At 43.9% G+C, this 237,604-nt stretch overlaps 2 protein-coding genes and 3 long non-coding RNA genes across 8 annotated transcripts; 4 read left to right on the top strand and 1 right to left on the bottom strand.

The window, feature by feature from the left end:
* Window positions 1-41,261: 41,261 nt before the first annotated feature.
* LOC308191821 lies at window positions 41,262-50,798 on the top strand. The gene is made up of 2 exons (XR_013948297.1): window positions 41,262-44,232; window positions 45,628-50,798. It is a non-coding gene; the product is annotated as an uncharacterized lncRNA (long non-coding RNA).
* Window positions 49,766-123,164, bottom strand: SYNDIG1 (synapse differentiation inducing 1). Of its 2 annotated transcripts, none has more exons than XM_080584675.1 (4): window positions 122,794-123,164; window positions 109,183-109,752; window positions 97,018-97,155; window positions 49,766-51,870 (listed from the first exon to the last, which is right to left on the bottom strand). In XM_080584675.1, the coding sequence occupies exons 2-4, from the start codon at window positions 109,660-109,662 to the stop codon at window positions 51,712-51,714; spliced, it is 777 nt and encodes a 258-aa protein (XP_080440801.1). In that variant the 5' UTR covers window positions 109,663-109,752; window positions 122,794-123,164; the 3' UTR covers window positions 49,766-51,711. The 2 variants fall into 2 exon arrangements, with proteins under 2 accessions (XP_080440801.1, XP_080440802.1); XM_080584676.1 differs by lacking the exon at window positions 49,766-51,870 and adding an exon at window positions 96,146-96,436 and having other exon boundaries at window positions 122,794-123,083.
* LOC308192828 (uncharacterized protein) lies at window positions 122,750-124,300 on the top strand (the record flags this gene model as incomplete). Its single annotated transcript, XM_080586772.1, has 2 exons — window positions 122,750-123,457; window positions 123,760-124,300. The coding sequence occupies 2 exons, from the start codon at window positions 122,750-122,752 to the stop codon at window positions 124,009-124,011; spliced, it is 960 nt and encodes a 319-aa protein (XP_080442898.1). The 3' UTR covers window positions 124,012-124,300.
* Window positions 124,301-124,324: 24 nt separating this feature from the next.
* Window positions 124,325-171,715, top strand: LOC308191820. The gene is made up of 4 exons (XR_013948296.1): window positions 124,325-140,247; window positions 142,291-142,430; window positions 142,520-151,749; window positions 166,291-171,715. It is a non-coding gene; the product is annotated as an uncharacterized lncRNA (long non-coding RNA).
* A 29,418-nt stretch (window positions 171,716-201,133) lies between these two features.
* On the top strand, window positions 201,134-205,945 carry LOC308193306. Of its 3 annotated transcripts, XR_013949532.1 has the most exons (4): window positions 201,134-201,645; window positions 202,283-202,386; window positions 202,617-202,769; window positions 203,097-204,192. It is a non-coding gene; the product is annotated as an uncharacterized lncRNA (long non-coding RNA). The 3 variants fall into 3 exon arrangements; XR_013949530.1 differs by lacking the exon at window positions 203,097-204,192 and adding an exon at window positions 205,046-205,945 and having other exon boundaries at window positions 201,134-202,386; XR_013949531.1 differs by having other exon boundaries at window positions 201,134-202,386.
* The last annotated feature ends 31,659 nt before the right edge of the window (window positions 205,946-237,604 follow it).

A 237,604-nucleotide genomic window follows, 5' to 3' on the forward strand; every position in this document is an offset into this window, starting at 1 on the left:
TAAACTGTTCAGGCAGTGCAAGACAACATAAAAATGCGCAATGGCCAAAGGCAACATAACAGTGGCCACAGACTGAGGACTGTGAGATTCAGAGAAAAATGATGTCAGGAAAAGACCACTTATGTGGGGGAAAAGTGTAGCCCTGGGGCAGGTCTCTGGGGCATGGGGACAGGATCTCTAACCTTGGAGGTCTTCTAGTGTCTGATCATACTCATCCTCTCCTCTGATCTTCTCCAGAGCTGGAGACCAATTCCATAAATTCCTTGGTTCCATTATCTCTACCCTGTGACACCTGGGAGTGAGAGCAAAGATGCAAATATACACCGAAGCCTGGACACATCTTTCTCCATCTGAATTTGCTCTTTAGTGATTCCTGCAGGGACAATTCATGCCCAGTGTTCTCTAGAAGTCAAGGGTGAAAGACTTTTTCATGGCTCTCAAGGCTAGGTCTCAGAGTAAGTCCCACTGACTTTTACTGCTTTAGCTCCTGGGACAACATCCCAGAAAAACATGTTTGTCTACTATCTCTTTATAGCTCTGTATTTCTTCCTCCATCACCGTTTTTGTGAGTTACTTTGACGTGTGGCTGTCCTTGGAAGCCAAGAGGTGGAACAAAACAAACACATGAAGATGAGGCTGTAGTGGTGGTGCTGCAGGAAACTAATGGGCTCCGGATCAGTGTAATGGCAATGTCACTTGGCAGTTTACCAGGCAGTCCTGGCTTACTGTAGTTGTTCTCTGTTTCACTCCAAAGTCCTTTTTTTTTTTTCTTTTTTTTTTTTTCTTTTTTTTCCAGTACTCATGATGATGTGTCCTAAGGGAAATTCATAAGGTTGCTTTAAAGATTAGCCATCAGATCCAACTATTTCAAGAGTATAAGCCCTGGAAGTGAAAAAAACTTTATTTATGCTCTCAGTGCCTCAGGCTAGCTTGGGTGATTTCTGAACTGTGAAGAGAACTTTTCTTTGGGTATCCAAGTTATATATTTCTGTGATAGGAACAAATTTACAGTTTTTCTCACTGACTCTTGTTTCATTTATTTTTATGAATTACTCTTGTAATTTGTATGGACCACTGAATGACTGAGTTTTACCTGAGATTCATTACTGAATCCTAATGATAATGTCCTTGGGGGAGTGTGAGAGAGATCTTTATGAATATATTAATTGTTATTCTGTTATTCGCTTCTGCAGCTCAGTATTTGGTTACACAGTGTGTTATCAAGGCTGTAAGTACCCAGAAATCCCCTTATAGTGCCCTCTCTTCCACTTATCACAAGAATGCAAAGAAGTCTACAAAGCAACAAGCAAAACTGGAAGGTACCTGAAATGCAACATGGGGTGTGGAGTATGGAAAAATTAAGATATTTTTTTTTTGACAGTTTGATTTTGAAGACAATTCTTTAACAGACAAACTTTTATAGTAATGTTCATAATACAGCCTATGCTGAAATACATGCTTTGCTGAAAAGGCTTAAAATCTATGCCGGTTCTGTTATCAGATCTGGGCACAGTAGCATGAACTAGGCTTTGTGTAGCCCTTACACCAAAGATTTGTGCAAGTGAAACGTGAGATAGACCACTTCCAGAAAAGCCATAGGCATTACCTCTCAAAATGACTTCCTACCAGCCTGTTGCTGCTAAGTGTGGCTGGTAGAAGTGGTGCTAAACTGCTCCTGCTTTCAGGCTTTGAGAGCTGTGTCTTCAATGATTTGATGATTCTACTCCTCCAGCAATTATCCTGCATTACTCTCTTTTGTCTCCCAGGTCTGGTTGCTCTGCTCAGCTCTATTTCTTTAGGGCCTGAGTTTTATCTCCTGTGGAAGAGGGGTGACTAAGTGATTTTCGTATTCCCTTCCAAAAACCCTCTGAGCAAATAAATTCAGAATAAATCAACCTTTCAGCCTTAACATAAAGCAATCTGCAAGTCCGTCTTGCTTGGACTGAGGTGGGGACACAGCTTGAGAGAAAGCAAGAACATCAATACTTCGGCTGCAGCAGGTGTTTTGTCTGTGCTGAAGTTGTTGGCCTGACTTTTGGACTGCCGTAGCACTCTAGGCAATGATAGCAATCCATACCACTGCAGTGGCCTGGGATTGTCCTTTGAGCCTGCTCTGTGCTCATGAACAGTTTCTCTAGGGTGTGAAGGCGGAAAAAATCAGCCCAAAGCTCCTGGGGTCTTTTCTCCCTACCTCCTTGATTTAGATACTGGGATCATGCTGGAAGAAAAACTTCCCTGGCCTTCCTTTCTTTCAGCATCCTTGCTTTTCCTTTTGGACGCAGGTAACTCCCAGTACCAGTGTAGGAAAGTGATTTAGAAGATGCTCATTTCTGCTGGTGAGACCCAGGCCTGGGACAAAATTGGAAAAAGGTGGACCTCCTACACACAGCCCCAAGCTCGTGTCCTTTCCAGGCAGAAATTTCCCCCAAGAGTTCAGGGGCTGTGTGGCACAGTGGGACAGGAGGTTGGAGGAGCGTTTCTCCAAAGTGGAAGAGATAGATGAATTACTTGTTTCTAATAATATGGGCATGGCCTAGAGCAAATCTAGCTCAAGTGGACACCAGGAGGGCCAGAAGTTGGTAGGAGCTGTGGAAATATGCTCTTCCTCAAATCTCATGGTGACAGCAATGTCCTCTAGATGTTGCTTTCCTTCTCCTTCCACAGTAGCTTCAGTAGTCTGGGTAGGTAATGTAGAGGATAGCAATGGGATATTTCCTGCCCCTCGGGTAGTGTCCTATCCCCCACATCCATTGAGAAGGGACAGCAGAAACATTGACCAACTGGCTCTCGCATGTGATGGATTTTTGCCAGCAGCTAGATGAGCCATCAGGATTATCATTCAGTCCTGGTACATGTGTCTACAAAAGGCAGACAACCTCCCTTCCTGTTGTGGTACTGCACACTAATTCGGCACGTTTCTGTTGGCAAAAGTGTTGTTCTCAAGTCTTTTTTGTTCACCCCCCTTTCAAGGATGAAGCTGTTTCTGTGCCAGATGCAGTTAACTTTCTGCCGTGGCTAATTGGATTTTGCAGGGCACACAACAGCATTTTAGTGGTGGAGCTGAGAGATGTGGTAGTGCGCCTTTTGATTATGTCAAGACAAATTGTGTTTGTGAGCACACGCTGAAAGTCCATCTCCTGTAACATGTCAGCCTTGCCACATAATCCCATTAAGTGAGGCAGCCCAGTTTCTTTGCTAGACATGGGTTGTCACTTTGCAACATGGGTTGACTGGAGCTTCTGTCTTGGGATGAACACTTTGCTCGCCCCTTGTTCCCTTGCTAGAGTGACTGCCTGTGTCCAGCTGTGCCCAAAATGTATCTTGGACATAGATTAAGGACCTTGGGGGTGTTGGCTGATGAAAAGTTCGACATGAGCTGGCAAAGTACACTTGCAGCCCAGAAAGCCAACCGTGTTCTGGGCTGCATCAAAAGCAGCGTGGCCAGCAGGGCGAGGGAGGTGATTGTCCCCCTCTGCTCTGCTCTCCTGAGACCCCACCTGGAGTCCTGCATTCAGGTCTGGGGCCTCCAGCACAAGAAGGACATGGAAGTATTAGAACGAGTCCAGAGGAGGGCCATGAGGATGTTCAGTGGGCTGGAGCACCCATCTTCACAGGCTGAGGGGGTTGTGGTCTGGAGAAGAGAAGCCTGGAGAAGAGAAGACTTCAGGGAGACCTTATAATGTCCTTCCAGTACCTAAAGGGGGCCTACAGGAAAGCTGAAGAAGGACTCTTTGTCTGAGTGTAGTGTTAGGGCAAGGAGTGAGGGCTGTAAACTAAGAAAGGGTGGATTTATAGTGGATATAAAGAAGAAATTATTTACTCAGAAAGCGGAGAGGCACTGGCACAAGTTGCCCAGAGAAGCTGTGAATGCTGCCTTCCTGAAAGTGTTCAAGGCCAGGCTGGATGGAGCTTTGGGCAACCTGGTCTGGTGGGAGGTGTCCCTGCCCATGGCAGGGGGTTGGAACCAGATGATCCTTAAGGTCCCTTCCGACCCAAACCATTCTGTGGTTCTGTGATTCTGTGATCTCCACAAGACCTGGGCAACATGCTGGGGCTTCCTCACTGGGACAATCCCTCAAACAGTCTCTCTGGGAACATTGCAGGGGTTAACCTAATGAGGATTATTAGCTTTTCACATTGGTATGGGGAAGCGATAAGTCTTCTAAAGTCTGTGCTGAAGTGGGCACTGGGAAAGGCTGACATTTAACTTTCCAAAAAAGCTCATTTCAAGGAGTAATTCACTGTAGTGCTCTTCAGATTAATTTTAAAGCAAGTAATCTAAGAAGCCTGAGGAAAGTGGAATTTCAGGCAGTCTAGAGACCAGAACAGTAGGGAACTGCAGTTCTGGAGAGGTGGCTGGGGCTGCAGAGCTCTGCACAGAGGGGATGACTGTCAGGAGCTATTGTGCTTCTGGTACATTGGGTAAGTTATGTGGGTGGGAGACAAAAGGGCCACAGATTTTATAGCAGGAAAGGTTTTTCTGCCTTATTAATGTGCCAGGCCAGGTAAATACACAATATTTGTACATGGTTGTTTATATATATATATTATATATATATATTTATTTATTTTCCAAAAGGCTAGACAGAGGTAAAGAACAAATGGCTCATTTCTATATACCTTCCAGAAAGAGGCAGACAGAGGCAGCTCTTTGTAGTCCTGGGTCCATTTCTCTGTCGAGGACCCGTTGAGTATTTCAAGCCAGGACTGCTCTCCCATAAAGAAGTAGCTGTTTCCTGCTTGCCTACATTGCCAGCTCAGTGTTTCATCTTGGATTGCATTAAATATTTATTTGGTAATCTAAAGGGAACTTCTAGTGTCTCCTGCTATGGATAAGGGTGTTTCTTGAGCCTGCTTTCTTCTCTATAGCAGCCAGGACTTCCTAAGGAGAACCCTATGCAGGGACATTTATCAGCGTTCACTCTTCATGCAGGCTTCCCCTCACTATGCTGTCTGGCATGTAGGATACAAAAGAAATATTACACTTTTCCAGGAGTGTGTGCTCTTTGTTACATTCAGATCTGATGCTAAAATCAATAGGTCACCTCACAAGAACACGTATGAACAAGCAGCACTAACAACAACATGAGAGGTTCCTTGAGTGGGTCGCACTGATGAGCCAAAGTTTTGCCTGAACTCTTCAGTCTCTGAGATTAACCGAGTTTCTAAAGTTTATTGGGACTGGATTCTCTGACTGAAGGCAGACAAGCTCCCTCTAGAGAGGCCATCTGTGACCTCTGGTTCTCACTTGGTCTTGGCTCAAAATGAATATTGTGATTCCTAGGGAAAAACACAGACTGCCTTCCCCTCCCTGTACCCGGACACCAGCTGCCCGGACAGTGAGCAGGGCCATCGGCATAGCTCCTGGGCACGGCCCCACCTGTATCCCTGACTGCAACCCTGTGTCATTGACTGCTCCAAATCCTCTTACCAAGGAATGGAAAGGAGACAGTCAGCAATAAAGATTTTTCCTTGCAGTGGGAATCTGCCAGCTGGGGAGGTGTTCCTGGCTCCCTTGATGCTTGTGAGGATGTGCAGAGAGGTTTCAGGTTGAAGGGGAGTAGGTATGGTTTAGATGGTGGAAACCATAGCGCTCTGCAGCTTCTGCGGGAGGATTTCAGAGATGCTGCAGGAGCACATCTGCTACGAAAAATGCAAGATGGTTTAGATGGGGAAGAGCAGAATCCAGCCCCACATCTTGCTGGGTGAAGGGATCCAGGCGCTGTCAGTGAAGTCTTCCTTAGAATACCAGTTGTATTTGTCCAAGGGGGATTGCAGCAAATCGCGTGTCTTGTTTTGAGGAGCATTCATGTGGTGCCTAGCACTACAGCATCCTGGTTCACCACTAACATGTCCTCTGATAAACTGTGATGGTGAAAACTCGACCTTTATAGTGTAAAGCGACCATTTTGGAAAGGAAAATAATAAAATTGTTGACATTATTTCTTCTCTGGCAAGCCTGCCTGTCTTTGAGAACTATGTCTCTGTGGAGTGTATCACAGCTCCAAGCAGGGTGACAGCACAAACCCTGCTGGAACTGGGTTGTTCTTTTACTGCCCTTTGTCACAATGATTGGATGAAGGAAGGTGTTTATTTTATTATTTTTTTTGTAAAGCAGGATGAAGAAAATTTGTAGACGATAGTCCCAATAATTACTTGGTTGCCGAGGTCCAGAGGTCAGCAATCTCACATTAGGGCAGTCTGAGAAAAGATTGTCTGTTGTTTTACAAAGTTTTTATTCCATATGTCTTTCTACATGTTATCCCAGGAATTTATCGTCCCAGGGCAGTGGTAGAGTCACCGTCCCTGGGGGTGTTCAAGGAAAGGCTGGACCTGGTGCTTAGGGACATGGTTTAGTGGGTGACAGTGGTGGTAGGGGGATGGTTGGACCAGATGACCTTGAAGGTCTTTTCCAACCTTAATGACTCTGTTCTATTCTATTCTGTCCACTCCTGATGCCACAAAGGAAGAAGTGCTTTGGTCAAATAAGGGGGTAGCATCTGCTGTGAAACTTGGGATAAAACATTTCTCTTTAACACCTTCATCCCACCTCCAATCTTCCCTTTTTTGAAAGGCCATCCTGCCTTTCCCCCCTGGTAGAATAGTGGTGGTTAACAGTGAAAGGACAAATCTCTGCTACTCTGGCAGGTTTCTCAGATGACTCTAAGAAACTGATGTTTCAGCTGGGTGAGACTTCGGAGAGGAGGGAGAGAAACACTGAAATTCATGAAATCCTATATCTGCTATTAGCCACAGTGGAGAAGGAGTCTGTCTTCTGAGTACGACCAGTGTGAATCCTGTTGCCTTGTTGATTTGTTCCTGTTGAGTTTAGGGAAGTCGGCCCCTAATCCAACAGAGCAGCGTTTGTGCAAAGTGTTTTAATTGCAGTATCTAGTTCTTCTGCACTTAAATGCTCTGTCAGGATGGCTGCTTGGTGTGTTCTTCTAGTGACCTTCACTTTAATTGTCTAATTGCTCACCATTCATTTGGATGATTCCAGTACTGCCTGCTAGCTCTGATTAGAACTGGTTTCTTTCCAAAAGTATTAAGTCTCTTCCTCTCTCTTCTTTGAATGAGTAAAACAAATATTTAAATGCATGCTGAGGTATGCTGAAACATCACTGTGGGATGGGATAATTTGAAAAGCTGAGGTACCTTGCTTCTTGCTGCTGTGGGGGATTTGGTGTAAGGTGTTGCTACCTCCAGGTCCCTGAGCTGTGATTCTGGGTTCCAGCACTGCATAGCACACACGGCGTGCTGCACTGAGAGTTAGCTAGGAAAAAGAGCTCTGCTCACATTGCACAGGGAAAGCTCAGGGCAGGAGTGGCTGAAGTAATGGAAGCAGGAGGAAGGGACGGCACTTTTGCAAAGTGAGTGTTGAAAACACTCAAGGCTGGGCTGTCCTGGAGCCAGCACTCCAAGGGCAGGGAAAGACAACAAGAGACAGAGGTTGCTGCTTGATCAGAGCTCAGAGGTGTATTTTCACCCCACTGCCTAGATGGGGATATGGAGGAATGGAGAAGGGCTGGGACCTACCCAGAGGTGCTGTGGCACGGCCTGGCTTTTTTTTTTTTCTTTTCTTTTTTTGAAGATCTCCAAGGAGGAGACCCCACAGCCTCTGTGGGCACCCTACGCCAGGGCTTCATCACCTGCACAGCACAGAAGTGCTGCTTGATGGTCAGGGGAACCTCCTGTGCTCCAGTTTGTGCCCATTGCCTCTTGTCCTGGCACTGGGCACCACTGAAGAGTCTGGCTCTGGCTTTATTACACACTCTCTTTCCTTGGAGATCTCCAATACCCATCTGGACAAGGCCATAATCATGATTGCATTGAGCCAGAGGTCCTTCTAAACCTTCATTTCATGCGGTTTTATGTTGGATCCTACGGACTGTGTCTTGAGGACACCTCCTCAGAGACCAAGGAGGGGACCGAGCTACCAATCACCTGACAGCTGCAGCACTGAGGGAAAGAATACAATTACGGGCAATTTTGCCCAGGTTCCTCTTTAGTCAGAGCATACTTCTTTTTATAAGAAGTCTTTAACTTTGATTACTGCAAACACTCCAGTCAAAGGCACTCAGCAGGTAGCTATGGCAACCCTTGAGATAAGTGGTCTAAAATACACCAGGTAAAATAACGAGGGGATAATAATACGGTTTTAGTTCAAATAAACTATTAAGTGTGACTAATGGTTTTACATTTTAAAAATATTCATACACCATATTTCTGGGCTATAAATTAGTAATGGTTCGAGGCCCATTGTTCATCCCACTGCTGTAGGTGGTCCCCAAAGAATACCATTAATATATGCCTCCTGCATTTGTTAACCCAGCACTCAGCAGGAGAAAAAAAAAAAGTCTTGTAGCTCCACAAAATAAAACTGGTAAAGGGGGAAGGGCTCAGAGAGGCAATATTACCCATGCAGAGCTCTTAAAGCCCATTCGTAGAAGCTCACCTAACTAATTTAATGCAACTGTCTTAAGTGTGTTATTTATTTATCTATTTATTTTCAAAACCACCTCCATAGGACCCAAATCAAAACTAGCAATTAGCAGCTGGGTGATAAGTGCTCTGCATAGTCAGAATGGGACAGTCATTGTGCAAGGAAAGCTTATGATTTAAAGAAATAATCTAACACCTTTTCCTAACATAGTGAGAAAAATTGCACCTGTGATTCTCTGTTCCTTAGGAGCTGGTCTCTTCTGTATTTTTCAGAATATTGTTCAGCAAGACAGCTAGCCAACTTGTTAGGAAATTTTAATAAAGCAGAGATTACATTTGCTGAAGCTACTTATGCTGTTTCTGGTGGGTACTAAACCTTTAGACATCTTGATTTTCAGAATATACCCACAAACAAAATGAGAGACCATCTTCGCTCTTGCTCTCCTTTTGTCCATATAGGTTTTCAGTCTTCATGCTGCTCTGAACAAGCAACCTACCCTCCACACACACACCTCTGTATGCTTGTTTTGCCAGGTATTGCCTCTAAAAGAAGCTTGTTTTTTTAATACAGGAGCAGTGTCCTAAATCATTCAGTGTGCAGTGTTTAATCAGCCATTACCCAGGGCAAAGATAGGGCAAAGACAGAGTAGGGAGGAGGAGCCGTTTAACTTCTGGATGGAAGTCCTTTGACTTCTCAAGCAGTGGGTCCACGCAGACAGGGGTCATATCCACTTCCAGCCCTCTGCACGACCTGGTGGTGTTTCCCTTTTGCCTGGCAGGCTCTGCTGTCTTTTTCTGACTGCTGGACTTAACCAATAGTCCTGCAATGCTGAGCCGTTGTCTTTGGATCCATTGCTGGCCGAGGAGGATCTGAAGTGTCTTCTTCTCTATTAGTGCTACTCCCTGCTCTCCCTAAGACATTTTGAGATGAGGGTTTGCTTCCTCATAGAGGCGCCCAAGGCAGGTGTGGTCTCAGCAAAGCAGGTTGCTTTCCTAGTCCTGGGGTGAACGGGGGACCAATGTTCTGCCTCTGGTTGTTGAACAGAGCTTCAGCCTTCCTTTGCTCATCCAGCCTTTCCCTTCTGAACTTGACACACTATGGCCTGGATACCAGGCCAGATGATGCCCTGGATGACCGGCAATTTCCATCCAGCCTATGTGCTCCCTGGTTATTACTGGCCTTATAAAACTTTCTCTGATTTCTTCTTCCTGCCTCCATGCCTCTCTGCTTGGACTGCAGTAAGGCTTTCTCAGTCTTTCCTTCTGTGGGCTGTTGAAAGGCTGTTCAGACAGAAAAAAGAAAAAGAAAAAAGAAAGAAAAAAAAAAGCCAAAGCTCAGATATGCTCTTGAATTTTAATTCTCTTGTTGGCTGGTAGCAGGAAATTAGCCTGTGAAAGTCAATGGACACTGACACTTTCCTGCTGGCCAAGTGCTAAACTGAGCGTTGTCAGCTTTTAGCAATGACAGCCGAGCCATGCACTATAGCCCCCCCAGATCTCATCCTGCCCCATCCCCTTTGTCCAGCCCTAAGACTGAAGTTGGCTGGGGGCCCCTCCCCTGCCTCTGGGTGCTGACAGTCTGCTGGCTGAGGTCTGCTGCAGGAGACTGGGGCAAGCATGGGTGACCTTGCTGCAATACATGTTTTATATTTAAATTACTATTTTATACCAAGTCTTATTTTTTTTCTCTTAATGTAAACTTAAAGCCACAAAACAAGGGGTAAATAAAAGGGGGAGAAGAAGTGGTTCTCACACCAGTGGCAGTGGTTTCCAAGGATAAACCTGACCATAGCAATGCTATGGGAGCACACAAGTGCAAGGCCATGGGAAAAACAGTGTAGGAAAAACAAGTGGAAAATACTGCCCTGGAGGCTCTGGAAAACCCTGCTACAGGAGTTTTGCTGAGAGGCTGCAGATCTGGGAGTGAAAGGCAGACTGCCCCTAGCATTGGGAAGGTGAAGGTACTGTGCAAACACACCACAATGTGGTTATACTGAGAATTTCTTGCTCATTTGTGCTCACTCCTGTAGTTGGCAGGTTCTGAGGAACAGCCTCTCTTAATGGGAGTGCTGGGAAGCAGCCATGCCCCGAGCCCTTTACCTTTCTGGGCTGCAAAAGCATTAAGTCCCTGCATGTTGTGAACAGCAGTACTGGGTACTACCCTTGCCAGCAATATCCCCCCCATTTTTATCACCCCCTGTTTTTGTTTCAGGGCGGGATGTAATCTCATCAACATTCAGCTTCCTATTAACCCGTGTTGGTAAACGCGGTATTTCCAAATTTCTTATGAAGCCAAGGAAGTCTTATGCTCCCCCACGACATAATCACGCTCATCAAAAAATAGCAGTCACGGCAAAATACAGGCTCACGAGGGTGCTCCTGGTCAGCGGGCAATTCTGTCTCAGCTCTTGCAATGTTTATCTGGCCTCAATCAAGCAGCGTGCGAAACGCATTAAAACAGACAAATACCAAAAGATGGAAAAAAAAAGGAACAAAAATCTCCTCCTCCGACCCCAAAACAGAAAGTGTGCTAATGATTTCTGAAGCAGGTGAGGGAGGAGAGAGGATGAACAGCTTGGCAGCAGCTTGTGTTGGTGAGCAGATGTGAAGGTGCATGTGTCTGAGGGCCAGAGGCAAGCAGCAATGAACAGATGTTGAGAGACAGGTTAGATTTTCTGGGCTGTGGAGCACATAGTGCACTGAGAATGTGTCATTACACCACAATTTGACACTGCAAGAGAGACCGATGGACCAACACAAGAGCTGCTTTGAATGCAGACATTGAGCCCTGTATGGGTGCCATGCCTCTACTCTGCATTTTGTGCATCAGGGAGCATTAAAAATCTCCAATCATTGAAAGAAAAAGCATATTGCATGCTTCAAGATCCCAAGCACAGTTTATATGTGTTTGCTGCAGTATGCCTTGCAAATGCGTATAAAATTGGACAATTTATTATACACAGTTAGGTGCATGCATGAGCACTGGAGAAAGTGAAGAGCTCTTCACTCCCCCTCTGAGCTATTTGAGGACTCCCCGTCACCTTGAAATGAGGCCAAGGATTGCTCAGTCCAGCTGAGTACAGGTGATAATATTTAATATTTGTTCTGAGCTATTGCTTTTAGGTAATCAAAGCTCTGTTTAGAAGTAGGAAATAAAACAGCAAGAAAAGGCACTGAAGGTTCTGAAAACTCTATGCCGACGACAACGTGAAATGTGGGGGATCTTTGCAGCTGTCATCTGAACCTCCCCAAATTAATTAGCTATGGAATTGCCCATTGATCTCTCTCTCTCTCTCTCTTTTTTTTTTCTTTTCTCAATTAAAAAAGAGGCTTCATTTTGATTTCAAAACAATCCCAAATCAGAAAGTGAAGGATGGAAGGGGAGGAGGAATGGGGACGGCGCAAGGTAGCTGTGTTATCAAAACTGCCTTTTCCCCAAGGATATTTCTAGTGTGTGATACCCTTCCCTCATCTCATTTTTTTGGTGGAGGGAAGGTTACAGAAATAATTTGCTGCCTGGCCCATGTTGTTGCTGCTGTGACGTAGAATGGAGAGAGGCAGCTGATCAGTGTATCTTTTGTATGTCCACTCAAAAAGTGAATTACAGTGCTGTGACCCAGCAAAAACTTCATCTTGCTTTTCACTGCCACTCTTTTCTTCCTTGTTACTGCTACCCTTTTGATACTGGCATCTCTGTTTACTTTTTCTTCCCTGCGTCCTGTGGCTGCCTCGTGCCCACTCCCCACACTTGCAGTCACCAGTCCTGTCCGTGGTGACACTGAGCAGAAGATGGAGTGGGTGCAACTGGTTGTGCCTCCGGGTGGCCTTTCTCAGCAGCTGCAGAGCTCATCAGCTGGTGTTTCCTCCACCCAGTGCATTACAGCTGGGGCTGTGCAGCTCCCTGAGTGGGGCAACACTCTCCTCCATCTGATGCGCTTAAAACGATCCTGCTCCAAGTGGCTGCTCCCCATATCCCAGCTCGTTCTACGCAGGAGCAAGGGAATGCTTTATTCAAATGAAAGATCCAAACAAGGCCACTTCTCAGCCTTTCCGTAAGGTGCCAGTGAATAGACTGTGTCAGAAAATGTATTCTGGGCTCCATGGGTAAGTGCTTTAATTTTGGGGTGGAGGCGCACATGAGAATGAGATTGATTCTCTGCTTCCAGTGCAAATTCCTTCGTAATTGAGCTGCTATTAGCAACTCCGGGGCGGTGCACTGTGTGCTTTTACGGGCCAATAATAGATGTCTGGGGTGATTGGAGGCAATCAGCTTTCAGCCTAGAATCTTACAAAGCCCCAGATGTGTAAAATAATAGGCCACTGAAGTCTTCCCTACTAAGACTTATAAATACCCCGTGCTCCAGGGAAGCAGGCCAGCTGCTATCTTAATGGGGAACAGGCAAAACACCTGTGGCCATGGCTTATATGGCCTGGGACACTGCAATGTGGATCAGAAGGGTTCTCCTAGGCTTAATGGAGTGGCAGTGGGTGGTATGAGACAAGTGATTCAGTGGGGCACAGTAGATGGTTCAAGGGTCTGACAATACTAAGTAACCCTGTTACAGGTTTAGTGTGCCCAAAATGTGAGGTTTTGCATATTTAAAATGTGTCAGTTTTGTTAAAGTAGGCATGCCCTGTCACAAAGGTGAGGCTCATGGCCCATCTGGGACCCTACATAAATGCATTTTCTACTTTTGGGGGCTGGATGTTAACCCTGAATTGGCAGTGGATGTGAGACTTGTTCAGGATTATACCTGGTGTCACCGAGAAGCTCACGGGTCCTGGAGACCAGCCATGCAAAGTAGTGTTGAATTTATGCTGGGCTTGGAGGTGCTTTCTATGGTAAAATAGTCTTTGTGATTTAGCATTGCCCAGCACAAACCAGGACTTCTCTTGCTGCTGCCTCTCTTTTGGTGCCTGGGAATGGGCCAGACAGGTTATGGTGTTCTCTCTATGTGCTCAGCAGCCACAGGTGCCCACAAATCGCCACAGATGTGGGGAGCTCAGTGGCAGTGTTCAGAGTCACTGCCCAACAGTGCAAGTGGGCAGCGTGTACAACAAATGGGACAAGCAGGATCCTGGGTTGAGCCTGGGTCCCAGTGCTGCTGCCCTCATGTTTCTCAGAGAAAAAAAAAAAAACAAATGTGTTCTATTCCCCAGCAGGCAGTGAGCCTTTTGACTTTGAACCCTAGCAAATGGGAGAAATGATGGATGCTGATATAAAAAAGATTCAGCTGATGGAGAGAGCAGAATAGGGAGACATTTAGTGTTTCTCAAGTGAGAAATCACTAGGGAAAAGGGAAGCAAACTGTGCTTGAAAATAGATGCTGACGTGTTTAAAGCCAGAGGAGAAACTGAGATCAAGGTATTCTTCATTTTGGGAGTGCAAGGAAGACAAATCTCCAATACTTTAATAAAGAGGAGTCTATTAACCACAGCCTATGCTTATCAAGGGCAACCAGTTGAACTGTAGTGATGTGAGATGGATAACTTAGCAGGTTTTCCCTGAGCTAATTTTGATCAGTGTTGTTAGAGAGGTGCAGCCTTAAGATACTCCTTACCTGGCAGAGCTCTACTTCAACCAGAAAGGGGCTTGTGTCTCTGTTGCTTTATGTTTGCTTTTGTATTACTAGCTGAAATCTAATGAATGCACAACTCAGGGACAGGTCATCATTCCTCCCATGCCCGCAAAGCAACATTTTTCTGACACATTGCTAGCTGAGATGCTGGTATTTCTCCAAAGCCCAGTGTTGTAATCAGCAGAGGAGGAGAAAGTTGGTATCAGTGGAAGAGGAGGATATAGGGGAATTCAGACCAGAAAGAGGTTGGCATGTGTACTCTTTTTCCTGAGGACACGCAAAGACTAGTGTGAAGAAGAAATGAATTTGACCATTGGTCTTCCCACTTTCCCACCTGAAATTCTACCCATTCCTTGAAGCATTCATGAATTCATCGGAGCCTTCATGGATAAGGTTACAGCTGAGACCCTGGGGATGTCAGAACAAGTAGGGAGGAGGATGACTATGAAGACCCTACCTGGCTTGGCGCTGGGTTTCTTTTGAGTTTAGAAGTGTAAGGATTTCTATGTAAAAAAAAATAACTGCTAGTTTAAAGGTAATATTTCTACTAAGAGTCTAGTTATTTAAGAGGGCTTCCAGATCTGAACGTAGAAGCATTAACCTGTGGGGTGGTAGTGATTAGGAGTTTTCATTTTTTTTTCTTTTTTTTAACTCTCTACAGAAGTATTTACTCAGTGTAAAAAAAGTACTGTTTTCTGTGCCATATACTGTAGTTAGTAAAGTCAAAATTTTGTCTGAGAGTGTCTGTTGCTCTGTTTCTTCTGTTGCTTCTTGTGTAGCAAGGTAGATTTTGATTGTTTGAGAGAGGCTTCTAGTTGTAAGTAAGCAAAGAAGTGCCTTTCAGTTGAAGAGCAGGAACGGAGCAAAATGAAACCCGTGCTGGTCTCTTTAAGCTATAAAAATAGATGAAACCATAAATCTGAGCCCATTATGGATCTGGAATAAATGTGATAAATCAGAAGCAGCTGATAATGTAACAGTAAAGCATATTTGCAATACAATCACCACATGATATTAACAGATAAGTATCCATTTGCAAAGCAATGATGAAGCAGTTCTGGATGCCTTTGAGGGTCACGTTGCAAAACTTCTGGGTGAAAGGAAAAGGTCCCCGTGTTGGATCCAAAGGAAGTGTCAGAGACACTGGAAGGTGTGAAAGACGGTAAACTGCATTTTCTTGCCCAACAAAGCTGGCTTGTGGGATGAAGAATTTGAGTTTATCTCCCCAGCTTGTGGCTCCAAACATGGTTTTGAGAAGATGTGTTCTGGGGTCCTTCCAAGCAAGAAAGACAATGGTTTGGTTGTAACGCAGCTGGATTGAAATTGTGTCCAAAAAAAGTACTGCGAAACCCTCGTAAAGCATTTAGTAAATATAAACATCAGTTGTGATTGTGATAAGATGAAATGAAAGCAGTAACTAACAGCCAGGATTAACAACCTAAAATTTCGTGTTGCTCTATAAACCTTGGGCTAGGCAGTGAAGCAATGAACAGGGCTGCATAATTACAGCCATAAAAGTGCAAGTGTTCTCAGCACACTCAGAGCAGAAGAGTCAGATGAATACTGCTGAGCTTGGGAAGCTGTTAATTTGTTTCGTTTCTGTAAATTTCCATCCTGTAAGCTGTCTCCTCAGCTGGTATTCTCACTTACTTAACTTACATCCAGTGGAGTTCCGGGGACCTGCATGCAAGGCAATGGCTCCTGCAAAATGAAAGTGGAGGTAACTATATTATTCAAAGATCTTAAGGCTGGAAGGGGTTATTATGAAACTGCCCTCCCTTCCAAAATAATTCAAGCCTTGAAATTTCACCCAGCAATTTCTGTATCAGTCCCACAGCTTCTGATTTAGCTAGGATGCATTTTTAGCAGGTTGGCTGTAGACCTCAAGTGATCGTGATTCTACTGTGTCCTGAAACAAGTTGTCTAGTGATTGATTTACTTCACTGTTAGGTATTTTCAGCTTTCACTGTTGAACTGTGTCTGTATTTTGCCTTTTTTCTCTTTTTTTTTTGAGGTGGAAAAACTCATACTTAAAAAATTTTATAACCCATATTAAAATAAATTCTTAGCTCTTACCTGTACTAGAAGCTTGGTCTACATTTTTCATACATAAAGCATATTTTCCAGAATGTTGAAGGGCTGTTTTTGCTCTTTTGTTAGCCATTCTTTCTTCTTTAATCTCCATCGGAAATATAGATGCAGGATCTGTTACAGTCTAAAAGTACTACTTTGTTCCTATCTGGTATTCCCTAGGACTGGATGAGAAACATTTTTCCTGGAGTTTTTGTAGCAGCAATTTCTGTTTATTTATTTATTTATTTATTTTAATTTAAATTTATTTCTTCTTTTCTGTAGTCAAAAATTTATTTTGGGGGAGGCCTAAATTTTTGCTGACAACTGTAATTCTGTGAAGACAAATATTTTTTGATGGGCTCTTTGCTCTCCTCTATCTCCTTTCTGCTTCTGTTGAGGTTTGTAAGACATTGTCAATTGGAAAACTGAAATAATTGGGTCATTGTTTTCCCTGTCTTATTTAATTCATTTTGCGGTCTTTGTGGTCTGTCTTTGAGGTTGGCTGACATATTCCCAACCAAAGTAAATAGCTCATTAACAACCTTGACAACACTAGCTAATGACCTTTGGTTCTGGAGCAGGTGGAGTTTGAATTGCTGCTTGTGATCACAGCACTGGTTGGTCCTGTCTCACACACTTCTGCTCTGGAACCCCACTGCATGGTTTACAACATTCAGGAAAGATGCCCTGATGAAATAGAAGGTTCACATCTGAATTTTCTTCTCCCTTGTCTTCTCTGTTCACTAGGAGGGCTTGGTCTCACACTGAGTGTCATGTCATGACTTGATGATAGGTATATAAAAGATGTAGGACTAGAAAACATCATTGGTGTAATTGTATCCAACCCTCTGCTGTTGTAGATGACTACCTTCTCCTTCTCCCTGGACAGGCTGAGGTCCATCCTATGTTCACTAGTCGTCTTGGTAAGCTGGTCCAGAACACTCTGATATTAAGACGATACATAAAATTCATCTTGTAGATAATAGCGATAGTGTCTTTCTTCCCCTCGGTAATGCACTTAAAAATTAGAGGGTGAAAAATGCTGTAGAAAACCTAGAATCTAATGCAAGTGCATGAGGAGTTGACAAGCATCACTAGATCTGATTAGACCAGTTTTGAGCAGGGGAATGGGCTAGCTGACTTCTGGAGGTCCTTTCCAACCTGAATTGTTCTAAAATTCAGTGTGTAAGAGCCAATTGAAGTTGTGTTGGTATTTTGACATTTGCATAATTTTATGCTGAAGCTGGCAGTTGTATTTGTTGGATTCACTTAAGCAACTGCCTTGATATTTTTGTTAGTTTCATTTTTTTTTCTTAGCGAATTGATAAAGAAACAATTTAAAAACCAAACAGATTAATTAGATAGAGGAGTCCTGCCCCATGCCAGCTGATAAAATGACCAAGGTGTTCCACTTCTGTTACCTGAACTAGTGTTGTCTCAAACACTTTAAGAGAGGGACATTTTAAGACCTAGGCTGGTCTCCCTTTTCTTCCACCTAGGTCACTCAAATCCAGAGCCACTCTGCCTTACACGTGTCTCTGGTTGCCCCGAGAGGCTGGGAAGTCTCCTCTGGAGATATTCAAAACACGCCTGGATGCCACCCTGTGCAATGTGCTCTAGGTGATCCTGCTTGGCAGGAGGGTTGGACTAGATGATCTTCAGAGGTCCCTTCCAACCTCAGCCATTCTGTGATTCTGTGACCCTCTTCCACCAAGGGTGTGTATTCCTTGCTCCAAGCTTTCCCCCTGGTCTTTGGGACCTGGGATTCCTGAAGGCCAGTCTTATTAGTAAGGGCTAAACTGAAGATGGCAGTCAGTACCCCAGTGTTTTCCATGCCCTGTGTCACCAGGGCCCCTGAGCCATTCAGCAGTGGGCCCACATTTCCCCTAATCATCTTCTTACTATTTATGTCCTTGTAGAAGCCCTTCTTGTTGTGTTTGATACCCCTCACCAGATTCAATTCCAGGTGGTCTTTGATTTTCCTGAGTTCATCTCTGTATATTTGGATGGTATTTCTATATTCCTCCCATGTTACTTGTTCCTGCTTCCACCTTCTGTATACTCCCTCTCTATGTCTGAGTTTTGCCAAGAGCTCCTTGTTTACCCATGCAGACCTCCAGATGTTATTGCCTGACTTTCTGCTTGTTGGGATGGGCTGTGCTTGAGTTTCAGTGAATCAAGTCAGGTTAAACTGTTTCCAAATCCAGAGGCTTACATTTCTAATTTTTATTTTTTGAGACCTTCAGTTCATACCTTTGATTTGTTTATTCTCCATCACAGTTAGACACTTACTTAGAAGACCAGAAACTGGGTATCCTGGTGTCAGTAGACTTCAACATCTAGGACTTAAAGAAAGAAAAGGAAAGAAAGAAAAGGAAAGAAAGAAAGGAAAGAAAGAAAGGAAAGAAAGAAAGGAAAGAAAAATCAGCAAATACAGATTCGGTCATGAGATGGCAGACTTGTGGAGAGTAATTTATGCCATTAAAAAACAACAACAACAACAAAGAAACACATTTTGATTCAGTTTTAATTTGATGGGCTAATCCAAGTTTGTATGAATTTACCCTGGTCTTTAAGAGGGCTATGACAATTTTGATCAACTCAGGATGTAATCGTCTTCAGATTTATTTTAACCCCATATAAAATGTCAGAAGAGCGGGAGAGCTGCTTGATGACCTCACTGTTGTCTAGGTTTATCTGGATTTCAATTCCTGTGTAATATTGCAGTGTGTTGGTTGTGGATAGAGTACAGCATGAGAGTCTTGCATCCTCCACGTCTGAATTTTCTGGTTTGCACTTTTGTGCTTTTATATTTGAGAGCTTACTCTGAAGAATGTGATTCAATAATTTAAACATGAATGAAGATGTCTCTTTCTGGCGGGTCTGGTCTTTCCTGCCTTCTTTGTTTTAGTCTTCAAAATATGCTATGAACGAAATTCTCCAGGGAATTTTTGCTTTTGCTTCACTCAGAAAACTTGTTCATTGAAAGAAAGAAATGGTGTAAATAACCCCCCAGCATAGGCACCCTCGCCAAGTGCCTTCTAGCATTTTTCTCTTAGAGCTTAATTTGTTCTTTTTCTGAAGGGTCTGCATGCATGCACACAGCCATGTCTCTGCCTCCCTTCTCTCTCCAGTGATTTGAAGTGCAGCATTCACATTGAACTCGGAAGCCTCTGTGCTCCCTTTTATCACTATCTTCATCATGATCAAATGAGCCCTTATGGTGTACAATGAGACTTTCCTGCATTGTTAATAACAGTTCAGACCTATAGAGATCCTGCTTGTTTCTGGCAGGGGAAATCTATCTGTGATGGCTCAGGAGCAATTGTAGCCCTCTGTGCTTGTAGATGAGCATCATTCAGTTTTACACATGCCACAGTTTTACACAGCCCCTGCCACCTCAGCCGGGTAAGAACAACACAAAAGGCAGAAATATGTTTTTCAGCTTGGCCGAATCCGGAGCCTTCAGGAGGTGTTAGTGGGCCATTGCAGGGAAAAAGGCTGCAGTGCAGTTGCTTTGAGTCGTACCTGATGTTCAGACAGCTAAAGACACTTAATTAGCACTCTGCTTTCTTTAGCTTCTATGAGCATCCTATAAATCACTTTCAAACAGGGAAATTGGGGCTGACTATCAGGCCAATCGACCGACAAACATCCGAGGAAGATTTGCGGTGTCTTTTCACAAGTAATCATACTCAATTTCAATAACTGAAACATGGAGGTTTTTTGAAATGTGCATGTTATTCATGTTTCATAAATACAACCTGCTTGCAAGAGAAGTGTGCATTAAAAGGATGTTGTAATTCAAAGGTATTTATCACAGTTCAGGTTGCTTTTCCTTGAGACATTGAAAAAAAATATCCTAGCCTGCAGCAGATTCTACTGCTGCTGCCTATTAAGTATGCTAAACCATACAGTGGTTTAAGATTTTCATGCATGCTATATTTCACAGCTATAGATGGCTGAATTAAGTAAAGAAAAATCATTTTCCTCTTTCTTATTTTCCTATTAAAATGGAGTATTTTTACTCCCAATATATTTCTAAAGATTTTTTTCTAATGTGAAGATGTTTAGCTGGATTTAAAATTGAGCAAGAAATGAGTAAAATAAGAATAGACCTGGGTTACAGTGATAGTTATGTTCAAATTTTCACCAAAAAAGTTTTGATGATTTCTTTTTTATTAGATTTTTGGAAGTAGGGGAAAACATCTAGTCTCCATGTTGAGAGCATATTGTAGGTTTCTGAGAGAAGATCTCATAGAATCATAGAATATCTGAGTTGGAAGGGACCCACAAGGATCGAGTCCAACTCCTGGATCCCCAAAGGACAACCTAAAAAATCAGACCCTATGTCTGAGCTCATTGTCCAAATGCTTCCAGAACTCCATCAGGCTGGGGGCCTTGACCACTGTCCTGGGGAGCCTGTCCCAGTGCCCGAGCACCTCTGGGTGCAGAACCTTTCCCTAACCCCCAGCCTGACCCTCCCCTGTCCCAGCCCCATGCCGTTCCCTCGGGTCCCGTTGCTGTCCCCAGAGAGCAGAGCTCAGCGCCTGCCCCTCCGCTCCCCTCGTGAGGGAGCTGCAGGCCGCCATGAGGCCTCCCCTCGGCCTGCTCTGTTCTGGGCTGAACACACCAAAACACACCAAGGGACCTCAGCAGCTCCTCACACATCTTCCTCTCTAGACCCTTCACCATCATAATTGCCCTCCTTTGGACACTCTCTAACAGTTTTCTATCTGTGCCATGGGTTTTTGAAGTTCAAAGTCTACCTGTAGGACAGCTGTTGGTTCTCATGAAGAGTATGAAAAAACAATTAATCCAAGTGATGCTTCATGTTACAAACATGTAGGCATAGCTTGCCACATTATACTGTACAGTTTTCAACCCTGCTGACCCATAACCAGGAGGAACATTTAGATGTAGCTCTGTGTGCAGAGGGAGAAAACCTGGCTATCTCCACGGAGGGCTTTTCCACCCCATGTGATGTAGGACTTAATTTCTGTCCGCTTCCACCCAGACAACTCCTGCAGGAAAGCCCTGTTGCCTGCCCAGTCTTGAAGAAATTCCCTCCTGAATCTTTGGGAAGGCTGGGACTCTTGCTGGGTTTTTCAGTTTCGCGAGGTGCCCAGTCCTACGGGAGTAAGACTCCCATGCTGGCGTACCAGGTTTGTGTGTATGGACTTCATTGTCCTTGGCCAAAGATGAAAGATGGCCCTGTTGCATCTCAGTCTGTAAGACACGTGGACAGGGAACGTGCAACTGTCAGCTTTTTTTCTTTTTTTTTTTTTTTAATAAAGCCTCTTACTTGATCTCCCACACAGTTGAGAGAGATTTTCCGCACATGCCCCAGTGTGATGAGTTCATTGTTCACCAACAATGAAGGCCTGATTATAATGAAGATGTGGCACTTGATACTTAGAGTGGGGCAGCGAGCGTGCTTGTTTCCGCACAGCCTAGTGCAATTTAGCCTTGCTTGATACTGTAACTGTTTGGTATCTGCTGGAAAACATGGCCTGCATGAGTAATGCTCATTGCAGTGGGAATGCTGAAGGGGAAATGAGACAAAAATGTGGATGGGCGACAACTTGGTCCTAAACAGAGAGCTGATGAGGAAGGACCAAGCAATAAATCTTCCTGAGAGCCTTGGGCCTGGGTGTGCTTGTAAGAAGAGCTCCAAAAACTTGGGTGCAGTCTTCTTGGTAGTAAAGTTCCTCTGCTCTTTCAACTTTCCTGTTGTCCAGCTCTATGACAAGGATGTTAAATCCCAAATATGTGAAAAACAAAGACCACTTGGCCATACAGTGCCTGTTTTTCTTTTCACATGCACTGCTTTTATTTCAGCCTCTTTAGGGCTGCTCTAAGTCATTTTGATTATTGGACAAATTTGCAGCAGAGATTGCTTGTGCTGTTGTGGATCTCATCCATCTTTGGTTGCTGTGTCCATGTTGCAGCTGTTGGGCCCAAAAGGAGATGGACTGTAATATTATGTCCACACTGACCTGCAGGTTGTTGGGGAAGCAGCTGACACAGTGGGAATGATACTCTGCCTAGAACTTCAGTGAGATGAGCTCCAGAAATGCAAGGCTGATGCTCTGAGAGGTCATCTTGTCCTTTTAAATGCCCTGATGAAGTGTTCACCTATCCATAAAGAGTCCCACTTCTGTAAAGAGAAGCACAGAGCTCCTAATTTCACTTATATTATCTTCCCTGGCAGGACAAAGGTCCAGGAACAGTGAGGTCTTGTTGGTAGAGAGGAAGATCCACCTCACATTTGAGGACCCTAAAGGCAGCGTCTCTACAGCAGCTGGAAAAGGAGAGAAGGATGCTCTCCATGGTTGGGCACTCCATGTGGAAAGATAGTTGTCTCCTCAAAGATGAGTTTCTGTGCAGCAGGCAGGGGCAACACCATCCCAAAAAATCAAAGCAGGCTGGCTGTGTGTTCGAAGATGGCCCAAACACACACCACTCTGCCTGCCCCACAGCCTGTTCTGCTACCTGCAGCAAGAAGGTCGTGTTTCCACTCTCCTCATGACCTTGAGGCAGTGAAAACGCTTCCTATGGGCACATAGATATGAAGAGTATGTTGGTGAAGTGAGGCCAAAAAGTTGAACTACAGGATAGTGTCAGATAAGGGTCACTTTGTAATTTGCTGAGGCTAAGCTTGTGATGCTGGTGTGCATGCTACTGAAAGCTTCCTGCCTGCATTTTGGCAAAGAGTTTCAACTTTCTTGCTGAAGGGCTATAGGATGCTATTTTTCTTCCCTTTCCTTACTGTATTTCTTATTTTATCTTAGTCTTTTTTTTTTTCCTTTAAAAAGCAACAAAAACAAAGGAACAAAATTTTCAAAGCAATTCAGTCTGGCAGTCCCAAGATAACTGTCAAACTCACCTTGGAAAGATCCACTGGGTGTAAAAGAAACATTTGGCAACTTCTTGCTGCTTTTCTTAAGGAAAGTCTGCCCTTTTTGGTTTGTTAAGCACCTAAAATGGCTGGATGAGATTACAACGCTTTCTTTTAATGATCCCAATAGAGGTTGATGCTGCATTTTCAAGGCATATACTGCCCATCTTGTAATTGGTAGCAGACAATTGACAAGCAAGTGTCTCATTTGGGGAAAATTGCAAATTAGAACAGTTACGATGCTGCAAATTAGAGAGATGTAGCATAGCCCATTATTCCCAGTCCTGCCTGTGTGACACAGGGCACTGCTGAGGCTTGAATATCGCTGAGACATTCTCGGTGACATCTCTGGGTGTTCCCTATATAAGCAGCCAGAAGCTGTGTGTGAGAGGCTGGGTCTGGTCTGCAGACTCTGTATGGTCACAGGCCTGCGTCATCCCAGAGGAGCTGGGTTGTGGATGGACAGGGCGAAGCTCAGAAGAAATGAGGGTGCATATGCTGGTGGCGTGGGTGAGGTCCTGCCACAAAGCTCTCAGCAGCTTGCTGTGTAGACTTTGCAAGGACTGATTTATCAGCTATTGTGTCCCTACAATAGTAGCGTGTCGGATCTGTGGAAGCAGAAGTTCCCCAGCCTCCCATAGGAGACATCCACGATGTTTAATGCTCACTGGGGCCCCCCAGGGCATGGTGCAGAGCCCTGTGGTATCATATGGCAGTGGGTTAAGAGCTATGGTCACACTGGGAACATAATACTTGGCAGCAGAAGAGAGACATTGTTGCCTGTTGCACAGAGGCGAGGCCAAATCCAAGGACTGGCTCTTGGCTAGTTCCAACCTCTTTTCATGCCTACTCTTCTCCTCTATTAAGAGCTTAAGCCTGATTTCTCATTTGAGTTTGCTTACCATCCACTTCAAGTTGCTGCTGCTTGTGTCTTTTTGTGTGAGATCGATGAGCCTGTTTACCAGGGAGCATTTTCTCCCTGTGAAAGTATTCTCAGTCCACTCCCCTTGCCTCCTCCTTTCTGACAGGTATTAACTTATGATTTCTAAGCTTTGCCTCTAACGCACTCCCCTCCCTGCCCGTAGCCCTTATATTGTTTTGATACCTCTTTTCCACTTTGTCTTTGAATTTTCAGTGCTTCCTTAAACTCCAGATGCCAGAAAGCTGTATAGTATCCCAGGGCTGGTCTCCTCGTCACGGCATGAAAAGTAAATGCCAAGTACTTGCTGTAGATTGCATTTCTTTGCCAAATCCTCCTGCTGGGAGGTCACATTCAGTCCTGGGACCATTGCAACTCCCATTTCAGGGCACAGTCCCTGTCTTACGCATTTTGACATGCTAGACACACGACTTCGTACAATCAGGCTGACTCTGTGAGTGTGCTATGCTCTTTCGGTGATCCAGACTCATTTGCATGGCAGCCTCATCCCTGTCACTCTCTGCTGAACTGCTGGTATCTGCACCACCTGCCAGTTTTGTCTGCATCGACTTCCAGAGCACAGCTGAAAGCAACAAACCATTCGGGAAATGTTTTTGCTCCTCAGGCCACCTCGCTAGAGCTATTCCTGTTTAATGTTGGTTTCTCCTGACTGTTTACTGCTTGATATCTGTCAGGTAGACAGTTCTTAACCTGTTTAGTGCTTTATTGATGCTATATAGTACAATTTTATTTTATTTTTTAAACCAAATGTCATTTGAAACTAAGTCAAAAGCCCTCCAAAGATCTAAGCCTATTATTTCTGGACAGTTCCCTTTATCAACCAAATTTGTAATCTCATCACAGAGCAAAATCAGGTTTGTTTGACAAGCCCTATTTTCATAAAAACAGATTAATTGGCGTGGTTGTATTCCCATCTTTAATATTTTAGTGAATAGGCTCTGTATGGAGATTTCTATAATTTTGTCCTGGATTGATGTTACCTATCCATTTCACCCTGCTTGCCTTTTCGCAACACTGACAAGACATTACTACCCTCCAAGGATGCTGGGTGAGCTGCGATGCTCTGAGATGATGGAAGAAATAATTTCTCAGAAACAATACTCCCAACTGAGCTTAAGAGCAGGGAAAAAAAGGATCCTATCAGAGGCAGTCTGAAGGGCACAAGAGCTTAGAAAAAGTGACAGGTCTTCGAGGTCAGCATCCTCCAGGTGCAAGGATGGGTCATCCTGGTATCAGGGACCCAGAGGACACCTTCCACTGAGGCACTGGGAGCCAAGTGGCTCCTGGTAGAGTGAGTAACTCTGTTTCTCTGCATCTCATTATGGGTCCTGTACCCCTGGACAGAAACTGACCTTCTGACTTCACAGGATAAGTGTCCCCCATCCCATGAAGCTGACAGCTCTCTTGCAACAGCCCTGGGAGGAGCTAGGGTAGGTATCATTTGGGGTCCTCTACCTGCCACTCTTCCTCTGTGAGCCGGAGAAAAGCTTTTAATCCTATAATGCATGAACTGATATGCAGAAAGACAAACAGACACATCAGGAGACCTGCTTAGCTAGTCAGAGGAATCATGACCTGACGTGTTTCATGCTCACCAAAAATGGAGAGGAACTGAACTGAATTCAGCTCTTTTGTAGGAAGAATTTTCGCGAATTCAGAGCAGTGTTTTTATAGCACCTGGGGGCTTTGGCCTGGGGTGAGGATGCTAGGCAGTTAATGCAATAAAGACAATTCATGGGGCCACTCTTCAGTTTATAGCTATGCTATATCTCCTAGAATGAGTAAACCAGCACAAAACATAATGAAGGCTCTCACTTTGCTGGGAACCATGGCATTAAATATAGCTTCTTGCCATCCTTACCCTTATTACCTGCCCAGAATAAAGCCAAACCCAACACATTAACAGTGACACTGAGAAGCCCGCCTTAGCAAGACCCAGCTCTTCTAAGAGCTGTCAATAAAGATCACCCTTTGTAATGCCTCACAGGTAATCTGCTCCCTGCCTGCCTGCTGGGTGATACGACAGCAAAGGGAAGATCACAGCGTGCTAGAATGTAATACCTTGATCAATGCAGACTGTCTCTTCTGTCTGATGCCAGACAGTTTTGATGAGCACTATAGAGAGGTTTGGTAAGACTGCATACCCCTGTGTTATTGTGCTGATTTCTTTAAATTCAGCAGTAGCCATGTCCTCTTCTTTTTCCCAGCTGTCCGTCGGAAATCATTTGTTAGCCTGACACATTCCAGTGTCCTATTTTGTCCACTTGTGATGCTCTCCTTTTGGATTAGTCTCCAGGCTACATAGAAAGCAGGCACTGGGATAATGCCTCCCAGGGCTGCTCTGGCACTGCTTCAGCCTGGGCCATGCCTGAGCAGTGAAAAAGATGAAGATAGGTGTTGTGTTTGAATATGGCAGCCCAGATGCTGATGCTGAGCACAGCTGGTTTAGTGGAGCTGTTTCTCGCACTCCTTAACATTGCTGTCTGAAGTCTCCTGTGACCAGCTGTAATGCTGCAAGGCAGACAGGTATGTTCATCTTTCTAGCAGGGGAGGGCAAGAGATTCTATGGGAGAGGTGGAAATGCACTCAGGAGACTGACCAGTGATTGCTGTCTCTTATAGAATAACTTTTTTTTTTTTTTTTTTTTCCAAAAAGAGGTCAGCTTTTGCCCTTCTTATTTACTGGAATAGTCTTGTTTGTAATAACCCTTTCTCATTCCCAGCGGGCTGCCAACATTTGCAGATATGCAGCTTAAGGAAGGAGTAAGGCTCACAGTGGAGAAGACATTGGAGAGCAACATCTTGCAACCATGCTGTTGGGGCTGGTGTTGGTGCTGGAGTCAAATGCTTTTACTATTCAATGTCATACATGGCTTAAGAAGCCCATACATAGGGTTTCTCCAGAGTTGGGCATCTTACTGTGGAAGTAGGGACTCAAAGCCATAAAATAATCGTCTTATTGGCAATTTCCATAAACCTCAAGGATCTGTGAGACTTGAATGCTGAGGTGTCCTCTTCTAAGAGGCCCAGCCAGTTTCAGAGGTGGAAGCACGTTAGATCGAAGGGGTCTGTCCCATACAGGTGGCCTCAGACATACCAGTTGGAGGGATGAGAGGAGTTTGTACCCTGCAGGTGCTTCTAACGTCTGAGGAGTGGTGGGTGACTAATCCTGCACCAGTTAGAGGCAGCTGGAAGTGGCGTGATGGAGGTCAGCACGGAGCCCTCCCCAGCTTGACCAGTTCAGCCAACAGGCAAAGTGATGAGTTGAGAAGCAGCAAAGCTTTCCATGGGACATAGGGAAGGTGCTTGACTGTAGAGGACACCCTGCCTGCAGGGTGAGACATAACCTGACTGTGACTGATTGCTCTTCACCACTGATGAACATGGCCTAAATTACTGTCAGACAGATTATATTGATGATGTTGAGCTCAGTATTAATGACTTGTACCTCACAACTAGGGCAGCCAGCAGCTGCAAACACCAGAACCAGTCTCTAGCCAGCTAGAGGACAAGTGAGGGGAAAACACACCACCAAGCTGAAATTGGGGTGGACACCCCCATGGCCAGTTACTGAGACTAATTTAGGAAACAGAGCTTCAGGTGCATTATAATTCCTTGACTAACTTTTTTTTTTCTTTTTTTTTTTTTTCAACTCCATCCAAGTCATCTCTGCTGGTAAATGCTCTATGCCTGTCTTCAGCCAGCGAAGTACCTGAAATCTGTGTATCACTACCAAAGACACAACTTTTCTGTTGGTGGAGGCCTGCACCAGCCAAGTTGTGTTTTGTGTTGAAAACTACATCAACTTAGGTGTCAACAGTATTTATATTGTATCTACCATCATGTGAGAGGAAATCTGGAGACTTTCCCTACTTGGGAACATCCTTCTGTATATGGGCTTCCTTCCCCTGCACACATCTGCCACAGCTCTTTACATGCACAGTAGCTAAGGTCTCCTTTCTTAAGTGTTTTGTCTGCTTAAGTGACTCTGACATAGGGTCTGTTCCTTGCTGTGTTCTCATACAGCAGCTGTGCAACCACTGTGAAAGTCTGGAAGGACTTCAGCTAGTCTGTGTTACCTAACATATTGTCACTATCTCACCTGGTGCCTGAGCCAGCTGCATTTGGCCCCTGTCTTCTCACAGTGTTTATCGGCCAAACATCTTTTCCACATAGCTAGAATTGCTCACACAGGTCTCAATGGAGAGGGAAAATTGATATAAATTTCCTCTGAATGAGGCTTTGCTAATTTGCATTTTTCTCTTGGCATCACAAGGGCCTGGATTAACCAAAACAGCCAGTGATGCTTGTTCCCCTGGCAGCAATGCTGAAAAAGTGGGTAGTGGAGCTAGTCCTGGATTGATTTTGCATGGTCAGACCTTTATGACCTTCCAGCAGAGTCAAAGAAAGTTGAGGGGATATGAGTATGCTCACAATTTATCTGGTTGTTTTTAAAAGCAGAAGTGGTTTGACCAGAAATTTTCACAACGTGTTTATGTGTTTCTCATGAGTGGTAAACTAGAGAAGAAAAACGTTGGGGTAACCTTTTCTAGTGCAGTCTATGCGACTTTGGATTATCTATTTTCCAGGGTCCTGATACTGAGGACTAGAACCTCAGGGGGGTGTGTGTCAAAGGAGGTAACTCTGTACACAGGAGACTACTGGAAGTGACTACGAGAAGCTTTGATGCCCAGCTGGGCACCTCATCTGAGTAGACTTTCAACTCTTGAAGGACTTATTATGACTCTAATGTGCTTAGGAAGTGTTAAAAATACTACTGGGAATAGAGCTGCACCTGTAAGTCCCCACAGCAATCAGAAAGCTGGCTGTTCTTCACTGCAGGAACTGAGATAGAGGTGTCACTGGGTGTTTTTTGAAACAAAGTCCTGTTGGAGAAGAGGTTTCAGATTCAAACTTACATATTTCTAAAAAAATATGTTTATGACTGGTGCCTCTAAGCCCAGTCTGCAGTGCCGGGGTGTTAAATTCTTGGGTTCATCACTGTGTTGCCTGAAAAGATGGTCTCTACTTCACACATCATGCACTCGAATCTTGGTGGACATCTGTGTCCACACTCCCCTCTCCGCTCAGCTGATGTAAGTTACCAGAGGTTTTGCAAATTCTCATGTGGTCTGTAGCTTTGCAACAAGACCATGGTGAACTGTATTACTTCAAGTGTCTAAACATTGAAGGTTTATGTAATACTGAGAACAACATTACTTAGCAGCTCCAAGGTCAGAGAAAGCTTGGTGGAAGTTTGGGAAATAGGTTATTTTGGCAGGCTTTTGAGAAGTATAACTTTTGGGCACAATGAAACACCACGTATATGACAGAGAAGAAGCAGATAAGGATGCAAAAACATCTATTTTTTTTTCTTTAAAGGAACTATGAAGGCAAATTTGACAGTTCCGTTGCCAGATTGTGCTTATTTTGTTCAGCATTTGCGGTTTGCTAATCTTCACTTCAAGCTTTATCCTCAATAACTTCATTTCCCTGCATCTTTTGGTTTCCTTTAAGAGCAAAACATGAAGACCAAACTTGCCTCCTCTTACTTGTTGCAAAAAGAAGCTTTTGCAGCTATAAGTTTTGAAAAACTTAACTCATTAATACATTTCTACTGTTTTAAAATAAAATTGAATAACCTAACAAGAGAATCCCATTTGTAGCCTGAAATTAAGTTAGAAAATTAAATGCCACTTTTTGGGGCTAGGTTTTCAGCTAGTTTAAACTGCTCCCTCATAGTCAAAATTAGCAAATCAGCAGGACCCAAAAATCTCTGTCTCTGCATAAAACCGTATAATGTTGTTATGCTGAATTTCTAAACTAATTTTGTCATTTTTTTCATTAGTGAAAAAAATATTCTATATATGCATAAGTACATACATATATGCACAGAAAGAGAGACGATTTTGAGAGAATAAATTAATTTCTCTGTGGTTTTATTGTTGTCGCACAAAACCTGTGTATCCTAGGAGATAAGAAGATTGTCTCTCATGACTGGATTTTTACGAAATAGTGTTGGGATGAATAGCCATTATCTTAAAGAGTAAAAACACTTAGCAGAAGTGCATGGAAATAAAAATGAGCATTTCAAAGTCCTCTGCAAGCGTGGGCTATTTTAGCTATGGAATTTGCAGCATTCAGCTACTTCACTGTCATTAGTGTATTTGTCCTTGAACAGCTCTGGGAATTAAGAGACAACTACCCGGTGTGCTAGTGCATTGTAGGGCATGGAGAAAAAAAACACACAAATTTCAGACATATGTAAATACTCAACTCCCAATCTACCTGTGCCTGTGAGATCAGGGCCCTGTTTTGCTATGTGCCTTGTACAAGAGAGGGCTGACATCCCCTGGTAATCCACTTTTGAAAGCATTGGGGTCTATCAGTGCTGGCCACATTTAAGGCACCACTTCTTGAGCACAGGAGCGAGACATTCCAAAATGTCAGAAGTCAAAGAAGTGGGGCAGAAGGCTGGCTTGGCTGAGCAGGGATCTTTCTCTACAGCTTAGGTGGAAAGTGTATGGTCACTGGAAGCGAGGTTGGACAACATGGGAGGACTACAGAGATGCTGTTTTCCATTGTAGGCAGAAAATTTGTGTCCCCAAAGCTCAATTAGAGTTGAAGCTGACTAGCACTGCAGAGGACAACAAAATGGGCTTTTAAAAATATGCTTAAATATAGCAGAAAAAGTAGGAGCAATGAGGATGGTCACCTCACAAACAGGGACATAGGCAAAGAAGAGATGTTTAGTGCCTTCTTTGCCTCTGTCTTCAACATCAGTGATGGGCCCTAGGACCCCTGGAGCCCTGAGCTGGAGGGCCATGACTGCAGAAATGATAAATTCCCAGTCAACTTTGAACTTGTGCAGGATTTGCTGCTCCAGCTGGGTGCATACAAGTCTATAGAGGCTGACAGGTTTCATCCCATGGTACTGGCTGATGTCGTTGTGAGACCTCTTTCTATTATTTTTCAGCGGTCTTGGGAATCTGGAGAGCTCCCAGTCAACTGGAAGCAGGAAAATGCTGTCCCGGTTTTCAAGAAGGGCAAGAAAGAAGACCCTAGTAATTACAGGCCTGTTAGTCTCATTTCAATGCCTGGTAAAATTTTGAAGATTATTCTGGGAGTTATTGAAAAACACCTGAAAGACAATGCAGTCATTGGTCACAGTCAACATGGGTTCAGGAGGGAAAAGTCCTGCTTAACTAAATTTCCTTTTATGATAAGGTCACCCATCTAGTTGACCAAGGGAAGCCAGTAATCTTTTTGGTTTTCACAAAATCTTTTGATACTGTTTCTCACATTAGTCTTCTGGACAAAATGTCCAGCATACAGGTAGACAAATACATAATGAAATGTGTGAACAATGCGCTGATGGGTTGGGCTCAAAGTGTTACAGTAAATGGGGTTACATCGGGCTGGTGTCCAGTCACTAGTGGGGTTCCCCAAGGCTCCATTTTAGGGCCAGTTCTTTTTCATGTTTTCATAAATGATTTGGATGTAGGACTTGAAGGTATACTAGACAAATTTGCAGACAAAGCTAAATTGAAAGGAACTGTTGACTCTGTTGAGGGTAAAGAGGCCTTGCAGAGAGATCTTGACAAATTAGAGAGCTGGGCAATCACCAACCACATGAATTTTAACAAGAGCAAGTGCCAGATTCTGCACCTGGGATGGCGCAGTCCTGGCTATATGTACAGACTGGCAGATGAGAGGCTGGAGAGCAGCTCTGTGGAAAGGGGTCTGGAGATTCCGGTTGATGGCAAGTTGAATATGAGTCAGCAGCGTGCCCTGGAAGCCAAAAGGGCCAACCGTGCCCTGGGATGCACCAAACATGGCATTGCTAGCTGGTCAAGGGAAGTGATTGTCCCACTCTGCTCTGCACTGGGGTGGCCTCCCCTTGAGTACTGGATGCAGTTTTACAACATAACAAGGACATAAAACTATTAGGGGGTGTCCAAAGGAGGGCTATGAAGATGGTGAAGGGTCTAGGGGGCAAGATGTATGAGGAGCAACTGAGGTCCCTTGGTGTGTTCAGGGCAGAGCAGGCTGAGGGGAGGCCTCATGGCGGCCTGCAGCTCCCTCACAGGGGAGCGGAGGGGCAGGCGCTGAGCTCTGCTCTCTGGGGACAGCGACAGGACCTGAGGGAATGGCACGGAGCTGGGACAGGGGAGGGTCAGGATGTTAGGGAAAGGTTCTTCACCAAGAGGGTGGTCAGGCTCCCCAGGAAAGTGGTCATGGCACCGAGCTTGCTGGAGCTCAAAAGCATTTGGACAGTGCTTTCAGACATAGTGTTTGATTTTTGGGTGATCCTACGTTGAGCCAGGAGTTGGACTTGATCCTTGTGGGTCTCTTCCAATTCAGGATATACTATGGTTCTATGATAGACACTTACACGGAGCAAAATATTTCTTGCCTGGCACTTGTATCCCACAAGGATCATGGTTCGAGTGTTTGGCTGTCAGAGCTCCATACTGGTGCATTCAAAGCTCTCTTGCTGATGCAACTCACATCAGCAACAGTGGAGGAAACCAACAGACATAAAGGAATAAAGAAAAAAAAATGAATTCTGAAGAAACAAACAAGTTATAGAAAGAAGTAGAAGATGATGTTTCAGGTCCTGCTTGTGTTTGAGCTTTTGAAATTCATAAGGACTCTTCTGACACTCTACAAACAAAAGTACATTTCCCTTCACTCAATTTTTAAATTCTCCTGAGATAAAAAATGTTGCAAACAGACAGTTCTTGGTATTAGTTCTATTGTACATGGTGAATGCATATAGCACTCCCACACTTGTGCAGAAAAATTGAATAGTCAAAGCAGAATCTAGTTATACATTCCAGATATATCTACTGCTCAGTTCAATATATTCATTACCTGGTATTGTTCTGTCGCTGCTTTCATCAATATACATGAACAGAGCAATATACAATAAAGGTAGATTGGTATTCATATGGTTATGTAGATTTGATAACTCCCTAAGTAAACTGTCAGGGGAAGTTGTGTGGAAGGGATGAGTTTCCACATTTCTCAGCAGATGGGGTCCAAGTATTGTGAAGGCTGGCCCCATTCTTAGGAAAAACTGTAAACCTGCTTTAGCTGTTACTCTGAATCATGGGTTTGGGTCTAAAAAGGGAAGTTAGAAAGGGAGACGCTGAATTGCCTTGTTCATTGAACTGTGGATGATAGCTATTCAGGCAACCTGTCCCACATGTGGGTTTCAATGCAAATCCAGGAAGAGCAGTGCTTGCTGCTGGCCACACAGCTCTTCTAGCCACAGACATTTTGTGCAGTTTTGGACATGAGATGAGACTGGAAAGAAGTCCTGAATCTTGGAGGACATCAAGGCTGGTGGCCTCCTGGAGAAGAAACAATTATCAAGAGAGATTTGGTATTTATAGAGAACTGTGCCTGTCTCCTGTCTGGAGTTTGGTCATCAAAAAAAATTGCAAAAATGTATGTACTGAAGGGGTGCTAAAATAGCTTGCTAGTGAATCACAAAGGAGGAACTCCAGGAGAAGATTGCTGCCCCTAACTGGTTTTGGCTGAAAGGTGTATGTGGGGATTGTGGGCTGACTGGTGTTACATGTTTTAAAGGTGGTGATGTGGCCACGGCACCACTTTGATGGCATGGCAGAGGGCCACGTGGTAAATGCTAGTAGACTGTAAGTAGGGGTGAGACAGGTAATCTGCTGAATTTATTTTTGGCCTTACACAGGTCTAGAACAGCAACAACAAGCTGTAAGCCAAGAGCAATTGGGAAGAATTGCTCTGAGTTTCATAGGTTCACAGAATGAAGTAGGTGGGATGGGATGTGATATATTCCTTGCTGAAGACAGGGCCAATTTCAACATTAGGTCATGTTGTTCAAATGAGCAAATGAAGCTTTAATGTCACCAAGAATGGAGAATTCACAGCCTGTCTGGTCCTTGTCCCAGTGCTGCACCTCTCTTGTGGGGAAGAGTTTTTTCCTATATCTAACTGGACCATGAGTCCACTGCATCAATTCCATCTTTGTTATAACCCCCACTAGGTAGCTGTAGATGGCAACATCTCCCCTTCTCCAAGCTGAAAAAAAAATCAGCTCCCCCAGCCTACCTTCATACACCATCTTGGTGGCCTTAACTGGCCTCTCTCCAGTGTGTCTATTTCTGTTGTGTACTAGGGACCCCCATACAGCATTCCAGATGAGGCTGGAGAAGTGGTAATATCGTTCATCTCCAGCCACACCACAGCCCTTTTGCACCAACACATCTTGATATACACACACATGTTTGCCTTTCAAGCAGTTACAGATGGATGCAGATGGTCTCTCCTGCTGTTTCTCCAGCTTAGGTATTGTCCTGGCTGTTTTATCGCAGATATTTCTGAATGAAAAGGTGCATGCAGAGCTCACAATGGGAAGAACAACAAAGACATCTCCCAGACAAAGTCTAGCATTTCAATTTCTTCCACTCCAGCTGTGGGTTGCCTGTGCTGATCCTTGCTGGAGCTGTACTATATAATAATATGTTTTATTTTTTTGTATTTTGTAGTGGGGAAAGAAAGGAAAACAAAATGGTAACTTCACAGGGCTTTTAGTGATGAATGAGGGGGAAGGAGGTAAAGATCCATTTGACATTTGGGCAGTCATCCAAAATGTTTAGATTATCCACTGACCTCTATTCATTAAGGAAATAGCTCCAGCTGAATAAAGCTACTGATCAGCATTCGGAGAGCCAGGCTCAGTGCAGGGGGGACAGCATAAGGACTGATGGATAGGAGTGGTGCTGGCACGAGACACGGACCTCTGCATTGAGAATGGGCAACACTTCCTTCTGCTCCTTCCCCCGTTCTTGCTGCTGCCTCAGAGCATCTTGCCAAGGTCAAAAGACGACAAAGCTGGATCTTACACCTGCAAGACAGCTTCAGAGACCCTCTAAATGCAGAGAGGAGTCAGGGGAACAGAAGCACACTGTTGTATTAGCAGCGCAGAAGGCACCGCCTCATGCTGCTTTGGATCAGAAAAGTCTCCCCAAGACCTGTGGAAAGGCCTGGCCTCATGTAGCTCTCCTCCAAGCTCTTCTCCAGGATTTACCATCAGAAACATCTCATTACACTTGTCTCACCTTTGCTTCAGCCTCTGTTTTAAAGGACTGATGCCTAGAACTTCACAGGGCTCCTGCAGAAACTAGCTTGCTCAGGACTGAAGCGAATTGGAGCCACTTCTGCTAGGCTATCTATAACCAGAGGCATATCCTGGACATGCTGGCACTACTTGTGTGTAGTCTGCCTGTCTGACAGCTCTTGCCTACGTGTGCAGGAATGCTGCTGCATCCCTAATATTTGATGGCTCTGCTTTAGGAACCAACGTTAGATGGTTTAATGGAGCAGGGATATCTACGGCCCTGATTTACCACTGAGGTAATGAAACAAGTGCCCGCCCCAGGGTTTCGTGGTGAGGTGGTAGCAAAGCTGAAGATAAACCTGCATCTCCTATTATTTCTCATATAGTCTACAAGTGATCTCTGAATGGGGCCCTCAAAACATGAGATCATGCTTTCACCTTTGGCTAATGACAAAGGCAATTGTCTTTTTGGGACAGAAAGGTTGGCAGCACAGGGGAATATGGTCTTGATGAGTAGAGATAGCTCTTCTTTTGCTGGGGTGTGAGCTGTGATAAATACCTGGAAACTCTGAGATGGTTTGTTCTGGAGGGCAGAGCAATCACACAGACTTGACAAGAGATATGCCTGACCCTGGGTTTTGGTGGCAGCATGTGTTAGCACATGCCAAATTCATGTCAAACTTTTGCAAAACCTTGTTGTGTAGCTTTGAACTACAACGTTTTGCAATTCAAGCATTGTGTATTTCAGTTTGCAATGTTGAAATAGGATGTGCTAGGCAATGGAATTCATCTATGTTCCCTGATATAATTTGGTGCATTGGATACCATCCAGGATGTTGAAAGGATCAAATGCCTTGTGGAGTTTAATGAAATGGAACAGAAAAGTAAACAGATAATCACACAGGAGAGAAAAACAGAAGAGAAAAAGCTGCTGTTCCAAAAGCTTAATGGAAGTCTGAGCCTGAAGCAGAACTGGGGTATCACAGAGCTTGAACAGGGCAACTTTCCACCAGCAAGAGGAAAGTCCACTGTCCTTCCTAAAGAAGGGTTTTCAGCACACACCTCTGCTCTTAGATGAGTATTTGAGTTTTTCCTGACATTGGTCCCTTCTCAGACAGCTTCAGGATGGGCTCTCTCTCTTTTTTTTTCTTTTCTTTTTTTTTTTTTTTATTACAGTACCACTCCGCTCCCCATGTGCCATTGCTGCTTGATCACAGTCCAGAGTCCTGTCTCCATGATTCTTTGGACTGGAGGAGGTGTTTGTACAGCAGCAGGATCGGGGCTCTCTGAAATCTGCCTGTACTCCAGGAAAGGTTGTACCAAGTTTGGCTGTGTTTTCCAGGAAGGGTCTCCTATTTATTTTTTATTTTATTTTATTTTATTTTATTTTATTTTATTTTATTTTATTTTATTTTATTTTATTTTATTTTATTTTATTTTATTTTATTTTATTTTATTTTATTTTATTTTATTTTATTTTATTTTATTTTATTTTAATTTTTTATTCCTAGAATGGAAGAGTCAAGGCTTCTGTGTGTGTTTGGGCAGGCATGGACAGATTTTTACAAAGCTTTCAAATAGTCTGAAAGATAGCAAAACAAGCTGCCTTTTTTGAAAACTGACAAGAAAGAGTAGGAGCTCATACAATCAACTGCATGACACTATTTCTACAGCATACTGTGCAATATGTCGTGGATCACATCTAAAACTGGGTATGTTTCAGGAAAGACATAAAGATGGGAGGAATGGGATGGCTGCCTCATTCTGGATTCACATCTCGTCATCACACTTTCTGTCTTTATTTTCTCCTATATCTAGTCTCCTCACTACACCCTGGAGTGCCATTCGTAGTCTCAGCCTCCACGACTGCTGCAGTGTAAGTGTTATAGTTCTTCCAGCCAGGAATTTGGCCTGCTACAACTTGGAAAAAATCATCAGCAGGCTGCGTGGCTGCAGCTGGTGAGGTGGAAGGGGTCGGGTGGCAGCAGAGGACCTGGCTGAGCACTGAGCTGCAGTTGCAGCTTGTGGTCTGTAGTGAGCTATGGAGATGTGAAGCAATCACATCACAGAAAGCAAGAGAGATGCCAGCTCTGCGATCCAAGCATTGACAAAGGAAGACTACATCAGATGTGTCAGATGATTTTATGGCATCACAAGGCAATCAGAGAGGTGGGTCTCTGGCAAGCAGTGCTTCTTAGGTAGGTTTGGTGCATGCTACGTATCTTCTGTTTGCAGTTTGTTTGCTTTTTCCTTGGCTTGCCAATATATCAGTGGCTTTCAGTAGTTCTGCAGGAGCATTTGCACGGTTCTGCAGGAAATCTGTAGATATTTACATTTCCTTCATGGCAAAACAAACCAGAAATCTGTCTTGCTCCAAAGAAGATGCAAGCATTATTTTCTTTCTCTTCGTAAATTCTGACAAGAACAAGGAGGACAGATCTGCAGTGCTAACACAGCACCAGTGAAACCTTCTGTATTTTTCATTACAACCCTTGTCAGAAGAATGGATTCATACAGTGCCATTTTCTGCTCTCATTACATTCTTTGTCACAAGAATAGGTTTTTAATCCATCATGTGCCCTGCTGGCACATGGTGGAGTGGCTGAGGACTTGTACTTGCTGCGATCTGTAATTTGCTTGGCCATGGACCACCTTCAGTTGCTGCCCCGTGTGGAGAGAGGAGCCACAAAGAGCTGTGGAGTGCAGTGTCCAACACGTGGCACAGAGGTGAGGGAGGCTTTGATCCTAAATCTAGGAGCCAGGAGGACATGAGCAGGGAATAAGCTGTTCTTGCTCTCTTCCACGAATGGCTCCCAGACTGTTATTTGAGATACTAATGCCACATGTGGCTCCTAAAATTGACAGCTGGAAGAGAACAGCCAGTGCCCATTTCTCTGCTGGGCTTGCATTTAGAGAGCCCGTGTTCACTTATGAATTTGACTGCAGGTTCCTCTTCTCATCCTGATCAGGTGTCTTAGCCTTCATGTCTTCTCTTCTTGTTCCCTACCTGCATAAACCAGAAAGGAAACCAATGCAGTGCTGAGCTCTGTAAGGGGTGATATAGCTGGGGAAACTGGGCAAAACTTTTCTTGTTGCTCATGTCACGGAGGATATGTTTTTAGTTACATTAAAGCCTTTTGTGACAACATGATTTATTTTATGGTATTTTTTAATTTTGAGGAAAATTGATAAAGACATCCAAAACCATACCAGGTTTGACGGCATTACAATAAACAAAAAATAACTTTTGGGACAGTTGGAAGCCAGTTTTAATTTCAAAGTCTTATTTCACTGTAAGACATCCCAGAACAGCCACAGAACTGAAACCTAATATTTCAACTGACTTTTTTTTTTCTCTTTTTTATTTTTTATCCACTGCTAACCTTAGGAGAGAAAAGAAGAATTTCTTTCAAAATAAAGCATCTATTTTCCTCAGCAGTTCTTTTTACCAATGAGTCGAATGTTGCTTTTCTGTTTAGTGCTGTCACTGTAGTAATAGGAGTGATAGAGACACTTATAATAGGACAGGTAGAAGACTATGGAGATAATCAGCATGCAGAAACCAAAGGGAAAGAGAGAATTGGAGTTTTCTGAGTTTTCTGGAGAGGGAGAAGCCGCTATCCAAACTAGGTCAGCCTGTGTCCTCAGCTCCTGTGCAAGAGATGAATCACACACTTGGACTCCAAAGAAAACCAACCCATAGAAAAATGTTTGCTTAACTCTGAATTGCCAAAGGGCATTTAACTGAGATTCAGCCTTTGCCAGCTAGAAGGAATCATGCCCTTCAAGCAAATGATGCGTGCTGCTCCCCTCTCTGTGGGCTCAGCCCCACATAATGGCATGGAGCCCCTGGAAACGTGGCAGGGAAATGCAGGTGGTGAAGGTTTTCCAGTCTGACTCTCTGGCTGTGCAACACCTTCCCCAGGGAGGAAGGGACATGGCTTATAGTTATCACTATAAGCAAGAAGGGGTTGTAAGGGCTGCCTGCTGAGGCCCAAACCGTAAGCAGAGAGGAACCTGAGAGGAGGATGTAGGGGCAAGATCCCATCCTGCAGCACGGGAGTCTCAGAGCATTTCCATGAACATAGCTGGTAATGAATATCGCCTCTCTGTTCCGGGAATAGAAAAGCCAACCACACCATCTGGACTATTATGGCACTGTGCATAGCTGTTTCCAGGCAAATGCCGTTAAGCCAGACTACTTGCTCAGGCCTTCTCCCAGTAGTTTTGATACCACCTGCTGTAGTTTTCTTTTATCCCACTGCTGAAAGCACACTTGCAGCATGAATTGGCTGACATGAAGAAGCAATTCAGGTATCTAAACATGTCTTTCAGTGTTTTCTATAGGTACCTGTGGCGTTGGCTGGGGAAAGGAGTATGATAAGGGACTTCCATGAGAACCCCAGCCTCTGGAGTGGCACCTGGAGGATGGGAGGTCAAAGCTCCCTGATAATAGATCTGCAGGGCCTTATGCACTGGATCCATGATCGCCTTCCCTTAGAGGAACGAACTGTCTGGAAAATGGGTGTTCTTGAGAGTTTCTGGCAAACCTATGGAGAAGAGCATTCTTCTCCTTTCTCTCCCAGGACCTTTCTCAGCTCTTGGTGCCCTTCCTAAGGATAGCCCCACAAAGGGGGTACAACCAGAAATGTCAGAAAGAAAAATCAGCATCCTAAGCAGTCAGCATTGCAGGAAAGCTGGGACACAGGAGATACAGTGACAAGGTGATCTCCCCACACCCATGAACACAATATTGGTTGAGGTTAATAGTAAATGTTTAACATGAAAATTCAAATCAGGTGTGTAGACAAATTACAATTAACAAATACTTTTTTTTTTGGCATGTCAACAGAATTATTTTCTCTCTATTTTTATGTAATTTTCTAAATGACTCCTTTTTTTTTTTTTCCATTTTTTCCTGAAAACATCATCTTTTTTTAAATCTCTTACTGGCTTCTACTTTAATCAAGTCATTTATCTGTTTCAAGAGTTAAACTAGAAACTTGACATCAAAAGCTAACTTCAAATCCTTTATCTGCCATCAGGATGGCCTTGTATGCAAGCTTGTTCCTGACCGTTTTGGTTGCTCTGTGTAGGAAAGCCATGGATAAGAGCAGGCACTCCTCCAGCTGTGTATGCTAAGGTTAAAGCCTTAATACCCAAGTGTGCTGCTCCATGGGCATGAGTATTGCAGCCTAATTTCACCACACATTTAATTTCCATGTGGCTCTCAGCAGGATATGAGTACTGGTGTCTTCCTCCTTCTCTCAGTCAAAACTGCAAAATTTCTGTGGGACCTGCCTTAATTCTAGTTTCTTGGGGATTAAAAGCTGTCACAGCATGTGCCAGAGACATTCCCACAGCTTAGCTGATGGCCCCCAGGAGACATTTTCTTCAGTCAAGATGGTCAGTCCCAGAGAAAAGAGCTTGTTTTATTGACCAGCACTGTACGGGGAGAACTTGCTTAGGGCAAGGCTGCCTTCTGGGATCTCAAATGCATGAGCACGGGCAGGGAACAGAGATATGTGTTTAGACTCATATCAAAACGGCAAACCTGTTCCTGGCCTCATTCTCTGGGGAGCTGTGAAATAAAGTAATGAGTTAGTAAAGATGAAGGGCAGTTTAGATTGGCTTGGCATGATTTGCAACAGAAGCTATTGAGTCTCTTTCTGGACCAATATAAAATGGACCAGGCCATCAGGTCAACTTTTATGACATGGGTCATCTTCATACTCTCTGACACTCTCCAAACTAGGTGGTTAAATGTCTTACATCCCTTGACTCTACATGATGTTAAAACTTGTGTAAGGAAGTGGCTAGGAGTTTAACAGGACAGCTGATGTAGACATGAACAGGCATGCAGACACAACATTTGCCACAAGTCCAGCAGAGCAGGTTGCATAAATGCAGGTGGCTATGCCTTTGTATGCTGCTGGGCTGCTGGAGAGGGTTGGAGGCATGGTGAGTTGACCTTGGCTGTCTGTGAGGTGCCCACCAACAAGCTTGCTCTCTCCCTCTCCTCAGCAAGACAGGGAGAGAAAGTAAGACAAAAAAGCTCATGGGTCAAGTTAAGGAAGGGGAGAAAGAAACATTAATATTTTGCATTTGGGTAGATCTGAAAAGAAAACCTCCTCTGCATTCTGAGATGAGGCTATAAGATGCAGTCAAAGACCATCAGATCACATCTTGCAAGTCCACTATATGCTTTGTTTACGTGGAGATCACCCCGTGGAGGGAGCAACATCTGTGACTTTCCAAGTCACACACACATAGTGAAAACTTTTTTTTTAATTTTATTATTTATTTATTTATTATTTTAAAAAAGGAAAACACCAGGACAAGCTGGGTTACCCCAAGGCTCACAGTCTTCTATGCAATGTGTGTGTCCATGGTGTGACTTATCATCTTAGGTAGTTCACGCAATTCTGCTCCCTTCTCTGGAAATGGCTTGGAAAGGAGATAAAACTACAGAGAAGCTTGTACACAAGAACAAGATAACTAGCCTAGACCTCTTTAGCTAGGAAAAAAATGACTGAGGAAAGACAACGCAGAGATATGAAGAATGACGAATGGCAAGGTGAGGGCATAAAGGAGAAGCCTGGCATTTTTACTTCCAGTAAAACGCTTCCAGCCATTGTCTAGGGCAGAGTGAACACAAAGAGGTGGTTCTTCACAATGGTAAAGCCTACATGGTGTACAACCACAGATTTTATTGTTAAAAACCTTTCCAGAAGGTATTCTTAAAGGTAACCACACCAGAGAACTGTGAGCCCCATTCTTCCACCTGGTTTGGGAGCAGTGCCCGTACTTCACCACGCTGCAGCCTGGAGCAACAGCTTTGTTCTCCTCCAAGCTTGGAAGCTCAGACAACTGAAAACAGAAAACGAGCTCATATTAAAACGTGAACATTTTAATTTATGCATCTGATTGGTATTATGCTGTAATTAAATTATATTCCCATGGTGCATATAACATCAGGGTTGTAGTAATACAAATAATTAGTAATTAACTCTAATCAGATCAGTTAGCAAATGGCAGATTCCAGATGAATAAGCTGTCCAAGGGTGTGTGTGGTGGGGAAAGCCAAGGAAGAATGAAGAAAAGCTAATTTGTGCTGATGAATAAAGGAAGAAATGATAAAAACAGGAAATTCATTTTCAAGAGAATCCCTTCTGCCAAAGAAAACAAGAATACAATCCTAAAAGATCCCTCTAGGCAACAGTCATCATCCTACAGCTCAGGTCCCACAAGATATTCCACTTTGACCTGTCACATCCTGCCTTGAGTCCCTCCCAAATGCTCATCCTTCTTCTTATCATGCTGCAGTGCTGAAGTGAATGAGGGGACTGTACAACAGCATTCACAGAGCTATGCCTTCCATCAAAGGGACCTCCCTTATCTGCCTCCCTGCTAACAGCTCCCCTGATGATAAAGTGATGATGGCACTTTTACTGTCCTCCTCAGCACACCAGCTGCACCTTGGCATGGGAATTTGGGAATGGGTTCCTAACCAAGCTCTCCCAATAAGATCTAGGTAGCTGTGGTGCTGTAGAGGCAACTTTGAGCTACAGAAATGGCTGGGATAGGAGGGTGCGTGAATATGTGTTGGGAAGAGCAGTCTGAAAATATTCCTGGACGTGCAGCTCAAGAGTAATTAAGGCACAGGTCATATGAAAGGAAAGTATCTTGATGGTGCTACAGACACACAGAGCCCAGCCTGAGCACATAGAGTATCTCTCAAGGCTTCCTCTCTAGCCAGCAGAGAAACACAGCCCTCCAGCAAGTAATTCAGAGAATTAATCTCTTGCTCTGAATTGCCCTCAGGAGGCCCTGATTTCTCTCCATTAACTACTGCAGGAGTCAGCAGAGACAGGCTCTCCTAGGCTGAGGCTTGTTGCCAGGAATCTCTTTCCCTGAATGAGTCCAAGAGGAGTTAAATGTACTGTTGCAGTACAGACCCCAGAGATACAGGCATGATCTTCATCTCAGCTCTAAGGATGCTGAACCAGCCCGTGAATAATATCAAAACTTAGCAAACTGTTGTAAGTGTTTGGAGTTCAGGGGCAGGTGAGATCCTGAAGGTAGGGGAAAGGCTGCTGTCTGTTGGCCTTGCAGAGCTGGATCAGCTGAGGGTGTCCTGTCTAACCTTCAGGAGAAGATTGATTTTGGGACTCAATGGGAACGGGGGGCTTGGGCATCATGAGCTGTGCAGAGGCAGTGCATGTCTTGGTGCTTGCAGCTTCCCCTCTGAGAGCCCTTCTCTGAGATTCTGTTTTCACTCTGGATGTGCTGGAGCAGCCTCTGTGGGGTGAGACTGGGCTATGATGGGAAGAGTAGATGAGAACAAGGACTTAATCGAAAGAATTCAGCTGACCTGCCTGAGCAGAGACATGCAGATCACCCTCAGGATCCCGATGGTAAGGCTAGTTCCTCCCCTTCAAACCTGGCTAGTCATTGGGGTAAGGGAAATTTGTGCAGGGAATATAATAGCAGGCAAAGAGGCTCTGCCATTACATGCACTGAAGAGTCTTTCGCAGCACACCTTGAGATACAGGTAGCAGAAGCCAAGTGATACCACAGCAATCCTTCTCAATGCTTCCTTCACATTGCTGCTGAATGGGGCCGGATAATGCTGCCTGAAATTGTGTTTTGGGGTGGAAATAGTCTGATTCCCCCTTCACATCTTCTACTGACCTCAAAGGCCACCCCTTTGCTCTTTCTTTCCCCTCACCCCTGCCTGTCTCCCCACCAGCTGCAGGCTGAGCCTGGACAATGTGGCTTGGTCCCATTGGCACCTGTGCTCCTTTCTGTGTTTCCCTTCCACAATTTAATGCACAAGCAATGTGTTAGGAAATCATCCTGTGATCCTCACCTGAACAGGGCCCCACAGCACACCCAGGATCTGACATAGATGGCTTAGGACATGCAACCATGTCTGTGCTCATGCAACATGTTTTACCTGTCCTCTTTCTGCCTGACTACATCAGGAAGGCATCAGAGCATCAGTCTGTTAGTATCTAACCCTTCAGCTCCAGCATCGTGATCATTGCCGCAGAACAAGAGGATTACATCCTTCCAAGGATGGATTGCTCAGTGCAGAGGGCTCAGTACAGTGTTCTTCATGAGGCCAGGAAGAATTTCTCTACAAACCAATGAGGTACAGGAGATCTGGAAATGGGACTTGCTATGTGGTAAGTAACACCACAGTCTGAACATCTGTTTAAGGCTTTAAACAGAGAAAAATATTGCATTTTGTCAGTTCCTTTAAAAAATAAACAAACAAAATGCTTTTAACAATTTCAGTTTGGGTCTGTCAAACAAGGTTTCAATTAAAGAAAATACAAGATGTTTTATTGCCAGCTGGACTGCAGTTTGATCAGTATCAAATATTTTTGGAGACAATTTCAAAATAAAATAGTCTGTGTTACATTTCAAAAAGGTCAGCATGAAATATTCTGCCATTGTACAAGAGTTTTGTTTTTTATTTTCTCAATTATAAAATGTCCTTGAAAATGACATCTTCCTGCAGCCAAGCTTTCCTTTTGACTGAATGGCATTTTCTGGTGGAGAATGCTCTAAGCAAACATAAAAATGATTAGAAAATGCGACCAGCTCTAATTGCTGGTGTGTGCCAAGAGTACACTGACAGGTCTTTTCTCAGAGGGGAGAAGGAAAAATAAGGTTGCCTGTTTTGTTTTTTCTTTCTTTAGTGGTTCAAGTCACTAGCTGCTCAAGAGTTACTGGTATGAGTTCACAGACAAGGCTCCAGAGATGGTCAAATGAACCAGTTAGCAAAATGAAATAATAAAGGAAGGTGAGAACAGGTTGTAGTGGGTAGAATCATACCCATGCTTTAGAGACCTCTGCAACCTCCTTGAGACTCAGTCGCTTGCTGTGACCTTCCAACAGTATTTTTGCATGCATGCTACTTCCTTTATGTCAGTGGAGCTGTTGCATCTGTGCTGCATCTTTCTGGTCTCCAGGATGGTTCACTTCCTTGGATAGGTTTTTATTCTGTCATGGCTGTAAGTTGCTCATAACCAAAGCACGCTTAGTAACAGTGATAGCTGTTGCTTCATGAGTTTGTTTTTGAAGGAAAATCCATATTACTTAGCCTACATATTGGATCATTTGAGCACTTATTTATTTGTGATTAGTCTTGCCTCTTCAGTATGTCTCAAATTAGTAAAAAATAACAAATATGTCAAGACTTGTAGGTATTCTTAAAATATAATGGATAAAACAGTTGTAGTACAGAATTCAGAAAAGCAGCCCCAGTTCTGAATGTGAGTCAATCAGGCTACCCCAGGTGCTCAAATTGTCTCAAGTAAAATACGAAGTTCTGTGCTGCACAAGAGAAGTGGGAGGTTGGATTGCAGTGACCAGGCTGCCTGAAGAACTGTCCTGTTTTGGTAATTGCAAAGCTGTGAGCAAAGCTACACAGCCACCAAAGAGCATCCTTTGTGCTGAACTGCTACAGGAAACAGAGCAGGATGCTGAAAAGGCTGGGCTCGTTTAGACAAGAGAATTAACACTATTCTTGTCATCCTCTCTGATTCCTCTTGTCCTAAATTTGAAATTGTCAGGTGCCCAGGACTACCTACCTGGAATGCATCTTGCCCTGAAGAAACCAGGCACATAATGAGGTGTCCTAGGTACTGCCTTTCTGCAAATATTCACCTCATGGTCTTGTGTTGCTAACAGGTAAGTGCAACAAACTCTGGGTCCTACAGACTGTGTGTGCTGTGGCCCATTGTGCACTCTGAGAGAAGCTCTGACACTGGTTGGGGCTGTTAGCAGCCTGTGTTGATTCTCTGACATCTAATATGCAGTGTGCTTTCTCACAGCCCTTCTCCCATGGGGCAGTGATCGGGTGTATTTCTTCTGTTGCAGTGGTTCTTCTCATGAAGTTTGTAGGCACTTCATCATTATATTAATAAGCTAAGATACATTGAAATTAGTTACTGAATTAAAAAGTCACCGCACACACATGCCTCTCAGCTGTGATGGGTGCATGGCAGCATGCCCAGAGAAGGTGGTTGTCGCTGCCACAGACAGGCAGGTTCGTGTCTGCCCCCAGCCTGTTTCATCCTTAGTGTGCAGTGCTGCTCCCAGCAGTCTGTATGCCCTCATCTTGCTTTGGTCAGGAGCTCCTGCAAGCTCACCGTATGTTGGGTGTTGTGTGGAAGAAGGGGGAAATTCATCTCAGACTGACAGAGCAATAAAAAATGCTCAAGGCTAGCAAGATTCCCAAATGAAGGCATAGAGAATCAAAGGAGGTATCAGGGGGTTATGAAATTCCGTCAGATGGCAGATGTAATGTGTAATTAGTCTCTGACCCAGCCTATTATTTGCTGAGAGTCTCTCTGTTCCCTTGATCTCCAAGACTTTCACAAAGACTTTTTTTCCCCCTCCCTTCTCAGTGAGTCTCCAGTACACCCCATGAATTTTTTGAGCTAATCCACAACGACATCCTACATTATAAGATTGAGTTGGAGCCTTCAGACCCTGCACTTTACAGGTTGATATTTTTCCTTGTAGTAAATCTTAGCTATCACTGCAGCCTGTCATCCGGTAAGGATATCAATGCCATTTCTTTGACACCTCCTGATTGAACCAATATGAGATGAAGGTCTCACCTCAGAAAGGGAGGGAAGCAATGAGGCACTGTAGTGTTTGGGGAAGGGTTTCTTTCCTTCCTCTCAGGGATGGTGGAATTCTTTCATAAACTAGACGGGAACTCCATGTGTCCAAATGCAGGAAGGTACCCCAAATATGAGGTCTATTTGAAATAATGTCTCCTTTAAGCCTGGAGAGAGCATAAAAGGAGCAATGGCTTCAGAATAACAAATAAGTTTAAGGGATAAGTTCAAGCTGAATTGAATGACGGGTAATTTAACTCAGTTTCAAAAACCTTCTTTGAAAAAGGAAAGCACCCAGAGTAATTTTCTTGGTGTCCCTCTGTAGACAAGAAAATTTCAAGCGTCTATCTTTACCTGTCAGTACTTCCACCTATCTTCTTCCAATTCATCATTCACAGCAGATGTATGATCCCTGCCTCTCCTCCTTGGTTGCACAACCCTTCCTTTCCCAAAGGAGGGGTTAGAAACAGAGAATAATAATCAGCAACAGGCAGACAACAATGAATAATGATCTTGTGCAGAATGCTTTTTCAGCTCAATAACTACTGTCAGTATTTGATAGCCAGTAATGGTAAGGCTCTAAACAGCAGGAGTCACTGCCATAGCAGTTTATGAAGATATTGCTTTATGTGGTTATGTTTTCACTATCCATATAGGTTTGTACACTGTGGCCTTGCTCAAAAATACAGTCATCTGGGTAAGGCAGATGCACATACTGGTGTTTCTGCCAAATGAGCCTGAGCACACAATAGGAAGTTTATGCCAGGTTTATTCTGGCTGGGTGTAGACTGGTGGTACCTGGTCTGACACAGAGCTGATAGATGAAAATATAATACAACAGCTTATTTTTGAATACATCTTAAATGAGCAGAGAGCTTGGCAGCCCATGGTATATGGTGTTTTGGAGCTGGTATTCAGAAAGCAAAGTCTGGCAGTGTGGTTTCAGTCAGTGTGTCATGCAGGTTGTTGTCTGTGAATAAAAAGCCACGGATCTCTTGTGGCTGCCCAGCTTCAAAGTGGCACTTCCATCTTAAGCAACAGGGACTTTTGATTTCATTTGCACATGGACCCTCCTCCCTTCTGCTGCTGAAAATGGCTAGAAATCCCCCCAAGGGTGTGTGGAAAAAAACAACCATTTCCTGGATTTGCCAGTATAAGGTTTTCAACAAAGACAGAAAAGGTCATAGGAAGCCCGAGGTATCACTTTTACTTTTGGCTCTTGCTGTTCTTCTTGCTCAGATGTCTTACAAGATCCCAAATCACACACCTCTCAGCCCTTTCTAGTTGGGCCCATCAGGATGGCAAAGCTTTACACATCTCCCAGGCTGATGGGGAAAGAGGTATCGGTAGGCAGTAAAAATGTTTGGAAAAAATTATTTCCACAGCTGGCATCTTCCAGGAGCATTACTGCAGGTGGTGAGACATATTCACAGCACAACAAAAATTGGGGTGAGCCTCTCTTTCACAATTCAAAGAATATGCACATGCACGCAAACCTGAAAGCGTTTGATGTTCCTTGTGTGTGTGTGTGCACTGACGTCTTGTGAAACCCCATGTCTTTGTAGGGTCACCCACTCTGCTCCTCCAGCTGTGCAAGGAGGAACAAGCCCCTCTGCCAGTGTCCCATAGACGTGTTGGTCTGGGGCTGCTGGGCCAGGACACACCACAAGCAGTCAAGAATATTTCTTTCAGGTGCACAGTTAAAGCAGAGATAGATCCTGAAGTCTGTCTCCACAACAGGGAGTGATCATTTACAGCTGCCTCCTGTCAGGTGCAGTGAGGTGCTGTAGGCAGCATTTTGGGAGCCAGTGTTGTGTATTTCCTGTCTGGAAAGGGGACCACAGCAGCTGAAATGCTGTATCAGCTCCTCACAGCCTGCTAGAGACTGGACAGAAGAAATTCCAACCTAGATGATTCGATGATTCTTCCTCATAATAGTATGAGACCTTGGCTGGGCGGCTGAGGAGCACGAGACAAAGGGAGATACCCACACTTAAATGCACAAGACCAGCCCGTGTACTGAAGCATGTGAGATCCTGAAGGGCTGCTCTGAGGAGACAGCTGAGGCAGTACAGGCTGGAATGCAGCTGAAGGTGGTATGTCCCATATTGGCACACACATGCATACACCCACACACACGCCCCAAGTATTCGTGCTTATTTTAGATGAAAACCAAATGGGAAGAGGCCCAGATTGAAATCTCTTCATTTAAGTTAAATAAATAATCAGTGTTTCCAGTTCTTGTCTTGGTTTGTTAGATAAGGGCTTTCCTAGCCTCAGCCAGAGTTTTCATTCAGACAAGATGTTACTCCATGAATATGTCTGACATAGGCCCAGGCCTAGTGTACATAACCCTGTAGTTGTCTAGATCCAGCAACACTTCACTATACCCTTAAAAACAACCAAGAAGGAGACTTCCCACTCTTCATGACCAGGAACAGTTTGAAATGTGACAAATTTTGAACCACAGTGGTCCCAGCCACCTGATCTCCAGGTGCATGAGGTGAGGACTGCAACACACATGCCAGCTTGGTTTTTAAAGCCATGATGCACTGCTTTGGACCATAGCTGGAAACCCTGTGCATCCTGCTGGAAGAGTAAGGAGGCTGCAAATTGTGTCCTTGCCCATCACCTATCCAAACCCTGAAACTGCCTATTGGTGAAAATCCAGAATGGAGACGCCAACTTGCCCACTCTTTAATGCCTGCCTTCAAAGTGAAGGCCCTCTCCATGGCAGTTGCTAGAAAAAAAGAATTGAAGGGGAAGAAGAGCCACAGAATTGACTTTGCCTTAGTAGCAAAACCTGGCCAAAACCCTGCATTTACTGGGCTTTAGCAGCTGAGAACTGATGAAGATGAATAGAAGAACGTTGCTGTTCTCCAAGTTTGATTTGAAGCCCAAAAAATCAATGCCAAAGAAAAACCGCCAGTGAATGCAATAGGCTTTTGGGTCCAGATACTGTATGGGATAGTCCATATGGGTATTTTTCCAGGTAGGTGAACACACACTGGTGCTGTGGCAAGTTTCACTCAGTCTAATACTTCACATCCATCCAAAGAAAATGTCACACAGAGCAAAAGCAGCTGTATACCATGTATTTTAATAAACTTTATAACCAGCAGAAAAATAGTTTTGAATGTGTTTGTTCTCCTCCTCCCTAAAAAAAAAAAAAGTCAAGCCAAAACTAAAATAATGTCAACCCCAAAACAGAAGGAAAAAAAATGTCCCAGAGCAAAGCAGACACAAAATACAGAGGTTGGCAAAAAGGTCTTTGGGTGAAGAAATGGTGTTGGTAAAACAGGAGGCAGTGAATAATAAAATATTTACTGTCTTGATCAGTTTCTGTATAGATATATGCATATGTGTATGTAGATACATATATATATATCTATACACATAAATCCTTAGTGAAATGGTACATTTGTAAGAAAACAAAAAAAAAAGGGTGACTGCGGGGAAGGAGTAAAGAATAAAATAATAAATAAGTAAACTAGTCAGTGAAGTAAGGATAATGCTCAATTCCCTTACAATATACCATTACATCACTTATCAAGGGACATGCTTTTCTCTCCATTGCTATATTGTGTCCCTGGTCCATGGAGGACCTGTCAGCTTGTAATCTGAGTGATCCCCTTCGATGCTCTGTGTATGAGCAACACCTCAGAAATGTATGAAGCATTCCTTCCCCTGGTTAATTCCCATGCTTTTCCATGTTTTGTAATTTAAAAATGGTTAGTATTTCAGTTTGCATTTTTCCCCCAGGTTTCTTGCATTTGCTGCTATGCATGTCTCCACAGTAGGGTGGAGCAACCCTGGCGAGCAATATGCCACAGGAATGTGTTGTTATCACGGTGTGACTGGATGGAGAAATTCATTTTACAATGGATCCCATGCTACTTCGACCTCACACTCAGTCTGCGGAGCCAAGTCATGCAGTAACCTCAGCTGTTCTGTATCGAATGGGCCTGTGGGTCACATTTTAATCCAAAAAAACAAAGAAAGGAAAGAAAAATATTTTTTATTATTATTTTCTTTTTTCCTTCCAGGAAACCTACCAACACGAGAAGAGTAGGAAATACCATTCTCTGCCTCACTCTTAGGCAAATGAGTTCTGCATTAAAAAAAAAAAAAAAAAGGAAAAGAGAGAGAAGGAAACAAAAAAAAGAAAGAAAACATTCTTCCTCCTGTTGTTATATTGCTCTTTCAGAGAACCAGCCACTGTCCATACTTTTCCAGATCTCAGTGCCGTGCTTAACAAGCAAACTAAGCACAAGCTCATGCTGGCTGCAAAGTTCAGGTCACCAAGAAGGTATTCAGAGAACATCTCTGTTTGCCAGCTTCTTGTAAACACCGTATTGCAAAGAAGGCAAAGGCAAAACACTCCTCTCCACACCTCCCCCAATTTTTCTTTTCTCTTTTCTTTTTCTTTTTCTTTTTCTTTTTCTTTTTTCTTTTCTTTTCTTTTCTTTTCTTTTCTTTTCTTTTCTTTTCTTTTCTTTTCTTTTCTTTTCTTTTCTTTTCTTTTCTTTTCTTTTCTTTTCTTTTCTTTTCTTTTCTTTTCTTTTCTTTTCTTTTCTTTTCTTTTCTTTTCTTTTCTTTTCTTTTCTTTTCTTTTCTTTTCTTTTCTCTTTTCTTTTCTCTTTTCTTTTCTTTTTTCTTTTTTCTCCTTCCTTCCTTCCTTCCTTCCTTCCTTCCTTCCTTCCTTCCTTCCTTCCTTCCTTCCTTCCTTCCTTCCTTCCTTCCTTCCTTCCTTCCTTCCTTCCTTCCTTCCTTCCTTCCTTCCTTCCTTCCTTCCTTCCACAGGGGTTCATGAAGAGAAGCAAGACTTGTGCATGACAAACGGTGGAACTAGCCCCATCACAGCCACCTTCCCACCCTACAGTAATGCACAAGCCCATCTTAGCCTGTACCTGCCCCCAGAAGGTGTTTGTTTGTCTCTTGATCTTTTTGAAAAACCATGCAGTCTGATCTGCTGTGGAGTTCTGCAGTGCAGGTGCTGGGTGGCTGGTTCTCCCCCTTTCCTGAGGCTCATAAGTGATTGTTTTTGGACAGATAGGCAATAAGAGCCACGGCCACCCCAACATAGATGCCAGTTCCGATTGTGATGGACAGCACAGCCAGGAAGAGTGCTCGCCGAGAGCTGGAGCTTGCATGGTGGAAGTCCCCCTTGGCTACAGCTTTATTTGTCTGCAAGATACACAATAACAAAAATGCAATATATTTATTTGTTTCATCTGAAAATGAAGACAAGATGCTCATTTCTTAGCTGAAACATGCTTGGGGATATGACTGTAAACTGGTTGGAAATCAGATACTTTTTTAGTTCAATTAGATTACTCATACGATTGGGATGATGATGGAACCAAAGGCATCTCAAGCAGTATTTTTAAATGCCTTTAAGCTTAAACATATCGTAGGATTTAATACTATGTGTCACAATGATTCCTGAGATGGCTCAGCCCCTCCTGAGAATGCGGGCAGATAGGCTGCAAGCCAAGAGTCTCCTATGTCCCCTTCAGAAACAGCTAGAATCCTGTTTCAGAAAGATGGGTGGATTCCAACCTGGCTGGGAAAGGTAACAAGGAAAAAGCCATTTAAAAGTGCTACTTGGAACCAAACTTTTTTCCAAGTCAGCCAAAATGTTCTTACCTGGACAAAGGCAAGGGGGGTAGATTTTTCCTTCCCGGTGCAGAACTTTTGAGCACAGTGACTAGGTAGGATGACTGGTGCACAATCACCTCCACAGAGAGGCCAGCCACCACCAGTTACCTTGCATTCACCTTAGGTCTGAGCTTTAGTACAGGATACAAATACTTAAGAAACCAGAGCTGGTAGACACTTGATTCAGCTGAACGCTTATGCACACAAGCAGGACACTCTGCTTGATTACCACAGTGACAATGAGCAAGCTTCAGTGCAATTCTGAAGTGGGGCCATTGGTGTTGGAGCCATGGCCTTCCCTCTTGGTGCATTCAGCTGGATGTGTCATCTGGAGGAGGAGTTTCCATTTTGATGGTGTTAAAGTGGCTTTGATTTCTCTCGCTCTGGTATCCAGTAGCTTACAAGACTGATCCAAAACCCTGGTAATGGCATCACATGTTCTATGTAGGTTTGATTACCCTAGCAGGTGCCTTGAATTCAACCTGACCAGCTGGAGTTCCTGAAGTTACATGCCAGACATTTAGGCTTGAGTACAGTGAACCTCACAAATTTACTGCTTTTTAGTACAGCTGAAATATCAAACACAGAAAGCAGAAATGCACCCGGTTTGGGACTGTCTTCTGTGATGATGCCACAGTCACACTAACATCAACAGGATGGCCTCTGCAGAAAGCTACACCTGGAGTTACAGAAGTATGCAGATATCAGTTCTTCTAACACCCTTCTTCCCAATGCCTTTGAGTCCAAGACCCAAGACAAAAGCATAATCCCTGCTCAAAGCAGGAAAGCCAGAACTGGACAGGACTGATCTACTCATTGACAGGACTTCCTAATGACTTTTCAGCGGGTTTCAATCTTGCAGCATGATGAAAGGAGGGGGTCTTTCAATAGACAGTGGTGTGATAGCAGCAGGGTCACCCAGGAGGCAGTAACAGATCCATCACCTACAAGAAAGGTCTTTTAAAAGCATATGAGCTCCATAAGGTCTGGACAGTTTTTGTTCCCTTGTTACAATGAGTGAGGAATTCTTAATGCTTTAATTGTATTTCTCCACAAACGCTCATTTTGCTGGGACACTTTCTGCTTCAGTATCATCTAACTTTCTAGACACTTTTTGCTCCATTTTCTATCATTTTTACTATCTTGCTGCTCAGAGTGATTTACAGCGGACAAATGACAAGATTCCAAGCTGACAAAAAGGCTCCTGGCCTTTTTGTCAATGACTTTATTAGGAGAACCGTCTCTTCTCATTCATCAAACTCATTTTTTAAGCATAATGCCTAATAAATGTTTCAGGCAGAAACAATGTCAAACAATGCATATTAAAGGAGAGGTGGACCAGGCTGCAGGCAGGAGGAAAATGACCAAACAGCAACATATAAACAACTCTCAGGTTTACACTTAGCATGGTGTCCTCTAGTTCAGATGGGGAAGGCATCCTACTCACTTTGCAAAGGATGTCCAGCCAGATTCCTCACCAGAGTTATTAATGATTTTATGAGCTTCTTGCCCGGAATCTCTAGACACTCAGAAGCAGAACCCTTTCTGGAAAAAGTGCTAGGGGCTTTGGGAGTCGTGGACGCTTCTAATAAGGTTGCTTGAAAGTCTTGGCAATGAAAGCAGAGAAAGCTGTAGGAATAGGTGGTCATTCAGCTCTCCTCAAAGATTTTCTCCAAGCACTTGGTATTCCTCAGATACTTAATAAAAGCTTTGAACAGAAAGGCTCCTAATAACTGAAGTTAGGTAGAATTTATTAGGCTTAAACGTAAATTTGCAGCACTGAAGATGTTTGTGCCTTTGGATAAACAGAGTTAAACAGTTTCAACACCCAAAATGGAGGAAAAGTTGGAAATTGTTGGAACATTTCAATTTGACATTTCTGAAATGTCACGTTATATTATGAAAAATTCTACAACATTTTGGGCTGACCTCTTTTAAACGAAACTTTGTAAAGCTTCAAAGCAGCAGCATTTTTTCACTTAAAAATAGCCCAAAACTCCAAGGGAAAAGAAGCCATTAGCCAAAATGTCAAATAATCTGAAAACCTGACACTATGTCTTCATTGGATTCAATAAAACCTGAGGATCTACCCAAAATGATGTGTTGAGCAATCCAAAGGTATTCAGAAGACTGATTTGTTGAGCACTAATAGCCTTTTTTTTTTTTTTCTTCTGATAGGATCTTCAAACTGGTGACAAATCTGCTCACAAATAAGAGTTCTTTTTGTTTGTTTGTTTGTTTTCCCCTTGGTGAGCTCTTTGAGGACAGTCCTGACCTTTGTGAATTGCACCTATGATGAAAAACCAGCTTTTTGTTAAAATATTCAACCCAGCCAAAAACAGACATTTTGTATTAACTGTATGTTGCCATAGAGTTACTGAATTTTACAGCTTCTGTCATTACAATATAGCATGATTTTACTTGTGGAACAGGCCCGCACTTTCACAGAAATTTTACTTTCCAACAAATTGCCTATTGCAAGTGTTGTGTTTTATATATTTTTTTTCTTTTAAACTAATGTGTGTTTTGTGATTTAGCAAAACATATACTACATTTACCTATAATTATGGATGTAGAGAATATTAGTAAGGGCACATCGGAAGGACAATTTCATGTTCTTCCTTTAGTCCATTCAAAAAGGTTTCCACTGAACTGGAGAAATCACCAACACAAAAAACATCCTCCACTAGTGTAAAAATAGTCTGAAAGTGCCTACTTATGACAAAGAAAAATTTTGCTGCTATTTTCTAATTAGAAAAACCATCCCATTACCCTCCTATGTCACCATATGCAAATTGTAGCCTTTCTGCAGGTTTAAGCTAGATGGTTCTGGAAAATGGTTATTACACAAAATACAATTATGGCCAATTTTATTAGGTTAGCATCTGGCAACTAATAAGCAGTTTTTCTTGAACTTTATTTATTTATTTATTTATTTATTTATTTATTTATTTATTTTTAAACAGGGATCTTTGATATTTCTGTGTACTTTGAGAAAGTCCCTTGATTTCGGTAGCTATACACCAGCTTATGGCCTAGCCCATTTTATTCATGACACAGAGAAATAACACTGTGTTTGGGGGTTTCCATTCCAGGGATGACTCTGCCCTAGCAAACACAACATAGGAAATGAAGACAAGAAATGCCTCGTGTAGATCAGAAAGCCCAGTCAGACCCAGTCTCACCAGCTTTTCTTTGGCCTGGTAGAGAAGGTGAGACCAATAGTCACAAAACCTAAAGAGAAATTAAGGCATCTAAACGCAGACAACTAAATATAGTGGTCAGGCTGTTTATGTGATTTTATAGTGTCTGTATATCAGACTAAAAGATAAAGTTTCTCTTCTTAGAAGAACTGGCCACCTAGATCAAATGCCACAGACAGGTAGGCAGATGTAGTGATTCAAGGCTCCAGAAGCCCCAAAAGGTGCAAGTACACAGACAGGTATCTATCATAGATCCTTCTTGATATCTGCAGTCCACCACAGCACTGGGACCTCAGGCACCAAAACAAATTCAACCTCCCATTCTGATACATATTTTTGGGTCAAATGATTAATGTTTTCATAATGCAACTGTGGTTAAAACTGCAGAAAAGATCCATTTTATCTAAGTTAAAAATAAAACAAAACAAAACAAAACAAAACACTTTGTGTTGGGTAAAAATATTGAATTGAATAAGGAAAAAAAAAAAACACCATGAAATTTTGGTTAAAAACTCCTTTAAGGAACTCAGCCAGTCTGCAGATTGTGCAAGGCAGGATGCATTAGGCTGATGCTGTTTCCACTTTCACTAAAGATCCCCATCTTGGGTGCCCACAGTACCTGTGATGGACATGCTCCGTGCACCCCTGGATGTCCACGGGCACCGCAGTTTACTCAGAAACCTTGCCTAAGATGAGAAATCCCTGCATCCACCCACGTGTTTTGCTCATTAGAGGTGGAAATTGGGTAATGTTGACCATGAGGGCCCTTGGGCTGATGTGTCAAATAGTACAAAGGCAGTGTTTGTCCAGCCATTCATACCCAGTTTGGAAATGGATTTCTGTGAGCTGCTTTTGGCAGACACAGCTCTGATCTCACTAAAGCAGATAATGCAATGTTTTCTTTCATTTTTTCCTTCCACTGAAAAATAAAGCTCCAGCTATTAGTATTACTGGGCTGAATACTTAGCTGTTATTAACTGGCCCATCATACTTGACTCTGGAAGGTAATGCAGCAAGGACTGGTACAAGAATGAAGATCTAAATGCCATAGTAACAAAGGCTTTGATTCACTAAATCATCTTCAAGATAAGTACCTTAATTTAGCTAGTAAGGAATACAAAACAGCTATTCTAATGGGCTTAAAAGTGAGTGCAGAAGTAAGCAATTTTCTTAATCAGAATTATATAATGTGTGGAGTTTTATGGCGTTTCTATCCATTTGCTTCTTCCCTTCCTTAGCAAGACTGTGTCTGGCAGCCAGATGATTGATGAAGCAATTTAATACAGTCTTTGGGCAGCAGTGGGACCAACAGGTTTGATAAACAGAGCAGGGGATGAGTGCAAGACACAAGATGAATTATGAGTGGGGGAAAATTCATCACATCAGCACCAGGTTCCCTCGCTGCACAGCCAGAAGATGAGATACCTTCCTTGCAAAGGGTTCGTATCCTGGGACGAACCCCGCCTCTTGGTTTTGCTTTGGGTTTTATCCTCTGGATGTCCAGGTATGACCAGTGACTTGTCAGCTACTGACACAGGCTGCCATGAAGGTTGAGGTACTCAACCAGCCCTCACTCAATCCTGCCTTCTAGAGGCTTTGGAAGCAACCCAGGAAAGGGGCAGGGTGGGGAGTGGGGGTTTGTAGAAGGGCTAAGAAGGCCTGAAAGTTTTTCTTTCTTTGTTTAACTAACAAAATTAATGTCTTGTTTAGAAACACTTTCAAGGAACTTCCCTGGAGTTCCCACTTGAGCTTCAGCAAAACATATTCATCATGTCTCCAGGCTGCATGTTTTACGGGCTGAGGGAAGATGAATACTGTACCTGTACAGATGCAAGGCCAAAACATTCTACTGTATCCCACACTGACTCATATATCATACTCACAAAATACCTTGTGGTATGCTGTGTCTGGAAACAAGAAACACATTGATCACAATTATTAATCCTGCTCCAACTCCTTGAGGCTAGACAGCAGGAATGGCCCTGTGCAGCAGGAGAAGAGGGAATCCACACCTGCTTGGTCAGGTGGCAGGAGGATCTCTTTTCACCTTGTGGGGAGAAATGGCCAGCAGGGAGCAGGGATGCACAGGTTACATGCAGTCACTAGCCAGACCAAGTCTTATATCTTCAAGTGTTGTGCAAAAAAAAGGCCACGAAAGGAGTAACTCATACAGAAACTGCTCCTGCTCCCATCTCTTCTTCCGTCTTTCTTGTAGGCAAAAGCCCTGGCCACTGTTTTTGGCTTGTCCATCTTGTACTTCTGCTGATCTTGAATTTCTGGGCAATGATATCTCCCATCTTCGGGTTTGTACTGCTTTCTTTCACTAAGAACAAGAAAAGGACCTCAGAGACTTTCCCCAAGATACAGATGGGAAAAGGCTGGTCAGGATTTTCCTTTGGACCATGAATGACAGAAGGGAGGTGCCACTCAGCAAGGAAGAGCATGGGGCTGGCAGGCACCAGGCATATGGGTTGGGATGTGGCAGGGAAGTTTTCAGGCTTAAGGAGAGTTCTCTGGCAACAGAAGGGCTATTCAAGTCCCATCAGACAGCTCCACAGGCAGAAATGGTGAAAAATAAATGACAGATGGTCCTGCACTCTGTCAGGCATTTGCAAATTCCTTTATGCCCACAACATAACAGAAACATCAGCCCAGTAGAAACTAAAAGGCTCTTCTGGAGGTTTCCATCAGTTCTGCTGTGAGGTTGGCCCAGGAAATGAACACAAGTCTCAAGTGGCCATTCCCTGCCTGGACTTTACCGTGGAAACAGAGGGAAGAAGGTGTCATCTGAAATGCAGACACTCCTAAACAGATATGCAAACCTCCAAGTCTCAGTGCTGGACTTAATTTCTCGTGATGCTGAAGTTTCATTTCCTCTTCAAAGGCAGGTGTCCAGCTCAGTCTAATCCAGCCTTTTGACAGCAGTGTCTAAAACAAATTACTTGGGTCATCTTCAAGAGATTTCTGTCCATTCTCCGGTGTTGATAGGTAGAGACTAGATAACTTGGGACTGTTATCTTTCCTTCAGAGATGGATCAACCCTCTTCTAAATGCTACCCTGAGCATTTAAATTTTAAAAAGTGTAAGATCATGGCCATAACCTGCTCTGCTGTCTGGTAGCACTGAGATCCAGTTGGGATAGCTTATGAGGGCCACGTTACATGTAGGGCAGTGCTGAGATACCACTAGCAGTTGGGAGCAATGCCAAAAAGATGATACGGGGACGTCAACAGAACTTCCTTGAGATCTGGAGAGGGGATAAGCTGCTATAAGCAGCTGCTGCTGCTGCTCTGCTCCAGGTTCTTCCATATGTCTGAAGTGCTCTGCTGCACCTCCAAGTGGCAAAACAAAAGCTGGTATGAAAACTTATTCTCTGAGGACTTCTTTCTCTAGCGATTCCTCATTCTAGTAAACACATTTGTGCTTTCAGTGGCCAGAGCGTATCTCTGTGCAATGCAGGTGCGTCACAAAAGGCAGGCAGGTAACCATCTTGTGTCTGGAGTCACCTCTTATATTGCCCTTCACATTCATATGCAGTTTAACCAAATCTTACTCCAGCCAGCCCTTGAAGTGGCAATTCTTTTTGGGTGAGCATCACCTTCTTTGCCCTGTAACAGTACAGGAACTTCCAGTCTGAACAAAATTACACCAAGCTCCTGAATGACAAAGGGGCAAGTGAGAACAAGAAAAATAATTTCTACTATCCTTAAATTAACTGATGCTGTTTTCATGGAAGGGGATGTACTGGGAACGAGATTTATTCCTGGAAGCTCAAGAAAGGCTCAGGAAAACAGTGTGTGAATAGGGAGGAGAGGGTGTAAATGGAGACCAGCATGAGTCTGCCTCTTCTGCATGATCAACTTTCATAACATCTGGGTTTGAGCCATTAGATCATTTCAGTATCAATGTTTTCTGTTGGAATTTGAAAATATGACGTAGGCTAGGACGTGATTCAGCCCCCGGCTGGTGCTGCCTGTGGCGTTTGATTGTATATTCAAGTGCAGATAAAACTATAAATGTCCGAGTGAGATTTTGACAGTTGGAAAAACAAGAGAATAATAATGAGAACAGCAGGCGTAAAAGGCCTGAGTGAGCAGAATGCAGAGAGATGTTTTTAGATGAGCTCCACAGCAACAGCAGTTCATTTGATTGCACTTGAGAGGATGAGACCTCAGCCTGCAATATGAGGGCAATTTTGTTTTCCTGGCAGATAAAGGAATTTGAAACCTCAGATGTTTATGGTAAAGAAGATCTCACCCTCTCCAGTTTTTCTCTAGCCCTCAAACAGACTTTGCCATTTTGTGATGAAAAGGGAGAAGAAAATTTGGGAAAGGTGACGTGGTGAAGCCTAGTTTACACATGCTGACAGACGTGTGCCCACGCAGCTCACATGGATTTGTGCCTGGAGGTTGGATGCAGCTACCCAGGTACCACTTATGTTTATCAAATAATTATTAATGACCAATTCTAACCTAATGATCTCTGCCTCACCCCCCGCCCCCCCCATTTAACTGGTAGTTTGTTTCTTCTTTATATGAAGGCTATTAACCTTCATATATATTATATATAATAGCTTATATATAAGCTATTTACAACCATCTCCTGAATTTGGAAAGATCTGCATTCACATCTTTCTACCACTATCTTCTTCTATAGGGTTGGTGTGGAGTAAATTCCCTCTGTCTGCATCCAACCCTTCTGCCCCATGACTCTCCAACTCCACTTTTATCAAAGTGCAATGTGTGGTCCCAGCCTGGGTAGTCGTGGATCTCAGACCTCAGTTTTGGGACCTTTTCTGTCCATGAGGATGGCCACATGACCCAACACCAAGCCGTGAGTGTACGTCTCATGTGGAATGATGGCACCAATCCCCAGCACCAAGCCGGGGCTCCTCATTTTGGCTCAGTTTGCTGTGCCTTGGGGTGTACGAGCAGGCCATTTTGCCCCCACCTCCCACCCTGAGAGCAGACAAGAAAAGGATGGTGGGGCAAGGATGTCATGGGACTCCTGCCTTGGGCACCCTGAGCCACACCTGACAGGGGACAAGAACAGGGAAAGAGCCTCTGCAGGTTTGAAAGTGCCTCTGGGATGATTTCTTCTCTTGACAGGAAGAGGTTTGTACAGAGAATGACTTCCTCCAGTTCCGAACTCTCATTGTCTCATCTGCAGCTGCCCTGATTTGAGCTGAAAAAAAATCTCTGGATTTTAGGTAAGTTATAAAATCTCCTATCTAATAGGAAATTTTGTTAATGATTTTTTGAGGTAAAATTAAGAACTCTTGAAGAAACACTCTTGTTTGTTGATACCAGTATTTTTTTTCAGCTTTGTATCACGAGCATCCTCGATTACTCCAGGTGTATCTACGTTATCCTGTTGTTTATCTACTCCCAATTTCATGTGCTGAGGACATTCAGAGTAGCTTTTTCTGATCTGTTGTTGGGAGAGACTGGTTTTCTTGAGACAGTTTTTTTTTGTTTGTTTGTTTGCTGTTTTTTTTTCCTAGGTTGGCTTCCCAGTTCATGGGGTTACATGGAATTGTTACAAGGATTGCTGCTGGGGTACTGTTTGACTGACCAGTCTGAAAAGTCTGCGATTCCTCTGATCAACCTCTGCTCTCTGATCGCTGTGGTGGCAGGAGACCCAGCCCAAGCTATTTCTGAGAAACTTTTTGTCATTTGATAGCTTAACTAGCAGAGTAAGAAGATACCAGGCTCTGTGGACTCTGTGGACTCTCTTCCAACAGTGAATGTGAGGTAATGTAATCCTCTTCCTTCAAGGAGCACATTTGTCTGAAAAGCACTTGGAGACAGCTCTTCCTGGGTTTTCAGCATATTTGATCAAACAGAAAAAGTCCTGAGGGCAAGGAGAGTCACAGGCTATGTGTGATTTAACATGCTATCTCTTTTACAGTATGTCAGAAATTGTAATGGATTTGCTGTATAACAGGAGGCAGACTGCAAGTAATTAAGAGCAAGTAATCCTGCAGCACTCTCTCAAGGAGAATAACTTCAGTGGGGATATACCCCTTTTAGAGTTCAATCTGAACAAAGAATCAAGGGTTTGCCTTTAATTTCCATGTGGGCAGGAAGGAGACCAATCTGCAAGTTCTCTGTCGATGCCAATAGGCCAGGTTCACAGTCCTTTGGAGGCACTGGAAGGATTCCTGTTGATCCAATGTTGCTGTGGAAGCTGCAGCAAACCCAGGCTCCTGAAAGGTATCCTGATGACGCTTAAGTTCTTTTACTTCAACATCAACCAGAAAGAAATCTAACTAAATTGAAAAGGCTTCAGAATGTCTACACAGAGTATTCGCTGGTTTTATTGTATTGCTTTAAGAAGCAAATCAGTTTACGCTGCTAGAGCTCTCTGTATCAGCCAGCTCTGCAATAAGCTGATGTCCACAGTATGAATAAGGCCCGCTCCTTCCTGTTAAGGACTTTGGTTTTGAAAAGAGACAAGGAGCTTTGTTTAGGAGCCCACAGAGGAAAGTGACTCTGAAGTAACTCGGGGTATGATACTAATATCACCCATATCACTGATATGCTAATATCTAGTGATACTAGTGATACTATTACTGATACTAATATCACTAGTATCTACTCTTCTAAAAGAGTGCATCTGGCACAGCTGGAAGCCCTGAATGCATCCCGGCCCCTCACCTTGTCTGGAACACCCCCTAGCTCGAGTGTTCGTGCAGCTTGACTGGCGCCCAGCACGAGGAATGGGCTGAGTATCACCCGCCTTCCCCTCAGCTTATCTCAATACTGAATGGATCTTGTCATCAGACTGGACATTAGGAAAAAATTCTTTACCGTCAGGTCAGCTCTGCTACTCTGCTTACCTTACGGCACAAGTGGCCAATGGATTGAAAAGCTCTCAGTAAGGGCTGATGGACAGGCAGGCAGACAAAGGCCACAAAAATTAACACAACCTGCTAGTTTTGCTAGTGGTTACATCTATATCTTACCAGCAAAGAAATGCCTAGCCTTAACTTGTTATTGACTGCACAGGGAATTCCCTTGCACAAGATAAATCTGTAAGATAGCTAAATTGCACCGAGCCATAAATTCAATGCCTGCAAACTGCTGATGGCCCACTTTCCCAAGGTGAAGTAGGAAGTGCCAGACACAACCCTGCAGAGCCCAGCAACTTGTGTTTGAGTAAAAAGCAAGACCCAAATTTCAGTTCCTTCTCTTTCTATCCTCCACCATTCCTAGACATGAGCAGCAGCTCCCTAGTGTAATAGTCATCTCTTTCCTGTCTTCTCACTTTGGCTGCAAGCCCACATGACAGTAGCAAACCCAGCAGGGTGTCACAAAAGTCTTTATGTTTAGGTACTTGTTTCAGGTGTCTCAGATGTCCAGGATCTCTTGTAAGCAGTGACAGATATATAAATGGCTCTGGACAAAAATGAACTCTTTCTGGCAGTACTTAGGTGTCTTACTTTTATTAACAAAAAATAAAAATAAAAAAGATTAGTTATCTTTTTCTTCTGATGGGAATGATTAACCTAACCCCATTACTTAAAACAAAATGTCTTAATTTAGTCAAATAAAACACTTCATTTAATTGCATACACATTTTTTTTCCCCATACCTGATTCCATGAATTTTTTGAAGATCACTTCAGATTAACCTCACACTCTTTTTCTTTTATGTTTTTTTTTTTTTTTCCCTTTTTTCCCTTTTTTCTTTCCTCTTGTTGTTGTTATTATTATTACTATGTGGTAATACTTTTTTGAAACCTCCCAGGATTTGGAGAATCAGTTATTCTCACACACTCATTCTCAGACAGGCCTGCTCCCCATCTCACACCTATGTAATGCCTGGTGCAGAACAGCTCATTCCAGGAGAGCAAAGAGACTTTCCTTGTAAGACTGAGTAATGAACTGGAACAAGGTGTTTGGGGGATCTCTACCTCTAATCTAGCTATTCAGCAAACAGCATATTTTAAAAATAAGGCAACAGAGGTCACAGACAACATCCTTCTCATTCTGCTTGTATAATAAATAACCAGAGGGGACTAGGTCCACTCACCGGCTTTTGAGCTGCATCTTATATTAACACTGATGGTTTTCTGCATGAGATAGTGAACAGAATGATCCAGTATATAATTCCTGTTGAGCGTAAAGGACTCTGTCATCCTTGTATACTGCTACATCTGACACCAAAGATCTGAAACTGTATTTATTTTTCCTTTTGAACTCAGCAGCAAAGTGTTTTCTTTCAAGGTACAGTTTCAAAGGGGATATTGTATTAGAACTTGTTTCATCACTGAGATTTTAGTAATTCATGTATTGTGGATATTATTTGGGAACAACATTGTGAAAGCAATATGGAAGCACATGCTTGCACTGTTCTTAAAGCCCTGTCTTCCTATCTGTTTATGACACCAGTGGGGACGGGTTATCAGGTTGGGTGGGCCCTTGGTTTGGCCCAGAACTTTCGTCTGTTCTCAGGAGAGTTCAGCATTGCAGGTTTATAATGAAGGGTGACATGTTGAGTTAATCCATTAAGCTAATATTCTACTCCTATATCTATTTAATTAAAAACATTGTTTTTACTGACATAAAAATTGCACCTATTTAGGTTCAGAGCCAAAGTCACCACTTTTTGAGCAAAAAATCTGCTTACTCTTGATTAAAGTCTTCAAAAAGCACTGTGAATTACTGGTAGTAGGTAAGCTTTCAGCTCTGATTTCCGTTCTTATTTCTACCAGGAATTTTTGAGTTGGTAACCGGCATGGGAGAATTAATAATTTTGGAACAACTCAAATTGCATTTAAGATTAAAAAGAGATAAAGGAAAGGAACCGAGCAGGAAATGTGACATTTCTTTTTGATCAAGGGCAGAAAACAGTATCAAAAAATGTGTTACACACAAATATGTACTAACGTGTGTTGCTTCTTCAGAAAATTGACTCTTTTTGAGGAAGTTTCTACTCTCGTTGGGGCTGGGGTGGCCTCAAGTGAGCAAACTCCTGTGGAGTAGTGTCCCTCAGAAGAGATGGTCTGGGCCTATGGGATATTTTATGTCTGCTTCTGGATGCAGACCTGAAGCTGCCTCTGCCACCTTGGGGAACACCTAGCAGGGTAGTAATAAGCATATTATTCCTGGCTTGGCAGCCCATATTGTGGGGGAGACCTGGGAACTGCAAGGGAACTTAGGTGATATGATCACTGTAATACAAAGAAGGTGATCTCTATCCTTCATGCCTAGCCCCCCAAACCACCGTTAGAAGGGGAAAAATGAATAAGGAGAAAAAAAAAGTGCTGTAAGACAGGCATCCTACCCTATCCATCCCACGAGCATCTACTAATGCCAGCAACACCTCTGCACAGGCTGAAGAAACTGGAGAGCATGCTCATATCTTGACTCAGCTCCACACTTGTTAGAGGAAGACTCAACACGATCTCATTTTTCACTGTGGGGAAAGTTCATCAGCTGACCTGGAACAATTCATTTGTATTTGTCACCATGCTGTTGGCATGGAAATAGAAGGCCTAACCTTGTATTAAGCTGTCAACACCCTGAAATGACTGCTCTGTCTTTCCTGTGACTCAGCGTCTGTAAGACAAGAACTCCATGTTCTCTAGCAAGAACACATTGCAGCATTGTGATGCCAACAGAGAAACTAGCTCCTAATCTCTTGTATACAAAAGTCCTCGCTCCTACAACAGCAGTACACCCAGGCAGGCAATCCTGTGCTTCAGTGGTACAGTGGATTGCATGTGTGGGGCCTGTGAAAGGGCTTTATCTCAGCCCTTCTCTTCCCCTATAGACTTCGTCCTTTTTGATCTCCTGTTGCTCATTTCTGTTCCTCTTGTTGCCTCTGTGTTCCTGGTTCACCCTCTCTTTCTTCTTTCAAGGACAGCAACCCTGTCCTTGCATTCTGTGGGCATTATGTCCATCCTCTTACGTGGATGCGAGCTGTGTGAAGGGCAGATGGTGTCGTACATTGTGTTCTTATGCCAAGAGTTTCATTGGGAAAGAAGCTAGGCTGTGGGTGTGTAAAAGACATCCAAGCAGCAGCACTATCTGCCCAGGGGTGGGCAGCTGGATGGAGCCCATCAGCAGATGGAGAAAGCTGGAGAGTCTTTGCTCATCCTTCTGCTGCATGGTGAGCAGGGCAGAAAGACAAAGGATCAGGGGAGCTCTCCAGAAAAGCTGCTGCTAAGGGGTGAGTCACCAAGCACTTGTACCAGCCTCTCCCAAACCAGTTTGGCTGCTGGCATCACAGAAAGACCAGCAAGATCCCACAACATCAGTGCCTTAACAAAAGACTGACAATAAACATGGGACTCATGTGGGTCTTGCAGCACAGAGCTACTTTTTTTCACCTCCACGACGGCAAGAACATCTTGCTAATGTGCTTTCACTATGTCTGAGTCAGCTCTTATTCCTGCCCATAGGAAGAAAGCAAATTGGCTTGAGACAGGTATCTCCAAGGATTCTCTAGCTTTGGTACTCTATCTTCCTCCAGCATCTTATTAACATCTACAATAAACACCTCATGATATTGTTTTCTTGCTGCAGGCTTCTATTGCCACGCTAAGAGAAAGGAGTATGAAGGAGCAGAGTTGCAGCAATTCTTACACTGGCGTGCTGGGACCATTATATTTTTTATTCATGGAGCCCACAGTCAGAAGATTTGTTGCTTTGATGATAATTGGTGGAAGGAAAAGGCCATCCCAAAGGTCTCCTCTCCCTTTAACAAACTGCTCCACAGGGGTAGGGCTCTTCCTCGGTGGAAACCTATTAGCATACAAACAGAACTCCTGATTGTCTAACAGGGAGGGCACAGATTGCTAATAAGGATCTCTCTTAGTGGCTCTGAGGGGTCATCAACAGCCTGGCAAAGTTTTTTTTTAAATATCAAATTATTCCAGGGAGTACAAACAACTAGGTGATGTCTGCTTCTCCTCTCTTTCCCTCTCCTTCTACTTGCTGTGTGCATACAGCAATATCTCACCGCTCGCCTTTTAATTGGCATTGCCGTGTCTGCCAAAAGTAATGGAATATGAAAATCCACCCAGAACAGCAGTCGCTGTCTGTGCCAGGACCTTGGCAGCAGGAGGGTTGTGAGCATCCCTGTCTACATGTCCTGTGCCGAACGGGAGCGGCAGGGGACGCACTGATACTCTCACTGCGGGGGGACGCAGCACATGTGCCACACTCTGCCTGTGATGAGCGATAAAAGGCTCAGCAGGATGCCCGCTGAAGAAGGGACTCGTTCTGTGAAATGCAAGCCTCGGAAGTCGGAACAGATTCCCTTTGATATGAAAGGGTTTTGCCTCTTGCTCTTCAATCCCTCCCCTGCGAGGTACTAGGAGGAGACTGTGCTCCCCTGGGCATCTGGCAGGATGACAGCCACTACGGAGAAGCAAGCCTCTCTCACCTGTAGACACCTTTAACTTGTCCATCTCATGCCCAGGACTTCTGTACTACATCCAGGCAGGCAGAGGAGTGCTATAAGATTGCCTCTCCTTTTCCAGCCAAACCCAGCTGGAAACCCTTCACTCTTGTCAAATACAGGGTGCCACTTTTTGTGGTAGAGACAAGCATGCCATGCTATGGCTTGAGCCACCATCCGTCGGCTGGGCTGCTGACAGCACAGCGGTCGGTGCCCTTTGCCCGTCCCAGCTCACGAGAAGGAGAGCATGAGTTAGCAGCCTTCACTGCAGGCTGAGAAGCAATGTGCCTGGGGATCAGGCAGCCCAAGCAACATGTATCCCAAGAGGGGAGATGAGGAGCAACAGCCCCATCTCATTCACACAGCAGCAGCTTTACATGAAAGGGTGTGAGAGAGGATGGGGGAATGTCCACAGGTGGTAGCAAGTGAACAGGACGAAGGTCTGGATGCAGAGGCATGAACTGGGTGAACACTTAAACTTACAGTGCCAGAGTGAAGCTACAGAAGTGGAGCTGTGCTAGTGAGGCACAAAAACTATCCCAGTCTGATATCTCTATTGCATTTATCCATCAGAGGATTTCAGCAGGAAGCCATTCATGTGGGGAGGGATTTGATAATTATTTCAGGGCTCACTCTCTCCCCTCTCCTATCCTCTTCCTCCCTCCCTCTCTCCCTTTCATCTTTATGCAGCACTGGGCAAACACATGCTTCTTGACTGAAATGCATACTTTGTGAAAATATTCCAATAAAATATTCATGAACAACCGTTTCCATCATTTGATCAGTGCTAAATGACTTCATGACCATTATGCAGCCAGAGGTCTAAAGCAGCTGTCTGCTGTAGTGACCAGCGCTCCCCCTCTGGCCTCTGCTCCCTCTCCGTGTCTCTCTCACTTTTTCTAAGATGTAAAATGTTGAGGAAAGGCTCATGCATTTTTCTTACCATTTCCAAGGTGTTAGCTTTGATTTGTAGCACAGTGGGGATTCTTGTCCTGGGCAAGTGCTGGTGGCAGTGAAAAAGATACAGATGGTACCAAGAGCATCCTAATGACACTAAGTTAATCGCCCACACTTTTTTTCTCCACCAGAAAACAGCACAAGGCCAGGCTCTAATCCTCTTCAGAACAGGATACAAATGTTATTGCAGAGTGTTATCTGAGCCTTTGTTCCCTTTCAATTCAGAGATGAGGTTCTCATGGTAGCAAAACCACTCAGAGTACAGGGTAAGATATATTGCACTTTTTCTTATATTTCTATCTCCCACTACATAAAAGCTGTCTGCTGACTGAGGAAAGATGTCTTTCTCATATAATGATAGGTAGAGCTATTCTTGCTCGGTGAAGTTACCTCATGGTTCTTCATCCAAACAGCGGCACAGTAAACAAAACTTTCAGAGATGGGAAGTTGCTGTCGTGGGGCACAGCTCCTGATGGAGGTGGGTGCTGCATGACTTTGTCCTCGACTCCCTCAGCAAATGTCTCTGTGACATTTCAAACCTCCAGCTGAGACAGATTTAGACATGATCTGTGGTGTCCTCATGCTGGAGGGTGAAAAGCAGTTGAGTGAAATATCCACTTAAAGCAACCCTTTCAGGGGATGTGAGCATATACGTCCCACAGGATGCTACTGGGCACAGGGAGGGACTTCAAGTGTCCATAGACATGTGGGATGATGGGGAGGAACCGGAATGCCAGGAAGTGGGAGATTTGGAAGGCAGAAGGTTTCCTGATAGCTCTGGTAGGTAGTGTGGAACAGCCACAACTGTCTGAGATTTTGGCAGCCTTGGGCAGTAGGACAGGTGACAAGTGGTGCGCACACCACTAGGGTCGGTGCTGGATTCCAGAGCGGGCTGGATGTGGTCCCTTCCTCTCCACAGTGCTGCTTCCCTTCATGGGAAGGACTGCAGTTTGAAATCTCCCTCCTGCAACTCATTGTTAGGCAATGTGGCAGAGCCCCGGGCAGGGGAGGATGCTGTGGAGGCTGTGTGTGAAGTGCGATGGCTCCATGGAAAGAAAAACATGTCAGGGCTGAAAATGGAAGCAGTGCTGTCACTAGACTGGAATGAGTCCCCTTTCAAATGAGCCCTTTTACCAGGGAGAAGAAGGGTTTTTACTATTTTATTATCTGAAAGCATGTGGCTTGGAGCAAGGCACAAGGTCACAACAGGAATCTCAAGCATGTTGCACTTGCCATTGCTGCTGCTGGAGTAATTAGGCTGAGTCACCTCAGTGCTCTTTAAAAATCATCTTGGCTTCTCTTTAACTTCATATGAGAGAGAACAAAGGTTCTGGACCTTGCCCACAGAAAGCAGCGTAATGAAAGGGATTCGTCCAGCAATTTGAGGTTACCTTTCTCTCTGTTTTCAGAATCCCTTTGCTTTTGAAGATCATCCCATTATTTCCAGAGGAAAACACTGGCCTTCTGAAACATTTGAATGCTAATGCAAGGACATATTTTCTCAATCAGTTCTTTGCTTTTACCATGTCTCTCTTTTTGGTGCCTAAGGGTTTCAATATTGCAGAAATGATATCGGGAGGGTAAAAACAGGGATCTGTGCTTGTCTGAGTGGAGCAAGGCTTATTTACATCCACCATAGCGTTGTCTCCCTGACTTTCATGCAGCGGCATCTGGCATCCCTGTGACATTGTGGTCCTGCACACAAGCTGAATGGAGGGGTGTGAATTTACATCATCATCTTGTGGCCTTTGAGAGACAATTGTTCCTCAATACTTGACAGCAATGGGGCTTGTGAGGTCTGCCCCAACTGGAGTCTTGAGCTAAGGTTTTCTCCCAAAGAGAGCCTTTGCTGTCCTGGCTTTTCTGGAGTCTGATCTGAAGCCAGATGAAATGGATGGGACACTCCTCAGTGGTTTGAGGAACTTTGAACAGGCTCCCTAGTATGAATTTCTTTGTAGGTTGGTGCACATTTTGGGGCCAGCTATGTTAATTTCTCCCAGCTTCAGTCTGGAAAAATCATTATTTAATCCTGCTGTGGCTGGCAGAGTGTACAAAGGAAATGATAATCCTCTTGAAGCTGTCCATGCCTGACTTCCTACCGTCTGGGTGTATATGCTGATGAGAATACTTTTGGTCTTCAGCTCTAATACTAATTTCTTCATTCTTCATTTCAGCTGCTCCTTTCTGACACTGGATTTCCTACTTCAGCAACAGGAGAGGCACACTGACTAATTCAATTACAGATGAGAGCAGGGCTCACCCTCAGTTTCCTCCTTTCTGCTAAAGAAGTGCTTTCTTGTCATGGTAGCAAGGGCAGTGCGAAGCTGAGCCTTAACTGAGCTTTGCTGAAAAGGTTATTGCAACAGGATGTCAGCCTCTTCATGTCACAAAGATATTCATACAATATGATAATAAAAAATCTGAGGTTTTCAATGACTTGTGAAATGAGCAGAGGTGTTGAAGGAATAAGGGGGCCTGGGGTGGGGGGACCTGACACATTTACATGGATACCCCTGGGCTGGAATGGTGTATTCATCTAGGTGAAACATTTTTGGCCATTACTTAGCTGACCTATTTCTAGCAAGAAAATGATGTCCAACAGCCAGTGAGAACAGCCATACTTTGTGCATTGACTACGTGAAGGTAGAAGGGACTTAAATACAAAAATGGAGAAAAGACACTTAAGCCTTCAGTGTGGAAAGGAACTGCTCAGTGAAGAGGGGAAGGTCGTTACAGGGCCAGGTATACCCAGCTTTCCTAAACTCCCCTGCAGTCACAGAAAGACAAGTACCTTCTGAGGGTGCTTCACATCTTTGGAGAAACCTGACAAATCGCTAGGCAGACGCAGTGTGAGGTGTTCGATACGCTGTGGGTCACACTAGGTCTGTGCAAAGAAAGGCACGTGACCCTTCGAAGCAAATCAGATGCCAGCTGAAAACCATAACCCAGATATCACAGGGATTTTTTAGCAGAAAACTAAGCAAGTCTCGTTCAGAAGGAAGTCTCTGCTCAGTCACAGTGAGCACTTCCTCTGCGGTGTCCAGGATCAGGTGGGACGTGTATGTGGTACTGCCAATGATGGGAAGCAAGGTGGAGTGATGCCTACAGCAAAGCATAAAAGCTGAGATGCATCTAATTAGACTATATGCTACAGGGTCCAATTAGCACTTAGAAAACAAATACATATTTTTAAAGGGAGTGTAATAGCTAGAGAACACTGGATGTGAACACTGCTGAAATTATTGACATTCAAGCAGATAAGGTTATGAAGGCATGTGTAAAACTAAGAGGTAGTGACCTTTGCGGCCCTTGGTCCCCACTGCCATCCCTGTCCTTCATGCACTAGACACTCTGCAGAACAAAGAGATTCTCTCTCCTTGGAGCACTTCCTATTAACAGCCATCAAATTAATTTTGCTGCAAGAAAGCCAGGATGGAGTTGATGCCTGAACTTCCAAGGGCAGGAGGAATTTCGTATTTGGAAGTAAGCCCTGTGGGTTCTCCAGATCCCACAACCCACGTAGGTGCAACGCATGGTTTGTTTGGGCTGTGAATGCAGACCACTAGCTCATCCAGCATGGTTTAATAACGGATGAGAGGTGAACTGGGCTTAGTGAGACAATTATAGACACTAATTTCCAAACAATGTGCACTGAAATTTGCTACTCTTGACCTTAAATAAAACATCCATATTCATATTCTGCATCAGTGCAAGTCTATGTGCTTCTAATGAGATTTAAGTTAAGCTAAGCTATAAGATGAAGCTACCCTCTCAGTGCTGCCATCCTAAATACGAGTGGCAAACCATCATTTTCCACATTTTGGAGTATGGGGATGGATTTGGAAAAAACATCTACGCAATAATTTTTTAAAAAAAACATATTGAGCAGCCAAAATATGGCCACTAGTGCATGGCAATGCTTATATATATAAAGGAGTATTTGCAAAATCAGAAGTTGTTTATGTGTTTTATTAAATGACTGCTACTAAGTCACCAGTCTGGTGGCGAGAAAGTGGCTGGATGAAAACTAACACAATTTCTTCTGCTTTGGCAGGCAGACCACTTACTGCATAGAAATAAGAGTTTTTAAAGCAGCGTTATTAAAGAAGAGAAAAGACTCATAATTCAAGTTATGGTGAGTGGCTGGGATTTCAATAATTTATTTTATCCCTTTTTGCCATGTTTTACAAAATAAGTGCATTTGTATAGTTGTGGTTTCTAAGTATAAGAGATTTTTAGCCAGTGCTTGGCTTCAAGTGGTGAAATAACTGCTTGTCACAGAGTATCGAATTCAGACCAGCTACACACTGGAGTAAATTTAGGAACATTCCCAGGTCTGCATCTTAATCAAGGGTCTTGTTTTTTTTGTTCTTAATTGCATTACATTGAAACAAACAATGTCTCTGTGGAAAGAAGCAACAGTTTAGATTGCTCTGAAGGCAATGCCAGTGTTGAAGTGAGTAGACGAATGACAGATATATCACCAGTATAAAACCAGTGTCACTCTGAACATTGGGTGATAGCTTTAATAGTACAGTTCATTAATAATGCGTTTCCTTCTTGAAAAGGGTATTAAGTTGCAACTGTTGCTATTTTTTTTCATTATTCTAGTTGTCTTATTAATTACAAGCAAGCTCTTTTCCAGCTTGTAAAGGGCCCGAGCACAGTATATACTTTCCTTTACATACTACAGGAGCACAGGTGAGCAAGCAAGAAACAGTTCCCTAGGGTCTAAGTGTACACAATCTGACAGCTTTTGTTGTATTTAATATATATATCAGATGCCACAAGTTTGCTGAAGAATATAAATTAAGTGGCATTTTTGGAAGATGCACACATTCCTCTCTCAGGAAGTCAGGCTTTTCATCAGTTTTCAGGAGTAGGGCTGTATGATGGTTACAAAGCCATGCTTCAGGAACACATCTACCCATGTGGAGCCATTCTGAGCATCTAGAACATATCCCTGCAAAACAAAACTGTGTGAAGGTCTTCCAAGGAAATTCAGGGATGTGTAGCCAAGAAATCAAGGTTGATATCCTGATGTGGAAAAGCAGTCATATTCTATTAGCAGAAGTTCTGAAGTTAGGTAAACAAGCTAATATGGTATATGGGTAGTAGATATTGCATTGGATCATGAGCTTGAACCCAATGATGTTTAAAACCTGTTGCCTACAGACATATGAAACTTTTTCTCCTGTGTAGGGATACCTAACTGTCTCTGAAGTGGAGAGGTGGTTGAGTGAAGAGCAGCCTGTTTGTGACAGTGTGAATAATCTTTCAGGCTGAGATCTCTTAATTGCTAGTGCCTGAGCAGATTTGTGTTTATCTCTCTCCATGTGCCAAACCTGGGTATCGTACCTTGTAAGTAAGGAGGGGAAAAGAGAGGCTGGAAATCTGGCTGACAGACTTCCCACTAACTTGTTTGTCTTGTGCTGCTTACTCCACTCCTCTGCGACAACTGAGCTGAGTCTCTAGGAGGAGAAGAGCCACTGAGCAAGAAAAGCCAAGGATGTTCCCTGATGACCAGGCGTGCATTTATACCAGTCATTCCAGAGGTCACTTACACCTTCAGAAACAGAAGATTAAGACAGCACTGATATTTTCAATTTACATGTAGTTGTTTATCTGGGAGTGGAACAATGTCAAATGCAGAGAGGCCAGAGGCAGCTAATTGCCTATGCCAGTTAAAATTTTAGTGAAGGAGAGAGAAAGTGAGAGGAGAGACAAATAGACAGATACCAATTTATGAAACATAGCACTGTAATGACAAGAGACTGAAAAAAAAAAAAAAGAACTTTGCTGCAATTAGGCACACATAATAAATAGCAGGAGAATGCAAGCAGCTCTCTTTGGTGCCCCTTTACTTCTCTGGATTTTGAGATTTATTGTCATTTGCATGCTATATCCAAAAATATCCTACCCCTTCGCTGCTTTAAGCACGGGTACCTTCCCTGAACTCTTCCTTTACTCAGTTCTTGAGGCTGGAGCACACTCAACTCTTGCTTGAATTAATTGCAAGAGGACATCTTAGGTGCATGCAAGCCTATGCACATTTGGACACATATATTTAATAGCTGATGTAAATAAAATCACTGTAAATCAGATGCCATCATTGGAAAAAAAATCAAAAGCCTTTGGGTGAAGTTTTGATGAGGATAATTCTTGTTTTTAGGGAAAAAATTACAGCTTTCCTGCCTTTGTCAGCTGATCTCTGTGCTGCGCGGGGGTGGCATTCGTGTTTTGCAAATGGGCCTGGGCTATCCGCATGGAGCTGCAGCTCTGCTCACTGTCGTTAAGCTTCCTTCGAAACTTTCTGAAACAGTTTTTTTACACCTGCCCACACAGAGAATGACACACTCGCAGGGCTGTGCGGGGAACTTAGCAACCCGCTTGTGCGGGGAAGCCACACAGCCATCAGCAGCCTGATCTCAGCTACCTCCTGGTGTCTGCGCCTGCTCTTTCCCTAAGCTTTCCCTGAGATGGCTGCAAAGACAACAAGACCTCACTGCTGGGGGTCTTGCCTCAAACAATCCTTCCCATCGGTAATCTGAGGCAGAGCTGGTAGGTGCACCAACCATGGCAAACTTCACTCTTTCTCCCGGCTGTTCTCCCGACTGTTCCCCTTCAGCAACCACCCCAGACCTCTGGTTGGTACAACAGAGAAGTGCCATCTGCAGCGAAGACCTGAGGTGGCCCAGGGCCAGGACACCTCCTGAAAGTTTGATTCTATAGTTGCGTCTTATGAAACAGACCCCAGGTTGTGTTCAGACTGCTTTTTTGGTACCCAAGAGCCCGTGTGAGAACCGAATGCAGTGCTCTTATTTCACATGCATTCATATGAATCCTTGGAAATCTCTTCTCTACCGGTGCCAGGCTTGGAGGAGAGACCACTCTTTGAGATGTCAAAAAGCTAAATGTCTCTGCTTACTCCATCAGCACTACTGCTCTCCCCTCAAGAACTCTTAACGAGAAAAAAACTACAAGCTTGTATAACAGGAAAAGCAGACGCACCAAGAGAGACAAGACTTCCTATACTTGGTCTCCAGTAGTGGGAAACAACAGATGACCTAGGAATGTAGAAGGGCAGGGTAAGGACAACATGATTTTTCCCCTTAGCAGTGCCTCTGTCTTCAAGGAAGGCTGCTTGGAAGGCTACTATGTGGCAGAAGTGGCTTCAAGATCTCAAGTCCCTTTATTTGTTTTGTTCATTTCTTTTTTTGCTGTGAAGATCTCAGCAGAAACATCAGCCTGGCTAAAATAGTCACTGACAGATCTTAAATATTAATAAACGTACCTGCCTTCTGTAATTTGAAGCAATGTTCCAGATCAGGGTGCTGCAAAAGCAGCTGTTTGCTTGCAAGATCTGGCTGAAGAGGAGGCGCACGTCAAAAGGGGGATGTGCAGAATGCAGAATTTGCAAAAGAGGGTGATGGAAATAGCTGTGACTGCTAGCAGAGCATGCAGTAAAAGTCCTCCAGTTGTAAGTGGGTAAGTTACATTGAAGGAAATAGTTGTCAGCTGGTATAGATATATAGCCCCAACTGCCTAAAATACAGGTCCCAAAGGGGAATTCGTCATAGACTTTTCTTTACCAGTAAACTTAAAAAACAGAAGCCTAGATTTACAGAAGTAAACAGCAGGGTCTGGCTGGGAATTTTCCCTGAAAGTGTTTTATGTTTGTTTGCCTGTATATGAAATTTGATAGAACAGTTCTCTGTGAAGATTTTTCTAGGAAAGTGTAAAAAAGTGCCATAAAAATGGAAAACACTTCAGTTCCGATACTCTACTGCAGTGCTGCTCCAAGGGAGCTGCAGTTTGCCTGCCCTAAGTCTCCATCTCTTCTGAGGTCCAGTGTGAGTCCCTACTGGGACTGCCTCTTCACCACGATGCCCCATGGCCAGGGAGCCCTGGGATGCTCCTCCATCGGGTCCTGCCAACTGAAGAGCAGGAATATAAGGCAGGATGTTATTTCTGTATGGAAACATAGTCTTTTAGCTGAAAACCTGGGTTTTTTGTTGTTTTGCTTTGCCTATTGCATTCTCACTAAAATTTTTTCTTGTTCTTTTTGAACTCTTTTCTTTTTTGCAGGGAGATTTTAAAAAAAAAAAAAAAAAGCTCTGCTTTTAGACTAGCTTTCAAACCCTTTTTGATGGCCATAAATATATCAACACAGCCTGCTGGTACGAACTGATAACTATTCTTAGTCATGCAGTATGGGTTTACCGAACATTAAGAAACCCTCATGACCAAGCACTTTTCCTCCTGCTTTACCCAAACCAATCTTTTATTTTCAGAGTATAGGGGGTTAATATAATAAAGCACCAAATAAGTAAATGCTAGCCTCAAAATACACAGTGTTGAAGTCAGCAATCCTGCAAAACCAGTTAGCTCACCATCTAGGAAAGTTGCCAAGATAGTGCATCATACACAGCTCTCATATGATATCAGACCAAGCAAATCCGAGCAAGTTACAAACGTGCTAGAGCTCTTCTGTCAGTTTGGTGAGATTACCTTCACCAACCAAAGGACATAAAAGCTTTCTTCAAAGAAGTGAAACACAGACTGTCCTGCAGAGATGAACATGATGCCCAACAGCCAGGGAATTGAACAAAGCCTGGCTGTGCAGACAGCACGAAGAACAGCTCACTAATAACAAGAACAATTCAGAAGGAACCACCCCAGCAGCTTAATCTGTCCCATCCCTCAGAAACAGAGTACAGAGGAAGTAAGCAGAAATAATTTCATATCATTATGGTACCTTTTCTGCATTAGATTGCAATCACTCCCGCTTTCCTATGTAACATTCCTAATTTAGGAGTCCAGCAGTTTTTTAGGGAACACTCTCCACTTTAAACACAGCTCAAGCTTTGAAGAACAAAGGAAATTAATTTTGCTGTCTGTCTGTATTATTACTTATCCCCACTGTGTATTAAGAAGCTCCAGCTGAGAGCAGAGTGCCTAGTGTGTCCTGGGCTGCAGAAAGCTGTGAGCAGGACATGAGTTTCATTTTCAGTGGCCTGTGAGGAGTCAGGCTCTGCTGCAGTGAAGCAAATGTGGAAAATTTGCCTGTTCTCTGAGCAGAATGCTGGCAAAAACTTCTATGTTTAGACTGAGAATTAGCTGAAATCCAAACATTCTGTGAGCTCAACTTTTTATTTTTTTTGTATCATAGTATTAAATGAAATCCAAAACCTGATTTTTAAATTGACTTATTTAATTATTTATTTATTTGTTTGTTTATTTTTGTGACAAATGGAGAATGACACTTGGAAAGATTTGGGTCTCCAGGTTTGCAAATTGTCTTTTGGTCATTTGACCTACCTATTTCCCTTCTCTTTATGAAAAGCATTGAAAATTCAGGACCTGAATTTCAACCCAAGCTGAATTTTTGGAGTCTGGAAAGAGTTCTTAGGATGGAAAATTATTTTTTTCTCAAGTTGATGGAGAACCTACTGGTGGGAAGAGGAAGGCACCAGGTCTTTACTGCAAACTCTACCCTGGTCCTCGAAAAAAATTAACTACTTTTCAGTCCCATCCACCTGCCTCTGTGGCTTAAAAGAGTGCTGCCATTATGCTTGCTAAATTGAATGGCAACCCTGGCAAAAGAGAAAGTAGTAGCCCACTAAGATCTGTAAATGGGCTAGTTCAGAAAAGGCTGCAAACACATCAGTTATCGGGTAGCCAGTAAACTAATTCAAGACTGAGAGAGATTGCTGTTGTGTGCAATTACACATTGGTATGCCTTTTATTTTTTTTCCTGAAGTACACTGAAATTACAGAGCACAGGGCAGAGGCATGGCAATAGATCAGTTCCAGTGTATATCAAACTGGCATCAAGAGAGGGTTTTAGCAAAACCAGTGGTGATCTTTTTGAAACCTCGAGCTCTGCCTATAAATGTTACAAAACTATTCCTGAGGGTTCATCTCACCTGTTCTCCATTCCTTACCAAGGTAAGGTAATATAGCTTTTCCCTATTTTTAGCTACTAGAAAGATTTTCCTAAAGTCTAATCCAGACTCACCTCACTGCAATCTAGGGCTGAGCTTTTTAACTGTCCTGGAGTGGACATGGAGAAGAGTTTACTCCCTCCTAGTCTGCATCTGCCTTTCACATACTTGGAGACCACTCCTTCATTTTTCCCTGGAGACCTCCTCTCCAGACTTTTGCTCTGCTCTGCTCTCCAGCAGCAAGCAGGCTTAGCTGGCATTCAGGAGCTGGTAACACTGCCACACACTGAAAATGTAGGCAATAGCAAGAAGGGAGGGCTGGCACAGGCAGAGATAATAATACGTATTATACTGAACTTTATGTCAGGACCAGAAGGCTCTTTATTACGTGATTTTCTTCTTTACTGCTCCCAACAGAGCACCAAATGCATATATTAGACTGTAAACCTCTACAATGCAATCTATGTAAATCACAAATATAAAGCCATGTAATGTTCCCTCATGGTGATCCAACATCGGCATCATCAGCACTGTCAAAGCCAACAGGGGCTCATTATTGCCTTCACAGGCATGTCTTTGCTGGCTGAGATAACAGAAAACATTTTTTCCTTGCTTGGGTTGCACCCCCCAGCTCAACCAACCTGGCTAAGGGGCCAGCAGCTCCTTTTGTTGGAGAGGTGCTGGCATGAAAGCTGATCAACAGGGGCTGTGTAATCAAAGCTCTGCTAAGTTATTACCCAAAGCTGCTCTGTTGTATCCTGCTGGAGGTATCTAGGAGCTAGAGGCAGAGCTAAGCCCTGGAGAGCAGGAACCTCAAATGTTCATATAATGTCTATTAAGTTATTTTGTTACTGCTTGGAAATTTCCTTGCAGTTGAGGGGATTTGAGAGGGATAGAGTGAAAGGGGCTTTCTGAGAATGGTGCACAGCTGGAGGAAGGGGCCAGAGAATCTCTGGGCACAGACCTTCCCAACATAAGGACACTTAAGAAATTCTAGAAGATAAACACAGGAAGGGTCAAGACAAGCGTTAACCTTGACTGGTAGGTCATGGTAACCCAGTCTTGGGTTTTGGGGGGCCCTAAATTGGCTTTCAGCCCATTTCTGGTACTGGGGATGCTTGTGCCTCTTGCAGCAGCTGCAGGGAATCTGCCCACAGACAGCTTTTTCCTTCACGCTCGCCTCTGAGGAGGCAGGTTCACTCGCTGTGAAAGATGCCATTTGAAGAAGCTTCACTAGAGGAAAACTGGTTTGTGAAACAATCGGGAGCCCTTGCTGGTGAAATGATCAGTGGCACGTAATTTCATGTTAAGAGGCATTTGCCTCCTGAGGGCCGTGCTAATGGAGTCTGACTGGGCGTTGATTTGGCTATCCTTCACTGCTAGGTAGACAGATACCCTTTTCCACAGGCGGGCAGGCTGCGAGTTAATGATCCTTCCTCACAGGGGCTCACAGGCAGCGAGCTCTGACGGAGATCCCCATGACAGACAGCTCATCAGAGAGGTCAGCGCACCCCTGGGGGGACCCTGCCTTGCCAGGCCGCTCTGCCAAGCTGGGAGAGCCTGGGGTAAGCTCAGATAACTTTGTCTTCACCCTGGCACAATGCACCTGCTGACTAATAAAGGTATTAGTTGGTTGCACTGCATTTAGTAGCCCCAGAAGTGAGCTGGTATGCCACAACCCTATATTTCCAAAAGATGGTCCCAGCCTCACAGGCAGGCAGTGAAGGACAGGGTTTTGACGAGCGTCCTTCAGCCTCCTCTGAAGGGAACTGGATCCAGCCACGCCAGGCCCTCCACAAAGATGCAGCAACAGACCAGTTCTCCTCTGCCACCTTTTGTTTCAAGGCCTGCCTTTCTGGATTTCCAGCAAGTCACCTTTCCCTCTAGCACCCATATTTTTGACTGCTCAGCCTGAGGTGTCTCTCACCAGGGGTGCTCTAGGACATATTATTGTTCCCAATGAGTTCCACCAGTAGTTCGTGAAAACCAGTAGATCTGAAAATTAAACCATTAAATCCAAATTAAGTCACCAAAAGAGACTCGTGACAAAGCAGTTGTGGGAAGTGATTTAAGCAAGAATACACAGAGGGAAAAATGGGTAGGAGTGGGAACAGGCTCTTTATCTTTGGAAAGGCTCTCAGGCTGAAAAGGTAAGGTCTGCTTCAGTCTCATTTGATGCCTCATGGAGATTGGCATTGACTTCATGCTCCTTGCTCTCAGACCTAGGGTGATACACACAAATGACTGAGGAATATCTTACTCCTTCCCATTCTTTGAGAGAACATTGTGTCTGTCTCTAACATGGTTTTCTTGTTTACCATTCTAAATAACAACCTGGTGGTGGCAGACAGATGGGCAAGATGAACTTAAAGGTCTTTGCCATGCCTAATGTCTATGATTTTATGAGTCATTTCAGTCAGAAAGAAAGGGGAGATGAAATGTTTGAATGGAGCTAAAAGACATGACATCATGGTTCTGTTTCCTTTCTTTGAAATTAGCAATAAACCAAATTACTCTCAGCCACTTATCATTAACAAAAAATCTTTAACTTGCTTTTTCCAAAATATGTTTCCCTTCTCTCCTAAATCAATTCACTAGGGAAAAGCAGGAGGCTTTCTCTTGTATACGCACAGCAGAGCAATTTGGCTTTTGAAGAAGTAATAGAATTTCAGGCATCACAAACGAATCAGCAATGTCTCAGCTGTACGTACATCCAAACAGCAACTGAAATATTTAACTGCAGCCTTTAGCAGCATTTTTTGTTCTGGCTGCTCAGTTGAACATCCTGTCCTGCTGGGCTGGCTAAAACGCCCTGGTGAAATCCTCTTGGCATTGCTGTTTGTGCCTTTCAGAGCACTGCTTCACGTAGCCGACTTCATTTTAAGGTGAGAATTGCGGGTTTTCCTCAGAGGACTTCGACGCACAATGACATTCTCAGTGACACATAATGTCACATGAAGTGGCATTCACCCACGAAGGGTCCTGAACTGCTTCAAGGACACTACGTCATTCATGAGCCTTATGCAGATAGGGGCTCATTCACACATGCCTCTCTCCACTCCCCCCTGCCTCGGAGCACAGGAGCCCTTTGCCCCAATACAGCCCGCTCCCTCCTGACACCTCCTATCCCTGCTCCAGCTCTTTGCTGCAGAAAAGGAGGATCACAACTTGCCAGACTGAAGGAAGGAGGGACACTGCTTGTCTTCTCCTGTGCTCTGATGTTGGTCAAAGCGATGCCTGGCTACAACAAGGGGTTTGAGAAAAAGACACAGCAACAGCAGAGCGTAACCAGCTATGGGCTGCAGTTTCATCTGTGATGCTTGCTGTGACAGTACAGGGGTACTGGAGAGTAATTCACAGCCTCCTGAAAGCCTACCTCTTCAATCCTGACAGCTCAGCAACCCCTGAGACTTTACATAAGGAGAGAGGGGACAGAGCCTCCTGATGCAAGCACAGGTTGCATGAGTTGACTTGCCCATTTCAGAGTGATTAAAATGTTGGCAGCGAGAAAAGAGCTTCCCAGATCACATCAGGGCTGCAGCTTTGATTTCTCTTTTCTGCTTGTCTCCCAAGATTGAGACTCCCTGGTCCTGTTATGCACATGGTACAGAGAATAAATAGGGATTGCTACATATAAACAGGTATTTGTTTCTGTAACTCCAGGGGTGTAAAACCAACCCTAGAAATGTCTTACTTAAACATTGCATCTTGCCTACGTTCTTTGCCATCCCTATGCTGCAGACCTTCCTAATCAACATGGACAGAAATCCCTTCCCCACACATGACCAGATTTTCCTTTTCCAGCTTAGAGAAGTTTCCCTTTGTCCTTGCTGCTTTGCTCCATCCACACCAATGCCCTTCAGACCCTTCCAGCAGTCACTTGGTTGTTGCATTGCTTGCTCCAACCTCGTCCATGTTTTTGACCATAAACTCTCCCACTCAAGCTGAAAGAGCAGTTTGTTTTCAGGGCTTCAAGAGCACAGGCTGAAAATAAAATCCAGATACTAGACAGCAAACTCTACAAAAAAAAATAAAAATTAATCTACCTCTGTGACCACGATGAAGTATGAGGACTTGCCAAAATAGCAATATAGCAAGCAGGTATTTTTTCTTATTTTTTTTTTCAAGGAGTGGATGGCATTTGCTCCTACTGCTGAATATCTCTTCTGAACTATTTATGGCCAAGGAGGTTTCAGGTCTTATGTGTCATTTTGTAGAAATCCAGACATTACAGCTCACCTTGTCTAAACTATCCCCACACAGGAACACCTTCCCAGATCTCAGGGGACAGTGATCTACACCTCCAAGAGACCTCATGCTCAAATATGCTCCTCATGCTCCAGTTTCTGCAAAGGTGGAGATGCAGGTAGCTGTTGTCAAGGCTTTCAGTGCAGCAATGGGCTCTGCAGTCAAGTCCTGTGGGACTGTTCCTTGCGATGATGAGGACACTGCTCTGCCTGATTGTCACCCCCAGCTACTAGCTTCCCTTCTCTTGTAGAACAACCCTCATTTTGCTGCTCCCTGACACCTCTGAGCAAAGAACATCACTGAGAAATGATTTTCACAGGATGAATGGCAATGTATGAAAAACTGGTGTTACATTGCCTATCGTAGTTTTACCCTGAGATTTACCTATGCTTATGACATTCGTTTGAGGTTATTATCAGTACTGAGATTACTATAATACTCTGCTCCATCTGGTCACCTTAAAATGGAAGCCTTGGTATCCCCTAACTGGATGCCCCAGACAGACCTGAACAGGGTTTACAAATAGTGTCATTTCTACATTTTATCCTTAATCCTCACTGTGCAGTTGCTAGGAACAATGATCTTATTTGCTTTGCTAATAAGTGCAGCCACATATGATGAACGCTTCGGGTTGGGGAGGTATAGGTTGGTAGAGATATTGAACATACTGGAAGGGTGATTTTATGCTGATAATACTGTCACCACCCTGTGCTCATAGTGGAGATAGCAGATGATGCATGTTCTGCCAAAGAGATTTCACAGAGGTTGTGATTTTCCTTTGCGCTGAGCTATGACAGCAATCTCTCAGCTTAATTAGCAATTGCCGAAATATGTCACACTTGGTAGGAGGTAAATTATTTTGGCCTTATCAAATCATTTTCAAACATGCTGTTTCCTTTGTGGTCACAAAAACATTAAAGCCTCAAATCAGCAAGGGAGCTGGTACAAGGGAAAAAAAAGTTTTGCTATAATATCAGGGCTTTGTAACAAAACAGTGAATATACAAGTATCTCTGCTCCAGGTTTCACTGTGACATGGATCACTGTAATATTGTTCAGGTCTGGCTGACTTCCCAAAATGAGGGGGAGCAGCTATTTCCCCAAAATCATGTTGTGGCAAACAGCTAGTCAACGTAATCTTCACACATATCCCATTTCAAAAGCAAAACAGAAGCTCCCTGGTTCATAATGGAGCTTCAGGTATGATCTGCAACGTTGAGAGATGTTCAGATCTTGACACTTTTTTTAAAAAAAAATTCTAAATATTTTCTTTGTTTCTTGCCAAAGAGCAGCATTTTAAACATCTAAAGATAAAATTCTCACTTTTGACTGTAATGGGTACCCCTGTGTGTGGGCAGTGGCGTAAGCAGGAAAGTTCTTGCTCCTCGGGAAGATGCTATGGCACAGCATCAGCTGGCTGACCTTGCAAGAGGAAAATCAATCCCATTGCCCTGGTTCAGGTCCATTACCCTCATTCAGGTCCTTCTTCTCCCTGTGAGCTCAAGAAGACACCACACGACTCTTTGGAAAAGCATTTCCCATCCCGCAGACTGAAAGTGTCCTGGGATGATGTGGCTGAGCACAGCCACTCAACTGAACCAGCAGACCTGTCTGACAGTGGCTGCCGAGCTGGTTTTCCATATCCTGCAAACTCTCCATGTGGAAAACAACCAATTTGCCATCTGGTAAGAAACATCATATATATGACTTAGGTTTAAGAAAAAGTAAATAAAAAAGTTTTTTTTAGCCTTAAGGTCTTCCTTGGACATCTCCTTTGGCTTGCTGCTGGAGCCAGGACAGTAGGCTAGCAGCACCCTGGGCTGGACAGGGCCAAGCCTCTATGGGAAGCAAGCATTTCTCAAGTCCTGTAAGCCTGGCCTGTACCACTCTTTCTTCCTCCACCCAGCTTTTGGAAGAACTACCTTGGACTTTTGGAACCAGGTTGAAGGCCTCAATTGCCTTTGTTGTGCATAAACCTTCCCCACTAAACACCACACCACTGGCAGGCTCTTTCCTCCCTCCTTCCTCAGGATACCTCTCCAAAGTCCCAAGTGACCATGGAGGACAAAAATCGCTCACCCTCAGAGGTTTTGCTTTTGAAACTTTCTGTCTGAGAAGAAGCTAATGAATATGACTGCTTTTTCAATGCTGATAAATAACAGCAGCCTGAATCCCACTGGCTTCCAATGCAATCCATGTTCTTGTGACTCTCTGGGTTTTAAAGACGAGAAGGAAATTTCCTGGCACTAAAGGGCAAGCCCCAATCTCAGCACACTTCCATTGATGTTCCCTGCGTGTCTGCTCCTCGTGGGGCTGCTCAGCTCCACGGGGTTGCTCTGTTCACTTCCTTTGAGAAAAACACCTTCCTGTGTACAATATGTCATGAAAGGCAGATTTATCTCTCCTCTGACACAGCCACACTCTGGTGTCCCCGTTTCAGCTCTTCAAGCACTGTAATTTATGTGATTCTCACCCGTCACCCCAGCAACGTCCAGGACAACACACAGGGAACCTAAGTTCAACCTACAGACAGTGGTGGTACGACTGCACCCAGCAGGAAGCTGCTTTGTCTTTCAAGCTACGTGTAACAGAGTGTGCTTTCTGCTGGACAGATGACTCCTTCCTATACTTTCTTGCATATTTGAGAAGATATTTCCTGGTATAAAGGGTATTGATACCAAGCCTGTGTTACAGGGATGGGCTGCCTGAAGTGTGCTGCATTAATTAAAACAGTATAATTTCTGCTTGTAATTAATCCCTAATAGGTTTTGAAGATTGGCTCATTCATTCATCCTGGGACATGGTAAATGGGAAATTTCTGGCTAAAGGAGCACTGGGCCCAAGGGGCAGAGAGATCAACACCAAGGTGTGCAGAGGCTGACTGCACGGCTGGAAAGGCAGGAGGAGAGAGTCTGTGCAATGGCCAGAGCATCTTGGTCATGGTGCCTTCCAACAGGCACCATGCAGATTCCCCTCCTTTTGTACTCTCTGCAAATAAAGAGGAAGCAAGACTCAGGCTCACCCTCTTTTTTGTACCAAAAAAACCCTCCATGCCAAATCTAGCAGAGACACAGGCAGCCTTCAAATATACTTGCTGCTGCTTCACATAATGACAGATAAGAGAAATGCAACAGAAACCTCTGCCACTATGAATGCATTAAGGACTGAATCACCATATAAATCCAGGACAGGTACTTCCAAGGGCAAGCGAGTGCTGCTATTGCAGTATTCCTACCACAGCTTGCTCCTGCCAACAGGTCGAGCAATGACCCTTCTCAGCATATTGACAAAACTGCTTGATGAGGGGAGGAACCTCCAGTGAGGATGGACTTTGCAGAAGTTTACTCAGCTCCCTGTTCTTTCCCAGTGCACTGGCAGTGTGATCTGCCCAAATAGTGGGTATTGTGTGTGCCTGGTGGTTATGGCTGCAAAGGCTGCTGGAGACAGGCATCACCCACAGGGAGCTGCATCATCAGGAGAAGCAGGAATGCTACTGTTACCTTTCCATGATGAACGTCTTTCTGCTCTTGAGTCCTCAATTCCCTCAATGAAGCAGAGCCAATGTGCTGCCCCATTTAGAGGTAGTGTGTATGGAGCAAGGGATGATCTGGGTCTGATGTTCGCACAGAAATACAGGAACCCTGAACTGAGACACTCTTTGTTTCAACCCAAGCTACAGTGAAAAGTTGCTCTTTGATATTACCTTCATTTTCGCTTAAATGCCGCTTCCTTCTTCTCCATTTTCAATATTTCACCTGAATAAGAAATGTGTGGAGAAAACAAAACTCCACTTGCAGTTCATGAGCAAAAAACAGACAAACAATATTACCTATTCCCCAGGCTGGATCCAATGCCCTGAAATACCTGAAATTTCTAGCTGTTAATAAAAAAAGTGAATATCAACAAATGCTTCTTATTCTTCTTTCAGTCAGAGTGCTTACATGCACTGAAAACTTCCAAGATGATCTGTTTTCCAATCAGCAGACATACACATTTGTATTATGGGTTTGTTGCTATTATACAACACAAAAGTTATTAAAAATGGGGGAGAGAGTCATTAGGCATAATTTCTTTGACACAATTAGAATCAGAATACCTAAAGGCTTGAAACAAGGTTTGTGAGGGGAAAATTGCTAAAGTGTTGACAGAATAAAGTGAGATAGGGTAAGAATAAGAAACTATCCCCATGCGATGTAAACATCCATTAAAATCATGGGAATTCTGAAAGCCCTGGGAAACAAAAAATTTGTTTCCACCACAGTTTAGGAATAGCCACTGCATGCCACATGCCAAGATGATCTTCGTGAGTTTCATTAAAGGAAAGCTTCCAAATGCAGATGAGACATCCTCAAGGCATATCAGGAAGCACCCAGCAACGCTCAGGGTCAATCCAATCTGTCACAGCTGTGGTTCAAATTAAGACTAAGCAGACGCAGTGAAACCTTAGCAAAGACAATTTGGAGAGTCTTTGGATCAATGCTGTAGGAAGGTCCCATAAGGTCACTTAAGTTATTGCTTTACAATAGCTCCTGTGTAAGTGCAAGCTCCTAATTAATTGCTTAATTAGTTGTAGGCTGTAGAAACCTGCTAAGAACAATGCCATCTGTGCTACAAGGTCAAGGAATGAGGACACATTCAGCAAAATTATTTATTGAGTGTGCTGTCTAGAATGAAATCCAGAAATCCTAGGCTGGGATGATTACTATTTTAGTCCAAAGGCCCACGTGTCTGGGGACACAAAATCCCATCTCCTGGGATATCACACCTAGGAAGATTTTGAATTTGCTGTCTGTCATTATCGACACAAGGGAAGGGAAGTGCTGGGAGCAGCTGTGAGGCTCTGAACCATGGACAGGGAATTCTCCACCAACTTTTGAGGGGGAATGTGATTTCTTCCAGATATCCCCCATTAGATGACTGAGAAAGAAAAAATGAAATCTCTTCCAGGATGGTTTCCTGAACAGCCCTGGAAACAAAAGGTTTGGCCTCTCCTACTCCTACCATCACATTTCTGTGCCTCATCCAAGAGATAGGAGCCTTAAGGAGAAGACCCTCATGGTGATATACCTCGTGATGCTGGGATGGATGCTAACAGAAACTCTCCTTTCTTTTCAGGGAGAAGATGGTTAGTGACTGGAAAGGAAAATTGTTGCAGCCTAATTCTGCTGGATATTGAGTCCTTTTGGTATCCACATGAAGATTTAAGGGCAGGAGCCAGTAACAGCATAACAGGAGACAATCTACCTAGGAAATTGCATACCATACAACAGCTTGCAAGTATCTTTGTTTATGAGCAAAGTAAGGAAGTGCTATTACTACCTGGTGCCTTTTATATCTGGAGAGCAGCTCAGAGAGGCCATGACATGAACTACATGAGTATGTCTATGTATGTGTATGGCATCACACCACTGCTTATTCTCCTTTGGCCATCCATGTACTAGGGCCTGGGAATTTTGGATAACAACTGTTCTGAGTTTCATTCCTTCCTGTGGACTGCATAATAACAAAGCATTCACTCCAAGGAAGGCAGGATGAGGAATGTGGTGAAGCAGGGACTGTCAGTTCCATCTCTTGCTCTGCGCCATGGTCGCTCTTCTTTCATCCCTGGTCTCTCCACTTCTTTTGGAGGAAGCTGAGTTCCTCTGTGAACAAGCAAGGACTTCCATTCACCCAAGCAACCATGAATCTTTCACACTTCATGGAAATAATACAATAAATGTCAAGATGTAGAAATGTCATTCATAATTCATTACTCATCACTCCCCATAATGAATGCATTTTAATACTACACTGGCATGGGGGAAGGGAAAAGAAAGATTTTCACAACAGGAAAAAGTTGGTGTTTTTTCCCCTGAGCACATAAAATACTACATTAGTTTTATTACCAACAGTACATTAAGATCATGTGCCTTGATAGGTGCATTTTAATGTCCTGCCTACCTCTGTGGGTACAGCTGGAGGCAAAGCATCCAGCAAATGCTGTTGTTTAGATTAGGAAAGAGTGTTTGCGAACAATGCAATAATATTAGATAATGAACTAATCTTTCACTTCTCGGTGAAAGATTTCAACCACTTTAGGCACAAATGAAACAAGGGCTGGAAGCAGGAGACCACAGGGACTGGTAAGAGGCAGTGCCAAGGCGCTTATAGATCAATGTAAGAACTATCAAAGCCGGAGAACACCTATCTGTATGCCTCAGGCAGCCTGAATTTTTAGTGGCTGCCTCATGGAAGCTGTTCCTGCTTGGCTCAGTATTTTGCCCAGGATCATGGGAACCAAATGTAATCTCTCCATTTAATTTAATGGGATGTGTTTATTTCTTGTCGGTCTTGTTGGTCCCCCTGGACACCGCCACTAGCAGCAGAAGCCTGTTTTTTACTATGTTGCCCTCTACTAGGGGGACCTAGTGGGCTCCCATAACACAATTAGTTTTCTATATTTTAGCTTTCACGTGAAGAAACCCTTGCAGTCAGTTGGAAAGTCTATAGGATCACTGTTGGGATGGTCATAGCAACTATTTGCTCCAGAGGAAAAACCTCAGAGCATAACCACCAGTGATGCATGCTGCTCAGGCACAACAGCTGAAAACATGGAAGCCACAGAGAGCCTTCTCCCTTCCTATCTCAGCAAATACATTAGTTTATAAAACAGCCACATTCCTGTCTCAGGTTCTGCCTTGCAGTGGGTCCTGAGACTCATCTGTTTCGATGTTTTTGATACAACAGATAATCCAGTGTGTATTTTAGGCTGAAGAGTATAGCCATTAGTTGTGGGAAGGCAGGATGCAGTTTTCGATACAAACTACACAGCTGCTGATAGGTCCTCATCCCTTCCTTTTCAGCTGGTTCTTCTGGCTTATCACAAAATAACCATATAAAAACTTTATTTCTTTTCTGCTGATGGGAAGTTGGTTAAATCAACGACCAGTTGCGGTTGTCTGGCAGGCATCTTTGGATGCCTAGATCATTACATTCATATCTTCCCTTCAAAGAGTTTTTCTGCAGTTCCTTTGAAAGAGATATGTAGATTATAATCAGAAGTGATCATTTCACTTTGTTGTGCATCCAAACAAAGTAGTAATTCAGTAGCACTCACCAAAACAGCTACTGAAAGATGGCGAGCTGTATATCCAAGATTAGAAGGTAGCCCTGAGTACACAGTGTTGATCTCCAAGAAGAAAAAGAATACTTGAACATTCTGCAAACTGATAAAAGGTTAACCTTAATCTTTGCTGTTGAAAACATCTATTCATTTTACCTCTGCATATATTAAACTTCAAATGTGTGTGCCTTCTTTCTTTTGTTTTTGTTTTGGAAAAGGGTACTGTCACGGTGTGAGATGAAAGAAAGTTCTATTATATAAACAGCGCTCTTCTTGCCACAGGAGAATTCAAAGGACATAATTTACCACTTGGATGTGAGGATGTACATCACATCACTGGGCTCCTGCTACAGCCCTTGAAGCAGCATCTAAAGCTTTTTGGCTTTCTTGCCAGCTGACAGTTGTCAAGCAGATAGTGGGATGGCCAACAAGGAGGGGGAAACAGGTCTGTGCTCCATTCCCAGATCTGCAATGGGTCTCTTCTTTTCTCATGCCTTTTTCAGCAGGGGACCTACTAGGATGAAGGGAAGTCCAGATCTGAGTATGGAAATGTGCCAACACATTGCCACTTTTTCCAATCACGCATGACACCTCCCTGCTAGGACTTGGATGGGAGGAGTGGTCGCAGCTAGGACTGACATGCCACCTTCTTAGGTACATTTTCTCCCTGCAGTGTGTGTGCAGAAGTCTCAGGAGGGCTTGTCCAGCCTCCAAGCATGGGATGCTGCAACCCCAAATACAGGACTGACTTCAGAGCATGCCAAGTCTGTCTTCAAGAAACTACCCATCTTATCACCTCATGATGAATATAGCAAACGTCTGAGAGAGAAACTGTTTAAAGAAAGCATTGGAGAGCCTGCTGGTAACAATTTTGCATTTTCCTTCACTTGGAAAAGCAGGGCACTGAAGCACTAATCCCTGTGGGAGCTGACTGACACAGCACCATTAACTTATTGAGCTGTGACCGCTGACACCAGCGAGGGAGCTCCTTCTTGGCTCCAGCAGCACCAGAGGTTGCAACAAATAAATAAATAAAGAGGCAAATGCTACACAAGGGCATTTCAAAAACCTCTCTGAGGTGCCCAGAAGAGATTATGTCATCCATAAATGCATCAGGTTTCATATCTCAGGGCTTTGCAGGGGTGGAGGATGGTGCTTTGTCTTCCAGGGGGAGATGGTTGACTGCCACTCCACAGCAGCATGGACAACTCCCTACTCTCCTGGAGGCATGCAAAATCATGTTCCCTCTGCTTGCCCTTGGACAGGGAATATCTACCTCTGTGTTGTCTCTTAGAATATAATTCTTTCTGGACACTCTACATTTGCAAGTGTGAAAAACAAGTATTTAGCTGGGACTTGAGCAGTTTACTAACAAAAGACCCTCACTGTAATTCTAATTTCCTGTCCATGCTTAAAAAAAAATCCTCTCTTACTAAGCTAAAAAAATCATAAAAAAAATAAAACATCACTGCCTAAAATTAAGATATTGTTTAAACTTTGTGAAAATTGCTTACATGTCAGGGTGCCTGAACCACCAAATCAACTGTTGACCTATCACCCTACTCCTCAGATGCCTCCACCAGATGCCTCTGATTTTGTGGGTAGCACAGATACACCAGGTTTAGTGGCAGGAGCACAAGTAACCTGTTGCCGGTGCATTATTCTGTGCTGAAACAATATTCACTGTCTCATAAGCCCGTGAAATAATGAGCCAATAGATGAGCAACAAAAATTAACAGCAGGGCAAAAAGAGGATGCCAGGAGGGAATAATGTTTTATACCCTTGGAGCAGAACTCTATTGATACGTCTCTTGGCTCCTGCTGTCTCAGCATAATGTGTGAGGCATAAAAGTCTGACAATGAACAATTCCCATACAAAGTTTGCCATTGTGCAGGATGTTCTTGTTAATAAATAGACCCCTAATCTCTTCACGCATTTCAAGTTGGTGTGTCTTCTGTCCCAAAACTTCCTTGTAATTAAACACCTCCATAATGAATTAAACTCTCTTGGGAACGTTACGTGTGAGCTACCTTTCCAATTTAAAATTAGCTTAAGGGCTGAAACGATCAGGCCATTCATTAATCTAATCTCTTTTTTGTAATTGTAGTTCGTGACTTGGAAATGTGACCACAAGATCAAAGGGACAAAGAGGAATGAAGAGGAAATTATACAAGACACTGATAAAGTTCTCTGGCCCAAGACTTCACCCACAGCCCAATGAAATCAGCAGTGCTGACACACAACACTAAATGACCATTTTTTTTGTGTGTGCAGAAACATCTCTCTCCTCAGGAGATGTCTACCCCGAAGTGAAAAATCAGCATAAGTCTACCCACACTCTCACCACTGGCTGGAAGCCAACTCCAGTCTGGAAAGCAGAGAATTAGAGGAGCGGGTAGTTAATGAACCCCCTTCAGAGCACCTATCATGGTCTGGGGCAGAGCTGGATGCTGGCAGCCCCCTGGGAATCAACGGGCCACGAGACATGCTCTGCCTCTCTGCTCTGGACTAGATTTTCCTCTCCTCTGAAAAGAGCAGAAGTTGCAAACCTTGAATGTACTGAACCATGTGACAGCCTTTTTGTAAAGCCAAGGGATGTCACCCAAACGTCCCAATTCCAGGGCCAGGGGCATCCATTTCAGAGCTGCGCTTCCAAGAACAAGAGACCCAACTCTTTCATGCAGTGCCACATGTTCCTGGCTATCTCAGCAGGTAGCCAGCCTCCGTCTGTACCTAGGCTGAGAACAGCAGCCATGTTATTTAACTCTAGCACAGGTTGCGCTGCTCAGTATTCGCTACCATCCTCTGCCCGGCAAATCTGCCATCTGCCTGCTGGGAGCAAAGGGAGGAGCACAGCCAGGCAGCCAGCAGCGACCTTCTGCACACATGCCCTGTTGAATACAGCCTCCTCTGTGCCCTGGCCACACACATCAGCTGCATGCCCCATGGGCTCTGCTGGCCTGGGGCGTTATCCTCCAAACACTTGAGACTCAGCTGTGAAAGGGAGAGCTCCAGCCCCACACAAAGCAAGTCTGGTGGTGTGATGCGTCACAGTGTTGTCCTGTCTCTTGATTTTTCTAGCTGAGGTGGGGTCTAGGAGCTGGATTTCTAATGAATATTCAACAGATAACACCTGGATGTTATTTTTCTGTCCTTTTCAGCAGTGGCTACATGTCAAAATTTGATGCAGAAAAACAAAGAATGTGAAATACATTCACGCGTGTTGAGCATCTAATCTCTGTCTTTGATTAAGTTCATACTGTCTTCTCCCTCCCAGCGGGGACACGGACATTGTCGCTCTCTTCTATCTGGCAACCACAGTAACATGTCAAAATAAAGTTTTTTTCAAAGCCACTATCTCTGAAAATGGGATAGAAGGTAACCAAATGGCCCAGAAGTTATCACGAAGAAAGACAAGCTGCTCTTCTGGTTTATCGTGTATGCCTTGTGCCAAAGCAAATGCAAGAGAAAAGTGCACAAGTCCCTGCTTTTCTGCAAAGGCAATCCAAACGATGATATTTTGAGCTGTGCCATTCAAACAGTTCATGGATTGTGGGAATAATTACGGAGCCGTGCAGCCCTCAATCACTGCACGAGGGAATTAATTGCCACATGGAGTAACCATGGCAGACGGGAAGCGACTGCTCTCGTGTGCTTGGATTGCAGTCTGCTGCCTGCCAGACCACACGTGCTGCCAAGGAGGAGGGCAGGGCCAGGGTTTGGAGGCTCTTTAAGCACCTAAGCATGCAGAAAATTGTCCGGTGGGATTTTTCAGGTGCGTGCCTATGCCTCCTGAAAATCCCACTAAACCTGTCCTGGCATTTGTCAGCCTGAGAAAGCCAGCGGACACCTGGCTCCTGCTGCTTGTGGGAGAATCAAGGAATGAGCAGCCAATGAAAATTTACATTGACAGAAACAGGGAGGTTCAGCAGGAAGGATTTAGGGGAATGCAAAGAGATTATGCTGTCTGCAGGCTAGGAAAACCTTCCTGCTGGTCACAGATGACTCCGTGGAATGGAGTTATTTTAATTTTATTTATTTATTTATTTATTTATTTATTTTATTATTGTTATTCTATTAATCCAAAATTAATAGAGGAGGTGTTGTACCTGCTATTGTTTCTGCTCTGGCCCAGCTGGAATCTCTTGAATGCTTTGGTGGGGATGTACCAGGGGTGATGCGCTCCCCATGGCTCACATCCCACAGCAGAGCAAAGACAAAGGAAAGCTTATTCACACTAGCTCAGACTTAAGTTTCTGGTCATGTATTTCTTTTGAAAGATGGGAAAGAAAATTGTGCCAAGGTGTTGCCCTCTTTCCTTAAAGTAGACACTTGGAGAAAAAGAAGTCCCAGACAAAAAGGCCTTGCAGAATTACCAGCCCCAACTAAGCTTGACAGGCCCTTACAACTTGTCTGATAGGATTAATGGTAAACTTGGCAAGACCAAAATATTTTTTAAGTTTCTTTCTCTGACTTATGAGGCTTCAGAATTACCTAGAATCTACAAATCTAAGAACTTCTGTAAAAATAAAAAATAAATAGGGTCTTGCATAACCCCAGAGGGTGGAGATTTTAAAAACAAACAAACAACAAAAACAACAACAACAACAAAAAGAAAACAAAAACAAAAAACATAATGAGTTTTTTTGTTTGTTTGTTTTGATCAAACACTTTGATGAAAGGCATACGATATTTACACTTTCCTCTGCAAAGGTTTCCCTGCAAACTACATGAAAAAAATGATTGAACCCTTTAGACTCAGCTATAAGCTGTCCAAAAAATCACACAGTCAGTTTGTAGAAAAATAGAAAATTATCCAATATACACTGTCAACTGAAAAATCAGAGTACTAGGAAATGTTACCCCTCCTAAGCAGTTACCCTAAAGCCGTGTCTCTGGAGAGGTTGCCTGCATGGCTCACGTGAACAAAGCCCCTACCCTTTAGCTGCAGGTTAGCTGGGATTGCCCAGGGAACCCAGGAACCATTTAATGGGATGTCAGAGTGACCAGGCAGACAACCTGTGCCAGTGGGGTTGTGGGACACCCACCCAATCTCACCATCCCTCCCAGCACTGGAAAGATGAAAAGCAGGGACTCACAGCTTTGGTTGGGATAGGAAGATCATTAGGCAATGCCCTGCCCATGAAAACCAGATATCCCGATAGCAAGGAACAGCTTTTTGCTCTCGTAGTGTGCATTTCTGAGCCCAGTGCTCCTCCTTGCTGGCTCAGACAGACCCGAAGCAAATCTTCATTTCCACCACATGGCAGACCCTGCACAGCTGCACCGTTCAGTGCAGATGGCTTTCAAGAAGCCTTAAGTCAGCAGCACGTTGGCAAAAGCCTCCAGTCCCACACAGAGCGGAAATAGCTCCTGGCGGAAGCACGTTGCATTTATGGAGCGTGGGGAAAATTAATCTTTCCGTTCATACAGAGCATCTGTGAAACCTTACAACACCGATCCTTGTACAATTCTTTTGCACAGTGACACAGACATATGCAGCGTAAACGTACTGCTGGGTGCTGTGAGATTCAACCCTTTTAATTGAGCTGCAGTGCAAATGTATCTTTAGCAAATCAGGCCTAGATCTGCTGATATATTGAACATCTAAAGGAGCCCAGTTTTACTAAAAAAAAAAAAAAAGGTTGTCGCAGGTGCCAAGTCCTGGCACAAAGAATGCAGCCTCCACCTCTGCAGTTCCTATGTGCCACAGATTTTTCCCAGACTGGGCCTTTTTGTCAAACTACCCAGGAGACTTTTGAAACTTCAAAAAGGGTTGGAATGCAAGTACCAAGTTTTGATCTTCAGGTACAGTTCTGACATTTGACAAAGGATGGGGAATGTTAGCCTGCCATTACATGTTAACAAGGGAGCTCAAATTTTATTCAGGAGTTCAAGTTAAAAGATCTCCATAAATAGAAGCTGCACGCTAACAGGACATAATGTTTTACTACCTCACATATAAAAGATCATTCTGAATGCTACCTCATTTCATCAGCCCTCTCACCTTGTTTTTTAAAGGAGGAAATTAAATGAAAAGAACTGTCCTCATCCATCATTAAGCCCGGTAGTTTCAGAAACATCCCATTAACACTTCGCTGTGCTTCAGTCACCCACACGGGAAGCTCCAGGACTCAAACCAGCAAGTCCCTGGTCCTAACACCCCCTTGGGAAGAGGCCATCAAAACATAATGTAAAGGCAGTCTCTCCTTTTCCGAATACATTCTCTTCCCCGCCTTCACAAGAGCTTTCCCACCTTTCTTATGCTCGTATCAAGGCAGCAGGGTCTTACAGGGTCATGCAGGCCCCTGGGATCAGATCACAGCTATTATGATGTCTTGTCCTTCGTATGCTGGCTCTCAGCACATTAGCTTCTCAGCCAAGCTGCTTTTTAGTACTTTATTATGTTGTTTGTTTTGCATTTATTGAGCTGCACTGGGCTTTCACTCTTTGGATAAATCCAGCTAGCAGTCCCCAGGCCTCCCAAAGGAATGCTACTGCAGGAAATTAATGAATGCACTGTTTTCCCCAACACAGTGCAAATACAGTGCCAGTGATGTCATACTCAGAACCCTTCCTTTGCTGCAGCTTTGGTGAAAAATCCTGCCTTGTCCAAGTACCAAAGTGCTTGTGGCTTCCTCCCAATTCCTTACTTTGTGCTGTCATCATCATCAGGCAAATCCCCTGACCCAAACTTGAGAAATCAATAGCACTCAGACAAGGAAACTTACTATTTTCCACTGGACAAACTTTAATTGTCTCAGAGGCTTTAAAGTTCAATGATAGACCATTTAAATTAAAACAAAACAAAACAAAATAAACAAACAAATAAATAACCAACAGTCATGCCTTGTCTCTTTATTTGATATTAAAGGGCAGGATTCTTCAGATCTGAAGTGCCCGCTCTGTTTTGACAAATACGCCATGCTGGTAGATGTGTAGAGCAGGCAGATAAGAAAGGCAGGCAAGAGGGTGAATGATTTTGGTGCTGCAGAGCACAGAGTGTATTTCCAATAGGCACTGCTACCACCAGCAGATAGAAATACAAGCGAATGTTTCCTTGCAGTCACTGATGAGACTTCTAGTGTGACTTTCTGTCATGTTACATTTTCTGCCCTGCTGGGAAACTCAATAATTACTCTGCAGGCACTTCTGAAGACATACTTGTCGAAACAAATGATGGGGCATTAGGTGGTTGTTAGGCACAGGCTGGAAACTGCAAGCCTGTCTCAGGAAGGAAACAAAACCAAAACACCATTGCTTCTCTGGTAAAAACTACTTATACATTAGTGTTGGACAAAAAGAACAGACTGAGCAATTTTTCAGTGGGAAAGGAAACACTTTCCTGGAAAGCAAATCTGCTTCTGTAGAACAGAAATGAATTTCTACTCCTGTTTTTCTTTTCCAGATGATCAGCTTAGGAACCACTAAATTATTTTACCCAATGGGAAATCTGAATGTTTGATATAGCAAGGGTGTTTTCCACTCAAAATTTGTATACAGAGAAAATCCCTAGCTGTACTTTGGTCAATGGAACCTGACCATTGTCAATTAAAACCTAGTATATTTTGTCAATCCGTTGCTCACTAAAATATCTCACAAGACTACCACTACCACCACAGAGACATAGCAAGGTGGAGAACAGTGTCTCACGCATACACACGACTCTGTTTAACCACCTCCCACCACCCTGAGAGGGTGTCTTGACCACATGCGTGTCTTGGTGAACTTTCCTTGCCAGTGAGGGATAATAGCTACTTTGTGGATGCAAAATTAATAATTAGCAGGATATACTTTAGCATTACCTCATGAGACAGGTAAAAGGCAGCAATTCCCAGTGGCCAGAAACAGCAGAGCATGGAGAACACAGTGAGGCCGAGATGGTCTCTTGGTGGCATCATCAGGAAATTGTCTTCGCTTTCGGTGTCACTTGAGTAATCGCTCTGGAATAGCAAGGGAGAGAGAAATGTAGAAGTGCTGGCTAATTATATCATTATTTCTCCTCCACCATGGGCCAAGGCCGTGATCATCTGCCCATAAAACTCTCACCAGTCACCCCAGGGCGTTTCCTGGAAGACAGGCCTCCAGCACTCATGGTGGAGGCTTCTGGTGTCCCACCCTGGGTTCCCTACCATGCACAGGGCCAATTCTGGGGGCATTTGCACCCTGTTCTTCAGGGTCTGTGCACCCATTCTGCTCTGTTATGGCCCAACAGTGACAGGACCACAGGAGTTGGCATGTCCTCCTGCAGTGTCCACTCGTGATGGTGACATGTAGGAGTGGACACTGTGGCCATGGCACATCCCCCTCCCTGCCCTCCAGAAGTGGTCACAAAGGAATGAATCTCCTGCTTTAGCAGCAGCCTGAGGGGAGGCTGAGAGGTTGAAACCCCTTCATCTACCCCCAGATTAAACAGGAGTGAAGTGGGAGCACAGCTCAGAGGCATGGTGTTATATCTGCAAGTTGTAGGTTGGGATTGGATCTGCTCTGCCATCATGAAAGCTTGGTGAAAGCACCCCCAGCCCCGTGCCACAGTCAGTCCTCTTGTTCTCTCCTACTGCATGAACAGCACTGGTGTCCTCCTTACTAATACCAGGGGATTCCCCACTCCTTATTTCACAGCCTCCACCGCTCTCCCGTGAACTAGAAGGCAAGAAATGAGAAATGATCAGAGATTTTGGATAGAAGAGAGATAGAAGAGAGCCTGTTCTCTGGTTGCTTCTTCCTCACATGCAGGGAGTCCACATGCAACAACAGGCACTGAGGCTGTGGTTATTCCAGAATTTGGAGTAAGAGCTTTGGTGCAAGAAGGGTCCCACAAAGTTTTTAAGTCACCCTGGGAGCACCTCCAGTCTGAGATGAGGTGGCTGAAAATCTTCTCAAAAATCTTCTGGGGTTGCTTGTTCTTTAATGATTGTAGGAGAAATGCTGTGCAGTACTTAATGAAATAAAGACACTGAAAGATGTCATATTTAGAAACTTGTCCTGTGCATGGGTCCTGTGACTGGCCTTTTAGCCAAAATGAGTGCTAAACTGATATTCTTCCACCAGTGAGTTATAACCTAGAAATTCCTGAACAGACTGCTAGGTGTCCAAGATGAAAATGAAATCATATGCAAAGGGGTAAGTTTCTAAATGACAGCCGACTACTAGTGAGCCATGATTAAGAAGGACCCAGAAAACACAGGCAGCCTAATCATATTTGAAAGACTTAGCATCAGATAAAGCATTTAATTCCTGAACCAACTCATTTGGGAACCAGACAGGTGAGCTGACCCATTGCTTGCTAAGATGGACAGACCACTTCCAGAGGAATTGCTGGGAAACACCGGCCACAGACCAGAGAGGCCTGGGCTGTGGGAGGGACATGTCCCCATGCTCTGAGACTGTGGTGCACAGGAACACCTGCATGTGCAAAACAACTCTGTGGGACACCCCAGCCTGTTTTGGGAGCCTTGATAACCTAGCATAAATGACAAAGCTCTATTTGGCCCAAACTCAATAAAGTCCTGCTTCTGAAAGGACATCTGTTGATGCTGTTGTACAGCTTTTGAGCTTGGTTACTTACCTTTCTGCTTCAATTTTCAGAACAGGGTGTGTAAGTCACTTTTAATATCAATAATCTTTCATTTCGAGAGTAAAAGGAGGGAGGGGAAGGAAGAAAATCCACATCATTGCTGAAACTGTCTCTTGAAACAGTGCCCTTACCTGAATTTCATGACAGGGAAGATAAAATGGAAAATGCTTTTGATTACCCAGTTGTTGGCTGAGTAGTGTGCTGATATTGTATCTGTGGAGACTACCTGTCTGGTATTTCAAATTGCCTTTTGTTGTAGATCAAGATGAAATGTGGCTAAGAATCTCTAGATAACTTTGATCAAATGATGAACCATAAAATTATCAGTTTTGCTGCTTTTTAGAAAGCATTCTCAGGGTGGTGAAATCATGACACGTTAGACAGTTTCCATGCAAACTTGAGATGTGGCTGTTAGATTGCAAGAGTATAATAGCAGAAGTTTTCTTAATTATGATAACATAAAAACTCTTGTTGGGAAAGATGAAGTCGCTATAGAAATGTACTAATTGAACTGTAGATTTGTGCTGTGAATGCTGTTTTGATGGGTGAAGTCCCTGTAGTATTTATATTGGAGTAGACGATCTTACTGTCACTCACCAAGGGTAACAACAATTCTGATCAGAGAATGTAAAAAAACGTCTCTCTTACCCCTTCTGGATAAATGCTTTTTCCTCCAAGCAAGCATTCCTGGCTAATGTTCTAATTTTCTCTTATAATGTGCCCCCCTCCAACAAGCCTGAGGTTATCTAGACATCTTTCCTATCCAGAAACGTTTTTAACATGGGGAAGCTTTTGACAATCTGGCTGACTGTCTTCACTTGGTCGTGATTTCACAAGGGCTGCACACTGGTGCTGATGTGCTGGATACTAGAGTTGCTGAGAGATCAGAATTTCTGTCACCAGTTATAATCGCTTTGGGTTAACTGACTAATCCTGCATAATCAGGAATATTCTTGTCCACAGCATTGCTCCTTTCATGTTTAACAGCCTCTTCATAAACTTACATAGTACTTACTACATCATAATCACACTAATCTGACTGAAAGCTTTTAACTCTTGCAGAAGCTAGAGAATAAAATAACTAATTTTCAAAGTTTGGGTGGTGAGCAAAACTGCACAGACAAGCTTTTCTTTACTTAATATTGGTCTAGATGAGAATAAGCAATCTGAACATCATTTTTTTTTTCCTTGCTACAGTACCACCACCAATACATACTACAGCCAAAGAGTAAGCAATGAAATTAAAACTTGTGTAACCAAAAGAAAAAAAATACTTGGCAAAGAGCATTCCTTTCTTGCTTGAGGTGATGTTCTGTTCATCAGTAGCGAAGAGATCCCTAATTGTTACTCTTGTGGCAACTCCCAGTAACTCCAGGCTTATTACTGAGGTGATAAAGACATGACCAAGTTATCTTCTTTGAACAAAGCTCCTCAAACAAAAGTCATCACCGTCTTCATGATGCTACTAAAACCTTGGGATGGAAACAAAGTAAAATACAACCTGAGGCAGCTGCAATGCAGTAAGTGACAAGGGACAGGATGATCGTGGCTCATCAAGCATCAGCAGCAACAGCTGACCGCCTCTTCAGGATTTTGAGGGATTCACTCCTTTTCAGACCTGACCACCAGTTCCAGCGACTTACATGGTAACGGTGCAACAACTTTTAACCACGACATGCAGAGAATATTTACAGAAGGCAGCATCTTTCCACTTGAAGTCAGGCTTTGTCTTGGAGACACATCTTTATGCTTGCATGTGTAATCTCTGCAAGGTCCACAGTCACTCCCCTTGCCAAATGCGCTGCTCTCTGCAGCCCATGCGAGATGCTGCTGTACGAACAAATACCTGTGCAAACAGCCCTGTAGCAGAAATGACAAATGATCTCTGAGGTTGCTGAGCACACGGTAGGGACTTTCTGCTTTCAGTGGATCCTTTGTAGCAAAAACAGTTATTACAATGACACCAACCCTCCTCATCCTGACTGACTATTTCTGTGTGTCCCTTGCCAACAAGCTTGGAGTTTAGCTGAAAAGAGAGCACAGGATAAAGCAGTCTCCAGTTTCAGTTTATCCACAAGCATTTTCATGGCTGTTAAGAGAAAGAGGTGATTTCAAGAGTGATGGCAATATTGGAGTTGCCAGAACAGGCCCCAGAGGACATCTCCCCAGGGCATGAAATCCTGCAGAAAGCACAGCATGACACAGAATGACAAAGAAGGAAAGCAGCTCTTTTTCTCCTTTCCTTTCCTTTCCTTTCCTTTCCTTTCCTTTCCTTTCCTTTCCTTTCCTTTCCTTTCCTTTCCTTTCCTTTCCTTTCCTTTCCTTTCCTTTCCTTTCCTTTCCTTTCCTTTCCTTTCCTTTCCTTTCCTTTCCTTTCCTTTCCTTTCCTTTCCTTTCCTTTCCTTTCCTTTCCTTTCCTTTCCTTTCCTTTCCTTTCCTTTCCTTTCCTTTCCTTTCCTTTCCTTTCCTTTCCTTCCCTTCCCTTCCCTTCCCTTCCCTTCCCTTCCCTTCCCTTCCCTTCCCTTCCCTTCCCTTCCCTTCCCTTCCCTTTCCTTCCCTTTCCTTCCCTTTCCTTCCCTTTCCCTTTCCCTTTCCCTTCCCTTCCCTTCCTTCCCTTTCCCTTCCCTTCCCTTCCTTCCCTTCCCTTTCCCTTTCCCTTTCCCTTTCCCTTTCCCTTTCCCTTTCCCTTTCCCTTTCCCTTTCCCTTTCCCTTTCCCTTTCCCTTTCCCTTTCCCTTTCCCTTTCCCTTTCCCTTTCCCTTTCCCTTTCCCTTTCCTCCAGATGGGACTCCCCCACACCAGCTCTTTGACTCTCTCTTATGCCCACATTTCTAAATGGTGCACACCTCTGCAGCCCTACACTTCATTAGACATAAGTGATGTGGGCAGGACATAAAGCAGATTGTTGCAGAAACTGAATGTAATGAAGGATGAGTAGGAGAAATAAACTTTGTTGGGAGAAGGGAGGTATCTACTTCCCAGACACGGAGTTTGTGGGATTTTGCAGAGCTGGAATTTGGGTGCTGGACAATCTGATGGGAAACCTTGAGTTCTACATTCAAGGGGGGTGCTTCTGGCATTCCCCAAATGACTAGGAGCAGAAGTCAATCAATCAGTCAAATTTGGAAGCAGAAATCACTCGGCACAGTGCAAGGCATTCAGAATCAAAAGGATTCAGAAGATTCAGAATTCAAAAAGATTCAGAATCAAAAACCCATGTGCATCATGCCGCAGGAAATCTTTCACCCAGGAAGAAGGTAAAAAGGCCAACTTCACTTGTAAGATAGCTTTAAGATGCAATTTCATCACAATCTCTAAGTGCCTCTGTGAGTAGATAATTTCTGATCAGACAGCTCTGTTGTTTGGCAGAAAATCATAAGAAACCCCAGTGACTGAAAGCGGAACAGAGGAAGAGCAGACACAAGGTGCAGATTTTTAACAGAGATGGTGATGAACACTTTTCTGCAGTTGTAATGGATTTTCTATTACACAAAGACCTTTTTTAAATTGAAGCTAGCTATCCCTAAAAGCTATGTGCTTTACCTCAGCCGAGACATTACGAGCAAACAAAGGCTCTCCAGGCAGCCTGCCATGGGCTGTCTGTGACATACTGGAGGCTGGACCTGATGGTCACGTAGTTCTTTCCAGCAGCTAAATGCTGGTCACATTGGTGAAGTCAGACAACGAGGTCTGCTGTGAACCACAGCTGCCTGCAATCTTTGATGGACTTGCAGGAAACAGCCCTTTTGGCATGACTCTTTTTTTTTTTTTTTTTTTGTCCTTCAAAGCAACCGATTCAGTAACACACAGACTGCATACAAAACTGATTTCTGGTATGGACATGTGTGTTCTGCTTCAGATCCAGATGGTCCTGTGGTCAGGCTTTGGCAAGGACCAACATGATGCAACTGTAAGATAATGTGTGCTCTGTTTCCCTCCTCGCAATGCCTGGTTTGGTAATGTGGTTAAACATGAGGCCCTATTCTGACCAGTGCTCTCCATCCCTTTGCTCTTCAGCAAGCAGTCTGTGTTGACCTCACTGCAGCAGATGGTGAAGGCAGCATGCTGGAAGGTAGCTCTCCCAGCAAGGGCTGTAGTCTATCACCGTTCTTCCTCAATGCACTTGTCGCTGAGCATCATCTGGCTGATGCTTTCTTAATGGGTGATGTCTCTAAAGCCTGTTGCCATCAAGGATTCTTTGGCATGTCAGTGTAATATTTATTTACTTATTTATTTGCCTGTTTATTTCATTTACTTTTACCATTTTGAGTTTTCCACTTGCTCCCATTCAATTTTAAAGGTATTTAAATGTTCTGTAGTCCACAAACCCTCACCTGGTCGGTGCAAATTCCTCTTGCTTCCTCAACTCCCAGTCTAAAATGCCTTGCCAGTCAAGCAGCCAGCCTTCCAGAATGGGCTTGCAGGTGTCACCCCTTACTTAGAAAGCTTTTTATAAATCCCCTCACAATGCCAAAATGTTACAGGAGAAAAAACAAAAACAAACCTTGGTGCAGATGTCCAAGCCCATTCTTCCTCCTGAATTTTGTTCAACTACCTTGTGATGCTCTCTGGACACCTACAGCCAGTCTGTCTATAGCTCATCTGTAACTTACACTCAACACATTGCCTCTGGAAGGCGATTACTGCAGAAAGCCATAAACAAATCCATACAGGACCGGGCCAGCTGCCATAGTCTCCTAAATCACACTCCTTTTTGAGAGCAGTAATAACAGCCATGAAGTAAATATCCCTGATCTTTGTGTGAGTGACAGGGGCTTCCATCCAGAACCCCAGTGAGTTCACTGGGAAGGCACATGTGTGGCACTTTAACTGAAAAAGTAACATTACACAGCTCAAGCTAGAGGGGAAGTGACCCTCCACAGCTGTCCCCTTTTTGCTTTGCAGCTGACACAGCTTTCTTAGTGCTCCGCTCCTCAGGGATGTGTGCCCCATCCCCACCTTCTGCTAGTGACAGCGTGCGGCCCACCCACAGCTCCTGCTGCTTAGGGGCTGGAGGCCTGTACAGTGTCAGTCCAGCAACTCAGGGAAGTGATGATGAGAAAGAGAATTGCTCTGGGACCAGGCTGCCATAAGCAAGATTCATAGAAGGGCACTTGGAGACTGCTGGACGTGACTTCCCAGCCATGCTCCCCTCACCTAGGGCTGGCTATTAAAGGTTAATATCCCTTGGCAGGGCTCAGTATCTCCAGACTCCAGTGGCTTCTCCTCTAAGGGAAGAAAATAAATCAAATGCAAATGAAGTGTAATCTCTCGTGTAACCTGTTAATAATGTGCCTGTGAAGGAACACGGAGGCATAAAGCGTGTCCTATGGGGTCAGGTCCGTTGATCCCTGTGCTCGGCCCCTGACAGAAGCAGCAGGACATTGCTGTGCAGGGAGCTCACATAAACCTGGACACTTTGCAGCCCATCCCTTGTGCTCTCCCAGCATCCACAACTGTTGTTCAAGATATTAGAAAGAAAAACCGTGCCAATTGCTTTTAATAGCTTTTTATGGATCCGTTGTCCATAAATCAGTCTAATCCTTTTTGAACTTGCTGTTCCTCCACCACTACCTCCTATGACAGCAAGTTCACCAAGTGTTCACTGCCCTGTATGTGAAGAACAATTTTAAGATATCTGTGTTAAGGCAATCTCTCAATAGTTCTCTCAAGTTTCTCTCAAGTTTCCCCAGCTTCTACTACTGCAGGTTTGCTGAGCAGCAGGTCTGCATTCCCCTTGTCCTTCACCTTCATGATCTTGTGCATCCAAGAGGCTCATACATCCCTCGGCTTTCTCCTCTACAAAATGGAGAGTCCCAACATTTCTCATCGCTTTCTGTAAGGAGGCTGCAGCTTCCTCTTGATCATTTTTGTTACCTTTTCCTATCTCCACTACGTCATTAAGAAGTGAGGACCACAAATACAAATGCCATGTAGATAGTGGGTTGCAGTGAGCTTTTATACAGCAGCAAAATGCTGCCGGTGCCCTGTCTTGTCCTCGGTGGTGTTCTTTATGACATCCAAAATTTTCTTGTCTTATTGGCTTGACCTGCACACGGTGCTCTGAAACTTCAGAGAACTGACAAGTAATCTCTTCTCAGTTTCTTTCCTGAGCTGCAGCTCACAGTTAGAAGCTCAGCACCAAGTCCACATAGATTAGATTACTTTTCTGTAAACATATTAGTTTCCATTTATTTACACTGAAACATATCTACCACTGTTTTGAGACTCAGTTTCATGCAGTCCTTCCACGGTTCTTCTCCAGGGGGTGGACACCTCCCCAGGGGGTGTCAAAACACACTTTCTGGATTTCTGGTCCCAGGGGAGGCTCAGGACGCAACAGCTCATCTCTTCTCATCATGATGCAGGATAGTCCAAGACCCTGCAAGCTGGCAGCTTTGTGAGAAGACATGCATGTCGGGGGTTCCCTTGCATAAACCACCTCCATGGCCTTCTCTTTACATTGCAGAAGACACAGAGATGGGAGGTGCTTGGGCATGCTGTGCAGAGCAGTTAGATGGAACAGGACATGGTTTAGGATCCACCTTCTGTCTCTACACTTTTATGCTCATGTCAAAGGGATGGGTTTTCACAGCAGCATCCAGCAATTCACAGGGAGAAAAAAAAAAAAAAAGGAAGTTTTAGCTTGAAAGCATTACATTTCTTTTCTTCTTTCACTCCCCAGAACATTCTATTTATTTCGCTTTGCAGAGACTGTGTCAGACTTCGCTGGGAAAAAAGGTTTTAAGAGAGAACTCAGATGTATTCTTTTATGCGACACATATGAATAATTCAATTTTCTGCCATCAATAGCTTGGATTCCTCTAAATAAGCCATCTATCTAGGGGCTAGGAGGAAGAGTAGCAGGAGTGTAATATGACAAATGATGTTTCTGGATGGCACTGCATTTACACATGAACTCTAACAGGAGAGTATTTCAGCTAGGAGCACATGTAATATTTCACTGCCACCACATTTGACAAGTTGTCTGTCCATTAGTTGTGGCATAAAGAACTCATAAGATATTTATAAGCGTTCCAGAGATACCTAAATAGGGAATCGTTTGATTTCGGGGATGGGCACAGAAAGGAGAAGTTTAAAGCTTTGACAGAATGCACAGCCTTCTGCTTTCATGCCTGGTAATTGCTGGAGCAAAGTGGGGCTGGATATGCTAATGAGAGCTGTTGCAGAGATGTTTTTTCCTCCAGAAAATTGTGATTTCCGTATAATGTTATGCCAGGACCTGAGACATACTTCTGGTAAAGAAATGCCAAAGTTAAATACGGCTGCATTGTTGCAGCGAATGCCAGGACCCCTGCTTTGGACATCTCCTGATCCTCCGCTATATCTCCCAGCATTTTTCAGATTTGCTGCACCTGGAGAAGGAAGAAGATGTCTCCTTGTAGGCAAGTTGTTGAAGATATTGATGGTCTGGTGAAACCCATCCTGAAGGGGATGACAGGCAGCAGAGCAGCAACCTCCGCAGCCTGGCTGGGTCAGCTCTTCAAACCGAAACCACATCGCTGTCAGTCAAAACAGCTGGCTTTTCCCAGTACATTGAGCTGTGGCAAAGTTTTCTTCAAGAAAACAACAATCTTTCTGCTTGTCAAAAGCCTGACTCTCTTCAAAAACAAAACATTGGCAGGAACACACTGACCAGCAGGGTGCATAAAAGCTGTTCCTGTCATGTGTCCACAGACTCCAGCTAAGTATTACACGGTGGGGCTCATTACAAGAGGATGAGTTAGATTTTTCCACATTTCCAAGAAACTAAATATCCAGTCCTGAAACCCCTGAGGCAGGTGCTTTGCACTAACACAGGCAGTGTCAGAGAGAAGTGAGCAAGGCCAGAAAGGAAAAAACTCACAACCCCAGGGTTGTTCTGTCTCCCAAAAGACATTTTACTGAGATGCCTGTGTTGACAATCCACTTTCCTTGCCGGGATATGCATGGCAAGGAGTTAGCTCCCATCTCCAAGAGACCAAAAGACAACAGCTCTTCTGCATGAAGCTTCCCTCTTTACTAAAGTTTACAAAAGGGAAATGTTGTTAGTGTTTTGTTGTAGCTGATGCTATTTTTTTCCCCCAGAAGGAAGTGCCAAAGCAGATGTATAAAGACAAAAAAGCCTTAGAAGAACTAAACTCTGATCTGTTCTTAGGCTATGCATCTCCCATCCCTCCATGAGCTGTGGCATGACAGTCAATGTGGCAAGATACTCAGAAATGTGCCGTTCATCCTGGAAACAAAATTTGAGAAAAAAAATCTCTTTGAGTCTCTCAGTGTGGAAGCAGAAGCTTGCACCTCTCCTATATTATCCTCTCTTGCTGTTCTCCTAACTTTGCTCCCAGTCCTTCTACTAAACCTCTCCACCCTACTTTGGGTATATTAGTAATTTAAAAATGCATTTTCTTCTTGTCAGTAACTGGTGGGGAAAAAAAAAAGCTTTCTACTGGGCCAGACTCATGCTGCATGATTCAGATGCTGTATTTCTCATTTGGACAGATAGGCAATTTTTTTTTTTTATGTAGTTAAAGATCTAGTATGGTTCATTCCTCCACTTGGTGACTGCTGTCTTCAAATACTTTTTTTTTTTTTTTTCCTGGAGTCTCAGCACATGCAGCTATATCTCTAGCAAACCTCTGTACTAATTAAGCCCAGGGAAGGGCATCCTTACACCTCTTTGTTTACGAGCACAGTAACACAGAAGGACAGGAAGGAGAACCCTGGGAAAACGATGCACACACTGTTGCAGCATGTTACAAGCATTTGCAAAGGCATGGGGAGACAAACTCTCTCCTTTCTCTCCTGGAGATCTTGGGAGGAGGAAGGTGAAGTGCTTTTCCCCAGATCTCCAGTTTTACAGGTGATTTTCTGGCAACGAGTGTTTTCTCTGCAAAGCTGATCCAGGCTCCTGTGGTGCCAATGGATAGAATGCCCTACATTGCAAAGGCACTTAAAAATCCCACCAAGAAATGGCAAAATATTCTTGGTACAAAATATTTTGTTGTTGTTGTTGGTTTTCTGCATATTTCCCTGGTCTTTTTTTAGCCCATTCTAGCTAAAGAAAGCCTTGCTGGATTTGGATTGACAGGAGGTAGTCTTTTATTTTTTTCTGCCTCAATGTCAGGCCAGATGTGTCAATAACACCATTAGGCAATTACTGCCTGCTGCAGTCACTTGCATCACAACTGCTGCATGACAGAATCTAGGGCAAAAAGGCAGCATCTAGACCTTTTATTATGATTTTATAAAAAATGAGGTTTCCCACAGCCCCTTTGAAATGCTGCAGAAGGGTGCGATTTGAGCTAGCACCATCATGGGCCCCGGAGAGAAACTTCTTGTCTCCCTGTGGAGGTATTGAATACTACATTACTGGCACACACCAGGAAAAACACCTCTCTCTCTATACCTTAGCAATACAGAGAAAAAGGAGAATAAAACAGTCAGGCTCTTGTTGAGTTGCCCCTGTGCAGGGTGAGACACTGGTATTACAGGAGGTGAAAATAGAAGTTTTAGGACTTGTTAGGTCTCAATGGAGAAAAACCCTGCAAGAGAGAACATGAGAAAATAATCTCTAGATCTCATCTTGGACATTCAGGTTGAAGCTATGCCTTTGCTCCAGACTGCCAAATGGTCTTTGCTAGGTTAGGAGCCTATGATCAATAGTGGAAAAAGTTTTGTAATTAGCAGCATCATGAACACCCTCCATTCCCACATACACTGGCCAGTAAAAATCTACGCTACCTTTGGGCAGCTGGTTTCAGCCAAATAGCCAGAGATTTTCTAAAGTTAAAAATGCATCATTTAAGAAAGAATGAAGTTGATTTCCACAGAGTACCCCATTTGGAGAACAAAATTTATATTACTTTCATGTGAGCAATCAATGAAGCACAGGAACCTAGTGAAAGAAAACATCACATTTGGGGTGTAATGAAGTGTTTCGCTCCATCAGAAAAAAATCTTTTTCAAACGCATGGGATTCATTGTGGCTAGAAACCCAGAGACTTCTGGTTTTGTTTTCACAAAGAGACATGCTTCTTGTTTGAGCCAGTAAGCAAAACTATCAGCTCTATACCCAGCTCAAGTCAGGAGAAAGTATCAGACGATGTTGGTCTGCTGAGTAAGACAAGCTGTGGACAGATGCTCCTGGCCCCAGCGTTACCTGCATTTAAGCACATGGGTCTTCTTCACTTTGTGATCAGCCCATTCACTGGGAATATCCACAGAGTTGGGACCTTACCCAACAAATAAAGATGAGCAAATGCTCACTGTCCTGGATGGAGGAGAGAGCAATACATCTGATCCCAAGAAGACCAGAACTCAGAAGCTGTGCACTTAAGCCCTTTATGTTCTCCCCCCCAAGCCTTCCCCAAAGATCCCGAGTGACATCTGACCTCTAGTTCCTGGAAATCCTCCTCCTCCTCCACATCGTAGGAGAGGGTGTGAATCTTGATGTCATCTGCCGAGAGGTCGATGAACTTGCTGTCCGGGTACTCCAGGCTGTCCTTGGTGGGGGAGCGGTCCTCGATGAAGGTGGTTTCGCAGCACTCCGAGCCGATGCTCTCGCCCCACGAGCGCAGCACGTTCTCTGAGTAGAGGATGATGTTGGGCCGGTAGTGGGACTCCACCGTCTGCTGCAGCATGTTGGGATCCAGGAGCTGCTGCACGGGGTCGCTCCTGCCATTCTCCAGGCAGCTCGGAGAGGAAAGGCTCCCCGCTCGGTGGCTCTGGTACTGCGGGGTTGGGTAGACGGAGACCAGACCATCTCGGCTCTCTGCTACCAAGTTCCTTGTGTTAATTAAACCGTTCCTTTTCCCGGCTTCGGCGATCTTATTGTGCATCAGCACGCTGTTTTGCTCAATCAAGCCATCCATACTGGGAGGTGTCGGAGGGAGAGGGGCGGGCAGTCTGTGTTTTGTTGTACCTTAGAGATGGGTCACACTGGGGCAGTGACCCCCATTTTCCTGAAGAAGAAAGGAAATAGATACCAAAGTGAGGACATAAGCAGTGAATGGCATATGAAGGCACCCAAATTTGCTTGTCTTTAATATTATCTCAGAAGGAAATACAGCCTCACGTATGCACGCACCTAGCTTTTCAAATATATCTCCACTTGGAAAGACAATAAGTAAAATAAAATAAAATAAATAAAACAAAACAACAAAAACAAAACAAAACAAAACAAAATAAAACCACCAATAACAAAAAAAGCCATGAGGTGAACAGGAGCAGATGATAGTGTGTGGTCACAGAGAACTTCCTGAGATGTCTCAGATGAATGGTGGGCCCTGTTAGAGAAGGGCAATGATGCCCCCTCCATCCCCACCCGTCATTCATGCCACTGTCATTCTGAAGATAATGTGCCCTTCCTCTAAAGGCTCTGAGAAGTGAGGTTTAAAAAAAAAACACACACACACCAAAACTAAACAAAGATAAAAGATAAAAGAACCATTTTCAGTTCTTGGAAAGCTGCAATTACAAAGGGCAGGCAGCTGGTGTGCTCAGCTGTCAGTCTCTTCAGCTACCTTTCACCCTTGGCAAGTGCTTTGCTACCCTTTGAAAATACAGCTGAAGCAAAAAGGAGACAGCTCTCCTTAAACTGACTGAAAAAAAACAACACCTGAAGGTGAGATCAGATCTGACCCAGATGAATTAAACCTCCTCTGGACAGGACCTCAAATCCCCAGCACTGCTCTGGGTGTGCTACTTCTTCCAACGCCTCTGAGACTGTCCAATGGTGACAGATCAAAGGGCTGTGACGAGGCTGCTCAGCATGAGCAGCCCCATCCTGATTCACCAAACAGGGGCACAACTGCTTGAGCCCCAGGACCTGGTCACCTCCTTTTGCACAGGAAAAATAATTGCTGTCTGTCTCATCAGCTCACCAACCTGGCTCTGTTTTGTGTGGCTTGCACAAAGGTAGAAGAAATCAAAGGGATAGCTCAGAAGGCTAAAAGTACTTTTCCCCGGACCAAATACTTTCTCACCAGGACACCTCTTCTGCTCAGGTGCAGCCAAAGGAATAAGCTTTTTGAAATATGGTTGTACGCATCACGGCAGCAATGAGCTCAGGATTTTGTTTCTGGGCCCAAGCATAGGAATCACATGAAATGTTGCACAGGAATCACGTGAAATGTTTCTGCCTTCAAATACACTTTTTAAGGTTCAAATACACTTGTTAAATTGTTAAGGTAGGACTACCTGTCCCCAAAGTGCTGCTTGGAGGAAAACAAGAATTGCAAACAAACATACACATGTATTATTTTTACTTGATGCTTTCTCTCTATTTCTCCTTTATATCAGAGACCTTCTAACAAAGCAATGGCTAGAAAAAACTAAATGTATTTCCTCTATAAAATTTTAGCCTTCAAAAATTTTCTGTCTCCCTTTTGGCTTACAAGAGATATTTAAACCCCTAAGAGCTGGTCTTCTGCTCTTACACTAGGAATGAAGTAAGAAACTCATTTAATGTGCAAGAAAGCACTTGTTTTAACATGTAGAAAACCCATTTTAATGAGTTGGCAAATAGTTCAGAATTTGTTCTAAATGAGCTGTCAGGAAAGCTGCACAAGTGAAAATATATGATGGTGGGATGCTGTGGAATTTACGCTGTGCTTCTCTCAGCCCCAAACCTGGGGAACATGCTGGCAAAATTGAAACGATTTGCAAATTAGTTTGGAAGCTTGGACTCAGTTTCACCAAAGGAAAGACCTAAATCCCTTTGCAGCAGCTAAGACTGACAGCAGGTGCTCTGCCTTTCCAAGGAAAACTCCTTTCCATATGAAACTACGTCTGTGCTAAATGAACAGAGGACTGTGCCCTCTTTCCACTCACAGTGGGGTGACACTGAGTAACAGCTTGTGCCAACACGGACATGGTGGTGTAAGGTGAAGCTGCTTTTGGAGGAAGCAAGAAGAGAGTAGATGGGGAGGCCAACATGTCACACGTGCCTTAGGACTGGTCCTTGCAGAAATACCATCTTCCATCCACTGCTCTGCAAGCATCATGGTCCCATAAACACTGCCAACATGCACAGTAGGTTACCGAGCAGTCCCAATTTCATTGTTTAGGCTCCAGAGGCACAGTGGGACCCTGACACAATTTGAGTTGGGGAATACCTGCTGCTTTACCCAGGTTTGGTGGGGTCATTTGCTAAGGGGATCGTTCTGTCATCTCTCTAACTGTTTGCACGTAATCATTCCCCTTCTTCCACCCTCCCCTCCCAGAGAAACAAAAGGAAAGCACATCGCCAGAGGCAGGAGCTGAGAAAAACTCGGCGATTAATGAGTAAGTTGTCACAAGGCTTTGCTCAGTTCCCCCTGAGCCAGCCTGAAAAATGTGCAAGGCTCCCTGACACGTGACATAAACTGTTGGCCCCACTGAAGTCAGAGAGACTTCACCCAAAACTGCAAACTGTCTTAGAGGCATTCTTAGCTCTGGCATTAGTCCAAGCAAACAGAGATGGTCAGCAGAAATACTCTACAATTCTGCCACAGATGTAGCAGGAATGGGAAGAAGATGTACAAACCAAATAGATACCCTCCCAGAGAAACAAATGAAAGGGTCAATAATTTGGTCACTGCATCAATGACTGCAGCAAAGCGTGGGCCAGGTCTTGCTTCTTGGTGCACTCACATCATTCCAACAAATGTGTCTTGTCTGGTTTGAGTAGCACTTGGGAAAATGCCATTTTAAAGCAGCTTTATCTCATGCCTTCGAGCTGCACTGTCAGATTCCCTTCATGTTGCCTCTACACTCGTGTATCATCCAGATAATGCTTGGCTCTGGAAATGCAGGTCTCACCCCAGGCATTTCATTGACAGCTATACTGTCTTCATGGAAAATGCTTGCTTCGAATTCGTGCAAATGAGGCTCTGCACAAATAGTGACACCAGGGCTGGCTGGTGTGCAGACTAATATATGTTCCTCATGTAATTTTTGAGAGGTCATTTTGAAAGGGTTGGATTATGAGGAAGGTTCGCTCCCACCTCCTTAAAGCTGTCTTACATGGCAAAGGTCCAAAGTCGTTGGAAACAAAAGCCATCCTTTGGTCCTTTCCACACTCCTCAGGAAGAAGAGGAGAAAAATAAAGAGAGGCCACAGGGAAAAATGCTTCGGCATGCCCAACTGACATGAGACCCAGGAGCGCTTAAGGAAGTCAAAAGGATGTTGATGTTGTCAGGATTTAGGACTGTCCCGAGCCACCCCTTGCTCCCTTTCCAATCGCTTTCCCAGCTGCCTTTCCAATTGGCTGTTAAAAGGAAGATGAAGACTCAACAACACTGGAAAAGATAATTTGGCTCCAAAGTCTGTGGAGTGCCAACAGATATGATTTTGTAAAGTCCTGAACCAGGACTGCTTATGATATATTTGGGATTCTACAGCTGATATCTCTACTATCCCAAGGACCTAAAGGCAGCTATGATACATGTTCCCTCATCACCCACACCACCAAAGTGTTATCACGCCCAACAGCCCGGCTTCAGCCTGTGCCCTCTCCCAGGCAATACCCAACCAGCAGTAAATAAGTGCCATGGATGTTTCTGAGAGGTACGAAGGGCAGAACCATCTTGTTTGGGTAAGTAAGAGACTTTAGTGGCCTGGACACAGTTGATGTTGGACCATTCAGCTTGTGGACGATAAGGTGGATCCAGGCCTGCCTCGTTTAGTAGATAGGACAGAGCAGGTGGTGTTTGCTTAGTCCTTCCACGGATCTAAGCATTTATCTGGCCAGCGCCTACCTGCTGCGCATCTAAACCAGTCTTGTAAGCCAATCTTGCAGATTCTGAGTGACACTTTCCCCTTGGGATTGGGGAGGATGGAAAGAAAACATCTGAAATGAAGCAAGGACAAGACAGGAAACATCCTTCCTACACAGAGCTGCTCCAGTAAGAGGGCTAATGCATTGCTCAGGGCATTCTCTCCGGGGCCCTGCATAGCTGTGCAGCTTGCATATGCCTCGGGGAAGGTCAGCAAAGAGAGGTGTGGATGGCAGCATGCAGTCAAGGAAAACTGTCACTTCAATCCGTAGCTGGCTGGCTACCTTTCCAGAGCTTGACCCAATGTCTCAGCCCTGCAAGTGTGTGGCTTAGAGGTGAGGAAATGGTGAGATTCTTGTGCCTTTCCATTATACTACCTTAATAGCTAATAATAATAATAATAATAATTAATAACAATGGGGCATTGATTTTTCTTTTCCAGGTGAAATTCCTGAGTGGCTGGCCATTAGGTTTAAATCAATAACACCTTGATTGCCAGTGCATTTTGATGCACAGCCAAAACAAGGTCAATGGCTGTCTGGGGAAACTGAGAAACTGTTGAGGTGCCCAGAGATTCTTTATCAATAAGAAAACAGGATTAAGTGTTGTCAGCCACAAATGAAATCTCATGTCTTCACTGATAAAAGCGAACCATTTCTGGGCTTTTCTCTCCTGAACCATTGGCTGAAGAGAGTTAAATCACACTTCCAAGGCCATTGTTGCCTGCTGTTATCCTGGTGTTGGTAGGAGAATTAGACTTATGGCCTGGAATTCATTTCACCTACCTGACAATATTTCTTGGGAGAAATTAATGGCAGTTATGCAAGGTGCATAGGACAGTCAGGCAGGCAGTCTCTCTGTAGAGCAACAATACACCTGCAATCCACAAGTGAGACCCTTTCAACTTAATACTAACCTTCAGGTAAGTGAAGAAAGTGTTGTGAGTCCTCCAGGTTCAGCTGGAGGAGTAAGGGACAAGGGCACGTGGTTGTGAATGATGCTTGGGGGCAAAAGGCTCAGAGCCTGTACTCTGCCTGCAGGGCCTCCTTGGAGGGGAGGCCGATCAGTCACCATCCTTTCATTAAGGGCTTTTCCTGGCCTGACCTGCTCCAGGCTCACATGTTCACAACTCACAGGCAGGTGCTAAAATGAAGACTGCCCCAATTTCCAGGCCAAGCTGCAGCCTGGAGGATCCCGGATGGCAGCGCGACTGAGCAGACATCCTCTGATAGACAACCTGAGGCAATCAGAGGATGTCTTCTCCGCAGGGAGCCAACACTCAAAGCAAAAAGAGAGCCACTCTCATTGTGTAGGACCTCAGCGAGGCCTCAAAATGATGCTGACAGGAAAATGAAACTCATCAGAGCCCTTTAAATAAGAGAGCTGTTCAATCTGCTCCAAGATGCAGAGTTAATTTAACTGGTTTGATTCAGGTTTCATTTGTCTTCACACGGTTTGAATTTCTTCCCACAAATCACTCACTGGTGCGCAGGCTAACCAGAAATAATTCTGCACTTTCAGACTTGAGGCTGGAACCAGAAGGGAAAACCAAGTTCAAGCTATTGACAAATACTAGATCAAACTTCGATCTATTTTTTTCCTTGGGGATTAGAAATTTTTACCCAGGTCTCTGGCACTAAAAGTGGAGCTATTCATTATTTAAACCTTCATTTTTTCTCAATTTCTTGCATTTCTTTTTTTCTTTTTTCTTTTTGTTCCCCTCTCTCCTTCTTTCTTGTTTTAATAAGAAGCTGTAACCTGTGCCAGGATATCTCATCTGCAAAGCTGTGGTTTATTAAGCTATCACTTGTGTCACAGCAGAGCCCAGCTACGGTAGCTGCAGTGAAGGCTGTGCTCTGCTGGCTGTTCTGCAGGCTCCTCTGATGACAGTGGCTGACAAACTAATTAAGCAAAGGGTGTGAGGCAGAAAAATACAAGCTGCAGAGAGGGTAAGGAGAGAAGAGCTGTGCCCCAGGCTCTGTCAGACAAGGAGTGTCAGCCAACTCTGATAGTGCCCACCATCCCAAAGCTCTTTCTTTCTTCTGTAACCCAGTGGATGCTGTTGTCTTCCAGCCTCCATGGGGCTCTCCCCTCCATGCAGCTCTCACACAGCCTCAGGTTGTTTCAGCTTTTGGGAGCACCCTACCAGGTACCAAAAGGTCTGTGTGAACAACCAGCTCAGTTACCTCTGGAAAACAAGACTAATGCAGAAAAGCTCCAGACCCCAGATCAGAAAGACATTTATCTGGGCAGAACCACAACCTCAAGGTCTTGCCTGGCCAGGAGAGACAGCATCAGCTCAAATACGTGGTTTGTGGGCAGGAAAGCTTGCAGAGGAAGGCAAGACATCCTGATGCTGGAATCCCCATCCGCTTCCAAGGCTTATGGCCATGCCCCTGCCATTCTCCTCTGATCCAGCTAGGAGGAAGGGCTCAAAGAGCTTGTGTTCCTCTGCACTAGTCTTTCCTGGATATAAGGACCAACCTTTTCACCATGAAGGGAGTCAAGCATGGGAAAAGGCTGTCCATGGAGGTTGTAGTCTCCATCCTTGGAGATTTTTAAGACCCAGCTGGATGAAGATCTGAGAAACTTGTGACCCAGAGAAGACCCTGCTTTAAGACAGAGGTAAGATTAGAGACTACCTGTGGTTCCTTCAACCTGAGTTACCCTATTATCCAAATCTCCCTGTTCCTAGCAGATTCCCACCTGTTTCCCCTGCTCCCAAGAAGACACCACTGCTCCTGCACCTTCCTGCTAACCCCTCAGTGACTCCAAACCTAATGCCTGCATGGCCAGAAGGGACGATAACAACACCTTGCAGACCTCTGTCACCAGAAACTGCTGCTGCCTCATGACTACTGGAGTCCACAAAGTTCTGTTGGGTTTGATGCTAGTTCCCACGCTGCCAGCACAGAGAAAGGAGAGGGTAGAAAGCTATCTTGAAGAGCTGCAAATAGTGAGACCTGCAGCCTGACAAAAACCACATGGAGAGGTTTGGAGGCTACAGGTTTCCTAGTGCAATCTTTCAGGGGTGAGGGTGGTTTTTTTGTTTGTTTGTTTGTTTTTTTATGCATACTGCATAGGCTTCATCATGGTTTAAGGTATTTCAAACATCTAGAAATTACAGCAGCACTTATGGACCTTTTGTTTGAGAGAAATCACCATGAATCTGGAGAGCTGATTTCAAAGTAAAATATTTAAGGAAAGGAAGGAAAAAAAAATCCTTTCCCACCTGTATTTTTCTTTTTGATCTAGCTGGGCTCATTATAATAGTTTTTGTTTTAAGAAAATGCTGCTACTTCAACAGCTGAAATTCCTTTTGACCTATTAAGTAAACTACAGGGAGTTTCATAAAGCAATGCAACTAACTCACACTGGGGGAATTAGGTATGCATGCATTAGTGATAGCTAAATGTTTAATTGCTAACGGTAGAAGTAAAAAGACCTCCATGCTATTTTAGTATTACCAATATGCAGCAAATCCACTGTGAGACACAGGCCTATCCTGCCCTAAAAAGGAGGGAGTCAGGGTGCAATGAGATGCCCAAGGTCATGTCAAACACAGTAGCAGAGCTGGAAATAAAATCCAGGTCTCTTGATTGCCTGTCCAGAGGTATATTTAAATGTGGAAACAATTACAATATGCATATTAGGTCTGCCTGAATAATTGATTGCTTGATTCAGCAGCTAAACCAAAGAACAGAGGGGAAACAGGTGGAATTACCTCATGTTGACCTAAAATATAAAATGTTCCCCCTGCAAGAAAATATTTTTTTTTGAGCAGATGGGAGCATCTTGTATTAGCCAAAATTAACTGTAATGTTTCATTTATTTATTTTTAATTGAATGAACTTGCTTTTAGTTCAATTTGCCTCAAGTTGTCTCCAATAAAAGATGACACATTCAGGCTTTTCTAGCCATCCTCCTTCCCGACCGGTTTTGACAGCCTCAACAATTTATTGAGTTCAGTCCAAATTCACAACTTTTTTCATTTGATGACAGAACTGCATTTTCCAGCTAATAAATAACTGACCTGAATAACAGCACCTGGCTGTAATGTAAATAACCCTCTCTGTTGTGGAAGGCGCCAGTATAAAAATACCTTGCCATCTGCACAACTTACGGCAATTACTTTGCAAAGTGAAAACAGTCAAAAATCAGGCTCTGTGTCTCTTTAAGCAAGAAATTCATTTCACCAAAGTAATCGGGGAAAGCTCAGTGTCAGAAAGCTATTATCAGCTACCTAACCACGTCTGGACGCATGAATGCTATGAATCAGTCTTTGGCCAAGCGGCTGGCGAGTTCAGTGTGAACGTGTAAAAACCAGTGGACCTTGTCCTAACTCTGCACCTCCGCATGAGTGGAGCCTCTTGTGCACATGCCTGGCGCACGCTCCTCTCACACCTCCTCCATCTCTCCTGGTTGCAAATCTGTAGCCTCCTCTTTGAGCCTGGCCATCCAGGACCTTGCAGAGCAAAGGATGCCTTTGTGCCAGCTTGATCGCTGGGTCCTTTGCAGCACTGCTACTCAGAGATCCCCAGTACTGCAGAACGGGACCATCTGACAACCCCAAATGCATGAAGCCTCACAACACCCCTCTGAGCCACCCCCCCCACTACTTCACACTGGGGAGACTGAGGCATGAGGAGTGATTCCTGCTATAAAAGCCCTACCTCTCCCAACAGATGGCCAAGCTGACTTTTCCTCTCCCTCCAGCCATCCCATAAAGCTGTGCTGCAAAACTCCCCGATTAAGTCCAGCCCCATAAAACTGACCTTCATGAGACCATAAGTAGAGTTACACACAATAAAACAACTCAGGTCACTACCTTCAGCGGAGTGGTCAGGCTGAAGGATCTGTTTGCCAACTCCAGGAGCAGAAAATTGTGCTGCCTTTTGCTTTCAAAGCAAGTGAATGCGGCTGTTCTCTGGGGTGTATAATTGCATTCTTAATTGTACTGAGTGCCCTCGCTGAGAAAAACTTCATCCAGACAGAGTCCCATGACTCTCCTGCATGCAGTGGAGAGCACTCCTCGCCTCTGACTGAGAGCTGCTCTAGCTTGTGGGGAAAACTTTAGCTTAGACCCACGCTTATCATGCCGAGTTTGAGGCCAGAGCAATTGTTCTTGTGGATTTAACCACTATCCATGCTTTGAAGAGTGAAAACTTGCACACAGCTAACTACTTGTTTCACTGTGTGTCATCATTTACTTGACAGACAAGCCGTATCCTCAGGTGAAAAGATGCAATGCCTCCGTCCTCTTGGTTCCTGCACCGCTGAGTCTAGGTGGTTTCTGAGAGTCAGTCTAGATTTAAAGGTCTGTGTAAAAGTGAATTACCGCAAAAATCTCTCTGCCTAATTTCAGTGTTGTGCCTGGTGTTGCAACAGAATTGAAACTGTCCAGCCTAGAATAAAATACCTGATGCTCTGCCCTGCAGAAACCTGCAGCAAAGCGAAGATCCCCTGCAGCATGCAGCAGAGCATTTAAATGAACAGAGAGTGCGTGAACGCAGGAATATCAGCATCATAGCATCCCCTGGCCCTCTTGGTCTGCTTGTGGGCTGAGTCTGGTGCCTCTCTTTGACCTAAAATCCCTGTAACCAGGCTGGTGCACAGACAGAAACACCCAGATATGTGATGCTCTAAGCTAGGAGTTAAGATCTTCCTAAGGAAGGAATGACAAATAAAGAGAGAACTGAACAGGAAAACGGCCTGGTGGTGTTGGCTCAGTGCAAAATGAAGGTGTCCGCTTCTCCTGCCCCAAGGAAAGCACTTCAGGGTTGTAAGTCACTTTGTTAGCAAAATGCTTCTGTGATACTGTAAAATTGCTAGTGCTGGTTCATCAGGGCGAGGATGATTAGATTAAGCAGCCACTGCTGGGGCAATAAAATCAGGCTTGCTTCATCAGGCTCTAGAAGAATTGCAGAGCCTGAAATATGCTGTGGGACAAAACCTTTACAGAAGTGATTTAGATATAGCAAGACTGGTAGCTGAAGGCAGATAGGACAAGCAGGGAAATGCTGAAAAATAGTATCAATGGGTGTACATTGACCTTTACAGACCTTTCTTAACCCCATATTCAACCATCCCTGAAGAAATCAGAGCTGAAATGAAACATGGGGCCCTTTACACTCAGGACATTGCAAGAGCTTGAAGAAAAGCCCTATGTTGACTTTCCTCTTCCTCCTTCCCATATAAAAATAGGAAATTTCTGTATGGGAGGCACAGGCGTTCAGCTGGCAGCAGTTCCACGCAACATCGCCTCCGTGATCCTGCAAGCCATATGCAGTGGGGAGAAGGGAGATTATTTTGCTGCAGAAAACACAAGAATAGGAGCAGAAAGGTGGGTGAATGGGGTGGGGACCACGCTCTGAGCACTGCATGCAGCAGGCTGCTCCTCTGAGAGATGTTTTGCAGGAGCACGCTGAGCACAGCTGTCCTGCCCGACCTGATGCCAGGCAGGATATCTCATGGGACCTAGGACGATCAGGGGACCCCTCAAGGAGCTGAACCCTTTGATTATCCCATGATTATCTTCCAAGAAAGTTATCCAGTTGCAAATGCGACTTAAGAGACTTTCCCTATCCCCAGGGAGTTTTGAGGGGTCTGAGCTCTACTCAAAACACATAAACCCACATAAACCCCATTAAACATCTGCTCAAATTCCAGCAGCTTGGTGTGAACAGTCAGTTCATTCTTCCTGTGCCTCAGTGAATTGGAGTCTCAGAGCTCAGTGACAGAAATAATTTACTGCATGGATTTGGGTGGATGGTTAATGTGAGGGAACTTTGCACATTCGGGTTTTATATAGATGCAGATACACAGATACACATTTGCAGCGATGCCATGTTTAAAATTGGGAGTGCTAAAGGCATTCATGGACTCACACCTCTCATGTACTGCACCACTATTTTAAAATGCAGTCTTTGCTGGTGCAATGAAAATAACCAAAATTCGTCATTCGTTCAATATTATGACATTAAACTCAAAGCTCTGAATCTTTTGCACTAGATTCATAGGTGGTATAAGCTGGTCCAGCTCCACCTGAATCCTCGGGGTTACTGACATTTACATCTGCTGAGCAGCATTTTGCTGTGATCTCATTGCTCAAAGTAGTTTCCAACTTCTACCAGAGAGAGTATTCAGAAATGTTTGTTTTGATAGCCAGAGGATGTGTATTCAGAGATGAGCAGATACACACTGACACACTTACACACACACACTATTCATTCAGTTTTGTCAAAATAAAATCATTGAACATGCAGAGCATTTTCCTCACGTTTTAGTCTGCAATTCTTTTCCATTTTTTCCTCAATTCTGCTGTACAGTGACCTATAAAAAGTTGAGTCTCCAAAGTGAAGAAAACAAAATTTGGAAGTCCCAATATGTAATCTGCAATCCTACTAACCAAACAACCTGTATTGCAAATTCTTCTGGACAGAGGCATTTATAGCTGACTTATAAATGTCTACAAATGCAAATTCATAGTAGAGACACGGACAAAAAACCTTGCCCAATTATGTTGGCACTTCTTCTCTGATACTATCCTTAGAAGCCAAGGCATTTTAAATACTGCAAGCAGTGTTCATCAAGTTAAATGTGTCGTGGTGGTGCCCATGCACACCAGTACCGCATTACATCTGCATTTGTATAACGAAGAGCCTCCCTGAGCATGTGAGATTTATTCCAGAGCATACGTTACCAGCGATGTGAGATGTCTGCTTGCCCACTTAATAAGAGGAAACCTACTTAATTCTTACAAATGCATTCATCTTACATACACCCTGACACGACCTGTAGTTACCAAACTGCCAATAAAATGTCACCTTGGCCAGTAAAATGCAAAGTGGTTTATTCTTTGGAGCGAAGTAATTTGAAACTAATATGAAGAGCAACTAAATGCAGCTTCTTTGAAGATGATAGCTCATTAACTATAATTAAGAGTAAGTCATTTAAATACATGAATGTAGAAAAGTGCATTCTCTGCTCTGGCTGCATTTTATAATACACAATAATCCCCCTGAAAATACCAGTTAACTCATCTTCTTGTGTTTAAGAATATCAAAGCATCTTTTAATTGTTGTTAATGCCCTGTTTATGAGGGATTAATATCTAATTATTTGTGATTTGAATATTTAATCTCCCTGGAAGTTTAGATTTCTTTATTTTTGGCGTCCTTCTCATTACATGCTGAGGCTGCAGCCTTCCCTCCTATTTTGAAGACACAGTTCAACAGATTGCTCTCCAGAGCAACTCCTGCCACTAGGTAGCTCCATGGTTTTTAGGGGAGAAAAAGCCACCACCACTGCTGGTCCTGGACAGACCCTTGCACCTCTCCTCCTGCGCTGCATTTTGGACTGAGGAGCGCTACCAGCCCTGTTCCAGGAAGGCTTGCCCTCTGCACCACCAGTTCCAGAAAGGTCTCAAAGCATTTTTGCCAGCCTGTGCCTACCGGAAGGTCCTCCTTGATTCCTTGTGGGATGCTTTAGGAGTACCTGCCCCAGAAGGAAGCAGCAGGTGTGGGTTACTTACCCAAGGTCACCCCACTACACAGCAGGGATCGCTCCTGCCTCCTCGCCTCTAACCATCCCTCTCTCCAACTTAGCTGCCACTGCCCGCAAACTACAGGGGTGGGAAGGAAAAGAAATTCAACCCAGCGACTCTGGAACGGGGTGCTGAGGCAGGAGGGCAGCTGGGGCCGCAAGCAGCCCAGCCTCCCGCAGCCTGCCCCGGCTCAGGCTGTGCCCCGGGGCTGTGCACCCCGCGCCCCCTCTCCCCATCCCGGGGCGCAGGGGAGGGGAAGATGCTCTGCCACGGGGAGCAGGAGGGGGCTCCTCCTGGGGAAGGGGAAAAGAGGGGGATCCCACGCACAGTTTCCCTTCCAGAAAACTCGCCACTGCTCCCACGGCCCTGGGAAAAGCCCGATCCCTCCCCTGACCCCCTCCAGGCGCTCCGTGCCGGACCGGGCGTGCAGATTTCGGCTCTCCAGCGGGGCACCGGGGCAGCACCGGGCAGGGGGACCCCCCCAGCTACCTGCCGGGGGCAGGATCCCAGCCACCCGGGCTCGGTGGGATCCCCCTCACCCCGGGGCTCCCCCCGGGGACCCTCCGCCGCGGCGGCTGCGGGAAGCGCCGTGCCCCCCGCTCTCTCGGCGTTCCCCACCCCCCCCCCCCCCCCATCCCAGGGGGCTGGGGATGCGGGGATGCGGCGCATCGCTCCCCGGAGGAGCCGGGGGGGGTCACTCACCTCCCTGCAAGGTGACCCGCAGCGCGATCCGCCCGCCGGGGGCTGCAGGAGGGGCTCCGGGCTTCCCCGGGCCGCCGGAGGCTCAGCGGCCGGGAGAGGAGCCCGGCAGCATCCCGGCGGCTGGGGGGAACGGAGGGGGGCACCGGGGGACCGGGGAGGGGGACCGGGGAGGGAGGGAGCCGGGGGCCGGGCAGGGCGAGCGGCCGGCGGGGCTGCGCCGCCTGCACCGCCGGGCTGCACTGTGCGCTCAACTCGCGGGGAGGAGGAGGAGGAGGAGGTGGAGGAGAAGGAGGAGGAGGAGGAGGAGGAGGGAGGGAGGCGGAGGGAGGCAGGAGAACCAGCCCTGCGTGGCAGCGCGGCCAACTTTGCTCCTGCTGCAGGAGCAGCATCGCAACCCCCCCCGGGTGTCCCTCCGGGGGGAAAGGCAAAACGTTTCGCTGTCTGTCCCCCGTCTCCTCCTCCTCCTCCTCCCGGGGCCTTCCTCCCAGCCAGGGGGGCTCTGCTGCTCCCCACCCAGCGCCCCTCTTCCCACCAGGCAACCCCCCTGCACCTTCCTTGCCCTGCCGCAGAGGCACCCCAGCACGGCTCCCCCAGGGGCACGGGCACCTGCGGGCCCCGAGATGGACACACAAACTCCCCGAGGAGCTGGGGAAGGCTCCAGCAGGTCTGAAGAACTTTATTTATTTGCTTGATTTTATTATTTCTTTTTTAGTATCGTGGCGAGCACACTGGGCTGCCTGCTGCAGCGTTGAGGGGGTGTTCCCTGCTTTCCTAATAACCATAAATAATATGGGAAAGCAGGGTTCATTCATTCCTCTTCACATCCCCAGCCGGCCTGCTAGCCAAGTCATTTGCCTAAAAGCTTCTCTGTCACCACTTTTCTAGATGCTTCAACATCTATGGCTTAAAATGCTGTTGGAAGATCACATGCCCAGTTTAGATCACTGCTGTCCTTTGCTGCCGCAGGGAGAGAGACACGAGGCCCTATATACCCAGTGCGTTTTTGATGTATCCACCTCTCTGCTTGGGGTAAGGCTGTTTTCTCGCTCTTTTTGCCTACTGCTTGTTATTCAGACTCTCAGAATAACCTATGCCAAATCTTTGCTGAAGGAGGATGTTCAAGATTTAAAATACAAGCTAAACAACTTGCGCCTGTCTTGGGGATTTTCAGCAGAAAATCCCTCCAGCCCCATTTCCCCCTCTTCCACCATATTTTAGTTCTCATTGGGCTCACTCTTCAACGTGAGCAAATACTTTCCCTTCCTCTTAGTCCAATGGAACCCCCGGGATATTTCGTTTTCATCCCAGAAAAAAAAAAAAAAGATAGAAACTCAAAACCTTGTATCTTCTGGAAAAACAAAAACAAGCAAACAAAAAAATCAGAATAGTATTTGAATGTTCAGAAACATCCAAACATTTTTCCTGATTATTATTATTATTAATTTTACTTTCCATAAAAGTAGCCTTTGTGGTTTGATAGATTTGATTCAATATACCTCCAAAAACAGCAGTAAGTGATCCTTTCCCACAGGAGATATCCCTTTCAGAAGAGCTTGGTTTCCCTGATAGAAACCAAAAAGAAGAGGTCCTGGAACACCTTTTCCAGGCAGTGCTACAAAACTCTGTAGCTGAAATTGTGGTGACATCTGGGATCCAGTCTTACACAAGGGACACCCTCATTTACATTATTTCCACCAGTGTTTAAAAAAAACATGTAAATCTCCTTGAAGTATGAGGCCAGGTTAGGCAGTACCTTCCTCCACCTGCATGGGAAGAGCTGTGCTATGGCAAGGTGGCATTGCCACTGGACCAGGCACTCCTCCTTTTACTTCCATGCTCTGCTGCAAGTATCATTGGGCAAGCCATTCACACTCTCAGAGATTTTGGCAGCTATATTAAAGACGGGTTTGTGCCCACAGGTGTGAGTGTGTGGGGTGAGCACAGCTCTGATCTGATGTCTCAGAGCCTGGATGCAACTTGGCTCTGTGCTGCAGCCCTGGACGCAGCACAGATGATGTGAGATAAGCCAGGCGTGGCTTCCCCTGTGTCAGCTCCATCATCAGCTCTCCCTGAAATACGGAAAGCTCAGAAGCTCACTGTCCATTTGATATCATATTGCTAGCAGAAATCAGCATCTGGTAGATGAGGAACCTCCCTTCTATTTGGCAGGTAGGGCTCAGCCCAGAACATGGAGTGGTTTGTGTCCTTCCAAACCCTCACTGCATTTTCAGTATATCCTAGTGGTACTCACGAAAAGATTTTTCTCTCTATCTAAAAGTCTGGTCCCCTGTTCATTCCTGACTTCCTCTGGACTTCAGGGAGGCTTTATGCTTTAGTGAAAGGAGTCTCTTTCTTATCGTAATAGGCACTGGAAGAGGATAAATTTGCAATAAATAGAAAAAAAAATAGTCCCAAATTCTGATTACCGTGATTCTCCAAAGTGCTTTTCACCTTTCCTTTCTCGGAAAAGGAATCCTGCAAGCCACATTCATTATGCCTTAACTGAGTAAGACTTTTAGGAAAAAGACTGTCTTTCTGTTCTGCTTGTACAGGAACAAAACTGTAGGGGTGCTGGCTTGCAACCAAATGCCTTCTAGCTGCTACAGTGCAAATTCTTATCAGTGTGCGTTACTGCTACTGATTGGAGCTATCAACTGGCTTGGATGGCTGGTGAATTCCTCGTGAAATACTGTTTCATAGTGACTGGGGGAAAAGTGGCAAGATTTCCAAAAAGGCTTGTTAGATTTTTCCATGGAGGAAAAAAAAATTGTGTTTACACAGAATGGAGCACAGAAGGGATTGTTGAGTCCAATTTTCTGTCTTTCAGGAAACTGCATCCTTTGATTTTGTTTGGTTCGTTCTGACACTTCCAAAATGAAGTTTTTTTCATGCTGTTATCAAGGCAAGGTTTGGTGACGACAGGGAGGTCATCATTTTCCATAGCACAATTCCTCCACCTTTCCCATTCTTCCTGCACCAAAAGAAGTGTGTTCTTCATTCAGTTCAGAAAAACCACAGGCCTCTGTGTCAAAGAGGAAATTAAGCCTAATTTGCTTTATTTGAGTTTTGCAGCAGAACCAACTATTGGAGCAATCACAACTCAATAACCACACTAGTTGTAACTACTGCTACAGATCAGGACATACTTCAGCATCTATTGTATTGTCAACATCTTCTCTTGCCCAAAATCACTAAGGAAGGAGTTTGCAGGTACTCTAAAAAGTGTTGATCATGGCATATCCCTATTTGCACTAAGCTTGCAATAAATTGGCCTATTCCTGATGCTGGGAAGCTAGTGACTATGCCCAACCTGATTTTGATATCTGGAGCTCTCAGTGTTCATTTGGTACCCTGCAGCTTGACACTGCCTCTTGCATTGCTCTTGCCACTTTTGGAGAAGAGTTTTCAAAGACCTATAGAAGAGGGCGGCTTGTAGTGAGGTGAAATGAAGCTCAATAGTTTGTGATTTGGGGGTTTCTTATCAGGTCTAACAATATTGCTTTCAACACCAGCATTTTTACACCAGGTGAACATGCACAATGCCTCCGTAATGCATTGTGCCAGCAAGTTTCAGAGCTACTTGGTAAGTGCTGTGAGTGGGGAGAAACTGGGAAGATACGGTGGAATCAGTGGAAGCACCCTTAGTAACACCACTTAAAGCAGGAGTCCCTGGATGGAGAACCACACAGTCCTGATCAAGTGCCTCGTCTTTGCTCCTCCAGATGCTCTGCACCACTGTTAGCAGTCATTCTCTGAGACCCCTTGGAGACAGAGATGCTCCGAAAGCCTCCTGGCCAAAAAAAACCTGCAGATGCATCCCAGTGGGTGCAAGAGAGGGTTCATACCTGGAAACCACATGTCAAATGTTGTAGGATGTGAGGGCAAATTTTGTGGTAGATGTGAAGCATCTTTATACGATAACCTGTTGATGTGCTAAAACACTCATGGAAGCTGTTGGGAGAAATGTTGGACTGCTGTCCCCAGCTGTCCAAGAAAATTCTGAAGGTCTCCTGTGTGGCGTACACCTTTGCAGACCCTGAGTAGGGATGTGGAAGGACAAAGACCTGCAAGTGCATCCCTGGGCTCTGGGAAGAGCAGCAGCACCACCTACCACCACAGAAGGAAGGGAGGATAAAGTGCTGCTCTTTCTCACTGTTTTGTTTGTTTGTTGTTGTTGTTTTTTCCCCACAAAAAAAAAGAAAAGGAAAAAAGAAAGTTTACAAGATTGCAAGAATTGTTCATCATTTAGAGGATGTGTTTGGGCTGTAGGAAACTGCTTAGAAGTTTGCAGGGTCTTTGGCTTGCAGACCTGCTCAGTAAGGGTTTTGCCTCTCCAAAATCCTGACACCATAAGTTCTGGTGGGGTCCGAACCACATTTCTGCTGATTATAATTCAGAGTGATGGTATGAAGCAATTGGTAAGTAGCCCAAAATCTTTAATCTCTTCCTGCCAAAGGCAAAAAGACTCTTTCTATTTAATTGGATCAGACCCCAGAGGTGTAGCCAAGAGTGCTTTTAACTTTCTGAGAAAGAAAAAAAGGTAAGCTGAAATGGCTGAGGTGTGTGGGTGCTGAAGGTTATGTTGGATAGTTTGATGGTAGTTCCGGAACCAAAATAAACGTGGAAGCTTGGGTTAGCAAAAGTTGGACATTTTTCTTTTTTCTTATGTCTTTATGATAATAAGAAAAGTAAAATTTCAATTCTTTTTTGGTTGTGTAAACAACGTAACCTAGCTGGAAATCAAATATTTCATTGCTTTGACCTCTTTACTCTTTTAAAGACTGGACATGCACGCTTCTCTGCCACAGAGGAAGAATCTAACCACAATCACTACCAATCTTTGTCTAACCTGCACCAAGAAAATGTGCCTGTAGGATACCGTCTGCTAAGAAGATGAAGCAAACAGGATGCAGGACTTTGTCTCTGGTACTAAATTCAGGAAGACCTTTTAGCTTGATTGAGAGAGGGCCATCCTTTCACGTACACAAATCTCTGGCAGAGTTTGTCTTTATCTCCTTTTCTCTTGGACAAACTACATGAATTCAACTAAAGTGGCCTAGTTTCTGAGATGTCCAGGAGCTAAGAGACTCAGAAGCTCATAAAAAATCACACTGCTTTTATTTTGCCATCTGTGCCTCGTCCCACTACAAGTAGTTCTCATGTTTGAACTTTCTGGAGCTCTTCCAGAAAGCCTTACAGCAAGCACTGGCACCAACATTTCCCTGTTCATAAGACAGCTCCTTGACCAGGAAGGACGGCTCTGAGGGAGAGGGGATTGTACCATTTCTGTGCCTTCTTGCATTGCTGGCCTTCTGAGATAGCCGGGAAAGGCATAGGTTAGTGCTAATTGAGATGTGGCCATCTGTCAGACAGGAAACATGCCAAGGCCACCTTTTGATTTTCATAAAGGAAGGAACCAGTCTTTGGTGAAAATATTTAGGTGCTACAAACCTCAGAAAGAGTCAGAAAGATATCTGAGATGAGAAATGTTCCCCTTGGATTTGATTAGGGGTCTTCTGAGTTCAACATCTCACATTAAAATGCCTTTTTATCCACCGTGAAACTGCAGCACAACTGCTTTATTTTAGGTCAGACACTTCTTTGGAGCTGACTGACATAAAAATGGACCTATTGTTTATTTTATGGTATTTCCCAGGCTCCCCATATGTAAGGACATGTATATAAACATGTTAAGAGGCAGTCCTTTCCCCAAACATCTGATACGTCAAGTAGTTGGGACAGAAAAAGAGGGGACTTAACTAGTCCCACTGAAGGATTGGCACCTAGATATATAAAAGCATTCTAATGTCTAACTAGGTAGACATCAAAATAAAATAAAATAAAATATAAAATAAAATAAAATAAAATAAATAAAATAAAATAAAATACTGAATATCACACTGTGTTGGTTCAGCCCCTTAAAAAGAGATGTCCAGGCCTGTGGAGAAGCCCCCTGTCATCCAGACAGAGTCAAAGGACTCATCAGGGACATCCAGGAGAGCTATACCTCTTTGGAGAAGTGGCTTTATGGAGCTGAGCCATTATGGAGCTGAGCTGAACCTCTGGGTCTGATTTCCACCTTGGGAACTGTGATTTATGGATGCCTGAATTTAATAATTAATTTAAAACACTTATTTAATTATTCTTTTTCTTGATGACTGAAGCCTATATGGCATGGATCAAACCCTACAGCTCAGAAATTTTAACAGCAGATGTGCACAAAGAACATCATGGTTTCCAAACTCTCCATTCACCTGCAGATTTAAACTAGTCATTGCTTGTCCTGTAACGTGCTTTGGGGTTGGTAAGAAACATGAGAAATGACTGAGTGAGAAGCTGTTGGAAGTAGCAGATAGCCCTGTGAGAAATGACCAGGTTTCACAGTTCATGGGGGAGTTACATGAGAGAAAGAAGTGCTTTGCAGATAACTGACAGGGAGCACCGGGGACATCTTGAGGAGCAGAGTCTTGCAAAGACAGCAGAGCCCAGGTCACCAAGTCAGAAATACAAGGTGAGGCCAAGAGAGCCTCCATGATAACATCAGAAAATAGCAACTTCGGGCAAGGATGAAACAAAAATGGGAACAAAGGTGAAAAAGTGTTTAATGATAGACTGATGGTCTGAGAGAAGACTGGGGTGAAGAAAGGGTTTCTGCAGTGTGGGTGGCAGAAGTACGAAGATGGTAAAATGGAGAGAAAGGGTAATAAAAGGGCCCTGTCGTGAATAAGCAAGTGGCTGGTCAGTATTCTTACCTAGCAGTACTCTCTGCCTGGTTACCAGAATAGGACAATAGGACAGCCTATTGTCTTATTAAATTTTGTTGCAGAGTATTTCCAGCGTGATATGGTTCTCAGTCTTCCACATGTGTGTATGTCAGGACATTTGGGGCTAGCTCTTGCATGGGCTGAGTATTTAAAGCTGTTTAGCTAACTCCTATCACGATCAGCTGAAGAGGGGAGCAGGATCAGACCATCTCAGAAGTTCATGTCTATGTGATAAACGTTACTCGGCCTTGTTACTGTTGGAATACACAAACGGGAGCAGGAACAACCACATCCAATAGACTGAAATAGAAGAAATCTCCTAGCTCTTAGAGGCCAACAAGTTCAGCTGTAGTTGACAGGGAAGGAGAAGTTCCCCGGGTCTCTCAATCCACTGAACCTGGCCATTCCTTTACAAGGTAGATTCTTGCTTCTGAGAGACAGGACCATGATTTCATCATCCCAGGCCAAATCCAACCGAGAAACTATTGCATTTCAGCTGGTATATGTAGAGACAAGTGAGGAGAAGAGTGACACTGATATGAAAACTTGTGAAAGGGTAAACTTGAGGAGGCAGGACTAAATAACCGGACATTATGGTTAGTAAGTGTTGCAGATGTGGAGAGATGGCTTGAGTACTCCTTAAAGAATGGTCCCCCAAACATTTCACTAGATTCACTAAAGGAATTAATCCATCTGGCTGATAAATACCTACTTGCCAGGAATGCTCATTGAGTTATCTGATGCCACCTTAAAATGCAGGGGGAACATAAATTTAACTTGGCCGTTAATTTCCATGTGCTTACCTGTCTTTTATATATGAGAAGGGGTTTTTCCTGCCTTGGAGTAACTGTTAAAAAGAAAGAACAGATTGTTCACAAAGAAAATGTCTTAACAGAAACCCCAGAGGTACCCTGTAAATTTCTGCTTGCCACGTGCAGTGTAGAAAGACTAGTAGAGACTAACCCATATGCTGTGTTCAGATTGCCGTAGCTCACTGCCTAGCTCAGCTGGCACCCTGCTTGGACTTTGGAGCTATTTTTGAGGTGTGTATACTCCAATTGTCCTAAGCTAGCCAGTACTTTGATGCTCAAGACAAGTGTGGGTGGGCTGGGATGTGAACAAGGGACTTCCTCAGGAAGTCTGGTTCATCAGAGACCCCTCTTATTCCAGGGAAAAGAGGAATGTTCAAAAAAAAAAAAGAAGTGAACTTTTTGGCCCCTGTTCTTTCTGTTCATAAGAGGAGGTCTGGAACCCAAACTGCTTATCCTTTTCACCTTGCTTGTCAGTGTCTCAAAATCAGATCATTTTGTCCCCACAAAAGTGAGGGGATCACCTATATCTTATGGCTCTCTGCTGATCGCTTTGTACGGTCTTATGGGCAAGTGGAGCTCACAAAAGAGATCTATAATGGAAAAGGAACACATTTTCCATGTAAATACTATTTTAAAGGTAGTCAGGGACAGATCAGGCCTTTGGTGTTCAAGGAAAAACTCCCAACTGAAATCAATGAGGGGCTGTGCATCCAAATTAATTGCACGCTTCTGTCCTTAGCATCTGGGCATGGAATCAAAAGTGATGAGCCAACAAAGCAGCACTGAGCTGCTCCTGTGAACAGTCACCATCAATAATGAGAAATACTAGGAGAAGTGCTCTTTGAAATTCAAATCACAACAAGCATCATTTAAAAGTGAACTCAGGAGAAGCAGAAATACCATGCACCACACATTAATTGTCATGCATGTGACAAAATCCTCTGTATTGCTGTTACTTAGCAGCATTAAATTTATTCTCATATTATTAATGCTGTACCTGGGATGAAGTAATTAAACTGGCAGCCCATTTCTTCTGAACTAGAGGCTAGATCTTCATATGGTGTAAATCAGAATAGCTCCACTGCAGAGACACGGATTTACAACCAGTCGGGGAACCAAGCCATTGTTTCTAAAAAGGGAGAGTTGAAAATGAAGTCAAAACAGTCATCACTCTATGTCATCCCTTCAGCCCCAGAATAAAGGTAAGTGGGGCTAAAGTCCCAACTGACCTGCACCTGCTTCCAAAGCATACTGCAAGTAAGCTGAAAACTCCTCCCAACACATTTAACAAATTAAAGTTGGAAGGTTAAATATTTAATAACAACGCTACTCATTTCTTCCAAATGGGCACACTTAGTAGCGATTATATCTTATTCTCTTTATAACCAAACTCATCAGAAATATCCACAGATCTGTTTTGACAGAAATGCTATGTTATGTGTACAGGAAAAGAGCCAATGTAGTGTTCATTACCCTATTCTTCCCTTTCAAGACTTCTAGCTACGGCCTGCCTTCCAGCCTGCCTCCCAACGTGCTCATACCTCCATGACAGCAAGACAGCCCCACCTGCATCCGTATCACCTTTCAAATCATGACCCCAAATGGCAGGTCTGGCCCATGGACAGAAGTAGCCAAGTGGATGACTGCAGTGAGAGCACAGTCCTTTCAAATTGAAGGTGTCCTGGTGACAAACACATCATATAAAGGTTGGACTGTGCCCTCCCTTCTTATGTATGAAGGGAATAAAAGATGCCTGTAGGTAGACACATGGAAGAAAAGAGGAACTAGAGGTAGATTACAGGAAAGTTATGCTCCGAAAGCAACAGAGGAGTGAGAGAAGGTAGGCTTTGATATATAATTAGGCCAATTTCCAACTATCATAACTGACATCAAATGAGGATAAGAAGTGCCAAGGTCCAAAAACAAACAGGGAAGAGTTCTCCATGCAACAAACTGCAGATCTGTGGAGCATCTTTCTGAAAGACGCTGTGGATGTGACAGCTTACACAGGTGCAGGAAGAGATTGGCTAGGTCCATGGAAGAGGTTCAGTGAGGGATATTGAATAGATAAAGATTACATCTGGTTTGGAAAAGCCTGGAGCTGCAGAGGGCTGGATGCAAGGATATGTTTTAGAAGTACTACCATATTTGCTATGTTGCAGCTTTCCCTCAGTATCTGTTTTTTAACATTACTGGAGAAAGGCAAACCTTTGGTCTGATCTAAGGTGGCTGTTCTTAAGTTTCCATGGCATCCTAACTTGCAGAGGTACTAGGCATACGTTGTCTTACTGTATGGGCACAAAAAATGCCGACAGATGATTTTTTAAACCTCTTTTTGCATTTCTAAGGTAGAATTTTCAGAGCGCTATATGCTCTTCTTTATTCAAGGCTGAGTTTTAAAGGCACCATCTGGCCCTTAATTAAAAATGGTAAAATAAAATTTTCCATTAAAATTGCTTTTCAGCATAAATAGTTTGAGATTAGGCTTTTTTTTTTCTTTTCAACAAGTTTTTGATTTCCTTGAGAACTTTTTTTTTATTAAAAGGAAAATTGAACCCCTCTCCGCAATGTACAGGTGTTCCAACATTTTACATTCCCTTTAACAGAAAGCTGAGGTGATCAAGGTTTGGGGATATTTTTTGAAGAAACATTACAGTTTCTGATTAATAATATTTCTTTCTTTCAGGGCTCTTCTATAGTGAATACTGAGTACAAAGAGATATTGATGCAAATTAAAACAACCTATTCATTCAGTTTAAAGACGCAATCCAGGTAGGGTTTTTTTCTTACTAAAACAAGGAAGCTATAGAAATACCATACCTTAGATGTTTATTCAAGATTTCCCATTGATCTGAGCAGTGCTGGTACCCAGATCTCTTAGACAGTTTTGATATTCATCCCCAAGCATTTTGACCTATATAAAAACAGCAGAATTGTATGGATCCTTAGTGTACTAGGAAAAAAAAAATGCCCTGGATTTGCCTTACACACTTCTGCTCCAAAATAGAAACTTCTACGTACATTTATGGAGCCGACAAATTAAAGATGCTTTGGATGGACAATGCAGTACTCCTGAACTCCAGCATCTGGGTCTTTGGAGCTAGATCACTGGAAATCTTTTTCTTTTTCTTCCTTCTGCTTGTGTTTCTGAAAAAATACCAAATATGTTATACAAATCTGTATGGGTGCCTTGTAAATTTTGCTTTGCTTGATTAACGCAGACTCTTCTTCACAAAATAAGTTATCTCTATTAAATGTGTCTTGCTTGCAAGCAGTTAGTCTGGCAGCTTTACCCATCTCTTATGATCTACGTGTTCTATAAATTTCTGGAATCACTGGGACAATAGCACTCCCCTTCTTTACATTTCTGTGTAATGCTTACCAGAAGGGAGGCAGGAAGACTTTAAACTTTGAGATTTATAGCTGCCATTGCTTCATAAATAATGAATCATAATAATATACAAACACTGAGTTAATTTTTTTTTAGTCCAGAAATCTCCCTTACTCCAGGGAAATGCAGAGCAGGCTCCCATAAGGAAATTTTCTACTAATCAGCAAGAGAACTACTTACAGCAGACTATGCTGAGCATACAAAATGCGGAAATCAGCACAGTGTGCTCAGGACAGTTGACGAAATAGAGCTACTGAATCCTAATTTGTATGTACAACCACAGCTGTAACCTCAGAGCTGGCCAGTCTAAACTTCCTGGGACCTGCTATTTCTACCTTTTCAAGCTATTGCTATTTCCACCTACAACATACCTCCAAGCAAGTCAAGGAAGTATACATTCTTCATGTAGAACAGCTTCAGATTGGGTGAATTGGCAGGGCTGATCAGATTGGGTTGATTTTCTTCAGGCAATACCCTAATGATTCAATGGTCTATGACCCTATCCTATAACGATTTTTTTTAAAGCATAAATTGTAAGAAAAAAATGGCTTTATGTATACAACAGAAACAGAAATATGATTATATTCTCATTGTCCTCGCGTGCCAAAGGATTTGGATGCAGACTGCAACTACAGGTAAGTTTAGTAAGGCTTTATCTTTTCTCCTTCTCTCTTCTCTGCCTGAACACCTCATCTCCCATCATTATCATGACTTCATGTCCTTCAGGAGACACATGAGGAATTTCAGTGGGATAATTCTCTGGGATGCACTGGAAACAAAACTGTCTCAGTTTGGGGTCTGACTAAAAAAAGTGGGGTGAGAAGGTACTCAAGCACCTTGTAAAAATCCTGAGGAAATCCTTATCTTTCATTCCTGTGAACATCCAAAATGTCAAGAAAAAACTTCACTCCAAAGTCAGATGTAAAAAATGCTGAAGTGTTCACACTTTGATGAAATGTGTGCCTGTGGTGTGTGTGAGAGAGCCTTTCTCCTCCCACCGCTCTTTTGCTGCTAGAGAATCTCAATCCTTGGCTTCTTCAAACATGGGTTTTCCAAGTGTCTCAAGTACCAACTGGACTGTTCTCCAAAAATCACTCACTAGCACTCCTTACTGGTAAGAACAGCCCTTTCCCCATTGACAGCAGTGGTAGAGCAGGATTATGGTTTTCTTTAATTCACTTGGACACTGGAGATCTGCAGCTTGTTCCGTGTTAACCCTTGAGTATAGTTTTGTTTCAAATGTAATAATTCGGGGAAACAAATTGTGAGCTGCTTGATATAACCAAGATAGAGAAGGGTAACCACAAAGCCTCAGTCACTGGTTAGAACGTCTATTTGGGCTGATGTTCCTGGTGAGCTTCGGAGATGTGAAAGCAGAGCTAGACATACACAAGTGTGCACCATCCAGAAATGCGAGCTGGATCAACACTTCAAATTCCTCAAGTCTTCCTGTCTGGTTTGCAATCCGTGTGAAGCAGAGTTATGCTGCTTTATAGCCAGCTGATACTCTTAGTAACCTCTGTGGTGTGTCTCCAGCCTAACCCAGCTGCTCCTCTGGCATTTCCATGTCTTGGAAATAATCAAAACATAATCACACTGGGAGGATAACAGCTGATAGATCACCGTGTGTGCTGCCCCACTGCAGTGTGTGCTCTATACACCTTTCACTTGGAGGGTGGCCATGGCAATCCTTCAGAGCCTGTCTGTCAGACATTTTCCCAGGAATCATTGCTTGCACCTAATGTAAGTAATTTCCCAAATGGAATCTCAGTGAGTCTCCTGTTTACTTGTTTGTTCTGCACAAACTTTTCTTGTACACCTACATTTGAACCTTGGTCTGACTTCAAGAAAGAGACCAAATGAGTCATCTGCGGTCACAAAGCAATCAAGTGGGGATTTCAGATGCTGTGTCAACTCACCAGAGAAACCTATATAGTTTGCATCTTTTACGAAGTCATACTTATATGGACAATTTTGGGCTACTTGATACCTTTTCTAAGCCCCAGGACACTGCTGTAAAAATATCCCCAAGTATTCACCCTGCCTGGTTTCTTCTTGTGGTGATGAACGAAAAGGGAAATCTCTTGATCTTGCTGTTGTGTCCGTGTGAATGTTGTACATTACATGCAGCAGGTTATTTAAGCTTCTGCAGCCTTGTGCACTACTGCTCTATAGAATCGAAGGCAGGTTGCCTGTCTGTGAAGGCAGCTCATAAAGGACAGCTGAGCTGCTAGAGTCTCTCTGCCAATAGCTGTAGGACATAGCATCCATGGCTGATCAACCAGCACTAAAAGTGGGTTGCTCTTGGTGATGTTTACGAGTCAGCAGCAGCTGAATTTTGGCCAGGAGGAACTGGACATTGCTTTCCTGGGAGCAGACAGAGCAGTGATTGGAGGACAGCTGCTGCAGTCTGAGAGCAGACCTTTGCTGCTGGCAGGGATCTCATAGCACCTCCTTCTACTCCTCTAGGATCTTGCCAGATCTCTTGCTTCTCCAAGGCAGCTCACGAAGTGTGACTGTGGCTGATTCAACAGCGTAGGCTTGTAGCTGTGCCGAATAAAGTCACACTCAGTTGTTCAACAAAACAAGTTTTCTTAACATAACCTTTCCCACTAGTGGATACATCTCAGTCACTTCTGCAGTGAGGGAGATCTGTCACTTGCAAAATGTACACAGTCCATTTTCAGGTGCCCCTTCAACACGAGTGTGAAGATAACCATCTGGACCATGGACTGATATGGAGCCACTGGCACCAAAAAACATGGGTAGCCATTGCCTACAAGTCAGCTGGAAGACATGATGAACCAATGTTATCAAACAGCCTTTTGTAGGAACTGCAGTGCCTCATGTAGCATTTGCTTCATAGTCTTTGTGGTAACTTGATTTCAGCTCCGTCTTTGTCATCGTGGGGTTTTGTTCTGATTCACTGGTCAACCATAGCGGTCTCCTGGGCTTTTGGAGACTAGTGAGTTCATCTGCAGAAGTTAACATTAGGATATAGCATTGTGTTCTTGAATACCATGACATAAGCTACAAGGGCTGGTATACACTCCTTGAGAGGAATTGTTCTTATATGCTCTGTGCCCCCAAGGTGAGCAGGAATTTCACAGAACCGTAGAATCATAGAATGGCTTGGGTTGGAAGGGACCTTAAAAATCATCCAGCTCTGTTCAGCTCCTTTGTCCTTAAGGATAGTGTTCCAAGGGATCTCATCTACTGGGTCTTTAAATAGCTCAAAGTTCATTCTTCAGAAGGGTCCTAACTTTGCTCTTTGCCAGGCCCATATTCCTCGAGATCACAAGCTCAACCAGGGAGTGGTCACTGCAGCCCAGACTACCTGAATTTATAACAACATTTGCTTCAAGATGTATTTAAAATACAAGTTCCATAAAAGATACAAGTTTTGTTTATTTATCATTGGTGGTTATAAAAGGGTCATGTTCCTTTTCCATCAAACAGTAATTTGGTAGCTGTCTTCAGTCTCCACAAGGGCAGATCTACCTTTCTGAGCCAGGAACAAGTGGCAAGAAACCTGTGCAAGAAATGCAGAAGGAGAGCAGATGCTCTGTGCAGTTGGTACTCCTTCTGCTAGCTGTTGCCCAGTGTTTGTACACCTGGGCAAACATGGACCAGAAATTCCACCTCCTGGGTAGCAGCTCAGGGCAGGGATGTCCAGGATGAGCCTCAGTTACATTATGAAAGCTGTACTTGCTTCCATCATCTCTCTGAGAAAAATGTGTGTTAGGATGACAGTGAGTGCAAAAGTGAGTAAGTGTGTAAGCATGAGGCAATACGAAATGAGGTTAAAAATAGTCTGTGCTCTACTAAATTAGGTGAAAGAAGCATGGCTGCTCCTTTGATATAATCCTGCCTTCCAAAATGACAAAGTGGGGCACTGACAGCAATGTGGGAGCAATGGCCACAAAATAGTGCCCAGAGCTTGTATCCCTGAGAGACTAAATACTTCTGGTGGTGAAGCATGACACCTAGGATAAAACCTAGGGCTATACAGCTTCAGTAAACCATTGCTGCGGTCAGTAACACAAAGGCTTTAAAAAAGAAAACAAACACAGCCTTGAATCCAGAGCTGCTCGTGGCTTCATCCCACTGTCTCCCTTCCCTGATTTCCAGACACTGCAGCGCACATGGGAGAAGCTTTTGTTGTGCTGCCCAGAGAAGTGCCACTTGTTTCCCCGAGAAGGGGTTATAGCCCAGCAAGTGTTTGGGGGCACAGGAGCAGCACTGTGTGCAGTTGTAGCAGTCTGGTATGGCTGTGGGTTTGTCCTCACTGCTGGATGTAAAGGCTGAGAGTCCAGAGGCCCTGGGGTTGACACAGTCCTGGCTGAGGACGGGAGGCTGTGACAAAGTGGTGGCTTGCTCTTCCTCACCCTTCCCACAGATCCTGTGCTTGTCCCAGGATAGCTGCTGAGCAGGAACAAGTGGAATTCTGCAGCCAAGTGCTAAATGTTTTGTGCTATTGCCTGATTGATTTTAAACTGTGCTTACTTGGCAACACGCCTCTCAGGACTTGTTACATAAGATTAGAGATGTTTTTTCCTAATGCGGCACTGTGCCTTGTAAACCCATTGTGCGCTGCTGGAAGCTTTAAGGGTCTGTGCTTAAAATTGGAGTTGCAGCAGCGTTTGACACCCCCCCCCCCAGCCAGCAATGCCTCCATGCCCCCATGGCCCAGGCTGGGATGGTGCTGTGATGCACGTTGTCTTCAGCAGTAAATCACCGCCGTGTGCAGTGATGAAGTCCCAAGTGTTCGGCTGCTGTCCTTCTCCTCAAAGACTGGCTTGAGAAAGGAAGAGAAGTCTGTGTTATGTGTATGTTAGTGACCTCTCAATGTCTTTTCAGACATTTCTTCAGTTTGGGGAGCTGGTGCTTGGTTGATTTTTATATACATTTTTTTCAAATGTCAGGTGACTCTAGGACCACTCCTGGGTGGGAAAAAGCATTGCAGAACTCCTCCTAGGATGGAGGAGACATCCATCCTAGGATGGATAGAGGAATATTTCAAATCTTTGTGTGATCACAGTGTTGCTCAGCTTTGAAAACAAGCAAGCAAACAAACAAACAAAACAATTAGAGAAGGAGGAACAAATCTCCTTTGTCAACACCACACCACTAGCAGTAAATTTTGCTCAGTTATCAAGAATGCTTACACATATTTTTTAATTAAAAAGGGAGGAGAGAAATAAAACCATGTAACCATGATAAGGTTGTTGTCTTGCCAGGTTTTCAGAAGTAACCTCTGAGGAGACTGAGAAATGAGAAAGGATGACTTCCATTTCAATGAGAAAGGATGCAAACATGGCCAAGTTGCAAACGGCACCTGTATTTTGTGAGATGGGAAGAAACCGTCTCTTCCAGAAAATAATGTGCTTTTTATTCTATGTCTTCACAGCCCATTCTTAACATGAAGGACCAAACATCCACTCAACAGCACATGCCAGTCATTCAGCTGTGAAGGATGGTGGAGTCCCTCAACCAGGTCTTGGGGAACAGATTTTTGCTCTGCTCAGCACCCAGACTGAAGTACTCTGGCCAGATGAAGGTGTTGACAGTGCAGTCCTGAGACTTCATCCCTTTGCATGGTTGCAAGGAGGAAACAACATGTTCCTCCCTAGTCCCTGCAGCCTACCGCACTGTCTGTGCAGTTCTTTCAGGTTTGTAAGTCCAGGAGGTCATGTTTGTGGTAGGTAGAATACTGCTGCTACCAAAGACAGAAGATTTGCTGCTGACCTGCTCATCTACAGTTTTCCAGTATTAATCTGCCTGTGTGTTGACAGTCACATCAAAGAATGAATGCTTCCTGATGGCAGTGAAGGATTGTTTTTAATTTATGCCATGTGTAACGGCTGAAGTAAGAAGTTCCCTGACACATTTTCCATTTGTAATTGGCTGTTATCTCTAAGGGGAGTCTGACTGGGAAATTGCAACCTAACAACATTATTCTGAGGGAGAAGAGGAAGGGACAACTCCTTTCCTGCTGGTAAGAGAGAGTTGGTTTGTTCAAGAAATGTAGTAGTAAATAAGGAGATTTCTTACACTTTTCTCTTTAGCTCATTTCAGCAACAAAGGCTGGGGCTGACTTTGTGTTTAAGCAAAACATCAACCTCAGCTCTGTATGCCACCAAATCTCTTACAAAAGGTGAGAGAGTAAATATGCCTAGGAACAAAAACGGGCTTCTGTTTCTTGTGTATACTGAGACACGGCTTGTGAGTACAACGGGAAGACTTGACATCTGGATGTGACCTAGGTATGTTGATGTGAACTCCCTGAAACTCCTGTGAATGCTGTAGCTAGCTAGCTAGCCTTTTCAGCCTTTCTCTATTTGAATTCAGTGCAGATGATGTGCATGTTCAGCCTTACTGTCCCCAGGAGAGCAAGAGAAACTCCCTCCTGCACAGGGCCATTGCCACTGGTGTTGCTATCAGGATACCTGATGGAGAAGTGGAAGCAGTCACCAAAGCAAAGGAGGTAATTGTTTAAGAATCGTGCCTTACCCAGATTGGTCCCTTCAGGGTCTGGAAAGGAGTGAGAACTGTTATTCCTTCTTTCATCCCTGCCCTGTTTTCTTTAAGCACTGAAGAGTTTCTTTCTCTACTGTATCATTAGATTAAGGGTTAGCTTCTTGAGAATGCCATTATACATATGGTTAAGAAGCAACACTCTAAATAAGGAACATTGGGAAGGAATCTTACACACATCAGCCAGTATTTTCTAAGTTATCTCAGTGTGAGAAGCCAGGCTGGGCAAAACATGTCTGTTGAAACTTTTTATTAGGCAGTAAAGTCATTGTTTGGAATTAAAACTACCCCCACCCCCCACTCCTCTTCCCATATTTTTTCAATATTTTTGGTCCTTTTTTTTTAACAACACATGCTATATTCAGCAATAATATTTTCAGTGCAGTTATGTCAAAAAAAAAACCATAAATATTTAAAATAATAGGACTCTACTGGCTGGAAGTTCTGGTGAGGCCTTCTGCTTCTTAGGGAACAGCTCCTGTACATTTTTATATAGTAACTATTTTCATTAAGTATTTAGAGGTCATCTGCATTTTATACAATTATTACTGGTTTAGAAAAAAGATCTGTGTGCAATGCCAGCCATGCAGTTGGCCCTGCTCGTCAGTAGGCCACTGACATACCCAAGTGACTGGGGTGAATGCTTGACATGACTAATGGAATGGGAAGACAGATGAACCCAACTGGAACAAGCCTCTGAGGTCCCTGATGGTGGCAGCTCACTCATGCAGGGGCTGCAGTGTCTGATTGATTCCCCTGCTTGGCCTGAGTCACAGGGAGACAGCCCAGGGCTATCTCGGCTGAGCGACATGACCCCTCTGGAGGAATGTTGCTGGGGTGACCTAGCTGAAAGGAGGCTTGCATGAATAAACTGACCCCATCAGCCCTGCTGAGATGGTCGCTGACGTCACCTGAGACAATCAGAAAACCCAAACCATTTTTTCCTTCCAAAGAGAGAGCTGAGACAAATTCAATGGCCAGCATCAGATATTTTTGAACACATTGAAAACATATTTTTTTATTATGATATTTTTATTATTTATTTATGATATTACCAGAACCAGGTGGCATCCACCCCAAGTTCTAAAGGTAATAAAAATGCTCAGCCATTCAGTCTAGTGTGCTCTGACTGCATGACTGCAGCTTCACCCCAGAGGAAGGGAAGGGACAAAATATGTTTGCTATATTACAGAGGGGAAGTAGTAGCCACAAGAACAAATGAGATATGTCACAGAAAATTCTACAAAACATCATGTCCTCAAATCTGTTAATGTTCTTGGGAGGATTCTGGATAACAGGGAGTCTTATGCTGTCTGTGTTTCTTAAAAAATGTAGTAGGCAAGGTCCCTCCACAAAGATCCCTCATAAAACTTGACAAAGAAAAATTGGATCAAACATTGTGGATTCACAAACAGCTAAAGGCAGGGAGTAAGGGTCTGTTTTCACAGGGCAAGGAGATTACTGAAGATGCCCCCCTCTCTTCCTCATTCCCCTGTGCTACCCATCATATTCATAAGGGGTCTGAGGAAGAAAATGAGTGGGGGAATTGTAAAGACTTCAGGTGATGCAGAATTACATAGGATGGTGTAGGATGGTGACTGTGATTAAGTGAAGAGTGGTAGAAGGGTCTCTTGAGTAAGTGGTCTGTAAAATAACAAAGGAAATTCGATGTCAACTGGAAGCTAACATGGAAATGTAAGGTTTACAATATATGCTTACTGGCACTAATTTTTCTACCAGCTTTTAACACTCACCATGCAAATTTAGAGTTACAATAAATAGTATATTTCTCTGAAGATAAGAATGTGGTATGTAGATACCTCTTCATTCTCCATGGCCTGGACTAGTGTACTTCATCTGCTTCAGCCCTGGGTATGGGGTGCAAGGATCTGGGAGCAGGGCAGTGAGCTCAACTTTAAACATTCTGCTCTATCTGGGGAGAGTGGTGAGTAGAGTATAAATTATTGCTGAGGATTTTTTTTTTCCTCCCAAGATGATGAATCAACCCAGTCTATTATGGGGGAGGATACAGAGAACAGTGGATCAGACTGCACATCTCTGCTCTACTCCCTTGGTTCCCTCTGCCTTTCCACTCTCAGCAGGGATTTCATCAGCTGTCCTGCTCCTGTACTGGTAAGAGCCTATTACATCCCTATTCTGTACCAATTTGCAGCTAATATACACTGCCTCATCCTTCCAATGATGAAATTTGACCTCTTCAGCCTGAGATGACCCCCATATATATTAGTTCTTCAAGTTCTTGGCTCGATCTTTGATAGGTTGGTAAAAGAAGAAACCTTTCAAAACAGGGAGGTAGCCAGAGTGAGAAGACTGTTTTGTCTGCAACACTGCACACTGAATGACACTTAGTTTTGAGAAGTTTGAGAAGAGGGTAAGTTTAAGCATTAGAAAGAAGACCCAAAACTTAATTAAGAAATTGCTTTGCATCATCCTGCTGTTGCGATGTCTCCTGCTGCTGGCTAATTCCCTTCTCCTCAGCACCCGGAGCTTCAGGGGAAACACAATTTCTAAAACACAGCTAAATTACATCAAGACTGCAATGACTTAAGAGTGCTACTGCCTTCCTCAACGTCAGATGTCTTCCCTGTCTATCAGTCTTGTGCTTCTATTTGCAGTGTTTTGACTTCCCAGCACAAAGTTCCAGGACATTACAGGCTCGCCTTTATGGATTTCTATGGACCTGCTAAAATTGTTTCAAGCTGCCAATCATTTCTTGCAATCTCATGTGCCCCGTGGAACAGGTTCTTCAAAAGGCAAAGAAAAGCCCAGCCTGCCTTTTATCAATACCTTTCTTTTGTCTGGGGTCCATATACACCTCATGAACAGTGACAAATAAAACATTCTATCCGACATTTTGGCTTTCATTTTCATTTAATTTACTTGTGGTCCTACAGCTCCTCTATTATTTCTGGTTCTATTTTTTCTATAACATCCCGATTACATCAGCTTTGTCAGTACAGCATGCTCACGTATCTCGCACCCTGCCAATTATGTTTGCCCTAACAAATCTCATGAGCACAGCCTGTTTCTTGTGGTAGCAATAAAACAAATCTCCAGTCTTCGTTTAAGAAGTCATTCATGGTTTTCCACATTCTCCTTAAGAATTTTAAAACGTATTTATATATATAATTTTCCTCATGGCATTCTCTTTTGCCCACTACACTTCACTAGGTATATCATTTGTTTTTTTTCTAATGTCTCTCTCCAGCAGGATTATGTTTCTTCACCAAAGTTTCAGCCTGTCTGTTCTCTATTGTTTACAAAGTTATCATTAAATGATCCTGTCATATCTTAACTTTGCCATTTTTTTTCTCTCCATCTTTCCCAGCGATATGTAGCCTGCTCTTGCTTGAGTACATGGTCATTAACATACACGGCACGGCTGCTGCTGTTGTTATTCTCATTATTACCATAATGGCTAGGGCCAGAAGAGAGAAGCAGCTTTAGGCATTGTACAAACACAGACAATCCCTGACACAAAGGAAAAGCTCTAGTGATGCTCAAAATAATTCTGAAATCATTCCTATGAGTATCCTACTCTCCCTTTAAAATATTAATTTTTATCCATTGGAAAGCCACTTCCAAAGGGGATATGTTCAGCCCTTCATTTTCCTGACAAAGTTGACTGTTTTGCATTAGCTTTTCCTTCCATCTCATTTTCCAGGTAGCCTTAGTGACGACATTTCAGCTACAACAGGTGAATCCCCACAAGACTAGAAAAAAAAAAAAAAACTCTAGCACTTGCTGCAGTTTCCTACGTCCTTTTGGGAATCCAGCCACATATTAAGTGCTAAAATAACATATGGATTCCAGGCTTTTTGAGAAACCTAGCCTTCGTTTCCTAGTTGTACAGTTTTCTGCCTGTGCCTGTAGTTGTCCCCCATCCCCCTTCCAAATAGCCCTTCTGGACTGCCTTTTTTTATCATCATTTTGTTCTTGCGATCAGATCTTCAGACTGGAAATGTGTTTACTTCCAGCCAGCCACCACTGGCCAGTGCTGCACAATAAATCAGCAAGTTAAAAGTCATGCACTCATTTTGCTTGATCCACTGTCAGCGCAGGGACATAGTGCTGAGCCCAAGTGAACAGGATATAGTCTGCATTTTGACAGAGTGCCAGCACTCATCTGCATTGGAGATCAAAGGCAGTGGCTGAAACACAGAAATAGCTTGTAAACAACTGGGCTGTGCTCATTAATACTGATTGATTACATAGTTTCCTTTCTGCTTAATTCATTTGTGAGATCATCAGTATTGAGCCATCCTGTGGAAGTAGAGAAGAGTCACTGTGCCATAGAGGAACCTGATTTTGGGCCTTAGGTCTTAACATAACATCAGGGTAGAAGCCAGGGCAGATGTGAAAGCAGCTTCAACAGGCCTACAGCTTAACCAATAAAACATGAAATATAGGTTGTGCATGTTTCCTAAGCTTGGTGGTTAGAGGACAGAGGAGCAGGTGAGAGCTCCCTGGCTGATTCCCAGTGAGACAGGCACTAGACCAGGAGATCCTGGTCCATCTGTCAGCAGGGTTTTGGTACTCCATGCTTCCCAAAACTTGGCCTCATCCTCCCTCTGCAACACATTGCCCACTTACAGAGCAGGACAAGGAAGTCTTCACATTTTAGGAGCAGGAGGAGGAAAGACACAGAGCTACAGACAGTCTGTGAGGAAAGCAGGCTAGAGAGCTGTAATGATAGCATACAAGACATGCATGTGAGACCAGTAGTGAGAGGGGTCTTCATGAAGATCCCCAGGTTCTTTTGTCCAAAGGTAAGTCTTTTGTGAGGATACTGCAGTAACACCATTTGTTTTTATTGTCTTGCATCATCATGAAGAAAGGGGAGGACTCCAGGGTGGTGAAACCTTAGGATGTGGAGTCTCCAAAAGCTGGGCTCTGTCCCTGGCCAACTAGTTGGGGAGGTATTCTCTGGCCAAGAAGCTGCTTTTCACATATGTAGAATGGTGATAATGTTCCAAGCTGGTACTAGAAGGCTTAATTGATTAATATATGGAAGACACTATATTAACACAATGTTATCATCACTGGAAAATAAGGAAAGGCTAAAAATAGTATAGTACGTTTTGACAGAGTCTTTGTTATTTTCTTTTTATGTTCAATTCTTTTGAGTCTGTCTTCTTCCTTGTTAGGAAATCCTAATTAACATTTTCATTACCATTGCATTACAGGGTCCAGGTTTTGGTACTCTGTGGACAGACACTAATAATTCAGTCCCCAAATGAGATGGAGGTTTATTGGTATGGGGAGTGTTACAGATATACCAGGGAAAACCCTGCCCTCAGTACACTGAACAGAGGCAGTGGAGGAGAAGTGACTTTGCTATAGTCAGAGTGAAATAGGTCAATAGCTGTCCAGTCTGGTATATGATATCCACTATCACTATACATATGTCCTGGTGGAGAAGAGACACATATGTACAAATAGACATGCTCTTATTTGGGACCTGGCAGGGAAACTATCTGTACTGTAACTATAACAAGGGTTGTCTAGAAAAGGAACTTTTCATGACTGCAGCAAGACAATCTTCCCCACCCTCCCATCCCCTCTCATAAGGTGAGACAGGCTTTCTGAGATAAACTGACCAGCTTTTTAATACTATAACTGTTCAGCAATTTGGACCAAAGTTCTTAAATTGTTTTGGAGTTCTACTGAAGCAACTCTAGGGCTGAAGGCATGCACTGAGCACTGTACCCCCAGAACTCCCCATGCCCACTTCTGTGTGTTCCCATATGGGCTGATGGGATGGCTGTATAGAGGCAGGAAAGGAGCAGAGTGAGTAAATTCATTATCTGGTTGCTCCTCCATGAAGCATGAGAACAACCAGCTGTATGGGGTCAATACAAAACATCAGTCTCTGTATCCTGCTTCCAACAGTGCCAGCATTTAATGTTCATGGGAGAGTAGAGATGGGGCAAATAGAGAACCATATTTGCCCAGTACATTTATTTTATAACAAATGTGTCTGAAAGTCTGTGTGTACAAATGTTACGGTAGGAGAGGGGGTGTTCAGGGAATAGGACTGTGGTCCTCAGATTGAAGAGTGGTATGACAAAGTATGTAGATGTGGGGAGAGAATAATCATGCCTTCACCTTTTGTAAGGCAAGGTGTTAGCCATTCTAGGAGCCTGCCTAGCTGAGCAAGTGCTAGCTCAAACCCTGACACTGTAATTCCACCGATTCAGGGTCTGCTGATGGTTGAGATCCCACTGCAGACCCTGCTTGATTTCCATGTCCGTTCTCCCCAGGTAGGCTGCAAGCAGGGGGCAGGCCTAGCACCTTGCTAATTCTGTTTGTGTCACTAACAGACATGAACCTAGATTAATGGGCTTGAACACATAAAGGCTGAACATGTGTCCTGGCTCCCCTCTTCCAGTTGGGGAGGAAAGTCCATAATGATGGCATGGCAACATTAGTTAAATCTAAACTAATTAGGCTAGAACAGAGGCTCAAGCACTGTGCACTAATCACCAACATTAACACTGCCCCTCAGTCATGGCTTTGACATATTTCCAAGTGGCAGCATGAGGAATACAATCCCATTTTGAAGGAAAAGAGAATTTAGCAGCACGGTCAGGGACTGTGTGGTGCCACATGCCCTTTGGGCCAGGCCCCTGTTTACTTACAGTGAAGATGCAGCCCTAGGGGCTCTCGGGAGCACAAAATATCAAGGCTCAGAAGGCAGTCTTTATTGCAGCAATTGAGAAAACCTCTCCCCAGTTTATTACAGCAAACGCCTCCTGACATTGAAGTGCCAAACAGAGCTTTGGGCAAAACCTGTGATGAAGGAGGTTCGAGGGTGTGAGGCTCCTTCTATTCATTTTATTCCTACTGTAGCAAAATGACAGTGTCAGTAATGAGAGCTGTTAGTACTTGCATGAATGACCTGTCTTCATCAGACAGACAACAACACGAAAGTTTTAACAATACCATTAATAATTATACGTGGGCTGACTTATATGGGAGCCTCCCACCTCGCATACCCTGCCGAAGGAGCTGTGTGAAGCAGAATTGTCTGTGCATGAATTAATCACTGTATGAATCTCTGTGGCTGAGCTTTGTTCTGCACGTGGTAGCACACACTAGCTGCTTATTGAAAGGCTAAAAACTTTTCTCACTCCCCTTCAGATCCCAGCAACTCGCTTGGTGATACTGCAGAATACTAATGCAATGCTCAGCTGTCACCTGGCATTCCCGACACATCAGAGGACTCTTGCACCAAAGTACCAAACTCCGTGGGGAGTGGGTGAATGAGTGGGTGGATAAAAATGATCAGGGAATCTGTAATTCCGAAGTTCGTTTAAGATTGGAAACACAGTTTTCATTTTTCTTGCTTTGCTCTCCTCTAGACATTTGTAAAGGCACTGAATTCTTTCTGAAAACAAAACCTGCTTTGGTGCTTCTGAAAGCTCCCACTTCCAGAGTTTGTTCTTTTCCTTAGTTTTTACAGGCAAACACAACTACGATACAAATGAATGAAACTCTGCAGAAATATAGATGTCTCCAGTGACCTGAGCTTTAAGCTTAAAAGCCCTTTGGATTGGATATAAATGCTTTTGCCTTGGCCACAAATTGGCTTCTGCAAGAACAACAGAAGATTAAGCAGCCCATCTAAACCCAGGTGCATCTTATAGTGATGATATAAATTAGTTTCTAGCGCTCATCCAACTCTTAAGACTGTTGAAGCTTAAACTGAAGCTGAGTGTAGTCTTTATGAATCAGGTAGCATATTTCTCAGACTCTAACTACACAATGGCAAACAAAAGTGCTTTGTTCAATACCTTTAGCTGTTTAACACTTAGTACTAAATTATACAGAGGCAAACAAGCTGGGCAGGAGGACAGTTGTTCCAGCCCAGATCAAGGCTTCCCAGGCAGTCCTCCGGGCTCCTGGAATTTGGCATGATTCTGACTTTTTCCTCTACACAGGGGTGAAAACAGCTAAACTGCTCAGCTTTCCCAGGGCATAAGTCCAGTAACAGAGTGGAAAACACCCCTGTGTAGAAGCAATTGCAGTGCTAGTTTTCCAAAAGCAGCAATTACCCTGTTGGATTTCCCTTTTTCTGCTTGTTTTATTTGTTATTTATCTGAGCTTTGCTTTGTTTTCTAATTGCTTTCTATTAGCATAGCTAAGGATTTCCTTTGGGATACTACGTTGCAGCTGGTGATCACTATGTATGTTATAAATGGTGCGGGCTGGATTTCTGGTTTTGCCCATTCATTGTATTTCATGTGTGACTGCTCTTTCCCAGCGTTTAGAGCTAAATGGTAAGAGTAGTTCTGACTGCAAAGCTTGCAAACTGCCTGAGCTCATGGATGGAAAGAGCCATGTGGCTCTTTGCAATACAATAACAGCCACGTGTACTGAAGAGGACCTTTCCTTTGCTCTAGGCTCACACTACAGGTGGTTTCTTAGAGCAGTGGCCAGATGTTCTTTGAGCCATTGCCCTCAATATAGAGCCTAGCTTTCCAAAACTGGAGCACAGACTGGTATCTGGAGTGTGGTCTGCACTCTTGACCATCAACTGGTTTATGTTTGACTTGTCTTTGATATGTGCAAGCAAGATGAAGCCAAAAAACATATGTTTTAGACCATCTTTTGCATAGCCTTCTTGCACCCCTTTCTTTAAATTGCCTGGCTGCTTTAAGAAGCAGGGTGAGCTGCAGGAGAACTGAGTGAACTGAAGATAAGTGACTGTGGGTTTTACCAGCCTCTGGCAGTGGAGGCAACAGGCTCTGCATATTTATTGATTACAGTGTGCTTTACATCCTAGGAGGGGGTATTCAGAGCTAATGGTGGGTGTATTTGTTATGTCTGGTTCAGAAATCAGAATGAATAAATTATAAGCAGTGGAATGCAATTGGACTGCTAACAAATTATTTTGACTTGCTTCGTAGTGAGAGGAGGGAGCCCTGCTGAGCTGTGAGCTCTGCACAGTTGTGGAAGGGCTGTAGATGTGGGAAAGATCATGCTGGACTTAATCACTGAACCTGTAAGTTGAGCAGCTGGCTGAAAACATATCCTTCCAAACCATGCATGTAGCCTTGATCCACCAGAGAGCACAGATACACTCAGGTTGTGGGCCTGGTGAGACGCGGAGCTGGGCAGCACCTTCCCATGTCCATCCATGGTGGCCTCATACTGCACACAGATATCCCTGCTCAATACAAGTTGTGCATTAAAGCAAGTAAGAGGACAACAAACAGGAAGAGGGCTCTTGTCCATTAGGAATTACCTAGGCCACCCCAACTTAACTCTCCTGGATTCACAGTTTCCTTTTAAATATTTTTGGTTGTGCATACTGAGGGTGCTTCTGAAGCCATCCTCCAGGCAGAGCTGGTTTCCTTGGTAGACAACAAGGCTTGGGTGCAGCCTGAAGGCATAAGTTCAGTGCCCCAAAACTGCCTCAGATCTGACAATATCCCACATGGCACAGCCCTGTCTTGACAGTGGCTACTCTTCAAAAAGTCAACTGCAGCCTTTCCAGTGCTTCTCTGTGGGCTCCCTCCTTGCTCTCAGGAAAGAGCAATTATTTGGCTACTGATATGAACACCATTGGCATATCTCCTCCCTGCCTCAACGCAGGACCAAGACTGGTTGGACATTTTACTGACTTCATCTTACATTTAGTCTTTATTCAGCATTATTATTTGTCAATGAAATGAATAACTAAGGCTCTGGGCCCACTGGGAGTCTTGATAATTATTTTAGTAGGTTTGGTTTGTTTGTTTGTTTGTTTTGTTCCAGCATCTTTTCCCAAAGAAAAGAAACTCTAAATCATCTGTAAATACAGGAAACTTGGAAAGGAGTCCTTTATTTTTATTTTTTTTTCCCCTAGCTTGGCTTACATGAAGAAAAAAGTGCTTCCATTTGGATTACAGGCACAATTTCTAATCTTTCTCTCTGCTGTGGAAAGATTTGCTTGGGGAATACAAAATATTATATACCTACTGTTTGTGATAAATTTAATCCTCTCTCCAGCAGCAACATTAGGAGCCTAATTTGCATTTACAACAAAGTCTAGATAACAATCCTTTCACTGCAGCAGCATAAACAGCTCCTCATGTGAACGGCAATCAGGCCTAGTGTGTCCCTATAGATATTGGTGGACACTCATGACAAATAAGAATTCATTTATTTACATCTTCATTTTGCTAAAGGTGTGTGGTGGAATTGTTCTCGTCACACCTGAAGTTGGAAGGGAGGCAATGCTTCCACCTGGAAGCAGCAAATGGGAAGGTGAATCAAGGTCTCTAGAGTCCTACGGCTCTTTCGGGGTGTAGTGGTGACTTTTCTCCATGACTACTAGGGTAGACTGGAAGAAAGTGACCTGGTTTGTTTCAAGGGGTATTAAAGCCAGTCAAAGAATGTTTAGGGACATTAAAGTTCGTTGGAAGAAAAGGCACCAGAGCACTTCACTGTAGATGGCAGAACAAACTTATCCTAGAATGGTCCAGACAGATTATATTTTCCTTCAGAGCAGGATGAAGCAGTAGGCTATTTCTTGGGGTCTTGCTACACAGATTACCTCTCTCTGCCCCTGCCCTTATGCATCACCTTTGACTTGATGAAACCCCTTCCCCACTGGAAAAAAAACAACACCTTGCACTTTGCTGCCTCCTTGATTCTGTGGGTTGCTAGCTCCTGTGACTGTATGATATCCTACCTGTTAGTCTGTGTTCAAGGAGTCATATGGTTGAGTAAGAGCCATGGGTTTTATTCCTTTATGGCATTGCATTTCTAGCTCATTTGGCTGCAGGCAACAGCTTGACATAAAAGCCCTAAGGAAAATGAGAAGATACCAACATTTGTTCTGTCTTCCAAACCCCTGTTTTTAAGCTAATTGAATTTTGGAGAGCTGACTTCTGGGTTTTGCACTCCTGAGGACGGTAACTTCATGAAAGTTTTGTTTGTTAGCTGATGTTATCCAGCAGAGCTTCCCCCAAAGCAGAACAATGAAAGGCAATATTGAGTGTCCTGGAAGAAGCCTTTCTCTTTGAGGAAAGTTCTTGGGAGAAAGAGAGCTCAGAAATATCCAGGCAAGGCACTGCAAAGTCAGCACAAGCTTGGTGCTAAGTTCTACACCTGCAGAAGAAGGCAGACCCTCTGCACCTGTCAGCCATTTAATAAGCACTGATGGCTTTACCTGCCATCAGCATCACACATCTTCACCTGCAGCCTTTTCTCTCTCGTACTCATCCTCCAAAAAAAAAAAAAAAAGGCCCCAACATCCCCCTCCCTCTGTTCTATTTGCTTCATATAAGATATTTTCTGCCTTGACTTTGTATCATTTTTGCCAGTAACTGGCAGAAAGTGAGTCACTCTCAGCAAGCTGGAAGGAGGCCAAGGGCAGGCAGGAGAAGGGATGTGAATGCTGTTTTCCCTGCTGTGGCAGACCCCTTCTGCTGTGCTGCTGGTGGGTAAGCACTGCTCTTGGCTCTAGCGCAGGGCCATATGGTGGAAAGTAGGTGGGAAAAGCCTTCCCCATCCAAAGAGAAGCCCACTTCTGTTGTGTGCGCTCAGGAGGTGGTTCCCGTCCTCACTGCAGCTTTTCTCTCCTCCAAGAGAGAAACGCTACCCTTGTGCAGCAATGGGGCCAGCCCTTTCTCTGCAAAGACGAGCTGCTGAATTTTGCAGGAGAGCCTTGGTTTGGTCCCATACAGAGACAGCAGTAGGTGGTGGATCTCTACAGCCCTGCTTCATGGCTCACCATCTCCAGCAGGTCATGGGCAGGGAGGAGAAAGGTGGTCCCTCTCCTGCTCTGGAAGCACTTTATGCTCACAGAGTGCTGGGTCACTGCCTGAGCCAAGGCAGAAGGAAGCCCTGAGCTCTGTGCTGTGCTGGGAGGAGCTGGGCTCCGAGGAAGTGCTGGAGGCAAGATCTGTCAGGAGAGGTAATATTTTTTATGGGAGCAATTCACAGAGGTGGATAAAAGGGACAAGCTTTAGAGCTCCCAGGTCCTTCTTCATGGCTGAAATAGGAGCAGCATGAGATGAGCTGGGGAGCTGAAATGCATAACTCTGGACACTAAACATCACGGGCTCTATAGAGATATTGGTTTTACGGCACATTATAATTCTTATCCCCTCCTCTCAGCTAACAGCTTCATGTTCCACAGGCAGTAAATTACCTGCTGCTCTCTTTTTTCTCTCCTTCCCAGAGGACTGAATGACTTTTTTACCTCTCCTCCTGCTAAAAACATCCCTCCTCCACTCACTGGATACCAGGTACCTTTTCTCACCCAAGGTGTCACCAAGTTAATTAATCAAATTAAACTCTGAGCAACTGTTCTCAGTTTGTATTTAGTGCTGCAGCTTAGGTATGTGTGCCCAAAAAGCAGCTCCTTTCAAGCCGAATATATCAGTCACATTAATAAAAGGTACTGTGCTTAAGGCAAGTCAGTACTGCTGTATAAAGTAGGTGTGCTGGATTCACAGTCATACTGGGAACTTTTTCTGGTTTTCTGGCATACACAGCTGCTGTGCAACATTTGAGCTGTGGACTTTTGGTAAAGGTGATTTCTCTGACACCCAGGAAACTGTGAGTTGGTCCTGCACTGCAAACAGTGCATAAATGGGCTCATTTCCAAAATCAGGCAATTTGAGCTGCAAATTATTACTACCACCAGGGGATCCACCTTAACTTCCAACTAAGGGACCTACTTTCTGAGACAGACAAATTAAATGCAGAGCATCCCTCTTGTCTCTTACCAGCGATGGGACTGTGAGCAGCAGGGGGAGGCTGGGGTCTGAGTGACCTCCCAGCCTGCTTGGGAGGATCTCTCCCTCTCTGCTGGGAAGTGTAAATAGTGTGAATCTGGGCCTCGCAATTGCTAAAAATAGGTCTGGTTACACAGGCAAGTGAATGCCAGGGGACTGTTGGAGCCTTTTTTGTCAAAGGAATGGCAACAGTGAAGTTTCCCAGCCTCTAAGCCCACGTCAGCAGCTCTCACTACAGCTGGACTTCCTGGGGAGTCTACAGCTCTTTGTGAGGATGCAGAGAATCACAGAATCATTAAGGCTGGAAAAGACCTCCAAGATCATCTGGTCCAACCATCACCCTACCACCGATATCACCCACTAAACCACGTCCCTCAGCACCAAGTCCAACCTTTCCTTAAACACCCCCACCTTCCTGGGCAACCCGTCCCAATGACTGAGATATGAGAGATAGCAGCAAAACATGACCCAGCGTTTTCAGATGTGATCAAATACCTTGGATATGAAACCATAAAACCATTGCTGCTTTTCACAATACTGATGCTAGCCCAAGGGGAACACCCGGTGCATCTCCCAGTACATCTATGGCTGTAGCTCCAAGGGCCATTGCCATGAGCTGGCTTCAGACAAATGAGGGGCTTGCTCTGGGATTTTCTTGGCCCTGGTAATACTTGTTTTTCCAAACACGGTGAATATAAGCTGAGGACAAACTGAGGAAGTTTGAGAAAGCATTTTTGTGGTGTGGTTTCTGCATTATGTTCGAACAATAAAGGTGATGGCTTTGTAGAGAACGTCTTCTGATGGAAAAACATGCCACAGTTCCAAACACGTTTTTCAAGACAATTCATTTGTCTTCTCACATCTCTTACCCCTTGCGTAGCACAACTTCTGCTTTTAGATTGTTCTGGAATACCTTTGTGAGAGTGTTTCAGGGAGACATCATGCACAGCTCAATGGCAGTTGTTTTGATCACAGCTGTCAGGGGATGCCAGTCTGGAGCGGTCATATTAAGTGCGAATTTGGCGAAAAGATTAAGCCTGAAAATGTGGATGAAATTGAACAAGCAAAGTTGTTCATATGAATATCTCTTTTAAGAGATCTGTTTTGATTTTTGCCTTCCAAACAACCTTTTAAGGACAAATTTAGCTCTGTGTGTTTAAAATAAATAAAGAGCAATTAAAGTGAAGAGTCACCATCTCATTTCAATTAAATCAAATATTTCTGCTCACTGAAAATATTTGAGAAAGCCTGAAGTTTCATTTCAGGCAACTTCAAAATATTCCTACAATTATTATTATTTTGGTTCAGCTACTGAACTGAAAAATGATTTATTTGTACAGCTCTGATTAAGGCAGAGAGAAACTTATTTAAGCACTTTGATTAATTGTGCTTCTATTCCCAGCTGAGCAGGAGCGGGAATTCCAAGTCAATGGCAAGTATTGCTTGCCCTTTCTTCATTACTTTAGTAAATGGATTTGAATACGCATGTGATACCATACCCTTCCACTATGGCAGGGCTTCTGGATACTGCTAGGAACAGCTTCATGACGTAGGAGTAATTTACTTTTTTTGTCTGTACCATGCCTACATGGCAGGGGCCAAAGTCATTTGTTTCTAGGTCTCAGGGGCATATGGAAATTAAACAAAAACAACAATGTTACTTGTCTATATTCACCAGGCTGTTTTCCATACTTCTTACTCTCACTCCTAAATGTTTTAGTGGTGTTATACTATCTGGGAGTTGGGAAGAAGGGTGGGAATGAAAGAATTGTGCAAATTTTAATACTGATCACATTGCAGCTGAAAAATTGCAATGCTTTTGTTGATAACTGATGTGTTCCTACTTGGTAATTCACCCTGTGTTTCTGTTCTCTTTGCCATGGTTGCACCCTCATTTTCCCTCTGCTAAAAAAGCAGCTGTGAATCTCTTGGAGCAGCACATCACAGCACACACGGGCTGGGGAGACTGGACCAGGGCAGCCTATGAAGAAATCAAATTATGAACCTTAATGGGGAAAAAAACAGTGACAGAAAGTGCTTGGAGATGGGGGCAGAGGATCAAAATGTTAAATTCCAGATGTGTGGATGGAAGTGCTCTGCTCAGATGTTGGGGCTTCTGGCTGTGCTGGCAGTTGTGCTGCCTGCATGTACCATCCTTGCTCTAGCACAAGCTGGGGGTCATTGGAGAAACTGGTGCTCATTTCCCATACCCAGGCACTAAGGATATGCTTGTCGCTTCTGCTTTCTTTAAAATGTATTTCATATGATAAATGGCCAATCAATACAGCCATGACTTTTTTTTTCTCAAAACATTGATCAATAGATGTTGCAGCTGTCTGCTGTCAAAGATTTGATTTACTGTGAATCTTACAAAAGCTGAACCGTACTGTAGTTATTTCTATTCTTTTTAAATTGCATTTGAATTTGCCTTGAAACAGCTGCTCTGTGCTGCCCAGGGCTCGACCATTTCTCACAATCAGAGTTTTCTCCAATAAGAAAGAAATTGCCTTAAAGCCCTGCAGTGTTTTCTGGCCCTGATCTCAGCAATATCCCTGTGTGTGCATAATTTCACATTTTTAGGGACTGGCTCCATAAGAACCATGCGTTTTCACGGAGAGCAGAGAGAGCACAGGGAGTTGTCATGGAGAGCAGCATATCGTCAGGGCTTTTGTTTTCAGTGCTGACTAGACAAAACATTTTGGCTGGCATGAAAGATCACTGGGGGCTCCTTACACACTTCAATGACCTCGGGACCCTGTTAGAAGAGCAAATTCCCTAGTTACTGTCAAACAATCTGATCTTTAATGCTTATAGGTGCAGGAATGTGCAGTTTTCCCTGATATTGTGGAAAACAGGCATCAATAAGTACTTTGCAAGATAAAAAACACAGCTTTATTTTCTGGACATGATTGATAGAGAGTGACTACAATACGCCTTAGCTCTTCTCGAAGAGAGATGTCCTGCCACTCTGGAAATGCAATGAAACTCCGGCAACTAAATGATGGAGGTGGATGTTAGCACATCCTGTGCACACTCGCAAATCTTCCAATCTGTTCTTTAAACCTGCCAGCCAGATTACTGTTAGAAGGCACCTGGTCAATAATTTGGTGACAATGAGCACCTTTAAACCCTTATCTCACAGAGGGGCACCAAGAAAACTACAGCCTCATGGCAGTTCGTTGTGTCAGGGCTGTGACCCTGGACTCCTACCCTCTCTTCCACCAAGGAGGTGAGCTGCTCTTTTTGCAGTTGAGCAGCCCAAGAAACAAGGCTCTTTAGACCGTTAGACAGTTGAAGGGATGTGTCTTTTTTATTATTATTGTTATATTTTTATTTTTTAAGATATAGTGATCCTAGACATTGTTGAAGCAGTGTGCTGTGGATTTATACACTTGTAAATTGTGAAGTGTCCAAAGACTGCAGTGATGGTCTGACAGTCTGTAACATTTTATACCCCTCAAGAGCAGTCTGATTCCAGTTTGAGAGATGTATTTCATGTTTCTATTGGCCTGCTTTTTTCCTTAGACCTGGAAAAGTAAATGGGCTGAAGTGTGAATAAACATAATTTTGAATTCTTTGCTGATCCCTCTAGGTCTCCATTGTAGTGAGGCACAGATGGGCTGACAGAGAATTTCAAGTGCAGTACTGATCTCTGCAGACCTTTATCACCTAGACAGCTAGCTAAATAATTTCAGTTTCTCTGCTGATCCCTCTGGGTGAGCAGATATTTTCAGATTCTGACCCTATCCCTCTCCAAGGCCAGTAGAGAAGCAGAGGGACAATTCCTGCTCTAAACTCTCATGTCCTTACAAATCTGGATTAACAAGATGCTGCTTGTCTCTCTTTTCTGTCCCTGCTGCCTATCTCTTGCCTGGCTTCTGGTTTGCAATGCAGGCTCAGGAAGGGTAGTAGCTGTATTATAGGGCTATATGGTGGTACATCCTCTGTGCTACCCTACTGTGACTCAGTGCTACAAAACACCTGGAGTGATTGTGAGTGGGGAGACTAAACCCAGAGGTAAGCACATGGCTTGCAGACCCCAGTAGTGAGCTCTCCGAGCCCCAGGTTACTGAGCTATGCTGGAGCAAGCAGCAGGGTGTGAGAGTGCAGATAACAGCTGATGTTCAGCTCTCCATTTGCCTATGTCCACTGGTAAACTCTGTTCTACCTACCAAACCAGTTGCTTTATTTCATGCTGCACTTCCTCCACATCCAGAATATCCCAGAGGTGCCCAACCAAATCCTTGCCTTCCTCCTACCACAGCCACCCCTGCAAGGTGTTGAAGGCTATATCCTTACTGATACTGCTGGGACAGCAGGATGTGTCCTTTGCAAGTGTCTCTGAAGTCATACAAAGGGCAGTGGAGAGATTAGAGAGGTAGGAGGTGATGGAAATCTGGATAGCAGGCACAAAGACCCCTGGAAACAACCCTTCCTCCATGGGAGCGGTTAAAAAAACAGAACCTCATTTGCAATAAGGACCAGAAAATTTAAGTGAAGGCCTAGATGTGAGCAGACCTTGCTCTTCACCCCTTCCTTGCTTTGGTGCTGTGGAAAGACTCTCTGGCCCTTCCTTTTGTTCCAACTTGCTGCCACAGTCCCAGCTTGCCTGAACCTACCTCCCTGCCTCCTCACTCCAGACTGCTGGCAGTGTGGGGAGCAGGCTCCAGTGCTCACAGTATATTTATTCCACAATGACTTCAGCATCTGCTGTGAGTGCTTTGCAAGCATAGGCATATTTTGTGTTCATTTTACATTGCTTTCTTGCCAGGCCCCAGCCTTTCTCCTCTTTAACTCTTATGCACCATTGTAGGGAACCAAGGCCATACAGTCTTCACAAAACATTTTTTTCTGTGCTTCCTACCAGGGACAGGAGATGTAAACACGTGACGTGGCTCCTAGGTCATGCTGCCCACGGTAACCTCTGCTATTTTCAGATTGCTGTTTAGCTGGAGAAACATTACATGGCAAAGAGTGGATCTGGGATGGAGGGAGAGGGTTTTGATGCTGCTGCTTTCTGTCAGACACAGAAATCTCAAAAGGCTGGGTTTTGTTTGCATTCCTTCAGGGCTGGTTGCGCAGTTTCTGTTTAGCATGTTTTATTGAGATAGCATGTGTACTTCTTTTTTAAGGGGATAAATCTGCATGATATTTTTGGTAAAGGCCTCTGACAAAAGCAATGCCTCCCAGGAGCTGTGATTTTCTTCTCCTGTCCCATTCTCTTCTCTTTTATGTTTTCATAAACAGTATCTATACCCTTTTAAAACAATTGTAATGGAAAACTTTTGGCCAAAAAAATCAACCTTATTTTGGTCTAGGACTGTGGGATCTGTGGAGACCAGTGGAAACTGCAATTTGACCTCATGTCCTTTCCTTTTTTTTTTCTGGATGGGGAATTCCCTGTCATTTTACAATTGTGCATACATATGACTGCACCTCCTTTGGGAAGAAGAATAATGAGCAACATGGAGCTGAAGTGCACAGTGATTTCTGGGATATTTCCTGACATCTTGATTCAGGGGTTCTTGATACATGAGCTATTGCAGCTTCTGTTTTTCGCTAGGCCCTTCAGGTTACTTCAGAGCTTTGGACAGGTCTTGATGTCAGTGTATACTGTTTAGCTTGGCTTCTGTCTCTTTTGGGATCCTTCCAAACAAGCATTGAGCCCTCCTAAGCTTCCCTAAGCAGGTAACCCCAATAATAACACCAGACCCCTGAACAGTGAGGATTAACTTAACCAATCATGAGTTATAAAATTAATAGATAATAAATATAGAAAAGCTGAGGTCTTTCATGATTCCTCTGGATTCATGGCATCTGAGGAACCTTGTTTTCATGCCTGATTGCCTAGTCAAAGGCTGGAAACATATTATTTGGTTAACAAATTTGAATTAGTTCTGTCATATCTTGACTCTAGGGACTGGGTCTTTATGAGAGAGACTAACAATCAGATGAGTTTATTACATGGCAGTGGTGCAGTGAAATTCAATTAATTTGTTTGCTGTGCTTCCCGGAATGAGAAATAGACATGCCATAATGTGAACGACGCCATCACTCGGGTCCTGTGTCAGAAAACAGATGTAATCTGACGATGTTTTGGAGTCTCACCATCCTTCCTTGCACACCCTGGGTCTCTTGCAGGTCCAGGTAAGAGGATGCTAGACAAATGCACAGTGTTGAGGACCCCTGCTTTAAAACTGTGACCACCTATGACCCTGTGGTGAACAACAGGATAGGAGGCCCTTCCTGTGAAAGAAGTCCTTGGCTGGCCTGTTGCCTTCCCAATTGCTGCATTTCCATGGACAGAGGAGCCACATGGTTGTACATCTGCAACAAGTCCCCTGGCCTTGATATAGGCTTTGGGTCCACACAGCCTGGATGGAGAGGTGGTCCCCATCCCTGTTCCCAGGCAATCTACAGGAATAATTGAGGGGATGCGACTGGAAAATCCAGAAGCTGATGTGTCCTTGGATGAGGATTTTGTTGAGCTCAGCAGAATCAGGCCCTGTCTGGCAATGTGGGACTGGCCTGTTACTGATGTGAGGAGGCAGGGAGACATAAAGCACAAAAGGAAAATCCTCAGAAGGAAATTCCTCAGGTGGGAAAGTGGGCACTGAAATGGTTTTATGCCATCTGCCAAATTCTCCTTAGGGAAAAAAAAAATCTAATAACTTTTCCCAGAGGACTGTGTGCTGGAAAAAGATTTAATATTTAAGAATTGAGAGGTCTGGCTAAGAAGCTTATCCTAACAAAATGAACGTACCTTTCAATAAAAAGCTAGCAGTCAGTGACTGTTTCCAGCCCCCACTCCTGAGCTGAGCTGGAACTGGGTGTGCTGCTCCTACGGGCTCTGCAGAAAGCCGCCCTGCACATCACCATCATCATGTGGCAGTTTGCATGGCTCTTCAGGAGCCTTCTCTCACAGGCAGGGGTGCTGCTTGGCCGTATTAATATACAAACAGCCGTCTGGAGGCCTTTCTCCCCAGGAATGCATGCCTGCCTTTGTTAACATTAGAATGAGTTTCCTCACCTCTTTCCTTCACCTGAAACTGAATGTGAGTGGGGTGTCTGCACCCACCTGGCAGAGAACAGAGGAGCAGAGAGGGAGATGATGCCCGGGTGCCCTCTCACTATGACCATAGACAATAAAGCATCTCTCTGGCCTGGTTGAAATGGTATTTGTGTTATAATGCACTTGGAGTCCTGATATTCTCTGACAAGCTCAGTCCTTATATTCATCCTAAAGGGAAAGAGAGAAAGCCTTGATAGCTTTCAGAAACGGCAGACCAGGACTTGAAGAGACTTGGCAAAATTTAAACAATGAGCCCAGCTGCAGTCCAAGAAGTGACACAAGCATTGAAATTCAGGTAAATGATCACTTTCTCTTATTTTCTGGCCTTTTCAGGAAGAGAAAGACAGGCTCAGCTACAGGACAACAGTTGAGAGGGAGGTGGTCAAGTAGCTGAAGGACAAAATAACAGGAGCAAGGAGACTTCAGGATGTTTTCTCTTCTCTGCTGTTCATTGTAGACGGGTCATCAGAGCATCCCAAGGCTGACCAAATTCATACAGGGATTTTGGCAGTCATTCCATTCCCAAGCACAGTGTTAGATGGTAGCTCCGGACACAGCCCAGAAAAGATATCTGCTGGGTCTAACTACTTCGCATGTGTCATTGAGGTTTATCCTGAATCAAAAGGTCCCCAAGAGAAACCAGTGCATCTGAGTCACCTGTGGCTACATAGCCTAGGAACCAGATGTTCTTTTTGTTTAGGAAGAATGGGCAAAACATTCAACCTTGTGTGGGTATTGTTAGGTTATGTGATAAAAAGCTTTGTGCCTTCACACCCATAAAGGAGCACAGAGGAGCAATGACAGGAGGGGAAGCCTAAGAAATACCTACTCCTGGCAGGAGACTGCAGAAGGAACTAGCTATCGGATGGTCCAAAGGGTCCTGGGCACATGCTGCAGAGACTGTGAGGTCCAGGGGCTAATTAGGAAACATTAGGGCAGAGTGAGGATCCAGCACTTGCTACTGGATGGGCTGCATGTCCATGCCAAACTGCCTGGGGCTCCACGCTATATCTATAAACAAATATGCATATATATTTCCCCCAATATCCTCATCCTCACCAGCCAGAGAGACAAACAGAATGAGGCCAGACCGTTGGTGCTGTTTGTGCTTTCACAAGTGCTGAGTATCTCCGTGTGATAAGCTGTGCATATACGTACATGTATATGTGTGCTGTACACATGCATATGCTGTGGAATAGATGCTCAGCCTCGCCACTGGCTGGACCTGGATTTGCAGCAGCCTCACATCTCTCAGGCTGCCAGAAGCAGTAGCTGCCCAGCAGATATAGCAAGAAATGATGTTTCAGATGTTTCTGTTGGAGGGGATAGAAAGGCTTTGGTGTGTCAACACTATTTTTACACTGTTGTCTCATTCCTGGAAATCTGGGCTGGTAGAGAGAACAAGACAGACCACTGGAAGAGATGTGCTGTCAGAATTCAGGCAGCAGAAAAGGCTATTGCTTTATCTTCATTTGCAGAACGAAAAATCTCAGAGGCTTACACAAGATTTCTATAATGCAAGAACGGATGTTAGGGTTCTGGGTGCAGAGGAGGTTGCTCTACACCTCCCTAAATCCAGGGCTCTACTTGCAGCTCACTCTCATCCTGAGAAAAAACAGAGAGAGTGCTTTTTTTTTTTTTTCCAAGAAAGACACCCATGACTAAAGCAATGAAGAACTGTGTCACCCTACACTGGGACAACAGCAGGATGTGAGGGTGTATTAGTTAAGGAATGTGAGAAGACCAGGTTTTGGCCACAACCTGTGAGAAGCAACCCAGGTGAAGGGTATCCTTTGCAGTGCTGTTAACTCAGAGGCGCTAGGTGATTCATCACAATCTTCTTAGAGAATTTCTATCCACTTCAGTGTCTTATAGTCAGCTCCTCTGAGCTTTTAGGTCACACCTCCCTGAGGATAAGGCTGTTTTCAATGTACCCAGGTGGCCAAGAAGGCCAACGGCATCCTGGCTTGTGTCAGGAATAGTGTAGCCAGCAGGATCAGGGAGGTGATCATCCCCCTGTACTCTGCTCTGGTGAGGCTGCACCTTGAGTACTGTGTTCAGTTTTGGGCCCCTCACTACAAGAAGGGCATCGAAGCCCTGAAATGTGTCCAGAGCAGGGCTACGAAGCTGGTGAAGGGCCTGGAGCACAAGTCCTGTGAGGAGCAGCTGAGGGAACTGGGGTTGTTTAGTCTGGAGAAGAGGAGGCTCAGGGCAGACCTTATTGCTCTCTACAACTACCTGAAAGGAAGGTGTGGGGAGCTGGGGGTCGGCCTCTTCTCACAGATCACCAGTTATAGGACTAGAGGGAATGGCCTCAAGTTGTGCCAGGGGAGGTTTAGGTGCAGAGGAAAGCAGAGGTGCCCGTCAGGTCAGGGGCTGCAGAACAGAGGCTGAGGGAGCTGGGCTGGGCACAGGGACAGATTTGTTGCTGTCTGCCACTGCCTACTGGGAGTTACAGAGAAGAAGGAGTCAAATTCTTCTAGGATGTGTGCAGATACAAACTGGATCTTTGGAAAATCTAACTAGATTTGAGGAAAAATATTTCACCGCAAGGGTAGTCAAACACTAGGGCAGGGCCCTAAAGGGATGAGTAGGATCCCCATTGTTTTAGATACTCAGAAATTGTCTGGACAGGGCCCAGAACAACCTGACCTAAATTGGTCCTTCTTTGAGCTGTGGTTGGACTAGAGACCTACATAAGTTCCTTCTAACCAAAATTATTCTATGTATTTATGGTTGCTTTGAGACCCTGGGCAGCTTCCTTTCCTGACTGTATCCCCCTTGAGCCGTTCAACTCAGACTTAGAGACCGCCAGAACAGGACCTGTCCTGTTGGCCATCAGGATTTCTGGTTTCTTCTTCTACCACCCTGTGGAATAGGATTCATCATTTACCACACATTCCTTCTACGTAATTGCAGTGTAATTGTGTGCATTCTCTCCCTGTCTATGGAGAGAAGCCAGGAGTTCTGATCACCAGACTTCTCCTTCTTGAACCAATATGCTGGCTCTGTCCTAGGCCTGTCTGTTACAGGCCACAGAAGGTCTCACCCCCCTTTCTCCACATTGGTTTAGGTAAGCATTTCCCGTTGTTTATTTCTAGGTGAGAATAACCTAGGCAAGAAGTAAAGGTTGAGCAAGGTTTCCCAAGGTGCTCCTTGTTACCTTCTGCCCTGATAGATGCTTAGAGGAGACCCAGTTGTGTGAAGCACTGGTTTTGGTTGTGAACTGACCAGATGACCTTTTTTTCACTGTGGTCTGGGATTGCACCTTCCTATGGTCTGACCCTTCATCCTTCTGCAGCACTTCTTCCTCTTGATGATCCTGTGTTATGCTGGGTACAGAAGTCTCTTAAAATATTCTCAGGCATTTCAAAATCACATATCAGATCCCCAGCCTCGTAGGACTGGCCTAAAACACATTAGTCTGGGGAGAGAGTGGTTTTGGGTTGTTTGGTTGCTCTTTTAAATTTCTTTGTTTTGTTTTTCAGAGGGAACCTGTGGAGTCTGTCTTCTTGTCTTGTAGGATTTTAGCCTTCAGAAATCTTGCTTTTGAGCTTTCCTCTTCAGCCACAGAAGAATAGAAGTTTATTTCTGGTTTAAGGATGTTGAACTACTCTGTCAGCTCTTGACAGAAGATTGATAACAAAGTAGCTTTGCTTTGAAATTCAGATAATGTTCCTCCTGTGCTTTCCAGATTCAGCTATGCACACTCTGCAGCAGCTTAGAGTATTTGAGAGTATATGAAGGTTTCTCTTAGATTTTTTTTTCCTCCAGAGGATACAAAGGGCTTTCTTTCTTGAGTGAGAGTTGTGGAGTAGAGTTAAGCAAAGGGCTCAGAGATCCTGAAGCTTTGTGTGTCAGGTATAAAGTTCTTTGTAGTGTAACCCAAATCTTAAAGCACAAACTAGGAAAGAAAACATCCTGTTTGATCTAAGACAGACACTAAAAGACTAAAAGGCAGATAGGATAGAGTTCAGACAAAGCTCTAGACCTTCCCATTCTTCCTGTAAACATCCTAAACATGGGAAGGGCAGCCCCTCCCTTTCTCTGAGCACCCTTACCCTACTCTCCAAGACCCAGCAGCCCCAGTTCACTCCTCCATGAAATGGAAGTCAGGTCCCCAGTGTTGATGTCCAGCACCTGCTGGACATCCATAGTCTTGGGACCCTCATGCTAAAAAAGGTTTCTTAAAAGTCGTGATTGATCCATAGCCAACTTCCATTTGGCCTCAAGCTTCCCGGCAGCAGGAGACTGCCCACTCCAGCATGTACCTCAGTGGTTTCAGCTCAATGTCAGACCTCCTCAGTCAGTGTATAGCCTTTCTCACATAAATATTTGCAGTCATTATTAGTAGGAAGCATAGTGTTTTTCAGGCTAGAAGACGTCATGGGGATGAGAGTGGAGAGTAACAGATGTCTAGTGGATCTTGAAAGTGTAAGTGGGGATTGTCAGATTTTCCCTTGATTTTCAGATTGGAAAAGAAGAAATACATGAAAATAAAAGAAATCAGACTGAAAAATGAGCAGAAGGATGTGAGCCTCATCCAACATGTGACTGGTTAGTGAAGCTCTGCCTGCAGGACATTGTGAAACCATGTGCTTGCATGGTTTCGAGGAGACGCTGAGCAAGTGCATGGAAAGAGGAGACCTGGCCAGACAAGGCCAACCTGTCACTTCTAGTAATTATTGTCTAGTAATTTGCCTTTCAGGGTAAGTAAACTTGCAGAAAGCATATATGGCTCAGGAAGTGCTGGCAAATGAATGAAGGCTGGCAGGAAATATTACAGCTGCTTGTCCTGTTCTTCACCCTCCCTAAGCACCTACTTTTGACTACTGCTGGGAGAAGGAACATTAGCAGGATGGTCTGTGCACCGACCCTGTCTGACTTCTCTTATTTTTTCTCTGCCTAAGAAAGTCAGAAGAAAGAACTGGCAGAGGTGGGCACATGGTCTGAGGGTTGAAACACAGTTCTTCTGAGGTTTAGTGTGTTCAGTGCCTTCAGAAAACCCAGGAGCCCATCTGAGAGAGCCCAGAGGAGTGCCCCAATACAACTGTGGCAGTTTGGGATGTGATAGAAGGAAATCTTTGGGTGTTGTCATCTGATATAGGGCTCACTTTCTAAGAGATGGAAAATGTACTTTGTAATACATATTGTTCCTGGAAGACATGCCAACACTGGTTTAAGACAAGCCTTTTGTGGTTGTTAGACCATAGCAAGAATTTAACAGTAAAATGTACCCAGAATGTAATAGACTAGTGGGAGAAAGGGCTGAGCTGCTGTGATTTAACCTATCCAAGAAATTAACTTACTGTAGATGCTACAGCTGACTGTTCCAGGAAAGCTGCCAGAAAGTAATGAAAGTAAATAGGGATTTAGTAAAAAAAAAAAAAAAAGCAAATTCTCTGTTACCTGACTGAGGAAATGCAATCAGTTTAGAAGAGAATGACAGAAGATCTTTTTATATCTAACCTTTAAAAGCCCTGAAGTATATTAGCTAAAGAAGATTTAATTGTGTGCAAGAAACACTGCTGGTAGACAGTTAGGAATTTTCACCTGGATTTGGGGGAACTTTTATGCCATAATAACGATTTTTTTTTTTAATACAGAAAAAAGTACCTTTCTGCCACTATGTTTCTGCAACAGATTTCAATGCTCACAACAGAAGACAAAACACCACCCAAATCTCCTCTGTTTTAATCAAATTACAAGAAATGTTATTAATTGTGTAGATCAAATAGATAAGAATGGGGATTGCCTAGACTGCTGGAGTGAAAAGTTCAGGCTATGTTTCATTGCTCACCAAGAAAGAATAAAATATCAGTAGTGACAATCCAAAGAGCAGCACGGATAATTACATTTGCTTTAATTAGTTTCAAGAAATCTTGATTGAAATTAAAAACCAAAGTGCTGTGAACAAGCTGTTGTGCTAGCTTGGAAAGCAGAATGGTTTTGATAGTGCTTTAAAACTGACAGGGCAGGGAGACCCTGCCAGCTGAGCAGGTTAGACAGCTTGGTTCAAACTACAGCAAGCTTTATGCAAGCTGTAATACAAGTAGTGTCTCTCAGATTGAACCTTGGGCATTACTTTAAGAGGAAAACTGGCATGAATTTGTTGACACTAAGATATATCTTCTTTTTTTTTCTTTCTTTTTTTTTTTTTTTCCAGACACATGGCCCAAAGCTGTCATCAGTTCTCCAGAAGAACACAAGCATCAATTTCCTGCTCAAAGTTCTTGATCTGGGCCAGAAAGCGGTATTTGCTTCAAAAGAAAATTATTCCTCTAATTATTCCTCACAAAGGAAAGATCATCCTTAAGGGAAATATATTCAAGGAGATGACATGGGAACTAAAGGCAAACCAGCACTGGTTCAATTAAATGTGCAAAATCACAACCTGGCATGTTAAAAACACTGACCATGAGGCAACAAAAGCAGTGGTAATGGTATGAATGGGGCAACCTCAGTGAACAGAGTGTAAAATTTCTGTGAGGTCTAACGATAGTGCCATTTGTGATCATGCTCTGACCTGTTACACCAAGGAGCAGCACTGCTGGTGATGCTCTGCAGTGAAGAAACTGGTCTGAATAACTGAAGTCCTTCCAGCACAGACAAAGTAAAGGCAAATCTAAGAGCTCTGCAAACACTGTCTTTTTTTTTTTGTCTTTTTTTTTTCTCTTGCACTTAAACAGGAAATGAGAGTAGATAACTTAGTTGGAAAGAGAAACTTGGCACAGTGTTTTCTCAGTAAAATAGAAGGTTAAGATTTTCATAAAACACTGGAACAAGGTATTCATGGTCTTTAATCATGATATTCACAAGCCAACAGGAACAGTCTTAGAAAATAAAAGGTGTGCTTGATCTTAAAGCTGCCACTGGAATGCACATCCCTTGGCAAAGTGCAGTGTTAAGTCCAGTTTCAGATAAATAAAAATGGTGATGTCACAAATGTTCCCATATCGGTCTGGCCACATAAAGAACTGGGTCATTAGCTATGGTATTACAGAGGAGAGCCAAACACCACTGTAGCATTTGCTTATCAGGATAGTGCTATCTCACACCATTTAACAGTGGGATATGTACTTTTCATTATGCTGCTGTGGCAAAAGTGGAAGTGCTCATTAACTTGGCGGGGAATCAGATGCTCCTTCTGGATAAATATGCCTGTCAGAGCTCTACCAAGTCATGATATTATAAGGGGATACGCTGTCCTGGCAAATTTGCAGCAGATTAGATTTGAAATTAGAGTAGATATTCAAGAGAGAAAACTTTTACAAGTGAAATCATTGTGGAAAGCCAGGCACGATGGTTGAAGGGTCATGGAGTAAACCTGCAGGCAGGAGGGTGATCTGTGACCAGCAGGAGTGATCTGCACATCTTGGAGCCATGACTAACTGTTTGTCAGACAAACAAGGGAGCCTGGCAGATGCATAACAAGGTCCAGAGATGGTGGAAGTGCAGAACAGGTCTCCAATCTGCAGCTGCTTTCTAGTTAAACAGACAGCAGTCACTGCAGATCAAAGCACCAGCATCTCAATGTTACAACCTTCATGTACAGAGAAATGCTCTGCAGGTTTTAAACACAAGCAAATTCTGAAATTAAGACTTCCAAATAGTGGGTTGCCTAAGAGAGGAGCAGTAGTTTGCATCTGGACATAGCACTGGGGAGAAACAGAAAAACCACTGAGAGGCACCCATGCCAGGACTCTGAGTAACACAGATGGCAACGCTTGATCTTTATTCCCTTAATGGAGCGGGAGCTGCTGCCATTGTGGAGCCATGGCTGAAGACAGTTGTAGGACTGCTGCAGTACACCATGAAGTTTTTATAGCTGGATTAGTTTATTGAGTCTGGGTGGGTGCTAGACAGAAATCTGGAGGTAGCTAGAGACTGTCCTTGTATGTGAGGCAGCAGCAGAGGGACAGTGGGGAATGCAGACCCGTGTGAGAGCTAGTCATCTTTTTGCAGAGAAACCATCAAGCTCCAGTGGATAATTTGGCTGCCTTCTGGAATTCCTTATGTCTGCAGCTTTCCTGATATAACAGGGTCATTCCCCAAGAGGTTGACTGTAAGTTGGGAATGGATACATTGGAATTCAGAAAATAAAATCAAAAGCTGGAGAGACTGCATCTCAAGAACTGCTTATATTTTTGCAGTGCTATTGGGTGGCTGTTGGCAAGCTCATGATCTCCAGGTAGAGTAGAGTCACAAACCAGAATTAATCTTAATTTTTAATTTTTTCCCCCCTCTCCTTTCCTATTATCATACACGTGGACCTTCTGCTAAGAGTCCAGGCTTACTTCTGCTCCAAGCAAAAAATATGAAAATAGTTGTAACTGATAACTGGTGAAGAATCTAACCACTGCAAGTATTTTTGACATTGCTCAGAAAGCTGGAGTCCCTACCTTTGAAGTGGGCTATAATTGGCAGAATGACATGATTAACTTTGTTTAGTGCAATCCTTTGTGCTTTATAGGTATTGCAATGTGTGAAATGGTGCCTTCAAGTCTGCACATGCGAATGTCACAGTGCGCTGCAATTAGCTGATGATTTTTAAAGGCAATTATCTAAGAAAATGCAATTGGAGGTGGAAGAAAAGGAAGTGTGAGTTACTTAGAATATCCCTTTTCCATAAACTGCAGCAGAAACTGACCAAGACTGTTATTTTAACTCACTATATAGTCCCTTATGGCTTTGAAAAGAGTCTGCAAAGAATTTAGGAGACTAGCTGTTGGCCCCAGTCCTTTGGCCATGTAGAGATTAAATATAAAGCTCCTTTCTCGACAAGGGTCATCCGCATATGACAAAGATCATATTTTAAAATTCTTTTCAGAAAATGTACCACAAAGACTTAGAACGTTATAGTGTTTTTTGTTTGTTTGTTTTCTTAAGATGCTTACTCCAGTACAGTTGTGGTTTTGTAATTTAATAAAAAGAAAAAAGAGTGCATTGCCTCAAACTACTCAGAAAGGCATCAGTGAAGAGCCGTAGGAAGAGATGGGAGGTGAAATCTCGCAGGCATGCTGGGCACCGCAACATCCCACACTGACTGCTGGGGAAATGGGACTCTTTCATCGTAAGCTCTGCTGAGTTTTTCAGCCTCACGGAGTCGTCCTGTCTGTGAGAGCTGCCCAAACTGGCTCCTGGTTGCTCCAGGAGGTTAGTGAGCACGTATGGCCACACTATCTTGTTTTAATGGAAGAGTAAACACTTCTTTGAGCTGTGATAGAAAACACAAACTCTTTCATGAGCAAGGCAGCAGCTTGCTTTTATTTTTCTCAGATAAAGCCCATTGATTCTAGTGAAGGTGACTTTTTTTTACAATAATATATCTAAGAAGCAAATAACTTCTGCTGACTGAATCCCACTCGAGGATTACAGAGGAACCCATCCCGCACATCCTGTTTCTATGGAAACTAATGTACTTCTCACAGCGGGGTAGGGGGGAAACGAGGAAACCAAAAACTAGTACAAGTAGCTAATAAAGTAGGATAATTCTGTACCTTTTGTTGTCATTTTTCTCTGAGTATGTACATATCTCACTGAAGGCTGTCTCACCCATGACTATAAGGCACCATTCCCAGACCTTGAGGCACAGAAGACTTTATGAACATGATGTTGGACCTACGAGGCTCTTTGCAGAGACTGCTTAGTGTTAATTGTCCTCACTCCAGTGACTTCGGGAGCACCAGATTGGATCCTATGCATTCTGACATGCACATGAGGATAAATATTATTAAAATTCTAGGATGTAGTCTGGTACCAAGGGCAACAGTACTTCACTTTCCCTGACTTTGTTGGGAATATTTATGAAGCTGAGCACTTCTGCACGTGAGAAAGGCTGTGAGGGCCTGGCAATGTAAATGCACACTTGTGACTCCCTGCATTTTGTGTAGACAACCTGGTTTGTAGAGCAACTTCTTCATCAGGTCCAAAGAGTTTTATTGGCCAAATCCATTTTGACTTGTGATGGGGAAAAAAATAAATTAAAAAAATGAGATTTGAGACGTCTGGCTAGGAAGTTTATCCTAGGAAAAGGAGTTTCCTCACATCCTTTCTTCACCTGAAACTGAATGTGAATGGGGTGTCTACACCCACCTGGAAGAGACCAGGGGAGCAGAGGGGGAGATGCTGCCCAGGTGCTCTCTCACTATGACCATAGTCAATAAAGCATCTCTCTGGCCTGGTTGAAACGGTATCTGTGTTATAATGCACTTGGAGTCCTGATATTCCCTGCCACAGTAATTAACTAAGGTTCTTGACCACTGATTTTTGCATCATTGAGAACACTACAAGATGCAGGAAAGTTGTCCTGAGGTGTCCAAAAGGAGTTCATAGATTAGATACCAACTGCCACATCTGATCCTTCTGGGAATCCCATTAGATATTAGTAGACATCTACCTCCATCTTTAAACATTTACAAAACCTTTGTTTTCAGATCACTCCTAAAAACAGGATTTGGATACCTAGTATCCCATTCAAAAACCTTGCAGTCTCTGCTAGATAAACCAAGCAGCAGATAAACGAAAAAAAAGCCCCACATCCTTCCCATGTTGGAGTTAGATGCACACTGCAGCACATCGTGCTTTGCCTACGGGTCTGGGTGATGAAATACAGCAATCAAATGCAATGTATAGTAATGATAGCTGTTTCCAGAATTGTCAGGATTCTGCAGTGCCCAGTCCCAACACCCCCAAAATCCTTTATTCAGCTATTTTTTCTCACACGCTGCACAGATTTATTAACTTTATTGACTTTCCAAATGTTTACACTTGGAACATTCATCTGTCAAAGCTGCTTGCTGCATCTGCAATCAATCTCTGTGGTTTCAGTGCCACGGACAGCAATACGAAAGCTTTGTTTTAAAGATCACCCAAACCTTTTGTTAGTCAGTGTTGCTAAGCAGGTGAAGCTGGAGTAAAGTACAGAGCACGCACGTTCAGAATTATGTCAGAAAAACTGATTTGTGTACATTCTTGTCACAGCACTTCAGGTTTCCTAGACAGCCGAACTTCTCTGCATCTTTTCTTGGACACAGTAAACTGCTGACACAAAGGGCAATGCAACTTTAATTCCATAGCACCTCCCACGAGGCATGAAGCACTTAAGGGCAGGGAAACTGAGGCTCAATTTGCTAAATGCTCCCACAGTTCTAAACTGTCAGCAGCTTATCCCACAGGAAAGTTTCCAATGTTTTTGCAAAATTTGTCTAGCCTTAAGGCAAAAAAACAAACAAACAAACAAGCCGCCACCACCACCAAAAACAACAACAACAGAAACCAACAGGCAATTAGGTTTTAGAATTAGCTTTTAGTTGAGAGAAGACAGGCTTTCCTTCAGTGTGAACACCTTTAGAAATAAAATGAATTGTGTGCATTCAGCTATATTACAGACTCTGACCTGGATGTAAGGGCCAGCAGCCACTCTCTTTCCAATGAATTCAAAGGCTGCAGACCCAGCCAGAGAAAAATGTTTCTGGTTTCCTTGTGACACAGTGCACTTGAATGAAAGATTCTTGTTCTATAAAGACTTTGGATTATTTTTGTTTTTCACTTGACTTCAGCCAAGACTCTCATGCATGTCTACATCTCATTCGCTGAGTGCTCCAGCAGCTGACAACTTCCTAAAAAGCTTGTCTCAGACACCCTTTCAATGTATGGAGGTGTAAGCAACCTCAACTTATAGATGGTCCAGATTCTGAACATCAAATTTCCATCAGTATGAAAGGTCTTGGGTTTCCTCCTGTCTGTTTCTAGCCCGTGACAAATGGCTGGTTCCAGGTAAAGGGAGATATAGGGTGTGGTGAAGATTCTAGGACTTGTGGTCTCTTCGACCCTTAATCATAGCCCAGATCTACAGCAGTACTTGTAGCCTTCGCATTCATCTTCTGCAGGCTGCCAGGTAACCTTTCAGCATGCCAGACCATGCATAAGAGCAATGCGGCAGAGCCAAGGGTTGGTCTGATAACCAGTGATGGGTAGAAGACATCCAGCTGCTTTCCATTTCAACAGCAAGATGAAACCCAGGCATTGACAGACCATGCCTCTGTCTGCATCATGAACTTGTCATCACCCTCACTGCTAGCATGGTAATCACTGATCTTCTGCTCTGCCCAGCCAAAGATATATTGTTACCTGGTGTCTAGGCTCATAGATTAAAGTTACTTCTCTGGGACTAAACACACTCAGCTGTGGATGACGTAATATATTGAGTTTGTCCGTGCCCTATCTCATGGTCTCCATCCATCCATATTCCATCAACCCTTCCACTCTGCTTTTGGGGTACGCTTAGGACAGTGGTTTCCATGGATAAAACACCTGCATTAGCTTTGAGGTTAGGATGTCTTTGCTCATCCACCTGTCCACTTACCCTCCTGTGCTATTGAGCAGGATCTGTTGTAATCCATTTCTGAGATAGGTAAGGGTCCTCAACCACAGCCATCCCACCAGGTGACCAGAAAATAGACAATATCCTTTAAAAAACAATGACACTACCAAGTGACACTTCCCTAGCCGTTGCCTCACTTGCCAAAGGATTTGCTACTCTGGCCCTTGTTCAGCTGGACCTTGCCTGAGTATTTTTGGAGTGAGGAGCTCTTCCAGCCCTTTTGCAAATACACAGCATCCTCGTGCTGCGGCTCTCCTTCTCTAAGAAAGATGAGTGGAAAACTGCACTTGCAGCAGTGGCACTCCATGGAAAGGTGGGTGCCAAAGCAGTAAAAATAGCTTTGGAAGAGCTCTCCCTGCCCACTCCACTCCACCCAAGCTCTAGTTCATTTCTCACCTTCAGCTTTGCTGTCTTCTGTGTGTGAGCCAAGGGAAATCAACTTCATCTGATGCCAAGCTTCTTTCAGGAGAAGAAGGTTTTTTCTTTTTCGTTTCTTTTTTAAAACCTTTAAAAAGCCTAAACATCTTCATATAGAAAAGGCAGATTCACACCTAGACTGGAAGCTGCCAAGCTTGGTGGTATTTCTGCGATCCAAGGAGTGATGTGGCCAGGAGGGAGGGCTCAGCTATTGGCAACAGTGCCAGAGTGCTCTACCAAGCAACAGAGCATCTGCTCCCCAGGCCCCGCGACCGTGCCCTGTCCCAGGTGTTTGGCACAAAGATGCTTCTCCTGCCTGTAGGACTGACACTTGCTAGAGACAGCTCCATGATACTGGAAAAGTTGGCTACTGGTTGTTTTCTGGAATTTGAGGAGAACTTTTCATAGACAACCTGTCCTGACTTCAGGCTGTTTGGTCACAGGGCAATAAAAGCCAAAGCAGAATAGCCCCAAATTTATAAAAGCTACAAAGTTAATTCCCTCTCCTGCAAAGAAGTCTGTAAAACAAGCCACTGAGAGGTGTTACTAATGCCAAGAATGTAATAGGAAACAACCCAGATTAGCTGTTTTTATGGCTGAGAAGGTGTTGAGTTGAACCACTGAAGATTTAGGTAGAAGCTTTGGGGAAAAATTAGAAATCCACATTCTCCCAGCTTTAGAGCAGCCGCTAGTTGGTGGAAGTCGAAATCATTTTGTTTTGGACAGCTTGCTATTTCCTAAGGGGTCTCACACCTTCCCAGTAGCAGAAAGGTTATAAGCAGTTATTCAATACTGTCCAGAAATTCAGTTTTTATTAGCATTTCATACTCTATACTGATTTCCAGCTGCTGTCACAGATGTCCTGGGGACTCATACTGCTTAATCGCCTGACATTATGCTGAGATTCCTATTTGGTCCAACAGGTGTGTTATACAGAACCAAAGCTCATTTATGTTTCCAGTTTCTTTCTAACACTTTTACTGATGTTAATGTTTTGAGCAGTTCCTGTCTGTTTGCCCCTCCTTGGCAAGTAGCTTTTCTACAGGAGTAAGTGCCCATCGTGGCCAGGATAAATACATTTTTCCTCAGCTTCCATTCACAGAATTCTCTCCTTGACAGGTAGTTTTGAGAGCAATTATTTGGCCTGAACAGATAAATTTATGCTTTAGACCTCATGGGATATATTTTCAAGGGGAATTTATTTTGCACTGTAATTAATGTTATTAATGTTAATGGGACTCATATCTCCAAATCTCTGCACAGCCTTCTGTCACTTCTGTCCCCCACTCCGTGCGTCTTACATGGAATAAATATTAAACTGAAACAAAGATCTGAAAGAGAAAAAGCAGAGGCCAGAAGCTGAGAAATTGATTACTGGCTTTGTATCTGAGGGTTACATCTGTGCAAGGAAAGCCCTGCTCAGACTAGGGACTCAGTCACCCCATCCTCCAGCTCCTGGGACCAGCACCAAGCTTTCTGTGTGACCCCAGAACCTCCCAGCACAGTGCCATGTAGCATACTGCAGACCTGCCCTCTGGTTCCCCAGTCTGGATTCAGCAAGCACTGCTGTGCCGCATCTGGGCAGCAGAAAAGAGAAGCACCCAAAATTACAACCCACGGGGTGTGCCTGGCACATTGTATGACTTCTTCCTGGTGTATTTTTTTCCCCCTTTTGAGTCCCCTGTGCATTGCTAGGGGATGGTTGCAGAGACGTTATGGTGAGGCCAGTGCCCATCATTTCGCATCACTAACTAGGCATCCAGCACACCGCTGCTTTGGATTTGGGGGTTTTGAGGCTCCAAGTGCTTCCACGAGCAGCAATGCCAGCCCTGTAGTGATAGTGCACGGCACTGTCAGCAGAAGTCCTTCCAGATGAGGCAGAGCTCATCCCTCCTGGAGGAAATGGCAGACACTAGGCTCTTTACCCAGACCTGATTTTTATAATTTCTGTATTCCTGTGGCTTGCTCCTGATGTTCAGCTCCAACACATACCAACAGCAACCAGCTGCAGAGAACGGGAGACTGCAAGAAGGCAGAAATCCACTAACTTGTATACAAACTTATTTCTTATGCTTAATTAAACAAAGAAGCTGTCCTTGATGAATAACAGACCTTCAGCTTAGTGACTGAAATAAAAGATACACAAAATAATTAAGCTTATCCTGAATTCATTTTGCTCAATCTCAAATGGAAGGATTCAGCTGGTTTGGGGCTTATTTAGCAGCTTTTCAGCCCAGCTTGTTCCTTTTCTGTTCATTTTCCTAACTGACAGCTCTAAGCCACAAACACAATTCAGAGACAATCAGTATTTGATGGAGCTGAAATGATACCATTGAACTAATGTGTTTTCACAACTTAAAAAGTTTTCCTACATTTTCTGCTAAATTTAATTCATAAATAATTTTCTTCCAAAACTCTTTTTTGAGCAATCTTATTGTTGTTTTGTTTTGTTTTGTTTTTTTAAATAAAAACAAACAAACCAAGAGCCCCTTTGCCAGCTCATTTGCTTTTAGTTCACTGTGTGCTTTTCGTTATGAGTGTAGAGAATGTCACAAGTTTGTTCATTTGAGATTTCTTAAAATAAACATACAGAGAAGGCTGAAAACTGTAAGTAGGTATTTAAAAAAAAAAAAGTTTAAATACTAAGAAAAATTAGCTTGCTTAGCAAAAGGACATGCCTCATAAACCCGGTACTGGATTTTTCCAGGGGGAAATATATTGGTACATGAATACAAACCCATATGGGAAAAATTATTTACTTATGTGAATACAAGAGAAAATTGTTTCTCAATTAAAATCTCCTAATTTACATATTCAGATATTCACTAATCTAAAATTTTACCTTCAGAAAAGTATTACCAAAGCACTGGAGCAAAAACAGCGCTACCAAGTCAGCTGCACTCTGCATTAACCTCTGCAGAAAACAAGTGTGTAAGACAAACACTGACTTGTTCCAGAGAGAAACTCTACAGCACTCACCAAGGAAGAACATGCAATAGCTTGAAACCCTGGAGCTTTCACCGTAATTTACATTATATCCTGGAGCAAATAATGAATCAATTCATCACCAAAGCTGTCCCCACCAAGCTGAGAGTCCCAGGGACGTGTTTTAATGTAAATTACTTACCCTACTTCCCTCTTTTTAAGGAGACAGGAGGAAATTTGCACCTCCTGGAAGGATGTGATACACGTATCTCTTCTCCCCACCTCATACCTTGCACCTTGGTTGACTACTGCAGAATTTACATCTGCACCTCTCACCACCACAAAAGGTCAGAGAAGGAAGAGAAATGGTCCACCTTGTGCATGACCAGCCAGGAGGGAGCCACAGGTAGGAGGAGATGAAGACAGATGGGCTGACCAAGTGCACAGATCACTCAAAGCTATCTTTTCAGCACATTCCTCTGGGATGTGGTCTGGCAAAGGACAGTTTTGCTTTCTGAGAGCTTCTTCTTTTCAAACTATTTTCTGAGTGTGTAGAGAGTGCAAAAAATTACCCATTTGTACCTCTGCACCCATCCCTTGGCAGGAGCAGAGCAAGAGCTCTCATGAGGAAGAAGCAACTCACTGCTGTCAGAACAGGCATTTTGCAAGAGGAGCTCACATAAAGAAGTTAATTTGCTACAGTCTTTAAAAAGCAGACAACTTATCACAGCCAGTGGTGCAGCAAGCACTGGGCAGGGAAGATAAATTTCTTCATTTTTTACAGAGTTAAATCTTGCTAATTAAGACCACATTGCTGCTTGCTGGAGAGAATTTGCATTGATATCTAATATTTCCCACATGTACTTATCAGAAGCAAATGTCTCAGCCTGCCTGAAGTACGGGCATTGACTTCCTCTGCTTCCCAGGAGCCTCACTTCTGAAAAATGGACCTCTCCTTTTTGGCTGTGTCTCTGTAGGCCTCATTTTTTTGAGAAATATTTCTCCAGTGAGGTTATTTACAGAGATACCCAGTAAGGGTTGTGCATCCCCCATGTGAGAGCGGGGTTTTCATGAGGGCAGGGGAAAGGTAAGCAGAAGATGCATTTAAATGATACGTACATGGGACCAAAGGTCTCCTGGGAGAGTTTTAATGGCTGCAAATTAAGAAAGCCTGAAATCGTCTCTTTCAAGTAGTCCACCAGGACAGGAGATGTTTTCCAATGCAGAGCCTTAAAAAGGCTAAAGGTGAAATTGCAGCTTTGCTTCTGGACTTGCTAGCTGGCATCTCCTTAACTGGTGATTCAGAAGGGTTTTGCATCTGAAGCTTCACTTATGGGGAGCCTTTCTTACAATGCCTAACAGGTGACCCTGTGCAGGAGGGAAGGACTTGAGAAAAGGAAATAAAGGGAAATAAAAAAGGAATGGAAGACGGAAAGATGCTCTCACCTGAATGATTAACCGAGCCAGATGACCAGATAAAAGGGGTGGGCCCAGGGAGCTGGTGGGGGCAGTGACCCTACCCATCTGAAGACACCATGCCTCTGGGACCAGCACTCTGCTGCGAGATGGCTTCTTGCATGGTCCCATATTCTGGACATTCCTGCTCATGCTGGTCCTGACCTAGCCCTAAAAGCACCCTAAAAGCCACTCCTCGACGTTGATTTTTTCACCATGATGGTGCTATTTACCTCTCTGCTCTGAAAGCAGAAAATAATTTGCCCAGCAGGGACAAGCAGAGAGCCAAGGAACTGATCAAGCTGAAGGTGTTAAAGGAAAGTCTTGGATAGCAGAACAGGTGCATGCCAGAAAGCCTTGTTAAACAAGTATCAACATGCTAATTAAATGAAGACCTTTGAAAGCGAAGCCATTAACATCTGTCTGCATTTGCAAATGAAGGGGAAGAAAAAATAGATCTTACACCATGCTGCAGGTTCTGGTGCTCCCAAACTCTGCTTTAGTTCGAAAATAAAACAAATAGTCAAAAAAGTTGAGATTTTACTGAAAAACAAACAAACAAACAAAAAAAAAACCCACCTCTTTCCCAAAGTCTTAACCTAGTGATAGACAAACATGTCATTTGTTATAATGTTGGTTGACATTTACTTCCAGTACTGCCAAAGATACCTACTGCGAAGGGGTCAGCACACATTTGGCTTTAAAAATGTTGAAGCCAAAACATTAATGCTGCAAATGGCAAGGTCCATTAAAATGAAAATGAATGCTAATATCCCTCCATAAAGCCAAAATGGAATGAAACAAAAAAAGTTGTGAAGCAGCATCTTATGTCACTAAAAGAAAACCATCAGGAGGATTGAGATGCACTGACTTGACATTATCAGAACAAGCTGGGCAAGGTGGAAAGATTTGTTTTGACACTTATTTGTGGATGGATAATTTTGCTGAACTGACTTTCTGAGAGGAAACTGGTTTTGACTTTTCTTGTGTGTGTCTGAGGGTCCTACTTAATGAGCCAGCAAGAAAGACCAGTGAAGGGCACTAGGGCAAGCCCTGCTCTGCTGAGTTTCTACTAGCCTGCTGTCTCTGGCAGCAACGTTGATATTATTGCTGGCTCTTGTCTTATGATTATCAGCTTCAGAGCTCTTCAGTTTTGTTATTGTTTTTGTTTTCCTTATATAATCATTTTCTGGAGTCAGGAGATTCAGGTGCCAATCCCAGATTTTTTCCTTTTTTTTTTTTTTTTTAATATATTCCAAGATATCATGTCTGAAAAGTCTAAGACATATGACTACCTTGACGTTTTCATAGCTAGAAGGGAAATAAGGAGAACCTAAACTGTAACTGGTATGGGATTCCTCCTGGCACGTAGGGTTAGTCCCAGCATTTCTTCCAGGAGAGTGTCAGTTCAGTCTTATTGCTGTGGTTTTCACTGAACTGATCCAAGATGGTGATGCAGACCAAGAAATCTATGATTTATGACAGATCAGCCATGTCTTTCTCAAAATGCTGTGCAAATCGCATTTTTTTTTTTCACAGGGGGTGATTTTTTTTTGGCAACAGCACATATGGTTTTCTATCCTCTGGCCCCTAATAAGTTCTCTAATTATTAATAGCTTTGCTAATTACAGAGTTGGGCTGGACTCCTACACACACATAGTTTCCATTCCTACAGATGGAGGTCAAGGAATGCAGTGCCTTCCAGGCACAGAAGTGTATTTCTCCACGAAGTGGTTGCGTGAGCTGACAGCAGGGAAATGTGGGTTCAGACCTTGTTTCTGCAAGCAGGGACAGAGCCAGGTAAATCTCCTTTTCCTTCTCCTGGGAGAGCAGTGCTCACCGGTGAGCTGTGTGAGGCAGGTGACCTCTAACAGCAGCTGTATGGCAGGTATAAAGGTCATTGTCCCGAGAGATGGCTGGCAGATGGAAAAACATACAAACAGGAAAAAAAAAAAAAAAAAAAAAAAGACCTGCTGGAAGGGAGAAAGCAGCTTTGTGTGTGTCTGCCTCAGACTCCGAGACTGGACTGGGCACATGCTTTGCTGAGCAGGAGCCACAGGATATCCATTTTGTATGGATGCAGAGGGGACAGGTTATCTCCTGCCTCATTCTTGGAACTCCTCACTGAATGTCAGGGGATGCTGTGGGGTGCACAGGTAAGTCACAAGCCCCAGAAAAATGAGCAGGTCCCTGCAAAGCTTGAAGCTGGCTTCAGTGTCCTGAAGAATGGTGCTGAGTTCATCGCATCCTGGCTTCAGGGATGCTCCTCTCAAGGCTGGAGGGAGTGCTGAAGAAGTTCTGCTTGTCAGGAGTGTTCTTGGTGCCATCAGTAGAGCCACGAGGTAACTCCAGACCTCGTGTGGTTTAGAGCTGGAGTGATTAATAAAGTGAGGCTGGCAATGGAGCGTTTCAGCAGAGCTGAGGGGAGACGAATCTCTGCTAGACCCATTCTCCAAAGCAGAGCAGCTCTCAGAGGCCATTACAGCCTGGCAGTCTGCTTGGTGGGAGAGCAGGTGGGAACCGATCCCTGAGAGCGTGCCTCAGGAAATCTCCTCCCAGCTCCTCCAGAGAGCTCAGCTCCCCGCCGCTTCTGCTTGGCATTTACCAACAGATTTTCCCAGGCAGCCTCCCACCTGCTCAGCTTTTTTTTTTTTGCAAATCTGGACCCTAAAGGGGAACTCAGCTCTTTCAGAAAATCTGCTGTGAAAGGAGCTGAATGAAAGCTTTCTGACACCCATGGGAATGTCCTTGCTGGTTCCAGCAAGCCTTGATTCATTCCTCTTCCCTGTTCCTGGTACACTGGCATGGTTCTGGAGATCAAGATGAAACACTGTCATGTACTTTGCCACTGCTGTAGCACAAAGAAAATACACGCAGCCCAAAGAATAATTAAAGTCATACTCTCAGTTCTTAACTTACTTTAATTGAGGATATCAAAGAAGAATAAATTTCACTATCAGGCTCAGCGGGGAAAGCTAAGTTGGAGGGAGGTAGCTCTTTATTCATTTACATGGCTATGTATCACACATAACGTCTGGCAGAAAATAAAGCGTTTTAACTTGGAGGGAAATACTAATTTTAGCTGAAAAGAAACAGAGGCTAATATGCCCACCACAGCTTTTTTTTTTTTTTTCCAGCAATATGGCTTAGAATCCAAAGATAAATATTCTAACTGCTAACTTTAAAGTAATTACATCGTTACAATTTCTGAGGAGGAGTATGTTTTCAATCACACACACAAAATAAAATCACCACATTTCAGAAAGAAACCCAGCAGTCTGGATTCCATCGCATCTGGTGTAATGGGTTGGATGCTGCTGAACCAATTAAAATCTGTTAAAGAGCTCTCCTTATACTTGTTATCAAACCCAGAATTGGCCAAGCCCTGGTTTTGGATCATTAAACATCTTGGTCTTTTCCAGCTAACATGTTCTAACACACCAGTCAAGACATGGCAGGGACACTGAGCTCAGAACAGGTAAATTCCTGAAAATATGAGGCTGAAAGAAAAGTCCTGTCCTGGGTTTGACCCAGGGTTGTGGATCAACATAAGAATGGTCTAGTTCAAAAAAATCAATGGACTCCGACTTGTGTCCCTGAATTGGTCATAAGGTCCCTTCACTAGGGTATTACTACCTCTTGAGTTGGGAAAACAGAGGAAGAAATTGCTATGGAAGAAGTTCTAGAACGAAATCATGAAGCAGCTGTCCCAGTGCAGGCTGAGTCCCTGCTCTGGGCTCCCCCAGAAGAAAGTAATTTTGGGGAAGATTGAAGCTGTGGACAATTCATTAGATGCACATTTTAAGGAAATTGGGCCAGAAACAAGAATCTGATATGCTTCTGAATACCTGGAATTGATATAACATCACTGTGGAAAAATTATCCCTCACAGTTACGTATTTGGGGAAATTTGCCTTTGACTGTGGGAAATTGTCAGATGGTCCAGGTCATGGTAGCTCTGAGGCTCACACAAGAGATTTGGCATAGACATATTAGGAACTGAATATCAAAGCCCTCTTTCCACCAAAGCATGCCATGAAATTTCCAATAAATCTTTTAAATAAAAATTAATTAGTATTACATTGAGAAATGCAGAACAAGACTGTGTTAATTCAGATAGTTTACTTTCTCTAACATCACGGACATATTACAGTTCAAACCGGTGTTTTGCAGTGAGATGTGTTTGCATCTGACTTTGAGAAAAGACTGGCCACTCTGTGAGCTTTCTCTTCAAGGGCATTTTACTACTTCATGCAATAAACATACAGTTCCACAGAAACTGAGACCTCCAAGGCATCCTGACCACCCTTGTATGTCAGAGCACCACCCTAATTCATGAGTGGGGTGGTCCATTACAGAGCCCTGGTGACTTCTGGCAGACCAGGGCAAACTCGTAGTCTCCCAGAGCCAAGGAAATCTGACTCTCTGAAAATCACGCATTTCTGACACCTTCCTATCAGAAACCTGAACTAGAACAAAACCAGAAGTACATCGCTGTGGGAAGTGATAGCTTGCTTTGGTGGAATCGAAAGTCTTCTTTGAGATTGATTGGTTACACTGCTAGAAAGCACAAGAAGCGCTTGCAAAAATGAGAAGTTTCAGCTGAATTTTCTGTTTCTCTCCTCCTTGCACTAACCAGCGTCTGTTCTCTACTACCACCTTTTATCTAATAAAAATCTGAAAGTCTCTGCGCAGTCTCTTCTTTCCTGGGATAATCAGATTTTTCCTCACAGGTGTTATAGAAGTCCCCTCCTTCTTGCTCTTCTGCTCTGTTGCTCTGTGGTTTTGTTTGTTTGTTAGTTTGTTTGTTTGTTTTCCAGCAGGTGAGCATAACTCTTGAAGCATAGCTTCAAAATGAGACACAACACTTAATCCCTTTCCAGACCCAATGTGACCAGACCAACAGTAATGTCTTACAGGCTGCACTCCTGATAGTACCTGTTTGAATCAGCTCTGCCCTTTTTGCCAGAGCATCTGCCACACCCAGCGGTCTGTCCTCGGTATCCTAACACACGGTGTTTCTGTTTCTCAGTGTCATATCCATATTCTCATTTTTTTGGCTGCTGAATTCTCTCCTGCCCTGTACATCATACACAGTGGATCTGTAGGAATGTTTCCTGGGGAACCTCAGACCCTGATTCAGTGAGGCCAGCCTGACCAAATTCTGCCCCCTCAGTGGGACAGGACACCCCTTGTCTCTATAACTTCCTCTGGGCCATGTCTCTTAGTCATTCCTCTAATTCATAAACCTATTTATTAGAGTAAGCCATTGCTAGTGCTCCCTCCTTCCCCTTCAAGTGGGTTACCCAGGCAAAGAAGCGTCATCACTTTGTTCTGGCATGGTGTGGTTTTGATGAATGCAAGTTGACTGCCTTTACCCCTCCAATTAGTCTTCATTAAGGACCTGTTGTATAAGGAATGAGTGCATGACAATGTCATTCCAGGCATTGTAGCTAGACTGTCAGGTTTATGAGACTCTACCTCCTTCCTTTCAGAACAAGCACCATCTCCAGAGCTATGGGCCTGCAGCCATGCTCCAGGAGGGCTCAGAGATAAAAGGTTTAGAAAGAAATTTTTTGTTCCAGCCTTGTTTGAAAAACAATCTTCTTTTGAAATTAATGCATTCAGAAGTAGCCTATTTCAATGAAATAGGATTTTCTGACAGAAATGTGTTCTGCCACAAACTTTATCATCAGTTCTATTCCTAACTCATTTGAGGAATAAACCAATATTTTTCATTCTTTGTTTTGTTCTGTAAAGCTTAGATGAAGAAGATTGCTCACATTTCCTTCACTCATGATGTGTGGTATGTTTTTGAGGTGCTGTTCTCTGGCAGTGAAAGAGTTTGGTCTCTACGAATCTTAAAATACTCACCACAGGAATGCTAATAGACCAGGGGTAGAACCAAACATTGTCTTTGCTGAGAGCAGAGTTAAACTGGAAAATGTTTGAACTTGGCACAAATCAAGTGAGTCAAGAGCCTTTCGATAGCTGATGATAAAATCTGAATGCCTGACCACCTGCAGAAAATCTCAGCTGTCTTGTCTCCTTCCAAGGTCTGGGTATAAGATGTTTAACTTAAAAAAAAAATCTTATTAAATGACAGCCTTTAGGTCAAACACTCATCTTCTGTTAATTGACATAACTTCCTTATGTTTATCAGCCACCTTCTCATGCAAGTGATCTCTCGGGGAGCGATCAGGTCTTCAGGCAGCTGAAGTGTTTGCCTGCCGCCAGATTGCCCCGTCTGAATATAATCAGGAGGGACCATGGTTGAGTCCCCTGACTTCAGGCATCTCCTGTTATCAGAGATTTCCCAGCACGTCCTTGCTTACCAGGTGCCCTCTTCCTACCACCAGCTCAGCTGGTGCAGGAAGAGCTTAGTGGGCTGCAAATCACAAGGAAGGCCTGCACCAGTGCTGTCTCTGCCATGGGATAAAGTGCAAGTTCAGTGTCAGCATAACCATTCAGAGCTGCTTCAGCACCTAAGAAATTGGGTTTATAATCCAGCCATTTGAAATGTTCACAGAGGAGTTCACAGCGTGGAAGTTAGTCCCTGGCAGAGGATGTGCTATGGCCTCGAGACCAGTGCCACCTCCCTGAAGGAGGGCTGGATTGCTGGGCTGGCTCTGCTGGCTGCTCTGGGAGCTAGAAATGTATGAAAACCAATCCGCCTTGAAGTGGGACTTTTCATTCTTGCTTTCCCTCTGGTTAATTCTAGCCAGAGGATGGTTTCATGCTATAGGTCCTTTGTCCCTAGGATGAATCTCAGATAAAGGCTGCTTTCATTTCAAAACAAACCAACTCATCTCGCCATGACTTCTGCTCCAGTTCCTAGCTCAGAAGGTCTTGACACAGTTTTTCAGTGCACCTGGGTGAGTGCTTCTCTCTCTACCAACATGTTCTCCTGTCCTTTAGTGTTTCTCATCCTTTGATCCTTTGCAAAGACCATCTTCATTATTTCCATGTCGCGTGTAGACAGGCCTAGCTCCTGCCGCAGGACTACATCGCTGCCAGTTTGGAAGAGAATCTTTACCACGCTCTACGCCTTCTCTGCACAGATTTCCAGGATGAGCTCCCTGGTCACTTCTTTTTAGACACAGTTTTCAGGAGAAGACCCCTGTAAGGTGAACTGCTGCCTCAGTGCAGTTCGTCTCTCCCCATGCAGTAGTTTCCTCGCTCTGTGGATTCCTTCCCATGTGGAGTTCTTTTGTAAGGACATTTGTATCAATGACTTTCTACCCAGAATATTGGTCTACCAAGAAAGAAAGAGTTTTTCTCATCAGGCCAGACTAAGAGATCCCTCAGGACTTAGACACCCTGATAATCACTTGGTCAGGGACTCTGGTTATATTGGAAAAATACAGGATGACAGGATATATCATATTAACATGCTACAGCTCTCTGCTTTCCAACCGCATGGAGCTCTGAAAGCTAGAAAGCATTCCACATATTAAAATGAAATATTTAAATTTCCCCTTTTTATTAAAGATTATTTGCTGTTCCATCCTTACCCCAGATTTTTTTTTCTTTTTTTTCTTTTTTTTTCTTTTTTTTTATCTGCTTCATTTCACTTTACTGCTAACTGTGACTTAAGTACGATTTATGATTCAAGTCAAGACCCTGATTGCATTTAGTTTGCTGGTGACAGAATCAATTCATCCCGGGTAGGAAAAATGATGCATTGCTTGTCAGCCCCTTACCAGCCCGTGGATTATTGAGAAGCCTAGCGAGTATCTTTGCATGTTTTGGAGTCGTGGCTTTTTGGTTAAGTAGCTTCATAATTACTGAAGTTCAATATCCCTCTTCTCACTGGAGGTTATGGGAATTCTCATACAGAGTGAATGTATCCTGGTTTGCAAAGGTCTGGCATGTGGACCAGAATAGGATGTGGTCTGGAGATAAAAGAAATTCCAGACTGTCCCTGCACTGTCGGGTGGGTATAGGTGTCCTGAACAGCATGACACTCTAACACCACGTCTTCAAGACCCTTAGCTGGTGGGAGGCTGGTGGTGGTGGAAACCATCATCCCTTGATGGCTGCTGCCTTCCTCACAATGGTCACCCAGCAGAAACCCCCATGGCCTCTGCTCTGAGACAGCAACAGTCAAGAAGGAGAATTTACTTCTGGCCTGTGGATGAAAGGCAAAGTAGGATGATGTCTCCTAGGAATATTCAGAGGCCCGGGAAAGCCGGGAGGTCAAAGGCCCACTGTAGCCCTCGATTAACACCAGGCATTGGATGTGGTACAAATAACATCTGTAGCAGAGAGTGGAGATGCCTCAGGGCAGGAGAAGAGGTAGCTTTGAGGAAGGTTTTAAAAAGAAGATTGCTTGGAGCTTTTCCAGCGTAACAGTTTTTCTTCAGAGCATTTGCGTTTGATTTTGTCAAAAATGTGAAAGGCCTGATAAAATGACTAAAACAAAGAAAGTACTGGAAAAAAACTCTTGCTAAGTTTCTCTTCATAGTACTAAATCATCTCACCCTAGTAAGGTAAAGTAAATAAATTCCTCTTTCAACTCATCCATTTTCATTAATTTCACGTGAACTTTTAGGATAATATCAAATATTAATTTTAATATTATATTTCAGTGATGTCTTTAATATTTGCTGGTATAATGCTTTGCTATTATATAAGTAAAATGTGTGTACCTTAGGGAAATGGAGTGTTTAGGTATTGTTGAAACAAAATGATTTGATGTAGTCAAGACCAGTCAATTTGATTATTCAGATTAGACATTTCTGGAGGAGGGAGAGAGAAGAGCATTTTATGTTGAAATTTGATTTAAAATAAAAATGACTTCTTAAATATTGGGATTTTATCACAGGCTGAAAATTCTGATATCTGGCAAATATTTTTACCAAGAAACAGAGAAGCCAAGAAAACTAGGTGAAAAAATGAAAAAGGAACAAAGAGACAAATTTTCCTGTCTAAGGCTGTGGAGGTTAGATTACCAGACTTTAGATGTAGCAGAGCTAATGCAAGAAAGATTGGCAGAAAAGCAGTGTACTCATGTCTACAAATTAAAAGTCCCTGGTTCATCTTTCAACCCTTCATATTGTCTTTATTTATTTTTTATTTTTTTTATCAGAGGAAGTAGTTGCCTCTTCCTCATGCATATAGCATTGCTTGAGTTCCTCTTGCTGCCCTGAGAGAGGGGGAGTGGGAGAGTTTCTTTTTCTTCCTTCTTGCTCGAAAGCTCTCACACATTTTGAACGTTGCTGGGCAGGTTGGGGTGAAGGATGGTTTTGTCCAGCCTGTCCGTAGGTCCCCATAAACAGCCAGAACAAATGGACTGAGCTAACAGGCTGGAACTGAGCAGACCTGAGGATATGCTCATGAAAATCTGTAAATATCTAACCATGGAATGTGAACCTGAGGTTATTCTTGGCTAACTACATCCCCAAAAATTTATCTTCCGTTTTAACTATCTGGAACAACCCACCTCCATTCCTGGTGAAGAAACATCTTAGGTCTGAAAGGAAGTATCCTATACAATGGAGCTGAATGTAGTTGACATAAGTATGAGGAGAGCTGGATGTCCTTCACCTCCTAATGGAGCAACTCCTGAGCTAAATGCATATAAAGCTTTGGCTGTATCTGTTCATCAGACTAATGGCATGGTGGTAGCTGTGTTTATTGGATTAAATCGGCATGGAGGCACAGACTTATGCTAAGTAGCAAGTTCCCCAAAGTCCTTGAAGTATGTGATGTCTGCTGACTGCTCCTCCAGAAGCCATGGGCACCATGTACATTGTAAAGTGTCCGTCTAATCAATACTGACTCATGCCTGAGTAAATCAGTGCCAAAATCACACACACGATGACTCCCTGCTCCTCAGGAGACCTCACGAGATGTAGCACTGTGCTGGTCTCCTTGGGAGCACAGGCAGAATGCTGTCCCCATGCCAGCAGGGACTCCTGAGCAGACTTTGAGGGAATGGCTTGGCAACTGCTGATAAGCATTATATGTTGACCTGGGCAAGTCTAATGTTCCCTATAGTGGCTGGAAATAAGTAAAAACTTTTCCATGCACTGGAAAAAAATGGATATATGATATACGACAACCTGTCACTTTGGGAAGGCTCTTGCAATGACAATTACCCCAAACTGTCTAGTTTGGTGGCCTGCAAGACAGGAAAGCATGGTCACAGATGCCTTGTTCTTAATGCCGCAAAGAGTTCCTGGGTTCCAGATCAGTTTTGTGTGTGTGCGCCTAGGGCAGGCAACAAAGACTGAAACATCAGAGCTAAGGCCTGCACTGCTCTCTGTTCTTGACAATAACACTCCTGTATACAGAAATGGACAAACAATGACACCTCTCCTTTAGAAGTGCATCCTGGCCAGGACTCTCACTTCACTGAAACACCTGAATAATTTGATGCCACCACATACCGAGACACCTTCTGAACTCCAGTTAAAGCTTTGCTTTAAGCTATGTGTGTGCTTGAGTGCCACTCGCTCTGTTGCTGACAGAGGGTTGGACCAAGGCACTCCCAGAGACTATCTTCAGGAACAATTTTCCTTCCCACCAAGTTCCACTTATCCTCCTCTTTCCCATTCGTTATTAGTGACATCTAGTGACCAGCAAGAGTCATGCAGAAAATGAATGAAACCATAATTAATAAGGTAGACTGAACACACAGGACAAGAAAGTACGTGGTCCATTAATTTAGCAAGTATTTCTCACTGCCACAAGTAGAGAAATCAACCAGGCAGGAGCTCTGGTGTTTGAAGTTATCCTCTTTCTACTCTTTAGCTCTTTGTAGGATGCCAAAGGCTGCCCTAGCTCCTGCAGGAGGTCCTATGGAGTAGGCTCTTGGCTAAGATTTTCCAGCATGTTTTATAATGCAGATAGTGGTCTAGGGATTTGCATGTGAGGTACTTCAAAGGCCTGATTTTCAGGTAGTGGGCTTTCAGCTCTTCTCTTATGTCAGGCTTCTTCAGGAAATCTCAGTTGGGTGCCTGATAAACATACTTTCCTGATGAAATAAGATTATTTAGTTGCTGTGAGCATTGCCATCATTTAGCTGAGCCTCTATCCCCCACCAGCTTACACACCATGTGACGGAGCAGTAGATGTCCCTGAAGTTATCACACCCAGGCAAGTAGGAAATCACCCAGAGCAAGGTCCCTGAGAGGATGCAGCAGCACTGAAACCATAGCTAGATGCTAACAAGCCCATCTGGGAAAGAAGGCAAGTGGGAGAGGTGCCTTATGTATTCCTCAGCCACAGGAAAAACATTGCTTGAAGTTCACGTCTTCAACATGAAGACAAAAGTCCATACAGAAACAATCTGCTTTGAGATGCAAACACAGCAAGAAATGGGCTTGGCTTGGCCTTCAGCTTGCTATTGCAAGAAGAATTTGTACAAATAACCTGAGAAAGAAGCGATGATCTCTGCTTGCCTCTTCTCTCTGGTGCCCTCACCCTGAGGAACTCTGTTTTCAAGTGTGATGCCCAGCTTTCATCTCTGCCACAACCATTCCCTAGAGGCTGGGAGAGAGTGGGGGAAAGAGCTGACAGCAAAGGTGATCCCAGCTGAGGAATCCAGCTTCCCCACAAGATTTCGGAAAGCTGGTGCCTCTCTCAGTAACCAAGCCTGATTCTTCAGATAAACAGATTTTTGTAGGAGTTGTTTATGGCTTGTGCAGTCACCAGTGTGCCATGCAGGACACGAACGCTGTCATGTGTCAGCGTTAAGCCTGTCACTGTCAGGCCTGTTCAGTTCCTGACCTTACCAGAGTAAAGAATGTGACACAGGACTGGAAGAAATGCAGAGACACACAGCTTTCCAGCAAGTGCTCACTGCTGGTGCACTCTCTGGGAATCTGGGTGTGAAATGCCCCGGTGGAGGTCTCCCACCCAGTACATGGGACCAGGGAGCCCTAGGGAATGTGCAGAGCTGGGCTGAGATATACCAGCAGAGCGAGGAATAGTAAGCAGGGCAGGCAAAAGCCAATAGCAAGATTCACATTTCCTTTTGTGTCCCTGCCGTCCTGGCCTGTCCACCCCTGGGTGCATGCCAGCACCCATGCTGCTGGAGGGGTGCATAAGGGACTCTGAGAGGCAGTGGCAGATCTCACGTGCTCCGACCCACGGGCTGGTTAGGTGCATGTCTCAGCATCATTTCTTCTGACAGATGCTGCAAACGATATGACTCGTAACAGACTGAATGCAAAAAGTGTTGCAGCCCCGAGCAAACCCCGAGCTAAAAGGGCCGCAGCATTACGCTATTAGTCAGAGCAGATGCTCGTGACGGTGGCAGTGACCTGAAACTGCTAATCTTGTTACTCAGAGAGGGCCTTCAGCCGTGGGACTGGCAAGTGTGGAATAAATAACCCAGGCTCTTTTTTCCTTCCCCACGCTGCCTGCCACATTCAGATCTCACTTAAGGCAAAGAGAATGGGGAAATGGCGGTGGCAGCTGACAAGCAGTGCCCTTCACAGCTAGCCCCGCTGGTAGAAACAGCTGCTGAGATGACTTTCAGGCAAAGATGACTTAGTTGGGCTCAAAGCTGAAAGGTTGAAGCCTCGTGCCAGCTCTGGTTTTATATTCTTTACTCAGGCTCTTCCTCCGCTTCTTTGTGAGGTTTCATTCTGCCTGCACACCACTGAGCATCCTGGGGCAGTGAGCCCAGTCTGCGACTTGCACGTCTACCCTCACGTGCAATTTGACAATAAGAATGAGCTGTTGACCCTTTTAAGGAGCACAGGGTGCTCCACAACTTCTGCACAGCTGTCTCCTGCATAGAGTCTGCACCCAGGTAATAGGATTTGGGGCTGAATGGAAAGAGGTTGCTGCTGAGCTCAGACCTGCCCGGAGTTTTCCATGTTTTTTTCTTAGCAAGTGGGCTGTGCCGTCTGCATCATCGGTGCTTGTGATGAGAATAAAACGTTGATGCATTTCCTGGTTAATCCCCAGCACACTGACTATGGGCTGGTGCCCATATTCTCTCTTTTAGGGCCTGCCACTGCTCTAGGGCTGACACATCTACCATCGTTAGATGCAGACATCCAATACAGCTGCAATGAAGACAGACTCAACAGCCTCCTTGTGCCTCCAGACCCATGGAAAGAGGAGCTACAAAGATTTTGCTTCCTCTTCTTAGGATGGAGTTGGAGACAATGCTGCACTTTACAACCTCATGAATAACGTTTTGACAGCTGTGTTGATGGAGAGGATTTCTATCCCACCACTTTGTGGTGATGCCACAGAGGAAGTATCTGCAGGTGGATTGCAGGTAGGGCTAAAACACAGTGTGGTTAATCAGGAGAAGAAGGCTAGCTTCAATACGGAAACAGGCTCTGCACAGGCAGCTGTCCACCCCTGTGGTGGATGTTCATAATTTCTGAGCTGTTTTCTCCCGTTTTCCACAGCAGAGTAAGAGGTGTCAAAGCGTGCTACAGCCAAAGGACTTATCTATAGGGCAGCATCCCTGCGTGTCTTCTCACCACCTCAGTCCCATTCCCCTCCATTTGAAAACATGTCAGAGGAGTAAAAAGAGGCACAAATTAACTGTAACAGTAGACCTGAGGATTTATTGCTAGCTGTTTTCAGATAGAGAAAATGTGATGGTGTAGAGCGTAGTGATGAATGTAAGCAATTGCCTGAGACATGCAGCCCTACCCTGAGATTTGGGCCAGTGCATAGACCAGCCACTGGCATACTGTAACTCAGCAGCTTGGGGTAAGCCACAAGCAAACCCCCAGGAGTTGGACAGGCAGGGGAAATACTCTGCACTTCCTAGCATCTCATGGGGAGAGCAAGGAGATGGCAGGAAGAAGCATAAAACACAAGATTTCTACCACTGTTCAGATGCCACGGTTGGGCAAGCAGAGAAGCAGGGGGGTTGATTTTCCATATTTTTTCTTTAAAGGTCCCTCTTTTTCTCAGAGTGTTTCCATTCCTTAGAAAGCAGAAGAACAAGTACGGAAACTTCCAATGCTCCCCAGAGATCTGCTTGAGCAAAGGACAATGGCTGTGACTCCGTACCTTGGGAAGTGTATGGACAACCACTGGCACCAAGACAAATCACCTTGGATGGAAGCTGATTTTTTTTCATCAGCCCCTCCCTGCCTCCCCAGCAGTGTTTCAGGCTGTGACTTTCTGAAAGCTCTAAGTAAAGCCATAAAACATTTGCCTGCTGCAGGCAGCATAAGAATGCCTTTGTGGTTTTCATTTGAACAATTCCCAGCCATAATGAGAGACAAATCTGCAAAGGCATCTATGTCAGAGGCAGGCGATGAGCAGATGCTCAACTACATCTACTTCTACGATCGATATCTGGGCAAAAGATACTTCCCAGGTACACCCTGGGATATACTCTATAGACCTGCCATGGTGTCATGGATGTCTGCCTCCTTGACCATCTATCTTCTAATCCCTCCCAGGACACCTGTATGATGCTCTCTCCCTGCTTCCTGTACGTAAATCTTGTTCCCACTTTAAAATCCTAGTATAAACAGGCAAGCATTTAAATGCTAGTGTTGCAATCTTGTCAAATTACATGGTTTATAATTACCTTAATTATTTTTAATCGCTTCACATACTACTGCCTAGATCTCATTAACATGGCTAAAAAAAATCAATCAGACCAAAAGCCGTCTCATATTTTACTGTATATATCAAAAACATAACCTTATAACACACACGGGCTGATTTTTAACGTTTTCTTAAGGAAACATCTGTGTGTCTGTCAACAGCCACCTTCATTTTCCTCTTTAAATTCTTCCAGTGCTGTGTCCAAAGCAGGCATGATATGAAAGACACAAAAATGCTCAATTCCTTCAAATACCATGAGAATGTACAGGTGGGTAGGAGGCAGAAAATCTACTGCTGCAAAGATCAGTTCAACCTTTAACAGGCAACCCTGTCCCCATTAGAGAAGGCACTTCTGCAGAAAATAAACCTCTCTTGATTTTGCTATTCCTTCACTGTAATTACCTGAAGTGATGGAAACATCAGCTGGCTGACACCACCAGTGCCTCTGACGAAGGCTGATATTGGCTGCTTCGGGGGAAAAACAACTTCTAAGAGACCGATGTAAAGAAAATAAAGCAGAAATTGCATGCATTTAAGATATACAAAATTCACAGACCATAACCTGGTCCCGTGAGTTCTTCAGCTGCTGATCCACTCTGACACCACGTCCTCAACTGGCTCATGGCTTTCCAGGACAGAAGCTCCTCTGATGGCAAGGCTTAAGTCACTTTTCACTGGAGAAATAATATTTCTGTGCATTACAAATATGCCTTCTTTATCTCAGTCAGATTGTCATAGATTCCTTCCCTGACTTTTTCATCCTTTACCTTTCCATCACTGCTGACAACAAGGCAAACATTATCAGCAGCAACTTCATGTTTGCTTAAAAAGCTGTAATGAGGATACAAAAGTGTCTTGAGCATCAGACCAGTCTCTTCTAAGTTCCTGTTTGAGGACTGTCCAACACCACATTTCTTCTAGGATGTGCCCGTTCATCAGCTTACAGTGTACTTCTTATCTCATATGCAGTTTCTTCCTTCTGCTTCACTCAGAATCCCAGATGAGGAAGAAACAGCATTTGTGTGACAAGACCTATTTTCCATAAAGCCTCGGTGTCTGGCATTAATTTCATTTGCATCCCTTAATTATTTATTAGTTCAACGCTGCATCTTCATGCCTCTGTGTTGCTTGATGTTGAGAGTTGCCTGGGCAGTTCAGTAGTGCTTGGATCACCCATAGCATCATGAAGACCCTTTTCTGCCAGTTCCTCTCATCCTCTGACTCCTCCTCAACATGGAAAGTCTCAGCAAATCCCAGCAATGTCTGGAAAGGCTCAGAACAGGCCCGTAAACAACTCTCTCCTCTCCTGGATGAAGGGAGAGATTGCTGGAAGGGGAGATCTCCCAAGGAAGCTGTCCCATTTTCTGCTCCCTCAGCCTCTGGGCTGTGTCCTGTCCATTTGGCCCTTGTGATGACTGTGCTTCTATTCCTTGCCCTTGCTGCTTGCTCACGTTGTGACAGAGGAATAAAATGTTGCTAGATTTTCTAGTACTTCATAAGCTGTTTAAAAGCTCCTTCTGAGGTAGGTAGGACCCACTTGGGAGCTCTCTAGCTTGCAAGACCAATAGGTTTCTTTTCTCTCTTCCCCCTCCCTTCCCTTCCCCCCTTCTCCCCCGTCTTTGAAGCAAGGAAGGTGTGTATTTTCCCTTTTTGACTTTTCTCAGCAAATGCTGACTCCTGTGTTGCAAAACCCAAGATCCCTTACCTGCTGTGTCTTATTCTTCTCCTTTAACGAGTGGCAACACTGCCTAAAGCCAGGCAGATGCAAAACTGCCCACCTGTAAAGGGAGGTGTGAAAAGGACAGAAGAAATGTTGTGTTCCTCCTCAAATCACAGATGCTGAATTCCCTCGTCAGAAGTACACACAGTTCCCATGGATGGCAGCTGAACGCACGCCACACACATAAGGAAAATCCTTATTGATTTCTGTCTCTCCAGGTGCCAACGTCATTTGCGCTATGCACATGAAATTTCAGCCTGACACACTTTCTAAAAGATGTATCTACTTTAGGGAGCTACTAGAAAACCTTTTTTCCTCCTTAACCTGAGAGCTGCTAGATTCAGCTACAGAGCGCAGGGAGCTCTGAGAAAGCTTTTAGAAATATTGGGTAAGATGAGGCCAATTCTCAGCCTGTTAAGCATTGTGTCTCCATTGGCATCAGCAGGCCATGTCTACTGACATCAGCCAGCATCAGGTCTGGCACTAGAAATGTACTTAGCTTCACTTTTATGAGAGCTTGAGATGTACTTACAGTTCATAACAGAGCTCTGTGCCAATGCTGCCTTGCAAAAACTGATGTGTTAGTTTAACATTATTAGTAAATCTTTAGCTCTGCTGCAGCAGCACTTTGTGGTTATTTAATACCTCGAGGGACAACTTTCTTAAAATAATAGGAGAACTACTGGGACTTGAGAGCTGAGAGCAATTCTCTGCTGTTCCAGACTCAGACCTTTGGCAGATCAATGCACAATGCTCTGTTGCAAATGAGATACCCACGTACATCCCAGACACACGGGAGATGGGATGCAGCACAGTGGAATACACAGTTATTTTTGTGTGAAGGTGAAGAAAGGTAAATGTGAACATGGTGATCAATCTTAAATGACCCTCATTTTTCTAGGTAAGCGTTCTGTAGGCCAGGACAATGTATTTGAAAAAGGAAAAAGTGAAAACACTCCTGACTGATAAAAAAGTCCCGCATTTTCTAAAATACCCTTTTTATTTTTTTTTTCTTACATGCTGCTTCAGCCTGAAGGATCAAAGCTTCTTTAACCTATCCTTAGACTGTTTCAAAGCCAATGGCTGTTGAAGGCAATGAAAAGGTTTCAAGAAATCCTAGCCATGTCCAAAACTCCAAAAAGGGCTTGAAATTACCTTAAATTGCAAGTGCTGAGTGGTTGTAAAATAGGGTCAGGACTCGAATCCTGAGGAGAAACATCTTCAAGAAACATCTTTGCTCACTTCTTTTGCTTCTCTTTGTTTATATCTGAGAGCAACTAGCCTACACTTCTTGCCTGTGGGGAGTTGTCTGACTTGTAAATGTGCCTGCCTTTCAAAATTCTGTATTTGGTCTCTTCTACTATTACAAGCCTGGGAATATTTGTCATCCTTTTCCAGAGATAGACAACAAAACAGATTGTTAGTTCTGGAACATCACCAGCTGCTTGGGATGGGTTTCATGCACACAAAGATGTCAGTTTGCTTTAGCACCCAGTCAAGGTCTTTGGGGTCTTTGCCAGTGAAGCCCAGTGGGTTCTGAAACAGACCCTAAGTGTGGAACTTTTCAGACCTCCGTGGCTCTTCACAGCAGTGACTTCACTCATTGACTCCTTTTGTCATTCAGCTGCCTGTGCAGACCCGTTTTTCTTGGCAGAATAAGAATGTGATTACTTAGTAAGTTAACGTCAGGCAGTCTGAAGGTGGGACTACAAGACACTAAAGATCATTGTCAGCATTATTATTAAACCATAAGAAAGCCTCCCGTAAATGCCTTGCTGGTTTATTTCTCATGCAAGGGATATTGTCAATACTGAGAGAATCTCTTGTTTCACTAATTACTGTCAAACAGCTTGGCACTGGGCTCTAATCTGAAGTTTATTCTATTTAGCAGACAATATGAAACAATGCTCAAATTAATTTCCACAGATATCTAAAAAACAAAAATGCATGACACTAAAATTCACATGATTTTGATGGATGGATTCAGAACTTGCTGGAGTTCCTACATATATTTATTTCTCAGATCAGATTTTATAATATACCTTCATATCACAGTCTTTCTTTGCCCTTTCTATGAAATGCTTTTATGATGACAACTTTATTGGTGGTGAAATTATTCCTCTCCTGACTTGCAGATCATAATAACCTTGTTTGCCTTTTGAATACTACCTATTATTATTTTTTCTCCCTATCATAATGATATTCATTATTTCCTCTTCTCTTTTTTTAATAGTTTTTCCATAGCAACATCTTCTTGAAAGAAAGAGACGCAATAATTAAAAGGATGGGATGTCTTTCGAAGTTTCAAGTCTGTGATGTGTGAAATACTCAGAATTATTAAAGAGAACTTTAGAAGTTAGTAATGTCTTTGAAAACATGGACAAGAATCTTCATCTAGGTCTTTTTTTATTTCCAGACATGCTTTAACATATGCTTTCTAAAGTTGTCTTATTTCTAATGCCTGTTAAATCGCCTATTTCTAATTTTCTTTCTTATTTCTACTTTAACTTTTCAGGTTGCCCCTTACATTGATGCGGTGCATCAATTGGAAAGAATAACTGAGAATTGTGTTCTTTTTTCCATGTGGGTGGAAAGAAGCCTTTCCTGTAAGGAGCTCTTTGTTACTTACAAATGTGAAAGTGAACAGTGAACAGAGGGAGAGCAGGTAGTGAATAGACAGTGACTAAACATTAGATTAACACTAAGTGGAATCACTCAGGACAGGGGGACAGGGGAACAGGGTTCAGCAAAGTGCCTGCGTTCTCCCAGCATTTAATTCCCAACTTCTGCATGGGGACACTGGGTAACTGGTCAAAACTGAAGACCGACAAGGCTAACTCTAAAGGCTTAAAAGCCAGTTGGCAGGCAAAAATTAACCCACACAGTTTTTTAAAAAAATCTTGCAAGGCATTTTGCGGCAGAACTCTGGATTCATGTTATAGCTCTTAGAGTTGATTAAATTGCTCTTCTGACCAGCGTGCACCTCTGTATTGAAAGTGACGTGGCTGGAATTGCGATACAGAAACCAAGTTGATGCTCCAGACCATTGTGAAGAGATGGCTGTAAGTTGCAAGGATAGCTCATGTACTTATAAAATATGAGACTGCTTATGTTTGTCAAGTAAGCAGGAAATCACTTCTTGGGCCATTATCTGCTCGGCTTCTGGGTTCACATAAACTGATTTTCTGTAGCTCTGTCTGTTAGCAGTTCTGACATCTCTTCCCTGCCTCTGTCATATCTTCTTCAATCACATATTTAAGGCTCCCAGGGAATGCTTAAAAAGGAATGAAATTCTGCATGCTGGCCTGTTCCACTCCACAATTATTCCAGCCCCTAACTAACCACCAATTCTTAGTCTAGTTAATGCTTTAAACTTTTGTCTCCATCATTTTTCATCTAGGTAGCGTTCATGGAAAAGAGTATCACTAACAAAACCAAGGTCTCTCATGCCAGCAGAAAGGGTGTTGGCTTGGGATGAATCTTGCAGAGTAACCAGTTTATTATATGGGACTCTCCTCAGTGCCAAGAGCCCTCACCTCTGGTCAAAAAGTGGATGAAAAGGCATTGCTGTGGAGTGTTGTTTTTTGTTGTTGTTTTTTTGTTGCTTTTTATTGCTATAGGTATTACCTGTACCCTATTCATTTTGGAAGGATGGAGCTGGACTTTACTGCTGAAAGACAGGACATTGTGAAAAATAACTACATCAGCCAATAACAAATTCCTTGGTTAGGAATAGTGTATGTCAAAGACTTTAAATACTGAAAACACTGAGCTGCTAACAAAGCTACAAAGGCTTAGAACAACTATGAAAAAATCTATAAAAACTAAATCCTATAGCAGATAATTTGTCTGGGAGATAATTAAGTATAAAGTGATTTCTACAGCATTTGGGTTATCACTGTATAATGGGGACAAACCAGCATTGCAGCTGAAGGGAAAAGAAAGTGTCTCTAATTTATTAACATCCCAGGGAAATGCCTGCAGAATACAAAGCTAAGGAGAGCCTGTGTGTATCTGTGTGTAGGGCTAGAGGTATGGATACATGGACAAGCCTGTGTTTTCAAGGCTATTCCCAACCTACCTATCATGAAGAAATAAAAATTGCACACGGAGATTAGGGGAAGAAAAAAATGTCACAAGATCTGTGGGAAAAGACACATTTTAGCAATGTGAATATTTAAGTGGAAAAAGTTTGGCTGTCAGTAATGGAAATATTCCTCCTGATCTGCTCATCCTGTTGCAACAGCAGGGGTAACCGCAGTAACAAGCGAACCCAGCATCAGGCACAAGGGACAACAATGACAGATGCATCTGAAGAGGAGATGGTGAGCCATGTCCTGTAAACATGACGCTCACCTTTCTGCGCCCCTGGATTTGGGGTTTTGCTGCCTGCAGATCCAGTTGCCAGCTTGGGAATAAGCCTCACATTGTTCAAGTATAATCAATTGTCTTTCTAACTCAAAATTTACACCTGCTTTCTTTTTTCTCACTTTTAATCTAAAATGGTGTAACTTGCACATAACCTGACTGCTGTTTACAAACACAGAAGACAACAAATAGAATTGATTTAAGAACTATACTTTTTAAGGAAATACTTAGATGAAAACCTCTTTTTTTCTTTTTTTCTTTTTTTTTTTTTTCACTACAGAGCAGGGAAGGGAAGGGAAGACATATTGGGGGAAGAAAAAAAAAACCAAAGAAAACATAAAAAATAATGTTTGGTGTTGGGTATCCACTTCTTTCTGGCACAAAAAATAAATTAAAAAAAATAATAAGAAGAAAACCAAATTAAATCCAAAGACATTTTCCATGAAAAAAAAAATCAAGTAATTTTTCAAATAGGCACCAACACCTTGACTAAGGAGTTTTCCCATGAGCTTTACAGGGTTCATGTTAATGTTAACCAATGAAGACATATTTGGTCACTGGACCGACACCTGTATTTTGTGGTAAAGGTAAAAGCCATGAAAATCAGTAGTGCAGCAATCTAAATAATCCTTGCCATGCAAGGCAGAGATGCTCTGAGTTAATCCCTTACAAACACTTTGAAAAGCATAATAAAAAGCTGCATTTAAAGGCATTTTTATTACAATATATCTAGATGTAAAATCCAGTAACACATTTATAATTTTCCAGAAATGTGCACATCCCGGAGTTAAGATTGAACACACAGGCTCTGCATGTGATTTCCAGTACGAAATAAAAACTTGTTTTCTTCTTTTTTTTCCTTCATGGCCTTTGAAAAATTAATCAGGCCCAAACTCATTTTCCCTGGCTTCTTGCCAGTATTGCCGCAGTAAATACAATAAACGGACGTTGGCAAATGCTTTGCACTGTGCACACACCAACTTTAATTTGTCAATAAGTTCTTTAACTGTAATCACCAATCTACGATACATTCAATGAAAGCTGGTTGATGTAGATGAGACAGCTGTCCTCTCTCTAGTTTCAGACTGTTTCAGAAAGCAGGGTATTTACCGAGATTCAGAACATAGCTGCGATTTGCTACTCTTAAGTAACACCAAAAGCAGGTGAATATTCCATGACAGGCAGCTGAGAGCAACACTGTGTGTAACTTTCCTAGTTTTCATGGGTCCTAAGGTGGGCCTTGTGCATTTTGTGCATGGAGCCGCCACTCTTTTCCACTAGTGCTCAAGGATGGCTGTTTGTGCTCCATTTCCTGATAAGGCATTATCATTCAAGGACAGAATGGTCCTGTGTAACTTTCTCCATCTGATTGTAGCATGTCTGGTGGGAATTGTCTTGCCCAGAGCCCCTCTGCTGGTCATGGAGGGGGGCAGACACCTCAGGAAGGTGAATCACTCCCCTTCCCTCTACTGCATCTTCCAGGATGAAGCAAATCACTCCGTGGAGGTGCTGATGTCCCACCACGACTATAAAGAGCAGAACACGTTTTTAGTTAGACCATCGTCTGTATTAGGTGGCTCTGGTAAGGCAGAGAGACTTCTTTCTTCAGAAACTCTGCTCAAGACATGGCTAGTTATGCCTAAAAGCAGGCTCTCCATGGCGAGAAAGTAAAGACCAACACCTTATGTTTAGTGCAGATGCTTCCTGAGGTCCCCTGATATTCCTAGGCAGAAAGCCCTCTGTGTACCCCCACCTACATAGCTGCTCACTGTGGGCTTCCAGCTTGGTGCCCATATCATCACCCTCCATAGCCTGGGGCCCAGTGGCTCAGGGAGGGGTGTCCCTTGGTCCCCTAATGCTTTCCCAACGCAGGACACAGCAGTAACCTCCTTTAAATCTTTAATCTCAGGGCATAAATCATCACAGACATGTTGTCTTCTTGAAGGCTTGCCCCAAAATAAGTCAGATGACAACCTGATTGCTTGCAAAATGATGGTTGAGTTAGACGATCATTTCCCACCTTTACTTGACTGTATTTTTCATTGCTGTTCGTACCTATGTTGGTTGCCTTCTCATTTGTCACCTTTGCAATTTCTTTGTCAAAATCCTCCTCCGTCATTTCAAGGTCAAAAGTTTCCTAGTATCATGGCAGCTTTTTGGTCCAACAGAGATGAATTGTTCATCAGAAAGGTGTCAGAATTACTGAAGCATAATTAACCCTTATTGTTTCCAGTGGTAGGCCAAGTTTAACCAGCCCCAGATGAAATTCTCTTGCTCTATAAATCCTAGTTATGCTAACATTTACTGTTATAAATGTGTGCAGTCTGACAGATGTATTTTTATTAGGCTGTGTGCAATCTCTATTTGCATGGTAATGAAGCCTTCCAAAGGCATTCAGCAGGTGAGATGGGAGATGAACTCCTTCCATCAGCACCACTGCTTGCATCTCATGATCGGTGGCATTTGTCAGAAACAAGAAAAGCTTTTTGTTTTTTTTTAAAAACAAAACAAAACAACACAACCGACACTGGCAGTGGTATCACTTACACAATCACCATTACAGTACAGGGCTCTTCAAGGTGACCCATGTCTCAACACAAAGCTAGGCCTGCCACCACCAGTGGCAGGACAAGCTGCTGCTGAATCTCTTTGTGACTTACCCATTTTATTACATTTTTTACATTTTATTTTTTTTATTATTACATTGCATTTTATTAATCACTAATTTATACTCATAGTTACTGTATTATTAGAGAACTTTAACTATCATCAGTGGTTTTATGCTCCAGCATGCTGTGTTTTCTGCAGGTGACTCTAGGCCTCCATTTCTGTAAAAGAATAATTCCAGTGCTACACATCATAGTTAAACTCTTTGTAGCACAGACTCTCATTGCATGGACAGCACCTAGCACGGTTGTAAAGCAGACTGTGATAAGACAAAGACTAAAGCAATAACAATAAACTTATGTCCACCTTCCAGGTGTGGTATATTAAAACAAAACAAACAAACAAAAAAGGCAACAGAGGCATCTCATTAAGTCTACTTTGAACCCAAATTGGCTCCTCAGTTGATTTGTTGTTAATTGATGCAATCAGGGATGCAGCTGAGGCACATTAAATGCTTAGCAATTGTAATGCAATAATTTCTGACAGTACTTTAGTAAGAGTGGCAAGAGTAAGCCCTGTTTCCTAGGAAAGACCTTGCAGGGGGGGGAGCCTCTCAGGCACGTTGTGAGAGCTCCCAGCAGGTTGCATTAAAAATGAAGCTAGGTTTGAGCTGTGAATAGCTACAGTTTTCCACCTGCCTACCTCCAGAGGCTGGAGAGAGCCCTTCCTGGAGAAAATAGGCATGATGACATTCTTGTACCTCCTTGGGCTAGTGCCACTTTCAACCTCTGTCTTCAAATTTCCTCCTGGTCTTACTTGTGGACTTCATGGATACTCCAGTGGCAATTTAGGTCTGGAATTAAACCAATCCAATGGAAACAAGGTTCCCCACTGGGCACATCTTGTGCTGGCACCTCAGGTAGCTCAGATGGATTTCCACCTGGAGGAAACCCAATCAGCTACGGGTGCTGAGAAGGAAAGCATGGAGCCTGTCCTACTCCATCCAAGCTCCTGGGTCAGCTGGAGCTTGCAGAAGTTGTGTGAGCAGGATTGCCAGGTCAAGGGACACCACTAGGAACAGCACCCTGATGTCAACACACGTAGGTGCAGCATGGGCTTTTCTTCTGAAAATATCCCATTTTAAATGTTCTTTTTCCCCCTGAATAATTGCATTTAAAACATGTAATCATAATACAAATAATGATGTTTTGGGCATTCTTGTGAAAGACTATGTGTAATCCTCTTTCCTTAGTGTTTTGGGATGATTCCAGAATTGCCAAGGGGGCTATTTTCATACTAACCTGATTTGCAAAGTATCCAAAAATACAGGGGTGATATTCACCTTGGTAAAGATTTCATATTTTCTGGTTCTACCCTGGTTTCTTATCACCCCAAGCAAGCTTAAATGCCAGTCATAACATCAATGAGAAGAGTAGACTGGAGAAAAGAAATAATAAAGAACTTATTTAAACTGCGCTTTGGTGGGCTCTAACCCCACTTTCATAATGAGACAGGGTTTGCATACTGCATACCTTATCTGCCTGTCTTCCTTCTCATGACTAATACCGAAGCTCTTGCTCAATTTAAAGCTCATCAGACATAATTTGAGCTCCTGAAGATAATTGAACTCCTTCAAGTTGTGTGAAAGTTGCTGGCTGGATAGAGAATGCAAATTGAACACGTCCTCTGAGGGAAAATTACCAGGAAGAGCTCAGCAGTTACTTTTATTGCTGGCAGGTCCACAGACACAAAGGCTCCTGTTGTCCAGCAGCACACGTGGTGCTTAGAACGAGCCTCTTGTCAGCAGAGGAGGTTATTGCTGATATTATTGCCTTGGTGAGGTAAGGCTCAAGGTGGTGAGCATTTGCTGAATTGTCTGATAACAGACCCTCCTGAGATGAGTGGAGAGGCATCCAAGATGCAGGCTAGTGGTGGCTACCACCCAGTGCCATAGCAATGATGTTCTCCAATGTCTTCTTCATTCCTCCTCTAAAAATTTCTAATAATGGATTTGTTTCCCAGCACAGGTGGCATTTATCCAGGCAGCTGCTAACTGTATCTGTTTTCACAGCTTTCCTGGCTCTAGGGCCGTCCACCAAAGGGTGTTTTTCTTGCTTCTGAAATGGTTCAGGAGATCACGTCCCAGCCTCCCTCTGCACAGTGTGTGGTTGTTAGGCTGGGCTCGTGGTTCCCATGCATTCTCACGATTTCATTACGTTATCTGGTAAGTTAAATAAAGATGTAACATTGCACTGAAATCCCTTTCCTCAGACAGTGATTGAATTTTGCTGATGTCATAAAAGGATTTGTTCCTTTGTTGTTTTCTGTAACATCAAGTAATTCCCATTAAATAGTAAGTAATTGATTTACCATGTTTGTCTGAGGCTTTCTTTTCTTAAGTAATTGATTTATTTAGTCCTTGCAATTACAGTAATGCCGTTAACTAAAAATAATGCCAAATAATTAATTTACTTAGTATTTAAATATTAGAAATTGCCATGAATGACTGCAAATTACTCGCAGACAAGGCAAATTTTCTTATCACTTGCAGGAAATGGGATGATTAATTTTAAAATGTTATTTATACACGCTGTTTTTGGTGGTTTGTCACTGCTGTTCCACCGGCTGAGCAACCCACAGGAAAATCCAGTTACAGAGGCTGATTCCAAAGCACCAAGCCCCCTACTGCTCCCTTCCCAACATCTCCTCAGCTCCACGAGGCAGAATTATGTCCCCAAGAAGTGTAAAGAGGAGGAAAAAAACCTAATGACCTTTAAAAGAGGAATCTGAATACCTTGCTTGCAAGCTTCATCTCTCATCTGGGGATTCTGTGATGCTTTATAAGTCTGAACCTCACATTTCAGTTGTTTCACTGATGCAGTGACCACTCCTGCAATGTCTCCCCTACCTGGCCATCTCTTCGAGGGGGCAAAACCCTGTTTGAACATATGACCTTTGAGGTCTCTCCCTTACTGTTAAATCTGGTGGAAACCAGCTAGCAGAGCTAAAAAGTGATGGAGAGAAGAGCAAGGGAGACAGATACCACCAAAATCACATTATCCTTGGTTCTGCAGGAAACTGTGAATAAACTGGTTTCATTCCTTTCATTTACTAAAATGCTGAAATATCTCAGTGTTGGGCAGGATTGATGGTGTGTGCTGCTCTAAAAGTGCTTCATTCCTAGCAACCTGTCCTTCATTGCCTCACCTGCGTAGTGGAGATAACAATTCATGCATTTGGCTGTCATGAAGCAACCCTCACCTGTTGTGGCACAGGGAAAGGAGGGACACAAGACATCAGATCCTCTCTGTGAGCTGCTTTGAAGTCTTATGTGGCGACAAATGACCATTAGTGATATTTAAGAATCCTAATCTCCACACAATATTTCCTAAGGAAATGTCCAAGCTTCTGTGCAGGTGCATGTTTCTTTAAAGCCATCAGAGAAATAACACTCCTGGAAATCTCTCTGCACGGTAAATTTTTGTGCTTGCAGATGGAAGCATCTAAGACACTTGTTCCAAGAGAAATATAGAAGATCTAGCATGTGAGATGGTCCTGGGATTGTCAAGGGATGTAACTTTACCTCTTTGTGGTCATTAGGTTACATCTATGAGGTTATATCTGGTGGGATGTCTTTGGTTCGCTACTGAAGCTGAACCACCTCCAGTCTCTGCTGCAACAGAGGCACTTTTTGTTGGAAACTCAGCGATAAGATGGGAAAAAACCAACTAGGCTGTATAGAATCAAAAGGGCAAAACAGTGGGCTGTCTGGGGACTCTTCCTTCTTCTCTTTCCATCTTTTTTTATTATTTTAAAGTGTTATTAAAATATCTTTTGGAAAGTTCAGCTGATGTAATCTCACACAGAGGCTTGCTCTTCCCAAGAGAAACAGCTGAGCCATGGAACTAAAAATAATTATTAAAAATAAATAAATAAATAAAGTCTTCAGACACCCTTCATTGCCTTCATCTGAACTCAGTGAGCTCCTGTGCGGAGCTGCTCTCATGAAAAGATGCAGCAGAGTGTCCCTGTGTGTACTGCTTGTCTCACACGGCCTTCTCGTCATGGCCCCTGTGGGAGCAAGCAAGGGCAGAGAGGGAAGTCCTAACGAGAGTCCCAGGAAAGATTTACAAGCCCCTGCAGGCCCAGCCCTAGAAAGCACTCAGGAATTTGCTCAGCTATAAAGCATGTGTTGAGTAACACTGCCTCAGAGGGGATAGTACAGCCGATGTTGAACATGCACACTGGGATGTTAATCCAAGGCAGGAGTCCACATTTGAAAAATTCCCCAGCTGCTCCTCTCACAGAGCTTTAGGAGACTGCAAGGCAGATGTTTTTAAGACAAAACCAGACAGGAAGATGTGCTCCAGGAATATACCACATGGTGACGAAAGGGACATCGTTCAGAGTGACTGCCATAGACCTGGGATCCTCAGCACCATCCATTTCATACCGTAGAACCAACATCTTGCTTGTATCTCATTTTCTTTTTCTTGCTAGGTTATTTCTCTCATCATGTTGATGGTCAAACACCAAAATAGATGTTAAGAGAAGTGAAGAAACTCCACCTCTGGAGATAAATTCAGAACTCGACCAGAGGTAGCCCTGAGCAAACTTCTTCAGCTGGCCCTGCTTTGAGCCTGGAGGGTGGGCCTCCAAAAGTTCGTTCTAGTTTAAATTATTCAGCGCTTCCCTTACCTGCATTGTATATTGAACCCATTCTGCCTGAAAAGGCTCAGTAGTCGGTATATCTTAATGATACCTCTCAAAACTCCCTATCACAGGATTTCTCCCTATTCTTTTCATCTGTGGAGTGCTTATGTGGGTGTTGGAAATCCAGATTCATTACTTCATTTCAGCACATCTAATTAACTCTAATTGCACCATTCTAATATTCTCACCAGTCTCACTCACCTCATAAACTGGCTTAATGCCTTCACTGGAAATATGCTCAAGGCAGAGCAGCGTGTGTGTGTGCATGGAAAAATAAACTGCACTAGTAGAAAGACTGCCGGGGTTACTTGTCATTCCCTACCTGTTTCCTCTGTCTTCATAAAAGCTTGAAACAAGAATGTGAGTGTGACCTCTTGGTCAGACCAAAAGTGCATCTAATCCAGCACGCTCTCTGGCACTGGGAATACAGATGACTCAGGAAAAGTATAAAAATAGGACACACACACAGCGATACTTCCCACAAATTCCTCTTGGCTTCCAGGCCTGCAGCTGACACCCTTCCTGAGCCACAAGTGTTGTCTCCGTGCTTGACCACCCTCAGGTTAAATCCCATTTTGAACCCACACATACCACGTTTTATCCAGACTACCAAACCACCAAACTACCAAAGCCCCATCCCAGAATTTTTGCTTTTAGGCCCAGCCTCAGACTAAGGGGGTATTTTCAGAAGGCAAATAACTGAAGGCCTTAACATTTCCTCTTGCCTTGCTGGTAGTGTCTGAATCCAAAATAAAGAGACCTCTCCCCAACCAGAATAGTCTTAATATTTCCAAAAAATAGCAAAATATTTCTGTAATAATGAAACGCTGAATCAACAAGGAACAGATTTTGCTTTGCATGAACATTTCTCTCTCTCTCTCTTTCTTTTTAGCGAGTGAAGGGAGCATCCAAGGGTAGACATTTGGAGCTAATATTTCATTTCAAAATACTGAGAAGGAACTTCTTTTCTTCTTAGCTTCTTTGCTTTGCTTCTGGTATGACCAACTTGGCAAAGCCAAGAAGCGTTTACAAAGTATGGTGGCACTGATGGATTTTGTATGCTGGAGAAAAAAGTTCCAGCTGCAAACCCATCGCTGACCTTTACTCCAAGTAGCCCCACTGGCTTCTGTTACCCTTGTTTTCTGTCCAGGTCCCCTGTCTCCCTCAACTTCATTTATAATCCACAGGACACTCCCCCAGAAGCTTCCCAGGCCATGCTCCATCTGCCTTCTCACCAGCTGGTCATAAATCTGCTGCTGCTTTACCTTCTCCTTGGTGTTACCAGTTCCCGTGGGTCCCTCATCTTCGTGATACTTGCCTTGTTCCTCTGCTCCTCCTTGGCTTGCTTTCAACTCATTTTCCCTTCACCTTCATCCAATTTACTGCCCTGGAGGACAGAAGGAAAATAAATATAAGGTGAAAAAATACAATGAACTCTACAATAGTAAACAGATTTGCCAGGCTAGTACAGGAATGAGTCACTAATGAAAACGAGGGGTAAAACTGTAATAAATGCCGGACACTTTTTATTTTTTTTTCAGTAGAAAGTCTTCCCAGCTTGGAACAAAGAATAATCATTTTATTATTTCTGAAAAGGCCTGGCATGAGTCCAGGAGCAGAATTTGATAAAGTGTTGAGAACTGAGGTAGGAATAAAAGAGTTATTTCTGTCTCAACGAGATTTGATGTTCCACTTAAAATCATCAGCAGATCCTCTGCTAGAGTTAATTGGCATCAGAGAACTTTCATCTTTTGGAGCATCCCAGAGAGAAATCAGCAGAGAAACTACCTCACTCTATTTTCAGGTGTCCTGTTCTTCCTTTCACCCACTCCCCAGGTGAAAAAAATAAAACTCTGATATTAGATCTTAAATATGAATACAGAAGTCTGGAATTTACCATTGCAGGATTTTTGTAGGGATCTGTGTGAGAAGGAATTGTTACAAAGGTGCATATTTGCAGGGCATTTAGGCAGGTGCTTAAAGGAAGCCTGTGCTTGTTCAAGCATTCACTTTCCTAAATTGAGCCTGAAGTGTTCCCATCACTCCAGCCGATGAGTCCGGTCGGGGCACAAGTAACGGTGATTTTAAAGGCATCGCTTTAATGCCCACCCAGCTCAGAGAGTGTTGGTAGGTGAAATCTTTTTCATGAGGAAGACAAAATGAAAGAAGCCTGTTTTTGCAGAGCGGCTTATTACTATGGCAACAAGTGCACTTCCTCCCTTCTCTCCCCCTGCAGCACTGATCCAAGAGGTCAGGGAGGAATTTCTGCTGAGTCTGCACATCGCTTTCTCCACAACTGTAGTGACCATGCAAGCCATCCCGAAAGTGAAATTAAACAGAAATCCAATTAATCAACACGCCATGCAGAGCCAAACATCTGGGCAGCTTTGCCAAAGAAGCATCCTCTCTGCTTCCTGATTACTGGGGAAGGAGAAGAGACTGGAACACGTTTTTTCCGTCCTGTGTGATGATGACAAAGAGCCAGAGCCCAGGACGTGCAGCCTGCAGAAACAGGCACTTTGCAACAGCTCCTTTCACTCTGGGGAGAGATGGTGTTTGAAAATGAGAGGCTGAGCTTGGAGAACGTGGTGTTTGCCAGAAGGCCGTGCAGAAGTTTGACTTGCCATTCAAGGGAATGTAAGCTTCTGCATCATGTCACTTGCTTTCATAGCTAAAACAAACAAACCAAACCAGAAGGAAAAAATAAAAAAAGAAAAAAAAAAAAAAAAGAAAAAAAAAACAACATAATTTGATTTGGTTTTAAGAGGAAAAAGGGTTACCCTTGTCACTTCCAGTTACTGCCTAGCAATTGCCAGGCAAAGCAAACAGCAGGCAGAGACCCAGCTTTACTCGGGACAGTAACAGCTACAGCAAATAGGAGACCAAGAAATAATTTCAGCCCTGCTCTTTGTTCTCAAAGTACAGCCTGTCTCACAGAAAACAGTATTTGATTAGTAAACAAAAGATGGAGCCTTACAAATTTAACCTCCTGAGAGACTCCAAACCTGGCACTTTCTAAATGCACCCTGACTTGGATCAGGGTGACCTGCAACTGATGGGCCAGGGTCTGACTGTCAGAAGTCCCATAGATGGCTACAGAGAGGTAGGTGAACGTGCCAGCTGGAAAGGACTGAGACACCTCCAGATAATAAAGCAGCTATTGTGGTGCTTCAGTTCTTCGTTAATGTAATTAATCAGAGCAAGACTGACCACTGGCCACTGCTAGCTTATGTGCATCATGCAAACTCCCAACACATTTGAATTCACTCAGAATCACTGAGGTAGCAGGGCTACTATTTAAAATCTTAAGGGACACATTTAAATAAGCACCTTGCTTGGCTCCTGTTGTGGGAGTTGTAGATGCTATTTAAAATAGAAAAATAAAAATCAATGCTAACCAGTCAATGAAACTTCAATCCCTGAAAAGCAAAGCAGAGAGTTCCCAGGGTTCACACTATGTTTCCTTGTTCATTACATATTTACTAGTGAGATTTGTGTCTTCGGTAAAGCTCAAGAGGAGCAGGAGGCAGATGATGTTAATTATTGTTTGCTTTACTTCTCTCTTTGCGGGCTCTGCTTTGCCAATATCCATGTGAAAGGCACAACAGTTGCTCCTACAGCCCTGCATCCCATCCCCTTGCAGAGCAGTGCCACAGCTACAGGCTGCTCCAGCTGCCCCTGGTCCTGGGCAGGGGAAAGGCTGAGCAACCCCAGGGCTGCCTCCAGAGCACCAAAAGAGGAGAGGGGCAGAACTTTCCTACTGCAAGGTGGGAATTGCTGTGCCATGGTGGGTTTCCCAGGCCCTAGGAGAGAGAAATACAGAGGTGAATGAGCAGTGGTCATCTTTCAGGGTCTGCGGGGAACCCAGGGATGTGGCTGGGTGTGCAGAAGCGTGCACAGAACTAAAGTGTGCGTGAAGCAGGGGTGCCCATGCAGCTGGAGCACACCAGACAGCTGCTGTCCTGGCCCCTCCAGCCCTCCTGTGCCAAGCTGTCCCCAGTTAGAGCCAAAACTTTTCCAGTCAGAGCAAGACTCTGACAAGCCTCATCTCTCTGCTCCAGGCCCTGCTGTCTCTCCTTAATTCACTGGCTTAGATTTTATTCCTCTCCTGTCATCTCATGAGAGATATCGCTGTGCTTTGACTTTCAGCCACAGTCAGGCAAGAGGAGGAACATGTTTCAGGGACCAGTGTTTGGAAAATCATTAGTTACCACATCCCATGCTGGACTGGGCATTATTCTGCAATATCTAAAGAGCTTCCCGTGGTCTGTGTGGAAGATTTTCACTGTTAGAGAGTGTTTGGTCTTTCATGATGTGTAACACAGTACTTATAGACCACTGCAAAGCATAAATCATATCTGCATATGTTCAAAATCCTTACTGAGCATCGATCCTCTTTGCAGCAGTGACCTCTCTTCCGCTCATGCCAACTGATCTGTGTAAAATCTATGCTAGCGGGAGAGCTGGTTATACTATATTTCCAGCCTCAAAACCCAGAGGGAAAATAAAAAGACCCCCTGATTTATCATCTTTTACAAGAGAATGAGCTTTGTGCACGTCTTAAAAATCTGGGGCATTGTCTCCTCCTCCTTGAACTCGCAAGCCTGACGCTGCTAAGGTGAAAGAAAGTACATTTTAAAAATTCAATGGTACAAGCTCTTTCCAGTGTCTGCCATTCATCCTTCCCCCAGAGAGCCAGGAAACTGAAATGCGTGTCTCTGCTGAAGTTATTCTGCCTGGGTTAGTGAAGCGGGACTTTTCCCCTGCATGCTGCTTGACTTCGATTCAGCCTGGCTCTTTTTCAATGAGCCTTGTCCAAAGGCAGCCAACAGCCGTGCCCTGGGGAGCAGGAAGGGTAGCTGGTGCTTTGGGAATGGTCCTGTGACTAAAAGTGCAAGGAATGAGCCAAGAACAAGGAGTCATGGTGCTCTCATATATGCCTGTTTTACATGGGTGTGTGTTTTGGCAAACAAAGTTCAAACGGTGTCTACTGTCAGTGGTGAGCAGAACAAGAAAGCCTACAGCAACAGCAACCTCTGGGAAGCAGATCAGGGTAACCTGTCTTCAGAGAAGGTTTCTTCCAGCCCTCAGTCTAGCCCCACAGCAGGTGGATGTTTGTACTGCACCAAACCCAGACGTTCCATCCGCTTGTCCATGATTCCTAAATATGTTCAAAAACGTAGTAGGAGACAGAAAATAGGTGGTTTCACTCAGATCTTACAGCAGTGAGTTGGCTGTGTTTTTAAAGGAGGAAAAAAAAAAAAAGAAAAAAAGAAAAAAAAAGAGAGAGAGAAAGAAAGGAAAAAAAAAAGGAAAAAGAAAGAAAGGAAAAAAACATAAAGTCTTCCTTAATTTGTAAGCTGCCATCTCCTGCTTTTGTTCTCTGCCCATTATTCCCATACTCTGGGGGACAGGATGATACACCTTCTCAGTATTAGACTGGGCAAACTCCAGCTGAATGTAATAACTGGCAAGTCATGTTCCTCTCATTAAGGGTAGCGGCACCTTTCATCTCAAGAACCGCACAAGCTCAGCTCAGCCAGTGCTAGGACAGCACAGGGTGCCACATGTGGGTCCCTTTCAAAGACCCAGCACTGCAGGGGAAGTGTCAGAGGGCTGTGCTCCATTTAACAAGCCACTGGGTTCGCAGAACCCCGCGAAGTGTCACAGCCAAGAGCGTGTGTTTTCATCTGTCACTAGCAGAGAAACAAGGGACGATGCAAAAAGCTGCAGGTGAGAGCGGTGCTGTCAGAGCCACAGTGGGGCTTGTAGAGAAGATACAAAACCAAACGTTTCACCACTCTTAGCACAAATCGGCACACTGCTGCACATCTTGCAGTTCAGCTGCATGCCGCTTCCACGCCACGGTGCTCAGGACAGCACAGCAATGCCCCCACCAACTAACTGGCACAGCAGGAACACATCCACCCAAATTCAAAGCATATCCAACTGGCTTTATACCTTCTCCACAACAGCTGCATTGGATTCATTTCTAAGCCACTTAACCCACTGTGTTGTGTCATTTAGTTACCTCAACTTGAAAAACAACCTCCCAAACCTCCTGTTTATTAAGAACCCTCTAACACAGAAAGATCCTGGGCTGACTGCAGCTTTGGTCCATCTTTTTTTTTTTTCTTCATTCTTTGAAGTCTTGACATTCATTTTCATGTCCTTCTACTCTAGGAGCTCTCTAACAATCTACAGGACTTTTTTTTTTTTTTCCCTAGCACTGTCTGTAACAAATTCTTGGAGACAGGTAAATATTGTTTTATGTAATTTTATTTGTCACAGGTTCTACTACTTGAGGTCTCTCTCCAGCATTTACCAGCTGTCTTTTGATATTACCCCTGTTCTTACATACCTCTCTGCTTCTTTGTAACTGGGGAAAAAAAAGAAAAAAAAAAAGAAAAAAAAAAAGAGGCTCTTTCTTACAAGATCTTGGAAATATAAAATTGAAAGGAACAAAGTAAGACTGGCTGGAGTACTTTTACAAGACACCAATGCACCTTGGAAAGGATTTTGACATGGGAACCACCTGTGCAAATTGCCATATCTGCCATATATCAGAACTAGATTTATGTCTTTCTTTAAAGCAAGGGGAGACCTTGGAAGATTTATACAAACATTTCCTGTAACTCCAGCGGCCCATGCCAGGCAGAGCTTCCCAAGGCTATGAGGGACTCCCAATAGCTCTGCCAAAATCTAACAGCGTGGAGCTGGATTTCTGCAGCTGATCACAGCATCGTCCACAAGCAGGACAGTAATTTCTCGTTCTGCTCCCACTGAACTGGTGCACAAAATCTTGGGGCAAACCACTGCAGATTAACCCATCCTTATGAGCACACAGAATCAGAACCTTGATATCGCATTCAAATTCTTGCCCTCGACAGTGTCAAAGTTAGAACAAGATTTCAAAGCCAAAACTTCTGTGATAGAAAACGGAACTGAGAAAAGCAGTTTTCTAAAATTTAAACATTTTAGCCATTTCCCTTGAACTTTTTAAAAGTTCCTTCAATTCTCTTCTAGCTTTTATTTTCATGTGTTGTTCTTACGTTACAAAATATTATCTTCTATTCTCAGTAAAATGTTTTACTTGGCCCAAAATTATTTTCTTTGTGAGTGGATTCCTTCCAGTTTGCCAAATGTGGTGGGAGAAATCAGGATCACCTCTGATTTTTGCACTTCAAACCCATTTTCATCTCCTTACAGCAAAATGCATATCAACAAATACAGATCACTCCAGACCTTTCACTTGATGGTTGAAAAGTCCTTCTTCCAAATTATTTCTTAAGTGCTTAATTTATGCTTGAAAACATGAAGTCTTGGAATAGTATAGTATAAAAAAGTTGAATGCAGCCGTGAAGTGTAAGCAACACCCAACGGTACTCCAATGACAGTCATTTTATATGACAGGTAGCAGACGAAATACTCCATGAGTATTTCATGGCCTTCTTGGGTTCTACTGCCTAATTAGTTGCACCCAAATCATCTCAGGATACTGAACATGCATCCGTTTTGAACCCAGTCCACACTTAATTTCAAGCAAGGAAAAGAGACATGTAAATCACTGCAGTCTCCCTGGCACAATATGAACAGAAGCTCAGTGTCTTGGCAAAGCATCCCTCAGATGGCAAGAGGGACCTGCCAAGACAGCAAAATGGTGAAAAGCACAAACAAGATCTGTAACATATTTCAATACATTAATGCTTGAGGGCCTAACCTGTTCCCAGACAGCTGATTAGCAGCCCTAGGTTTTGTACACAGTATTTCCATTTTAGCCAGGGGCCAAATTCTGTCTCTTCTCCCCATCCTGGCTACTTTCCTTGCCTTGAAAGTTATTTCATGAAAATCAATGCTAAAAGATAGACTGGGGGATTATTAGATAACCTTTAAATACTTAAAAATGACTATGGCTCAGAGGAGCCCATGCCAGTATTTATCTCCCTTCATTCATTCTGACCTTGGCTGAACACTTAAAACATGAATTTACATGGCATAGACTGATCAGAAGCCAATGCCATTTTCATACGTTGCATATGTGCTTTATCCGAAGCACTTTCAGGCAAGAGGAATCTACTTATTCAAATGCAACCTCTACAAGACTGTGCACAAAGCCATCTGGACACCAATTAAACTGCAATATGGGTCCAAGATATATCATCTTCTTTGAGCTGGGGACAATCAGAACAATGCCAGGATAAGACACTCTGAAAGGACACAGCTTTTGGTTACGAGTTACTTTTTTTCATTAGGAAAAGATTTCACTTAGCTTTTCATTAGTGATATTTTCAGCTTTTGCAGGAAATCCTTGAATCATTCTTTCTCCTGCCTATTGCTGATGGCTCTTTTTAAAACATGATTGGTGGCCCATTGTCAATAGCCATCATGCTCTGCCAGAGAAATGTGAGACATGAAATAACTTGATTTTCAATAATTCAGGTTATGTTGCTAAATTTGAAAAGCAGACACTGGGATGAATGGGGACAAGAGAGAACCTTTTTGGGGGGAAAATGAAGGTCTTTTGTCCAAGCTTTAATGTGATTGGGAGTACCGTGACATCAATAGGCTTGTACTCCAGAAGTAACATTTTTCCACTGCTGGTTTGAGAGTCATGAATAATGATAAAGAGCACACACAGCCTGCTAAATCTTATGGGGCTGCAAAGATGGGGCTGCAAAGTTGGATGTAATCAACAGGGTTCTGTGCAATCCCTGCACAGAGCCATGCTTCTCCAGCTGAGGGTGGTGGAAACAGACTTCAGGCTGCAATTCTTGTCTGTTAGCTCTATTTTGTATTCCAGCTGGTACCTGCAGAGTCCTGTGCTGCAGGGCCAAGTCCAGTCTCTGAACAGACTACTGATAGGTGTTTTAAAACCAGCGAAGAGAAGAAATTAACTTTAACAGATGGAGAAAGGCTGAATTAAAAAAAAAAAAAAAGTATCACGTCTTTCTCAGATGGTTTTAAGTCATCTGCCAGCTGACATTTTCTCTCCATGAGGCAATTACCTACTGTAATCAAGCCACCAATGGATCTCCCTGTGCACCATTCCAACCTGTCCTCAGGTAACATTTCGTCGTGCCTCTTCCCTGCTCATCCTCTCTAACACTGCAGGCAGTGAGCATGACAACATACCTGGACTAAGAGAATCTCTGTCTCAAAATCTCCCCTGATTTTGAGGGAGGCATCTAGAGAACCACCTTCTCCATCTGAGATTTTTTTATTATTATTTTTGGTGGAGAGACAGTGAGTCTCATCATCACCTCATCCCCTTGTCATCATCAGCTCTGCAGCTAGTTCCTAAAGGCATCAGAAAGGCCATGAGGGAGAATCCAGCATGGGGGATTAACTGCTATTGTGTGGAAGCTTCTTCCCATGGATGCTTCTGTAACAACTCTCACTTGTGTGACTTCTTGATTCCCCAGTCAGATAATGCATCCTTTCCTTCAGATAACTTTAGCGGGGTTGCTCTTCTTTAACCTAACACCTTGAGATTCCCTACTATTTTGTTTTGTTTTGTACTATTTTACTAATTCTACTGAAATGAGGCTCAAAGTTATAGGGTTGAGATGCACAACTCCACATGTACAAGTATACACACATCATCTGCTAGACGTCATTTCATAGGAAACGAAGCTAAAACACTGAGCAAAGCACTGGAGTTCAGTTCCGTCCTTGAAAGACAGAGACATACAAACTTGACCACAGTTTCATTGAGATCATATACATCTATCTGATGTTCAGGCCTCTAAATGGATACCTTAGGAAAGGAACAAACAAACTGCTGCTGACCTAACTGATACAGGGTCATCTTTGCAAGGAGCAACCCAAACAGCAAATGTATAATTAAAGAAAGCTATTCTCATCTAGCAGGGGGAGACAAAGCAGGTATATGATAGCTTCTCCATTACATGTCATGCTCAGATACAGGACAAAAAAAAAAAAAAGAGAGAGAAAGAGGAAAAAAAATCAATATAATAAATTTCCTCTTCATGGCTCTCTGATCCCATTCCACTTTGATGATGGACAGAAACATCAGCAAGAAAGTGGATGGAATTTTAAGTGGCAACAGGAGAACTTAGCCAGCTGTCTCCTCTTCAGACATGCCTTGTCTCCCACCAAATCTCTTCTACCCATTTTCAGAAGTGATTGAATTCTTCTCTTCCTAAAAGGGTATTTCTCAGGGGCATGCAAGACCTTCAGGCCAGGGTGCAACCTGCTGAGATATTCGCAGTGGAAATTCTTCCAGGAACATCCCTGGTGCAGTAATCTCTTTGCAAGCCAAACTAGCAACAAAGAGAGCTAACAGGACACTGCAGGTGGCAAACAACGCAGAGCTCAGTTTCAAGATGCTCAGAAAAGCATGCTTTTTTAGCACCCCAAATCACAGTGCAGATACCCCCAACACATTTATCAGATCAGACCAGAACAGGCGTAAATAAGACATACTGCCTCCAACCCAAGAAGACCAGGGCAGAGAGGGCTTGCAACTTTGTGCACCCCATGCCCCCATAAACTCTAACATCCAGAGCAACAGAAGCAACTATATATTGAGCTAGCGCAATAACCCACAGGTGCACAAAGATTACAAGGTCAGGACAAATGTATTTGCACTCCCTGTCTCCAGATACTTTTGGTGATTTTGGCTCCTGATTTTGAACCAGAGTATCTCTGCGTTTAATAGACCACTATCATCTTCTCTTCCTTCAAATTTTCAAAGCACTTTTCAAACCCAAGCACGCATTTTTTGCACCTTTTGGCTACCACATCAAGCAGCAAGAGGTTGCACACCACAGGCACACAGTGCAGGGAAGCATCACCGTATCATAGCTCGTGCCCATCTTCTTCAGCACTTCTGTCAATCCGTGCAGCCAGCTTGTACCTGGAAACACACTGGAGTGAAGTTCTGGATATATCTATCACAATATGGGAAGTTTTGAATAAATTTCTGTTTTAAGATAATTGCCAAATACCATTTGCTGCGGTCTGAGGAAGAAAAACTTCACTTTCCTAGCAGCATATTTTAATCCTGCTCGGTCTTCCACATATTATGGTGTTGTTTCATTTTAACATCTGTGGAGAAGTCAAGGCCAGAATTTGCAGAATGAGCATGCTGGCGTTGTTTAAAGAAAAATGCCAAATTAAAAATGGCTCACTACAACCTTTTTTTCCCATTACAAATAAAATCAGCATGTTCTCATAAAAGCATGTGCTTAAATATATATATATATATATTTCTGATGGCAAAAGCTGCTCTCTGGAAAGCCTCCTATTTTGCTACAGCTGGAATTGAGGATGAGATGCTGGGGTCAGGAAGTGCAGTCGGAAACTAACCTCACATCTGTTCCGTTCCTCCTATAGAAAAGGTAAGCACTACACATACTGATTTGTGTTTGACCCCTTTCTAGAGCCATGGGAATCATGACCTTTTTATTGATTTTGCAAAGTCAGGGAGTAGGGCTCAGCTATTCACTTAAGAATAGCGAGAGAGGTATGTGATACCACCCAATCAATACCACTGGGTAGTTTTAGCAGGCACAGTAACGCCTGGGCCGCAGGGTCAATGTTTTTCAGGAAAGGTTGGTGGAGTGCACAAAACTTTTCTCTGGGAAGTTTTCTGCTCACACCTAAGGGGCACAAATATTACAAAAACCTGTGCACTTCACTGTTCAGAACAAATGTCATTTCTCTTTGTGCTTGAGCCAAAAATTTGCATTTGCTGGTTTGCAGCTAAATTTGCTCCCAGGTGTGAACACTGCCGGTTGCATGGGCAATACAGGTTTTCATCAGGTCTTTAGGGAGAAGACTGTGCATTAAAAGATGTATATTGAGAAGCTAGACCTGAAGTCCTGTGTTGTATGCTGAAAAATCTTGACTCTAGTTCATACTGGGACAAAGTATTATTAAACCGGTGGGATTTTGCTGTGAGAATTGCCTGTGTGTGTCCATGCACAAAATTTTCATCTTCCATGGCTGTGTATTCACTGAGCAGATTTTATATCTTCTGACAGAAGGAAAAGCAATGGGAAGCATGCAGGACGGTTATCTCTGGGCAGGTGAGTGATGCAGATTTAATTAACTCCCACCAGCCACGCAGCACCGCTGCTCCCAGGACACAAATGGTGCAGACGGCAGCATTGTGCTTATTAAGGATCCTGGCTTGGTTCTCCCTAGGATTAGTGGTGAGATTGTCAAAGGCACCTAAATAATTTAGGATCACGAGTCATTAAGGATAAGAAATGTTCTTCTGACAAACCTGAGGCGCTTCTGAAAATCCCATCGAAGATTATTAAGTCTGATGTCCTGGCCAGAGGCAGGGTGGCTCTGCTGTGTCCCACGAAAAGCATCTTTGTAAAACTGTGAGTTCCTAAAGGCTGCTCAGTCGGGCTGTCAAGCTGCTTCTCCCTGGCTACGTGAGTGGTGTATTATTATGTTTTTAACAAACCATCTGCTTTCGTAACTGTACATTGCCGATAAACACAGCAACGTGTGCATAAATGTTGTGTATGTTCAGAAATGTTGTAACTGGTCAGGAGACATTTTCCAACACACAAACACACATTAGCATTGAAATGAATGATTCCTCAACCCCTGGGAGCCAAGGGATGAGGGACATGTTTTTCCTCGGGCTGTCCTGTGCACAGACGGATAAAAAAGCTGAAGAACTGATGCTAGATAAAGGATCTCCGTCCTCTCCTCTTTCAGGGCTCCTACCTTGGAGGCGATGAGGCACCATCCTCTTGCTGCCAGACTGATGGGGCTTCGGGTGGAGTAGCTGGGAAAGAAAATTATCTGACTGTAGGCAGCTGAGTGTCTTGCAATGTTAATCAACTTTTGCTGTCTTACTGGGTGCTGCTCAGTCCCTGTCTGTGCCAATACGAGGAAAAGCTCCAGGAAGAATCAATCAGCTGCTTAGCTGAGCATAAAAAGAAACATTAGTGTGGCCTTAGGGATGTGGAGGAAAACAACCCGAGAAAATAACTGCTGCTAAGGAAGCAATTCTGCCTGCTGCTAAAGCAGTGCTGGTAGCAGAGAAGAGCCTCGCTCCATTCAGGGACACCTGAATTTCTTCTGAGGGAACCGATAACTTCCCGGTGTCCTGCAGCAGTGATAACACATGGAAGAAGTGATCTGTGGCTAGGCAGAGTTATTTCTTTCCTGATTGCTTTGCCGAGACATAAATGTCTTCCCTGGGGTAGGGCTCTCCTCATCGAAGCAGGGAGCCCTTCAGTTCAGCAACAACACTCATTTATTCCTAATTTCCATCTGTCCAGTGCCACGGGAAGCAGTCAGTCCGCAGCCTCACCTGCCCTCCCCTGCTCCACTGCAGTCCCCGACCACCGCCAGCTCTCTGCGCCTGCAGTCCCTCTGCACCTGAGATCTGGGGGGCTGCCTCTCCTAAAACGATGATTTCCTTTCCTCTGAACCACCTCCCTTATTTAAGCTTGTGCTAATGCTGAAGGGCTGCTTATCCAGCAGACAACACCAGCAAGAGGTGAACAATTTCCTATCTCCACAAAGCGCTGCGAGAAGAGGGAAAGCTGTAAATCGCATCCCCCAAAACCTCACCTGTCCTATCTATCACACAGAGATGAAGGATGCAGGCTGAGAGCTATTCCCACTGCAGCAATATCCAGTGGTAAATCATTCCCCCCTGAGAAGCAGGGCAATGGGCCCTGCAATGTCCAAGGAAGAAGACAAAAATTCTCCGTGCTGGAGTACTGCTCTGGGGAGAAATCAGTTGTGATGGGGTGGCTGCCTGTTAAAATTTTGAGATTTTGCACTTTGCCAGCCAGACTCTCCCATACGAAGAGCACCAGAAGGGTCAATTGACTCTTTTTTTTTTTCTTTTTTTTTTTTTCTTTTTGCTGAATCAGCCAGTTGATCAATTCAGCGGCGGCTGAAATGTATTAAATAACGGAGTCCTTCATAAATAATGTAATGCCAAAGAGACAAGGCTGGATTCTCAACTGCTAAAGCTCCATTGATCTTCAGTTTTCAGGGAGCTGGTGTGCACAGGCAGCGGCTGCTATGCCGAGTACCGAAGCACCCTCAGCCTGCAGCCAGAGCTTCTGCACGAAGAGCAACCCTTCCGAGCCTTTTTGTGCCTATTTTTAAAAAGATAAATAAACGTAAGATTTACACATCTTAGATTACAGAGTGCTTTCTAACTGTAAAGAAGACCAAGACTGCCTCGGGACAGTGCTTAACACCCACCGCTGCTGGCTTTTAAGAGCGATTTAGCTGGAATGGATTAAAGAGAGCTGATGCCCCTTGGAGGCAGGGTGACTGTGAGCGACCTTCTGGACTCCTGCCAGCTCTGCTTTCTGGTGTTTATCTGCTGCTGGTAAACAGCATCAACATTAATGATCATCTCTATGATAGTGACCTACGTAGTCATAACGGGGGGGGGGGGGGGGGGGGGGGGGGGGGGGGGGGGCAAGCGGAGAAAAAAAGGAGAGGAAGTCGTGGTTAAATAGCCACAGAGTCTTTCTTCTTCTTCCTCTGCAAGAGCAGGCGTGGAAGGGTTTGCCAGGAAAAGTCCGGTCAAGTACATCTTTGGCAGACGGCAGTGTGAACATGGGAAGGGATAACCCAGAGCCTGGAGGAATTCTTGGACCTTAGGTGGACGTGGTCTCCACCTTGGGAAGCTCATCTGCCCCCATGTAGCTCATAGCTACCATCCAGCCCACGTTACCAGCCGACCAAACTGCAGGCTTTGCGGTAAAGCCAGGGCAGCCTTTTATTTTTCCTTTAGCCCTGGACTTATTGGTTTTCCAGCAAAGGTTAAATTATATTGCTGCCTGGAGATGCTTTTTCCGGTTATCTCAAAGATGCTGATAGAATACGGAGAATCAAACTCTCCCCTCCTTCCTATCTTTTTTTGTTTGTTTGTTTAGCATTTCTAAATTTCAGTGCATGCCTTCCTCATATCACTGTATTAGGTGCTTCTGAATTGCCCCCCCTCTGAAATCAGCCTCCCTTTTCATAAAAATCTCTGGATTGTCTGTGCAATTTGTTCCAAAGGCTTATGCCATGAGGTTTCGTTGCTTGTCCCGTTCCCCAGCGATGCGCTGATTGATCATCCTTTTCATAAACTTATTTCTTGCTTCAAATGAAGTGAAATAGCATGGGAAATAAGTTGGGATCTATACATTCTTCATAATTGATTTGATACAAACATTTGATAGTTCTGAAGCTCAGTCATCTGAGGACATTACAGGGTATTTTTCAATACTTATCCAGAAACTGCTTTTTTTTTTTTTCCCACAGAATCGCCCCTCTCGAGAGCCTTTACTCCTAAACTTGGAAGCAAATGGGCACAAAACTTTTTGGAAGTAAATTAACTGGGGAGGGTTGGTTTTTTGTTTGTTTTGTTGTTGTTGTTGTTGTTTTAATCTAAACTGTTTCTCAGGACTCGAATTTCTTATTTATTGGTTTGAGGCTTTTGCCAATACCTACTTTCTGAAGGAACGTTCGCTCTGTTTTGTTGACTTTTTTTCTGTTGTTGTGTTTTTTGTTTTTTATTTTGTCACTTGGTCTGACTTACATGGGAAATTAGGTATGTTCTCTAAGCAACAGCTTCGATGTGTCACACTAGCAACTTGACCATAAAAAAATATAAATAAAAAACTTTTACTATCATTTTCCATTTCTGTACAATTTTCTATATGACAGTTTCCATTACAGAAAAAAAAATAAAAAATAAAAGAACAATTTCTACAGTCAAGGCAAACAAGAAATTTTTGAGCAGTGCCTGAGAAAAAGAGCTGAAGTGCAAGAAAGACATGTCAAAACCTATGATAAGCAGGAAATATTGCCAGCTCCAAGGAGCTCCAGGTAAGAAGTTCTTGTTTTTTACGTTAACTGGAGAAATGATATGTCTCTGGGGGAACATGTGCCCAGTGACCACATAAATTCATAAGGTCATAAAAATCTACTAAAAAAGAACTATATATACATTATATATATATACACACTACATAATTATAAATTATATTTTATATATATATATATATAATCAAACCTAGAAAGAACTCTGTAGCTGGGGCTTTACTTGAAATAAGGTAAAACTAAAAATTTATATATGTAAGTAGCAACTGTGTATTAGTTGAGAGCCTGGAGTGGCTGGTAGTTGTTGTGAATCTACGAAAGATTTTCCTGCTTTGAAGACCTTACAGTTAAACAGGGCATTTGTCCTGGTTTTGGCTCAGATAGAGTTAATTTCCTCCTAGTAGCTGGTATGTTACCATACAAAAAATGTGTGCAAACAGCTGTGTGATGCCCAGCTGCCTGGCAGGTTAAATCACAACAGCACTGAATTAGCAATATTAACATGTGAAGCGTCCTCATCCTTCAGAGATGAGAAACCACGATACAGGGAGGTGAAGTGATGTGACCAGAAACACATCAAAAGTCATAAGCAAAATAACGACCCTGGCCGAGAGACAAGAGCCTGCTTGCCACAGTCATGTCTTGGTTGTCGTCAGGGCTCATTATGTGGCTCATCAGATTCAATTATCAGAAACCACTCCTTGGGTCTTTAAAGACTGTGGAAAACTCAGCAAAGCCTCTGGACAATTTAAAGAAGAAAACACGAACCCTGCTTCATTTGGGTCAGCTTAATTACAGTTGGCTGGGGTGCGAGGGTGAAATTGGTAGTCTGGGAGTATTTCTTGCCATCTAAACTTCCCTTTGAAGGGAACATTCACTCTGTTCCCTCTTGTTGGGGAGAGAGGCAGCTTTTCCCAGTGCACATTTAGGCTTGCCACTCCGCAGAGCAGCTCTCCAACCCACCTGGAAACACCTCAGCAAAAGGCAGGGAGGAAGAGGTCATCTGTAGATGGCCTGCTCTCCTGCCCCGTAGCACCAGATCTGATCTCTGAGTTACAGCCTGCCTGTCCAGGGTGATGAATAACCCTTCCGATCTGTAAATCAGTGTTGCTGTACCTCAGGCTAGCTCCTGAGCAGCCCTCCTCGCTCCCATGCAGAGGGTGATGGATGGGTTCACTTAGAGAAGCCTGTAGGAGGCTGGGGGAAAATGCTAATTGTCGTGGCGGGGAGGGACACTTGGACACTGTTACACTCAGCAATGGAGAGAGGAAAAGGGAATCACAGCTGCAGTGAGGACAGTCTGGAGGTACGGAGTGGGGCTGGTCAGCACACTCAGAAATGGCCTGGAAAGGACATAAGCAGTGAGGTAGCAAAATTTTTTGGTAATTCTGCTTTTCAGGGTAGTCAGGCAAACCATGAAGAGCAGCAAGAAGGGCTCTTGAGAGTGAAGGAGCACCACATGTGTTTATACTGTTTAAGGCCACAGCTAGCCTTAGACCAGTTACTATGGTCTGACCCCCTGCTCAACACAAACTGAGACACCTCACCCTATTCTCTTCCTAAAACCATGAGCTGTCTTGGTAAGGACAGTGCTGCCCCCAAAGTCCCAGCCGTTAAGCCGAACATGGAGATACTGAGATGAAGACTACCACTTCACTGACGGCTTAGTCCAGCTGAAGACCTTTGTCCTACACCAGTACCACCTGAGAGGAGTAACCACAGAGACCAATCTCACACTGCGTCTGTGATGGGCTTCCTGAAGTCATCCTCAGCCACATTTAAATCTTCCTCTAGAAATATTTCGGATTCGGCCAAACAACACCCACCAGCAGTCCTCCCTCCTCTCTCTCTTTTCAGCAAGTGCCTCCTCACCTCCCAGGCTCAGGCTCAGCCCTCGCTTCCTTGTCATGGCTGGCTGACATCCCCCCTGTGGTGGCACCTGTGTCCCCAGCCTCTGGACAGAAAATTTCCTCAGTTTTCACTCTGCCCTGGTGCTGAGCCCCACGTCAAGTGCCACGGCTGGGCTGCTGCTGCGGTGAACCAGCTCCTGCAGTCAGGCAGCAAACAGCGATCGGGAGCAGTGCTGCCTCTCCCCATCTCTCACAGCCTCCCTGCCCACGCTGCCTTCGAGGTGCGGTGTTCATGTCTAAAATTAGACCTCATTGCTGCTGAGAAACCCACACCGAGCAGGAGTCTGAGCTCCTTCTCAGTGTCTAGTAGCACTTGGTTGTGATTCTCTTAAGACACGATGCTCTTTGGTCTCTTAGGGTCTCCCTCTGGCATCAGATAGGTTGGGGATATAAGGACATGACAAATGAGGATAATAAGACCCTGGGGAAACAATTCTGAGTTACAAACCATGTGGCAAAATGAGAAGGAAAAGGCAGCTGTCCTAGGAGAGAGAGCTGAAGACATGCAGGAGCAGATCCTTGACCCACCTGAACATGGACTGAGGGAGCTGCCATGCATAGGGGTGAACCCCCACCCCAGGCCATTGCTCGTCTTGCTAAAAGACTCCTACCATTCTTGACTTCGCTGCAAAGAAGACAAATACTTGACAACAGAAACCTGAATTACGGCACCCACAGACAGAAAGGCTTCTGCCTATCATAAAATATTAGGAAGACTGTCGAGGAGTGACAGTACGTCAGCATAAGACTACCTTCTCACAGTTTTTGCTTGTTTCTTGGTACCATTTACAATTTACAGGTGCACTTATACAAACACGAGTTTTGAGAAGGAAATTCTTGAATTGTTCTCAAGCCAATGAATCTGGAGCAAAAAAGGCTTGGTCACCAAAATACGTGATCACTGAACAGACATTTCAGAGCCCATCTCTGTAACTTGACTGCTGTGCCTGATGATTGCTACATGTGTGGAGAGTCCAGAAATTAGTCTGTAAATTATTAATGTGGGTTATAAAGAAAAGGTATATGAAAAAAAAAAGTGTATAGGAATAACGCAGATTAGGGTAGAGGGGCTTTCAGTTGCATCAGAGCCAGGCACTAAGTCCCTCATCCTGCCTCCATCAGTCCCCTGATGTGGGTGCAGGAGAAAGGCAGGAGATGTTCAGCAGCTAACTCTTGTGGAGTAACCTGCATGCAGAGTATGTGTTCGCAGACCTGGTGTTCGGGGCTAGCCAGTGGCCAGGGTTACTTGCATCCCTTCTGCACCTGTTGGCTTTAAAACTAAATGGTTTTTCCAGAGAGTGTAATCAGCATTCTGGTGTCAGTGCACAACTCCCTGTGGAATTTTTTATCCTCAAAAGGAACGCTTTGCCTCCAATACCTTGGAGAATAAAAGGCAAAACCATGCCATCCTCCTTAGGGCAAGGTTTGGAATGAAATCTAAGGCAGCCTTTCCATTCCTATTCTCTAGAGCTTCTGAGGAACAGGCAAGCAGCACAATCGGTATATTTAAGATTCTCATCATATCCTAACACTACTTCTGTCTGGCTCTTTTTCTGTTTATGTTTTTATTACCAGGTGTTGGGAGCAAGAGAAGCAGCACTGACCCACTGGTATGGGTGTTGGTGGTACCCGCCCACAGCATGGTTGCAATGCACGTGCCTGCAGTGATATCCCATACTGGCCTTTTTCAAAATGCATTTATTACTTGACACAGAACAATTACATTGCATATAGACTTTCAGCCATTATATCCACACATGAACAAAACAAACCATCTTTTTTTTCCCAAGTCAACTCTTAAATCTTTCATGTTCAACAGGCAACACCGTTGTTATTGACCTATGGAGGTGAAAAAAGTCTGTCTGGCTTTGCCAGGGGACAGGCCCAGAAGGGAACTGTGGGAAGTTTAAATATTTGCAGGAAGATTAAATTAAATAGAGTGCAAGAAATATATCAATTTCTTATAGAGTTTACGAATATATATTAAAAAAAAAAAAAAGGAAAGGAAAAAAAACACTTCTTCATCCCTAATCCTTAGGGAAAGCAGGAATAAATGAATTATTGATTGAGGTAGCATTTCCCCATATTTCTTTCTCTTACAAAATCTCATGTTATATTTAATAACTCCGTACAATTATTTTCTTCCTTTAACACTGAGCCATCTGAAGTTGAGTTATGATGAATAATTTTTGTCCCCACCTCTAACTTGGACCTCTCTGCCTCAGTCCCCACCATATGAAATCTAATTTATTCCCAAAATAATTTTAAAAATCCAGAACCCAAGCACACTGCTCTGGGGCTGTATCTGGTTGCTCAATCCACTGTTATAATAACAGTCAAAAGGGAAATGGAGGGATGGTGGACTACTTGCCAACCCTGTGTCCAGCTGCCCAAAACCATTAAGCAGTTCAGCAACAGAACCAAGAGAAAAGGCATGGTTGTCGCTGCCTGTGCCTTGCCATCAGCACTCATCCTGTGCTCCAAAAAGTTCTGCTGGCATCACAGAAACAGAAAGAGCACAGAGACCCCAAAACCTCAGAGACCAGTAATCTAGAGTTAAAAAAAGTAAGGAAACTAAACCCAGAAAAAAAATGGACATGAAAAAGAGCAGCAAAATGTATGTCAAAGCAACCTGTGCTACTAGGAGAGTCAAAGAATTAAATCCCAAACAAGCCTGTAGCAAATCTGTAGGGGGGTTCAGAGTGTGTTTTCCTCCAGTCATGGAGATTGCCTAGGGCTAATGCACCTGCCCCATGAGGAGACACTGGAGGAGCTTGTTTTTTTTCAACCTGGTGAGGAGATGGCTTCACGGGGATTGAACAGCACTCCCCAGAACCTATATGGAGGCTTTTGGGGAGATGGACCCCAAGGTTTCATGCTGGTCCATGGAGGCAAAAGGTGTACATTGACATGGGAGTTTCTAGATAGATATCATAAGAAAGACTTTTCTGTAAGGATAGTCAAACTCTGCAATGGGTTGCCCAGAGAGGTGGTGGAGTCTCCATCCTTAGAGAATTTCAACACCGAACACGACATAGCCCAAAGCACCCTGGTCTGAATTCACTGTTGGTCCGTCTTGGCCTACAGACCTTCTGAGGTCTCTATGAATCTGAATGATCCTATGATCTTGAACAAGTCTGCTAACCACTGCTCTCCTGGTTAGAAAGGCTTTTTCCTATTTTTCGGTTGTCTGCTCTCTTTTCTCTGCCCATTTTCAGGCTTCTAGAGGTGAACTTTACAGGCCAAGAGCTGACTGACCACTCCATGCAGACTGAAGAAGAAATATTTGCTTATCGTTGTTCTAGCTGAAATTACATGGGAACAAGCTTCAGCTCTCATTGTTAATTTAAGAAGTAGAGCTTCTGTACCAGGTATATAAACTGGCCAGCTGGTGAGCAGGTTACCACCAAATGGGTTTGCACCAACAGAACTCAAATCCTATGGCTATCTGCTGCTGGGAGGCACAGTGCTGTTTAAAAATTAAAGACATCACTCCAAATTCAAGCAGCAGAGAAAATATCAATTTTAAAGTGGTGAGGACTTCATGTTGGGCTATGGTGTAAATCCAGACAGGAATGCTCCTGAAAGTCACAGCAGTAACTGCTTATTTCCCCCCAGTAAAGTAATTATGGTTGTGATTGCTGAGTTGATGAACTCTGCTATAAAAGTGAGAAGGTTTCCTAATGAGAATGTTCAACACAGACACCTCATCATCCTATACCTTGTCCAGGGTGTTACGACCTGCAGCAAAGGCAAACTATACCATGATCTTCCAAAGTGCTTGGCTCATGAGAAACAGGGAAGATGGTTGAAATAGAAGATAACTCATTCTACTGTGACAAAACTGAAGAGAAGAGCTAGGAAAATCAGCCCCTTAACAATGGGTATGCCAGGAGGGGATGATCCCAGAGAAGTTCAGGATTCGGTTGTAGGTGCCGCATTAAACACACACCCGTGCATTTTGAGAGGAGAAAATTTGCCACTCCTTGTCCCAGGAAGCGTGCCCAGACAGTCTCAGCGTGCCCAGGAAGCATGCCCAGACTGCTCAGACAATCTCTGCAGGGACCAGAACATGCCTAGGAGGTGGAGAAGTTGCCTCAGAGATAACCAGGCACCAGAGGACAAGCTCTGCTCTCACCCGGCTCCCCACAGCCTGCACTGGGCACCTCCTCATGACAGTGCCGAGGTCCCACCACCACTGAGAGCAGCGAGGCACAGCCCCAGAGCCCTGCTCACAGGCAGGGAAGGCACAGAAGAAACCTCCCAGAGGCAGGCAGTGATGCGAGGCACACAATAAAATCACTTGCTGGGAACACTTCCCTCGATAAAAACCATCTCTCTTTGCAGCAGGAGTGAAATAGTGCTGGAAAGGCATCTCCATCCCAAATTATCTTCAAGCATCTTCAGCGACGCAACCTTCAGCAGCTTCAGCATGGGCTGCTGTAAACATCCTCCGTGCGTGGTGCAGCTTTGGTCGTGGCTCCTGCTCGCTGCTCAGCGGCACGCAATTACCCAGCGGAGCATAAACTGTGAATCCGGCAATCAAACAGATCGTTCACAACTGGCTTTCTGTGAAAGAGTCATGCTTAAATTGACTTTTCGTAAGTATTCAGCCCAGCGTGCCGGCAGTTTTTGTGGGAAGTGAGCAAGTGAGGAACGCTGCTGTTCTCAAATGAAATTCAGCTTTTGCATTTCTCTGAACGTTTGCAGGAAGAAAGCAGAGGAGGCTGAGCTATTCAGGTACAATCCAGTGTGCTTGAAGTCAGCCACTGCAGTCCAGTGTGGAAGGGCCCTGGTGATTAAAGGCTACCAGGGGCAGGGCTAAGTGCCTCTGCATAGCTGCAGCTCTGGTAATAACCCTGATGGCACAGATCAGCAACACTCACCCATCTGCAGGGAACAAGACTCTTCCCATCACTCTGCCGAGAGGGAAAATCATCCAAAAAACAACCCTTTGACATGTGAAGCTGGTGGCTGCTGGAAGATTTCTACCTCCACAGAGGAAAGTATCGTGTTGTTTCTGTCTGCAGCTCCTGGGTTCAGTGCCACAAACACACATTAGACAGTGTAAAGATGGGTAATGCCGTGTGTACAAACACGGGAGCATGTTAAAATCAGATTGCACGCAGCCAGCCGTGGGAGGTGGGTTTATGATCCAAGGACCCTGGATAGCTGAGGCTAAAAAACACACAGTGTTCTTTTTCTCAGTTCAGGACTGCATGGAGAGCTGCAGGACCAGGACATTTTGTGCCTTCATTTAGGCACAAATGTTACCCCCTGTGCACACACACATGGTTGGCCAGCTTAGTGGGACGCTGGATGATACAATTTGCAATGAGAATGTAATGGATTAGATAAAGGAAGAAAAAAAGGATGCATAATAAATTTGCTGGAAATAATGCGGTTTTGAAGGTGCTGACATGAATTACAAACTGCGTGAAATTTGTTCAATAGAAATGGGTAGCTCAGAGTAGCTGAGATGTTTCATTTCACCTTTTCTTTGTGCATATTTTCCATTCTTCTTTTTGAAAGGAGACTTTAATTTCAGTTTCATATTTTTAAAGAAATAGTAGACAGAGTTAAATAACCTGAAAATTATGTGAAATATTTTATCACAAGCCAGGTGCTGGGAAAAAAAAAGTCTTATGGCTGTTAACTTTATCTCTGAGCATGGGCACTTTTCCAAACCCAGATATCCTTCAGCCCTTAGCTCTGCAGGGCTGATTTCTGCAAGACTCTGCGGGCCAAACCAAGCCAAGTCAGCAGCATGCCTACAAGTGACAAAGGCTTCTTATAACCAAGAGAAAACTAAGGGAAACAGGCATCACGAGCCCCTGAAAAAGCATACCACTAAAGGAAATGGGGCTATGGGCTCTTCTGCTCTTTGTTCCCTTATGGAACAGCTACCGTGGCTGAAAAGTTGATGAAAAATGTGTTTTCCACCACAAAGGAAGGACCTGAGAAGACTAAGGTGCCTTGATAAGTCCTAGTAGGAAGAGATAACCATCATATATGAGATCAGTGACAGACCTTGAACAGGGGCACTCAAAAAGCCAAAACTGTTGCTCAAAATTTAGGCTTTGTAGCCCCAGCAGTGACCCCAGAACATCAGGTTCTGATGTCAGGCTGAGCAGAGTGCTCAGCTGCGTGGCGGGGACGAGTAGGCTGAACAGCTGAAAATATGCTTGCAGTAGCCCAGCATTCAGGTGTGAAAGTGCAGGACCAGCATTGGCAAAATCTTCTGTTTTGTGAGCACAATTCATAACCAGAGGGTATTACCTGGTGAGAGCTACCCTGGCCTTCTGTATGTTTTTTTGATTTATTTTTTTCCCCAAAGAATAGAACAACTTAAGGCCTTTCAGTAGATGCACTTTTCCCTCTGCTCTCCTCCTTAGAAATGTTTTAAAAGGAGTTTTTCCCCTCCACAATACTCAGCACTTATGAAGACTGAAAATTTACAGCCCAGGTCAATAAGTGAAGTGAACAATTACAGAGGCAGAGGTTATTGCTTCTTCTATCTTAATTAAACAGAACTGGCCAACAGTGTTTTTACTCCTTCTTGCCTCTTCCTCCCTTTCCCAAAGTAAAAAAAGTTTATAAATTATATACCAGTTTGTAACAGAAGTGCCATTTTAGGTTTATGATCACCTGAAATCCGTATTTTGAAGGATGACGTTGTTTTCATTTTAAAATCTATTTAAACACAAAACATACGTCACTGCAAATCATTTATTTGCAATTAAAACGTTGATGTTACTTTTCATTTTGGTGCCTTACTTCAACACAAAAAGCGGTTGCAAACCGCCTGCCTTTCTCTAGCAAGCTCTGTGAGTAACCCCATGAGGTCTCAAAGGAGCAATGTTTTCAAGCCCACCTCAGCTGACACCGATTGCTCTCTGCACTGGGGAGACTGAAAAGCACCATAATCCACAGGGCCATCGTTTTTATTCAACCAAAAGTTAAATAATGTGTAATTGATAACGCGTCATCAAACTTCTGCCTCCAAGATTTCTGCTACCTCTGGCTGGGAACTCACGTGCCAAACACGCCTGCACTCTGCTGTGCTGGGGCATTTCTAACATCAGCTGCAGAGAAACCCTCCCTACAGAAGAGACACAAGAAAATACACAGAAGCAGTGAACTTTCTGTCCACCGCACTTCCAATGCTCCTGGGCTTACACCAGCCAAGGAGAGATGAAATCCAAGAAGACTGCAGACAGAGATAGTGCTAGGTACAGTTGCTCTCTTGCATCTTGACTATGTCTCTGCGTCGGCTGGGCCTGACCACCAGAGGTGTAAGGCCCTTGCGACCCATGTGGATTGGCTGCAGATACTGGGCTGCCTTTGCACCTTCAAATGGGAGAATGAGAAATGTTCTTTTGCTGTGTTTTTGTTTGTTTCTTTCTTTCTTTCTTTTTCTGTCATGGACAGAGAATCAAAAATATCATTTTTTCTGAAGATATTCAGCATCCTGCCATGAAAAATAGATGGGAATGTTGTAGAATCTGCAGCTATGGAGATTTGATGGAGTAAATTAAGAAAAAGCATCCCAAGTATAACTGCTTTTGTTCTAGGAAAACAGGTTGAGAAGAGGCTCAAAATGGTTGCTGGGCTGGAAGTTATCCAAAGACTGTCAGACTGAAAAGCAGAAAAAGGCCAAAGCCCAACAGGGTGGTGGTGGCAGGTGAAGCACCTGCAGGCTGAGAACCACTTTGGACACAAAAGAGCTGCAGCTGCTATTTGGGGAGCCAGGAAAATAAGAAATGACCCGCGTTCATCTTACACTGCTGCCTTTGCCTGGGGTCCTTCAGTAGAGGCAAAACCCTTAAACGAAAAACAAGAGGGAAGGAATAGCACACCCTTAGATAAAATAGGAAGCTCTTTAACAATAAAAACTGCAAGTGAAACACGAGATCCTTCCAGACACCTTCTTGGCAAAAGAAACTTGGACGTAAACTGCCCACTGGTGCTGAAGTACCGGTGTTTTGAGAGGCCTTCGCCTCACTGCTCAGGCCATGGTCTTACTCCTGGGCCTTGCCCTCATGGCCCCTTGGAAGAATATCTCCTACAAACACACTGACACCTTTCCAGCGGAGGGGTTGGCTCTCGAGGGTGCTGAAGAAGCGTGTGGCATCAGGCGGGGGAAGTACACCCAAGTCCAGCAACCTTCAGTCTCCAGGGCTGATGTCTGCAGGGTGCCAACAGGCCCTTGACCGTCAGGAGAGTTCAGGGTGAATCTGGACAGGGAGCTGCCACTTTCAGACACATTTTCTTCCACGACTGGATTTTAGACCCGTTTCTTTCTAAGATGGCTTACCAGCGGCCAGTGGCATTTCCACATGGATGTAGGTGCCTCCAGCATAAAGCCATGGACCCCCCTGCATTTGCAAAAGCTCAGGCAGGGGAATAACTTTCCTGCAAGCACGCAAGGATGGAAGAGCATGGCTGGGCTGTGTTTTCCAGGAGCCTTGACACAAAAAGACAGTTTTTCCTACAAAAAGAAAGCACATCTGTTGTGCCAAGGACATGTTCAGGAGGAAGAAGCCAATGTCAGAGCACAGTGAAACCACGCTGCCATTTTTCCATGTCCTGGATGGGGGGACACCCGGAGATTGTATCAGCATCCAAATGGGATCAGGAAGAAGGAAAATGCTTTCTAGCATTTATTGTTTCCTCACTATTCATACCCCTCTGGAGCAGGTTTTACCCTACTTTGGGTAACGAATTGCACAGTCTCGTGTGCCCAGCAGAAGCTGGTGACTTGTTCCATGCAAAACTTTGAAACAAAATCAAAATTGCTTAACAAAAGAACAGTTTGACATTCTTGCATCACTTTGTGGAAAACGCAGACTTTCCCCTGCCTGAAACTATTCATTTCCTTTATGAGAACAAATAAAGCCTATCTTCTAATCATTTTTTAATTCACTGTGAATTGGGAGAGCTTGAACAGGAAAATAAGGCAAGCAATTTAAAGTCAAATATTCATTGAAAATTGTCCAGGCACCAGCAGCACTATCTAACAAAAATGATCCTAAAATTTCAACTCTGCAGGTGGGTTCACTTCAGAGAATTTTAATATAATTAAATTTCAATGTTTCTTTTCAGAACTTCATACATAATCATAGCATTTTGTACACCAGCATGGAAGTGTATAACCAGAAAGGCGCTGATGCTGTATAGCACAATTCATTTCTCCAAGTAGTACATTGGTCCATGTGTCATGAGGGTCAGATTGAGACAGTTAGAAAACGTTCTTCTGCAAAAACTGGAAATTGCTTCTATTATGGTCAGTCTGTTTATTCTGTGGGTGCCAGAACAGATTAGAAATTGCATATAGAAACAATTCAATTGCCCCAAAGAGTAAGAGCTCAGCTCTCGTGTAACTGCAGCAGTGGATGCTTATATCTACCAATCAGTCTCAAATAGGTTTGGACTTTTGGGGGAGGGGAAACCACCCCATTACTACCATCATGTTACACACAGGGGAAATGGAGAAACAGAACGATGAAATGACCTTTCCAAGTTCACCCACAAGCCCAGCAGCAGAGACAGGCTGTGAAACCAAGTTTCTGGAGGTCCTGTCCTGTTTTGTGGGGTGCAGTATCCTCTGTTTCACCCACACCCCACTGTCCCGATTACTCTGCAGCAGCCAGTTCAATGTGGAATTGGTTTTCCTCCAGGATGAGCAATTCATCTTTCCCTGGCAGCTCCTGCTTCAAAGCATTTTGTTCAGGCCTGCCGGGCAGGGAGTTTGGAGAAGGGTTTTGCTCCAGCTCCAACACAGCCCAGTAAACATTATTTGTGCCTTTGCTAGTAAAAGGCCATGGGCTTCATACTGACAGTGACAGATCTCAGGGCGTTCCTCAGGGCGTATGCAAAAATGCATAAAATTAAAACCAATCGGACACAAAGTCAAGGAGGAATGGATCTCCACCACCACTTAGAGTCTCCTTCATGCCAAGATCTCAGGACAACTCAGCACGAATAGTCAGATTCTTCATATGAAGAAGACTGAAGTCCCAGTCATAGGACTCAGAGGTTGAAGGGTGAATGTGACAGCAGAGAAAAGTTGTAGGCACTGAGAAGCTTTTGTATGCATTATGAACCTTCTATTGATGAGGTTTTTCTGTATGAGTTAGGGCAAAGACCATTAACTCAAGTGGAAATGTACTAACAATAATAATAGCTTTTTGTGATAGCTGGGTTATTAGGGTTTTATGAAAGACCACAAATAACAGAGTTCAGGCGTCACTGCCTTGTGTGTCCTTGCAAGAGTGGTGGCAGTCAGTGATGGAGAAACAGTGGCATTGCCACCCCCACTTCAAGCTCTGCCACATTTATGTGAATGTCCCGAAAACCCAGCTGCCTCCTTTCCATCCCTAGCAGTGCAATGGCGAGGTCTGGCCTGTAATCAGTCAAGGTGGCTGGGAGCACCCCAATTTGTAAGCACAAGCCCTCATGTAAGGTACCATTTGAAATCCCACTGCAGGTAAGTTGTCATTTTAATGCACATAAAGTCATTTTAATTCTGCCTTGGAAGCCACTGGTACCTGTGTTGGGGTCTGCCTTGCAAGGGAAAGTCACAAGCTTCGGAGAACCAAGTAACCAGAAACCATCCTCAGATATCCACCATTCCCAGAACAACTTGTTTATGGTGCAGTCTGAAGGTATTACCCACTTTTTATGGTACTTCATAATACTGAGAATACAACATTTCAGCAAAACTGACCTATGATAACATTACAATTATTAAGAGCAAAACAGAGAAGTAAAGTCAAGTTCCTTCTGAGATCAGCTCAGATTAGTGAATTAAGAGTGCTCTCAAATCTCCAAATCTTCCAGGAACAGGTAGCTGGTAATCAAATCCTAAATGGGACAAAAAACCTTCCTGTTTTCTGCTCCATCTTCAGAAGGATGTGGAAAGATGCTTTCTCTCTGCTCTGGCGGTGGCCTCAGAGTACAGGTGTTGAGCCACTCTGATCTCACGAAGGAGAAGTCACCCATGTCAGGCACAGAACAAACTCAGTTACTAACTGCAGAAGCCAAAAGGTTTCCTTTGGTCTCACTTCTTTTTTTTTTTTTTCTCCCTAAATTGAAGAGCAGCTACAATAATCACTGGTCTGTCTGTTCTTACTGAAGATGTTTTTTCACACCCAGCAACTTAGGTTTGATATGTAGCTGATGACAAGACAACCTTCAGCAGAAACTTTCAATAGCTGTTTAAATAGATGTTTTGCTTCAGTGGAAGTCAGTAATTTAGCCCTCCACCTCCACAAGCAACTGTCAGGGAACGCAGGACCTTGGGGCAGCACCCTTGGGAACTCCAAAACAGCAAATACGTTTCTATGTGATCACAGGTGGGCTTGGAGAGGATGTCCTGGCCCCCAGAGGCACTGCTGTCATACCCCAGACCGTGCTACCAAGTCCGCCTTGTACCTAACTCTACAGCTTGCGTTCGCTTACTGCCTCATTAAACTCCAGCTGGATGTTGCTCCCTTACCAGAAAAGGAGGCATTCAGCTATGCCTGACCTGGGCTCACCCAGGACCGCCCCAGGACTCTGAGATGAGCACTCCTAATTAATGTTTGTGCCATCACAACCCTGTCCATTTGATAGAAGGCAATTAGCAGTTTTCCCAGTCTTGCCTCAGACGAGGGGCTCTCACCCGCACAGGGAACAAGAAATGTTTTAATCGATGGCATAAAACCCTGGCAACAAGGAAGCAAGCAGTAAGCAAACAAAAACGAACAAAAAAAATCTGATTTTCATTTCTTCTGCACAATGATTGCAATTATACCATATATCACATCATTTGTATTGCCACCACACAGCCCTTTATCTCTGCCTGAGTTGCAAGCCATTTAATCTCAGCCTGCCTTTAAGAAAAGGCCTGCAGAAAAAGAGACACTTGCTTTATGCTGATACAGTTAAGAGAGCTAATTTCAATTCCGAAGCAAACGAGATATATCTAAGTTAATAGCCCAAGGGGTCCAGGAGCCAACTAGAGCAAGGCTCTTGTTGTTCTGTTTTAATAATCCACAGGACAATCCCAGGTATTTACATAAATTGAATCCTCCAGATCTCATCCAATTTCCAGATGATAATTTCCTAGGGGGAGGACATTTACTGCTAATTCCAGAATTGTGCATACAACTTTCGCTGGCTTCGCACATAGTCCTGAAACGTATTTGGGGCAGCATAAAGGAAGTGTCCCACTTGGAACTTCTTTGCCAGAGTTAAATGTCATTGGAGTCAACAGAGGGCATTCCAGAGGCAGCATTTTCCTCCTCCCATTGCAGGGTTCCCCTTGGAAGAAGCAGCTCCAATATTTATAGGCAATGTGGTGACATGTGTCAGCAGCTTTTCCTGGAGAAGCGATGCAAACTGTTGCAAAAGCATGATAGACAGCATTTCAATTAGGCCAGAGATCCAGATAATCATTAAATTAATTTAATCCTTCATTAATATATTACAAGCCTGAAGTTCATTGAGCGTGCTGGAGAAACATCCAGTTTCTGTCTCTTCTCTTAGAGCAACATACTGAAAAAGATAATATTATTTCACCAAGAGAAGGGAATGCAGCCTGTGTTTTTCTGGAAGAACTAATTGCATAGGGACAACTCCAGTGTAACCTTTAGAGCGGGACTTGGGAAAGCTCACAGCCCCTTCCCACAAACATTTAAGCTGGTATTTACATACAGCCTGTAACAGCCGCAAATGTTATTTGTCTGTCTTCATGTCTGACTGCTTCTGAAGCCCTGCAGGGACTGGGGTTGGGGGGTGGGGGTGCAGATTTCAGTATCCCAGTCTTCTTGCATATGCAGCCTGTGCTAATAGACCTGTGCTCGCAGAGGCAGGGTTGAAGCTCTGTAGCTATTTTTGTCATGTTGGGGGACCCAGCAAAGCACGTTTCTCATTGCAGAATGAGCAGAAGTCACAAGGCCAAGGAAATAGCCAAATGTCCAATCACTCAATGACCCTGCACCAAAAAACAAGTGCATGGCCCCCTCCAGCACTGAGCAGTGGGCTAGTGTGGGGCTAGGCACTTCCATGCTCTGTTTCTCACCTCCCTGCCTGACCCAGCCACAGAATCGGGGGAAAATGGGGGCTGACGGCCTGCAGCCCTCTGCCCAGCAAGGACTCCGTATGCCGGCACAGCTGCAGGAGCCACTTGAGGATTTTTGGCCCTGTGTTTGCTACTGGGCTGCTTCTGCAGTCTTAACGCATGGCAGAGGAGAAGTTTGCTGGCTGCACTGGCATTTGCTATTCCTCAGATAAATCATGTCTCTGAGCTGGGGAGCGTGGCTGTTTGCATCTGTCTGGAATGCAGATGAGGAGATGTTTTCTCCTTGCTTCGTTCTGAGTTAACGAACAAGGATGTCCTCATAGCACACCAGGTGTTTTCAAGGGCTGCTGTGTGCTAAGCCCCGAATTACAACTGCAGAACATGTTTTTGGGCACATGCAGCATCAGCTGTGGGAAATAAGAATATTTGCATCAGTGTTCCTCAAAAGACGGTGAGAAAGCTCAGAGGCACCAGAGACTCAAGCAACAGCTTATCTTAATGTCAGGGAACATGATGAGCTCCCCCTCCCCACCTAGGGGTAGTTAAGTGTGATTTTGCCCTGTGCACTTAAGCAAACAGCTTAGTTATCCTCAGAAGTAGGGCAAGAAGATGAGGTGCAGTTAAAAATCATCTCTTTCAGCTTAAGGACCACCTGGGAACAAGATGCTGGGAAGCGTCTTGTAGCACTTTATCTGCTGACAATGGAAATATCCAGGCAAACAGCTGCAAAAATGGGTGTTCACCCTGAAGAAGAATGTCCATTTGGGGTATCCAGGATTTTGAGGGCACTACTGAGGCAGCATCATTTGCTTTCATGCCCTTATGCCTGGATGATCAGAGCAAAATGTGACTCTGCATCAGACCTTCCAGGGGGCACCTGGAAGGAGGTGGTCATGTACCTGCTGGGATAAAGGGCAGGACTGTGGCACATGCCTGGCTCTGCCATGCTTTTGTCAAAGATAAGAAACCAGCCTTTCTTGTGTCTCCAGCCTGGTCCTACATCCACTGTGAGATGGTGACCCCCTGTGGAAAGCGGTTAGGTTACATGTGCAAGGCTGCAAGAGGTGAGAGCTGAGCACTGCGAGTAGAAAGAGTTTACCACCAGGACCAGTTTTCCAGACTGGAAATTTACCCATAACCTCACTCAGCCTGCTCCTCCCTGCTAACCATGCCATATCACCTTTCTGAGAAGCTCTGGGAGATGACTAGAGACATGAGTGGGGAAGGATCACAGCGTCCTGTGCCCATCTCACCTGGAGGCAAGAGCCACCAAGCAAGCCTCATGGCAGGCTCCCTGCACCCTGGCATTCAGGAACCTCAGCACCCCAATGTCAGGCATATCTGAGCAACCACCAGTGGGGAGGGCCACACGCAGCCCAAACTGGTGGTCTGCAGCCAAGAGAAGCTCCCCAGACTTTCCAGAAGTCTGGAAAACAGAGAGTGGATGTGTTTCCCCAAGGGAATTTCAGAGCAAGGCCCAGTCTACCCCTCTCTGACTCTGGCTAAAGCAAAGTGTCCGCAGAGCCGTGTTCCCTTCAC

This window comes from Anser brachyrhynchus (assembly GCF_964034855.1).
Source record: "Anser brachyrhynchus genome assembly, chromosome: 3".
NCBI lineage: Eukaryota > Metazoa > Chordata > Aves > Anseriformes > Anatidae > Anser > Anser brachyrhynchus.

Excerpts from the sequence above, each read along its gene's own strand:
- SYNDIG1 (XM_080584675.1), bottom strand. The coding sequence starts at position 109,662 with ATGGATGGCTTGATTGAGCAAAACAGCGTGCTGATGCACAATAAGATC. Across the intron at positions 97,156-109,182 it reads AGGATTTCCAGGAACTAGAG|AGCGATTACTCAAGTGACAC; the intron begins GTCAGATGTCAC and ends TTGCTATTCCAG. Across the intron at positions 51,871-97,017 it reads CCTTTTACCTGTCTCATGAG|ACAAATAAAGCTGTAGCCAA; the intron begins GTAATGCTAAAG and ends TGTATCTTGCAG.